General features: G+C 37.0%; 3 protein-coding genes and 2 pseudogenes across 4 annotated transcripts; 4 read left to right on the top strand and 1 right to left on the bottom strand.

Moving 5' to 3' along the window:
• Window positions 1-45685: 45685 nt before the first annotated feature.
• Window positions 45686-59376, top strand: USP1 (ubiquitin specific peptidase 1). Of its 2 annotated transcripts, none has more exons than XM_047083925.1 (9): window positions 45686-46378; window positions 48586-48824; window positions 50285-50405; window positions 51160-51264; window positions 51806-51966; window positions 53135-53499; window positions 54515-54685; window positions 55352-55553; window positions 56583-59376. In XM_047083925.1, the coding sequence occupies exons 2-9, from the start codon at window positions 48655-48657 to the stop codon at window positions 57313-57315; spliced, it is 2028 nt and encodes a 675-aa protein (XP_046939881.1). In that variant the 5' UTR covers window positions 45686-46378; window positions 48586-48654; the 3' UTR covers window positions 57316-59376. The 2 variants fall into 2 exon arrangements, with proteins under 2 accessions (XP_046939881.1, XP_046939880.1); XM_047083924.1 differs by having other exon boundaries at window positions 45689-46378; window positions 53135-53826.
• A 480-nt stretch (window positions 59377-59856) lies between these two features.
• DOCK7 (dedicator of cytokinesis 7) lies at window positions 59857-285565 on the bottom strand. The gene is made up of 48 exons (XM_047085104.1): window positions 285003-285565; window positions 259649-259754; window positions 250634-250809; window positions 250377-250445; window positions 245749-245878; window positions 245441-245653; window positions 245011-245096; window positions 236718-236784; window positions 235166-235315; window positions 224248-224328; window positions 222053-222218; window positions 216194-216336; window positions 211819-211912; window positions 210966-211128; window positions 169907-170024; window positions 166489-166559; window positions 162483-162621; window positions 161477-161578; window positions 150968-151054; window positions 146241-146472; window positions 142898-143062; window positions 140808-140977; window positions 131292-131381; window positions 130252-130347; window positions 128479-128619; window positions 128272-128385; window positions 125807-125977; window positions 123952-124091; window positions 119021-119190; window positions 117883-118037; window positions 107671-107853; window positions 107425-107560; window positions 103482-103578; window positions 100369-100465; window positions 100116-100250; window positions 98646-98798; window positions 95808-95966; window positions 95026-95126; window positions 93537-93729; window positions 91755-91898; window positions 88790-88921; window positions 78922-79056; window positions 76835-76924; window positions 76483-76719; window positions 75994-76137; window positions 74755-74861; window positions 63743-63910; window positions 59857-60666 (listed from the first exon to the last, which is right to left on the bottom strand). Exons 1-48 carry the CDS (start codon window positions 285563-285565, stop codon window positions 60624-60626), a joined length of 6822 nt encoding a protein of 2273 aa, XP_046941060.1. The 3' UTR covers window positions 59857-60623.
• Window positions 185865-194553, top strand: ANGPTL3 (angiopoietin like 3). Its single transcript, XM_047085103.1, has 7 exons — window positions 185865-186359; window positions 187033-187143; window positions 189738-189852; window positions 191302-191415; window positions 191840-191935; window positions 193691-193957; window positions 194369-194553. Exons 1-7 carry the CDS (start codon window positions 185865-185867, stop codon window positions 194551-194553), a joined length of 1383 nt encoding a protein of 460 aa, XP_046941059.1.
• LOC124515993 (40S ribosomal protein S25-like) lies at window positions 209835-210186 on the top strand (annotated as a pseudogene).
• LOC124515992 (nicotinamide riboside kinase 1-like) lies at window positions 265826-266418 on the top strand (annotated as a pseudogene).
• Window positions 285566-288358: the final 2793 nt, after the last annotated feature.

Raw genomic sequence — 288358 nt, 5'->3', positions numbered from 1 at the left:
TATACTTTGGACAGCTTGTCTCTGAGCTCAAATTTAATTTCCTTCTCTGTTTCCTTCCAATATCTAGCTGCTATTCTTGATAATGTAGACAATGGGAGGACAGCAGTGTGGTAATCTGAATTCAGGGAGACCAAGGGTTAAATTTCAGCTCAAGATTTGATTAAATTACTTAATCTCTCAGAACATGTGCTGGCTGGTTTCCATTTGCCCCTCAAGAAGCTGACCTCTATAGACTGCATCCATCCAGGCATCCCTGCTCTCTGGCTTCCAGTTAAGTTTGGCCAATGGGAAGCAGTGGTGGAAAACCATTGGGTCAGAGCAGTGGGAGAAGAGAAGGCAGGGTACTAATCCCCCTCCCAACCCTCCAATTCCCTGCCTTGTTGTACCACAGTGTTTTGACCACCTTTCAGTTCCAGCTGTCTCATGTTCTGAGTAACTTTCTCCTTCCTCTTTCCCTTTAGAGCCAGGGGTGATAATGGCTTCTAACAGTTGCTAATCTCTAAGGCTTCATTATCTCTTGTTACTTCCCTTACCTCTGTTCACACCTCTGTAAATAGTCCATTTCTTAAACTTTCTCCAGTTAACCCCCTTTAGTATGCCATCTGTTTCCTACTTGAACGCTGACAATTTAGAACGTTAGTCTCATTACAAAATGAGGATAGTAACACCCACCTCGTGGGACTGTTGAGAATATTCAGCGAAATTGCAGTGAGTATGCCAAGCACCCAGCACAATGCCTGGCACACAGCATTGCTTCCTAAATAAGAGATGACTTCCTTGGTTCTGTTCCTTTCTGCCTTGTCTTGTTCAGCATACCGAACACACAAATTTCCTTTATGAGGGCTCGGTGTGAATAAATTTCAAGTGATTATTGATAAATAGTTCACCCACCTACAGACCCCCTCTTCCTGCTCCCTTGCCAGGCTGAGGTGGGTAGTGGGAAATAATGCCAGGCCCCAGTCTGAAGATGCAAAGCTGCCACAAAGAGTCAGGCTCCAGTCAGTGGTCACGGAACAAGGATGACCTGTAGGTTCCATTACAGGACCCTGGAACAGCCTGGAACAGAGAATCCTAACAAGGACTGGAACAGCAAGGGTCATGGTGTCTGTGTGCTCAGCATTCTTCTTGGAAGAAAGCTGCCTCTGTACTGGGCCCAGATGGTCTGTGCCCCCACACTAGCCAATTGTTTCCCAAAGAAGAAATCTTTCCAGTTCCAAATCTATTCCTTGTACCCACTAAAGTGATCAAGTGGCCTGAATGGGGAGAGAAGGGGGGGTGCTATTTGGAAGGGGAAGTCACTTGAACTAGGTTTCCAGTACATTTCCCAACAGGCATAAAAAGGAGAAATTTTAAAATAGTGTTAAAAGAGAAATAATAGAGAATATTTAGGGGGTCTGTAGGTGGGTGAACTATTTATCAATAATCACTTGAAATTTATTCACACCGAGCCCTCATAAAGGAAATTTGTGTGTTCGGTATGCTGAACAAGACAAGCCTTCCTTGTGGCATGTAATCAGAATGCGAGTTCGTTTGGTATGCTACCTTCCCTTTAAGTGGATTCAGTGGGAGACATTCTTCTTATAGTTCTTGCAAACTCAAAGAGTTTTTTGATCACTCTTAAAGCCAGTAGGACACAGTCTAATTCAGAAATAAAACTATCCAGTTCATTATGCAACACTTCTAACTTTACTCAAAAGCAAGTGTTCTCTCCACCCTGGGAGCTCTCCAGCAAAGAAATTCTCTACCAAGACTACAATACATCTTGTGGCAGAGGTGCCACCTGCAGGAACTTTGAGCCCTCCCAACACCTTGGGGTCTTACAAATTTGAAATACAAAATTTCCCCTAGCATCAGGGAGCACCCACATTGGTCTGCCACAACGAAGTATGACTAGGAGGAATGGTTCTAAGGTCAGAATGAGGACACAAAAATAAAAGCCAAGCAAGGAGAGGAGATAGGATTCTGTGTGGAGGGTGAGCAAGGGAGGTTGCCTGGCCCTCTTCCCCTGTGGCTCGCTTTGCCTTCCCCAAGTGGAGCCCTGGGGACCCTGAAGCTATCTAGGGGATAAGGATGATCTAGCTTGGGTAGCACAGGATGCCCTGATTTCAAGCAGTCCACCAGTAGGAGAATGAGGCTTTTAACTCTGGACAGCCCACAGTAAATGCAGGCTTAGAGGGTGAAGTTTAAGAAGGTGAGGGTGTCACTTTTCCCATGCTTCATCTTGGCAGAAGTTGCTCATCTTAGGACAAAACCTAATGGCCCCCAAGCATCATCTTGTCTGCAATCCCTGGAAAGGGATGCAGCTGGCTTCTCTTCCCAAGGTCCGGAACCTGCCTTGCCTGAACTCAAAACCTCAGATCCCTCCCCTCAACTCCTCCTTTGATGCTGCCCTGTCTTTCCCACTGACCCAGAATGTGCCAGGACAAGATTCCCCTTTTACCTCCCTCCCAGGCCAATCCCTTCTATGAGCAGCCCAAGGCTTCAGCTGCCAGGACTCTTGAGGAAACACTCCTACACAGTATACCAGCATACTAGGAATGGGCTATAGTACACCTTTACTGATCACTTCTCCCCTCCGCTCCAGCTTGGGCCCTGGAGTTCCCCCACCACAGGGTGCTTCTGGCATGTGCAACCTCATCTAATTCATCCTCAGCATGTCATGCAAACACTGTCATCTATCTGTGCCATGCCATCAAAAGGGCTGGGGAATGCTACTCTGGAACACGTTCTACCTGCCAAGAGGAAAAGCTGATAGAGAAAGAGGCTGCGATCTGGAGAGAAAGGAGCTATAATTGATGGATAATGGATATAAAGTTTCTATAAATTACAAAGTATTATGGATGCTCATGTTAAAAGTTGTGTGTAGGGGCACCTGGGTGGCTCAGTCAGTTAAGCACCTGACTTCGCACAGCCCACGATCTCACAGTTCATGAGTTCGAGCCCCGTGTTGGGCTCGGTGTTGACAGTTCAGAGCCTGGAGGCTACTTCAGATTCTGTGTCTCCCTCTCTCTGCCCTTCACCTGCTCATGCTCTGTCTCTCTCTCTCTCTCTCTCTCTCTCTCTGAAAAATACACATTTTAAAAATTTTTAAATAAATAAAATAAAAGTTGTGTGTATAATGACCTTTTTGTGATCTGTATCTTGCTTTCTTTTAATTTAATAGCATTTCAGATTGCTTTCCATAGTAGCACTTATAGACTTACCATGTTCTTTTTAGTGACTGTATGTGGCTTTTCCTTTGTACTATATTTTACTTAACTGGTCCCCTATTGATGGATATTTAGGTTGTTGCTGGGGTTCTTCTGCTATTGTAAATAATCTCGCAATGAACATCCTTACACATAAAAAAAAAAAAAAAGTGAGGGTGTCATAAGGTAAGTGCCAAGTTAAATATCCCTGTCTTCCAGGTCAGACTCTCTATGGTATGCTGAACAGGCTGAGGCAAAGCTCCAGAAGTTTATTGGGAGAACTGAAGATCTGCGGAGATGGTGAAATTACTAGTCTAACAAATCTCCTTGGGTCAAGTGAGGACACAGGTAGGTCATGAATGGCATCCAAATACCTGGGTTGGAACTGTTTGAGGGGGACAGACTGTGAAGGCAACCCCGGGCCACAGTTGACCTGAGTATTTTTTTCTAGACCTGGGGTGAGATAGTAGTGGTCATACCTCTCCATTTGATGCCACTCTTTTCAACTCTCACCATCAGAATCTACCTGACGCCTGCAGTGTGGAAGGCAGAATAATCAGCCCTAAAAGATGTCCATGTCTTAATCCGCCTGATCTGTGAATGTGTTACCTCACACAATAAAAGGCACTTTGTTGGGGTGCCTGCATGGCTCAGTTGGTTAAGCATCCAACTTTGGCTCAGGTCATGATCTCGCAGTTCATGAGTTTGAGGCCTGCGTCAGGCTTTGTGCTGACAGCTCGGAGCCTGGAGCCTGCTTCAGATTCTGTGTCTCCCTCTCTCTCTGCCCTCTTCCCGCTCATGTTCTTCTCTCTCTCAAAAATAAATAAACATCAAAAAAATGTTTAAAAAAACAAAACAAAACAAAAGGCACTTTGCAGATGTGATTAAATTAAGGATCGTAAATTGGGGAGGTTATTCTGGATTATCCAGGTGGGTGGGCCCACTGTAATCACATGGGTCCTTATAAGAGGAAGGCAGAAATGTCAGAGAAAAGGAAAATGTGACAATGGAATCAGGGATCAAAGTGATACAGTTGCTGGTTTTGAACATGAAAGCGGTGGGGGGGGGGGCACAAGCCAAGAAACATGGGTAGCCTGTAGTAGGTAGAAGGGCAAGAATTCTCACCTACAGCCTCCAGGAGGAATGATACCTGATGATACCTTTTCTTTAGCCTCCTGGAAGTGATTTCAGACTTTTGACCTCCAGAACTGTAAGGTAATCAATTTGTGTTAATTTAAGCCACTGTGTTTTTACTCAATTCGTATAGCAGCAACATGGGAAACTAATACATGTGGTAAGAAAATATTGAAATAATTCTTTCAAGCTCCTAAAACCCCAGTTTAAAAAAAAATCCTGATGAGACATCAGCTCCCCACCCCAACCCCAATTGAGCGATACTATTTTACTGTGGGAAATCTCATTTTCAAATCTGGAAGTTTCAGTGTTGCTCATTCACATATAGACTATCAGAAACATCATAGGGTGTCTCAGTGATGGGGATAGCTATCTTTCTTTATGGGCTGATACCCAGTTCCAGTGCAGTTGTGTTCTTGATATGAGGAAGGGTCCTCTTTCAGAGAGAAAGACCCAGGCTTCTAGCTCACCCATGATAGCATTAGTTAAATGATCACGGTGATTCATAGGGTGGGGGTTGGAGTAAATGGCCAGTCTATATAATTTCTATATGAGAAATATCAACAAGTGCTAAATGACATATTCAAGTATTCTTGGAGGAAGAAATTAGGAAACGGAAATACTAAGAACAAAAATATACCCCACCCTAACTCAGTGTTAACATAATAAAACTATGTATTATTCCAAGTTGAACAATGCAGTGTATTATGATTATTATACAGCTTTTTGTTTTCTGTTAAGTTAGTATTTGCTTTGGTTTTGTTTTTTTAGTTTTCTAGATAAACATCACTATTTCATATTCAAACTTTGGGACTGAAGTATAAATCTCTCAAGATGGTCAAACACATGAGGTAATTTACATACTTTATTTTTTCTTGGTTACATCTCTCCTGAGTCTCTCTGTCCTCCTACTCACCTCTAGACTGGTTCCTTTCTACGTTTACCACAAGAGCTCTTATGCTGGATTAACTCTACTTTAGGGTTAAGAGTACTAGACTGATGGAGAGGTGACCTCAAGAAAACTGCTTTGGAGTATGTGCCAGTTCTGATTTTTTTCCTGACAAAACTTTATAGCCTCAATTTCATACAGGGACTGTTCTCAATCATATTGTATTAACCCCAACCCCTGATCAACCCTCAGTATTTTTTAACTGGTAATGAGTCAAGTATATCCGGTAAACAAAAGTAGTTGGCAAGAACTCAAGGTGTAGTTAAGTGAACAAAGACTTGATAAGCTGTTAATGGTGCTCTGACAGTAAGTCTAGCTCCTACTATATACATGGTGGTCTGAGCCCACACCAGTCCCTGGCAAATCACCCAAAAGGGGTAAGTGTAGGGGCACTTTGGCCCAAGAAGGGAGCCACAGTATCAACTACATTCCTAAAGCCAGATTAAAAAAATGGGATGATGGATTAAAAATGATGATGTTATGTTGGATAATTGTTTCCCTGGATTCCTAGTTTCTTAGACAATTTTTCTAGATAGAGCATGTGTTCTCAAATGGGAGTGATAAAATCTTAGATATTATAATAACCATTGTTCTCCAAAGGGCATACTACATAAATAGATATACAGTATATTTATGATAGTAAAATTTTATGGAGTGGAGAGTGATTTGGAAAATTTGTCAAAAAAGGATTCCTTAGAAAGGCAATAACAACAACAACAACAACAACAACAACAACAAGATTGAGGAAAATATTGCTCTAGAGAAAGTTGGTTTCTATTATTGGTCTCCTCATAATATACTTTTTAATATATTTTATTTGATAATTAAAATTTAAGTTGGATGGTAAAGTGGATTATCTTCTATTGTGTTCATGATTGGAAAAATAATTCCTACAAAACCAGCCTCCTTTCAGGACCCTTCAATAGTCATGGCCCAGGAAGCGGAGGTAAAACCAAGGTACCCCAGGGTTACCTATTAGTAGTTGTCCACATCTATAAAAACCAGAGATAGAGGAAAAAATTGTATATGAATTTCACCTGACCATAAGATGAGAGATGGGTTGTACATGCTTCCAGACCAACTTAGTGATGAGACTCATTGTATTCTTAGCAGTTGCCTGGAGCAAATTTCTTAGTGCTAGTGAATGGTTTCCTTCCATTATAAGTTGTGCATTCTGTGAGTGTGTCCTGAGGACCCTACTAACCAATTATACTGCCACTTTAAAAAATATTGTAGTAAAAATTGAGAATAATTGCATATAATCAGCTGCCAAAGGCAAAGCTGGGAGCCCTGGGGTAAAACATTGGGTAGCTTGAATCCATTACTTGTTAGAAGAAGGAGGTCAAGGTGTGCTCAAATCACAGAGGTCAGCAAACTTCGTCTGTCAAGGTCCAGATAGTAAATATTTTAAGCTTTGTGGGACACTTGGTCTCTGTCATAACTCTTGACTTAGCGTTTGTGGTACAAAAGAAGCAAAAGGCAATTCATGGATGAATAAACATAGTTGTGTTCCCAAAAAAACTTTACTTATAAAAATAGGCAGCAGGCAAATTTGGCCTGCCAGCCCTTGCTCATGTGTATTATTTACCATTTACAACCATGGAATTTACTTTCCTTAAAAGGGTGTATCTCTTATCTATGGAAATACTTAGAATGTCCTGGTATTTTTCCTGGTAGAAATTGAACGGAATGAGAAACTGGAAACTCCAGCTGAAGGCCCCTTAGGATGCTAAAATTTCTTAGCAAAAAGCCCAGTTTTGGGTACCATTCTGGTGGCAGACATAGGGTGGGCAGTAAGTTTCTTCTTGGAGCACTATAACCTCAGGGGTCTTGATGGCCTGACTCATGGATGAATGAGGCCTATTCCAGTGGTTCCTGTCCAAGCCCGCCTATGGACTGTGGAAAACTGCTAGCTGTGCCTGATGGAATTAGTCTCAGGAGGCTGAGAAGGTTTTGGTGGGAAATTATATACTGTACCTTGTTTTATGATAGAATCCTTATGAACTCACAGGCCCATGTGACTGCTGTATTTACTACCCTCCCCTCACTGTGCCCCCACCATGACACTACTTTTCAGCAGGGTCTAAAGTAGAACAAGAGTGTGATGACTGGAACCCATAGCCTTCTGGAGGGTGTTGCTTTCAGAATGAATGAAGTGGGTAGGCTCAAAGGCCACCTGAGTCCATCCCACATGCTGCAGAAGAGTCCTAAGAAATACTTGTATTGGGCCAATGAGTAGTATGTATAAGTCTACGTATATGAACTGTGATAGAACATAGAGCCAGAATGTTTTCTATGTAAGCTATGGAACTATAAAGTGAACTTTGGAAGGACAGTAGAAATGTATTTTGTCATACTGGAATGCTAAGAGCTGATACATGAAGTCCAGATCCTGAGGAATATTTTGTTAAAAAAATGATCTGCCCACCACCTTTGGGTCTACCCTAGATGAATAACCCTTTCACTACAGACTTTGATTTTGAATTTAGATGAGTCTAAGTTGATTAACCAGTTCCAAAAAATTAAATGACCACACAGGGAACCATGTGAGCTTGTAATCAAAAGGTAACATTTACATTCCACAGGAAAACATAAAGCCTCTGAAATACGTCCAGTGACTGATATGGGGGCTCCCCATGGTTTATCAAACCTATAGAGAGAATTAAATGTAAGGTGGATTATGCTTCAGTAAGGATGAATTCAACCAATGTCATTTTAAGTCTTGAAGATTTCTGCAAATACAGGTGGTAAGTGATTATGTCATTAACCTTACATCATGTGGGTTTATGTGTTTTTCTCCTCATTGCTATACCTTTATTCTTCCTGGAAGATACTATTGGGGGAATTTTTTAGAAGTCTATTAATATAAATTTATCTAAGGGATATCTAGTTAATCTGTTAATATCTAAAGCTTTATTCATTCATTTTTTAAAAAAATCTCTGTTGAGCACTATTATGGCTGAACTATGTCTCCCTCCCCCTAAAATGCCTATGTCAAAGCCCTAACCTTCAGTACTTCAGAATGTGACTATATTTAGAGATAGGACCTTTCAACAGGTATTTAAAGTAAAATGGTGTCGGGCGCCTGGGTGGCTTGGTTGGTTAAGCATCAGACTTCGGCTCAGGTCATGATCTCACGGTCCGTGAGTTCGAGTCCCGCGTCGGGCTCTGTGCTGACAGCTCAGAGCCTGGAGCCTGCTTCGGATTCTGTGTCTCCCTCTCTCTCTGCTCCTCCCCTGTTCATGCTCTCTCTCTGTCTCAAAAATAAATAAACGTTAAAAAAAATTAAAAAAAAAAAAAGTAAAATGGTGTCATTAGGGGAGGCCCTAACCCACAGTTCATATATGTAGACTTATACATACTACTCATTGACCCAATACAAGTATTTCTTAGGACTCTTCTGCAGCATGTGCAATGGACTCAGGTGGCTTTTGACTGGTGTCCTTATAAGAAGACATTAGTAGAACACAGAGAGATAAGATACTAGATACACACATGCAAACAAGAAAGGCCATGTGAGGACACAGCAAGAAGGCCACCATCCACAAGCTAAGGAGAATGTCCTCCAGAGAGACCAAACCTGCTGGAACAAAGGTGTGCATTTGAGGGGAGAGGAGGAGGCACCAAGGTCCAAACATAGGCCCTCCTCTCTGGCAAATAATATATTCTGTGCATTTGCCTATCATTGCACATGGCAGTTTCTTTGCATATCCATGAGGCTGTGTTTGGGGGAGGACAGGACAGGAAAGCATGTCTTAACATTTGTATCCCAGCCCCTAACACTTAGCCTAGCACAGAGCTAGTACGCAAGCAACAAAGGGTCATGAAGGTCAGGCTTAGGACTCAGGACTGTTTTCTTAGGCAACTAGAGTTCCGGCAAAAGCTCCTTAGAGTCCTCAGACCTGAAGCCGGGAGCGATCCCAGAATCTGGGTCGGGACTGATTGAGGTAAAGAGTGGGTTTTAAGGGGTTCCAGCTGGACAACTATCATTTTACTTGGTGAATGCTTTTAAAGAGCAGAGACTGCAAAAGAGAAGATCACAATGCTCATGCTCAGATTATTGCAGATTCCAAGTGCACAGGATCTGAAAGTGTCGAGCCCTCTTAAATGTTGTACTACTATCTGTGAGACAGATTGGTGAGAATGATTAGTCTTTCCTTCCCATCTCCCCTTCCTCTGACCCCAGCTTAGCCTAGATTCCATCACCTGGGCTGGAGGAGGAGCCTCCCAGAAGGCTGGGCTTCCCTGGAGTGCTTGCAGCTGAGGTCACCACATCAGTGTGCATATTTTCTGGAGAGACAACGACAGGGGAGTTCACTAACGATGGTCTCCATCCCTGCAGCCCTGTGGGCAGTCAGAAGCACAGGCCCTGCCGTGTAACTTCTAAAAATTAACTGGTAAGATTTGATGTCAGTAAAACCAAATGACCCTGGCAGGACGAACACTGATGTGTATGGGAAGGTCAGGCAGGTTCTCCTCCCCTGCTGGTCCCATGGAGGAAAGCCTTGCTGCTTCTGGCCCCAGAGGAGCCCGATCTACCAGCAGATAAGACTATGGATCCCTTCCACCCCCCGGGTTTAACAAAGAGGAAGAGGTTTCAGTGGTGACCTGGGACAAAGCCTGAGTGGAGTGGGCTTGGGGGTGAACAGAAGGAGAGGAAATTGGGGACGGTGAGAAATGACTACTTTTGGGGCACCTGGTTGGCTCAGTTGGTTGGGCTTGATTTCAGCTCAGATCATGATCTCGAAGTTTGTGGGTTCAAACCCTGCACTGGACTTTGTGCTGGCCGCATGGAACCTGCTTAGGGTTCTCTGCTCCCTCTCTCTTTGCCCCTTCCCTGCTCTCTCTCTCTCTCTCAAAAATAAATAAATAAAACATTTTTAGAAAAGAAATAGGGTGGTAAGGGTGCCTGTGTGTCTCAGTGGATTGAGCTTCTGACTCTTGATTTCAGCTCAGATATGATCCTACATTCATGAGATCAAGCCCAGCATCGGGCTCTGCACTGAGGGAAGGAAGGTTGGGCTCAAGAGAAGATGGCACAGTTGTGTGCTCGTGGAGAGTAGAGGGGGCGGGACTGACCATGTCAGACATAGATGGAACAAGTGGACTTGAATGGTGTGAGTTGGATATTAGAGGGAGAGCTGGGATGTACAACTGAGGGTGATAAAGGGCCCAGACACTATCTTGAAAACAGCCAGGGCTGATCTCACAGGGGGATGATCTCCCTGCTAGAGTGAGCGTTCCTGCTTAAATTATGCTGACAACGCTTCTAGTGCCGTGGGGGAGGACCTGGCAGATGAGAGCCAGGCCCTGGGGATGGCTGAGTAGTGAGGCTGGAACACCTACGTTCCCAGGGGCGTGTGAAACAGAGCCACTGTGTCACCTCCCAGCTGCCCATCTCAGGACTTCCACGTAGCAGAGGAAGAAAATCTCTCACGTTGGCTACTGCTGTTTTGGTTCTCAGTTCTTTGCAGCTGAACTTAATTCTAACTAATATAAATGGTAATAAAGAAAAAGCCAGTGTAGCAAAATTTCATTACATAAAAAAGAATTTGGGGCTGAAAGTAATAAGTAGTGACAAAGAAGGGCAGTACCTAAATAATAAAAGGAATAATTCTCCTCCCCCAAAATCATGTTCTTAAATGAACTTATTAACATAGTATGTTGTATAAATATGTGTATATATTTAAATAGACTTCATTTTTAAGGGAAGTTTTAAGTTCACAGAGAAATTGAATAGAAAGTATACAGTTTTGGGGCCCCTGGGGGGCACAGGCAGGTGGGTGTCCAACTTCGGCTTGGGTCATGGTCTCATGGTTCGTGAGTTCCAGTCTCACATCAAGCTCTGTGCTGGTAGCTCGGGGCCTGGAGCCTGCTTTGGATTCTGTGTCTCCTTCTTTCTTTGTGCCTTCCCTGCTTGCACTCTCTCTCTCTCAAGGATAAATAAACATTAAAAAAGTAAAAAAAAACCAACAAAGTATACAGTTTTCCCATATACCCTCTGCCCCCACACATGCATAGCCTCCCCATTATCAACATTCCCAACCGAAGTGGTACATTTTTTCTGATCAGTGAACCTACACTGACACATTATTATCACCCAGAGTCCATAGTTTACTCTAAGGTTCACTCTTGGTGGTGTACATTCTATGGGTTTGGACAAATGTATAATGACCTGTATCCCCCGTAATGGTATCATACAGGGTAATTTCACTGCCCTCAAAGTCCTCTGTACTCCCCCTGTTCATCTTGCACTCTTCCCTAACCCCTGGCAACCACTGGTCTTTTCACTATTTCCATAGTTTTGCCTTTTCCAGAATATAGCTAGAATTGTGCAATATGTTGCCTTTTCAGATTGGCTTCTTTCACTTAGTAATATACACTTAAGTTTGCTTGATGTCTTTTCATGGCTTGACGGCTCTTTCCTTTTTAATGGTGAATAATTTTCCACTGACTGGATGTGCCATAGCTTGTTCATTCACCTACCAAAGGACATCTTGGTTGCCTCCAAGTTTGGACAATTGTGTGCAGGTTTTTGGGTGGTCATAAATTTTAAACTCCTTTGGGTAAATAATAAGAAGCACGACCGCTGGATTGTATGGTAGGAGTTTGTTTGTAAAAAAAAAAAAAGCCACCAAACTGTCTTCTAAAGTGAATATACCATTTTGCAGTCCTACCAGAAATGAATGAGAATTTCTGTTACTCCACATCCTCACCAGCATTTTGGTGTTGCCAGTGTTCTGGATTTGGGCCATTCTAACAGGTATGTAGAGATATCCTGTTGTTTTAATTTGCATTTCCTTAATGACATATGATGGGAGCATCTTTTCATATGTTGACTTGTCATTTGTGTAGCTCCTTTGATGGGGTGTCTGTTGAGGTCTTTGGCCCATTTTTAAAAAATCAGTTGTTTGTATTCTTATTGTTGACCTTTAAAAGTTCTTTGTATACTTTGGGTAACAGTCCTTTATCAAATGTGTCTTTTGCAAAGGTTTTCTCCCAGTCTGTGGCTGTCTTTTCATTCTGTTGCAGAGAAAAAAATTTTATTTGAATGAAATCCGACTTAATTCTTTCTTTCATGGATCCTGCCTTTGACATTGCCTTGAAAAAGTCATCACCGAACTCAAGGTCTTCTAGATTTTCTCCTATGTTATCTTCTAGGAGTTTTATAGTTTTGCATTTTACATTTAAGTCTCTAGTCCATTTTGAGGTCAATCTTGTGAAGAGTATAAGGAAGTCTGAGTCTAGATTCTTTTTTTTTTTTTTTTTGCATGTAGATGTCCAGTTGTTAATCATTTGCTGAAATATCTATTTTGCTGCATAGTTTTCTCTTTGCTCTTTTGTGAAAGATCATCTTACTATATTTATGTGGGTCTATTTCTGAGCTCTCTCTATTCTTTTTTTTTTTTTTTTTTTGACAGAGAGAGTAAGTGTGAGCAAGGGCCAGAGGGAGAGGGGGAGAGGGAATCCCAACAAGGCTCCACGCTGGGTGTAGACCCCAATGCAGGGCTGATCCCAAGACCATGAGATCATGACCTGAGCCAAAATCAAGAGTTGGACCCAGACACCTCTGCACTCTCTATCCTGTTCTGTTGATCTTTTTTTGGGGGGGGGGCAATACTGCACTGACATGATTACTGTAGCTTTATAGTATGTCCTGTAGTTGAGTAGTGTCAATCCTCCAGATTTCTTCTTCTTCAATATTGTACATGTTATATTTTAATATACTCTTATCAGACATGAGTGCTCAAGTGAACTAAAAACTAGTAGTAAATAAATAGAGCATAAATATACAAAAGCTGACCATGTATTATGTCCTAAAGTTTATCTTTAGTTGCAGACAACAGAATCTACCCAAGCTAATTTGAACAGAAGAGAACTAATGAGATATTAGGTAGTTCCTTGATTCTCCAGGAGGGCCAAAGTGCCAGGCTTGTATAGCACATAATCAGCAGCAAAGTGTTCAGGGCCCCCTACAACCAGGAAAAATGCCGAACCACATCATGGAGTGGCTCTAGCAGAAACCTCACTGCCTCACCTCTGCTACCTGCACTCTGTACCTTTGACATTAGGGGCCAGACGCCAGTCAGTGCTCCCTGCAGGAGCCTCAAGTCTAGCACGCAATGTGTGCTTGGTGGAAACTAGTTAAATAGGTCTCTCCACACTCAAAATCCACCAGCCCAAACAGCTTACCTGCCAAGCTCTTCTAAAACTTCATGCAAAAAAGCTTTAATAAATTATTTCACAGACTAGAAAAAGAGGGAATGCTACCCAACTCATTTTATGAGACTAGTATAACTTTGATACTCAAATCAGAATATAAAATTATAGACCAATCTCTCTTATACATTTTAAAAATTGAATTAAAAAATTGTAAATCAAATTTAACACTGTATTACTGAAACAAAACAAAAACCAAAAACATTTATCATGACCAAGTAGGGCCTTTGGGGAACACGAGGCTGAGAGACGTAGTCCAGTGTATATTTAAGACAATAGGTTCTGGAACCAGTGTATCTGCTACTTCCGAGCTACGTGACCTTGGGCAATTTGCCTAACCTCTCTTTACCTTGGTTTCTCACCTATAAAATGGATGTAATAATAGTTCCTACCTTATAGGATTATTGTGTAGAGTAAATGAGTGAAATAAATCAGGAACTTAGAAAAGAGCCTCAATTCAGTTGTCATTATCTCATGCATGTGATTATCAATTGCAGTAGACATAGACACCGATAAAGAAAGATGACACTACAGACTGTCATCTGCAGCAGGTGCTGGCCAAGGATGACGACAAACCAGAAACCGCCTTCCCTCTATGCTTACATGCCAACCTAGGGGGACAAAGGAGACGGTTCTGGGATGGACGGAGCCCAAATCTGAATTCTGAACCTTAGGCTGAGAAAGAAGTTACTGAATTGAACTGAATTTCCCCGAATGGGAGCAATCGAGTTTTTGCATCAGGCACAATAGGGGTTCAGAGTTAGATATCAAACTGAATTATGGAAACTGAAGCCACATTTGAGCACTCCTGAGGTCAGTGCTGTGAACAGAGCCGGCTCTATGATTTGAAGGCTGGTACAAAATAAAAATGCAAGGCCCCTTGTTCAAAAAGTAAGAATAATGTACTCTAAAAGATATTAAAAGTGTAATACGCTTTATTCCAAGGTCCCTCTCTCAACTTGTCGTGGTGTTTTTAATTTGCCATTTAATGTCATTCTGAGTAAAGAAATATTAAAGTTTTAAATTATTAGCGTGAATTTTACCATTCATCTTTATATTGTGCAATGACAGTTTTAAATGCAAATTTAAGAACTTTTAACTCCTTTGTGGAATCACTGAAATTACTCAATTCAGATTTCATAGCTCATATATGAATATGTATTTTGTTCTTACCAGAACAGTGGAAACACTGCATAAAACTAGCTTAACTGGCTTTATTTTACTTCATGATAGACACACATTCTGCCAACACTCTTCACCCTCACCTTACTGATGATTAAGGAAGGACTGAAAGAAAAGGAACTAAGGATCACCAAGTCTTTCCCTTTCTTTCAATAAAACAGCAGCATTTGTAACCCACCTTTACTCACTTGCTGAAAATCCATGCATCGTGGGTCCATCAGAGTCAAGAGAAGAGAGTGTTACAACAAGGTTCAGCATGCAATGAAAACATGGATGTTGTGAATTACCTTAGAGAAAGCTGTTTTGTTGGAGTGATGTGGGTGGAAGCCACATTGAAGGGCTCACATTGAACTATGAGAGGAGGTGAGGAGACAGGGACAGTAAGTATTAACAAGAAGTTTGTCTGTGAAGGATAGGCAAGGGCAGCACCTATGGGGGTTGTAGGATTTTGAGGAAGGATTAGTTTTTGTTTTATTTTGTTTTGTTTTGTTTTTAAGTGGGCTCCATGCCCAGAGTGGAGCCCAAGGCCTGAGCTGAGATCAAGAGTCAGACGCTACTGGTACCTGGGTGACTCAGTCAGTTGGGTGTCTGTCTTCAGCTCGGGTCATGATCTCACAGTTTGGGAGTTCAAGCCCACATCAGGCTCTCTGATGTCAGCACAGAGCCCACTTTGGATCCTCTGTCCCCCGCTCTGCCCCTCACCTGCTTGCGTGCACACGCTGTCTGTCTGTCTGTCTGTCTCTCTCTCTCTCAAAAAAAGAAGAAAAAAGATCAGATGTTCTACTTACTGAGTAGGTGCCCTGAAAGAGAGAATCTTAAGCAGGATCCATGCTCAGTGGGGATCCCCACAGGGGGCTCCATCCCACAACCCTGGGATCATGACCCAAGCTGAAATCAAGAGATGGTTGTTCAACTGACTGAGCCACCTAGGCACCTCTAAGTTTTTAACTGACAAACTCCTACCTCATAGGATTGTGGTGATGATTAAATGCATAATCCACGCGAAGGGTTAAATCTAGTGCCTGGTACACAGTAAGCGCTCAACAAACATTAGCTTTAAAAATAGAGTGAAGTAGTATTAATATCTCCATTTTATAGAATTTCAACTCCACCTAATTCCAAACTTTCAAATGTTCCATTAAATGATTTCACATCATGGGATGCCTGACTGGCTCAGTTCAGAGAGCATATGACTCTTGATCTTGGGGTCATGGGTTCGAGCCCCACGTCGGGTGTAAAGATTACTCAAATGAATAAGTTTTCTTTAAATTATTTTTAGAGAGAGAGAGCACATGAGCAGGGGAGAGGGGCAGAGGGAGACAGAGACACTCTCAAGCAGGTTACACACTCAACGTGGAGCCTACCATGGGCTCGATCCCATGTCCCTGGGATCCTGACCTGAGCCAAAATCAAGAATCAGACACTCAATCTACTGAGTTCCCCAGGTGCCCCTAAATAACTTTTTAAAAAGTAAATGTGACTTCACATCCTACTAAATTACCATTCTTACCTTCTGATTAAGCCACTCAGGCAAAGAAACTTGCTAAAGTGTCCGGAGTACTAACCAAAAGAAGTTGGACAAAATATTAACAATACTTATTCTTTAATACAATACTTACTCTTTAATTCTCATAACAATTACATATTCTTCCCTCAGCATATGTAATGAATGCAGGAGACCATCCTTTTCCATCCCCAAGTCTTTTGGAAAACCAGCAGGTTTGAGACCAGTCAACACTATGAAGAGAGCGCCACCTACTGCTGAGAAACTTAAAGGCATTCTCAGATAGTCCTAATGTCTTGATTTGGTTTAAAGACATTACTTGTCCCAGAGATCCTTCAGATGGATGAAACTTAGATGGTACTTATTTCGGTTAGCTGGCTAAAAAATTAAAACTTGAAAAGTCCTCTTTTACTTTCAACCAGTTAATTCGTTAAATGGCCAAATATCCCCCCTCCTAGAAAGTTTTAACTAGAAAATTTTATCTTTTAACTACTTAAGAGGTTTTAAGTTTTAAAATTTAAATTAAGTTGCTTTAACTTTGAGTGATTTCAGTAATTGGCATTTCTAAGACTAGCTTGATGGGCTTGCATTTTTGAGCTAAACCAAGAAATTTCAATTCTTCCTTCATCAGTCACTTTCTTTATGCCAGGCACTTGACACAAGGGGATACAGAGTTTTGAAAAATTATCTCAATAGAGAGCAACAATATAAAAATATTATTGGGGTGCCTGGGTGGCTCAGTTGGTTGAGTGTCCGACTTCAGCTCAGGTCATGATCTCGCAGTTCATGGGTTCCAGCCCTGTGTCGGGCTCTGTGCTGACAGCCTGGAGCCTTGAGCCTGCTTTGGTTTCTATGTCTTCCTCTCTCTCTGCTCCTCCCCCATTCATGCTCTGTCTCTCTCTGTCTCTCAAAAATAAATTAAAAAGTTAAAAAAAATGTTTAAAAATATAAAATGTTAAATGCTAAAATGGAAATCTATAGGAAATAAAACCAGAAAAGAGAGGAGGGGACAGTTAGTTCTGCATGAGATTCTGCAGAAGTGACAGTTGATTTACAGAATGTCAGAAGAGGAGGAACTAATTCTGGGTGCCTGGCTGGCTCAGTTGGTGGTGCACATGACTCTTGATCTCAAAGTTGTAAATTCAAGCCCCACGTTGGGTGTAGAGATTACTTAAAAATAAAATCTTAAAAAACAAAGGAACTAATTCATTTGTCCATTCACTTATAAAGTGCCTACCCTGTGTACAAAGATAAATCAGACAGAATTCATTTTCTAAAAGAGCTCACAGCTAGCAAGGGGCTTAGGTAGCAAGATATTTAAACAAGTTATTCACACCCCTGCCTTTGTATAAAACCAGAATACATTTTGGTAATCTGGAATGGAAATGTAAACATCAAGAGACCCAGACACCTAGGCATACACAGAACTCAAGACCCAGTGTAAAGTGTTGTAATAGGAGTAACTACAGTTTACATTGGTAACAGAAAGATGGCATAATTAACCCCACAACTCAGTGAGTCCTTCCACTGGACTATGAGTCCATTGAGGGTGAAACTTGGTCTTATTTATTTATTTTGTAACCCCTGGGCCAGCACAGGGCCTGCAACATAGCAACCAGTCAAGGCTGAGCAAATTGTGCCCAAGGGAGAGAAAAGACAAAGAATGGTTCACCAAGGAGAAGATTGAACTGGATGTGGAAGTTAAGAAGTGTTCAAGGTTAACAACAGGTGGAGACGGGATTGGAAAAAAGAAGCCAAAGAAGGGAATCTGAGCAAAGGAATTAGTACAGAAAAGACAGATTTGTGAACACGCATAGCCCACTGAGGAAACTGTCAATAGCTCGGTATATATGGAGTGTAGGGTGGGAATAGGGAAGTGATGGGGTATGAAACTAGAGAAATAGGGGGAAACTCACTTCATGGTCGGGGGTGGTGCTTGCACACTATGTGTGGGAATTAGGACATTACTGTGCACAGATGTGTTAAAAAGGCAACTCTAATGGCATGGAGAGGATGGATCAAAGTGGGAAGGAAACTAAATAGGAGAAACTTGGCAAGAAGGTGTGCAATTAGAGAGTGCGGTCTGAACTAAGGCCATGGAGAAGGAGAGAAAGGAATGCATTCAGAAGATATATGTGACCATTTTGGCAATATGGAGGTCTAGAGATCCTGAAATTTTTCTGCTGGATATCATCCAAAATTACTCAACAAAATACAAATACACACACTCTCTCATTCTCCCTCTTTTACATGATTAGATGAGTTGCAAGAAGGAAAGGGAAACCAGAAGAATCAGGAATGAAATGGGAGTTTAAAGCCTGGAAGGAGAGTAGGGAAAGGAAAGATGAAATCAGTGAGGGAAGTGAATGATGAAGTCGTCGGGCATCTTAAGGCACAGGAAACAAGGGTAGCAATGTCACTGCACAGAGGAACCTGGGAATAAAGACTTGGGCCCACCCAGGCAGGGAGATGGTAGAGACCACTCTAGGTAAAGCTGGGACACAGGAAACACTGTTGAAGGAAGCTGGATGGGGGGAGTCTTCTCCAGAAATGTTGAGAATAAAGAAAATTGTTTTTGGTTTGGGTTTGGAGAAAAGGTTTAAAACAGAAAGTCTCCGAAGAGAATTTTAGTAATTGACTCTCACATGATTTGGGCCTGAATTTACATTTATTCTGAAGGTCTTAAAAACTGAAAGCCTCTCCTTCTCCCAAATAATTATTTAATATGGATCCAGGTCTGGAGTCCCTCTGGGCGTAATTGAAGAAATCCTCCTTGGGAAAAAAGTCGGATTAGTTTTCTACGGCTGCTGTAACAAATTACAGTGGCTTAAAACAATATAAGGACTCATGTAATGATGTCCACTGGACAATCCAGAATAATTTTTTCATTTCAAGGTCCTTAACCTTAATCATGTCTGCAAAGTTTTTTTTTCCATGTAAGACAATATATTCATAGGTTTCAGGCAATAGGACATCAGCATCTTTGAGAGATCGTTATTCTACCTACCATAAGAACCCTCAACCCATACCTCAGAATATTCCTGCAGCTCTAGTTATGACAAATGTGGGCTTACAATCTAAAAAGACAAAAAACAAAAAATCCGACACAAAGAAAAAGCCACCATGAGCAAGCGTCAATCAAAAAAGAAAAAAAAAATCAATAGAACCAGACTGGAAAAGATTTCAGTTACTGGAATTACTGGATAGAAAATTTTTAAATAACAGTATTTTATGGGGGCACCTGGGTGGCTCAGTTGGTTGAGCGTCCGACTTCAGCTCAGGTCATGATCTTGTGGTTTGCGAGTTCGAGCCCCGCGTCGGGCTCTGTGCTGACAGCTTTAAGCCTGGAGCCTGCTTTGGATTCTGTGTCTACCTCTCTCTCTCTGCCCCTCCCCTGCTCATACTCTGTCTCTCTCTCTCAAAAATGAATAAACTCAAAAAAAATGTTTTTTTTAAATAACAGTATTTTGTGTTTAAGTAAATGAAAGATAAAATTTAAGACATGAGTAAAGAGGGAAAAAAACCCAAATATGCAGACAGATGAAAACATTTATATATATATATGTATATAATATACATATGTATGTATAAAACACACACACACACATATATACGTAACTTTAGGAAATGGAAAACATTACAAAGGAAATGAAAAACTCAGTGCTAGGGTAGATAGTGCTAAGATAAATAGCAAACTAGATGTACCTAAAGAGATCACTGGTTAAATGGAAGATAGGACTGAAGAAATTATGCAGAAATGGTGGTCAAATGCATATGAAAAATATGAAGAAAGTAAGAGACATAGAAGGTAAAGTTAAGGCAAGTTTATTAAGTATATCTATCTTTCATATACTACATATGAGAGTATTGCCAAATATTTGGCTACATTACTACTCTTTAGGCCTTTATCTGCTGTATAAAAACTACTCCCAAACACAATGCCTTTTTTTTTTAATCTTTATTTTTGAGAGAGAGAGAGAGAGAGAGAGAGAGAGGGTGTGAGTGGGGGAGGGACACAGAGAGAGGGAGACATAGAATCGGAAGCAGGCTCCAGGCTCTGAGCTGTCAGCACAGAGCCCGATGCGGGGCTTGAACTCATGAACCATGAGATCATGACCTGAGCCGAAGTCAGATGCCCGATGGACTGCACCACCCAGGTGTCCCCCAAACACAATGCCTTAAAACTACAACCATTTTATTTGTTCACATTCTGAAGGTCAAGAATGTGACCAAAACTTGGGTGGATAGTTCTTTTGCTCCACATTGGTTCATGAAGTTGCATGTCAGATGGTGCTGGTGCCCCCCCATGTCTGATGACTTGGCAGGGCTGACTGGAAGACTAGAACTCTACACTGCCTTGCTACACATCATTCACGTAGCTTGGTGGGCTAACTTTAAGGGTGGCTTGGTGCTGAGAGTGTCCCACACAACAAAGAAAGAATCTGTAGATCTCTTCGAGATCAGTCTTAAAAATTATAAAGTATCACTTCTACTACATTCTATCAAGCAAAATAGGTCACAGGGACAGGCCAGCTTCAAGAAGAGAGAAAAATAGAACCTACATACACTACTTTGGGTTTTTACGGAACTTTACAATCTGATTCTTAAATTTACATGGAAGGGTAAAAGCTAAAATTAGATAAAACATTCTTGAAGTAAAATAGGACATACTTGTTCTATCAGATATCAAGACTTATTTCAAAAGTATAGTGATTATACAGGTAATTAATCCGGAAAATGTGTAAACAGACTCATATTTGTAAACAGACATATGACAGAGGTTTCTACAGATCTCTGGGGTAAGGATGGACTATTTAATAAATGGGCTGGGATAACTTTTTATCCATATGGAAAAAATAAAATAAAATTGGGTTCATACTTTAGATCACACACAAAAAATCTTTATTTAAAAGCCAAATGTAAAAACTTTTAAACTTTTTGAAGAAAATATTGGAAAAAATATTTTTAACCTCAGGATAGGAAAGACTAGATTGAAAATAAAAGGAAAAGCAAAAAAAAAAAAAAAAAAAAGCTAACCATAAAGATAAACCACAAAGATTAAGACTGATAAATTTGACCATATTAAAATTAGGAACATCTATTTATTAAAACAAAACATAAAAAGATTGAAAAAGTAAATCTCATAAGTGTTTTTTTGTGTGTTTTTATAAATCAATCACTTGATTCCAAATTTACATGGAAATGCAAAGCAATTCTAGAATAGTTCAAATAATTTTGAAGAAGAGCAAAGTCAGAGGACTGACACTACTTGATTTTAAGATTCACTATAAAGCTACGATAATCAAGATTGTGTGGTATTTGTGTAAGGACAGATGTATATATTTTTTTAAATTGAACATTGACACACAGTGTTCTATTAGTTTCAGGTGTACAACATAGTGATTCAACAGCTCTATAGGTTATATTATGCTCATCACAGGTGGAACTACCATCTGTCACCATACAATACTATTATAATACTATTGACTATATTCCCTATGGAGTTATCTTTCGTTTCCATTTTTTATTCCATAACTGGAAGCCTGTATCTCCCACTCCCCTTCACCCATTTTGCCCATCCTTCCAGCCCCCCTCCTCTTGTATATATACACCACATCTTCTTTATCCATTCATCTTTCGATGGACACTTCAGTTGCTTCCATATCTTGGCTAGTGTAAATAATGCTGCAATAAACATAGGGGTGCACTGTTTTCAAAACAGTGTTTTCATTTTCTTTGGGTAAATACCCAGCACTGGAATTATTAGATCATACGGTATTTCTAATTTTAACTTTTTGATGAACCTCTATCCTGTTTTCCACAGTGGCTGCACCAGTTTACATTCCTACCAACAATGCACAAGCGCTCCTTTTTCTCTACATCCTGGCTAACACTTGTTATTTCTTGTCTTTTTGATACTAGCCATTCTGACAAGTGTAAGGTGACATATCATTGTGGTTTTGATTTGCATCTCCCTGATGATGAATAATGTTGAGCATATTTTCATATATCTCTTGGCCATTTGTATGTCTTTGAAAAAATGTCTATTCAGGTCTTTTGCCTATTTTTAAATTGGATTATTTTGTGGGTTTTTTTTTTTTGGTGTTGAATTGTATAATTTTTCAATATATTTTGGATACTAACTCTTTATCAGATATATCATTTGCAAAAATCTTCAGATATATAAATTAATAGAATTTATTAAGAGTTCAGAAGCAAAAAAAAATAGAGTTAAGAAATAAACCCACATGTATATAATTAATTGATTTTTAACCAAGGTACCAGGGTAATTCAAAGGAGAAAATATGGTCTTTTCAAAAAATGGTGCCAGAATATCTATACACAAAATTGGATAATCTCAACTGTTATTTCACACCACATCCAAAAGTTAACTTCAAGTAGAAAATAGAACTAAATATGGCAATGCAAGCTGGTGCAGCCACTCTGGAAAACAGTATGGAGGTTCCTCAAAAAACTAAAAATAGAACTACCCTACGACCCAGCAATTGCACTACTAGGCATTTATCGATAGGATACAAGTGTGCTGTTTCAAAGGGACACATGCACCCCCATGTTTATAGCAGCACTATCAACAATAGCCAAAGTATGGAAAGAGCCCAAATGTCCATCGATGGACGAATGGGTAAAGAAAATGTGATATATATATATATATATATACACACACATACACACAATAGAGTATTACTCAGCAATCAAAAAGAATGAAATCTTGCCATTTGCAACTACATGGATGGAACTGGAGGGTATTATGCTAAGTGAAATTAGAGAAAGACAAAAATCATATGACTTCACTCATATGAGGACTTTAAGAGACAAAACAGATGAACATAAGGGAAGGGAAACAAAAAGAATATAAAAACAGGGAGCGGGACAAAACAGGGACTCATAAATATGGAGAACAAACTGAGGGTTACTGGAGGGGTTGTGGAGGGGGGATAGGCTAACTGGGTAAGGGGCATTAAGGAATCTACTCCTGAAATCGTTGTTGCACCATATGCTAACTAATTTGGATGTAAATTAAAAAAAAATTAAAAATAAAATAAAATAAAAAAGAAAATAGAACTAAATATAAGTGCTGAAATTATAAAATTTCCAGAAGAAAACATAGGAGAAAGTCTTTTTGACCTTAGGTTAGGCAACAATTTCTTAGATACAACACTAAAAGTATGAACCATAAAGTAAAAAGAATGATAAATTGGAATTCATCAAAATTAAAAATTTTTGTTTTTCAGAAGACATTGTTAAAAAACTAAAAAGGGAAGCTACATAAGGGAAACATTTGCAAAATATATCTGATGAAAACTTGTATCTGGAATATAAGAAGTCTTACAACAATAAGAAGAAAATAACCCAATTTAAAAAAATAGTCACAAGACTTGAACAGAAACATTGTTAAAGAAAATATACAGGAACACCTGGGTGGCTCAGTCAGTTTAGCATCCGACTCCTGACCTCAGTTCAGTTCATGATCTCACAATTCATAAGATCAAGCCCCAGGTTGGGATCTGTACTGACAGCATGGATCCTGCTTGGGATTCTCTCTCTATCTGCCCCTCCCTTGTGTGCGCGCTCTCTCTCTCTCTCTCTCTCTCTCTCTCTCAAAATAAATAAATACACATGAAAAATTATAAAAAGAAAATATACAAATGGCAAACTAGCACACATAAAAAGCTCTTCAGCTTCATTACTTATTAGGAAAATACAAATTTAAGCCACAGTGAGTTACTGGTTTTTTTTTCTTTTTAAAATTTATTTGTTTAAGGCATCTCTATATCCAGTGTGGAACTCGAACTCACAACCCCAAGGTCAAGAGCCACACACTCTACCCACTCAGCCAGCCAAGCGCCCAATGAGTTACTGTTTTATATCTTCTGGTTTTAAATTAAAGTTAAAAAATTTGACAGTCTCAAGTGTTGGATGTCTCAAGTGAGGATGAAAAGAACCAGGAATTCTTGTACATTGTGTAGGAGTACACTAGTATAAACACTTTGGAAGACAGTTTGGCATTATCTAGCAAAGTTGACATATACCATGAACAGGTGCATGTGTCTACTACAAGATATACATGGATACCTATTAAAGGGAAAAAAAATTGGGAATAATTCAAATGTTCACTGATAGGAGAATGGATAAATAAACTGTGACATAGTCACACAATAGAGTAGCACACAACCTCAAAAAAAAAAATGAGTCAACTACAGCTATATCCAATAACATAGCTAAAGCCCTCCAACATGAAAAATAAAAATCAAGCTATAGAATGTTACTACTTATATAAACTTTGATACCAAATATGATGGGATAAGTTATTCCAATGCACATGTATATTTGATAGAATTATAAAGATAAGAGGAGAATGAATGCAAAGTAGTGGTTACCTAGGGAGAAAGGCTGGAGGATGGAATGGGGAAGGGGCCCAATGGGGAAACTTCAGATCTACTGACACCCAGCTTTTCAGTTGGTTTGTGGTTTCACAGGTGCTCATTTTATTATTGTGCCACAAGTTATATTCGTGTCTTGTGTATTCCATGTCTCTCAAATAGTTCATAACGAATAAAAAATATCTGGAAAGCAGGCTAAATGGGTGAAAAGGAAGAAGTGTGGGACAGTAACAAAAGTTACTATGTAGCAGGTAGAAATCTATGATGGGTAATTTTTTGAAAATTCCTGAAATTTGTCTTGCTCTACCAGATACATAGTTTTTCCTTCTGTGGAATCCTGCTTCTTCAAGCAAATGCTAGCTAAATTTGTGTTAACTAAACTTGTACTATGTCTGTTTAAAAGGTCTGAACAAGGAACATGAGGGATTTCTAATAAATATAGCTGCTTGGTGACAGTGCTTGTGGTTCTTATATCAGGTTATCTCAAGCTTCCTTAAAAGACTGAAGTGGAAAAATGTCAAAACTATCCCTTTTATGGAAGTTTTACAATATAGAATTGTGTCTGTCTTGCCTCCGGAGATAAGGGAAATTTTGATTATGCAGATGTTGTCAGTTCTTATCTTTTCCATCCTCTCCCTAGCAATTGTTGAAATGTTGGCCAAATTAAGGGTTATGAGTTTGAGCCCCATGTTGGGAGTAGAGATTACATTAAAATTTTTTAAAAAATATTAGGGGTGCTTGGGTGGCTCAGTCAGTTGAGTGTCCAACTCTTGATTTCAGCTTGGGTCTTGATCCCAGGGTCATGGGATTGAGCCATGCATCAGGCTCTGCATTAAGCATGGAGCCTGCTTGGGATTCTCTCTCTCCCTCTGCCCCTCCCCACCACCACTTGCACCTCTCTTTCTCTCTCTCTCTCTCAAAACAAAACAAAACAAAACACCAAAAACTAAAAATAAAATCTTAGGGGCACCTGGGTGGCTCAGTCAATTAAGCATCCGACTTTCATTCAGGTCATGATCTCACAGTTCGTGAGTTTGAGACCTAAGCAGGGCTCTGTGCTGACATCTCAGAGCCTGGAACCTACTTCAGATTCTGTGTCTCCCTCTCTGCCTGCTCGCTCGCTCTCTCTCTCTTTCTCTCTCTCTCAAAAAAAATAATAAACATTAAAAAAAATCTTAAAAAAATAAAAAATTGGAAACACCAACATAGTTTATTTTATTCCTTGCAAAGATTCAAAATTTTTCTCTGAAGTTAAAGTAACTAAAATATTTGTGATGATACTTAAGTATAAGTGTAAGGTAAACATATTACAGTTGAGATATAATATCATTCACACACCCACTCTCATTTATATTAGCTCTTATAATTACATATGAAAATATAAAATGCAAACCTGTACAAAGTATTTTCTTTAATCTTAATGGGTAGTTTCTAAACTGTGATGTTTATGATGATTCTTAATTACAATATTAATTTTATTGTATGTTAATATTAAATTGCCTTTAAAAATTCTTAATTGGAATGTAGAGGAAGTAGCTATATTTATTTAAAGACTTTTTAAACATTAAAAAAAATAGTGTAAGGAAGTGGTCCAGTTTCATTCTTTTGCATGTTGCTGTCCAGGTTTCCCAACATCATTTGTTGAAGAGACTCTTTTTTCCATTGGATAGTCTTTCCTGCTTTGTCTAAGACTAGTTGACCATATAGGTGTGGGTTCGTTATCTAGATTTTCTGTTCTGTTCCATTGATCTATGTGTCTGTTTTTGTGCCAGTACCATACGGTCTTGATCACTATAGCTTTGTAATATAAAATCAAAATAGATGAAAGACCTAAATGTGAGACAGAAAACCATTAAAATTCTAGAGGTGTAGATCACAGACAGTTACCTCTTTGACATCAGTAGTAGCACCTTCTTTCTAGATACGTCTCCTCAGGCAAGGGAAACAAAAGCAAAAATAAACTATTGGGACTTCATCAAAATAAAAAGTTTCTGTACAGTGAAAGAAACAACAAAACTAAAAGGCAACCTACAGAATGGGAGAAGATATTTGCAAATGACATATCTGATAAAGGGTTAGTATCCAAAATTTATAAAGAACTTATCAAATTCAACACCCAAAAAACAAATAATCCAGTTTAAAAATGGGCAGAAGACACACCTGGGTGGCTCAGTGGGATAAGTGTCCAGCTTAAGCAAAGGTCATGATCTCATGGTTCATGGGTTGGAGCCCTGCATCGGGCTCTGTCCTGACAGCTCAGAGCCTGGAGCCTGCTTGGGATTCTGTGTCTTCCTCTCTTTCTGCCGCTCCCCTGCTCACACTGTCTCTCTCACTCTCTCTCAAAAATAAGTAAACATAGGGGCACCTGGGTGGCTCAGTCAGTTGGGCATCTGACTTTGGCTCAGGTCATGATCTCACGATCCATGAGTTCGAGCCCCACATCGGTCTCTGTGCTGACAGCTCAGAGCCTGAAGCCTGCTTCGGACTCTGTGTCTCCCTCTCTTTCTGACCTTTCCCCACTCGTGCTCTATCTCTCTCTGTCTCTCAAAAATAAATAGACATTTAAAAATAAATAAATAAGCATTAAAATACTTTTTTTTTAATAAATAAATGGGCAGAAGACATGAATAGACATTTTTCCAGTGAAGACATAGAGATGGTTAATGGACACATGAAAAGATGCTCAACATTACTCATAATCAGGGAAATACAAATGAGATACACTACATGAGATATCACTCCACACCTGTTGGAATGCTAAAATTAACAACACAAGAAACAACAGGTGTTTGAGAGGATGCACAGAAAGGAGGATCCTCTTTTTTACACAGTTGGTGGGAATGCAAACTGATGCAGCCACTCTGGAAAATAGTGTGGAGTTTCCTCAAAAAGCTAAAAATAGAACCACCTTACCATTACAACAGTTGTACTACTAGGTATTTACCTAAAGGACACAAAAATACAGATTTGAAGGGATATATGCACCCAGATGTTTAAATAGCACTATCATCAATAGCCAAATTATGGAAAAAGCCCAAATGCCCATTGACTGATGAATGGATAAAGAAATGGTATGTATGTGTACACACACACACACACACACACACACACACACACACACTAGAATATTACTCAGCCATCAAAATAATGAAATCTTACCATTTACAATGACGTGGATGGAGATAGAGAGTATTATGCTAAGTGAAATAAGCCAGTCAGAGAAAGACAAATGCCATATGATTTCACTCATATGTGGAATTTAAGAAACAAAGCGGATGAACATGGAGGGGAAAAAGAGAGAGAGAGGCAAACCAGAAAACAAACTTTTAACTATGGACAACAAACTGATGGTTACCAGAGAGGGGCGGGTGGCGTTTAAATGGGTGATTGGTATTCAGGAGGGCACTGGTTGTCATGAGCACTGGGTGTTGTATGTAAGTGATGAATCACTAAATTCTACATCTGAAATTAATGCTATACTGACTGTTAACTAACTGGAATTGAAATAAAAACTTGGAGAAAAAAAATTTTTAAATAAGCATAAAAATTAATGTTCAACATTAACTGCCTGCAATAAAGGATTAAAAATAATACTAGGAAATATATATTTGCATATTTTAAAAACCCTATAGTTAAAGGGATACTTACACCAAATCTCGTATAAAATTCTATATCAAAATTAGGTCATCTGTCTGATATATCCCTTGTGAAAATTAATACAAGGAAACTTATTTAGAATGGAATCTGGAGGCCAACAAGGAGAGCTCTCACACCCTAGCACTCCTTGTCAATTGCAGACCCAAAGACCTTGCGCTTGGATGCTACTTTACCCTATCTCAACTGAAGAAGAAAGTTTTTCCTCCTCCCCCTGCAACAGCCCAGCCAATGAGAAACTGTCACAACTCATCCAATGAAAAGCCCCTATACTTTGAACTCCCAGTTTAATTCAATGGACTTTGTGTGTAACAGCCCTCCCAGGTTCCCACTCTCCTCTATAAAAGAGCAGTCTTTTCTTGTTCTCCCTGCTTGCCTATGGTTTTGCCTTAGCTTCCTTATCCCACATTGCAATTCTCTGCTATTCCCACATGAACTTATTTTTGCTGGTAAAATAACTGGCAATTTTGTTTTTTCAGGTTAACATTACCTGGTGATACGAAGTGCAATCCAGAGAGGCCCCCAACAGCCCCAAAGCAGGTGAGCAAACAGGTACCAGTACCCACAGAACCAACTGAGCTCACTGCTTTCTCACTGACCCTGGAGTTTGAGGGTGAGTTTTCTCCTGGATTTTCAGCTTTGCTCTCTTTGTGTTCAAGTCCTCTAGGCTTTAGTCAGGATCTCTGTTAAGGCCTTGTTTTTCTGGGAGTACTAATTTGACCTTCAGTCTGACTCCTTTTGAGAATCAGACTGTTTCTGTTGGCACTGTGCCAGTTAGAACTGTATTGGCCTTTGATCCAACTCCTTTTCTGCACTGGGCTGTTCCTATTGGAACTGTGCTGACCTTTGGTCTGATTCCTTCTGGAACCAGGCTGTTCCTGTTAAAACTGCTGTTTAGGAATTTTTATCTTTGCTTTAGAGAAAAACCTTCAAGAAATGGAACCCCAGCCATCAGAATGCTTTGAGGGTGCCTCACTTTCCTTTACTGGGACTCTGGCCAGTTTTATGTCTAAAAACCATGGTCCACTTCATGCACATGTATAACTAAATGGACTAACTTTACCAAAAGTAATTTGGGACACCAACATCCATTATGGGGAATTTTCAATCTCCCCAGACTTGTTTTATTCAAAAAATGAATTAGAAAACTATGCAAGAAACAGGCAAGAAACAGATAACTGAATGGGATGCCTATTGTAATTGGTAACATGAAGCTTCCAAACTTTTTCAGGATTCTAAGTTTGCCTCTTAACAAAATACTATTTCTAAATTAACTGAGGCAAACAAACAATTGAAAGAAATCAAAATAGCTTCTGAGACCTCCTTTCCCCTCCCTTATCTTCATCTACAGACATATGGCAGCCACCTTGTGCTCAAGCCCTGCCTCCAGCACCATTTTCCTCTTTCTCTCTGCCAAATTTCTCTTTTCCTCTAAATCTCTCTCCGCTTTCTCCTCTCCTGAACCTATTAAAAATTGCCTCTTTAAAGTTAACTCTTCTGAGGATCTAAATATACTCTTAAGCTTTATCTCCCCCAGACTAGGGCTGAATCGCAAACCACAGTTAAAGGGTTTCCTAAAGTGACAGAGGGCCCCCCATAAGTTTGCTGAAGAATTTAACAGTTATTCAGACTCACCAACTTGGTTTCTCAGATTTCTATCAATTAGTCCACATGCTTGTTGGTGAGGACCAGGCCAAACATCGGATGGAACTAACCCAATGGGAACATCCTGAAGCGAATTTAGAGAAACAAACCCCAAACTTTTGGCAAGATGGCTAGAATACTCGCTGGAAATCTCCACAGAGCAATTATAATAGCTTTTCCTAAGCCTGCTGATTGGAACACATTTCAGGATTGCACACAAAAGCCTGATGGGCCTGTTCAAAGCTATTACAAAAGACTCTAAATTGTTTTTAAAGAATCTGGTCTTCCTTTAGATGTTGAATCCACTTGGGTAGCATTTAACTTTTGGCTTATAAATAGGCTGAACCAGGATCTTTCTCCTTTAGTTAAAAGGACCAAGATGGAATCGGAACCTATACCCATTTCAGATTTAGTTAACTTGATAAACTGGCTCACTCATATCCTAGACAAATCAGTCACCTAAGAGAAAGACCACTAAAATGCTTAATTTTAACTCTGGCAAATGAAGGCTCCTGAACTAACCAAACCTCCTAGTTTCTGCTATTATTGCAAAGAGCCAGGGTGTTGGGGAAAAAACATTGCTACCAATTTATTTTATTTTATTTTTTAAGTTTATTTATTTATTTATTTTGAGAGAGAGAGAGAGAGAGAGAGAGAGAGAGAGAGAGAGAACAAGCAAGGGTAGTGGCAGAGAGAGAGAAGAAAGAGACAGAATCCCAAGCAGCAGGCTCCACGCTGTCAGCACAGAGCCCAGTGCAGGGCTCAAACTCACGGACTGTGAGATGATGACCTGAACCGAGATCAAGAGTTGGATGCTTAACTGACTGAGTCCCTCAGGCGCACAAAGATTGCTGCCAGTTTAAGAGCTCCAGGTACCTTCAGCCCTCCAGTCAGCCTTTCCAATGTCCTCCCAATTCCCAGTAGGGGGGATGGGAATTTCTCTTAATCAGCTTGCAGAATCCACTCTCCAGTTTGGGAATGAATCTCTCAGTATTGACACCAGAGCTACAGACTTGGTGCTCAGCCCCACTGCTATAAAGCAGCACCTGTCTCAGAATACAAAAACAGTTCAAATAGCAGGGGTCTCTAATAAACTTTGACAGATCCCTGTCTCTAACCTATTCCCTTCAACATTTTTTATTTGTTCCATCTCCAACAACACTGTACAGCTGAGTCTGGGGACACTGGTTATTTGTTCCTATTGGATTAGCTACCATCCTCTTTATGGGCAAAATCCTGAATTGGTATTGGCACAATCCACAGTGCACCTCCCATCAAGATTCACATCAATTCCTCAAAAGCTCCCCCCAGAATACCCTATAAATAAAGAAGCTCTTCAAGACATCAAGCCCATAATAAAAGATTACAAGGCTCAGGGCTTCATTATCCTCTACACTAGTCCCTATAATATCACACTTTTATCTGTGAGAAAACCCAATGTCTGAGGCTTCAGGTTCGTCCAGGACCTCTGAGCAACAAATAACCCTGTTACTCCTGTTATTTTTGCCCCCCCGGTTATTCCTGACCCCCATAGGCTCTTGACATCCATTCCCACTGAAAGCAAATTTTTCACTGTAATTCATCTATACAGTGCGTTTTTTTTAGTATTCCAGCTGATAAGGGTAGCCAATATCTTTTTGCTTTCATTTGGGAAGAATGGAAATACACCTGGACAGACATGCCCCAGGATCTTGCAGAATCTTTATTTTTCACAAACCCTAAAAATTGGTTTGGATGACAGAAAGTTTTCTGCAGTCTCCACTTTGTTACAATACACAGATGATTTGCTTCTCTGCTGTCCTTCTCAAACCTCTTCACCGGAAGACAGAAAACTTTTGGCAGTCTTCTTAAACTCAGATTCGGTACTTAACTGCATCTGATCTTGAAACAAGGGCAATGTTTGGATCCAAATGAAGCCCCTCAGTTACTGCTTATGCTGAGAGATTACCTTTGACTCTCTGTGGCAATTTACAGGAAAGTCCTCTAACCAATGCAGATTTTTCATGACTTATTGATGGCTCTTATTTAAGGGATGAAAATGGCAAGTATTGTGCTAGGTATGCTATTGCTACTCCTTTTGAAGTCATTGCGGTAGCACCTTTACCTTTGGCTATTTCAGCCCAACAAGTTGTTACATGCCCTGACTCGAGCTTGTACCTTAACCAAGGGGAAACCCGCAAACATTCACACCAATAGTCAGTATGCCTTTGGGGAAGCTCATGACTTTGGAATGTTATGCAAACAACAAGGTTTCCTTACCTCCAATGGGGATAAAATTAAAAATGTTTCCTGTGTCCAGAATTTATTAGATGCCATACTTTTGCTGACTTCTCTGGCTATCAGTAAGGTTCCTAGGCATTCCAGACTCATCTCCCTGGAGGTCAAATGAAACCAGTAAGCAAACCTATGTTATGGTCCAAAGGAATGATAATTTGGAGAAATTGACAATAAGAGATATCCAACAATTAGCACCAGAGAGGGAAAAACAATATTGGAAAACTAGTAAGTCTGGTTTGGACCAAATAAGAATCCAGCCCCTACCAGAAATTCTAACAGTCCCACTAGCACTGAACATGCATTAAACCATTTGTCTATAAATGGTTTTTGCATTTATAAATGCATTTATAAATCAATATTGGTGGGGAAATACTAATAAGGCCACAAAAAGTGCCTACCTCAGCTGTTCAACCTGTCCAAAGCAGAATCCAAAGAAACCTGTTCGTACAAATGAATTTCATAGAGCTTCCCCATCTCATGGACATAAATATGTTTTAGTCATAATTTGTATGCTTTCTCTCTGGACCAAAGCTTTCTCTTGTAGACAGGCCACGCTTCCTTTGTTGCTAAAACTCTGTTAGAAAAGATTACCCCTGGGATGCCTGGCTAGCTCAATTGGTAGAGCATGCAACTCTTGATCCTGGGGTTGTAAATCTGTGCCCCACATTGGGTGTAGAGGTTACTTACAAATAAAACCTTAGAAGAAAAGATTACCTCTGCCTGGAGAACCCCTCTTGAACTTCATAGCAATCGGGGAACCCCTTTTACCAGTCAGGTGCTTCAACAAGCCTGTGCTGTTTGGCCAGTTTTACAATGCTTTTATTGTGCATACCATCACCAATCCTCAGGGTTAGTGGAACACACTAATGGCACTATTAAGACTCAGTTGGGAAAATTTGTGGAAACCCTCAAAATACATTGGCCGAAAGGATTGCCGTTGTTCCTTTTAAATCTCAGTCCCATCCCCTTGGGAACTCACAGACTTTCATCCTTTGAGACAGTCATAGGCATCCAATGCACTTGCCCTCTGCCTCCTTTGACCCACAGTTGATAAAAGGAGATATACTTCAATATTATAAAGGCCCAATTTCTTCTATTAAAACTAACCATGCTTTGGTAGAGCGATCTTTTCACTGTGCACTCCCAGGAGATGAAAACCTTAAACATCATGCCTTGGCAACATGGAGATTTCAAAAGACACCTCCAGAAAGACTCTCTTCAACCTCACTGGAAATGCCTTCATTAGGAACTTCTAACCAACCTTTATGCCACCAAAATTGGGGAAATAGACTCTTGGATTCATGTGACACATCTAAAGAAAGCAACAAGCCCTGACTGGACCTGCACATCATCTGATGACCTAAAAGTAAAGATTTCCGGGAATCAAAACAGATGACATTTGATGGGACAGCTTTCCCAGGATGTCTGGACCAGGCCTGTATACCTTTTTCTCATTGTTGCTGCTTCTGTCTCTTTTGTGGAAAGACCATTCTCTTATCTGCTTTTTCAAATTCATACAAAAGGGAGAAACCTCTTAACCATCTTTTGGAAATAGCCTCATCATGATCCTATGACAAATTAATTTTCACTTGCTTTTTCTGAAGGCTTGGAAAATTTAGAATTCACAAAAAGCCTTTTCTCATCTGAACCATTAACTGACTCTGGATTCTTATCCAAATTCATGGTTTCTGAATTTACAACTCTACAATATCACTGAGAACACATTTGGTTCCAAACAGTTCTTTTGAGATGACACTTTTTCAAAAACACTTTTGCAGTTTTGCTGTTTTGCAAAAAGTTCATCAGCTATTGCTTCCTGTTTATACCTGTACCGTATCTTCCCAAATCCACTCAGTTAATTCTGTAGTGTGCCTTTGCAGTATTCACTATTTTGTGTTCATGGTTGCTTTAGGCAGAGGTTTCTAGGAGACATACATGACTACAGGTTTACCATCATGAGAGAGCCTTTTTCCCCTAAATAATAATAATCAGTGCCAATAAATATCTCAGTCTACTTTCACACCTAGAGTCCTGGTGTAGAACCATCATGCACGATTTGGAATTCTCATGTTACTTCTACTTCTTCTGTTTTATATAATTATTTTAAGTTTTGTATTTTGTCACCTGACAAAAGTTTTTTAAATGATGTACCCAATAAGGCGATGCTGGTTTGATGCTTTGAGACGATCTCCAACACTTACAGTTTTAATAAATATGGACTATAGATGGGAAGTGCCTAAGAGGTCTCCCCCCCAACCTTCCTTGTTACTCAGATGTGGCCTCAGTGTTTTTCAGCTGCTATGTTCCTTTTCTTTGACATGGGACATGACAACTAGGAAAGATTCTTCTTGGCACTGAGGGACAAAACTACTAAATATGGAGAATCTAACTCTTGATCAGTGATGCTTTCAAAGAAAGATCTTGGTGGGGCGCCTGGGTGGCGCAGTCGGTTAAGCGTCCGACTTCAGCCAGGTCACGATCTCGCGGTCCGTGAGTTCGAGCCCCGCGTCAGGCTCTGGGCTGATGGCTCAGAGCCTGGAGCCTGTTTCCGATTCTGTGTCTCCCTCTCTCTGCCCCTCCCCCGTTCATGCTCTGTCTCTCTCTGTCCCAAAAATAAATAAACGTTGAAAAAAAAAATTTAAAGAAAGATCTTGAACAAAAGGGTGAAATATGAAAATTAATAATAGGGATTATCATTTAGAATGAAGCTGGGAGGCCAGCAAAGGGAGTGCTCTTACACACTGGCACTCCTTGGCAGCTGCAGAACCAACAGGAAGAGAGAGGGACCTTGCAAGTGGATACTGCTTTACTCCATCCCAGCAGAAGGAAGAAAGATTTTCTTACTCCCCTGGCAACAGCCCGGCCAATGAGTGACTGTCAGAAGTCAGCCAATGAAAAGCTACTATACTTTGAAATCCCAGTTTACTCCAATGGACTTTTTGCTTATAATAGCCCTCCCAGCTTCCCCTTTCCTCTATAAAAAAGGGTTCCATTCCTTCGTTCTCTAGATTTGCCTATGATTTTGCTTTAGTTTGTTCTAGATTGTAATTCTCTGCTATTACTGGACAAAACCATTCTTGCTGGTAAAATAACTAGCAGTTTTATTTTTTAAGGTTAACACCCTGAGTGATAGGACTTCTACTTTAAGATAATATTCACAGGAAGATTGGAGTAATTTGTTATATTAATGACCCCAGTGACTCAGGACCCCCCTCCTCCCCCATATCCATGCCTTTATGAAAACCCTTAACTTTGGGTTTGGCCATGGGATTTCCTTTGGCCAAAGGGAGTAATACAGACAGAGGGTTGGTACATGCTTGTACACTGGGTTTTGCCCTCGTGGAACTCTGCTTACCATGACTGTGTGGAGAAGCCTCATGCCACCTCTTTGAGGAGGAGCATCCGAGGGAGAGGGAAGCCTAGTCAGCCCCACTGATTCCAGTTCCCGGGTGACCGTCCCAGCTGAATGCATCCTCCAAGGGAACGTAGCCAACCCACAGAATCATGAGAAATAAGAAATTGTTGTTTTACGCCACCAAGTTTTGGGGTGGCTCCATACCAAGACCTACACAAAATCTAAATCTGAATTAGTTAGGCTGAAAGATAATCATCATACAATCCTCATGTTAGAGCCAACTGTATTCTTCTCTGATTGAAAAATATATGCACTCTTTTTTTTTTTTTTTAATTTTTTTTTTTTCAACGTTTATTTATTTTTGGGACAGAGAGAGACAGAGCATGAACGGGGGAGGGGCAGAGAGAGAGGGAGACACAGAATCGGAAACAGGCTCCAGGCTCTGAGCCATCAGCCCAGAGCCCGACGCGGGGCTCGAACTCACGGACCGCGAGATCGTGACCTGGCTGAAGTCGGACGCTTAACCGACTGCGCCACCCAGGCGCCCCATATGCACTCTTTTAAAAGCCCAGAATGAAATGGCAAAGTAGTATACACTGACTTATGACTTACTTAGATTTATTTTTTTAATTATGGTGTATAATAATATTGTGGTTTTTAAACAGGTAATATGGTAAAAACAACATATTATATAGTACATTCAAGTTAGTAAGAAAATATTTTTAAAGATGGACCTGGAATCGCTAGAAGGCAAGGATGCTTTCAAAATGTTGAGACACCAGAGTGCCTGGGTGGCTCAGTCTGTTAAGCATCCGACTACGGCTCAGGTCATGATCTTGTGGTTTGTGAGTTTGAGCCCTTCATCGGGCTCTGTGCTGACAGCTCGGAGCATGGAGACTGCTTTGGATTCTGTGTCTCCCTCTCTCTCTGCCCCTCCCACTCATGCTCTCTCTCTCTCTTTCAAAAATGAATAAACATTAAAAAAATGTTCAGAGACCTGGAAGCCTGCTTAAAAGGAGTCCCCACGGGTTAAAACAGGAATCTTATTTGCTTCAAAAATCCAATCAGAATTATACTTAATTAAAACATGTTAAGACTATAAAAAGCCATGAGTCCATAATAATACTCATAATAATACTCTCTTGGAATTTATTTCCTCTCCAAGTACTTAGTACTTTATTAAAGTAAACTTTATTCAGAGTAGAAAAAAATATTGAAGTTTAACTGTAGATCTCTCTTCAGGATGGGTTAAATATACAAAGGATAAGAGAATCTTAATGGTATGAGAAAGACAAGACTCCCTTTCCGTAAAATATAAATAGGCTCGTGAGACTTCCTGCTACCCCCACAGCACCCACCCCCTTACCGGACATTCCTGTACTAAATTGTTACCAAACATTAAAGAAGTGGAGCAAGGCATTCCCTGAATAGGCAAGGGAAGTCATTCCACCTGACCCTGGGGCTGTAGATTGGGAAACAAAAATTTTAAATCTTGAAGCCAAGTGGATTTTACCTTTTAAACAGACTTTAATTTGTGGAAAGAATCATTTATTTAAATTGAACTACTGAATAGTGGTTTTACTAGCTGTTTTGAGGTTGGTTGCCTTTTGTGGTTACTAAAGATGCTGGATTACAGCCAAATGTTCACATACTGAGCCTTTTTTTTTTTTTTTTTTTTAACTAGCACCCAGAAGGTGAGGTTGGAAGAACGGTCATTCCAATCTCAAATAATCTATTCCTGTTGAGCCTATTTGCTCTATTTACTCCTTTCCCAGCAGATGAAATCAGTAAATAATTCACTTACAGTGCTTAAATATGTATGTGTGTGTAATATATAATATACATAATATACGTATATTATATGTATATAATATATATACGATATATATAATATACACATATATTATATATATATTGTATATATATTAGTTTTTTAATTTTTTCAAAGTTATACATGTGCCTGACTTAAAGAGTTAAATGCTTCCAACAAGACTTCATTTCCCTCAAGGCAACTACTTTCAACTTTAAGCTGATTCTTTGGTATTTACCTCCACTTATCTAAATAACATGCTCATATTTCTACTTCTTGGTTTTTCAGTCAGCCATTATCTACTGACTTCTTGATACGAAAGGCAAGGAGTCAGCTTTCTTCTGCACATTCCTCTGCACTCTACCACCACACATGTGCACTTCTAGTCTTTTAATTCTCCCGGGATTGTTACAGCATAATTTGCTCATCCTGCCCAATCAGCAGGAAGTCATTGATGTCAGAGATTATGGGATGTGCTTCAGGATATCCAGAAGGTGCAGACCTCTTTCGGGTTTTTTTTATCACACAGGATAGGAATGTTAACATAGCCCTGGGCCACACTGTAAATGTGTACTTTTGTCTGTTTTGTGGGAATGCCAACTGTTTCTGATCCTTTCTTATGATTGGAATAGAAAAGAATGCGTTCACTAAATCAACGATGTGCACCAAATACTTGAGGCTGTATTAATTTACTTTAGCAAGTGCACTACATCTGGCACGGCAGCTGCCATCAGACCTACTAATTGGTTGAGCTTTACAGTAATCTGCTGTCATCCTTCAGAGACCATCTATTTTTTGCATGGCCACATAACGAGTTAAATGGAGCTATGATGGGAATCTGCAACTCTGTATCCTTTAAACTCCTAAGAGTGGCCCTAATTTCAGCCATCCCTTCTTGAGATACAGTATTATTTTGACTTCTGGTGCCATGGTTGGCTGGGGAGGGGAGGCTATTTCAGAGACCCCGACTTGGCATTCTGCACTCTGATGGCTTTTTTACTTCACAGGCAAACATCCCAAGGGGTTTGTACCAATTGTCAAATATGTGAATCCCATTATAGTTTGGGGACTGGGGAAATGACCATTGGGTGAGACCACATACCCAATGGACCCACTCTGAGCCAGACCTTGTCATCTATTAACTGGTCTCTATGCTCCCACTCTAACAGGGTCATGATGATGCTTTTGGTCTCTGGGTATCAGTGTCAATTCAGACCCTGTGTCTAACAGTCCTTGAAATGTCTGGGTATTCCCATTTCCTCAAGGTACAATTACACAGGTAAATGACAAAAGATACTTTGGGGATGGGCTAGGAAAATAATTACCATTTATACTTGAAATGTAATAGGGTCCTTCCTCCTGAGGCCGTCTTCAGTCAGTAGATTCCAGGTCTATAAACTAACTCAGGTGTGCAAATGGATTAAGGAACAGTGGGTGACTTTATTGAATGAAGGATTTTACTCTCCTGGTCATTATCCTTGATTTTTTCTTCTGCTGATACAAACTAAATAGGACCTTTGTTGGCTGCCTGTTTTGCCCCTAAGGATACCGTGTCCTGTTAACCATTTCCATAACTGTGTGGGTTAGGTCCACATTATAATACTTGTAATTTCCTGGCTTCTGGTCATTGAGCACTACCACTTGGCCTCTACTGCTTTGGGGTCCTGGCATATGCATTGCTATCAGTGAACCAGGTTCTAGAGGCCTTTACTACCTTCAGCCATGACTTGCAGAGAGTCACCACAAATTTTGAGTGGTATTCCTGCCCTTTGAACCAATGCATTCCTTATGGCCTTGATAAATGGCCTCTGAGCTGTCCTTCAGAACAGAATTATCATAACCTTTGGGCTGTACATAGCACATCCATTCTAACATATTCACTTCCTTGAGCCTTTTTATCTTTTCATGTCCTATCTACCTGCCCTAGCACTTCTGGCATTTCAGTTTTAGTCAAAGTCACTGTTTTTGTTTTTTGTTTTTGTTTTTGTTTTTCATCCTTCTAGGAGCCATCATAGCAGTGAGTTCACACAACTCTTGAGACCCTGGCCAGGATGTTAAATATTTTGGGAGAGTGCTCCACCATCAATAGAATTCTCCCTATCCCATTTTATGGTCTGGCCTCCTTTATCAAGCCTTCTGTGAATCCAGTCCCATGCATAGTCCCCAAGCTCCTGGTGGTACATGCTGGTTAGGTCTTACATCTTTTTTGGGGAATAGTCCTCTACCTCCATTATTAGGCACAGCACTTCTCAACTAGGTTATGCTATAAGCCCTAATTATAGGCCTAGTGGCCAGAAGATTTGTGTGTGCATGTGGCGGCAGGGGGGAGGGGGGTCTACTACGGGAGGGGGAAACATGTTGCCTTCCAGTTAGAAGCCTCTGCAAAGTCTTCTAGCACAGGAAAGTGACAGTTCTTGGTAGGGAGGAGTGAGCCACAGTCACTAGGCATCTGAGGAGCCCGAGGATTGAAAATCTTTAGGAGCACCACCCAGATGTCCCTTCCATGTGTTGGAATGCTAGATTTTCTCAATCATGGCCCTGACCTTGGCACAACAAACCTGCCATTTTTGGTTATTTAACCATATTTTAGCCACTCTAAAGTTTGAGTCTTGTTGCTTGTCATTCTCCACCCCTTCCCTGCTAATGAGACCTTTTTTGTGTGTGTACAATAAAGAGGTTCTCTGGCTTTCATTCCTCACTTGCAATTGCCTATTACCTATCCTCAGTTGTTCATTATTTTTCTGTAACCAGTGGAGCTTAGTAATAGCCATCCAGTTCTGTTATTCTTATCACTCTTTTACCAATATCTCAAATGCCTGAAATGTCACACCTCTGGTGTTCCCTTCCACCTGGTATATCACCCCAGTTGGACTATCACCTTGTGCCAGGGGCTGCCTGTGCTTCATCAGCAGGTGGTCCATAATCCGTCTCCCAAATTCCATCTTATTGTCTACTCTCTCCAACCAATCCTGGTACCAGTTATCACAGGTAGGGTTCTTGGGAAGCAGACACTGGGACAGAGCATAGAAGATATGGAAGGGAGAGGAAGCAGGACTGGGCAGAGAAAGAAGTCAAATTCTAATACAGGTGTAATAAAGCTTTGAACAACCTGCCCAGAAGCTCCTGAGTGAATATCATACATCAGAGGTGTCCCATGGTGGGCCCTAATGGCTGAGCCTTTCTATTCCAGTCTTGTGCAATCACCCAATATTGGCTGCCCTGGAAATGTCATAACCTTGGGCAAGGCTTCTCTCTGTAGCTGAAGTAGACCCTGAGGGAGCTGACAATTGGAGATAGTCCCCGCAGCTTGGGAGCAAGTCCTTCCTTGAAGGGTGTTCTGGGCATCATGTCCATATCTACTACTAGGGCAAACATAGTTATCGAGCACATCCTCTTCTGCAAAGTACCAAACAATATGCTTTTTTTTTTTTTTAATCTTCTGCTCCCCCACCTGGAGAAATCTTTTTTTTTTTTTAAGTTTTTTATTTTGAGAGAGAGAGAGAGAGAGAGAGGAAGCGAGTGGGAGAGGGGCACAGGAAGAGATAGAATCCCAAGCAGGTGCCACACTCAGCGCAGAGCCAGAGGTGGGGCTCAATCTCACAGCCACAAGATCTCAACATCAAGAGTCAGATGCTTACCCTACTGAGCCACCCAGGCGCTCAGGGAAATCTTTTATTGAATCAGGAAAGGAGAAGCATAGCAGAGAATATTTGTCCTCCAATATCAATTGTATACTTCTTCCTTGATGTGATGACCTCTTACTGGACATACAGACACGGAGAATAAAGTTAGTTCTGGCCCATGGGTTGTAAGCAGGAGTGGTGTGTACAACTTCCAGGAAGTATTTTTCAAGGGAGGAGGCATGATCATCTTTCCCCTTTTCTCTTTTCTGCTTATTAGAATGTAGACAAGATGGCTGGAACTTAAGTAGCCATCTGGACCAGAAGGTAGAAGCCACACATGTTGAGAATGGAGGAAATTAGGTCCCTGATGGTCATGGAATCACCACTAATTTAGACTTCCTACTTCTGCACTCTGTTTATGTGATGAAGAAATAAATGTGCATCTTGGCTAAGGACACTTAAAAAAATATTCTGTTTCTCATAGATTAACCTATTCCTATCTGATGCAGAATTTGAGCCCTAGAAACTTCCTACAGCACATTACATGACCTTAAAATAAATGAACTGTCACTTTAGTGGAAGCATTAGGGCAATGTGTGGTAAAGACTCAGATATTGCCACATGGAAAACTGGTGACCCTTACTGTCCAGTTGCAAGATATTTGTAGCATGAGGGAAATAATTGGTAAAATTTATAGAACTTGGTATTCGCTGGCTTTAAATTTTTGCCAGTTTCAGCAAAGTTCTTTGAGAGATTAACTCAGGCCAGAGCTAGTCAATCTGCAAGAAGGGATGGAAAGGTATTCAGCTTTCCTAAGAGGGGACCTCTGTCTATAATCTAAGTGGATTAAGAGTTCTATAATTTGGAAGGGCTGAAAAAATACCAACTACGTTTATACCTTTAAGTCAAAGCACACAGGAACTGCCTGTGAATAAAAGCCTTGCAAGGAAATGTGCCTGCCGTTCAGCCATACAAGGCTGACAAAAATGGGATTAAGAATGCTGTCCACCTGTTAAGTCCCATTGTTTCAGATGCCCCCAAGGTAGCTGTCATTAAGAGTGAGGTAGTTGCACTGCACATGGAAGCCAGGAAATAAGAGTCTTTGGGCTTAAAAATTATATCTTGTCAAGAACTACAGCTGTAATTTCTCCCACATAGTACTGAGTGAAAGGAAAAAGATCAGAGACCTTTTACATTTTTGCATCAGTTATATTGCCAGATACACCAAGCCTGCTATGCATCCATGGGCTTCCGCTCTTGCTATTGACAAGCACAGTTATGGAGGTTTTGGTATTTCTGGAGCAGCATTAGCAGAGTTGTCAATATCTAGCCACTAGTACTGTGGGCTCTAACATTCAGGACTGAACACATGTATTGTGCAAGAGTAGATCACAGTGTGTGTAGTGTGGTTCTGGAGTTGGCAACACGGGCAGCTTTCTGATGGTCGTGGTTCCTAGGTATTGCAGGAGCAATGTAGTTCAGGAGTTTTCATTTCCTGATCATAAAAGAGTCATCTTTCCCTTGGTGGCCAGTTCTGTGAAGACTTTGGGACTCATTCCTGAAAATTAATCTGAGTCTATTTAATCAACACTCCCAGTATTTAATGCTCTTTTTGCTTATACCAGGGGAGTGGATTCTATTCTCTTCAACTGAATCTTGACTCATATTATGTATTATAGAGGAAGAATGGTGGCTGCAGACAATAGGATCTCAGTTAAGATAAGAGAAGGGGTGGCTGGGTGGCTCAGTTGGTTGAGTGTCCGACTTTGGCTCTGGTCATGATCTTGCAGTTCGTGGGTTTGAGCCCCACGTCGGGCTCTGTGCTGACAGCTCAGAGCCTGGAGCCTGCTTCAGATTCTGTGTCTCCCTCTCTCTCTGTTCCTCCCCTGCTCGCACACACACTCTCTCTCTTTCAAAATTGAACAAATGTTAAAAAAAATTTAAAAAAGAGAACTAGAATTAGGAAAATTATAATAGGAAACTAGAATTGGTTACCTATCCTGGTAGAGTTTGAAAGTAGCAATGATTCTGCTAGTACTAGAGAATGAAATTGTCTAGTCCATGATACACAATGGCAAACTAAGGGACTGACCTGTAATTATATTTCTAGTTCTGTCCTTGTCTATTTTGGGTTACACTGGCTTCAAAATGAGTTGGGCTGCTTTCTTTTCTGCTCTCAAATAGGAATTATTAATCCCTTGAAAGTAGCTCAAACCCTAACTTTGAGTTTATTTTACCAAGTGATAGCAGCATTAATTTCTCTTTAGGCAGTGACTTTGAACTTTATGTTCAGTATGAACATGTCATACTGTTCTTTGTATAAATTCAGTGATTAGGACCTTTAAAGTCTCACTTTTTTTTTTTTTTTTTTGAGATAGAGTCAGTGAGAGAGAGGGAGAGAGAGAGAGGGAGAGGGAGAGAGAGGGAGAAGGAGAGAAACCCAAGCTATCAGCACAGAGCCCAACGTAGGGCTTGATTTCACCAACCGTGAGATAATGATCTCACCTGAGCTGAAACCAAGAGTTGGAGGCTTAACCTACTGAGCCACGCAGGCGCCCCTAAAGTCTCACTCTTAAAATGAGTATTTGTTATGGGTGTTGATTCTAAGATGGGTAAATTAAGAGGCAGTTACTTGGATTTAGGATTCTTGGCTGGGCAAGGGAAATGGTCATCAATGCTCTGCAGAGTTTTAGGATAAAGATTTCCACTCTAGGTGATTTCTTCCAGTCTTGTGGCTTTAAATACCATTTGGTGACTCCTAAATTTATATCACTTGATCTAAATTCTCCCCTCAGCTCCAACCTTGCTAACTGTTGGCTCAACTTCTATTTAAAATAGGCATCTGAGTTTTAGTGTGTGAGAACAATGTCACCTCACAACAAACCCACTGCTACCTAATGTTCCCCATTTTAGCAAGGGCCAACCACTATCCAGTTGCTTTGGGGAAAAAATAATCCTGGTCATTTTTGTCTCTTTTTTGTTACAATCTATCAAGGGATCCTGTTCACTCTACTTCAAAATATATTCTGAACTGGGGAGCCTGGGTGGCTCAATCTTTTGGGCATCTGACCCTTGCTTTTGGCTCAGGTCATGATCTTGTGGTTCCTGGGATGGAGTCCTGCATCCAGCTCTGTGCTGGTGGCACAGGGCCTGCTTGGGATTCTCTCCCGCTCCCTCTCCCCCTGCTGGATCTCTCTCAGGATAAAAAAACAAAACCCCAAATACATCCAGAATCCTACCAGTTCTTAACATTTCTACTGCCACCTTATTGCAAGGCAAATAATTTATTTCCTGGAAGTCTGAAATAGCCTCCTAGCTAACTTTCCTGCTTGCATGTTTGAAGGTCAACAATCTATCCACCATAAGCAGCCACTTTACAAATTATGCCACTGCCCAGTTCAAAACCATCCAATGAATTCCATCTCCTTACCCTGCTTAATCAGAGCCCTGCAGATGTCACTACTCTCATTTCCCACAGTCATCACATCTAGGCTCATTTTGCTCTAAATACCCTAGCCTACTTGCTTCTTTCCAGTATATGCATATGAAGCTTGGACTTTTAAAAACTTGTTCTCTGCCTGAACCATTCTTCCCTGAGATTCCTCCAAGGCTCACTCCACTTTCATTCAGCTCAAATGTCAACTCAAAGAGGTCTTTCCAGACTCGTATCTAAAACTGTCCACTCTCTATCTCCTTTCTCTACCACTCATTATGTCCTATCATTTTAACTTCTGCCCCTCTCTAGAATGTAAAGCTCCTTTCGAGCAGGGAATGCATTTCATTCACGCCGTGTCCCTAGCGCCTTGAAAAATGCCTTGCAACTTGGTAGGCACCTAAAAACAAACTTGATTAAATGCATTTGAACTGAACTTATCCTGCTTAACTTGCTTTGCGAGGTCACCTCACTAAGGTAAGCATACTAACGAAAGGAAGCAAAAATCAGGTAAGGCCTGGCTCGCCGCATTTGAGCCCCAAGTAAGGGCTCGCGCAAAAACACTTTCCAGCACCCGCAGCCGGAGCTGGGCCTTAAAGTGCTCTTTTCGTTTCCTTGTCTGGCCGGGAAGAGAAAGGAGTAAACGGGAGAAAATGAGGCGTGGAAGGGCTGAGGAAGGAGCCTCAGCGCTACCGTATACGGTTGAGAATACGCTGTTATCCACGACAGCGCTGGTTTCTATTGGATGGTCCCGGGGCTGGGGCTGCGATTCCGATCAGAAAGCCCAGGCACCGAGCACCAAGCACACCCGTCAGCCATTTTCCGAAACTAGTCTCCCTAGTAACCCCGCCCGAATGTGTACGCAAGAAAGGGGGGGCGGGACTTATTGTGAGGGCCTCACTCCGGAAACCGCACCCGCGGAGGCGTCCCACCGTCAAGGATTCACAAAACGCGGAGCGAGATTTAACAGTCGGCAGCGAAAGCGCGCACTCGAACGCCAATGAGAGCGGAAGGAGTGGACCGCTCCTGAAGGGTACTCTGCATATCCAGCAATGATTGGTGGAGTCCTCCTGTCTTCTTTTTGGTATTGGCTAGACTTCCTCCGCCCACCCACTTGCTTTTGTCTAGGTACTTCTGATTGGCTCCTTCAGCGTGGTGGTGGGGGGACAAGGTTTGGGGGATTGCTCATCGCAGATTGGTGGATTTGAGCACCTAGCGTCGTCTTCCCGAGGAAGGAGTCCGTCCCATCTTCTCTCTGTCCCGTCTCCCGACCCGTACGCCTTTCCTCAACTCGCGCGCACGAATGGTTAAAAAAAAAAAAAAAAAAAAAAAAAAGGGTGTGAGGCTCGAGCCCGCCAGCCAGGCCTCCAGCACCTAGCGCGCGCCCTCAGCGAGGACCCGCGCGAGCTGCCCCTGACGCTGCCTGCGCTGTTTGAAACTGCAGAACCCGTTAGGATCTTGGGAAAACTACCGTTCCAGCTGGTTCCGGACCCCGTGCGTGGCAGGGGGGCGAGTGGCGGTCGCGAGGCGGCTCTTGCCTTTCGCGTCCCTGCAGCGTGGAGACTAGAACCGGCACTTTCGAAGGACGCCACCTCCAATCGCAGTGCTGGCGCGGGCGGAGGCTAAAACACGGGGGTCCTGAAACTGAGGAAAACGCGCCAAGTTCCCCTCGGTGGTGGAGTGGGAAAGACCCTAGCGGTTCAGGCGCTTGGCGAGCGGGACTACTTCTGGCGCGCCTCGCCATCCCGGGGCGGGGGAGGGCGGGGGCGGGCGCCGCTCCGGGGATGTAGTTGGTGCCGGCGCAGGGCAGGACCGAGCGGCAGCCCGGGTTCCCGCTCTTGAGAGCGAATGGTCACTCCCCTGCGGGGAGGGCAATCCGGGCAGCTTTCCCTTGGGTCGGGGCCCCCGCGGGCTCGGGGCAGGGGCTCACCTGTCGCACCCACATACATCCCGGCTGGACTCGGGGCGTCACCGCCGCGGACCGTGCTTTGGGCCATGACCAGGTAAGGAGGGCCTGGGGAGGAGAGGCCGGTGCCTGGGCGCCGAGACAAGTTCGGCCGGCCCCCAAGGGGGTCGCCCTAGGACCCCGGCGTCGGATCCGCGGGGGGGTGGGGGGGGGAGACGCCGGGACCGCTTCGCTGCTGCGCCCTTGCGGAGCTGCCAGTCGAGCTCTCTGGGCACCGGTGGCAGGGAGGGGCGCCCCTCCTGTCGCCGCGGGGACACGGGGAGGCAGGTGCGGGCTGGGCGTCAATAGGCCAGTTCCGCGGGCGAGGGTCCCGGAGCTGCGGTGCGGGCCGGAGTCGCCACCGACCAGCCTCCCGCAGGACCCAGGGCTGTGTCTGACCGGCACGGATGGCAGCACAGCCTCGCCTTTTCACTTTTCGTTCCTAGAGGTGCGGCGTAGGGAGAGCATGTTGTCCGGTGTCGGGAATTGCTAAATTTTATCGCGCACTGTAACTTAATTTTTCCATAAGTATTTAGAAAGCCACGTGTTTTTAAGCCTTTGTCGAGGATGTTATCCTTGTTTTACGTTTTTCGTGAAAAACTGGCATTGAGTCCTGTCGTCTTATAAAGGGAAGAACTTGAAACTAGTGGGACTGAATGTTCATATTGTCATTTGTTCAAGAGTATCTAATGTTCGATTTATTGTGTTTTCTGTGACATTTGATTTAGACTTCTAGGAGAAACGTTTTAGTTTTTCCAGTAATAAAGCCAGGAGTAAGAAATGGTGTAAGATACGGCATCTGGTAAAAATGTGGTATTTTCAGCAACGTTAAATGGTTAGTGATTTGAGGGAGCCAGGAGGGTTTAATTGCTTAGGATCTATCCGTTATTTCAACTGCTTGGTCGTTTTTTCTTCTGCTTATTTAAGTCCGGTTACTACTCTGTGTCTTAGAGAATCCACTTTACATCATTTATAAGAATTGGCTCCCAAGAAAAATCTTTTACGAGAATCGTTAATGCTTAGAGATCCCTGACAACTTCGCGTAGACTGGTTTATCGTTCGTGATAGCTTTCCATCAGTAGCAATAAGTGGCTAGAAGGGTAAATTGAGTTGGGGAGGGGGATGGGGAAATTGGTCAACTTTGCAGTTACTCCTGAGTTGAGTCTCAAAAGTGTGGTTTCACAACCGAGTTCAATGTTGCGAATTCCCAGATCAGAGATAGTGGAGTGAAATGCTTGTTAGTAAAGATGGAGTTTGAATTTTGTTAGTTTCTCTGTTCATCCTATTACTGTGTCTGTATTGAAATCATTGCTGAGGTTTTGTACTCTAATACCCCAGATAATTCCCTCCCCCCTCCCCCCGATATCTTAAGAAAATAGGACGTGTGTATAAAATAAATACCACAAATACTGCTGGGGGGGTTTTCATCCAAAAGTTTTAACAGTGAAAAAAGTTTAAAAAACGTAAATCTTTTTTTCTACTCAAGGGAGCATTTAACAAAATTTATAGTTTAAAAGAAGTTTTGGAAAATCAGTATATTGTGTCTAGTCAGTAACAGTTTGGTAGCACAAAGTGCAGCAGTTCTTTGCACCATTTTCTCAACTTTGCATCTTTTATTACTTTTCACTCAAAAGTTTAGGTATAATTGAAAATCAGATCTATGCCTTTGCTTGTATCCAAATTATATTTTTTTTATTGGAGTATAGTTGACACAATGTTACATTAGTTTCTGGTGTACAACATAGTGACTTGTGCAAGTTACATTTTATATAAGCTTTTTTAGAGACTATTTCATGTATTCATATTAATAACTAGAAAAGGCTTTGGAGGGAGGACTCCTTCACTTCCAGCACTCTTAATTTCCCATTCATCCCTTTCTTTTTTACCTCGTGCTTTAGAATTAGAGATGGTTGTTGCTCAATGTTTTCCGAATGAATAAATTAAAATAAAAATTAACTTCTTAGTCAATACTGCTTTATCGTAGGTCTACTCAAATGGGGGTATTTTGTGGTGTGACCCTTAATCTCATAGGCTAATAAATAATAAAAGTTCAGTATCTGATATTTTTGTTTAAGAAAGCTAAGGACAAATGACAAGCTCCTTCGTTTAAGCAATAAACATTGAGTGCCTGTTATTGATCAAGCATTGGGTTTTCAAATGTGAAGATCTAATTGGTACCATTCCTTGGTAAATTTTCAAAATTTAATGGTCTTACTGCCTACAGCTGATAATTGAAAATAATGAAACCTTTTCTGTGATTAACAGATATGATTGGTGATTACAACATCCTTGTATAAGTTAATTCTTGTCAACTCCTTGGGATTTGAAGAGAAAATGCCTGGTGTCATACCTAGTGAAAGTAATGGGCTTTCAAAAGGTAGCCCATCCAAAAAAAATAGACTTTCCTTGAAGTTTTTTCAAAAAAAGGAAACTAAGAGAGCCTTGGATTTCACAGATTCTCAAGAAAATGAAGAAAAGGCTTCTGAATATAGAGGATCTGAAATGTATGTATCTTAAGTATATTTTGGTACTTTTAAAATTCCGTATCAGTGAAGAAGCAGTGAACTTTGATACCTCCATTCTGATCTGATAGTCTATGGAGGCAAAAACACACAGCAGTGAGACAAACCTAGCAGTGTATAGTAGAAACAGCAAAACTGTAAATAATCGTCAAAAAAAGGGGGGGGCGGGGGGGCGCCTGGGTGGCTCAGTCGGTTAGGCATCCGACTTCGGCTCAGGTCATGATCTCACAGTGCATGGTGCATAGTGCACGAGTTCGAGCCCCGTGTGTCGGGCTCTGTGCTGACAGCTCAGAGCCTGGAGCCTGCTTTGGATGCTGTGTCTCCCTCTCTCTCTGCTCCTTCCCCATTCATGCTCTGTCTCTGTCTCTCAAAAATAAATGTTAAAAAATTTAGAAACCGCAAAACTGGCTGGCTCAGCACAGGATCACATCCATAATGTTAACCTGTTTACATTGATGGTCAGCCAGTTAGATTGACTTGGAGAAATATTTGTTGGCTAAAATTATTTTTCAATTTAAACTTATTTGTAATGTAACGCATTCTGTGTAAGGGTAAAGAAATAACGTGATTTTGGGTTTTTTTTTTTTTTTTTTGGTTCAGAAGACCTGACAACCTAGTGTATGAATTATCAAACCTATTGGTATGTAGTTGCCAGTAAGATAAAAATAAATCTTTTGGTGCAAATCCTTTAGTGATTGAAATCTGAACAAAATGGAATACTTACATATAGTTGTTGTAATTAGAGTCTATACTAGCTTGCTATTCAACAAATAGGTACACAGCTATATGACTAAAATGGGTTTGGTCCCATGTGTAATTTCCTAATATTTCCCAGTAATCAGTTTAGGAGATGTGAACCTTATGTTTACCAGCATTCATGCCTATAAACACTTTGAGGTGCCAGGTTAGTAGCTAGCTGCTATAAAATAAAAATTCTGTGAGGACCTACTATTTGTTAAAATAAGGTAAAAGAATAACTTGAACAATTCGTTTTAAAGTGAAGGACAACTGTGTAATTCTCTTTATCTACTCTTTCCTTTTACCAGAACCTGACCTCTTAGGTGGTGCATCCTCTCCTAGATATTGTCATAGCTTATTTCCAGGTTTCTGTTCAGTTAGACTGCTTTTAAAAATTATGTAGGTTTAACTCATCACAGTACCAGTCCCTCAATTTTCTACTCTCTAAAATGGGATTAATAGCTCAGGATGGAATTGAGGCTTGTTGTGTATAATGGTTTTAAAGTGTTTATAAAACTTTTATTCTGAGTATGTAGCAATTTTTGCACCTGTATAGATTTCTTAGAAAAGTGTCACCTGAATAAAATCCATATCTCAGTTCATACAATTTTTGGGAAAAGACTATATCTAAGGAAGTGTTCGTTCCACTTTGTTTCTTTAAGATACTATACTTCATAATACCTCTCTCTGCTTATATTTTACAGTGATCAAGTTGTTCCTGCAGCACAGTCCTCACCTATAAACTGTGAGAAGAGAGAAAACTTGTTACCATTTGTGGGACTGAATAATCTCGGCAATACTTGTTATCTTAACAGTATACTTCAGGTAAGTTGAGGATTTTGCTATATAATAAAGCTTTAGTAGGCAAAGCATGATGTAACATTTAATGTTTGAGAATTTCAGAGTGGAGTATTTTAATTGTCCATATGGTCTTTGCCTTTGACTGTAAATGAACTAGAATGGACTAAAGTAATGATTCTAAATTGCATGTTACCAGCTTCCTTTGGGGTAGGAGAAAGTAATAAATAAAATTGGGCTAGCAAAATTGAATTGACATTGGTTAACTGGAAGATGACAAATTCTTGGTTTTTCTGCCTTATTCCTAGTACTGTGGTGATGTGTATTTTAACCTTTGGAACTCTGTTTTATATTGTACTCTTAGAACCCTGCGTCCTGGCAATATGTGCCCGGGCTCACTGCTTTGCTGCCAGTGAGGGAAGACAGTGAGCTACTATGATGAAATACAAAACAATTTTTGACACAGTATTAATTTCAGAATTTTAACTAATGCACATTTAAAAATGCTCTACAGGGGTGCCTGGGTGGCTCAGTCAGTTGTCTGACTTTGGGTCAGGTCATGATCTTGCGGTTCTTGAGTTCAAGCCCCACGTCGGGGTCTGTGCTGACAGCTCAGATTCTATGTTTCCTTCTGTCCCTCCTTCCCCTTTTCGCACACTCTCTCTCAAATAAAAATTTTGAAAAAATTTTTAAAATGCTCTACAAAAAACATAGTACTTTAATGGTTTTAGTTACATTGTTGTTTGTTCAGTAAACACTCAGACAGTCTTACTTTTTATAGGTATTATATTTTTGTCCTGGTTTTAAATCTGGAGTGAAGCACTTATTTAACATTATTTCAAGGAAGAAAGAAGCCCTGAAAGATGAAGCCAATCAAAAAGATAAGGTAAAAATAAAAGAACAGAAAATATATAAAAAGTAAAGTAATGGAAATAAACTTGCTTAGAAATTAAAAAGTAATAGAAACACAGGATTTGGGAGGAGGATAACAGACTAGTTCTCTGAAATGGAATTTCTTAGTATCCTGTGTTTTTAAGAAAGGCAATTTTTCCATTCTTGTAGGTTAGCTAACTAGGTTGTCATCTTTTACAGTGTCTTCTCTTGCCCTCTAATTTATTGCTTACCAATAAACATTGTATATCACAGTCAGTTTATCATGCCCTTGTATCTCCTGTTATTTATGTATTGTGTTTTCAAATTCACTCACAACCTTTGATTTACACAGTCAGAAAACCATTATCTTCCCTGTAATTGAAAATAATCAAAAACTCAAAATTGTTTAAAGTTTGTATACCTCTATAGAATTAGTGTTAGAATGAAATTAAATTTAGCAAAGCTAGTATTGTCTAGTGAAACACAAGAAAAGGGGAAGGTACTTAATTTGTTCATAAATAAAAATAATGGTTTGTGTGTTTCTTTCTTGACAGGGAAATTGTAAAGAAGATTCTTTGGCAAGTTATGAACTCATATGCAGTTTACAGTCCTTGATCATTTCAGTTGAACAGCTTCAGGCTAGCTTTCTCTTAAATCCAGAGAAATACACTGATGAACTTGCTACTCAGCCAAGGCGACTGCTTAACACACTCAGGTATTGTGCCTGTAATTTTAGGATTCCAACTTAGTAGCTTACTGCTTTCTTTGGGGGAGAGTGATATGGGAATAAATAGGGGGAGTGAAGGGCCAGGAAAATAGAAACTACAGATCCTATACTCACTGGTATCCCAGAGGCTCTGGAAATTAGAAATCTTTTTGTAAGTTTGGTACTAAATTCATTAGATGTGAATTGGTATGAGGCTATTAATAGTCTTTGTTCATTTTTATTTATAATGTGAATACTCACACATTTTTAAATAGGAATAGTAATATGTTTAATTATGGGATACTGCCCCTTGGGTTAAAATAAATTTATTACATGCCATATGTATTTTTTTAATCTGAAAATTAGTGAATTCTCAGATTTGGTCCTAAGAGATTTCAGATTAGGAATTGTAGGTTTTTAGTCAAAATATATTATGCATAAGAACTATAAATGCCAAATATTCCAGTTTTCTTGTATGTGTTTGCGTAACTATTAGTTCACTGGATTAGATTTTTTTTGTATTGTCTTAAATGAAACATTATCCAATATATAAATAGCCTTACCTAATGTTACAGGGTAAATCTTAAAACTAAATAACTTTTTAAAGAATAGACCTAGGTGAGGGGTGCCTGGCTTAGTTGGTAGAGCACGTGACTCGATCTCAGAGTTGTAAGTTCAAGCCCCACATTGGGTGTAGAGATTACTTAACAGTAAAAAAAAAAAATAGACCTAGGTGTAATTGTTATACGTTTGTTAATGGGCAGTATAGCATGGTGGCCAACAGCAGGTTTGAGTCCTGGCTTTGCATCTCTTTGACCTTGGGCAAGCTACCTTATCTGTAAAATCATGGTGATACAGTACTTACCTTATAGGGTTATTGTGAGAATTATGTTCTACATCTAATATAAAAAGCATCTTGAATAAACCCTGGTACATGGTAAACTATACAAATACTAGCTGTTACTAGTATTTGTGATAATGAATATGAGGTAAAATTTGTTTTTATTTTTAATTACAAGTTTAGGTAAGAAGTTTCAAATTAGTTGAATAAATGTTTTCAGGTTTTTAAAATAATTTGATACCCCTGTAAATGAATTAATTTCTCTATAGAAAGGATGTGTTTTTTATATTCTATCTTGAAAACTAGAATAGATGAAATGGAAATTTTTATTTATAGGGAACTCAACCCTATGTATGAAGGATATCTACAGCATGATGCACAGGAAGTATTACAGTGTATTTTGGGAAACATTCAAGAAACATGCCAACTCCTAAAAAAAGAAGAAGTAAAAAATGTGGTAGAATTATCTACTAAGGTAGAAGAAAAATCTCATCAGAAGGAGGAAATGAGTGGTATTAACACCACAGAGATGGACAGTATGAGGCATTCTGAAGACTATAAAGAAAAACTCACAAAAGGAAATGGGAAAAGAAAAAATGACATTGAATTTGGTAACATAAAGAAAAAAATTAAAGCCTCTAAGGAACACCAGTCACTGGAAGAGAACCAGAGACAAACCAGATCAAAAAGGAAAGCTACAGGTGATACATTAGAGATTCCTTCTAAAATAATCCCCAAGTATGTTTCTGAAAATGAAAGTTCAAGACCCTCACAAAAGAAATCAAGAGTTAAAATAAATTGGTTAAAGCCTGCAACTAAGCAACCCAGCATTCTTTCTAAATTCTGTAGTCTGGGGAAAATAACAACAAACCAGGGATCCAAAGGACAGTCGAAAGAAAATGAATATGATCTTGAAGAGGACTTGGGGAAGTGTGAAAATGAAAGCACAACTAATGGTTGTGAACTTGAATCTCCAGGGAATAATGTTAAGTCCGTTAATGTTAATGAAGTTAAGCCCATAAACAAAGGTCAGTATAATTTATTCTTAGACATTAATAGGTAGGATTAACAGCTGCAGAACTGCAGTGTTCTCTTAGATACATGTACAAGATAAATGTGGTTCAAGTTGTAAGAAAATTTTAACACTGTGAACTGTGTGGTGTTTTAACCACTGTGCTCAGATGTGTGTGTATAAATCTCACTAATCTTAAGGTAATGTTAATTTATGGTTTATAAACGAGGGGAATTCCATACATTTTAATGGAAAGAATTATTTTACCCCCTCTGTAGTACTAGACAATAAACTCATGAAAGAAATTGCATTTAATGAAATACAATTTTAGAGAACTAAGTAGTTCTACTGTAGTTGAACTGGATAGCTACCTAATTGTGTCCAACTCTCAGGGAAAATGTGTAGTATTGATGTGGTTCATGGTTTTTACCAAAAGTGTCGTACTTATTTTGGGGTTGTTTCTATAGGAGTTTCTTTGGGAAGGGACTTAAGGTGACAAAATTGTGACTTTCTTTTTTAGAGACCACAGTAATTCATCTTCAAAACGATCTTTACAGGGAATTTATGTATCATGAATAAGACACCTCTTAATGTTAATAAGCAAGTTTAGATCTAAAAGTCAGCTTTTTATTCATGATACATTTGAAACAATATTGGTTATTTGGGCTACGCTGAGCTGAAAATTTTTCCTATTTTTGTTTTAGGTGCAGAGCAAATTGGTTTTGAGCTAGTAGAGAAATTATTTCAAGGTCAGCTGGTATTAAGGACTCGTTGCTTAGAATGTGAAAGTTTAACAGAAAGAAGAGAAGATTTTCAGGACATCAGTGTGCCAGTACAAGAAGATGAGCTTTCCAAAGTAGAGGAGAGTTCTGAAAGTAAGCAAAATTGGAGTCTTGTATGGATGATGGAATAAGTAGTTTTCTTCAACAAAACACAGTCTAATAATAGCTTGTATAATTACTGGGAAAAAAAATAGTGTCTCTGGTATAATAAAATCTTTCTGCTCATATAGATTCACTTGTTAATAATTAACATTTAGAAGATTATGGTATCTTTATTTTGATGTGTAGAGTATGTTATAATGGGAAGTGAAATGCTTTATTAAGTTTTAGGTATCTCAGCCTTAGAGCTACAGAGGATATTTTTGTTCACAATATTTGAGCCAGTGTTTTGTCCAGTATAAAAGGACAAGAAGTAGGGAAACATTATGGGAAGTGATCATGAGACTGGCTTGTTCAGATATCGGAAGTTAGCCATTAAAGTGTAAACTAAAAAGTCTGTCTTAACACTGAATCAGAGACTAGGTTATCATTTTGCTGGCCCTGTCACCTAAATACTTTGTACTTGGCCAGCCAAGTATAAATATTTAAAAGATATGTGTCCTGTTGAGGATGATAAACTTAAGTTTCTGAAACTAAAATGTCTTTATTGTTTGGGAAGGATTAGTCAAATGAAATGGCATGCTAATTTTGAACATGGAACTTGTTTAATTTTTAAATGAGAGGTTTTTCATTTGTGAGTGAAAGGATTCTCTTATGTAGTTTCTCCAGAGCCAAAAACAGAAATGAAGACCCTGAGATGGGCAATTTCACAGTTTGCTTCAGTGGAGAGGATTGTAGGAGAAGATAAATATTTCTGTGAAAATTGCCATCATTATACTGAAGCCGAACGAAGTCTTTTGTTTGACAAAATGCCTGAAGTTATAACTATTCATTTGAAGTGCTTTGCTGCTAGTGGCTTGGAGTGAGTATTATAAATAAAAGCTATATGAAAAAAAATGAGCTGCTATAAGTTTTGTTCAAAATACTATAATAGTAACAAAATAGTGTAATAGCATAATATAAAGATAACCTTAGAAAAGTTTGTTACTAAGTTTACTTGTAAAAATGCATCAATATAAATCCTTTTGGTATGAATACATAGTCTAGGGTTCTTCCCACATCTTTTAATCTTCGTTCCTTACTAGATACAGTTTCAAGTTGAAGTGATTAAAGCAGGAAACAGATCTTGTATACATCAAGGTTTTTTGAGGGGTGAAAAAGGCAAAATTATATTTAAGGTAAGCCAAGAATCAAACTAGTCTTTGAAGAATTTTGATTCTTCTGTTGAAAATTCAAGTATCTTTGTGACATGTATACATGTCATTGTAGATTTTATTCCGTCCCGTATTAATGAATTGTTCGAAGTTAGCACGGGAGCCTCCAGTAGCTCTCTACACACTTTATTATTACAGAAGAAGACATACAGTGTTTTCTTTCAGTGGATTTTTTTCTTTGCTGTTTATTTTTGTTCCCCAAATCTTGGTAGAGATGGCTGTCACATTAAAATTACTCACTAAAGATTTTGAAGTTAAATGGCATTTAAAACACTGGCTTTCTCATTGTACAAAATTAGGAAAGTTAAAGGGGCACCTTGGTGGCCCAGTCGGGTAAGTTATGCATCCAACTCTTGATTTTGGCTTAGGTCATGAGCTCACAGTTTGTGAGTTTGAGCCCCATGTTGACAGGGAATCTGTCTCCCTCTCTCTCTGCCCCTCCCTCTGGTGCTATCTCATAAATAAACATTAACTTTTAAAAAATTAGGAAAGTAAATAAAAGGGAGCATGCCATATGTTCTTCATAGAAACTGCTGAATATTAGCACGTATTTCAGTATTTCTTGTGTGCACTAAACATTAAGGATTCATTCAGACTTCTACTTGGTTTCACATTTGGATGTAAAACTGAATGTGTAAAGTGGAATTGCAGAAAACTTTTTTTTTTTCCTTCCAAAGGTTTGATTGCTATGGTGGTGGACTTTCCAAGATCAACACTCCTTTACTGACACCTCTTAAACTGTCACTAGAAGAATGGAGCACAAAGCCAACCAACGACAGCTATGGGTTATTTGCAGTTGTGATGCACAGTGGCATTACCATCAGTAGTGGGCATTACACTGCTTCTGTTAAAGTCACTGACCTTAACAGTTTAGAACTAGATAAGGGAAATTTTGTGATTGACCAAATGTGTGAAATAGGTAAACCAGAACCATTGAATGAGGAGGAAGCAAGGGATGTGGTTGAAAATTATGATGAAGAAATGTCAATTAGAGTCAGTGGAAATACACAGCCAAGCAAAGTTCTGAACAAAAAAAATGTAGAAGCTATTGGACTTCTTGGAGGACAAAAGAGCAAAGCAGATTATGAGCTATACAACAAAGCATCTAATCCTGATAAAGTTGCCAATACAGCATTTGCTGAAAACAGAAATTCTGAGACTAACAGTACTAATGGGACTCATGAAGTTGATACAAACAAGGAATCCAGTGACCAAACAGGCCTTAACTTTAGTGGATTTGAGAACAAAATTTCATATGTAGTGCAAAGTTTAAAGGAGTATGAGGGAAAGTGGTTACTTTTTGATGATTCTGAAGTGAAAGTTACTGAAGAGAAGGACTTTCTGAATTCTCTTTCTCCTTCTACATCTCCTACATCTACTCCTTACTTGCTATTTTATAAGAAATTATAGGGTATTCCTTATGTATATATTAAACAGACCTGGACAAAAGCTGGTAAAGATTACATCAAAGAGTCTAGCTTATCTTTTGAAGCTATTGGATATTATTGGTCTCTCTAAAGTTTTTATATAAATAGTGAAATTTGAATTACTGAAAACCATGTTAATTTTTAGAATTCATTTCCCATAGTAGAGACTAGTGATGCATTAGCTTCTGGGAACAAACTTGTATAGGTTCTTAATTGAATTATCCAAATGGAAGCATTTAAACACTTTTGAATTCACATCTATCTTTTGTGTTTGCTTTTTAAAATAAAGTGCTTGTATTTGTATCTCCATATTTTGGAGTAATTATCTATATGATGTTTATAGGTCCTGTGGGTTTCCAGCTAAGAAGAAGAATCTCATTTCAGTACCTTTAGTTTTTTAAGTCATGAAGCCAGATCTTTAATGGGCTGTATTTAGAGGCACAAAGTCTGGAATATGTGTGTATTCACAGTAGTGTACATTTTGTGCCTTGAATCACTTTGAAAAGTGTCTCAGAAAACCTGGACAGCCAATCCCCCTTCTATCTTGAGAAGAATTTTATATGTATTTATGAAAATGATTCTGTATTCTAGTAAATCTTTTTGGGCATGGACTAATTTGTATCTCTTCATAGTCATATTCTGCACGATCTGTATATAGTATATCAAATTTAGAGGTGTGTGACCTTAAATTTAACTTTTTTTAAAAACTCGAGGTCAATAAAATTTAAACTGCTTAACAACTACATGTACAACTGCTCATATTTGTTTTGCATATTTTTTGCTATAATATAGTGGAGTTCTCTTGAGAATATGTATAATATATAGGTGTATATATACACACATACCTAGAAGAGAATAAACATGCATAATTACCTTTAATAATAGTTGGAGGTGAAGAGATTTTTCAAATAGGAGAAACTTAGTCCATCCAAGTTGTCATACTTAAAAGAGGTTTACAGTAAAAATTGTTGCATTCTTGGTTGCCCTTTAAAGTAGACATACTTTATGGAATCCGTAAGATGAGGCTTTGGGCACACACAAAAATGTGGTTAAATTTTCATTTTAAATGTATATTAAATTGGCAAATGATCAGTTACCTTATGGTTTGCCAAGACATTAAAAACCATTCTAAAAAATACACAAATACTATTAGAATAACACTTTGATACCCCCATTTCAATTACCAATAAATTAGTTACAGTTAAATCATGTCTCAACATTCTTCCACAAGATGGTGTGTTACAAAAAGTCATGGTTCTCCCCTCACTCTACATTCAGAATCACTAATGGAACTTTTTAAAAGAAACAGCCCTGAACACTACTCATAAGCTTCTGATAGAGTAGTTCTAGGACAGAGCCTGGGCCTCTCACACTCCAGAGACAGTTAATGTTAAGAACTACTGGTACGAGTTCTTGATATGAGAACGTTGTATTTTAAGAAAACTGAAGTATATGGAAGGTTGGGATGTGTTCAGTATCGTATCAGTGTTCTTGGAGGAAGTCTCTTCTTCAATCAGAAAATAGTGTTGCATGACAGTTAAATCATAGGAATTTTAGGGTTCTTGATAACTGTCACTGAGATTCATGTGAAACACTTTAAACTCTTCCATAATATAACTTAATGAGAAATGACCTACAGGTTATTTAATATTCTTTCCCTTATGTATACCTCCCCCTTGCCCTAAAGATGAGAGTATTTGTTACCTTAGTTTTAACGAATTTCCATTCTTGACTCCTGGGCTTTACTTATTGTGCATGTGGATCCTCTGTCCTCCAATGTATTTCTGAGGTTATGCCTTTCTGACTCCTTTAGTTCACAACCCTTTTGGTCCAACACTGTTGACTCATCTGAAAAATCTTTTTGTGATTCAGGCTTTGAATTGGTGTAGACAAGATGAATGTGACATAATATTGCCAGTTATAAAGGTAAACTGGAGAAAGGATGTCAACCATCTCCTATGCTCTCAGGAGAAGTAGACATTTTTTGAGCTCTTGTTTCAACATCAACTAAAGAATAAAGGCACTGTATTTGATCAGTTTTTAAGTGATTCGTGTCAATGGTCTATGGATCAAAGGGATAGATTTAAAATGTCTTTCTGTAAGATATATAACGACACAAAGAAAAACACGTTGTTCAAAACATTCCTCAGAAAATCATTAATTGGTAGTTTCTTGGATAAACCTGGCAAGTAATTGAAAATAAATATTCTACAAAAAAATTTTTGCCTTAGTTTTTCATGTCCTATATTTTAAATTAGTTCTTAATTTAACTAAAACTGCTAATTTTACTTTTTACATATACTTTGTAAAATCTATACAAGTGTTAAAAAATATAACTTCTCATTCATCTGGTAGATTAAAATCAAACACTAGCTCTCTGTCATTTTTATGGTGATCTAAGACAGCTTTAAAGCAGATTTCTGACTTACCAGTATAGCTCACTAAACTCATGAAAAGACCAGCTTGTTTATCTGCAACACAGGAATCTCCCATGTTAATTGCTGAGAGTCATGAAGTGCATACTTCTATCAGATTGAGGATTAAAGATTTACTGTCACTGGTAGCAGCTATCCCAGTTTTTAATCATTTATTTACAGACAAAAGTTTCATCAGAGAAACTTATTTCTGCAATTTGTTCTAAATCCCTTTTTTGAGTATCTAAATGGAAAATAACTTAGAAACCAGTTTTAAAATTTCACAAACCACTTATCAATATGTGTCTCTACCCATCCATTTATTTAACTTGGGGCTCTTTGGCCTATAAAAGGTCAATTTCATTTCATTTTTACTTTGCTAGTTTTGGAACAAGTTCTTGTATCAACTCAAGATTCTCTGCTTTTGTCAACAAAAATTTTTGAAGTCTCAGTAAAATTAGTGTAAACGTTCACATATTTAATAGTACCTTTAAAATAAGCATTACTACATTTAAAATGGTTCCAAAATGAATCTATAAATGGTAATAATATAAATTAAAAAATACAAACTTAAAGTAAATAAATTTAACATTAGCTATGGTATAAATAATAGTAAATGTATAGTGAGTCATTACTTTTGAGTCTTTAAAAAAAGATAACAGCATATTACCAGAACATGAGAAACCATGGCCATGATTCTCAAACTTCAGTGATCTACATTTGATAATGTTTTGGCCACTGCATTCTTCAATGAGTAGTAAATTAATGCTAGAATTTCCAAGTCCCAAGTCTTGTCTTTCAGTAGATCTTAACTTCTTTCCACACTCAATGTTGAATACATGGCTCTTTTCAAATGAGTAAGACAAGTGCATTTATTTCAAAGATCCATTTTGCGCAGGCTCATCCGACTGAAGGAATCTCTGGAGAGAAAATGAAAGGATACAAGTAAACGATTTTAGTATATTCCTTTAAAATATGCTTTATGGTACTTCTTTCTGCCAGAGTTACCGCAAAGTTTTATCATCCAAAACTTAAAAATGTTTTTTTTGGCCAAGGTTTTTTTTTTTTTTTTTTTTTTTTAATGTTTATTTTTGAGAGAGACAGCACAAGTGAGGGAGGGACAGAGAGAGACACACAGAACCCGAAGCAGTCTCCAGGCTTTGAGCTGTCAGCCCCCTGTGGGGTTCCAGCCCACCAACCCTAAGACCTGAGCCGAAGTCAGACACTTAACTGACTGAGCCATCCAGGTGCCCTTGTCATCAAAGTTAACTTTCAAGTTACTTGTTCATCCTATACATTTCTGCCTTATATATTCTAATTTATAAACACTGCTACAAAGTATATTACAGTAACCACTTTGCCAAATCCACTGATCTTTATTCGTTTTTCCAATAAGTGTATTAGATATTGTGATAAGACAGGAACTAATGGGAGAGATTTCAGAAAAAGATTTGGGATTATTAAAAGGGAAAAAGGGCAGGTGTTTCTTATTTAAAATGTTAAATTCCAAGAATTCAGTGGTTCTTAAACTTCTGGGTTTTTAGGTCTTTACACTTAAAAATCGAGGGTTGTTTATGTGGGTTCTAAATTGATATTTACCGTATTAGAAATTAAAATTAAGAAAATTTTAAATTATTACAAGATAACCCATTACATGTTACTATAAATAGCATTGTTTATTAAAAATAATGTAAGAAAGTTAGAAGAATGGCATTCTTCTAATGTCTGGCTTATTAAAAGGCTAGATTTTCATATCTGCTTCTGCATTCAATCTTTTACAATATCACATTGCATGTAGTCTCTGGAAAACTCCACTATACTCATGAAAGAATGAGAGTGAAAAAAGTATTTGTTACTAATATGAAATTAGTTTTGATTTAGGAACCTCAAAGCATCTCAGGAACCCACCCCCTTCTTTGTGTTCTAGATCACACTTTGGGAACCACTATCTTAATATCTTTTAAGCCTACTGCACAATAATGTTCCAGATTCTGTTAATCAGCAAAATAAATTCAAGTTCTATGGAAATGCTATTTTCTAAGTTCTGAAGAAATTAAGAGTGAAGAGAATATTCTTCAATACCTCTTAATGTATTTTATCTGAAACTGGTTTCTTTTGTTTATCCTTCCTGCCATCAGGGTTTACCCTGAGGCTTACGATCTCCATGAAAGAAGAGGGCAGGTACAAAAAGATCATGTTCAGCTTTGAATCTCAAAGCTTGGTTGTTTGGTTCTGTGGAAAATAGCAGTCTTGAAAGGTAGACACTGCTCACCACACCAGCATCCCCAAAAAGCGTCCCCCCCACCCCCGCAAAACTGCCTGCAAACATTTAAAAAAGCTTGGGGGACTGACCATAATAGATGGCAGAGGAAGGCAAAACTCAGGATTATGGTGTGAAGGGGAAAGCTCCTTCAGATAGAAAGGACACAATGTTTCCACTGAAATGGGCTACAGATCTGAAGAAATCAAGACTAGCCTTAGCAAATGGCATGACTATGTGAGGGACCCAGCACCCTCTTCCCAGGACCTTACACCGAGGAGTTTAAGAATAGTTGACGTGGGTCGAGGCAACAAGAAGGCAACAATTCCAAAAAGATGGGGGCTGGGGGCTGGGGGGAGCACAAAGTAAAGGGGACTGGTGTTGCTTCCCACTAAGAATTTCAAGAGGAAACAGATCAGTATAAGATGGTGGATGCAAAATATATTTTGCCAGAGATAGGATTTTAAGAAGGCCGGCTTTGGATCCTCTGTCCCCCATCCCCTCCCCGGCCCTCCCACGCTTTCTTTCTCTCTCTCTCTCAAATAAATAAAAACTTTAAAAAGACACCCCCCCCCCCCCCCCCGCCGTCTTCCTCTGTTATTGTAGAGCTACAACAATGCTCCATGTCAGGGACATGACATGCAGGCACTTAGTAGACATTCTTTGATTTTTTTTTTCCAGAGGTCTAGATGTAAAAATATATTAGATCACTGAAGAACAGGGACAAATTCCCAGATGATCAAATAGCCAGTTTGACTTAGCTGTATATATTTATACCAAAACATTGTTTTCACATAAGCAACTTCAGAGGCCTTCCAGATATTAATTTATTAAGTACAGTTTAAGAGCTTTACTGTTATCAGTTCAAAGAAAAGGGTGGTCATGTACTGATGCCACAATAATTCAATGGTTGTATGTATATTTGGATTTCAAAAGGCAAAACAAGGACAGTTAACATGCCATGTCCAGAATTCAGGTGCTAAAAAAGTAAAATGTTAAAGCACTACATGCCTAAAATTTAATTTCCATTAACAACCTCTTAAAGGTAGGTATTATTTGTCACAATTTGTGGAGAAAAATACCCTCTCAATATTCCATGGGGTCACCTGTTTTAAAGATAATTTTTTAAATTTATTTTTGAGAGAGAGAGAGAGAGAGAGAGAGAGAGCGAGCGAGCATGAGCGGGTGAGGGCAGAGACAGAGACAGAACCTGAAGTAGGCTCCAGGCTCTGAACTATCAGCACAGAGCCTGACACGGGGCTCGAACTCATGAACCATGAGATCATGACCTGAGCTGAAGTCAGATGCTTAACCAACTGAGCCACCCAGGTGCCCCAGGTCACCAGTTCTAATATAACCTAGAAGAACATACTGTATACTATTTACTGTTAGGGCTGAGGAAAATTAATTACCCAGTTCCTGCACATTCTACTTAATTCTCCCATAAAAATAACAAAGTGTAACAGGACTTTAAAAGAAATAGTCTTAGGAGGTCAGACTTAGATGTTGTATCTTGGTTAGTATGTGTGCCTAACACAACTTTATTATTCTCAAATTACAGAACTGACTTCTATTATGAGGGTTATTCACAATAGGCTACTTTAGCTTGTTAGGTCTCAAGAGACAATATCTGAAACCATGTAATAAAGTTACACTAATTCATTATTATTAAAACAATTCAAGCAGATTTCATTTTCCTGAAGATATCCAAAATAATAGAAAATAAATAAGCATACCTGTGGCAGGTGACAGGTAATACTGCCTTGTATAACTGAGGGATCTTTCGGTTTATCAGAGGCTGTAAGGCCTCTTTAAGGCGATGATAGTTTCTCTCCAGTTCCCTTTGATACTCCTTTTGATCTGGCCCAATTAAGCTCTTATTTTTTCTTAATGCATCCTCACACCTAGGAAAAACAGTGTGTTATCAAAAGATTTCTTCTGGCATAGTTTGAGGGCTTGATGCTATTATACATATTCGCCATGATGAGGTCAGTTTTTCAGTTGAATATTAAATATCCTCTCTTGCTTTGGGTTTAAGGCAGGGAACAGATGATCAACTAGAGTTCTTTTTTTTTTTCTTACCATTTTATTTATTTTTTTAATTTACATCCAAATTAGTTAGCATACAGTGCAACAATGATTTTAGGAGTATCAACGTGAGTTCTTTTAAACTCTACCATTCAGTTTTCATTTAATTGAAAATTATATATTTCTTAATGTTAAATCTTAAGTCATTTTTCTCCACATCACCGCTAGACTAAAAGCTCTTTAAGGGATTCAACCCCCCTCATTTATGTAGCAACAATGGCTTCTGGCACCATGGTTTGACAATATTCAAATAACTTTCTTAAATGAATAGTTCTTGATAATAATCCTTTGTCCAGTTTATTTTAGATATTTAAGAAAACGTATCTGGACCCTAACATATCAATATAGTAGGATGTTAAACAATGTACACATATCAATACTGGCAGAATTGTAGCTAAGTGATGTTTCAGAGGAGAATGTGTAGCTTCAAATGCTTATATATTTTTTTAAAAAAAGCTAAAAGGGAAGAGTTAAGAAACTCAAAAAAAAAAAAAACAAAAAAAAAACAACAAACCCAGAACAAACTCAAAGTCAACTCACAATCCGCCCACACAGAAAACAACCTGCAAATTCTACTAAACATCCTAAGGATAGACAATTCCACTGTAACAATTATTCTACAGTAGAGAGGGGGAAAAGACGTTATTTCTGAGAAGAGTTTCCAACTCCCGTTTCAAGGCTGGGATATCAAAACCTAATTGGGACTCTAAAGGAAAAAGTGTAATCTCACCCATAAACACAGCTGCAAAACTCCTGAACAAGACAACAGGGAACTATTCTTCTAATATGTCACACATCCGAGCTCCCTACACTCCTTTGATAAAAATTTTAAGTTTGTCATGATGAAAATGCAGCATAACAAATAGGTGGGAACTTCTTTAACCTAAGTATCTACAAAAAAAAACCTGAAGAAAACACTATACTCGATGGTGAACATTCTTTCCTTTTAGATCAGGAACAGGAAAGTGATACTATTCAACATAGTACTGGAGGTCCTAAACATTACTGTGAAAAGAGAAAAAAAGATTCTTTTTAGAATTAACAAGTGAGTTTGGCAATATCCTCATGTAAAACTATAAAATTCAACCGCACTCTGTATACCAGCAAACATAATATAATTCTAACGATACCATTCACAAAAGCATAAAAGTGTGAAATACCAAGAAATAAAACAAGATACAGAAGGCCTCTACAGAAAATTAAAATATTAAGAAAACAAAAGAGAACTATATCATATTTATGGACTGGAAAGAGTCTGGTTATAATAAAGAAGTTCAACTCTGTCAACTTATCTACAGACTCAGATTATTAGTTTGGGGGGAGAGGGTGGTAGTGGGAATAATTTGATTTTCTAATCTACATCAAAAGGAAAAGAGCCAAAAATAGTCCTTGAACAAAAAATGAGAGAAACTGCTCTGCCAGATATCAAAGTTTATCGCAAAGCTGCAGTAATTAAGACAGCATGATACTGGCTCAAGGAGACAGAAACAAAACTGTGTAAGATAATAAAGTGCACACCAAAATGAGCACCTAATTTATGATAATACCGCAAAGCAGGAGAGAAAGGGCAATCTTTGAAATAGTGGTGCTGTGTCAACTAGGTATCCATATGGAAAAGAAATCTGACCCCAATTCATGCCATATTTAATAAGTGGTATTGAGAATTATCAATTATTATGGACAAAAATCAAACTAATCCCACCATGAACCATACTCAAAACTCAACCGCAAGTGGATTTTTTTTTTTTTTTTCAACGTTTATCTATTTTTGGGACAGAGAGAGACAGAGCATGAACGGGGGAGGGGCAGAGAGAGAGGGAGACACAGAGTCGGAAACAGGCTCCAGGCTCTGAGCCATCAGCCCAGAGCCCGACGCGGGGCTCGAACTCACGGACCGCGAGATCGTGACCTGGCTGAAGTCGGACGCTTAACCGACTGCGCCACCCAGGCGCCCCTGGATTTTTTTTTAAAAAGTAAAAAGCCTTTTTTGCTTTCTTCCCCTTTGTTTAACCTATATTGAGTTTTAGAGATCCCATTAAATTGGGTTTTAGAAGTTAATACAGAATACTATGGACTCAGTGGAAACGTAATTTCTTAAGACACAACAAGCAACAGTCATAAGGAAAAGACTGAATCCTTTAGCTACATTAAATTTAAGAACTAATGTTTATTTTTTAAAAAAGGGGGTGCTAAACCCTAAATTCAGAGAAGATATTTGTGATACTTAACAAATGATAAAATATTATATATCCAGATTATATAAATACTCAGAAATCAGTAAGGAAAAGAATCCAATAGGAAAATGGAACATGTAACTTTACAGACAGGAAAGGGAAATGGCTAACAAACACACAACAAGATATTCAACCTCTTTGAAAAAGAGAAGTGCAAATTTAATCCATAATCACATATTATTTCACACTAAATTGGTAAAAGTCAAACTGCCAGACAGTAAGTAGCGGTGAAGTTATATAGCAACAGGAACGCTCAAACGCTACTGGTGAGATTTAATTTTGGCTTACTTTGTTTTTATTTTTTAAGTTGTTAAAAGTTTTTGATTTTAATTCCAGTGTAGTTAACATACAGTGTTCTATTAGTCTCAAGTGTACAACATAGTGATTGGACATAGTCTAAACATTACTCAGTGCTGATCATGGTAAATGTACTGTTTAATCCTCCTCCCCTCTGGTAGCCATCAGTTGGTTCTTTATTATTAAGAGTCTGATTTTTGGTCTGCCTATCTTTTTTTTCCCTTTTGCTCGTTTTGTTCCTTAAATCCCACATGAGTGAAATCACATGTATTTGTCTTTCTGACTTATTTTCACTCGGCATTATATCTCTAGCTCCATTTGTGTTGTAAGTGGCAAGCTTTCTTTTTTATTCCATTGTAAAATACTCCATTGTATGTATACACCATGTCTTGTTTATCCACTTATATCGATGGACACTTGGGCCGCTTCCATAATTTGGCTATTGTGAATAATGCTGCAATAAAAATGTATCTCTTTGAATCAGTGTTTTTGTATCTTCGGGGTAAATACCCAGTAGTGCAATTATTAGACCTTAAGGTAGTTCTACTTTTAATTTTTTGAGGAATCTCCATACTGTTTTCCACAATGGTTGCACCAATTTGTAGTCCCAGATTGTGCGAGAGTTCCCTTTTTTCCACATCATGGCCAACGCCTTTTTTTTTTTTTTTCCATTCTGAAAGGTGTAAAGTGATACCTCATTGTAGTTTTGATTTGCATTTCCCTGATGGTAAGTGATGATCAACATCTTTTCATGTGTCAGTTGGCCATCTGGAGGTCTTCTTTGGTGAAATGTCTGTTTATGTGTTCTGTCCATTTTTAAATTGGATTTGTTTTTTGGGGTACTGAGTTTTATTAGCTCTTTATACATTTTAGATACTAACCCTTTATCAGATATGTCACTTGCAAATATCTTCTCCCATTCGTAGGTTGCCTATTAGTTTTTGTTGATTGTCTCCTTCACTGTGCAGAAGCTTTTAATTTTAATGTAGTCCCAGTAGCTTACTTTTGCTTTTATTCCCCTTGCTTCAGGAGACATATGTAGAAAAATGCTGCCATGACCGATGTCAAAGAAATCACTGCCTGTACTCTCTTCTAGGATTTATATGGTTTCAGGTCTCACATTTAGGCCTTTAGTCCATTTTGAGTTTATTTTTGTGTATGGTGAAAAGTGGTCTAGTTTCATTCTTTCACATGTAGCTGTCCAATTATCCCAACATCATTTGTTAAAGAGACTTTCCCATTGCATATCCTTTCCTCCTTTGTCAAAGATTAATTGACCATATAATTGTGAATTTATTCTGGGTTTTCTATTCTGTTCCGTTGATCTATGTTGTTTACTTTTGTGCCAGTCGCATTCTGTTCTGATTACTAGAGCTTTGTAATATAACTTAAGTCTGGAATTGTGATACCTCCAGTTTTTTCTTTTTCAAGATTGCTTTGACTATTTCAGGTCTTTCATGGTTCCATACAGATTTTAGAATTATTTGTTCTAAAGTTCTGAGGAAAATGCTGTTGGTTGGGGCGCCTGGGTGGCTCAGTCGGTTAGGCGGCCGACTTCGGCTCAGGTCATGATCTCGCGGTCCGTGAGTTCTAGCCCCGCGTCGGGCTCTGTGCTGACAGCTCAGAGCCTGGAGCCTGTTTCAGATTCTGTGTCTCCCTCTCTCTGACCCTCCCCTGTTCATGCTCTGTCTCTCCCTGTCTCAAAAATAAATAAACGTTAAAAAAAAAATTTATAAAAAAAAATGCTGTTGGCAAGGCGCCTGGCTGGCTCAGTTGGAAGAGTGAGCAACTCTTGATCTTGAGATTGTGAGTTCACGCCCTATGCTGGGTATAGAGATTACTTAAATAAATTTTTTTTTTTCAACGTTTATTTATTTTTGGGACAGAGAGAGACAGAGCATGAACGGGGGAGGGGCAGAGAGAGAGGGAGACACAGAATCGGAAACAGGCTCCAGGCTCTGAGCCATCAGCCCAGAGCCTGACGCGGGGCTCGAACTCACGGACCGCGAGATCGTGACCTGGCTGAAGTCGGACGCTTAACCGACTGCGCCACCCAGGCGCCCCGAGATTACTTAAATAAAAACACCGTAAAAAAGAAAGAAAAACGTTGGTATTTTGACAGAGATTGCATTAAATCTGTAGAATGCTTTGGGTAGCAATTTTGTTCTTCCAATCCATGAGCACTCCATCTTTCCATTTCTTTATGTCATCTTCAATTTCTTTCATCACTGTTTTACAGATTTTTAAAAAATGCTTATTTTGAGACAGCACACACAAGCAGGGGAGGGGCAGACAGAAAGGAAGAGAGAGAGAATCCCAAGCAAGCCCCGTGCTGCCGGTGGAGAGCCTGATGAGGGGCTTGATCCCATGAACTGAGACCAGAGCTGAAATCAAGAGTTGGACACTTAATGGACAGAGACACCCAGCTGCCCCAGTATTTTATAGTTTTCAGAGTACAGGTCTTTCAACTCTTTGGTTTATTCCTAAGTATTTTATTATTTTGGGTGCAACTGTGAATGGGCTTTCTCAATTTCTCTTTCTGCTGCTTCATTATTAATGTATAAAAATGCAAGAGATTTCTGTCCATTGATTTCTTACCCTACAACTTTACTGAATTATCAGTTCTAGTAGTTTTTTGGTGGAGTCTTTAGGGTTTTCTATATATAGTATTATGTCATCTGCAAATAGTAAAAGATTTACTTCTCCCTTGCCAATTTGGATGCCTTTTATTTCTTTCTGTTGTCAGAATGCTATGGCTAGGACTTCCAGTACTATGTTGAATAGAGAGTGGACATCCTTGTCTTGTTCCTGATCTTAGATGAAAAGCTCTCCAGTTTATCCCCATTGAGTATGATGTATGCTGTGGGTTTTTCATATATGGCCTTTATTATGTTATGTTCATTCCCTCTAGACCTACCTTGTAGAAAGTTTTTATCATGAATGGATGTTGTACTTTGTTAAATACTTTCTCTGCCATCTATTTTTTTTTATTTTGTTAATGTTTATTTTTATTTATTTTTTTTTTGAGAGAGAGAGAGAGAGCAGGTGAGGGGCAGAGTGAGAAGGAGATACAGAATCTGAAACAGGCTCCAGGCTCTGAACTGTCAGCACAGAGCCTGATGTGGGGCTCGAACTCACAAAATGCGAATTCATGACCTGAGCTGAAGTTGGATACTTAACCAGCTGAGCTTCCCAGGCACCCCTCTCTGCCATCTATGAAATGATGATATGGTTTTTATCCTTTTCCTTATTGATGTGATGTATCATGTTGATTGACTTGTGAATAGTGAGCCAACTTTGCACCCCAGGAATAAATCCCACTTGATTGCAGTGAATGACTTTTTAAAACATATTGTTGGATTCATTTTGCTAGTATTTTGTTGAGGATTTTTGCATCTATGTTCATCAGAGATACTGGCTTGCAGTTCTCTTTTTTTGTGGTGTCTTTATCTGGATTTGGTATCAGGGTAATATTGGCCTCATAGAATGAATTTGGAAGTTTTCCTTCCTCTTCTAGTTTTTGGAATTGTTTGAGAAGAATAGGTATTAAATGTTTGGTAGAATTCGCCCGTGAAGCTGTCCAATCCTAGGCTTTTGTTTGTTGGGAGTTTTTTGATTATGGATTCAATTTCGTTGCTGGTAACCAGTCTATTCAAATTTTCTATTTCTTCTTGCTTCAGTTTTGGTAGTTTATAGGTTTCTAGGAATTTATTTCTTCTATGTTGTCCAATTTGTTGGCATATAATTTTTTGTAGTATTCTCCTGCAATTTTGTTGTTGTTTTGTTTTGAGAGAGAGAGAAAGCACATGAGCAGAGAAGTATTGTTTATACTTCTGTGGTGTTGGTTGTTATTTATCCTCTTTCATTTGTGATTTTGCTTATTTAAGTTCCTGCACGTGCACTCTCTCTCTCTCTATGAGTCTGGTTAGAAGTTTATCAATTCTGTTGATCTTTTCAAAGAACTAGCTCCTGCTTTCCCTGACTATTCTATTGTTTTTTTGTTGTTGTTTTTTTGGTTTTTTTTTTTTTAGTTTCTATATCATTTATCTCTGCTCTAATCTTTATTATTTCCTTCCTTCTGCTGGTTTGGGGCTTTGTTCTTTTTCTGGCTCCTTTATGTGTAATGGCTTACACACTTTGGAAAAAAGTGGCATTATCTGGTTGAGGTTGAACCTATGAACCAACAACACTACTCTTAGGTATATAACTCCTAGAAAATCTGTTGTCAATTCAGAAAAAGAAGGATATTTGAATATTACTCTTTGTAACAAAAACAAAACAAAAACACAGGTAACTACCAAATATACACCAACACAAAAATGAATAAATCGTGGTATATTCACACAATGTAATATATAAAAATAAAGTAAATTTAGGTGTATCTCACAAACTTTGAAAACAGCAAGTCACAGAAAAATTATATTCACTGTCCATTTATATAAAAATATGCAAAATGAAAGTGTATTATTAAAGGATACATTAATTTATGAGAAACCATAAAGACAATAAAGGAAATAATAAATATGAAATTCATGACAGTGGTTACCTCTAAAGGAAAGTAGAGATGCTATCAGAAAAGAACATATGAGGAGGTGATCTCAAAGCAATGATAATGTTATTTCTTAAGCAGGGTGGGTAGGAACATGATTTTTTTTTCTCCCTGTTCTTTAATAACAAGTGTTATAAATATTATATTAAATCCATTTAAGATTTAATGAAAATTAGTTTTAAAATATAAATCCCAAAATATAAGAAGTAAACACATGCAAAAGTGTTCACTGGTTTTAGGAATAAAAGAATGCAAACGAAAGTACCATTTAAACTGATTAACAAGAGATACCCTACCTAAATGGCATTACTTAAAGCTAGGTGTGCTGAGATTAGTACACTTGCATACTTGGCACTGTTTGATACTTAGAAACTTTTTGCAATGCATGATGTATTAAGGGCTCGTAAAAATGTTCGTGTACTTTGGCTTAGTCATTTCATGCTTAAAATAGTATGGAGGCTCCTCAGAAAATTAAAAACAGAAATACCATTTGATCCAATAATCCCACTACTGGGTATTTACCCAAAGTAAATGAAAACATTTAATTTAAAAAGATATATACACCCCTATGTTTATTGCAGCATTATTTACATTAGCCAAGATATGGAAGCAACCTAAGTGTCCACTGATAGATGAATGGATAAGGAAGATATGGTATTTACAAACAATGGAACATTACACAGCCATGAAAAGCATGTAATCTTGCCATCTGTGACAACATGGATGGACTCAGAGATATTATGCTAGGTGAAATAAGTCATACAAAGAAAGACAATGATATGACTTCACTTACATGTCGAATCTAAAAAACAAATGAACAACAACAACAAAAGAGCAGAATCAGATCTAAGTGCAGTAGGAAGATGGGCAAAACGGGTGAAGGAGAGTATGAGGTACAGGCTTCCAGATACGGAATGAATATGCCACAGGCACAAAAGGCACAGAGAATGGCATAGAGAACATAGTCAATGATACTGTAACAGCATTGTATGGTGACAGACGGTAGCTACACTTGTAGAGAACACAGCATAAGGTATAGGAAATCACCATGTTGTATACCTGAAACTAACGAAACATTGTGTCGACTATAATAAAAAATATTTTAAAAAATCCAACACACTTGATAACTACATCACGCTTAAATTCAACTTAAATTCAAACATTTGATGAAATAAAGTAACCATTAGAAAGTTTTAACTTTAACTGAAAAACAAAAAATTCTATGTATGTTGTAAGTGAATTTTTATAAATATATATATATATATGCATACTGATATAAAAAATTAAAGGTAACACAAAAGGTAGCATGACTTTAATAAAATAATAAATAATAAAAAAGTCTATAATTTTCTTGATAAGATTTATATTTTATAGTTTGTTTGGTGTTTCTGCCTTTTTGTCATTTAAAATGAAGAAAACCTTCTCTACAGTTGGTAACACTTAAGGAGACCTGCGCACTACAAAAGTTCATTACCTTATCATCAATATGCACAGAGGAGGATATATATGAATGTAATCATGTAAAAATTCCAAATAACGGCAAGAAAAGCCATATCTGTCTATAATTAAATGTGTATGACCTAAAGAAGTACGTATTGTTCCAAGACCATCTGGCTGACAGATAGCAGGGTGTTTTTGGTTGTTATTTGAAACTTTCCTAATAATAAAACTAATGCCAGCTATTAGTCAATTTTACAGGTATAAAGCAGATTTCCTTCTTTCACTACCACAGTTCATTTACTTCATATACTTGGAGCTGTTTCCTGCTGCTTCCTAAAATCAAACCTAGAAGGGGTCTAGGCCACTAATCAGATTATGGAATCTCAGACTTCCAGTGAAGCTTTTTGAAGTCTTTTAAAAGATATTCACCATGTTCAGGCAGGAGAGACTGATAGGAATTCATGATAGCTATTGCAATGAGAACATGGGAAATTCCGTCTTAAAATACTTGATTATGTTAGCATTCCTCATAATTTTCTGATGAGAAAACTGATATAAAATTATCTCTACCCCTGATAAAGCTGTTCAATGAATGATTTGATAAGAGAAAGCACAACAGGGAGTCAAAGACTGGGTTCTGATGCTACTTTATTAGGTGATAGTCATTTACTTAATGGTACACTAGGCTCTTACAATCTAATCCCAGTCCACTTACCCAGTATTCGACTGCCTCTCTTCACAGATTTTATGGTTCCAGCTTCATTAAACTATTCACCTTTCTCTGAAGAGACTCTGAACTTTGCTCATGCTGGTTTTTCTTTTTTTCTCTTCTATTTAGTATACGCTTTCTCCCTGTATCTGTCTGAAAACTAATATTCTTCCTTCCAAGGTCCACATCAAATGTCGACTCCTGTGTGCAATCTTCCCTGGCATGACCATGTAAAATTAATCATTCTCTCTATTTTGCTTTCAGTGTTAGTAAAGCAGGAACCAGTATCAAGTTGATAAATGACTGTTTTTCCTACTGTTTCAAAATTTAATATTTACTAAACACCTATTTATTATGTGCCAAATATTATTTGTGCAGAAAAGAGTTAACTGTAGGCCGGAGACTGCTATCCTTCGAAGGCCTGTTTGCAAGGATGGCGCTTGGTTAGTGTCTTGGAATTTGGACTTTGGGAGGTAATCATTCCCAGAAGATAAGAGCGGCTCAATGTGCCTAAACTATTTACACAAACATTATGGCTTATGCTGAATACCTGCTTTCATTCTGTGAGTCTGGAATTCTGGTAGATACCAGGGAGAAGGTGTCTATGTGACCAGCCCCCAGCAACAGTCTTGGCACTGAGTCTCTACTGAGCTTCCTGGGTAGACAACATTTCACACATGCTATCCCAGCTCAGTGCTGGAGGCGTCAGGAGCTCCTGTGCAAATCCCCTAAGAGAGCATTGTGGAGCCTACAGCTGGATTCCCCAAGACTTCACTGTGCTTTCCCTTTGAAGGTTTTACTTTGTCCCTTCTCACAGCAACAAATCATAGCCATGACTACATCTATATGCTGAGTCCTGTCAGTCCTCCTAGCAAATCGTTAAAACTGGGGGTGGTCTTGGGGACCCCGACACACCCATATATTATTTCACTTAACTTGCACAAGCAGATATTATTATCCTTACTTTATATACTAGAAAATAAAAGATGATAGAGATTAAGTGACCTGGAATAGGACACACGATTACAAAGACAAGATCTGAGCATAAATTTTTTGCTTCCAAGTTTGTTGCTTCTGTGTTTCCTGAGTGAAGGGAAACCAAAACTTTCCCATTGAAGGTTCACCATAAATAATGACTCTCAGGTTAAATAGTTAAATGGTCTATAACAGTTTCAAGTTAAAAAAAAAATTGAGTCTGGGCTCTTCTAATCTTTAAAATAAAAAATATGGCATTACAGAGTATTGGATACGTAGGGAGGGGATACGTAGAGGCCCGGAAGGAACAGGAAGGAACGCACAAACTGTTTCTCACTGTGAGATGCTTTCCTAGATTCTCTCTTTTGAATAGTCCCTTCCCTTAAGGACCTTATACCATTCTGTGGTTTGGACATTCTCAAATGTGAGGATCTTTATGTAGGAAGTCTTGAGTACCTTTTAGTAAAATCTTTGAAGCACAGTCGTAGTTTATTATGATGTCTGAAGAGTTTTGGATCACTGGGTATTTCAGATAGAAAAACCTGGGCAACTTCCAAAGGCCCCTGTAAAATAAGAACATAAAACAAGTGTGTTTTGGTCTTCTCTAAAATCAGAGGTAGAATTTACCCAAATGATTTTTTCTTAGCAATGAGATGGTTCCACTTAAGCTTAATGCATGTACATCTATGCCTATATTAAAACTTCTCACAGATAGATTCTGGCAATTGATTTTCAGCTTCTCTTAATGCCAAATCTTATATTTTTAAGTACTGCAATTAAATTAGTGCATTTTTCAAAGAAAACAGGAGTTCAAGGACTGACTATCGTATTCATAGAAGCATTGTGCTTTGTACTTTTTATATTCCATAATTTATCCTGGATGCAGTCAGCTGTTGGAGATGACCTTTTGTGACTGTTCTACCTTTTGGAAGTAAAACCCCCAAATCATGTATGTTTTTAGGGGTAAAAGTGTTAAAATATTTACTTCAGTATTGAAGTAAATCGGTATCGATAGGGCAGTATCAGTATTGACAGGGCACTTTTTGGTTAAAATATAAGATACATAATATGAAATCTTACTTGAAGCCTTTCTGGATTTTACCTTACCCTGGAATATTCCCTAATCATCAGCAAGAGAAGCTGAATGAACCCATCACAAGGAGATAATGGGGATGGCTTCTAATCTGCATATGACAAAACAACAATAATACGTACATAGTTATTAAAACTTTCAAAGCGAATCCACATTATTTATTTCCTGCTCATGACTCACTGTGAAGGAGATGTGGAGAAGAAACACCAGGGAGTACTAAGGGGGCAGGCATTCGCATGTATGTATGTAGCTCTGAAAATGAGGCCTTTTTAGATCACGTTCATTTAGTACAAGATTTTAAAGGAAAGGCCATTTTAAGTGAATCAATTCCTTCTTAATAGAATGTTTGAGAACAGATGGGTAGACAAATACAGGCAGTACAGGAGGAGGCATGAAAACCTTAGTGACAGATCATACTAAAAAGATTTTTGTTTTTCAGTCTATCTTCATTTATCCTTTGTGACTTCTGCAAACCACTTCTAACACAAATCTTTTTCTGCCTGATCTGACACCTACCTGTGATCTCTGTGAAATGTAATCATGACATCATTCCCAATTCCATTTATGACGGAATTTACAGAGTACTAGCAAAAAGCACTAACCTGATTCACTGTTGTGCCTACAGACCCCTGGAGCACCATCTGAAGCATTTTGGGGTCCGCTGGATCCTGATGTGTTGCAAATGCCAACTCCTGAGTCTTTTTCTGCATATCTTCAATAGCAACTTCAATTGGGGTTAAGATGATCTGGATGAAATAACATTAGGTCAGTGTCCTGACTGAAAACTATTTAATGAGCTTTATATATAATCAATTTTTTAAAAAGTGGAGACTAAGTATAAATTATTGTCCAATAACATAATTCCAAACTTTGGATGCCTTAAAAAAAAAAAAAAAAAGCCAACCTTTTAAAGCATAAACCAAGGGTAAACTAGGGACCAAGAAAAGAAGCTGAAATTAATGACTCAAAAATGGGTAAACTTCTAGTACGTTTACACATGAGGGGCAGTACATAATGCTACATCCACACTGTTCTCACATGGCTCCAATGTATTGGTTTCTTTAATCCTAGTTCCCTGTTTGGGGACTTACCTCCTCCTTGTGAGTGACATTGACCCTTGTTTTAATATAAGGAAAGGCATGAGAAGTGGTCAGAATGGTCTTCCGTTTGAATTGTTCATGAAGTTCCCCATGGGCACGGCCATCTAAAGTGAAGGGCGTACAGTACATGAAACGGCGAAGATTATAATTTTTGTCAAAATAGGTGATTCTGTCCTTCATCTCATATGTGTCAAAGTATGGCTCCACATAGGTAATCTGAATGTATGCCTAGGAAAGAAAAAAAGCCCTTCATTTTCTCACTGTTAAGTCATCATTTAGTCCTTCTCCCTCAAAACCAGTCTCAGAGATATACGTATGTACATTCTGGTCTAATTAACCATACCTTGTTAGGATCTAATTTACACTTGTCTACAGGATTAGAGTCCTTGATTACTTCAACCACATCCTCTCCAAATCTTTCTCCATAAAATCCCTACAATAAAGAAAAAGAAACCTTTTACATGAAGTTAACATTAGAGAGTAGAGAAAGCCTCTCAGGGAGACTTCTGACCAAAATGAGGCTAAGTTCTTGTACAACCATCCGAATAATTACAAAATAATTATTTAGGTTCACAAAAATTATATTTAGCCTATTAATCTGATTTTATTCCCATCACTCACTTTAACACAAAATAAAATAACAATTTTCTCCAATAAAAATACTGGATTCCATAAGAGGTCCTCAAGAAAAACAAAAAGGGAACAGAAAGCAGAAACAAAAGAAACTCAGTATCTTTGATGTATAGAATCTTACTATTGAGTTTGATGTGGCCTGACTTCTTACAGATATGGGTCAATGAACCAGCATTCATTTTATGAATGATTTAATATTCCAGAATCTTCAAATAAAGGCATTGATCTGTTGAAAGTTTTATACTGGTTTAGATTTTGAAAAGTCAGCCCAGTCAAGAATGTAGTAACTTTGCCATTTAACACTGAGTAGCAGCATGGGCAATGGATGGAGATATTCAATAGGAAAAATTAAATCTGAATCTTCAAAGGAGAACCCCTGCTCTTCCCTCAAAGATAAGTTTTATGATTGAGTAAATTTGGAAGACACCATGTCAGCATTTCCCAAGACTTATTTAGCTCTTAAAAAATAAAAAGTCACACTTTAAGCCAATTTATGGAAGGTGAACACAAGCATGTAACAGTCAAGAAATTAACATCAGCTGAGAATAAAAACAAGCCCCAGAACATCGCTTCTCCAACTATTATGTGAATAGAAATAACCCAGGGATCTTGTTAAAAATGATGAATTTTTTTCTTTTGTTCCAAGTTTTTATTTCAATTCTCATTAGTTAACATATAGGGTAATATTGGTTTCAGGAGTAGAATTCAGTGATTCATCACTTACATATAATACCTGGTGCTTAACACAAGTGCCCCCCCCCCCCCTTTTTTAATGTTTTATTATTTACTTTAGAGAGATAGAGCACAAGTTGGGGAGGAGCAGAGAGAGAGAGGGAGACACAAAATCTGAAGCAGACTGCAGGTTCTGAGCTGTCGGCACAGAGCTCGATGTGGGGCTCGAACTCATAAACCGCGAGATCATGGCCTGACCTGAAGTCGGATGGCTCAACCTACTGAGCCACCCAAGCGCCCCACAAGTGCCCTACCATCACCCATCCACTCTAAGTTTGTTCTCTACAGTTAATGTCTCTTATGGTTTGCCTCCCCCCACCTCTCTTTCCCCCCCCCTTCCCCTATCTTCATCTTTTTTGTTTCTTAAATTCCACATATGAATGAGTTCAGAAGGTCTGGGGTAGGGTCTGAGATTCTACATTTCAAACAATCTCCTAGATGATGCCGGTGCTTTCTAGTCCTGGACTGCCTTTTGAGTAAAAAGAATAAAGAAAGGTTGGAAAGAGTAACTACAGCAGAGAAGATTGGTAAACCTCTTAATATGAAAATTTATCATCTTGGTGAAAATGAACAAGGAGTGAAAAAGAAGGTTAAGGGGTTCTAAGAAGTGTTTTCAGGGTGTGATTTCAGGCTTTTAAGTCCTAAAGGAATCTCCCTGGGAATCAGGCCAAAGAGATAATGCACTTGGGTCAGAAATTTCTTGAGGTTCTAATTCCAATTCTATTATTAGTTGCTACGTAACTGCTTATGTCTTTTTCTACAAAGTGCAGATAATACTATACACATTTCTCTGTAAATCACAGTAATTCTGAAGGGTGTAGGGCCTTCTAAGACAGATGTGAAAATAGAGCCTCAAAAAGAAGCAGTTAATATTATTTTACTGTTGCCATAAAAGATTTGAAGGATTAGAAAGCATATTACTGTACCTATCAAAAAATCTTTATTCTGTAAAGGAGTAGTTTGGCATGATCTGGCTTATTAAATGATTAGATCTGGATCTGACAGTCTATTCATCATAGAAAATACAAATTAAAGATGGCATTTATAAACTACTGCAGCATTCACCTCCAATCTGTGAGAGATCTCCGCAAGTTTGGTTATTGCAGGCTCCTTGTAGACAAATTCCTGTTCATCCAAATCCCCGAACTTGGTTCCATAAAAACCAACACGAAAATAGGTGCCAAACATCCGCTTACCATCCTAGGTGTAGGAAAACAAAGAAACCTTAATACAAAGTTTTTTTGTTTTTTACATTATGTTTAGATTGCTACTACGGTATAAAATTCTCAAAAACTGCAAAAATATTTAATTTAAAATTACAATATTTTATTTCTCAAATGAAGTTAAAACGAAGTAAATAATCTTTCTTTTTCATTTTTTCTAACAAATAACGTTATGCAATTAGGACTTTTATCAAGTGACTCACATATGGTATAGGTTTTTCACAGTTTGTACCAAGTGACCACCTCAAATTGGTCTGTGTTTTTAAGTCCCTACGCAACTGAGATAAATTATTTTCCTTACTGTAAGAAAAGATGCTTGGGATACCATGAACTGTGTCTTAATTATTCTGAAATTACAGCATACTAAATGAAGTTAAATTTAAAAATAACACTGATATTTTTAGTTAGCATTTACCTTTATATATAATCCCTTTACAAATGTAATAAATGAGATCATGAAAGTTAAAAGCCGGGTATATAGCACCTGGCACAGAGGAGACAGTAAATGTCAAGACCATCAGGAAGCCCTGACATAAAAAATTTACAATGGGGAATCCCTCTGCCAATAAAAATATTTATACGTGGAAGAGTAACTAAAAATGGAATACAAAGGGGAAAAATTCATGAATGAAAGATAAAAAGAGAAAAATTTGACATGAGTTGGTTATTCTAAAGTCCCCAAACCACCTACTGCATGCATTAACCACACATTCAAGTACACTAAGATCATCTGAACTCTTACACAGTGCATTTGAAAACAAATTCCTTCAATAAAGATAAAATATTTGGAAGCTTTCTATGCAGTCTTTACAGTTTATTTACAACGATATTTCAGAAGGATTTTATGGTAGTGCCTATATACAGAGCCACACATAAGTATTCAGAAACCTCTGAATTCTCTTTAAGCCTAATCTGTCTTATACTTATTTTTCCTATATTGAGTTCTTACTGGAAGGCAAAAGGATATGTAAAATAAGTCACAAATTAAACAGAAAATTAAGCAAAACTCTGATCCTTAATACCAAAAAAAAAAAAAAAAAAAGTACAGTGACTAAAAATATCCCCACATTTTTACCCAGAAGAAATACAGTTTTGAAGAAAAAAAATGTCTTTGGCACTAAAGAAACTTGAGGCTTTTAATTTAAAGTTTCTTTTCAGGTGGTGCCTGGGTTGCTCTGTCAGTTGAGCATCCGATTCTTGTTTTTGGGTCAGGTCCTGATCCCAGAGTTGTGGGATCAAGCCTCACATCTCTCTCTCCCTCTGTCCCCCTCCCCCACTCTCTCTCTCTCTCTCTCTCTCCCGCAATAAAAATTTTAAAAATAAAATTTTTTTCAGTTATTTCAAAATTTAATAGGCATAAAAATTAAGCTCTATAGCAAATTAAATCTCTGCATACAAAAAGGTATTAAATTCTGATTAAAACCATCAATAAGTCAATAAAATAATATAACAGCAAATTTTGACATAAGGAATGAAGGCACTGCATGGAAAGTGAAAATGGCATTTGAGAAAATCAACGATTTGTGATAGGTTTCAAAAATGTCATACACATGTGTAGATATACATTACTACTTTTTAAAAACCACAAATACTAGGGGCGCCTGGGTGGCTCAGTCGGTTACACGTCCAACTTCGGCTCAGGTCATGATCTCGTTGTTCATGAGTTCGAGCCCCACATTGGGCTCTGTGCTGACAGCTCAGAGCTTGGAGCCTGCTTCAGATTCTGTGTCTCCCTCTCTCTCTGCCCCTGCCTAGCTTGCTGCCTCTCCCTCTCAAAAATAAGTAAACATTTAAAAAATTAATTAAATAAAGAAAAACCACAAATACTAACGTTTTCTTATTCTGGCTCTATTCCTCTCAGAGGTTTCCAACTTCAACCACTATTTCAAATTTTTAATATTGTGGCTTTTTAAATATGTGAAGACTGCTATTAGGCCTTGTTTCCCTTAGCTAAACTTTCCAGTTGTCAATCATCTTTATATGATAGAAATTACTATCCTGTTTACATTTTATCAGTTTTCAACGCCACCTTTCAACGTGTGGAATCCCAGAAATAGACACAATATTGCTGATGTGATCTGATCAGTGCAGGGATTAGTGGGCTGACTCCCTCCATATACACTTGAATTTTATTAATGCAGCTTGTAACTAGTTAGTAGGCTTAAACTTCTTATTTATTTTCTCATACTGACATTCAGATCAAGGAAAAAAAGTATTGAGTGCTGATAATGTGTTAGACACTATTCATATTCAGTAATATGAAAATAAAAATAAAAAGACTTGGCCTCTCGAGAAAGTAAAGGATATACTAAAATAATTACAGTAAAAATGGTCATGTGCTGTAATAAAAAGTGGTATTGAGAAAGGAAAGATTAATCCTGCTGGAGTCAGATCTCAAAAGAGGTGACACACAGGGTTCTACAACTCAAAAGAATGGCTAAGTGGATGTGGGAAGGAAGGAAAGAAGAGAGAGAAAGCAGAGAGAGAAAGAAAGAAAAGTCGTAGAAAGGCACAAAACAGAATGTTAGGGAAACCACTCATCCATTCACATATTTATTTAGTGCCTACTATATGTCAGCAAACTGTTCTAGATGTTTGTGAGAAATCAGTGAACAGAAGAGACAAAGAGTGTGGTCAGGGTGGGTCTCACCAAAAGGGGACATGTGAGCAAAGATGTGACGGAGGTGTGAGAGTGATTTATGTGGACCTGTGGGGAAAAGCATTCCAGGCAGAAGCCTACCCAGTATGTTTGAGGAACAGGAAGGTGGCTAATGCAGTTGAAGGGGAGTGTGCAAGAGGTAGAATGGAGTAGATCAGAGTTAACTCTAAGGAGTTACTGGAACTGAGAATGAATGTGTGTGCACTGGCATTGGAGAGGGAACAGCAGCAGAAGGAAGACTAAGAGTTTGAGGAAATTTAGCTTCAATTTACAAAGAGTTCCCTAGTGTAAAACCATTGACTCTACATGTTCATGAAAGCATAATTATACATATAGTTTCCTCCTCAGGAAAAACCTCACTTCATTTTATTTCCTCCTCAGTTCTGGACCACAGGATGACACTGGTTTTCCACTTTCCTATCGCCTTGCCTCTCTTTTTTCTAGCATTACTTTTCCTTACGGCCATGAATTCTTTCTGAGATTCCTATCATTTCCACACTCCAACTTAATTCTTCCTTGGCAGTTCTACTTATTGGTTCGACAATCTCATGGGATGAAACCATGTCCCAGACAAGGAAATCCATCTACTCATCTATCCATGTCTCTAATGGCTGAGATGTCTTATGACAAATGGATTTCAAATCTTTTCTACTTTTGTTATCTTTATTTAGCAAGAACATTCTATTGAGTTGGTTGTGTACTTCTATAATAATATCACTACTAAAACTTTTATCCTCACGCAACTGTTTTCTGCTACACTTTCTTCAAGGTAATTGATTTCCAGAAAAGCATACCACTATTTCATACAGTGGTAATTTCTGTCCCTCCTCGTCTACCAGATCTATTTCTCTTATAGAGCACAAACATTTTTTATCAGTTTATTTAGCCATAGATGTCAGCTTGGGAACATAACACCTCTTAGACTCCATTAGCCAAAATGTGTTAACATAAGTAGCGGTGATGATGATGATGATGATGATGATGATGTTATAGTAACAACAATAAAAATAATCTCTAATGTTTTTAAATGACTTACTATGTGCTATACACTGGCTATCCCCTTTACATCCATCATTGTTAATTCTTATCACAATTATGAGATAGGTATCATTTTTTCACTCTCATTTTATAGAGGAGGAAAAGTAATTTGCCCAAGGTCACACTGTTACTCAGTGTTGGAGCTGGGAGTTAAAGACCAATATATTTGACACCTTAAGTCCAAGTTCTTAATTAAGGTATAAAAATCCCAGGGGCGACTGGGTGGCTCAGTTGACTGGGCGTCTGACTTCGGCTCAGGTCATGATCTCACCATTCGCGGGTCCAAGCCCCATGTTGGGCTCTGTGCTGATAGCTCAGAGCCTGGAGCCTGCTTTAGATTCTGTGTCTCCTCTCTCTCCACCCCTCCTCTGCTTGCACTTACCTCCCTCTCTCAAAAATAAATAAAAACATTAAAAAAATAAGCTATAAAAATCCCTATGCCCTATATACTGATACACAAACACTAGGACATCAGTATGATCTCTAAGCCATCTTCCACTTCTCTTATGTTTTCCTTGGTAATTTTTGACAATTTCCTTGAGTAAGCCTTTTGAGAATTACTGGATACCTCCCATCCTATGGTTTGTCTTTCTCTATGTTACAACACTGTCCTCTACCATAGTTGTTTTTGCATGCTTGCATTTCCTTCCTTCCATACTCTAATATGATAACCAGGTTGGTGATTCACCTACTGAACATATTCTAAGATATATCCTACTACAATTCTTATCAGAAGTTCAGTTTTTACCATTACATGGCCAGTCCGGGAAAAAGAAATCACATCTAATATCATCTACACAGTACATGTTTGCTGTCCATATCTTTCTTTTTCTCCTGAAGAGTAGAATAAGGGCAGAACACAATCAGCAGTACAGCACTGTCAGGTGCTCAGTCATGGGTCTGTACCAATTATCAGGGAGTCACTAACTACCCAAAAGGCATCTCCTCCTGAAGATAAGATTCTTCCTACCTATTATGTTTTCCTTAACTTTCTTAATATCTGACTTAACATTCCAGAGGTAAAGACTATGCTCTTGGAATTTTCTTCATTCCCTTCTTTCAGAGACTACCCCCACCTCCATTATATTGCAGTTTCCAATTCTGCTCTACCTTTACTTGCTTAGATAAGTTAATTTATCTCACTTAGCTTTAGCATGGCATAAAGCATATAAAAATTCAACAGAAACCACTGCACCAGAACTATAGCCAATATTTCTGAGCATATAAAAACCTAACACTGCCTCATATTCATGTCTATCCAGCCAAATGACAAGAGGTAAGACATAGCCCTTTTCCGTGCTTCAATCTCAAAAGTTAGGGTGCCCCACTTTTCTTTAGTGGTCCAGCAGGAAGAGTTTGGCTTCACAAAGCTAATAAGCCCACCTTCTCTAGCCTTTCTGGAGAATATAAGATATACCTACTAGGGTGGTGATATTCCCTTTAAAGAAAAATGTTATCTTTTAAGAAAAAAAATTGAGGGGTGCCTGGGTGGCTCAGTAGGTTAAGTGTCCGACCTCAGCTTAGGTCATGATCTAATGGTTCATGGGTTCATTCGAGCCCCACGTTGGGCTCTGTTTTGACAGCTCAGAGCCTGAAGCCTGCTTCAGGTTCTGTGTCTGCCTCTCTCTCTGCCCCTCCCCCGCTCATGCTCTGTGTCTCTCTCAAAAATAAATAAACATTAAAAAATTAAAAAGAAAAAAATTGAGAAAAGTGTCATATGACTATAACCAATGTTTGGGGATTGATTATTCTGAAAAATTCAAACTTGCATTAATCTACTTCTGAAATTGATCACTGTTGCACATATGGATAAATACATCTTTTAGAAATGAAACACACACACAAAATATGAAATCAGTATAAGAATTTCCATATAGAAATTCAGTATTTCTTTTTCTAAAAATATTTTTAAAATGTAGTCATAAGAAAGAAATGATTAAAAAACATTTTATTGGGGCGCCTGGGTGGCTCAGTCGGTTAAGCGTCCGACTTCAGCTCAGGTCACGATCTCACGGTCCGTGAGTTCGAGCCCCGCGTCAGTCTCTGGGTTGATGATGGCCCAGAGCCTGGAGCCTGCTTCCGATTCTGTGTTTCCCTCTCTCTCTGACCCTCCCCCGTTCATGCTCTGCCTCTCTCTGTCTCAAAAATAAATAAACGTTAAAAAAAAAATTAAAAAAAAAAAACATTTTATTTCCTATTATTTTAAGAAAAATAAATGGGCTTGGGAAAAAGTGAATACTACGTAGCCATTAAGGTACTGAAACTGCCAGAGCAGATAACAGCCACCATGATTTATGAAGAGTTCATGATTTGTTATTTTGCATGATTAAACACTTTACCAAACTGTTAAGTGTCAAGTTTTAGAGTTCTCTTTTACACACAGACACACGCACACGCGCGAGCACACACACATACACACACACATCCCTCAAAAGCTTTGCCAACTCAAATAATTTGTACCAAATCAAACAGCATAATGAAAAATGAAACACACTAATATATAAGCCTAGGTAGTGGGCTATAAGTCAGGTAGTGAGTTACCAATTCAAAGAGCCTTTCTACAATGTATAAGTCATCCTTACTGGATATTAAACCAGTTAGAGTTCTTTGAGAATACTAGGATATTAGCTAGGAAACATAGCTTTCAGAAAAAAATGAAATCACTGAAGTTTTCCCAGAGTCAAAAAGAAAAATATTCACAAGATAGGAACTTACCACAATAGACAATAGTAAAAGTAGGGAGTAGGGTCAGCAACCAGGGGCAAGAGAGAAGAGAAAACAGAAAGCATTTTAATTAGGGAAATTTCAAAACAAATAAGCAGCAAATGGTAGCAAACACATTTTTAAAATGCAAGCATCCATTTAAGTTTTACAAGGGAAAAAGCAAAAAACAAACGTGCAACAATTTTAGAAGCTACAAAGCTAAAAGTCCAGTGAAAGGCAGTGACAAGAATATAAACAAACAAAAAAAAGTCTGTGTGACTTTTACCATGCAATCAACATGATGACAGAATGGTATTAATGTCATAACCAGTGAAAATTATACCTTTCAGGGGTCGATTTAGCATCAAGCAGACTAGTAATAAACTGCTCAGAGGTTTCAATGTGTCTTTTCTCATGCCTACTTTTCAGCTAATTTCATTTCATGTTAGGAAATCCCTAAGGAACTGTACCACTCACAGATTAACCATGGCAAGTCTCTTTCTAGATCTCTTCACTGAGCCACAAAAAATGAGGAATTATATATTAGATATTAATAAGATCATATGCATTTAATCTGGAGAATTAAGGTAGATGTACAAGTACTGGCTTCATCTGAAGAAAAGCAAAAGGTGGGGACTAACTCAGAAATGAAAGAAACATAGCAGTAACGTTTATTCTCAAGGTTTTCTATTTGGGTCCCCAAATAAGGACTGTAGTACAAAACCAGAGAAAGCCTACGCTGTTGAACCAACATAAATCTGACCTCAAAGTGAGAGGCAAAGCAGACAACTGTACAAATATACCTAGCTTAAAATAAACCTGATTAATACCTTGCTTTACCTCGTCAACATAAAGTAGGGCACAGTTTATAGAATTCTTTCCTTCCCAGAAAGATTTAAAACAACAGCAATAAATTCTTCCTGGCTTTTTTTCAGGTAAAATCTGATTCACATAGAACTTTTCACAAGCCTACCTACTACATAAAAGGAAGCATATGTAGTCTTCATTAAACACGAATTATCAAACTGTCAGTACAGGAGGTCAAAGTAAATTTCATGTTCTCTCAGTCTCTTTATCCCTTCTGCCAACAAAATTTAAATGACAAAGTGAATTTCCTTCCTCAGTATTGCTTCTACTCAAGGTGAAGTGACTCCAGATCAAATCAACACATTATTTCATCAATTCTAAGACGCACGTTTTTTGGGGCCCACATTTTAATATCTCTGTAGTTAGCACTCATCTTTCCACTGATGGCTGTTGTGCTTTAATATGTTTTTTTCTTCTTTCTTAAAGGCATATAAAATAATGGTATGTCTTACAATTGATGGCGTCTTTGATCAGATGAAATATGGTATTTTTTAGTTACACCTCTGAGCAATAACACATAAATCGACCTCTGTAAAATGAGGTGAAACAGTATGGTTAAAAAAAGAAATCTGTGTGTAAATGTTGATGAAAGAAAATGCTTCAAAGGATAAAAACAAACTAAAGTGATGACAAAGTGGCTCATTTACCAAAGAATCTCATTAGTGTAACATAGGAATTTCCATGCACTGCCTGCAACCTCTTAATAAATTGCTTAAAATAACTTAACAGTATTTTAACAAAATTTCTTTGGTTAATGAATTCAGTTGATAGCAGATAGCAACAGAATGCCCACAGCTAGCACATGTGGGCAAAGCATTGGCATAAGAAATCTGATCAAATCAATCTATTAGTGTCTTTAACTAACTAAAACATTACCTACCTCCCAGCCAGTACTCTGTATAATAAAAAGTAAAAAAGGGCAAGTCATAAAAAAAACTGTTTCAAAAGAACAAAAAAAGGCCAAAAGGAACTTCAGCAGTGTAAGGTACCATATATCGTAAATTCTTCTCCGCGAATAGAAGACAGCAGGATATTTTAAACACCATATTCTTTCACTTGAGATCTGTGATAATTTTATAAACTGCTTGTTCAAACCCTAGTAGTTAGAATTTCATCTTTTAAAAACTCTAATAAGGGAAAGTACACATTTTGGTGAAAAAGAGACAGCTGCTTGTTTCATGAATGTGTCTGAATTAGATCTCTAACTACAGGGAGTTGCGCTTTGCTGAACTACCCAGGGTAAACTGGAACAGAAATCACAATTTTGCTCAGATGCTTATGATACAAATGTATGAAAATTTCTTGCAAACTACCAGCTCCAGGTGTTCCAGACCTGCCGTGTAATTTGCACTTTACAGCTCTAGAAGCTGGGATGAGGCTCCTTTGACAGTATATGTACAACTGACTATAAAAAGACCCACCTGTTACCATTATGAATCCTAATAAATCTCCTGCAACTTCAATGTTTTAGTAGTGATAATAAAATAGTGGCTTAACAGTGTAGCAGCCCTGTTTTAAGACGATTAACGTTTTTCAGATTCTATCAATTCATCTAGAATAGCTTAGTTCATGGCAAGAAAGAGGTCAAGCTGACAGAGGGTACAGCAGGACTAGTAATGAATACAAAAGTAGATATCAATACTCCCCTTCCTTCTTAGATGATGGTAGTAGCAGATAACAGCACAGGTAGCCCAGAGAAGGGAATGGAAAAATGGGGAAGGAGGAGGCTCAATAAGATATTTCAGAGTATTTTAACAGAGCCCAGATTTTAGTTTCATTTTTTGTTAATCAATTGCTAATAGTTGACTTCATTTTTTAAACCAAGCTTATGCTCATTTTAATTTTGGTGATAATATGTGGATTCCATGAACTATAAACAAGTACTAAAATCATACTATTATAATCGAATAAACATAAGATAACCGTTTTATTCATTATTTTCACTAAATGCTATTTTCATGTTAGAAATATATTAAAGGATGATTGAATGGAACATCTAGGAAAAACAGTTACCGTTGAGTTGAAAACATTAACAATATTAGTTTATTAGACTTTAATATCATTTAATAAAAAACTACCTTACATATAAAAATTTTTGGCAGCAAAAGAAATCCATGTAAAAATCATATTTATAATTTTAACCCATACTGTGAAACAAAAAGAACTCATGATTTAAAAAAAATTTGCTAACTACTAATTAGTTTTTAAAAGTGAAGAAAAAAACTGTGTAGAAAATTTAGGATGATCATTATCTACTCTAAGTAAATTCATTTTTTGTTAATGAGGCTGCTCTGGCCATGAACCATCATTTTGACATTGTTCATTTATAATCTGATTAAAATGGTCATTTCATTGGATCTAGTTTGACATCAGTACAAAGCAACACTAATGCTTTTAGACAGTTTTCTCCATTTACACTGAAGCTAGAAATTGCAGTCATTACCTGATGAACAATTTTGCTGAATGCTTCTTGAAGTTTACCATGAATTGTGGATAGTTTCTTTGCATCCCGATTAGCTTCATGAATAGGAATAAGTACTTTGTAAACCTCGTTTACTGCTTCATACATGCCAGCCTATAAAAATAATGTTATATGTTTTCTGTTACATTGATATGAAATAATTACAATTTATGAATTCACAATATTTCTACTAAGGCAATACCAATGACACTTTCCCAAAAGGACATAAAATTAACACTACTTTAATTTTATTAACTCTTAATAAAAGAATTTTGCACAACGTATTGATTCCTCCAGACGGATGGATGGATGGATGGATGGATGGATGGATGGATGGTGTGTGTGTGTGTGTGTGTGTGTGTGTGTATTTAACATATGTTAAGTTTAAATTTCTGTTTAAGTTAAATTGAATATTTTGCTATCTACCCAGTAATTACTTCACTAGTGTGTATGTGTCGGTACTTACACAGGCATATAAACTATTGCAGAATTCTGAGCAGTGGAATAAAAGAAATCTAATTATTAATTATCACACTGGTCACAGATATCAGATAACTTGTGGCCTCCTGGCAAACTAAAATTATTTACATTTCTAAAATATTAAATTGGCACAGGAAATCTTACTGGAAATATCTGATGGGAAAATATCAGTTATCTTTCACAAAATGTAAGAAGGTTCTAAGCTACCAGATTTTATTCCACTAGGGGGCAGTTAGCCAGTGGCTGGCCAAGGGTTGCTCTGCCTATAATCAAAGTGATGGACAAAATGTGTTTGTACTGCTATTCTGTTTTCTTGTCCTTAATAATGAATTGGTGGCTGTAGTGAAGGAAGAAAGAGATGTTTTCCAAGAGCCACTGAATTCGTATTACCACACAAATTAGCAAACATATTTTCCCAAGGAAATAAACATACGGTTCTGATATTTTCCAGTAAAAGTTCACAGGAATTTATGCAATCATATAACTATAATAGTGAAATAAATACAGTGTAACTAAAATGCCCCAGTAATTATTATAATTAAGATTAAACGGATTCACTGAAAAACAGTGAATTTCATAATTATATGCCATTACAAAAGAACTTCTGTAATACAGGCCACTGCACTACTGTGAATTATTAAAATTACACACATACACACAAACACAGAGTGTGTATTTATTAAAATATTCCATTAATAGCAAAAAAACATTTTTTCCATGCTAGTTCAGATCACATAAAATGAAACTCAAGGAGCAGGGATCCAGGGGAGCAATCAGAACAGTTGAGGGCCTCACACAGGAAATTTTATTTTTCAGACAGGAAATTTTAAAATGGTCAATCACCTAACATTCTTAGAGTCTCTGAATAATTATATTTATGTAAACTCATTCTAAACATCAATAATGATGAATAGGATGATAATGGCAAACAGTAATACTTATTTGGAGCCAGACATTGTGATAAGCAGTTTACATATATTAACTCATTTAATCCTAACAACACTCCTACGTGATAGGTACTATTCTTAGATGCATTTAAATAGATGAGAAAAATGAATCATTGATAGGTTGAGTAATTTGTGCCTGAAGTGATTTAACTACTAAGGTCGCAGAGGCAGGATTTGAAGTCTGGTTGTATGCCTTCTAAATTGATGCCTTTAACCAATACATTGCAAGCTAGGGTTAAGGCCAGGAGAATAACCAATTTCCAATAGCAGTACAATGGTGAAGAAGGGCAGCATTGCATATTACGTTAAGTTTCCCTCTTCCCCCAACATGAACTTCAAGACTCCTTATCTGTGGTGCTAGGACACTAAATACTCAGCAGAAATGTCAGAAAAGTCCTGGGGCGCCTGGGTGGCTCAGTCAGTTAAGCATCTGACTCTTGATTTGGGCTCAGGTCATGATCTCACAGTTCGTGAGGTCAAGCCCCACACTGGGCTCTGCGCTGACAGTGCAGGGCCTGCTTGGGATTCTCTCTCTCTCTCCCTCTCTCTGCCCTTTCCCATTTGCACTCCCCCTCTCTCTCTTCTCTCAAATAAATGTTAAAAAAAATTTTTTTTAATGAAAGAAAGTAAGCAGGGATTTGGCTAACTATCTTTCCCTTCTTTAATAATCATCCCATCTAAGGGGTGCCTGGGTGGCTCAGTCGGTTAAGCGTCTGACTTCAGCTCAGGTCACAATCTGTGGTTTGAGTCTAGCCCCACATCAGGCTCTGTGCTAACAGCTCAGAGCCTGGAGACTCCTTCAGATTCTGTGTTTCCCCCTCTCTCTGCCCCTCCATGCTCATGCTCTCTGTCTCTCAATAATAAATAAATGTTAAAAAATGATTTGATTAACAAAACTGCTTCAATTCTTCACATAAAGATAGGGAGGGACAAGGACTGGGGTTACATAGCATGGGACATTAGGTCAGGCAAGGGAACTAGGAGATAGTTCATAAAGTTCCTGATAAGTAAGCTCCAGGACTCTAACATCTACCTAATAGGGGTCCCTATGCAACCCATGAGATGAGTGGCTATAATTTTCCTGAGCACCAGGGCAACATCTGACATACTAAAAAGAAGATTCTTCCTTTCATTCAACAGACCAGCTCTATAGCTACAGCCGTGTTAGTCTACTTGAACAGGAACTTAAATCATCCAGAGGTTTTGTTTTGTTCTGTTTTTTAATTTTAAGGTATTAGAAAATGTCTGGTGCTAAAAGATTTATAAACTCCAAAAAAATCTGTTGTAGATTAAGTGATGGTTCATAAATAAGCAAACAAAAAATACTGGAGAATATGACAATTAAGATAAAAAGGAGTAAGCAATGATGAATCTATAGATAAGATCTGTTCTCAGTTCTTAAGGTACTTGGAGAAAACTAGCATAAAGGAAGAGCAGGGTCACAGGCAGAGAGAATACACATGTCATTAGTAATCCAGAGGTATGTATCTGGGGAAAGAGAATGAACAGGAGTCATCTACCATAGAGAAAGAAGCAGCTGCTTGTTCCAGTAATCCCACGAGTCCTGTCTCAGTAAAGTACTTTCCAGAGCAGATACCTTCTTCATCTGGAGATACCACGTCATCTGAGACTGCAGATTCTTCTAAAACATTAGAGGAAATATTCTGGGGGAAAAAGTTGAAATGGCTTTAGATATGGAATTTCTTAGCATGAAAGATGTGTGTGAAGAAGTAACTGAAAATGAAATATAAATAGCAGCTTCGGTTTAAAAAGGGGATGGGTAGTCAATGCAAAGATAAAAGACAAATTTCCAGAATCTTTCTCTATTTTGGAGATGACAATCAAATGGTACCATTACTGTCAGGTAACTTTTCCATTAATAAAAACTGTGACAATGAAAAATATGAAAAATCATGGGCTAAGGAAAATAGCAATATGATACAGGACATCTCGAGAGACTTAAACGGTCTTTACTTTTAACTTCAATGATCTTGTCAAAACTCCCCAAGAGGAAAATTCAAGTATGAAATGGTGTTTTGGCTTGCTTAACAAACATTGAGTTAATGAAAAAACTCAGGTAAAACTCTTACCCAATGAGACTGGGATCAGCCATTATTTCCAAAAAAGAAATAATACATACTACCTTAAATATTTTAACCTAAACATTTACAGCAGATAGACTCATCTGACATTTTTTTGAAGTCGATCTCAGGCCTTTTCTTTGTGTATGGGTCTCCAGATCAGATTTTCATGTAATCTCTCTTGACTAGACAGCAATAACGCAATCTTCATTTAATATTTCCAGTTCTGGGGGTGCCTGAGTGTCTTGGTCCGTTGAGCATATGACTCTCGATTTTGGTTCAAGTCCTGATCTCAAGGTTGTGGGATCAAGCCCTGCTCTCCGGGCGCCATGCTGAGTGTAGAACCTGTTTAAGATTCTCTCTTTCTCTCCCCCTCTCTTTCCCTCTGCCCCTCTCCCCAGCTCATACTCTCCCTCTCTCTCTAAAAAAAAAAAAAAAAATTTCCAGTTCTGGTTTCTTCAGAGTAAAAACTTGAAACTTAAAAGGTTATCAAATTATCCTAGATTTCTAGGAGATTTCTCCCCAATCTTTTGTAGTTGGTCCAAAATTAATTCAATAGCAACTGTTGTGGAGACTCACTTTTATCAAGTCTTTGCAAAACATTTAACTTAGTTTTCAGAGAAACAATGACTGACTTTCTTTCTTCGTTCAGATTTCACCAGAGGACATAACATGTAATTAAATTTTGTAATTTCCCAGATCTGGCATTAACGGGTTTTGAAAAAAGCAAAGAAAGCATAACTGACTTATGGTAAGCAAAGATTTCAACTAGTAGGTCAGAGGTATGTAACCCTCGTAGGGAGCAAACTATCATCTCTGAGCCATGGTATCTGCACATTTTATACAGGTATTGGAGAATGTTGGGTTATCTGATGTCTTAAGTAAAAGCCAATTGAGAGTTTCTACTGTATTCTGATTCTCAGCATTTTGGGTATATTTCATAGATGCTATGAAGCCCCTAGCAGTATAGGCAAAGAGAATAAATCTACTTAGCACTGATATTTAGAGGTTAAAAAAAAAAAATGAGAAAAGAAAACTAACACAGAATACTCTTTAAAAATGTATTCATGACAGTGACAGAGAACTGTTAATTTATCTTGTGAAACATCACCTTCAGTCTTTATGCTGTCCTTACAAGCTGAGTGAATCTTAACAGCAGTGAGAAAAGTTACAACTATGAAGGACATACCTCGATTTAATGTAAACCTGGCAGATTCCTACCTGAAATGTTACACATCCCACAGGAAGGTATTTGCGGTCCTCCAGCATGCTCAAATACTCAGCAACAAGGGCTGCGGAGTGGACAAGGCACTGGGCAGCTTCAGCATGATTGCTGCGTTCTGAGTGTTTGCCAGCCATGTTCTGCAACCACGTCAATCGCAGATCTGGAGAGGTCTGGTAGCCCTTGGCAATTCTAATTGGAACATAAATTCTTTTCAGTTAGCATTTGTTTCCCAAGCTGGAAGAGAGTTTAGACTGCTTGTTTAGTGTTTACCTAGAGAGGTTTCCGTTATTGAACACAACCTATTAAGACAAGTTTTCAAATGGTATGAAAGTGTCTTTAAGTATGTTTAAAGAAGTAACTGTGGGCCCATGCAATGGTTAATAGATGTTTTTTTGTAGGGGGACTAAAAAATGACATGGTATCAGTAAGGGAAAGCTATGGGAATTTACGTGTTCGTTAGGGGAATATAAAGAAATTTCATCGTCAAGAAAAAAGATCTATAAGATAGTATCATTGCATCATATTTATTTTAAGTAAAACGTTTGTTTTATTTGTGTCTTAAAAGACTCCAAAACTGTAAAAAGAGAGGGTCGTATGGCAAAGTTTTACTTGCATCTTTCAAGATATAAATAGGAATTACAAATTTCTCAAAATGTGCTCCTGCAAGTATCATGTTATAGGCACAACCATATTTAAAATCAGGAAAATTAATGTTAGAACATTAATACACTGTATTTTCTTCCTAAAGGGCTGATTTTTACATTTAAAATATGGGTCTTGGGTGTCTGCATGAAATCTAGGGCACGTGATCCAAAGGTGCTAAATATGTATCAATTATTTTTAAAAATCCTCATTTTTGATAATCAATAAATATACTAAACAATTATGCATAGTTCCCAGAGAAGTGACACAGGGGATCTGATCTACCATTAGAAAATGACTTAAGTAATTCTGGTATGTTTATTTTTTTATCCAATGTTTTCTGTATGTTTTACCAATTTATTTTTTATTTAAATCCCAGTTAGTTACCATACAGTGTAATATTAGTTTCAGGTAAAGAATTTAGTGATTCATCACTTACATACAACACCCAGTGCTCATCACAACCAGTACCCCTCTTAATGCCCATCACCCATTTAACCCATCCCCCTGCTCATCCTTCCTCCAGTAACTATCAGTTTATTCTCTACAGTTAAGAGTCTTTTTGTGGTTCTTTTTATGGCTGAGTAATATCCCATTGTGTATATATGCCACATCTTCATTCATTCATCAGTCAATGGACATTTGGGCTATTTCCACAATTTGGCTATTGTTGATAATGCTGCTATAAACATCGGGGTGCACGTAGCCCTTCTAATTAGTATTTTTGTATCCTTTGGGTAAATACCTATTAGTGCAATTGCTGGATTGTAGGGTATTTCTATTTTTAACTTTAACTAATTTAAACCCATTATACGAGGTATAAATGAATCAAACAAATGATACCTGTACATTAGATCAATCAACATTTCAGGATCTTCCTGGTGTTCCTTCATTTTAACAGTATCAGAAAGAATCATATGGAGATTGAAAACCAAATCTTGAACCTGAAGCAGAGAATTTTATAAAAAACATTCTTTAATTATCATTTATTCACAGTCACCACATTAGTTTGGAAGATATTTTAGATAAATATCTGAAGATTGCAAAACAAATAATATGATACTGATAGAGTTCTAAAGAATGCGGGCATGCTGGGGTATGGTGAGTAAAGGGTAGTAAACTTTATACTAATTCCTGAGCTGGCTGGGTTTCGTTTTTTTTTTTTTTTTCTTTCAGTTTTCTCATCTGGAAACAAGTAGAACTAGAACTAGAACTAAAATGTAGGGATATACAGGATTCAAGAGGAAAACACAAAAGGATATTCTCTTCTATGTTTCTGATTCTACCAAAACGTAGTTGTAAAAACTTTACTTTTTAAGGCAAATTACTGTTTCATTAATAAGTAGGAATAATATTTCATCATAAAGTTTCCTATTTATTTATACGGTGTCTACTATTTGTTGTATTTGTTATGAATTCACAGACTTACATACCAAAGATATCAACCTTTCCAAGAAGGAAGCATGGCTTATTGAAACAAAAAGATTTAGCACTATCTATGGCCTAGGATACGTGGCTTGAAAGAAAAATACAGGTTTTAAAAAACAAAATTTGATTTAACAATTTAGAAACTGTCTATTTATAATTCTATTTCAGTTAATTATCTAGAAAGCAGTGTTTCTGACCTGATCAGGAAATGTTGTTTCCCTCAATTCCAGATCTTCTTCAGCATACGTCAATATAGTCTTTAGAGAACGTCTTAAGAATTCCTCATTAAAATTTTGAGATGTGCCCACCAAGGAAGACAGTGACATGGTTACCTGCATTTTAACCCTAGCAAAGTTCTGTAACAGAGAAATTGTCAGGTCAGCATTTAATACAGAAAAGCTTAAAAGAAAAAAGTTTATACTTTTTTTACTTGCTAAATGAAAAAGTAAAAAAAAAAAAAATACCATTCCAAATAGTTATAAAACATTTTTAGAAAGTAATAAAATATACATATTAAAATCTTATTTTAAAACCTTAAAACAAGACATAAAACAGAGTTTTGCTAAGAATAATATGCTACAAACAGTAAAAAAACAAAGCCATGTCTTAGAATTGAATTAGGGGCTCCTGGGTGGCTCAGTCGGTTAAGGGTCTGACTCTTGACTTTGGCTCAGGTCATGATCTCATGGTTTGTGTTCGAGCTCTGCATCTCTACCAGTGCAGAGCCTGCTTGGGAGTCTCTCTCTTCCCCCCTCCCTCTCTCTGACCCCTCCTCCCCTCACGTGCACGCACTCTCTCTCTTTCTCTCTCTCTCTCAAAATAAATAAATAAACTTAAAAAAAAAAAGTATGGGGTTGCATGCTTGGCTAAGTTGGTTGAGCATCCAAGTCTCTCTTGGTTTTGGCTCAGGTCATGATCCCAGGGTCAAGGTATCAGCTCCATGCCTTCTTAAGATTCTTTCTCCACCTGCCCCTCTTGCCTGCTCGCATGCATGTGTGCTCGTTTACTCTCTCTCTCTCTCAAATAAAAAACATATGAACTTTAGGAAGGAAAGCAGAAATAAACAAAAGGCAGAATAAATAAGAAACTCAAGGCAAAAACAAAAACCAGACATAGAGGACATAAAATAGGAGGTTACATGTGAGCTCACAATACTTAAAAAAAAAAAAAAGATAAAAGACATTTAAACTTATAATTGGTAAAAGAAAGAAAGGATGTCATGGAGAGCACATAAGGGATTACAGGACAGAGAAATTCTGAGAAAAGGAACCACAATAATTGGAAATTTTAGAAGTATTAAAAAAGAAAAGAAAAATGATAGACAAAAAGTAAAGCAAAACAGATCCAACAAATTTATGTCTGTTTGGGAAAAACCCTAAACCCTGGAAGAAAATATTCTATTTTACATTCAAGAAAACATTCTGAAATAAATTGAAAGCAGACATCATGTGGCTGAGAAAATTAACAAACATTGGTCAATACCAAGACCCATTCTAAAAAAGGTATTTAATTTTAAATCTAAAGAAAGAGTCCCTAGAGCAGCTGGGAGGGGAAAAGTTATTTAAAAGGGAAGAAAGTATCAGGTCATCTTCAGATATCTCTACAACAATATGTAAAGCCAGAAGATGATGACATTCAAGTATCTTTTTTTTTCTTTTTTTCTATTAAGTGTTCTTTATCTGGTACATTTTACTGATCTTTCCCACCACCACCCTTTTTTTAAATTCAGTCTTAGGCAAAAAATTTCATAACCGTCTTTGCTGTCCTTTAAATATAGAAAACACAAAACAATCAAGAATGTGAGAAATACTATTCCCAAGAACTATCTTGAGTAAACAACTAAAGGACAATATTTAGCCCAATAAGAGAGGATTAAAGCAAAAAAAAAAAAAAGTAACAAAAGATATAACAGTTATGAGTATCAGTTTACTAAATAGATAATAGAGATAATAAAAGAGAAATAAACTATGTGTAGGCTATAAATCATCTCCTTCAGTCCAAGTGGACCAAAACCAAAAAAGGGTATAGAAAAATAGAATAATATAACTAATATGGTATATTTAACTCAGTACTCTGAAATAAAGAACATCTTTCTTTTTAAATGCTTAACATTTATTTCATGTCCACAGTACAAAAAATGAGACATAGTATCTACGTTGTATAATCACACTGCAATAAAACTGATAATTAATATCCAAACTTTGTAACAAAAAGGACTGTCAACTCTTCCAGTTAAAAGTACAAACTGGGGCCTGGGTGGCTCAGTCAGTTAAGCATCTGACTTCAGCTCAGGTCATGAACTCGCGGTTTGTGGGTTTGAGCCCTGCGTGGGGCTCTGTGCTGACAGCTCAGAGCCTGGAGCCTGCTTCAGATTCTGTGTCTCCCTCTCTCTCTGATCCTCCCCCACTAGTGCGCTCGTTCTCTTTCTCTCTCTCTCTCTCTCTCAAATATAAAGAGGAAAAAAATTTTTTTTTAAAGTACAAATTACAAAATACCTACAAAACAAGAATATGGAAAACTGTATATCAGAATCAATGAGATACCAATAAAAAGTGCTCCAAGGACAATCCTGGGCCTAAAATACGCACATAAGTAAAAAAAAAAATGATGTAAACATTTGATTCAAAATTGCAAAAAAATACAACACATGAATATATATGATCAAAAAAAAAATACTTTAACAAAAACATGGAATTCTTCAGACTGGTATATAGTCATAAAATATCAAATCAAGATTTTGATTTGATTTTGATTTTAATTTTCTTTATCTGTATTTTCTTTTTACTTAATGATAATAATTAAATTTTCCAAAAGCTCAAGATACATTTATATTCTAATTTTTACTACTATATTTTATCTTTAGTGCAGGAAGCAAAATTGGAGATTCAGATTTTTAAGATATACACGCAATGAGAAATATCAACACAGTCTAAGATTAGTCTCAAAAAAAAAAAAATTCCATGCTCCCCCCAAAACACATTTACCAGACATTGCAGGAGTTATATTTCATTATGAATCCAGAGATAAATACTTACATTACCAATTTCAAAGTTCTGTCTCATAAGTAGGTACAGTGAGGCACTGGCATGTGACCGTATTGTACTAATGCTGCTGCTACAGTGTCGGAGAAGCCGGAGGCATAAGTCAGCACACTGCTCTGTTTCTTCTTCAAACAAGAGTTCAGGGAACTGTAAACAGACAAACAAAAACAAAAACACCAACACTGAACTGATGCAGTAGAAGTTCCAGAGATATATTAACATAGCCTGAACTAGAGATGTGTTAGTATAGCCCAGTTTTAAAAAACAGTTCAGCAATGTTTGCTAATCGGCTAATATTGACAGATTGGGATTGAATACTGAATATGTCACTTATTAGCCAGTAGTGTAATGTTGGACAATGTCTCATCCATAAAATGGACCTAACGGTATTATCTACACGGGACTATGGGACTATATGAGTAAGATTAGACACTATGCATAAAACAATATAGTAACCATAACCAACATGTAATAATTCTATTAATATGTTTTATTATAAAATGCTATAAGTAATTTTCATTGGTTCAAGTTTTAACAGCTCTGCATTCCACATTAGATAACTATGATGAAATAGATACCTTCAAGATTTAAGAATATACCTACGTTCAGAAAACCAACAAAGGAAATAAATATCTGAAGTAGTTGAACAAATGGAAGTACCTCCTATTCATCCACGGGGTGAGTTAATGTCAACGGAATGACTACTTATACCTTAAATTCTTAAATAAATCAAGTTAATGACAGAAGGAGATTAAGAGAAAACAAGGAAAGCCCCATATTTTAAATCAGTTATTAATTTCAAGCTCTTCTCCACAACAAAACTTTTTTTTAATGTTTATTTTTGAGAGAGAGTGAGACAAGAGCATGAACAGGGAAGGGGCAGAGAGAGAGGGAGACACAGAACCCGAAGCAGGCTCCAGGCTCCGAGCCACCAACAGAGAGCCTGACGCAGGGCTCGAACTCACAAACTGTGAGATCGTGACCTGAGCCGAAGTCAGACACTTAACTGACTGAACCACTCAGGCGCCCCCAAAACTACTGTTTTTTAAGCCCCAAACGGGTTACAAATGTTCCAAATAAGAGAGAACTGAAGAGGCAACTAGTAGAAGAGAGGCAAAAAAGAATCATGGGTCTTAGGTTATTATTAAAATTTTTTTTCAATTTTTTAATCTTTATTTATTTTTGAGAGACAGCATGTGAGCAGGGGGGGAGCAGAGAGAGAGGGAGACACAGAATCTGAAGCAGGCTCCAGGCTCCAAGCTGTCAGCACAGAGCCTGATGCGGGGCACGAATCCACAAACCGTGAGATCATGACCTGAGCCAAAGTCGGATTCTCAACCGACTGAGCCACCCAGGCACACCTTAAAATTTTTACTATATTAACCAAGGAGTGTTAAACGATCTTAGACAATATAAAGAAAGAAAGCCAAGTTGGACAAGACTGAAGGTACAAAAATAACCTACCTTTGAAACCAGGGCTCTCTGTGTAGCGAAACAGTGTTGTAGATAAACTGCACTTTGGTTACAGGCCATGCTATGCAGTAGGACTTTTAGCACCCCACCAAGGATGCTCTCTTTGGATTCTGTTACAGAAACCGTCTGCAATTTAAAAATAAATAAATTTTAAAAATAGATGAATTATGGCTCAATAAATGTTTTTTGCACAACCCCAATTCACTAAATCTATACTTTAAATCCTTCTTGTTTGTGTTCTTACCTGGACAACAATCTCTAATGTATCCAAAATGATTAGGTTTGCTTCAGTAGCCAGATTTCCATCAATCAGTGCTTCATGCTCAATCTCTGCTCTTGATCTAATACAAAATATTATAAGTATATTTACCTTTTAAAAGAGCCAATAGATCCACAATTCAAAAAAGACTTAAAGATACGTAGAAATAAAAAACTTGGAACCGTTTGTCAGTATTTGCCTTAAAGAAAACTTGTAAGAGAATAAAAAGACAATTATTTTACACATTATAAGTGTTTTCTTTTACCCTACATTTTGTCAACCACGTCAGTACAGATTTTCACATCCCATTGTAATTCTACAATACCACTGAAAACAAATGTTTAGCTTTCAGAGATGTGGCAAACGCAGGAGCTTATTTTTTATTCTCAATGGCACAGACACTAGGTGGTGCTATGTGGGCTTGTATTTAGGGCTGCTTCATGTAAAGCAATACTCAAAATATTTAGTGTTCATCTTACTCCTTCAAGGATTTTCGACATATTTACTTAGGATAAAAGTACTTATTTTTTTCCAAATTGTCACGTAATTTCTCAGTATTTTTGTTATCAAAAATAGAAAAAAATTTTGCTATAGATTTTTGATACAGCAATTTTGATACAGAAAGTGATTTAACTCTTCCCCAAACTCTGGACAGAATCACTCAGTAGAAACAAAACAAACTGATGCAATAAAGTGGTTTTCTTAAAGACTAGTATTTATTAAAAATATAAAGAGTAATATTAAGAATAGCTCCATATGATTTATGGGTAAAATTGACGTTTATTTTAGTAGTGACAGATAGATAGATAGATAGATATAGAAACAATTACACCTACATAGACAAAACAAACACATAAATCAAGGTGGAAGAACAAGAACATTTTAAATGTTAACTTTTCAAAGTTTCTGGATGTTTAAACCTCTGAATCTTTATTACTACCACTTAGGAGAATAGTTCATGAATTTACATTTTATAAATTAAAGGAGAAAATACAACATAGTTAGAATTAAACTGGGAAATATATATATGTTCAAACTTAAAATTTCAGCAAGATTTTGTGAAAAAACCTGACAATAACATGATGGTTTAAACAAAAAGAATCAGGAAAACACCAAAAAAAAAAAAAAAAAGCTTCCTTAAAACACAGCAGCAAGACATGCAGAGAAAACACATTATACAAATGCAAAAGAAAGCAATATACTAATATCATAGCATCTCACTGCTTTGTGATTTCTTTTTTTTTTTTTTAAGTTTATTTATTTATTTAGAGAGAGAGCGAGTGCACACGTGCACACCAGCAGAGGAGGGGCAAAGAGAGAGGGAAAGAGAATCCAAGCAGGCTCTGTGCTGTCAATGCAGAGCCCTACTTGGGGCTCGAACTCACACACCGTGAGATCAAGACCTGAGCCAAAGACAAGAGTCAGATGCTCGACTGACTGAGCCACCTGGCAGCCCTATCCTTTGTGATTTCTAAAAAACAAAACACACCTGGAAAAAATAAAGAAATGGACTTGAACAGACGAGGAGAGAAAAGTGGACATACTCAAAGTTTAAGAATTTTTAAGTATTTATATTGTATTTAATACCTGCTATAGTCTGAGTATTTGTGTCATCACAAAATTCATGTTAAACATCTAATGCCCAAGGTGATAGTATTAGCAGGTAGGGTCTTTGGAAGGTAATTAGGTCATCAGGGCAGAGCCCTCATGAATGGAGATTAATGCCTTTATGAAAGAGGCCCAGGGAGTCTGCTTGCTCTTCCACCAAAGACAGCATTTTTGCTGTAACCCTGATGAGGGTCTTCACTAGACATCAAACCGAAGGTGCCATGATCTTGGAATTCCCAGCCTCCAAAACTGTCAGAAATAAATTGCTGTTGTTTATAAGCAATGCACTGTGTTCTATTTTGTTACAGCCTGAAGAGACTACGACAGTTTCTGGTAATCCAAACTCTCATCTATATGGTAGCAAGTCTGTGATTTCTCACTCTACTGGCTTGCATAAGGCAGTGTTTCCTATGGTCTATGATGTTACTATCTGTGTACTTCTGCAAGTTTATCTGTGAAAATCCTTGAAAGCCTGGTCTGAAGATGGTCCTCAGGTAGCGTGACTGAGCAGCCTGGTTTACTTTAGGACAGGACTGAGGGATTCCCTGGGATGAACATTCAGTGCTAACACTGGGTGTAGTACTAGGCAAACCTGAATGAGCTTGTCATCATATTCTCAAAGTTTATTGGGCCAGTCAAGCTACTGGAGGCCTAACTTGTAATTACAAATTCTCAAGACAAAAATTTCAGCCCCTTGACTCAATGCCAAGTTTCAAGCTAAGCAATTTTACCTGAGGTCACATGGGCAGTAAGAAGGGATTATTTTTGGTGCCCCTTACACTGAAGGTCCAGCTCATTAGGTACAAGCTCTCAGGAAGTGCATTTTTAGTTGTTTTTGGCAGTAGGGGTCAATTAGTGTTCCTAGCTTACCTCCATGCTAGAAACAGAAGACCTGTAGTGTTTCTGTCTTTCTCTTAATTATATTTTAAGCTCCAAGAGGACAAAGATTAGCTTTCTAATTCTTGGATCCCTGAAATATGAAGTTCAGTGCACTCCCAAATTACATTAAAAAACTGTTGCAGAATGTATTTCAAAGGCATATTTTTGGAGACAGTTGTTGGAAACAAAATGGGTAACATTTTGCTTTACTATACCACATGAAAAATTCTTCCTCTAAATATTTTTTAATCTAAAATTTAAACATTAAATATAACTGGGCGCCTGGGTGTCTCAGTTGGTTAAGTGTCCGACTCTCGATTCTGGCTCAGGTCATGATCTCACAGTTCATGGGATTGAGGCTGTCAGCACAGAGCCTGCTTAGGATTCTCTCTCTCTCTCTCTCTCTCTCTCTCTCTCTCTCTCTCTCTCTGCCCTTCCCCCACTCGCACACATGCGCTCTCTCAAAACAAATAGACATCAAAAAAATTAAACCTATTTTGTTGTCTAAGATTTGAATACCTAATATATATATAAAACAATAAAATTAGCCATTTTCCTCCTGCATTTGAAATCCAACAAGCCCATCAGTAACATAAAATACGTTATATTACTTGTCAAGCTTCTCAGTGTTTTGACGCCAGTGAGTCATATCCTTTCTCCACCTCAGATTTTCTTGACTTCCAAAGGCACTTCCAGATGGGCTTCTCTCTGTCAAATAAATTTCAAAACCATTTTTAAAGTGCTGTTTCATTTGGACCACCTATATGTGTATTTGCAAATATATAAGATATACTGCACAATGTTAACTTTATACACAGCCATTTTATCCTCACTACAGGTCGCAAAAACTAACGATGGTACTTTTTATTAAAAATGTTTTATGGGGCGCCCGGGTGGCTCTGTCAGTTAAGCATCCAACTTCGGTTGAGGTCATGATCTCATGGCTCTTGAGTTCAAGACCCACATCAGGTTCTGTGCTGACAGTCTGGAGCCTGGAGCCTGCTTCAGATTCTGTGTCTCCCTCTCTCTCTGCCCCTCCTCTGCTCACGCTCTGACTCTCTCTCTCTCTCAAAAATTTTTTTCACTTTTTTATAACAGTTATAGCAGAAATATATTACCTGCATTATATATAAAAAAACCAAATGCCCTTTTATATAAGCAAACTTTCTAACACTGTTTTCTCTGAACCTAAACCATGGCTTATTAGGCCCTACGTGGGTCTTATAAGACCTTATTTCCTACCACACTCTCTCTCCTACTTATGCCACCACACTTATTTTGTGTGTTTTCTATATATGCTCCTGATTTAGGACCTCTGTAATAGTGGTTGTTCCTCTTATGTGACTGTGCTTCCCACAAATTTTCATTGACCAATCATTCATCACCTCCACATAAAGGTCTTCCCCAACTCCCCAACACTTCCTTTCCTCTTAATTGGCTTTAGTTCTCTCCACAGCACTTATCATCACAAGAATATAAGCTACTTAAGAATGGAGATTATGCCTATTTTGTCCACCCCTTTATGTTTAGGGTTGACAAGGTGTCTGGCAATACTGAAGTTCAATAAGCTTTTCTTTAATATAGAAACAAAGTAAGAAGGATTCCTAAAACAATTAGGAATTATTATTTGGTCCACAGAAGACAGGACAGGAGAAAGAAGAGGGCTTTCATACAAGGCTTCTGGGATAGAAAGCAGACAGAATGCTGTGGGCTCCCAGAAGGGGCAGCAGTGACAGAACTGGTTCATACAAATCCAGCAGAAGTGACGAAGGTATTGAGAATTGTGGAGAGATTTACACTTAAAGGAAGGAATTAGCCATGACTTCAGACTTGCAACTAGAAAACTAATGCTTCTTTTTGAAAAGCCTGAGATTTTAAATTGGTTGGGAGAATGCAAAGAAAAAGGAAAGTAAAAATTTAGAGTCCAAGTAGAAATTTTAAAAATAATGAGAAATGAGGCACCTGGGTGGCTCAGTTGGTTAAGCATCCAACTCTTGATTTTGGCTTAGGTCATGATCCTAGGGTTGTGGGATTGAGCCTCAAGTTGGGCTCTGAGTTGACAGCATGGAGCCTGCCTGGAATTCTCACTCTCTCCTCTCCTCTCTACCCCTCCCCACACTTGTGTGCGTGTGCTCTCTCTCTCAAAATAAATAAACTTAAAAAAAAAATAATGAGAAGCAAATATGCTACACAATAAAGGACATGTCTGGATAAGTCTTCTGCTTTCTCTCCCTTCCCTTCACTTTCCTTCTCTTCCCACCTCTTTTTTTATTATGAAACCTCTATCTTTAAAAAATTTGGTAAAAGAAAACAAAAAAGATATGCCTGTATTTACCCAGTTAACAAAACAAATATCTGGGATCTATTTACATTTTTATCATTAACTTTCTTCCCCCCATGAAATTGTCCCTCATCTCTTATCACCCAATGTCTATCATTGGGTGACATAACTTGGGTGTCCAAATTCAAATAAGAATTGCAAAGGTCTTATTTTTCTAAGAACTTCAATTTTTTAAAAATTAAGATACAACAGACGTATGTCATTATATTCGTTTCAGGTGTACAATATGATTCAATATCTGTATACATTTATGAAATGATCACCACTCTAAATCTAGTCAATATCCATTACCACATATTATAATTTTCCTATGATGAGAACTTAAAACCTACTCTCTTAGTAACTTTCAAATGTACAATATAGTATAAACTGTAGTCACCATGCTATACATTACATCCCAGTACTTAAGTATTTTATAACTGGACATTTGTACCTCTTGACACCTCCATCCTCTCTGCCCTCCTCTCCCCCCGTACCTAGGGCACCACTAACAGAGGTATCTAGGAGTTTATTCATTTATTTCCTTTAGATTCTACATATAGAATTTCAATTTCTACATTCAAACAAAGATGACTGTCCCAAGGCTACAGGTTTAAAAACATAACATACTACTAACAGTGCCACTCTCTCCAACAAGAAACTTTAGAAAGAAGTGCAGTAGAATATACAGAACACTACATCGGAAGTCAAAAGAGCCTGGTTCTGTCACTTAGTTTATGATCGTAGGCAAGTTATTTACCTCTGGTGAGTTTTATTTTCTTTAACTTAAAGGTTGAAGATAATCTTCATTAGATTTTGGTAATAATTAAATGAACTAAATAAAAGTTCATTTTCATATATATTTTTTAAATGTTTATTCATTTTTGAGAGACAGAACACGGTGGTAGAGGGGGAGAGGGAGGGAGACACAGAATCCAAAGCAGGCTCCAGGCTCCTAGCTGTCAGCACACAGCCCAGAGTGGGGCTCGAACCCACAAACAGCGAGGTCATGATCTGAGCCGAAGTCAGGCACTTAACCGATTGAGCTACCCAGGGGTCCCTCATTTTCATTCTTTTTTAGAAGGTTGTTGTACATAATAAATCTGTAAGTACACTATACATTGCATACAACTAAAGTGGGGGAAAAAAAGCAAACGGTGCTCTTAATTCCAAAGGCAAAGATTCTGTATTATTATGAAATTCCAACCATAAATAGCATATAAAAGATATTTAAGTTAACTTGAATAAATGATCACTATGTTTATGGCTTATCAGAAAACATTAAAAATATTCATGTAAATGTGCATTCCTCTTTTAAGTCAAATATACATTGAACTATTAGCATATGTCATGTATACAGGTGACTAGGCCATGTCCCTGACCCTAAGGAGCTCTCAGCAACGTCATTATTTGTGACTTCAGAATTTATGAAATGTTTAAACACACGTGGGTCACTACAATGATGAAAGATCAGTTAGTTACACTACCTTCTAAATTCCCAAAACAATCAAAAGCGGGTAAGGAAAAGGAAAGTGAGGAGATGGGAGTGACCTGGCCAAGGTTATATGACTAAAGGATAGCAGTATCTGGGAGTAGAAACAGACCTCAAATGCTACTAACTGGTTTCTCTCCCTGATACCTGAGGCTGAGGGACAATATCTTTCCCTGAAATACAGGCTATTTTAATTCATTGTACAAACTAGGAAATTTATTTTAAGAGTAAGAAGTGATGCAATGTAGCAAGTATGAAACTAAGAGTGAATCCTAGTGTCAATTATGGACTTTGGGTGATAATGATGTGTCAGTGCAGGTTCACCAGCTGTAACAAGTACACCACTCTGCTGAGGGATGTTGATAATAGGTAAGGCTATGCCTGTGTGCTAGGGAGTATACAGGGAATCTCTGTACTGTTAGCTCGATTTTGCTATGGACCTAAAACTGCTTTTAAAACATCTATTTTAAAAGATAAGGGATGCTATTCATAATCACATAAGGACAACAGGAATAAACTGAGACTGTCCAGAACAAATCAGGAAATATGTTCACCCTACTCAGGACTCGAACTTGAATCCCTAGAGAGATGTGGTTATTCAAGTTAATTCAGAGTTTCATTTAAAACACTTGTTTAAAAAAAGTGTCGAATCACTGAAGATTTGCAACAATGACCACTGTAATAAATATTTCAAAGAAACTGAAAAAATTCTCACCAGAAGGAGAAGATAATGTGTACATACCAAGCTGTCCTCGGCTTCGGCGCACCATTTCTTGCCTAGCACCTATGCTCCCAAGAATAGCTTCTTCAAGCTTTGCTCTCATGTCTTTTGATTTCTTAAAGGTCAAACTATTCATTCTTTCAAACACTTTCTTTCCCTAAAATTTAAACATTAGCAAAGAAGAGCCATTGAGGAAATTTCCTTCTTCCTTTTCCACATTATGTTTTCTTTCTCATTTTTCTCTGCAATGGCATAGTGATCACTTACTTTGTACTCAAAGCAAGATACGCAGAGATAAAGCAAATCTAATAGCCGGTTTAGCTGTAGGACTGAGAGATCTGTGAACCACTTTTGTAGAACTGTCTCATCTGCATTCTTGAGAACCCAAAGTAGACAGATCAAAAGGCTCCGACTCGATTCTGCTGAAAAGGTAGTGTGTTGCCTACCACTCTGAAAATAAAGAACAGTAGAATGAGACAGACTGATCAATGGCCATTTCTTTTCTGGGGTTGTCAACTGTTTTCTTCTAACTATAATAAAACAAAAATTGCTTAAAAAATCAAATATTTAAAAAGAACCATTTGATTTAGACAATACTTGAATAAGTCATATAGAGCCTTAAACTTCAGGTCCTGAAGCTTAATAACTTTTTCTGGCATTGAAAGATTGTTTTAATTTATATGGTAGGGTTTCCTGTAGACAATAAACACTGAAAGAAACAAGGGAAAAACATAACAGATCCACTATTAAAACTAAGATATCTATGTTCATCATGTCTGATATAATATGGTAAAAGAAAAAGCAAATGACTCCATAAAGTGGTATAAGAATAGAGCAGAACAGTAATAACAAAATGTTTATCAGGCTTAAAGAACCATGGATTCCTCTCAAGGGCCACTGACAAAAGGGAAGAGTCTTAGACCATACATAAATAAAAAGCACTTCACTTAGAGAAATAAGGTGAAGGTGCTATCTTCAGTCTTCAATCTGCACTTGTAATACAGCATGTGAAAATGAAAAAAATGAAAAAAAAATGAAAAATTAGGAATAAAAACTTGTCTACAATACCATTTATTCCATATTTACTCTGTTCTAATCATCATGCTAAGCTCTTTCTGTACATTATTTCATTTAGTCCTCCAACAGTATTACCAAGCAGGTTGTATCATCTTAGTTTTACAGACAAGAATATAGGATGACAATTAACGGTGATGATGATGACAGAACATTTGAGATGTGCTAGACACTGTGCTAATCATTTCTCATTTGACTCTCACAATGATTTCTGAGATAGTATTAATCACTGTTATTTCTAGTTTAAACGTAAGAAAATGAAAAGCTAGAGATTAAGCCAAGATTTTAGTCCAGGTTAACCAGACTCCAAAGCTTATACTCCTTACCATTATACTACATTCTAAGCTTTGGTTAAGTAAATATACTAACTAATAATAAGAAAGCCTTGGAAGGGATGTTGAGAAGAAAAGACAAAGGAAAGTTTAACATACTTAACTGTTGGAGTCATGATCTCAACTACTACCTTACTCTCCCCTCCATCCTAGATGATAAAAATGATAGCAGTCGACTCTTCTATGATGCTTACTCTGTGCTAGGCACTGTACTGAACACTTTATGCATAATAACTTATTTATCCCTTGCACCCATCCAAAAAGATAAATATTATTACTCACCACATCTTATAGTCAAAGAAAACTAAGACACCGAGAAGTATTCTATACAGGTATTTTGCACTAAGTAGCAGGCCTGAGATTCAAATGCAGAAGAAAGGGTGGCTCCAGAGAGAAATCAAACACTTATCTATGTTCACTATGCTTGCACATATAAGTGAATTCACCTACATAAACTCACTTAACCAAATCACACAATAACCAAATTAAGAACTCAATGGAGTGATTTAAAGTAATATTAGGTAGAATTAAGGAGAGAATTAGTAAACTGGAAGATAGCAACAACAACCCAGTGTGAAGAACAGGTTAACAACAAGATGGACTATACAGAAGAAGAGAAGAGACACAGAGGATGCAATAAAGAGGACTAACATAAGCTTAACTGGAATATAAAAAGAGGAGAGACAGAATGAAGAAGAGGACATATTTGGGCAGATAATAGTCTAGAATTTCATAGAACTGAAGATGCTGAACTACACATTTAAGAAGTCCAAAAAAAAAAAAATACCAAGCAGAACAAACATAAAGAAATTCAAAACTAGATGCAACAGAATGAAACCACAGAAGACCAATTCTAAGGATAATATCATAAAAAAGAGGTGGCGGGAGAGACAGATTATCTTTAAAGAAGCAATAGTTCAACACCTTTTTTTTTTTTTTTTTTTTTAAGAGAGAGAAAACATGAGCAGGGTAAGGAAAAGGGCAGAGGGAGAGAGAATGGGTTTTTTTTTAGTTTATTTACTTATTTTTGAGAGAGAGAGACAGAGCACACGTACTTAAGAGTGAGCTGGGGGGGCGCCTGGGTGGCGCAGTCGGTTAAGTGTCCGACTTCAGCCAGGTCACGATCTCGCGGTCCGTGAGTTCGAGCCCCGCGTCAGGCTCTGGGCTGATGGCTCAGAGCCTGGAGCCTGTTTCCGATTCTGTGTCTCCCTCTCTCTCTGCCCCTCCCCCGTTCATGCTCTGTCTCTCTCTGTCCCAAAAATAAATAAACGTTGAAAAAAAAATTAAAAAAAAAAAAAGAGTGAGCTGGGGAGGTGCACACACAGAGAGACAGAGACAGAGAGAAAGAGAGGGAGAGGGAGACAGAGAATTCCAAGCAGGCTTCGTGCTGTCAGCACACAGCTCTATGTGGGGCTCAATCTCATAAACCATGAGATTACGACCTGAGCTGAAATCAAGAGTCAGATGCTTAACCAACTGAGCCACCCAAGCGCCCAAGACGCAGCTAAAGCAGTAATTGAAGTGTGTTTGGGTGGTGCAGTCAGTTAAGTGACCAACTCTTGACTTCGGCTCAGGTCATGATTCCACCATTCTGGAGTTTGAGCCCCATATGCAGCTCCCCAGAGCCTGATTGGGATTCTCTCTCTCTCTGCCCCTCTCCACTTACATTCTTTCTCTCTCTCAAAATAAACAAATGAACTTTAAAAATAAAAAAAGTAGCAGTAATGGAAATGAGAAGACAGTGGAGACAATGCCCTTAGCATGCTGAAAGAAAACAGGATACTCAGATGCTATTTCAAAAAAACACAAAACACAAAAACCTTAAGAATGAAGGTCAAATAAAGATATTTTTCAAAGAAACACAGAAAGTTCATCACCATAGCACAGAAAATTCTAAAGGATACAGTACTTCTTATGGAAGGTCACAAATTTGGGAAAAAAGCAAATACAGTGGTGAACACATGTGCAAATTTAAATGATAATTAAATTTATATAGCCATACAAGTAATAATAATGTCTCTTGAAGTTTAATGATATATACTATTAAAAACGCATGAAAATAGCATTTAAGTAAGCAGAAAGGTAAAGAATCAACCTGTTCTAAGATCCTTCTATTAACCAATGTGAAAGTAAGGGTAATGATTAAATGAGATGGAATTTAATTTAAGGAAGTATACAGTGATTTGTAATACAATGAAAAAAAGAAACAGAATGTATAACTTCTAAAGTAGAAGAAAGGAAAAAAATAGAACAAGGAAAATGAATGAAAGGAAAAAAATAATCAAAAAAAACAATAAATGAGACAAAAAGGCATACGGGGTGGGACAATATGAAGTAAAATTAAAGAATGTTAAGTACATTAAATTTAGTTATATCAAATTAAGTGGATTTTATTAAAAAAATTTTTTAATGTTTAGTTTTGAGAGAGAGAGAGAGAGAGAGAGAGCTCGGATGGAGGAGAGTAAGAGAGAGGAGACACAGAATCTGAAGCAGGCTCCAGGCTTTGAGCTGTCAGCACAGAGCCCATTGAGGGGCTCGAACCCATGAACATGAGATCATGACCTCAGCCGAAGCTGTATGCTTAACCGACTGAGCCACCCAGGCACCCTAAAAAATTTTTTTAATGTTTTATTATTTATTTTTGAGAGAGAGAGAGAGAACAGGGGAGGGATAGAGAGAGGGAGACACAGAATCTGACGCAGGCTCCAGGCTCTGAGCTGTCAGCACAGAGCCCAATGCAGTGCTCGAATTCACGAACAGCGAGATCATGACCTGAGCCAAAGTTGGATGCTTAACTGACTGAGCCACCCAGGTGCCCCTAAATTAAGTGGCTTTTAAAAACTCTAGTGAAAGACAAAAATGAACAGACTAGATTTTAAAAATTTAAGACAAAAATCTAACTACATGTTGATTATAAAAGACATATGTAAAACATAATTTTCAAACATTTAAAACATAAGAAAAAAATGTTGAAAGGAGAAGGATGGAAAAACTCATACATATATCTTAGAAGATAGACATCTTCTACTAATACAATACAAAATAGACTTGAAGGCAAAATAAAAAGTCTTACAATTCATGTTGATAAGAGGTGCAATCCATCAAAAAACTAACAATTAAAATTAGGTATTTCATAATAAGGCCTCAAAGGAAATGAATCCTTAGGAAATGACAAGTTATTAAAAAGCCATGATTTTAATGGGATATTAGAATAAGCAGACAGAATTCAGTAAAAAGAACAAAGGTTTAAACAAGAAGACTAACAAATTTGAAATAACAGGTGTAATGGACAAATACCGAACACTGAAATACACTAAAGAATATGCACTTTCAAATACATGAGCTATTTGCAAAAACTGACTAAATACAAGACCATGAAACCAGCTGTAACAAATATAACAAACTGAAAAATTACACAAAGTTCTCTGATGATGAAATCAGGTCAAAATCAGAAACAAAGGATTATGAGAAATTTTCCTATGACTAGATATTTTAAAACAAAAACTTAGGGTATAAAAAACAAAAATAATCATAATGAACTTCAGATATATTTTGAACTGAATAATAAAAATGCTACATATAAACTGTGGCATGTAACTAAAACAATGATTAAAGGAAAATATACAGGCTTAAAATATGTACTAAAGAAGAAAGGATGAAAATTATTAAGTTAAACATCCACCAAGAAGTGAGAGAAAGAAAACTATAAATGCAAAAAAAGTAGAAGACGTTAAATAATGAAGATAAACATTCAAAAGAACCCAAATTGGTTCTTTATAAAGACTAAAGATATACACAAATTTCTACTGAGGCTGATTTAAGACAAATGTACAAAAAAATCAGACACATAAATGAAACCATTTATATTTACTACAGATGGTATAGACACTAAAAAGATTATAGAAGATATTTGAATTTTGTATGCCAATAGATTTTAATAAATTTCTATTAGAATAAAATTTACAGAAACCAGTATAAAAGGAAATAGAAAACTTCAACAGTCTTAGAGTCATTAAAGAAATTAAATCAGTACTTTTTAAACTTTCAAAAAAGAAAACTCCAAGTACAGATGGCCTCACCCACAATTTCCCCAAATACTCCAGGAAGAAATAACTCCAATTTTAAACAAGTCTCTACAGACAGCATAAAAGGGCAAATTCCCTGGCTCATTTAAATTGGCTTACCTAACCGTGATTCCAAAATTTGTAAAGAACATTATGAGAAAAACATTACAAGCAGTTTTACTGACAAACATAAATACACGTATCTTAAATTACAGCACATAAAATCCATTAATACACAATCATGAAAAAAAGCTGGGTTTAATTCAGGAACTGAAGGTAGGTTTAATACTAGAAAATCAATTGAAAGGGGCCTCAGTAAAAGATTAAAAAGCAAAATAACAGGTGCCTGGGGGGCTCAGTTGGTTAAGTGTCCAACTTCGGTTCAGGTCATGATCTCATGGTTTGTGGGTTCGAGCCCTGCATTGGACTCTGTGCTGACAGCTCGAAGTCTACAGCCTGCTTCGGATTTTGTGTCTCCCTGTCTCTCTGCCTCTCTGCTTGTGTTCTGTCTCTCTCAAAAATAAACATTAAAAAAAAAACCAAAAAAGGCAAAATAACATGAGTGTCTCAGTGGATGCAAAGAAAGCATGATTAAAATTCAACTACTTGTAATTAAAAACAAAACTCTTAGCAAACTAGGAACAGAAGAGAACGTCCATAATGTAATAGAGGATAGCTAAAAAAAAAAAAAAAAAATCCAAAACAAAAAATCCCCAAAAACTACATCACATACGTTTAAGAATGAAGTGTTCCAGTTTCCCCTTTAAGGATGTTATCACCACTTGTATTCAACAACTGTACTGGAAGTTTTAGCCAATAAAATAAGTTATGAGAAAAACTTGAAAGAAACAAACTGCCATTATTCATAGATGACTGGACTGTGTATGTAGAAAAAAAGCCTATACATATGTTATTAGTTTAGCAATTCTGCTAAAAATAAACATCACTGTATAAAATCAATTCCATTTCCACATGAAAGTAATCAACAGTTGGAAAAAATAATTTTTGAAAAATATGACATTTATAAGATTATATATAATTATATGTATTATATAATTTTATAATATTATAAAAGTAAAAAAATATCAGGGACCAAAAAACACATCTACAAAAAATGTACTAGGACTCTTTTAGTGAAAAGTATAAAAGTGTACATATTTATAGACATTAAAGAAGGCGTAAATAATAGGTAGACCTTTCATGTTCAATGATTAGGAGATTCAGTAGTGTAAAAGTATCAATTGTCCTCAAAATTAACCCACAGAATCATTACAATCTTAACCAAAATCCCCACAGATTCACCGGTTTTTATTTACTTTACTGAAACATCATGAGCTAATTCTAAAATTTATGTAGAAATGCAAAGGGCCAAGAATTAGCCAAGAAATTTTTTTTTAATATGCATGAGGATTTTTTTCTTTTTTTTTCCAAGCTTTTATCTAAATTCCAGCTACCTAATATATAGTTTAATTATTAGTTTCAGGTGTAGAATTTAGTGATTCATCACTTACGTAGAACACCCAGTACTCATCACAACAGTGCCCTGCATGAGGATTTTTTTCTATATGACAGACCATACATAGATAGTACTCCTAAGGAGTAAGGAAAATAATCTTTTAATAAATGGTGTTGAGAGAATTTGGTATAATATAAATAAATTAATGAAACTGGCTCCCTAAATTCTACTGTTCATAAAAAAATTCCAGGTAAATTTTAGGATTAAAATGAAAGAACAAAAAAGTATTTAAAACATAGGGAGGGGCACATGGGTGGCTCAGTCCATTAAAGCGTCTGACTCTTGATTTTGGCTCAGGTCATAATCTCATGGTTTGTGAGTTTGAGCCCCTCAGTGGTCTCTGTGCGGACAGCACAGAGCCTGCTTGGGATCCTCTCTCTCCCTCTCTGTCTGCCCCTCCCCGCTCACTCTTTCTCCTTAAAAAAAAACAAAAAAAAAAACAACAAAAAAAACTCATCAGGTTAAAAAAAATAACATAGGGAATATCTTCATAATCTTGAAATAGGAAAAAATTTTAAAGATACAAAAAAACACTAGCTGTACAGGAAAAGATTGACAAACTTAAGTATTTTAAAATAAGAAACTCTAATCACCAAATCACTGTTCAGTGTGTGATAAAAGCAAGCCACAAAAAAGGAAGTATTTGAGCCACTTATAATTGATAACGGGCTTGATCAAGAACATATAAAACTCATACAAATGGTAAACAACGGCAGACAACCAAATGGCAACTGGGCAAAAACTCTAGACACCTCAAAAGAGAAAATTCAAATTGTCAACATATATATGAAGAAGTGCATACCCTCAGGAAAACAAAAGCTAAAATGGGATACAACTATAAATTACAGATTGACAAAAATTCTAAAGTCTGAAAAGTCTAAATGCTGATGAACATGTGAAGGAATGGGAACTCTCATACTACAGGTAACATATAAACTGAGACAAACCCTTTGGAAAACACCCAAGTATACTGGTAATAAAGATACACATAGATTCTATAACCCAGCAAATTCCACTCCTAGGAAATATCCTGAATAAAAGTATATACATACAGGATACATGTAAAGGAATCTATAGGACTACTATTTGAAACAACCCAAAATCAGAAACCATTCATGCATCCAAGAATAAAATAAGTTAAAAAAAAGGTGAATAGTTTTATATATAGTCAGACAATTGAATGTCATACAGAAATGCGTATCAGTAAATTATAGCTACATTTTATAATATGGATGAATAATAAAAATATAAAATTAAACTACAGGATTTAGGGATGCCCACTTGAACAGTAAAACGATAAGCAAAATTAAGCAATTAGTTAGAATAGAGGGTGGCGTGGTGGAGAGCTGTGGTGGAGAAGAAAATCCAATTGGCTGAAAGGCAGCCAATGTTCTATATTTTGTCCTGAGAGGTGGTTACAAAGGTGTTCATTTTACAATGTTTTGTAAATTTGTACATTTATGATTCATGTAATTTTTAATATATAGTATATTTCACCTAAGAAAAGTTTTAAAAAGTGAAAAGGATGGTCAACAAAATGGTGCACAGTGGTCCTTCTGAGAGGAGGGATTGGATTGAGGGCAGACTGGGAACTTCCAAGGAATTTGCAATGTTCTATTTCTGAAGTTGGGTGGTGGGTACATTATTGTTTCTTTTATTGTTATACTTTAATTGTACACGTACTTTTGATGTTATACATACAAAATAATATATAAAGTACAAGGGATAAAAGAAAGTTGATAAATTGAATTCATCAAAATTAAAAACTTGTGCACTTCAAACGACACAATCAACAAAGCAAATAGAAAATCCACAGAACAGGAGAAAATATTTGCAAATCACATATCTGATAAGGGATTTGTACTCAATATATAAAAAAAATCCTTTTAACTCAATAACAAGGAAGTAACACAATACTAAACTGGCAAAGAATATGAATGAACTTTTCTCTAAATAAGACATACGAAAAAGATGTCTCAATAAGCAAACGAAGATGCTCAACATCAGTAGACATTAGGGAAATGCAAATCAAAACCACAGTGAGATACTACTCTATACCAAGGTGGTTATAATAAAAAAAAGAGATAATAGCAAAGGTAGGTGAGGATATGAGAAACAGGAATCTTAATTTATTGTTGGTGAGAATGTAAAATGGTGCAGCCACTTTGAAAATTCCGAAGTTTCCAAAAATGTTAAACACAGAGATACCAGATGACCCAACAAATCCACTTCTAGATATCTACCTAACAGAAACAAAAACATATGTGTACACAAAGACATGTATACAAATGTTCACAGTAGCATCATTCCTAACAGTCAAAAAGAGAAAAGGATCCAAATGATCATCGACTGATAAATGGATGAAAATCTGGTATATCAATACAAAAGAGTAGTATTATTTGGCAATTAAAAAAAAGGAAGTGCTGATATACATTACAACATGGCTGAATCACAAAAATATTATGTTTAGTAACAAAGCTAGACATAGAAGATCACAGTATGTAATTCCATTTACATGAAATGTCCAGAATAGGCAAATCTAGATAGATATAAAGTAGACTAGGTGCTGCCTAGGGCTGAGAGGAAACAGGGAGTGGCTACAGAACAGGCCTCAGGGTTCTTTATGGGGAAATATTCTAAACTTAGATTGTAGTGATGGCTGCATCTGTAAATATATCAAAAACCATGAAATTGTACAGTTAAAATGGATGAATCTTTTGATACATAAATTATCTCAATAAAACTAAGTCAACAGGCTAGCTTTGATAAGTATTATTGCATTTTTCTGAAAGAACGTCATTTGAAACTTTAAGAACTTGATCTTGGTCTACTGTTTGTTTCCTCTCTGCTCCCATATCCTTTGTTCCTTAAGGGGGGAAATTACAGGGGCAGAGAACCTATCAATTTTCTTAAACATGAAACAGGATAAATTTTAACAGATTAAAAAAAATATTTTCAATTGCTAAACAGTGAGAATATTTCTTAGGGTTGATAAAGAATAAAATGGATTTTGAAAATAGGGGCGCCTGGGTGGATCAGTCGGTTAAGCGTCTGACCTTGGCTCAGGTCATGATCTCGTGGTTCATGAGTTCAAGCCCTGTGTCAGGCTGTGTGCTGACCACTCAGAGACTGGAGCCTGCCTCAGATTCTGTGTCTCCCTCTCTCTCTGCCTCGCTCCTGCTCACGCTCTGCCTCTCTCTCAAAAATAAACAAACATTAAAAAAGAAAGAAAGAAAAGAAAGAAAATAGGCTATATACAATAAGGCAACTTTCAAATTTTGAATGACAGAATACACAGCTCTATACCATAAACCTTGAGGTATTAATAATTTTTAAAACAACTTAGTATAAGATAAGCAGAACCTTAATGTTTCCACAAATAAAACTCACAGTACTTTTGCATCAGTTAATACAATAACCTGTTATTTAAGAGGATATCCTTGTAAGTATCTGTCTTTCCAGGAAAAAACTTCTGCAGGAGGGTTGTTCTTACCGATGATGTGAGGAGGAAACTGCCGGGCCTGGTTAGCTGAGGGACTGATGTTCCTGCAATTGCCATGGCAACTGTCTGGCTTATCATGCTTCCGCTCTCACTTTCATAGTCATCAGTGGCTATACAAATTGGTCTTCCTCTTTGATTGTGAGTTTCTGGAAAAATCATCCCAAAATAAATAAATAAAATTCCATTTAGGTTAATTAATGGTTACTGAGCATGCAATTTCCTTTCCTATTCTCCATTACCCTTTAAAGGAAAAACCTGTTAAGATGTAGTATTTATCATTAGATTTACTTATTTTAGACAATATTTTAAACATTAACCCATTCCTACAACAATAATGTGTAGTTTTGTAGAGAACTTTAACTTGCTAGTAAAAGAAGATATAATAATATAAACATTTCTGCCTTCAAATAAAAGAAGCCCATTTTAGCGATCAAAATACTGGTTGAACACTCAAGAACCAGTCCCATAAAGGCACGGAGTTGGTTATCTCTGTATCACCAGCTCTGTTGAAGTTCTTAATATGTATTAGGTACTTAGTAAATGTTTGTTTTTATTTTATTGAACTGGAAGCACTTTATCAGGTTAAATGTTAATTTAAATGCAAACTACAGTATTTCCTTTAGGGCAAATAAATTCTAAATATGGAAAGCAAGAGCAATAAAATTTTGTGAGTTCTAGGTTTTAAAAAGCAACGGAACTTCAACTTATAAGCCCAGTATTAATGATAAACATAATTCTTGATATTCAGGGGAATATTAATTTCAGTCTTATATATGAATAAAATTGTGACTGAAGGTAGTAGACACCTGTCAAGTTTTCTTACATATTTTCTTCAGATGAACAGTATAGTCTCATACCAAAAATCCTATTTTCTAATAGGTAGGTACAGAAATGTCTTATATCATTAAAATTCATCTTAAGAACCAGTTAAGAAAAGTTTGCAGTGAATTCTCTCACATAATCAAAAGTTATTATGGTTATATATGGTTAAATATTTATAGTTTACTTATGTCAGTGTACATTTTCTTATAATTCTTTCCCTAAATTAAGATCTTTATCCTCGAGCTATTTCTAATATTTTTAAACACTGAGATTTTCTTTAAAAATTTGTTTTAAATATACTAAGTACCTGTAAAGTCATACAGCTGAGGAACAGTTTCCATGATAATGCCAATCAGAGGTAGATACAACATGGCCACCCTAGCCTTTATCTGGGGGTCAGAGTACCGTGGGTCTGAGTCGTGACTGGATAGTAAATTGTGTACCATATTGATGACTTTCTTGTGCAATCCAAACAGTCTATTTTAAAAAGAAGATGAAGAAGAAGCAGCAGCAGTAAGGTCACACAGATTAGTAAATATCGTTAAAGCAAATAGTAAGTCATGGTACTGAGTTAATTTTAACTTAAACTTTGCCATATATTTGCATGTCTTTCTATAAAACATTTCTCATAAAATTAACAAATGTCTGTATAAAGTAAGGATAGAGGGAAAAAAGAAATGCTAAACAAATTCACTGAGGAGTAAATCTGAGTGTTTTTACATTATCTCCTTATTAGTGCATACTCATATTGAATATGAACAGTCTGGTTATATTTTAAAACAAAAAACAAAAAGTAAATCATAAGTAGTTTCAAATTTTATTTCAAATTAGATCTTTTACCAAAAGTTTACATTTACCAAAACTAAACTTTTATTTCCTTTTTCTAATAGAAAAATCCTCTACTTAATGGATTATGCAGTCCATAGGCTCAAGAGTTGCCTTTGATGTCTCTTTTGAAAGTCAACTTCCTTGCTCATTCTACCTCATTCAGGCCCTGCACCTTCCCGATCCCTTCAGTTTCAACTGGGCTAAATACTCATCATCACTTTTTTTTTTTTTTTTTTTTTTTTTGCCTCTTTTTATGTTAAAGGTGCTTTGACTATGCCAACTATTCTAATTAAACATTCGGCCAACTTCCATAGGCACTCTTAAGGCAACACCTGGCAGTGGTGTCACATCTCATTCTCCCCCCCTGCAGCCTATCACCATCAGTATGAGGATAAGACTATACCTCCAACTTCTGTCTTTTAGTAAAGAAAAACCATTCCGAATTTGCTCTGGCCAGATCTTTTAACACATCTGCACCTTTGTATCTCCATCATTCCTTCTGTCTCAGAAAAAGTTGTATCTTCTCTCAAAAGGAAATTTCTGCATTATGTTCAATGAACCACATGTTTCTTCAACAGCTTCAATGCCCCCCTCATAAACTCTTCCCTTCTTTCTTTCAAATGAGACTTTCCTATGTTGAAAATACAAATTTACTTAAAACTAGTTTCTTCTAGCTTATATAGTATCCCTTCGCAATAAACTACTATAATAATTTCCCCAGTAATAAACTTCCTGAATATACAGTCCATAGCATGTGCTTACTTCCTAGTAAATGGAATTTTTAAATAAATTTAGAAAATTTATTTGATTTTTAATTATTTAAATAAATGTATGCTTTTATTAAACAAAATTAAATTAAATTTAAATATTTAAAATTTAAATTAAATTTAAATATATAAGCCCCCTATCCCTTTTTTTTGAAACTAACAGTTTGAATGTTTACACATGGTACTGTAATAGCTTTATCATTTAATAGCTAAATAATTTTTTAGATATTTAACTTGTTTCCCTACTTATGAGGGTAATTACCCACCTCATAAGGCAGCTGTGAGAATTAAGCTGCGTAGTTTATGTAACATACTTATTAGCACACTATCTTGCACACTGCCTTCTGCAGTATATACTATCTTTTATCACTTTTTAGATCACACAGCCAATTTCAAAGCTGGGATTGGAAACCAGGTAGTCTTACTCCAGAGTCCTTAATCTTATCTGCCACTTTACATTGCTATATATGAAATCAAGCTGGAGATTTTTCTTCTTTCCAGATTTTTATTCAGAAAGTGTAGTTTTAAACACTGTCCAGAAACACATCTAAATGACATATCTCAGATTTTATTCTCCAGTTATCTACTCGACACTGTCATCTTATCTTTTTTCTTCTCAATATTTTCTCCAAATAGTTCCAAACCTTCCTCATACTCTCTCTCATTTCATCCAAATCTCAGATTCTGGTCATTTGCTTTTTATGTTCTCCCTTGTGAATTTTTTCATTACCAGTGATGACTGCCAAACCGGGGTGCATATTCCTTAGCTGTCTGCAGCTACCAGACCGACTTCAACCCACCTATAACCCACTCATCTTCATGAAGCTTTTCCATATGTCTACATTACTTAATCATATGCAACTATTAAATATATGTTTATGCAGGACCTACAACATCCTATTCTACGTGTTAGGGTAAGACATGGTCCCTGTTTTTAAAGAGTTTGAATAGCAACAAACACAGACACGAAAATAATTCAGTGTCACAAATGCAGTAGTAAAGGTATTCATGTTCTATAGAACTATGTCTATGCTACAAAATTAGCATTTAATCATAGTGTATGGTTTCACAGTCTTGATTTTCTAACTATAATGAAAGTTTCTAGGGAGCAACTCTTTGGTTTTAAAACATATTATTGCCACTCAAAAAATTATTTTCATTAGTAAGCAAATGAAGTAAAAAAGCATTCCTCTCAAGGATCTAAGACAGTGTATGCTGTATTTTATCTATATACCATTAAAGAATATAAAATTTAGAGATGGGATCTAAGTCTCTTAGTCACTCATTCATTGAATTAATATCTATTTATGCATATGTATTCATCCACTTTGTACTAGACACAATTCTAAGGCATTGGAAGGATGGTAGTGAAAAAGAAAGATCAAGTGCATGCACTCATGAAATCACACTCTAACGGGAGAAGACCGAAATTAAGCAGCAAATTTCATATAAGTGTTTTGTAGAAAATAAAAGAGGGCTACATGTTTAAGAATGATTGTGGCAAGGTGATGTGGCTCTAATTTTGCCTGGATGGTTAGTGAAAGCCTGAGAAGATGCTATTTGAGTGGAGACCTGAAGAATCACAAAGAGCAAATGGGTACATGACAGTCATAGAGTAATGTGAGCACTGCTTCAGGCAGAGAAAAGAACCAAGTGCAAATACCCTAAGGTGTGAATGACTTTGGCACATTAAAGAAACAGAAAGAAAGACCGGGATGGCTAGATTTTAGGATGTGGGTAGGGAAGACAGTGGCAGAAGTACACAAAAGCCAGGTAAATAGGACTTTGAGGACCATTATTAAAAGTTTGGATTTGGGGTGCCTGGGTGGCTCAGTCAGTTAAGTATCCAGCTCTTGATTTTGGCTGAGGTCATCACACAGTCATGACATCGAGCCCTGTGTCAGGCTCTGCACTGGGAGTGAAGCCTGCTTGAAATTCTCTCTTTTCCTTTCCCTCTGCCCCTCCATACACACTCTCTCTCTCTCTCTCTCTCTCTCTCTCTCTCTCTCAAAAAAAAAAAAAGAGAAGAGAAGAGAAGAGAAGAGAAGAGAAGAGAAGAAAAGAAAAGAAAAGAAAAGAAAAGAAAAGAAAAGAAAAAAAAGTCTGGATTTTACCCAAAGAATATGAAAACACTAATTCAAAAAGATATACACCTCTGTGTTTATTGCAGCACTATTCACAATAGCCAAGATATCGAAGCAATCATCCATTAACAGATAAAGAAGATATAGAATATATATATATATATGCATACGTATACGTATATACATATGTATACATACACGTGTGTGTGTGTATATATTGAAAAAATATATATTTTTGAGAAGAAAAAAAATAAGATGACACACACACACACACACACACACACACACACAATGGCATATTAGCCATAAAAAAGAATGAAATCTTGCCATTTGCAACAACATGGCTGGATCTGGAGGGTATTAAGCTAAGTGAGGGGTGCCTGGGTTGCTCAGGTTAAACATCCAACACTTGATTTTGGCTCAGGTCATGAACTCATGGTTTGTTAGTTTAAGCCCCATGGATTCTCTCTCTCCCTCCCTCTCTTTCTCTCTCTCTCTGTCCCTCCTCTGCTCATGCTCTCTCTCTCAAAAATAAACTTAAAAAAAAAAAAACTACACGATGTAAGTCAAAGAAAGACAAATAACATACAATTTCACACATAGGTGGAATTTATGAAACAAAACAAATAAAGATAAAAAGATAAACAAAAAAAACCCAGCCTCTTAACTCTGTACAACAAACTGATGGTTACCAGAGAGGGGATGTGTGTGGGGAGGGGTGGAAGAGGTGATAGGGATTAAAGAGTGCACTTGTTGTGATGAACACTGGGTGCTGTATCAAGTGTTGAATCACTGTATTGTACACCTGAAACTAATATTACAGTGTATGTTAACTGGAATTTAAATAAGAATTAAGAAAAAAAACTCCTAAAGACCCTATTATGAGGATAAAAAAGGAATTATTATCCAAAGGAATAATGATCATGGAAATTTTTAACAATAACTATTAAGATAGAAATACCCTATAGGGAAGCTGCACCATAATACTCAAGCTATTTCTATAAATTCAAATCACCAGACAATATGCCCTTTCCTTACTGTATCAATTTCCAAAAATTCTACAGAAGTGTACACAACTTTGGAAGTTCTTAAAACCTAAAGACATTTGTTTATAGGACAAAGTTTGAAATAAAATGCTATATAGTATGATGGCAAATGACACATTTTCTGTACAAGGAATCAAATAGAAAACCAGACCATTTTCTTCAATTGAAATGTGTCTACTGTATATACCAATAAATCTATGAGTTAACCCACTAATATGCACAAATATTTTGTATAACCATTAAGAAGGGGGGGAAATGCTACCAAATAAACCACAATACGCCACTGAGTTCAAGACAAACCTCAAATTCGGAGATTGATAAAGTATGAAAAAATGGCTTTCTTAAAATCAATGAAATGCAAAAATAACATGGGTATGGAACTTAGTAAACACAGAAGTAGATTACGAGTGGTGCAGAGTATTCTTTTGATTCTTAGAAGTATCGGTGTGATACTTCTGTCCCATTATCCAAAATCAAACTGATATTCTACAAGGCAAAAACTAGTCTACTTACCCTTCAGCATCAGGGTCTAAAATGACAGCCAGCTCTGTTAACACAAGTCCTGCCAAATAATGCTGTTGGCGAAAAGGCACAGACAATTCAAACATATTTGCAATCTTCTGGTCTTGTACGTTTGTGGAAAATCCAGAACTCTGTTTGGGAGTGAGGTAGGACAAAACAATAATAGCTGTGCAACAGAACATCCTACAGACAGAACATTACAACAAATGCAGTACGAGCATTATCTCAATATGAGATACACTTTGTGTAGGGTAGTTTATTTTACATTACTATTATTCGCGCTGGAAAAAGTAACTGCTCCTATTTTTCGTACAGGAGACTATGATGAAAAAAAACACTTTTAATTATTTTCAATTTCCCTTTTCTCATACTGAAACTTTTCCAACTGTTTTTTTTTCCCCTTTATTCTTTTAGCCACTTAATGTTTCAGTATCATACCTGAAGGAGAAAAAAGTAACTTAATCCAAATGACGTATTATTGAGTTTTTAAAAGATTTTTAATACTGCAAATAGCATCCCTCCAAGACACAGTTCAAGGCAAGAGTGTTTACAATCTCATCTCCCTCTAATCCACATTCAAGATCATCCATGTGATATTTTTCAGAACAAAAGGTTTCAGATTTCTCTATAGAGAAATCATCTTGCTAGTAAGTATAAAAAATTATTCTTGCCTACCCCTACCCCAGAAACAGTGAGGTCTCTGTCACCCATTAGAATCTGAAAAATATATGTAGATAAGAAAGTAGGGAACAAGATAATGGAAGACATTCTATTAATTTCTTGGCTGAATGAGATGTTCAAGGGGGGAGTTAGGTATAAACAACTGTGTTTCATTACAGGTTTTAGGAACAGTACTTACGATTAATTTGTTCTTCACTGTGTGGCCACATCTTTGGCAGAGGATGTGGGAAGAAAGCGAAACACTAGCCTTATTCATTCTAGGAAGAAGTGTATGCTAGCCAGGTAAAAGAGTATGTGAAAATAGGCCAATCCCTAAGACTTTTCATAAAGGTAAAATGAAAAGTTGTGGGTGCTCTCTGATATTTTCCAATGTAAATAAAGTTAAAATTTTTTTTCTATCAAACATCTGAGATTGAACCAGGCTTCTCTGATACTAAAGCCACAAAATCCTTTAATCTCCATCTGTATAATAAGATACATAATAATTGCTACAACAACCTTTTTTTGCTTTGAGAGAAACTACTAGCTGTTGAAGTCAGTTGTACCCAATAAAACCCTATGAACATCCATCTGGTTTCCTTTGGGTTACCTAGGTACAAGAGAAGTAGGCAGGACTTTCCCAGGACTGCACTGCAGTTTGACTTCTTTCTTTGCTAAATTATGCTTCACTTTTTTTCCTTTCACAGGTATTGATCCCTATTTAACATCTTCCATCCCAAGCTCAAGACAACCTTGCATCTGCTTCAAGAAAACCCATCTTGTGAAAATATCTAAAAGGCTTATATAAGTGAATTCACTCACATGGATGTGTATAAATCTCTAAGAAGAGTACAACATACTAGATAAGAACTTGGGCTCTAGAATAAAGTCTACCTGTGCCTTGATTCAAAGCCTAGCTTTGCCACTTATTACCGTTCGGCCTTGGGTAATTTAATGACCTTTCTGTATTTCCAACGTAAAATGTGTTTCATATGTAAAATGAGAATAACAGAACTTACCTCCTAGAATTGCTCTAAAGGGCAAATGATCAATACTTTTAAAGCATTCAGTATGGAGCCTATCACATACCTATTATTCATAGTGTTACTTATAATTTTTTCCAGTGTTTAGAATGCTTTCTTACAAACATGGGCTTTAAAAATTTTTTTTCAGACACTCTGCATACCTGAGATGTTGCAGAAGAAACAGAAGGTGATGGTGATGCAGGTGGAGTAAGCAGGCTGCAGGGCAAGTTTAATGTAACATAGTGCTCATGGCTGCAGACAATTCGCAGAAAATCCAGTCTCAAGGACACGAGGACACTTGGATTTGGTAATGAATAAAGCTTTGAAGATACCTTGTAAGCATTATATAAACAAAAGAACACCAATTGAATATAACATTCCTCTAAGCCAGCATCAGAATGACAGATTAAGGAATTAAAGAACAGTATTCAGTGGACAGTTTTTGGATTTTGTGGTTTAAACATTATCAGCTTTTTCCAGAGTTACTGCTAGAATAAAAACTTTGGAACTACAAGATCTATTAAGATTTATAAATCCACTGACTAGGCCAGAAGCCACATTCTTTATATTTCCAATACAGCATTAATATTTCCACTTCTCAAAGATGCACTTTATGAAGCAAAAGCCTACCACCAAAATAGCTCCATGAAAGAAATGATACATTCTTTGGATAATTAGCACCTTGTGTTACTGTATATTGATGATTACCTATTTGTCTGTATACCCAGCTACACCATAAGCTACTCTCAGGAGACATATATACACTGACTTAGGAGCTCTGGCATCCTAGGGTCTGGCTCAATGTCTGGCAAATATAGGATGTCAATGCTTGAAGAATAACAACAGATTTGAGGAGCAACAGAACATGAAGTTTGGGGGGGGAAAGTAAAAATAATACGTATTAAAATTTTTTTTAATGTTTATTTATTTTTGAGAGACAGACAGAGTGTGAGTGGGGGAGGTGCAGAGAGAGAGAAGAGACACAGAATCCAAAGCAGGCTCCAGGCTCTGAGCTGTCAGCACAGAGTCCAATGCAGGGCTTGAATCCACGAGCCGCGAGGTCATGACCTGAGCTGAAGTCAGATGCTCAACTGACTGAGCCACCCAGGTGCCCCGGCAGTGTCTTTTAAAACAACACTTAACTGAGTGAGCCACCCAGGTGCCCCCCCCCCAATAATACATATTATTACAAATATTTGGAAGTGGGTCAGTGCCCAAATGTAGTTTTAACTTCTCTATTAAAAGAAACATACCATAAACGCATCCAATAGAACAGAGCTTTAAGATTCTAAACATTAGACTGCCAAATAGCATTTCTAAAGAAGTAGTTCTCAGAAATGAGACTGTGGACCAGCTGGGAAATGTTACACACACACTATGTCCCACACTCCCCACCCCCAGGACTCAAAGTACTCAATAATGCTGGGATAGTACCCAGAGAGCTATATATTTTTAAATTTCCTTTAAAAGGTAATTCTAGGATGATTATATAGCTCACTTACCCAAATGGCCTGTCAGGACCAATAACTAATGTTTTCCAAAAGGCACATTTCATTAATCAGTTGATAAAAATTTTAAACTAAAGTCAGTTTTTCAGGGAAAAGTTCCACGATGCTTTTTTTTTTTTTTAACATTTATTAATTTTTGAGAGAGAGACAGAATGTGAGCGGGGTAAGGACAGAGAGAGAGAGAGAGAGAGAGAGAGAAAGAGAAAGAGAGAGAGAGAGAGAGAGAGACAAAGAATCCGAGGCAGGTTCCAGGCTCCATGCTGTCAGCACAGAGCCTGACACGGGACTTGAATTCACAAACCATGAGATCATGACCTGACCCAAAGTCAGACACTTAACCTACTGAGCCACCCAGGCACTCCTATGATGTTTTTAGTTTAGTAAAAACAACATAACGAATGACACTGGGGATTTGGGTAAACATCTGTCCATGATTCTAAGCTCTACAATGTCTAGGTCTACATTAGAAGGAATACAAAGCAAAATGAAGCTGCTTTAAAAATCACCCAGTAAATACACAAAAAAGTTCACGTGGCTGTTCATTCAGTATAACTGCTACTCTTGCATGGCATCTTGGGGGATGCTTTACATTTAGACCACTGACTTGATGATCTGTTTCAGAATGGGAATCGAAGAGTCATGAGTGGGCCAGTATAACCCAAGAAAAAGTCAGCTGCACAGGTACCAGCTTGCCATTGTCCTGTAGCCTTATAAAACAAATGAAATTTACTTTTTTCTTACTAACAAAAATACACTGCTTTTTAAAAACATCAGTAGGGGCGCCTGGGTGGCATAGTCGGTTAGGTGTCCGACTTCAGCCAGGTCACGATCTCGCGGTCCGTGAGTTCGAGCCCCGCGTCAGGCTCTGGGCTGATGGCTCGGAGCCTGGAGCCTGTTTCTGATTCTGTGTCTCCCTCTCTCTCTGCCCCTCCCCCGTTCATGCTCTGTCTCTCTCTGTCCCAAAAATAAATAAAAAACGTTGAAAAAAAAATTAAAAAATAAAATAAAATAAAATAAAAACATCAGTATATGAATGTATTCTTGAAGATCTCTTAGCTGCAACCCTAGAAACAACAAACACAGTATTTAATTGTTAATTATTACTAACTACACATTACCTGTTTGTAGCAGGTCTTAATAAGGCTAAAGACAAATCCTCTATCCATAACAGACAGCAGATCGTTGAGAAAGAATGCAAGGCTTGTGTTGAGTCTCTCAACCATTTCTGTGTCCTGGAAAACAGAATAAAAAGCAAAAACAAATAAAAGTATGATAGTTTAATGTGAGCTTGAAAGAGATTCAATTTAAAAAAAAGTTATCATTACCTTCTGAAATCGTGAAACTATATCACTAGCAATTGTGCTGACAAGAGCAGCAATGTCATCCATGAATCGTTCTGGAAAACGACTTTTCCTTGGTGCATCAAGTTTATCATTAAAGTATAAATGGTGCACCATGCTCTTTACCTGAAAAAATAAATAAGCCATTAGTTTAATTTCTTATGGATGTAATTAACAGCTAATCACATTAGGGCTATTTTTTCAAATTGCTGAGTGATTTAACAGATAGCCGAAATACTTTTAGCTCCTCAAGTATTTTGAAAATTTCCCTGCAATATTTTGTATGCTCCCAAGAAATATGACACACTGTACAAGTCAATCACTGCATCACCTCTGTAAAATTCTCCTGGCTATCAACAGGAAAAGAATTATGAACATCAACAGAAAAAAATTTCACTCTTTAAAATTGTTTTAAATGAAATCTTTCCACCACTCAACATTTTGACATTCCATATCCCGCAAACTGCAGCTCTAACAGCCTAAACACATTGACTTCACTGCAGTGTCTTCAGCCTCTAGCATAGAGTAACATAGGGTGAGGGTACATGAATTACTGATGACTCAATATGAATATTAAGATATTAGATCAAAATTAACAAAGTGATTTATGTGTACAAAATGCTTCTGGATATCAATTCTTAACACAACAATGTGATAACAGTAATAGAGAATTCAGGGAAATTGAAGCCAAGTTTCAACAATTAGTAAAAAGCACAGCCAAGACTTAAACTGCAGCCTTTTGACTATTTTAAAGAATTTGAACATACATATAAGACTCAAAAAATAAGTCAAAATTTCAATGTGATCTTATACTAAAAGCACAAGAATTACAAAATTAGCTGCCTATCACTTACATAGGGTCCCTGACTTATTTTCTTTTGTAGATTAGTAAATCTTTAAGAAAAAATGTCTTCTTATCCCTAATATAGGCAACATTCAATGCTGAGAATGATCCTATGATATACTCTGAAAACTCCTTTTGTTTCTTCCATTCTTTTGTTGTTTTGTTTTCTTATTTTTGTACACATTTCTCTTTTGCAAGGAAAAATTTCAAGGACTTCAGCTTTCTAGAGGCTGAACAGGAAGATCCCTAGGGCCTGAACACCTGAGTTTGAATCACAGTTCTGCTATCTAGAAGCTACATCAACTTCAATAAGTTACTTAATCTCTCTGTGCCTGGGTAACACGCAGCTCACAGGGGCGGTGCCACCACACTGTATGCACTCGGTAAATTTTTATTGCTTTTGTGTATATATGTGTTTATGTGTGTGCAAATATTTATTAAGATATTAATTTGTTTGTTTTTAATACCATTTATTGAATTGAGTGACAAGCGTTGTGGGCTTTTTTTTCTTTTTTCTTGGCTGTAACTGGCATTTCCCTAAGAGCTTTTTAACCATAAAAGCAGTGAGTACCTTATAAAGCTCTTTTTATCTGTTTGGGATGAAGTCTACAATACCGCCATCATACAGTAGCCACATTCAGACTAAAGAACAATGTACCACGTTTCCTTTAAAAAGATAGCTGCTTCTGCAGCCATCTCTAGAAAAGTGGTTAACGAGAGGTTCCTAAGTCCACCTCAATTGTGCCGAGTGTCCACAGTGTTTATTTAGAGATGTAACACACGTAATTTTGTCTTGGACACACACGTCAAATCATGTGATGGCATTAGAAAAAGATTTTTAGGAGAAAATAATGAGCTAGCACAAAGTTGTTAACTAAGGAAAACAATATTAAAAGTGTGTGTAGGTTGCTCACCATTAACTCAAAAAAGAACCAGGCTTGTTGCAAAGCTGACTCCCGAACGCTGCCACTGCAAACCACCCACTGCAAAGCCAGCTCCTCATGAAAAAGCTATCCAGAAGTAAATCCAAAGTTATTATCAAAGTCATATCTGCTGATAACACAAACCAAATAATAATGCAATTACAAATGAAGATATAATGGGAGTAAGCAAAATAAGGCATGTGAACCATTCAATGATGCAGTGAGGACACCCATTAACGAAACGGCTGTTTATACATGTAAGACAGTGGCATGTTGAACAGCTGAAAAAATTACATGTTATCTTGCAGTAAAATGTAATTTTAAAAGGACAGGTGGGAAAATAGCCTCCTAAATTGTACCTGCAAACAGAAACTAGACCAAAAACTCACAGTTACAAATACTATCTTGTCTGTGCCTTAAATACATATTTCAACATATGCAAATACATTCATGAACTTTGCTGGTACAATTTAGGAAATACCTTTAAAAATTTTAACTTTTGATGTAAGCCATTAATTTTCAAGTTTTCAGGTATTTGAAGTCTTTTTATAAACATAGAAATCTCCTGCCTTATAATGGATATGCATACAAAGCATTTGCAAAATAGTGTATATCAATATGAAAAAGGACTAACAAAACTGTGCATAAGGGAAGCAAATCAACATATCTTACTAAGAGTGATAATTTTTCTAACTCATCTTCCTTTCCCTGGAAATTTAAAACACAAAACAGAAGCAGTTACAGAAACAGAATTCAGAGTTGATACATTTTTTTGGTACTAAAATTTGATGATCAAATTTGATTTCAAACAGTCAATCCCAAAGATATAAACATTATAATAGCATAAAAGAGCATACACTGAAGTGGTATGCCCAAAAAAGGCATCAGACAAGCAGAGCTTGCTGAAAGGTATTTTTAAACAAATAATTTAAATGCAATTATTATAACATACTGGTTTACTTAAAGAAATCTTACATCTATTTAACTGTTGGAATTTTCCCCCTATATGGATTGTCTTCATATGAATCTACCTTTTTAGTTGGTAAGCGTCCCGTTAATGTTTGTAAGAAACTTGACGTCTCTGTGTGCGAAGACATACGATTACAACTTCGATCCATAGCCTATGGAGTGAAGGTGGATGAATGACGAGATAACATTAAAGTCTGCTATGGATGACTTTGCAGCTTAAGGATTACATACAGTTTTTAAAATCATTTAACTGTGTTTTCAACAACTGTTTTATTGTTCATCTAATTTTCACCATTTTAAGCTGCTTTAATGACAGTAGGTTAGAAGTATCAAAATGGCTTCTATATATTTTTAGTAAAAAGAGTATTTTAACCACTATATAAATTCAGAGTGCTGCAAAGAATGAAACTTTTATCTCTGTGATCTATACACATGCACACATCTAGTAAGAGAAAGCAAAAAGTAAAAACATACTTCTCACTGGTCTCAGATCAAAAAATCAAGAATTTTATATTCAATAAAGAAAATTAAAAGATTAGAATGGTTTCTCCCACTTTCCAGTAGGATCAAAACCTACTATTCGGTTTTGTCATATACTTCAAATATAAAACACTGTCGATATTAACCATGGAATTACATTCTTCCAGAACAAGAGCATTTTCCTCCAAAGCCAACACACAAATGAGAAGTATATTTTGAGGTATCATGCAATAGTAGCTATCAAGCAACTTGACTTAAGTAAGCAAATCCTAGTTCAATTAATCTAGAAATAAATTTCATACTTTGCAACACAATATAAATTAAAATTCAGTTTGGTTCTGGTACTAAATCTTACAGCATGGGATTATATACCGTTCAGATTTAATTTCAGTTTGTTACCAATATTTCCAGTCAGTAATTATGAAAAAAAAAAAAAAGACAAGATAGTAAATGCTGAATGAAAATGATACAACAGCTACACTTTAAACCAAAAGCCAATGGAAAACTGTCAGGTTTTTTCCATACCAATTTTTTTTTTTTTTAATTCCTACTAAAGATGTACTAGCCCTAAAGTAGAAACTGTTATAAAGCCATTGATTGCATAAGCAGCAGGCACTGAAATACTGATAGGGTATACAAGGAGGGAAGGGAAAGAAGACAGGAAGTAGGAAAGGAGAGCATTACTGGTACAATTGGTGGTATTCATGCATAGTAGTGGGAAAATGTGCTAAGTAAACAAAAATACACACTTTTTAATGATTAAAAAGCAAGCCACTGAAATCATAGTATGTACTAAAAAGTAACGTTCTAAAGGGAAACATCAGCAGCCAATAAAGAAACCTCTAATATAAACACCACCTGTGTTGACTCTGCACTTGGACTGGGGTTGGATCCCCATGGGGCAGCTTTTGGACCACCAGTGTTAACCCAGGAATTGGAGCGATCTAAACCCTAAGCATATAATAGAAAGCAGTTGGAAAGGAAAGAAATATTACATGTGGCATGCTATAAATTATTCCTAAAGAAATCCAGACTTTCCAATGCAAACATATTTTTAATTAGTACTGTTAAAGCAACCAAAATTCTTAGGCACCTAGAAGTATTAGTTCACCAAAATTACATTCATTACATAATGTTTTTTTTTAATTTTTTTAATGTTTATTCAATTTTGAGAGAGAGAAAGAGTGACAGAATACAAGCAGGAGATGAGCAGAGAGAGAGAGAGAGAGAGAGAGACACAGAATCAGAAGCAGGATCCAGGCTCTGAGCTGTCAGCACAGAGCCCAACGTGGGGCTCAAACCCACAAACCATGAGATCATGACCCAGGCCAACGTCAGATGCTTATCCAACTGAGCCACCCAGGTGGCTTTTAAATCACAAATATTAAGTTTGTTTTTAAATCACAAATATTAAGTATAGCATTTAAAGATAATTTCTCTTTATGTAAAGGGATCACCTTAGAGAACCAACTAAAGTTCCCATAGTACCATCCCCCCAAACTCTCTTTAAAGATGGCACAAATTAGCAACAGACTATTTCCTCTGAACCAACTAGGATTTAAAAGGAAAAAAAATGTAAGAAGAAAATCATTCTTGTCTAAAAGACTTTACTTTCATTTTGTCATGATTGAAACTTCTGTGCACTGATATTCCATAATTCTATTCGACCCTGCTTCCTCTTTCACTTTCTTTTAGGGACCAATAGGAGAAACCAAGCAAGAAAATTAAGGAAAAAATTAAGAAAATAAATAGGATGACTAATATTTGCTCCTCCCTAAAAATGATGGTGGATTTGGAGTTGCGCTCAGTTTTACAGTGACTGTTAAAATGAAACATAATGGGCTACTATTTTATATAAATATTATAAAGAAAAGCATTATGATGGTACTATCTACAGGAATTATATCTTCATCATTACTATCATTGAAGTTAACATGCTACTAATGTGTATGGCCAGAAGAGAAGTACATCTGTTCTTCTCTCAAAGAAGTTATGATCCCAGGTGAAGGGATGTTTTAATGTCTTAAGCCTGACTGATCATTACAATCACTGGGAAGTTTTGTAACATTCAGATTCTGGGCCCCAACCCCAGAAAACCTGATTCAGCAACCCGGGCTGTAGCCTGGAATCTGCTAAAAGAACTAGAGCCAGTTGTAAGGGATTTTTTTAAGAGGACTCTTGGAGTAAGAATAAAGAAGACAGCCCAATACAAGGAGACAAAAAATAGGGTGTCAGTATGGACCCAAACCAGAAAGCACCAAAGGAAAGGTAAAAGAAAAACAAGAGTAGTAACAATAATAATCAACTGTGTAGACATTTATATCACCTGGGAAGGTCAACAACAAAAATGTGCAGGGCCTTATGTCTAAACAAATAAGAATCTCTGGGATTGAAGCCCATGTATCAGTATTATGGGAGGGAATGAGGATTAGGGAGAGTGAGGGAGGGAAGACAAACTAACTCTCAAGAGCTTAGGTTTTAGGGAGAATATGTGCCCTATTGTTCTAAAAATAGAGACTGACGGAAATGATATAATAATCACCCATTTCCACTCATTTTTTATACTGAATGTGTAAGATGAGTGAAGTTGAAATCCAAGTTCAACTGCTTACTAACTGTAAAATCTAAGGTAAATTACCTAATCTCTTTTTCAGTTTGTTTGCAATAAAAAAGAATAATGATAGTCTCCCTCATATTGCAAAGATCAAATTAAAAAATGGAACTAAAGGATGCCTGGGTGGCTCAGTCAGTTAAGTGACCGGCACTTGATCTCAGCTCAGGTCATGATCTCACGGGTCATGAGTTTAAGCCAAGGGGCAGCACAGAGCCTGCTTGGGATATTCTCTCTCTCTCTCTCTCTCTCTCTCTCTCTCTCTCTTTCTCTGTCTGCCCTTCCCAACACACACGTGCTCTCTCCTTCACTCTCTCAAAATAAATAAATAAACCTAAAAAAAAAAAAAGAATAAATATGGAAGTAAATATAGAAAACTCTCAAAAAATAGATCTAGCAGGCGTGCCTGGGTGGCTCAGTAGGTTAAGAATCTGACTCTTGATTTCAGCTCAGGTCATGATCTCACAGAGGTGAGACTGAACCCCCTGTCAGGCCAGAGCAGAGCATGGAGCCTACTTGGGATTCTCTCTCTCCTCTGTCTCTCTGCCCCTCCTCCGCTTATAAGTGTGTGCATGCATACTTGCTCTCTCTCTCAAAATAAACTTAAAAAGAAATAGTTTTGTTTTTGATGTTTATTTTTGAGAGAGAAAAAAAGAGCATGAACCTGGGAGGGGAAGAGAGAAAAGGGGACAGAGGATCTGAAGCAGGCTCTGCAGTGACAGCCCAAAGTGGGGCTTGAACTCACAAACTGCAAGATGATGACCTAAGCCAAAGTCAGACACTTAACCAACTGAGCCACCCACGTGCCCTAAAAAGAAACAGTTCTAACAAAAACTTTCTACATGTTTTTTTAAATGCTTCCCAGCAAAGTAAAAGACAATATTCAAATACTAGTAACATTATGTAATCACATTTAAAATAAATTACCTACCTTCTCATAACCCTATGTTATTTCAAATAAAAGCAAACCAGCAAATGTTTTTCAAATATGTTAAAACTAAAGTTTTCACCAGACTCCCAAGTTAGGTTTCTCCACTGTATAAAGTTCTTTCTGCCATTTATAATTTTTACAACCACTACTCATGTTATAAAATTAATACATAAGTATCTGATTTTTGCAAAATTACAACTGTGCTCTTCACTCTACCATAAATTTCCACAATACCAATAATTTTTCCATACTCTTAAATTCACTTTTCAATTCCTTAATTTCCTTTAAAACTAAGTCACAGGCTAATCAATAATGTGAGCATAAATAATAAATCTCTTTGTGCCATTAACTGTATATTATATTCACAATATTGAGACTGAACAGTTATAATTACATCAAGTCAAAGCTAACTATTCAAAGAAAACCTGTGACCAATTGTTTTCTAAAGCAAATAATTACCATAATTTGTTATAAAGCTAAGAATTATATCAAACCACCCTTAGGTAAACAAATTCATCACATACATTTACTACTGTCATAACTATGTTTACTAATCTTCAACTAATATAGAACAGATTAACCAAATGTGTGCACATGTGCATGAAAGTGGGGTTTTTTTTTTGTCGAATCTCTGTAACAGTATTTTGTCCCGTAAGTACAGACAGCCTCCTTCCTTGAGCAAGGCTCATACTGTATTTGACAGGACATCAACATTCTTGTTAGAATACAAAGATTTGGCTTGGTACCCACAAGTTCTCAGCATAGTGCCCACATAATAAGCTCTCAGTATTTAAAAATAAATTTAAAAATAGGGGATGACACATTACAAAGAAACTATTTAACTACATAAATTGCACTGGCATTTGATTAAAAGCAATAAAACTGACAGTTGTTATAATAATATATTTACATAATTGAACATTAAAAGAGTATTGCTAGGGCAAAGAGATCAGCTTTGGTAAGATAATTATGAAGAAAATCTCGCAAATCTCATTTTACAGTCACTAGAGTAATAAAATCCTACTAAGTATTCTTGAATTTTAGGAGTTCTGCATTTTACATTAAAGAATAAATTATGAAAACAAACTTTCATAAAGCCAAATCTTTTAAGGTAATTAAATATATAATTAATGCTGACAGCAAGAAAGCAAACAAAAACATAACTTTTAAAGAAGGAAGTTATTCTTGTAATAGATCTCTATGCTTACTAATATTCATTTATTGAATATCTATCACACATCTTCAACATCCTGGCCATTATGGGTGCTTAGGATACACTACTCAACAACTATGCCCGACCTCATGGAGCTTATACTCTGATAAAGGTAAACAAACATAATAACTAATTTATATGCCACATTAAAAGGTAGTAAATGTGGGGCTCCTGGGTGGCTCATTTGGTTGACCATTCAATTTTTGATTTCAGCTCAGGTCATGATCCCAGGGTTTGACCACCTTATTTAAATGTATAACCAGTCCTTCTTTCTCTTCAGTCTTGTCCTGGGGGCTTTTGATCCCCTTATTCTGTTTCTTTGTCTCATAACATTTACTACCTTAAGAAAAGTTTTTTTTTATTTTATTTTAGAAAGTGCACATGAATGGGGGAGAAGGGCAGAGGGGAAGAGAGGGAGAGAGAGGGAGGGGGAGAGAGGGAGAGAAGGAGAGAGGGAGACAGGGAGAGAGAGGGAGAGAGAGGGAGAGAGAGAGAGAGAGAGAGAGAGAGAGAGAGAATCTCAACCAGGCTCCATGCTCAACACGGAGCCCAACATGGGGCACGATTAGAGAGAGAGAGAGAGAGAGAGAGAGAGAGAGAGAGAGAGAGAGAGAGAATCTCAACCAGGCTCCATGCTCAACACGGAGCCCAACATGGGGCTCGATTCTGTGGGATCATGACCTGAACTGAAATCAAAAGTCAGATGCTCAACCAACTGAGGCCCCCAAGCACCCCTATGACTTAGGTTTTTAAAGCAGCATTCTGTTTGCTATGTTGTGAAGAGAGTGTAGGTTGGAAGTAGGAAAACCATCTTTCAGGTTATTACATTAATTGAGAAAGAGACGGTAGTAGTTCAGACCAATGGTAGCAGTAAAGGGAGCGAGCAGTGATTCCACCTTTAGCATATATCCAAATCTGAATAAAAAGATTTCAGAAAGGCAGCTAAGTTTACAATTTCAGAGAGAGGTTTGTACTGGAAATATAATTTTGGGAGTCATTAGCACATAGTGGTATTTAAAACTATGGAACTTGGTAACATCAAGCAAGTGAGTATAGAGAGAAAAGAGAAAAGACAAGAGAAATAAGGAAAGAGGCCTGGGGCACTTGCAGATTAAGAAATCAGGGAAAGAAGAATCCACAGAGACTGAAAAGGTATAACCAGTAAAGTAAAAGGAAAACTAAGAAGAGTGCAGAGCCTGAAAGGCAAGTACATAAACTAAGGAGGAAAGAACGTGACTATGTTCAAATCTGCTATAAGGTCAAGTAAGCCGAGCGCTGAAAATTAACCACTAGATTTGGCAACATGGAGAGCTCTGGTGACATAAACAAGGGCAGTTTGCATGGAAGATGGGAGCAATACCTGACTGAATTAGGGAAACTTTTTCAAAGAATTCTACTACAAAAGGTAGCGGAGAAATAGTGAGGAAGCTAGCAGTTGAAATACTAGAGAGATTTTGGGATAAATAAAAATGGGATAAATACTAGCATGCTTGCATGTGGATGGGATGTTTTAGCAGATAGGGAGCAAATGATGATGTAGTACAGAGATGAGACAATTGCTGTAGTGAGGATTCCAATAAGCAAGAGGGGACAGGAGCTTGTTTACAAATGGATCCACAAAACTGGACAGTCCATCTACAGTAGAATACTATATTAAGTAGTGGGTAGTCGTAGATGGCAGTAGGTGGGTAGATGTGGTTTAAAAGTCTATAAAAGTATTCTTTTGATGGCTTCAATTTTCTCAGTGAGGTAGGAGATAAAGTGAGAAGGAGGACTGGTGGGCAGGTAAGGGAAGAAGGCATGAAACCTTTTTCTGGGGAGAGTGGGAAAGTAAATGGAATACAGAAATACAGTGTCATTGCCTGACAGCACTGAGTGCTCTGTGGAGGTCCATGGCTTTTAAATTCAAATGAGAGCAGTCATCACGACACTTCTCAAGTCATGTTCACTGGCACAAGTGCTGACATGGCACAGACAGATGACTGAGTTCAACTATGGCTGGAGGTTTGGCTAAGCAAGTACAATGAAATAACAGAAGGATAAGGCAATTGAGGTTTGACTATAATAGGGATAACTATAATGATTGGTCATGGAATTTAAGCAAGCTAATTTGGAAGAAAGAATACTAAGGGATTGAGGCACACACAGTAAAAGGTCATCAGATCAAGTGATGGGAGTTTGCAGAGAAATAAGAACTTGTTGGAATTGGGGTATTAGAGAGAAAAACGGGAGCAAACAGTTAAAGAACAAGATGCATGAAATCGAGATTATGAAGGTTAAAGTTATTAGTAATGACAACATCTAGGACATGACCATGGCTGAGGCAGGGTGGAAAGACCAAATTATTCAAAAAAGAGTTTCTTGATTGGAAAGGCCAATGAAGTCAGAATAAATAAATAGTAGTTATAAATAAACTTCAGATTCCTTTCAATTTTAATAAGGAGATAAAACTATACACCATTATCATTAGCAATTATGAGTAAAATGATAGTCCAAAATAAAGTAACTATCAGAAAATTTTCCAGCAAAAAAAAAAAAGAAAGAAAACATGAAATCTATTTAAATAAAACTTGAGTAGGATGAGGTTGTGTTGTCATAAGACAAATTCTCATCTTATGATGGCTTTCTTAGAAGTTTATATATATACATCATTATATTTACACTACAGATCATCAGATGTTTATGTCATTATGTCTCATTTTATGAACTACTGGAAAAAAGGCAAATAATCATCCCAATACATGTAGAAGTTTATTCTAAATCTTGAGATTATAATCAATCAAATACATCATATAAAGGAAAACTCTAGAATCATGCTAGGTGAGGCATAATGCAAATCTTAACAGAAATTAAGAGGCATTTTAAAAATAGAACCCTGAGGAAAATGGTCTTTTTCATTTCCATAACTCTTTACTTTCCATAACTCTTACACTACTCTTTACCCCAGGACCTAGAGTTGTATATAAATAATGCTAAGTACTACCTCTATGACATTGAGATATGATCAAGAATGAATACAAGGATAAAAAATCAGTTCTTTTTCTAAAGGTGGAAATTTTATATGCAGGGGGTTGTTGGGGAGCCTTCTCATTTACAATTGCTATACTCCTCAGGTTACTCTGCCTTCAGAATCCCATGTAAATACTTCTGCACATCACTCTCTTGGGCAGTTCACAAAAAATCAAAGTTGTCTAATTAGAGAGTAACATCTACATGGATCTTTAAGTTATTGAAATCCACGTTTATCATTTAAAATATAAGGCTACAAAATATATTCTTGATCTGTGAGCAATTACTTTAAAAATTAGTTGTTACTTTAAATGAACAATGCTGAAGTTCATTGGAAGCTTCTGAATGTAAAATTTCTATAGCTGTATGAAAAGATATGAGTATTTCTGATGTTTCTGATCAATGTTCAAATACTTCACATAAAAAAACCCAGACTGTTAAAAAAAAAAAAACCACAAAGATCTATTACAGTTCAGGCTAGGGGTTAAACACAGACTGTAGAACATATTCATTAATTCTTCCTCAGATCCTAGTTAACAGGCTAAAAGTGCCAAAGAGAAGTTGGCTATGATTCCACAACAATGGTATATATGTTTGAATGGTTTGGTCAAAACACAACATACCATGATTTATTGGCCTCAGTCTTACCATTCTTTTTGCCAGCTTGTTTAAACTGAGTTATTCGTGTACTTTTCCTATAAAAAGGTAATAATTATTCCTTAATTTTTTTTAAGGGGGCTCAATAAAGATGCTGTAAATATAATATAGCTGGATGTTAAACTAGCTGGCCTCTCCCTTGTTACCTGAAATAACCATTAACCAGCATTAAATAAATCATATTTTTTGTGTCCTGGTGAATTTTCTATAGAGTTTTCCATGTGAAAGGTAGCTATATTACCAATTAAGCCTAATCAATGTTCTTGATATTTTTCAGAGAAGGGATGGGGGTCCATAGTTTAAATCAATGATGTCGTGTCCCTCTACACAGCAGTCACATAAGTATCTTTTAATTCTACAGGAAATTAATCTAGTCATTTTTCACAGGATGGAGTATCACACAGACAAAGGTAAGTTACACAGACTGGTCATCCTGGACAAATTTCTGAACTTGGCAGATTTTCTTGAGCAGAATGTAAAAACCAGTTTGTAATAGCAAGCTTATTTAATAGAAACATGAAACACTCAGTGTGGATAGTGATAGAACAGAAAGATACAATTTCTTGCCTATTACTAACCCAAATACATTTTAAAATAAGGATAAATTAAAATTAGACATTGCTCACTTGTTCATAAACCGAAAATCAAAAATGTACAGATGACTATCTTCAGTTTACCTTACTGCCGATGATTGACCGTACTTCATCATCTGGTGACGTGGGCGTCCCAGATATGTCTGGATTACTATTACTAAGGCTCCGAGAACGATTTAAATTAAGGCTTGCAGGTCTCACAGCAGATCGAGCCATTGTGGCATAATGCACTGATCCTCCCAAACCCCCAGGACCTAGAGTTGTATATAAAACAGCACATAATTAAAGAAAATCAGTCAGGAAAGGACCTGAAAAAAATCTCTGCTACTTTACAAAAATCCATAAAAATCATGAACTGCTTTTATTTCTAAATGAAAAATACTATAAATTAAAAAAACTCAAAACTTAATGATAGCTACACAAAGAAACTTTTATAGCAGTGGACAAAACCATACACAATGATAAAATCGTGATCGTGTCAATGTTTCTGACTATGTATTACTTGTACAATGAGCAGCAAGAATAGAAAACACACACATACACATGTATTATTTTCACTTTAAATATAAGGGTATCTAGGACCCCAAATTTTTCAGCTAATGGCTCTTCCTTTTTCCCACCTCTCCTACTCTGTCCTTGATACACAGTCCTAGAGGAACAGCCAATTTACTGTCAACATTTCTTAAATGAGACTATTTTTTTAAATATTTATTTATTTTTGAGAGAGAGAGAGACAGACAGACAGAATATGAGCAGGGGAGGGGCAGAGAGAGAGGGAGGAAACACAGAATCTGAAGTAGGATCCAGGCTCTGAGCTGTCAGCACAGAGCCAAATGTGGGGCTTGAACTCATGAGCTGTGAGATCATGACCTGAGCTGAAGTCACAACCTTAACTGACTGAGCCACCCAGGTGCCCAACAAGACTATGTTTTATTTCTCTGTCTTCATCAACAAGAATTTGAACTGTAACAAAATGGCATCTTTATGATATACAGACATAGATATATACTCCAGATAATTCTAAGAGCCCAAGTTATAAAAGCAAGAATTCCTCTTAGTCTAAAATCAACCATGTTCTATGAACATAAAAATACCCCACAATTGTATCCATAATTGATCTCCATTTTCCTAAAGAAATCCTTCCGAGTGTCATGTATGCAAATGACACATACCTGTCAACTAATTAATTTACACAGTCTTTCAGGTCAGTATGTAAAAAAGATGTTTTGCAAAATCTGTGGAATTCTAATAGTGTACTGAATGAAAGCATAAATGAAGAAGCACTATATACAGTCCACAATATACATTCAGAGCCTCAAGTACTAGAATTTTCAAAATCAAGATATGAAATTACAACCCAGAATGAGTCAATTATTTCTCTTTTTGCAATTAAGAAATAAAATGAGGTAAAACTTAGAGTCAGATTACTATTATGCCTAGTTTTCATAATGAATGTCATAATTATTTATCACCATTATTAATGTTAATATTGCCAATAGCTGGAAAAGGGCACTTATCATTATCATTAGTGATGAATGAGGACTCATACAAAGATGTGAGCAGGTTGAAAGGTATGCACAACACAATCATTAACTAACTGAACTAAAGAGTTATTCAAACTACAACATTCATCACCCCCCCCCCACCACCACCACCACCAATGTCATACAAAAAGCAAGTAACCACTTTGGGTCCTGATATTCAGAAAGGCTATATATTTTATTTGCCATGAAGAGATCAGGACTTTTCTAGGGAATAATCTTTTATATTATTGTAGGTTTCACATGATTATCAGGGTACTACTACACCATCCCATTTCTTCTTCAGTGTCCAGCATTCCAGATGACAAAATAACAGTCCATTTATCTTACCATAACAGAGAAGGATAAAATGCTTCCAGAGAAACAGAACTAATTTTCAAGATTCATTTCCAAGAATTAAGTCAACCAAGCTCTCATTCAAATTAAAGGAAGCTGTATAAATAATGATGCCTGAATATGTAAGCTAGTTATCCATTTAACTCCAGCACCTAGCATAGTCCATGCCACTTAGCAAGCACTCAATAAATGTCTACTGTTGAATGAATGCATCCCACTATGACTACTGGATTATTTCAGACTTGCCATGAACATACAATCTATGCAAGACAGTTTCAAATAAAAAGAATAAAATACCTGGTGATGGGGAATTAGGATAAGTATTCGGTAGGCGAAAAACATAATAGATGTATGATGCGAGAAGGCTGTTCCTGCCATGCTGGTCATGATTTCCTTCTAAGTTTTTGTGAAGCCGATTAATAATTGATGCCATGGCTTCAAAAGATGCTTGACCTAGATTAACTTTTAAGAAGGAGGAAAATATTTTTGTGTTAACTTTTTTAAACTGCAAATTCCAAAAAGATCAAGGTTTTGTCATCTCTGTATGTGTTAAGTATAGTGATTATACACAGTAAGAGGATAAAGATGATATTTGATGTTGATTTTAATGATGTATTTATTAGCTGAAGCAAAATTCCTTTTCTAAAGATTTTAAAACACTAATTTTACTAATTTAACATGAACACTGGATCGGTTTGCCTAGTCCAAAAAAAAGAAACATCAACCAACAGAAATTATTTTGTAAAATAATACAAAGCACATAAGAAAAAAAATTCTATCTTGTGTATCACCTTCGAAAAGTCACTTCTGGTTTTAAAGGGGACTCTGAAAACCTAAATTAACATACAATGAGCAGATGTTACTTTTGTTTTTAAAAAATTAACAATGAAAGTGGATTATTAAAAATAACAACTTCAAATCATAAGAGAATAGTGAATTAGCTATTTGACTGACATGAGTGAGTCAGTAGAAGGACTAGGTGGCTAGAAAAAAAGTTGAGGTAAGACTGTATAGCATTTTAAATACCAGGCTAAGCAATACCTACCCAGTCATTCAAGTTAGTAAGTAACAAGAATTTTGCAAAAGTTGGAAAATTCTGGTAGCACACTGAATAAATGGATAAAACAAACAGCCATTTTGAGCAATGAAGCCTCAGAATCTAGGATTTATTTAATCAAGACAGGAAATTATGAACAGAAATGAGGCCTAAGTTTTCCTAAACGTGGAATAATCCAGTAAAGTGGTCATTTAGGAACTAAAATATATATATATATATATATATATATATATATATATATATATATATATATGGAACTAGAAAAGGAACTAGAGACACAGAGGCCTAAGTGGGCTATAGAAATTTTACCTGTGTTCTACTTAATTCCTTTTCCTTTTCCTCACAGTAGCTATTCCAAACCATCAGAATCCTTCTCAAAACTCAGGTTCACTTTCCTCCCTTCTCAGGAAATCTTGCGGTTTTTTTTGTTTTGTGTTTTGTTTTGTTTTTTTTATCTCACAGTACAAATTTATCAAGTCCTCAACTTTTTATTACCCAAATCTGAAACCATTTTTATTTCCCTTCCAAAAGAAATAGTGCTCCTCTCCTATACAGAAGAATGATCTCTCCACCTTCACTTGTGTCCTACAGACTTGCTTCATTAATTAAACCTTTTAGCACCTCTATATCTTATTTTTCTCTGCACTCCACTAGTTTCACAAAGCACATAAACATGCTCAAACTTCTCCATCTTTATGCTGTAATCAACCCTGGTTCCTCTTCTAACTGAATTTCTTTGAAGAGCAGTGTATACTCTTATATTCCTTTCTTTTTTTTTTTTTTAATTTTTTTTTTCAACGTTTATTTATTTTTGGGACAGAGAGAGACAGAGCATGAACGGGGGAGGGGCAGAGAGAGAGGGAGACACAGAATCGGAAACAGGCTCCAGGCTCTGAGCCATCAGCCCAGAGCCCGACGCGGGGCTTGAACTCACGGACCGCGAGATCGTGACCTGGCTGAAGTCGGACGCTTAACCGACTGCGCCACCCAGGTGCCTCTCTTATATTCCTTTCATCATGTACAATGCACAACTTAATTCTCTGTAATCTGGTCTCCACTTCCACTATTTGACTACAACTATTCTTGTCAATTTCACCAGTGGACACTTCTTTAGTAGATAAGACTGGGACTCTGGAGTCAGTTGCCTGGATTTGAATCCTTAGCAAATTTTCAAGCGTTGTGCTCATCACTCTACTCATTTGTACAATAGTGGTACTAATGCCTAGACACAGAGTTGTGAGGAATGCATACATTAATATAAATAAAGCACACAGTACAACTGCTGACATATAACTAGTGCTGGGCAAATGTTTGTTACTAGTGCCATCATTATTACATTACTTACATAATCTACAAAAATGAACGATGCTAATTTTTTTTCTTAAAATCTTGAACGACTCCTTTGACAGTACTCTGTACAATTGCTCTTCAGTATTTCTTGACCTACCCCTCTTCTTCATCTCACTGTCACCTGTTTTTTGGCAGGAGTTCAGAGTTTTTTGTATGAAATTCTGTAAGATTCCTAATTTGTCTTCCTGTCTCCAGATTTCCCACTTTGAACCCATCTCCATGCAGCACACTCATCTTTGTGACAGTCAAACTGGGTCACATTACTTCCCTAATTAAGACCAGACCTTTCAAAAGCTATTGATTTCTTATAGAATAATAGTCCCGGTTCCCTAAGTGTCATCATGGAAGAGCCCATCTCCTCTCTCTCACCACCAATATCATTTCCAATCACCAACCCTCCAATTTGTGACTACTTACAATTCCCCCCAAATTTCCCAGTTTATTTGCCTGTATACCATGCACATACTATTTCATCTCCCTGGACTAGTTATTTAACTGTCAGACTCCTACTCATCTTTAAAATGTTTGACCCAAGAATCACCTCTACTGACAAGTCTGCCCTAAGATAAAAAATCCCAAGTTGCTGAACATTCCTCTCCGTTGTGCAACCAGTTAACACAAAATTTTTATAACCCGTTAGCTGAAATTTCTTACAAGCTCAACTACTCTGCAGGATTTGGGTGGAAGCTCTTAGCACAAGCAGAGGAATAACTCTTGGAAAAAGAGTGGGAAACAGGAGTACCTCTAATTCCAAAACAACACAGAAGAAAATGAGAATATAGAGATTTTGAGTTGATGAAAAAAGCCATTTTTAAATAGAAGATAGCAAATGAGTCAAAATGTAGGCTACATAGAGCACATATCATGTAAAATGCAAAATCATTTATCTAGTTGCCTGTTTTCCAAACTGGTCTGTGAGATCCTTAAAATCAGGAAATAATAAGCCTTGGATACAACCTATCAGCATCTGGCACATAGTAAATGCTTAATATTTGCTGAATGAATAAATAAATGAATTTGTTTCCATAATCTGAGTTGAGGTGTATATGGCACATTTTATGGAAACAAAAAGAAAGCTCTTTTCTGGCATGAGAAACAATAACACCCCATCTTTTCCTCCCCCAAATCAAACACAGTCATTACAGATAACAACAGTAAATCATGTTCTATTTCTGCAAAAGTTAGAAATGTACAATTATAAATTTCATAATTCCCCAAACATAAGTCAATTACCTATTTGGCCAGCAATGACAGGAGGTCTAACAACTAAAAGTATCAGTTTATCAAGCAGAAGATGAAGAAATCGGACCACTGGTTCCAACTGAGATGAATTCAGTGCTGAAATACTGCTCTTCAGTTCATTTTCTAAGTTATTTTCCATGATTCGCATGTCTCCAATTCGGACTGGGAACATGTGTTCGTCCAGAGCATTAACCAGAGCAAAAAACTTGTCAAGATAAGGATCCTAAAACAAAGAATGAACAAAAGCACTATAACTGGATATTCCCCAAACTTTGGACCACTAAAATAAAATAGCTCATATTAATCAGTAATACAAAAAGTACACAAGTATATATGGACATTGTTTCCAATTAAACACTACCTCTGTTCTCATTTATCATTGTAAAGTGGCCATTTCGAATGCTACTGAGTACTCAAGAACTCTGATATGAATTAAGTAGTTTTTCCCCCAATGTGAATCTGCCTAATTGTTTTAGAACTTAATTATTGTGCAGCTCTGTTAGTGCATGGCCTGTGTCCATTATTAATTTATTATCTCTCAGCTCCATCTAAACCCACCATCTTTGCCACGTTTTGTAACAGTGGAGCTAGACCCTTCAAACTGTGTTTCTCCTTTGCCAGCTGGCCTGTGGTCTGGCTCTGACAATACAGGGTGCAGGAAACAGCCTTCCTTCCACCAGTTTGTTTCCTGACAGCGGCTAGCAGATGTGAATGCTGGGGCTCAGAGGTGAGGGACATGGCAGCAGCATTCACAACAGCCAATTTGGCTCATTTTGCTCCTCAGCAGGTGCCCTCCACACCACAGCAAGGCAGGCAATGTGTTCCTGCAGCAGTAGTGTTCCCTCCTCAGGGGTCTGATTCTCAGCCTTCAGGATCCTCCTCCAGGTTTCTAAGTTCCTTCCTTATCACTTTCTACAACTGCTATCTCCATTACAATCACAGAATTTTCTTTTACCCCATTAGAAATGAATCACCTGTAACCCAGGTAACAATTATTTATATATAAATTGTCCCCATTCAAATTAATGGTAGCTTCCATCTCCTGACTAAATCCTGACTGCTATTATTTAACCTCCTTCTACACTAACAGAACTGCAGTCTTATTTAAAGTAATCATGTGCCCAGTCCCAGGGTAGGCGCTTGCTCTCTCAGCTGCTTTATGCCTCGTCATAACCATGTGTACAGTTCTGACCAAGAGATGTGAGCAAAAGTCTGTGGGAACTCTGGAAGACTTTTACTTAGTTAACAATGAAAATAAATTTGAAGACAGTAATGCCGAAAATCTTCATTCACATTTATAGTTCTAATATTGTTCTATTTTGATATGTATGTTTTAAATAAAAAATTACTGAGTTCTAACTATATATTTCTCCAGTACATTTCACATAGCTATAAGCAAAGTATGAAAACATCCGAACTGGAGAGTGTTATGCTAAGTGAAATAAGCCATACAGAGAAAGACAGATACCATATGTTTTCACTCTTAGGTGGATCCTGAGAAACTTAACAGAAGACCATGGGGGAGGGGAAGGAAAAAAAAAAAAAGAGGTTAGAGTGGGAGAGAGCCAAAGCATAAGAGACTCTTTTTTTTTTTTTTAATTTTTTTTTTCAACGTTTATTTATTTTTGGGACAGAGAGAGACAGAGCATGAACGGGGGAGGGGCAGAGAGAGAGGGAGACACAGAATCGGAAACAGGCTCCAGGCTCTGAGCCATCAGCCCAGAGCCTGACGCGGGGCTCGAACTCACGGACCGCGAGATCGTGACCTGGCTGAAGTCGGACGCTTAACCGACTGCACCACCCAGGCGCCCCAAGAGACTCTTAAAAACTGAGAACAAACTGAGGGTTGATGGGGGGTGGGAGGGAGGGGAGGGTGGGTGATGGGTATTGAGGAGGGCACCTTTTGGGATGAGCACTGGCTGTTGTATGGAAACCAATTTGACAATAAACTTCATGTATTGAAAAAAAAAAGTATGAAAACATCCTAAGAAGGGCACCTGGGTGGCTCAGTCAGTCAAGCTTCCAACTCTCAGTTTTGGGTCATGATTTCACAGTTCATGAGTTTAAGCCCTGCATTGAGCTCTGCGCTGAAAGCATGCAGGCTGTTTGGGATTATCTGTCTCCCCCTCTCTCTGTCCCTCCCCTGCTCATCTCTGCTCTCTCAAAAATAGACATTTTTTTTTTTTAAAACAACATAAGAAACATTATTGTCTTCAATTGATCCTTTAAAAAAGATAATACATGATGAAACTTACAGAATTACAAAAATTTATAAAATCTTGAGTATTAGTCATCAGGACTGTGAATGCCGAATGCCACAAAGTAGATACTTCCATTTTATCTTCCCCTACATTCTATAGATTCTAAATCATCTATATATTTTGCCTAAAATCCTTCTTTGTCACTTAAGACAACACATGTATCTGCCTCCAAAAAACAAAAGTAGGAGTTAAAGATAAATACGCTATCAACTCTAAAAGGAGAAAACTAGTAATGATTATAGGACTTTAAAAAATATGAAAAATACTGTATTTTTATACTTACTAGGATACTATTAAGGGAAAGAATATATTTCAACAGTATACTAGAACACGAATCTTAATCATTATCAAAAGAGTAAGGACTATAGGAAACATAGAACATATCCAGTATCAGAAAAGGAAAAATTCTCCTGGAGCCATTCTTTTACTGGGTTCTACCTGTATATTGCTAAATAAAACCTATCTACTACTGTTTTTTGTTGTTGTTTTAAAACTTAATATAGAAATGCTCTGTCTTATTTTTCCCAATTTCACTGCAGAAAAGAGTTCACTAGCAAGGTTAAGACTGCTACAATTTGAAAGGACAGCTTACACAGTTGGCTCTTGGCTGGCATCTCAGAACTTGGATTTCAAGATAGTTCCAACTGTTAGGGGATGATGGCTCACCATAACTAAATTGTTTGGGCAGACAATATGGTTTATGCTGAAAATGTGTTTTCCTTATGGTAATCAAGAATTCTGGTATGTGATAGCCAGCGGGTGCCTATGTTACAAGCCTACAGTAAAAACCCTGGGAACTAAGTCTCTAATGAATGAGCTTCCCTGGTATACATTTCAAATGTGCTGTTTCAACTCACCCTATGTGACCACTGGGAAAGGACTCTTGGAAGCTTGTGCTTTGTTTCCGCTGAACTTGACCTCTTTTCCCTTAGCTGATTTTATTTTGTATCTTTCACTAAAATAAATCATAGCTATGAATATGGCTGTATGCTGGGTCCTGTGAGTTCTGCTAGAAAATCACCAAACTTGAAAGTGGCCTTGGAAATCCCCATGTACCACCCCCTCCCTTTTCAAGTTGGATTCCATTTTCAACACTTGCCTCTTCTCACTCTTACATTTTCTCCCTGGAAAAACACTCACCAGTATAGTTTCAGCTATCACATTTATTCTGTCACCTCCAATGCTAAACTCGAACTTAATTACAACTGCCTTGGGATATTTTTATCTGAAGTACATAGGCACTTCAAACTCAACAGGCTCAAAAATAAATTCACTATAGCTCCAGAAGCATCTTGATTATCTCCCAAATCTCTCTTAGCATGCTACCAAATTTACTTCTCTGATGTTTCCTATTTAGGTTAGAAATCACCATCTACCTAGACCCTCAACTCTATAGCATTAAAAGTCCTTCACAATCTGTAACTAGCCTAGTCTTCTATTCTCATCTATCACGATTTCCCATGCACTATAAATTACATTCACACCAGATTACTTGCCTGTCCTTGAATAAACTACTATCTCTTTGCACATGCTTTTTATCAACTGAGTAGCCCACTCTCTCTCTGTATGGTAAATGCCTACTTATCAACACAGTATCTCAGTTCCCAGCAGAACAGACAACTCTCCTCTTGAAAGGATTTCGTTCATATATCTAACACAGTCATAAATTTTATTGTACTGTAATTATTTTTACATTTTCCCCTATTATACTGTAAGGTCTTTGAAGGAAAGTTTCTTTCCTTGACAGGTAACAACATCCGCAACTTTATGGAGCTTACAGCCTAACGGGGAAAGAAACAATAAATAAATGCATAAGTATGTATACATACATACACACGTACCACACACACACACACACAGGAAAGAAAGCAAAAGTGCAAGAGAGTACAGGTAAGAGCCAGAAGCAGTAGCAAGTGCAGGTTAAGACGATATGGAATGATGGGGCTGCTATGTTTAAAAGTCTCCAGAAAAGGCCTAAGGTAAGCAGAAGCCTTGTTGAAAAGAAGTGCATGTCAGGAGCAAAGTATTCCAGCTAGAGAAAGAGTAAACATACCAGACTTTGAGAAAAGCCTGGTATATTTCAGATCTATAGTGAGGAATATGGAGCAAATGATCCCTAAGAACTCTTTCTCTTAAATTATCTGAGTCTATGAGGAATAAAATGAGTTGGATGATGGTTTTTCAACTCTAATTCTGCAACACACCAGAAACTTAACAAAAAAAAGTCACTTAATTGTTCAAAATGAAGTTGATGACATTTTGAAAAGCAAAAATTTTGCTTGTGTTGATATTAAATGACATTTTGTTGATTCCTTTAAAAAGTTAACTTCTAAATCTATACATTCCTGATATATAGTCCCATAATTCTTACAACAGATAACTGTACTAAAACTGACTTAAGTACTAGATAATATATTCTTCAAGTGAAAATTGATCATATAAATTATTAAAACTTACTTGTGTATGGATAGATGAAACAGCAACAACTTCCACATTAAAAACACCTTTGTGATTATCTACCCATTTCATGCCAGGTAGAGGAACCTGTAAGATATTAAATTTAATGATCACAGATACTTAAGTTGATAAGATATTCTGAAAACAAAAATTGTAACATCTCAATGAGAAAAAAAAAAAATCACAGAAATATATTTTTACGCACTGTAAATAAATGTAAAACTTACATTTTGTTCTTATTACAAAATTATGTTTTCTACAAGAGAATTAAAAGACTCAAGGAGCAAAAAAGCAGAAAATATGCACTCAAAATGCTATCTTCCCAAAGATATATCCTTTTATATCATTCTAAATCTTCCTCTGTGCATATATTTATATACACCCTACCTTTGCATAAATATGTACAATATATAATGCATAATATAGAATATAAAACATTATTTTAAACCTATTTTTCAAATATCACATTGTGTTTCGCTTTTCATGTCAATAAATTCATATCTACAATATTTTAATGGTTTGTAATATTCTGGTTTTTTCTTATGAAAACGACTATTTTGTTTTAATGGAGCTGTAAAATATTTACAGCAACAAAATTCTGTTGTAAGGAATAGAAAACTTTTCTTTTGATGTAAATTGCTAGGAATGTTAATTTAAATTAGATCATAAAAAGTATTTTCAAAAAGACAGTCAGTACATTACTTCTATTCCTCCTGCTAAGTACGGCTAAAAACCCTGAACATGATACACAAAACACTGAAAGGTGGAGATAATGCAAATGGCTAGTGACCTCAGGATGTGAGGAAATAGAAAGTAGTGTTTCCTTGGTTTTATTATTGCTTCACAGATCCTGGACTAGCCCCTAGAGAAGATGGCAACCCGGAAATGCCGAAAGAAGCAGAGAAAAACAAGCTTCAAAAAGAGCCTGCTCTCTCTAATCAAAGCCAATAATTGCCCTACTCTGGCCAAACACAGGGAAACAAGTTGCAGCCCCATGGCCCCCAACCCCGCCCTCCGCCGCCACAGGCTGAGTAGAGAGCTCAGGTGTCCGTCCACCCTCGGCTGACTGTAATGAGGTGCCCAGATTCCCCTAACACATTGGGTGGTATTAGAAAAGATGGAGATGGAAAGCCCGGTCTCAGTCCGGTGGTAACAAGTACCACCTCCAAATGGGTGTCAGTGGAATCCAAGCAAGGAAGGAGCAGTACCAAGGTGCCCTTCCTCCTCGCATAGAGAGGTATCTGCGCAGGTCTAGTGGGGAACCTGAAATCCTACCTCTATCCAATAAGCATCCTCAACCCACTGCAAAGTGAGGAATGTGGACTTTTACCTGTGGCATGAATGTGGCAATAGCGCCTCCCCCTACTGCTAAAACAGAAGGCTTAAATAAGATCTGAGATCACAATAATACCCAAGATATCCAGGTTAGAATAAAAAACCTTGCATCATACCAAGAACCAGAAAAATCTCAAATGAGAAAAGGCAATCAACAAACACTAAGATGACACAGGCTGGACAGATTTGACAAGGATGTTAAAGCAGTCATCATTAGAAAATAAAAAGCTGTAACAAGGAATTACAAATATCTTTGAAATAAATGACCAAAAATGGAAAGTCTTAGGGGAAAAAATGTTTTAGAGATTCTTCCCCATGGTTGCATTTTTTTTTTACCATGTGTAGAAACGAAAACCAATTAAAATCAGTCCTCTTACAAAATTCAACATTATGTAGGTAAGAAATGCAATGTCTCTACTGATGTAAGTAACACAGGTTTTGGAACTTTTGTCAAAGAAAGATGGTAAGGTAAACTGGAACTGCTCAAAGCCAAAAATTAGTACTAGCTCTTTCTTTTTTTTTTTAATTTTTTTTTCAACGTTTATTTATTTTTGGGACAGAGAGAGACAGAGCATGAACGGGGGAGGGGCAGAGAGAGAGGGAGACACAGAGGGAAACAGGCTCCAGGCTCTGAGCCATCAGCCCAGAGCCTGACACGGGGCTCGAACTCCCGGACCGCGAGATCGTGACCTGGCTGAAGTCGGACGCCCAACCGACTGCGCCACCCAGGCGCCCCAGTACTAGCTCTTTCAACCCAAAACATTTGCTTTCAGCTTAAAAACATAGAATACACAAATAAAATGTGAACACATACTGCTTTAAAAATAGTGGTTCTTAAAGTCTGATCTGAGCATGAACAGCATGAATATTACCTGGGCACTTGTCAGAAATGTAAATAATCAAGCGCCAACCCAGACCTCCTGCATCAGAAACTCTGTGGGGTAAGGTTTAACAGTTGGTGTTACAACAAACTCTCCAGGTGATTTTGATGCATGTGAAGTAAGAACTGCTGTCTTAAAACTCTTACAAGCAGTGCAGCAAATAGGAATCCCATAATAGTAGCAAACACTGCTTTAACACTTTTGATGTGGCACCATTCTAAATGTTCTACAGACTATCATCAACATAGCCCTTTATTATAAGCATTAATTATTCTCAACTTACAGATGAGAAAATTCAGGCACAGAGAATATTTAGTCGGCTCAGTCTGCCATAACAAAAGATCATACATTGGTGTGGCTAAAACAACAGTTATTTTCTCACAATCTGGAGACTAGAAGCCCAAAATCAAGGTGCAACATGGTCAGTTTCTGGTGAAAACCCCTTCCAAGCTTCCAGACGGCCACCTTCTCACTGTGTCCTCACATAGCCAAAAGAAAGAGTATTCTGATGTCTCTTCTTTTTAAGGCACTAATCATGAGGCCCACCCTCATGACCTCATCTAAAACTCATCTAAACCTAATTACCTCCCATCGGTCTCATCTACAAAACCTATCACATTGGGTTGTATATGAATTTGGGGGTTACATATGAATTTGGGGTTTGCAGTGGGAAGATGAGGTGGGGAATGGGGAGACATAATTCAGTCCATAACAGAGAGATTAAGAAACTTATCTGAGGTTACACAACTAATAAATGGTGAGGCCAGAGTGAAATCTTGAAAATAACTATATATTACCTTTCAAAAGTATATGAAATTTAAAACAACAATAAAAACTTCCACAATCCCTTACCCCTTTGAAAGTTAACCTTGGTAAACTTGATATGTATTTTCCAAATTATTTCCCGCACAATTACTGATGTGTATCTGATGTGTGAGTTTGGTTGTCATTATACTGTTTGTTTTTACATTTGTATTATAAACATCCTATTGGGATATTGAAATCCATATTACTCTTCTTAACTACTGCGCCATTGTATGGATGTACAAAAATTTAATTAAATATTAAACTCTTGGGGCACCTGGGTGGCTCAGTTGGTTGAACATCTGACTCTTGATTTCAGCTCAGATTATGATCTCACATTCATGGGATCAAGCCCTAAGTCAGGTTCTGCACTGGTTGTGGGCCTGCTTAAGATTCTCTCTCTTCCTCTCCTTCTGGCCCCCACTCTCAAAAAAGATACTAAACTCTTCGGTGATCCATGTAACTTTCATTTTTGCTGATACCAATAGTCCTATAATTTTTTTCCTTTTCAGAAAGAAACATATTTATTAAAAATATTACACAGTCATACACTATCTACCTCCATGTTAATAGTTAAATACATCTCTGCTGACATGTCATGTCCTGACAATGCCTGATACAACCTGGTGTGCTCTTTGTAAAAATGAGGACACAGATGTATCAAGCGCATTCAACTAATGTAGTTAAAACTAATGAGTTACTCAGGATGTCACAGATTTAGTCAATCTCTAACCTAGGTTAGAGATACCCAGGGAACTCGGGCAAATGAGATATTAAAAATACTTTTTTAAAAGTTTGCTAGGGGGGGCGCCTGGGTGGCTCAGTCGGTTAAGCGTCCGGCTTCGGCTCAGGTTGTGGTCTCGCGGTTTGTGGGTTTGAGCCCCGCGTCGGGCTGTGCTGACAGCTCAGAGCCTGGAGCCTGCTTGGGATTCTGTGTCTCCCTCTCTCTCTGCCCCTCCCCTGCTCATGCTCTGTCTCTCTGTCTCTCAAAAATAAATAAGCATTAAAAAAAATTTTTTTTTTAAAAAGTAAAAAAATAAAAGTTTGCTAGGTTATATCCTTTACTGCATGTCGGTGGTGGTTCACTGCAAAATGGCACTCAGGCTTTGGAATGGGAGTGACTATGGCTGGATCTGGCAAATGGGTTTGTATTTCACAGCCCAGAGCCCTCTCTCTCCACATGCCAGTGAAATGCCTGTCCTACCCCTGTGGGGGAGTGGGATGAGGAAGATTCAAAGAAATGGCCAATGTTTCTGTGGGGGAAAGAATACGGCAGATATTCATCACTGCCAAATGACTAATCACTTCGGGAAACTTTGGTCTCAACAAAATTTCCATTTTTTAGTTTTTGCTAATAACAACAATCCTGCAACTTTTTTATACTGAATTCAAACAACACATATTTACTGAAGTCTCTACACAGTTTTCTGGGTCCTAGAGTTCCATTGTAAACATGTCTGCTTTCAGGGAGCTTACCCACCATTTCTTATAGAGAAAAATAAGGAAATAAATAAGGTAATTTCAGATAGTGGTAAGTATTAAGTAAACAAAATTGTATTAAAAATGATGGAGTGTATCAACAGTGTGGTGGAGGAAAGGGCTGGAAATTCATGGAGTCAGACCTCTCTGAGGAAGTGCTATTTTATATAAAATTCAGATAATGAAGAGAATCCAGCCATGTGAAATTCAGGAAGACGAAAGAGAAAATTCAAAGGCCTAGAAGCAGGAAAATATTTGGAAGAAGGTATAAGTACAGAAGAAGGGGCTCAGTGATGGTAGAAGATGATGTTAAAGAGACAGAAAAGCTCAGATCATTCAGAGATTTGGAGGTCATGGAATACAAATCTAGATTATATTCTAAGTACAGTGAAATGCCAGCAAAATATATAAACATCATATATGATCATAAAGAAACACTAAAGCTTGGCAATATCATGCTGAATGAAAAAAGCAAGTTCCAGAGGATTCTATACAGCATAATAACCTTTTCATTAAATTCAAAATATAAGCAAAGTAAAACGTATTCTCTAAATACACATATACCTCAGTTATAAAGTAGGTTTAAGGGGTGCCTAGGCAGCTCAGTCAGTTAAGTGTCTGATTCTTGATTTCAGGTCAGGTCATGATCTCACTCACGGCCTTGGGACTGAGCCCTGTGTTAGGCTCTGCACTGAGTATGGAGCCTGCTTGGGACTGACTCTCTCTCTCTCTCTCTCTCTCTACCTCTCTCTCTGCCCCTCCAATGCTCACATGCACTCTCTCTCAAAATAAATAAGTAAACATTTTTTTAAAAGCAGTTTTAAGGGGTGCCTGGGTGATTCAGTCAGTTAAGCGTCTGACTCTTGATTTTGGCTCAGGTCATGATCTCACGGTTTGGGAGTTCAAGCCCGCACTGGGCTCTAAGCTGGGCAAGGAGCCTGCTTGAGATTCTCTCTCTTCCTCTCCCTCTGCCCCTCCTCCACTTGTGTACTTGCACTCTCTCACTCTCTCTCTCTCAAAAAAAAGTTTTTAAGAGGCCAGTTTTCAGGGGTGCCTGGGTGGCACAGTCAGTTAAGTGTTCAACTCTTGAGCTTGGCTCAGGTTTATAATTTCACAGTTTATAATTTCAAGCCCCGCACAGGACTCTGCAATGATGGTGCAGGGGCCTGCTTGGGATTCGGTCCCTCCCTCTCTCTGCCCCTCCCCAGCATGTGCTCTCTTTCTCTCTCAAAACAAATAAATAAACTTAAAAAAAAAGAAATAGAGGCTAGTTTTCAAAACAACATGAATGCACTTTTAAAAAAAATGGTTAAAATGGTAACTTTTTATGTGTATTTTACCACAGTTTTTTTAAAGACTAGTATTTTTATAATTACAGGTTATTCTTATGTGGAATAGGGGACAAGCACATAAATGATGTGAATTATTATCACTGTTCTAGCTCTGGATTAGGTAGTAGATTCATGAGTGTTTATTATTTTATTAAATAAAAAACCAATAAATTGAAAAGCCTAACTACACATATATGTGTAAACACTGCTGAGTTTTAAAACATCCCTTATGTTGATCTTTGCATACCTACACAAATATATTTGTAAGTTAAATACTCAGACATATAATTCATGAGATTTTTAAAGGGTATGTTTATTGTTTCATTGTGACATATTTCAGGCAAAAATAATCAAATAAACCTTTTTTTTCTTTTTTTTTTTTTTTTTTTTTTGAGAGAGAGAGAGAGAGAGAGAGGGAGAGAGGGAAGGGCACAGGGAGAGCGAGAAAGAGAATCTCAAACAGGCTCCAGGGCCAGCACGGAGCCCCACGAGGGGCTTGATTTCAAGACCATGAGATCATGACTTAAGCTGAAATCAAGAGTCAGATGCTCAACCGACTAAGCCACCCAGGTTCCCCTCAACCAAGTCTTAAAAGTCCAGGTGATTATAATGAGTGCCCCAGGATGAGTACGACAGTCCCATGGACAGAAAAATCTGGTGACAGATTGCCATGCATGCCCATGCATCAATCGATGAATTTTATAAGCATGAATTTGTTATCTAGACCTCAATAAACACTGATCCTGAAACCTGATGACACCAAACTGAGGTAAATTCTCCAGAATACCATTAACAAACACTGTTGAAACACATTCATTGATTAGGCTTTTCTCTCAACATGATTCCTACAGTATTCAACAAAAATGAGTGCAATTTTGGACATTTTATGTTTGAGATATCCTGGCAAAGGTATCAATAAGCGTTTTAACTTACTAGACAAATAAAAATGGATGAGCAGAGATGCAGATTTAGGATTCATCAACTAACAGCAGGAGTCAAGAGCATTGTGATTTTTGTGCAAGTTGTATACTACATCACTCTAGGAATACTGTTCACATAAAAGGCAGTCAGTGGTCCTGCCAGAGAAGAACGCTTACAGATTCAGAGTGAAAAAAACATGAAAATTCAAAGGGGAAAACAGGTTAAAACCCAAATGATATGAAACAAAGCCACACAAAGGTTTACCTTCCTTTTCACCCAATTTTAAAAAGAAAATGATCCCTTATGATTGAAAATGATCGAGACAAGTATCATAAAGTAATAGTGTGCTGGTTACAGAAATTTGTTTATTACTATGTAAACTTAGATGGCAAGCTTCACATTCTAAGGCCCAAAAACCAGTTGAAGTTAATACATATTGGGAAGGTCTCTGACCTTCTGAATCAAAGAGAGCTCCACCATAACCAGGAAAGTAGATACAAAATTGCATGAAGCAATGATCTGTAAAAGCTGAATGTTTGTTTATTTTATGTATAATTATTTTTTATTTTTATTTATTTTATTTTTAAATTTACATCCAAGTTAGTTAGCTATACTCCAGCAATGATTTCAGAACTAGATTCCTTAATGACCCTTACCCATTTAGCCCATCCCCCTCTCCAGTAACCCTCTGTTCTCCATGTTTAAGAGTCTCTTATGTTTTGTCCCCTCCCTGTTTTGATATTATTTTTGCTTCCCTTCCCTTGTGTTCCAAGTCCTCTGTGTATTAAAGTCCTCATATGAGTGAAGTCATATGATATTTGTCTTTCTCTGACTAATTTCGCTTAGCATAATACCCTCTAGTTCCATCCATGTAGTTTCAAATGGCAAGATTGTAAAAGCTGAATGTTTGAATAATGATCTCTCACTTGGTTTAAATTCAACACTAAAACTAACAATATATACTGTTCTTTTTTTTTTAATTTTTTTAATGTTTATTTATTTTTGAGACAGAGAGAGACCGAGCATGAACAGGGGAATGGCAGAGAAAGAGGGAGACACAGAATCTGAAACGGGCTCCAGGCTCTGAGCTGTCAGCACAGAACCTGATGTGGGGGCTCGAACCCACGGACCGTGAGATCATGACCTGAGCCGAAGTCGGACGCTTAACCAACTGAGCCACCCAGGCGCCCCTATACTGTTCTTTAAATGTAATAATAAAGCTAAGAATATATACTGTTTTTGTTTTTATAATTGTTTTTAAGATTATTTATTTTGAGAGAGACAGAGACACTGTGAGCAGGGAAGGGGCAGAGAAAAGAGGGAGAATCTGAAGCAGGCTCCATGCTGTCAGCTCAGAGTCCACACGGGGCTCAAACACATGAAACCATGAGATCATGACCTAAGCCGAAATCTAGAGTTGGACGCTTAACCGAGTGAGCCACCCAGGTGCCCCTATACTGTTCTTTTAATGCTGTAATTAAAAAATACAAAAGTTTTGATCACTTAATCATATATCAATCAGCTATACGTCTATCGTTAAATCCAAACCATGACCATATTCTTTATGTTATATATGAGCATACACAGCATAGTAGCTAGAAGAAAATCATCAATCTCCCTTTAGAAAGTTGACCTCGTATTTGCAAATCAAGTAAGAATAAGTGCATAATTTCCATAAAATCAATTTTCTTTTAAAATATTTCCTTTTGAAATACATAATGCTACCCCTGGCAGAAGACTACCTTATTTTACTGAGGAAATGTGTTCCTGGAAAATCGAATGAAAGATTTGGCAGGGGATGAAAGGCAAGGAGGAAGGAAGGAGTCATATTTCTTTCCTACTGTCTTTATCCATTCATCTAAAAAATACTTATTGACTGGGGAGCTTGGGTGGCTCAGTCAGTTAAGCAACTGACTTTGGCTCAGGTCATGATCTCACAGTCTGTGAGTTTGAGCCCTGAGTTGGGCTCTGTGCTGACAGCTCAGAGTCTGGAGGCTGCTTGCTTCAGATTCTGTGTCTCCCTCTGTCTCTGCCCCTCCCTGCTCATGTTCTGCCTGCCTCTCTGCCTCTCTCTCTCTCTCTCTCTCTCTCTCAAAAATGAATGAACAGGGGCGCCTGGGTGGCGCAGTCGGTTAAGCGTCCGACTTCAGCCAGGTCACGATCTCGCGGTCCGTGAGTTCGAGCCCCGCGTCGGGCTCTGGGCTGATGGCTCAGAGCCTGGAGCCTGTTTCCGATTCTGTGTCTCCCTCTCTCTCTGCCCCTCCCCCGTTCATGCTCTGTCTCTCTCTGTCCCAAAAATAAATAAACGTTGAAAAAAAAAAAAATGAATGAACATTAAAAAATAAAATACTTATTGACTGCCCATCATGAGCCAAGCACTATTCTAAGTACTTGAAGATACAGCAATGCACAAGAAAGACAAAGTCCCTAACTTCCTGGAATTTATACTCTGTAGACAATAAATAAAGATATAAGAAGTATAAAGTCAATGATAAGTATTATGAAGACATATCAAAGTAAAGGGATAAAAAAGTGCTGGATGCTGCAATTTGAAACAAAGTGATCAGAGACGCCTTCTCTGAAGAGGTGGGATTTGAGTGGATGTCTGGATGAAATGAAGAAGCTGGCCTGGAGATGGGACACCACCACCAGCACAGGGAAGTGCAAAGGGCCAGAAATGGGAATGTGCTCTTCATATAGAAGGAACAGTCAAGGCACTGTGCTCTCTGTCTGGGGCAGAGTCAGTGACAAGGAATAGTAAGAAAGGAGATCGGAGCAGTAGCCTTCTGTTGTCTTTGTGTGTGTGTGTGTGTGTGTGTGTGTGTGTGTGTGTGTGTGTGTTTTAAACAAAAACAATACAAATGTATTTGTGAATACTTGGTTTTTTTTTTTTTTAATGTTTTTATTTATTTTTTGACAGAGACAGAGACAGAGCATGAGTTGGGGAGGGGCAGAGAGAGAGGGAGACACAGAATCTGAAACAGGCTCCAGGCTCTGAGCTGTCAGCACAGAGCCCTATGAGGGGCTCAAACTCACGAACTATAAGATCATGACCTGAGCTGAAGTTCAGATGCTTAACTGACTAAGCCACCCAGGCGCCCCTATGAATACTTTTTGAGTTCTATTCTGAAAATAAATGCTACCAGGAGAACATTCCCAAGACATATTTCAGACTAATCTATACCAACAGTTACATTCAAGGCACTCATATTAATAATCATCATGTAACAGTTCTCCCAAAAAGCACTTTGGTTTTTGAGTAGTGGCTACTGATTCTTGATTGAGATTTTTCCAATGTTTTTGTTTAAGTCACATATGTCATCATCACAGTTACTAATGGTTCTTGTATTACAAGTTTGTAGCTACTTTATCTTCACATACATGATTTTTAAAAACTTTTTTTCACATACATGATTAATTACAAAAAGATTCTAAAAAATTAATTGGTTTGTTCTTTTTCCTCCAGACTTTCAGTGAAATGTTCTTATTTAAAGCTTATGTTACGTTATGAAAATTCTCCAAATTTGCCTTTTCTTTAAGTTAATATTTCACATATTATTTTGGTTTTAAAATCAATATACTTATTTTAAAAGCTTCTAAGTATTCTATAGAGTAATTTTAACTCTAGTACAAAATAATATTATTACTTCATTATCTACATACTTCTAGATAGAACAGCAAAGTCTTGTTTGAGAAAAACACTTCTGCAAAAAACTCATTCACTGCATCTGGAGAGTTTCACCATAAGAGATACTGACCTCAGGAGATAGTACAGAATAAGCTTGTGGTGGTTTTTCCAGTGAAACTGGTAGGCAAAACTGCCCAGTCTTTAATCGTCCATTCTGAAGCATTGGTATCCACTTTTAATTAAAAAGGAAACAATATTAAGTTAAATACATTTGTTACAAAAGTAAGTACTTGGAAAATCTGTTTTAAGAATTTGGAATGAGCCAAATTTGTCTCACACCGCCAAACACCAAGGGGATTTAATTAAGTAATAATAGGTTTCATGATTCCTCTAAAGAAAAGCTTCCCTGACAATATTTTTATTAAGGAGTATTCCCAAAACATTATTACTAACTAACTATGCAATATTTAAGCCAAAAGAGGTCCTTACTATCCAAGAAAAAGCTGGAGTAGAAAAAGGCCGCAAAGTCAATCCATTACACATGGCGGTAATAGTGTCAATGTATACAGGGAAAGGTTTGGTTGAATATGAATGCTGACAACAAAACTAAAAAGCATGAATTTATTTGGTTACATTTAGCAAAATCTATTTCATAGACAAAAAAAATGAGTCAATTGTTAATTTTTCTCTTTTGGGTAGCAGCATGATTTTTCTGACATTTTGTGATAGCACATCATGATATCCTTCACCTCAGGTTTACGTTTGCAATTCAATCATAATGATTTTCAAATAATACTCAAGAGTTTTAATTGCTTTTAATGAAAGCCAAGAGCTTTAATAGCTAAGGGTCTCTTTTAATCATTTTACACTGAAACCATTCTCTTCTGAAGAACCCTAAAATTAATATATTTATACTGTACTGTTTGATAAACACATAATAATCAGGACCAACACCTAAGTGTTTACACATGTTAATTAATTGCATTAATGAGTATTTTCTTATTACGATGACTCTTCCTAACCAATATGGGGAATCAAATAGGGAATACTCAACAATAATGAACACCAATTACATCTCAAGTATTCAAACTACTTTTAAGACTGAAAAGCTAAATATTAAACAAAGATATACTTACTGTATATCCAACAGGAGTTTCAAGAGGAGTATTTTGTTTTTGCTGACAACTAACATGATAAAAAGTAAAAAGCAAATGATGATGGTCAGTTAAAGTAGCAGGGAGTTTAACCTTGATTTCTTCATGAAAATCAGGAGACCTTCATACAAAAAAAAAAAAAACAAAAAACAGATCAATAGTCAGTAATTTGTTCAAAATAAATAATTACTGCATTTGTATATTTGAGTAATTTTTAAATTAATTTCACGATTCATGCTCAATTTTTCTTCCAGTACAAAATATTTTTCTCTATTCCCAAACTGTACGTAACTAACTCCTACTTCCAGTTGAGGGAGTTGTCTCTGTTTCTGAAATTTCTCGTCTCATTTTTATTAATGGGCTGAGTGATCCTATGATTTGAAAATTCATTAATAATCACCACCTTGATGCCGAGATCTTCATTAGATGGGAAACTGTATAAATGAGGAGACTAGGGCAAGGCCTTCTATATTCTGATATGCATTACATAGAAAAGTAACAGGAGTTTTTGTAAGTATGTATTTTAAAACCATACCATAAAAAAACATTTTTCTATGATAGGAGTGACTTCATATTAAAGATTAATTTGTATTATCTTTTTGCAAAAAAGAAAAAAAACAAGTAGCTCTAGACAGCTTAGTATCAAGCTGGGCTCTCTATGGAATATCTTATATCAATTATTCCATTGCTAAAGAAACAGATGTTAACAAAACATAGACTAATGTATTAACTGCTCAGAAAAAAGGAAAAAAAATAAAGAAAAATCAGGGAACACCTATAAATTGCATTTGTCTCACAGTTTAGAAGTGCTCCCAGCCACTACACAAATACAATGAATATCATATTTGACTTAACCAATGGCATTTTCATCTTAATATCCATTGAGAGTGGTCCCTAGGAGCATTTTTATAAAAAAGCATTGCTGCTATTTATGATTTATGATTTAAAAGGGACAGAATCTTAGCATCCCAACCTTCCATATTCAGCTAGTATCTCTCAGTTATATTCAAAGAAAATATATCCAAACCATATGGCTCCAACTAATTAAAAGTGAAAGCTTTCCCACCAATTAGGGTTCCCCCCCATGCTAATAAGTCTAATATCCTTCCATTTCAAGTAAGTCTCAAAAACACTAAAAGTGTAGTTCTGATCACAGAAATATTAGGTTAATGAAAATTTTAATACCCCCAAGAAAGATAAGTAATGGTAGCCATCTGAGAATTTGATGATTTTGGTGAATAAAAGATGCTATGTATCTTATTATTGACCTCGCTAATCACCACTAAATCATGAGAAAGTTGAATTTCCTCACAGTGTTAGAGAGTATTGTCATTTTAATTCCACGAATACTGAGAGCAACAAAAATAAAGATCTAGCTATAAACTGAGATACTTTAAGAAATTATTACCTTCTTCATCAATATCATTCCTAGTACTGAGTATTCATTTCTTTTCTGAAATCATACTATGTGAAGGCTTTTATGGAAAATTAATCATCTGTGAGTTATTCATCAACAAGTACGTTTTAACTGTTCACCTTTATGTTAAGTATTGTGTTATTTCTGTGGTGGTTTTAAAGATATGAAAAAATAATTACCCTCAAAAATATATAATTTAGTAGAAATATAAATAAGACACACATATATCAATAGCAATGCTATAAAGCAGGGGTTGGCAAATTATGGCTACAGGTCAAATCCAGTCCACTGAATGGTTTTGTATAGCCCTACAGACTAAGAATGATTTTTATATTTTTAAGTAGTTAAAAAAATCAAAAGAATAACATTTCACTTGAAATATTACATGAAATTCAAATTTCAGCATCCATAAATAAAATGTTATTGGAAGACAGCCATGCCCATTCATTTGCAACTTCACTTATTGTCTATGGTTCTTTTTGCACTACAACAGCGGGGTTCAGTAATTGCAACAGAGACCGTATGGCCCACAAGGCCTAAAACAAAACTACTGGGCCCTTCGCAGAAAATGTTTGTCAACCCCTGGTATACAGCATATAGCATATAAGATTAAGTGCTTCAAGAACAGAGCTGAACAGATTACTTCAAGTTTTGGATCAGGGAATTGTATTTAGGAAGAGATCTATGATGTGGGCCTTAAAGAACAAGTAAGAGTTGAATTAATAGAGGGAATCAGTATTATGATAGAAAAAGGGATCCAAGAAAAGCCCAGAAACAGGATACTTTAGCAATAAGGCAAAAAGAAAATCATCAAGATGTAAAAGATGATTGGATATTAGAGAAAAGAAGAAGGAAAGCAAGGATGTTTTAAATTTTGAGTCAAAAGAATTATGGTACCGTTAATAAAAATAATCAGACAGAGATAGGGTCCAGAAGAGAATCGGGGATAAATACATGGAAATTGAGAAGGCAGGCAAAAGAACATGCTTACTAGGCTACTAAAAATATATGTCTGCACCTCCGAAAGAAGGTTATGACTAAAAATAAAAAGTTGCGAAACAATCCACATAAAGATAAAAGCAGTAACATTTTCAATGAATGTAAGTAACTCTGAGAAACACATATAAGGTTATTTATGGAGAGTATAGTGTAGAAAAAGAGGGTCAAGAGTGAAACTGTAGTGTTTTGTATGGAATATCTATTCTCAAAAAAAAAGGAAGGAAGGAAGGAAGGAAGGAAGGAAGGAAGGAAGGAAAGAAAGAAAGAAAGAAAGAAAGAAAGAAAGAAAGAAAGAAAGAAAGAAAGATTAGAATAATTACTACAGAAAAATAAACTGTCCAAAGAGATGGGAGGAAAGTGAGAGCGGGTCACAAAGGGTGAGAAACAATAAAGTTTTAAAGAGGGCAAGGAAAAACCATGCTACACAACAACACTGAAGAGAGGTTTTTGTTTTAAGTATAGGAGACTTAAGTTTCTTTTTGACAGTAACAGATGGAGCCAGGGAAGTGGGGACTGATGGTACAAGAGAAGGGTTAACTGATGGATTCGCACTCTGGAAGAGGAAGAATGAGACTGGTAGAAAGCAGAGATGAAAGACTCACACTGAGCCAGGTACCAGCTCTGACTGCCCTTGAGCCAGAAAGAAAGGCAGATCCATGCAGAGATAATCAGAGGTGAAGGGTAGACAAGTGGATGGTTCTCAAGTTGGATGGTCTCAAACCACTTAATAAAGTAGGAACGCTAAGAGTAAGCAAACAGAATAAGTAGGAGCTAGAGAAAGAAGAAGAAAGGCTTAAAATATCTCCTGCCAAATGACAGAGGGTAAAAAAAGCGATGACAAGAAGAATACCAAAGAATGGTGGGGCCAAAAAGAAAATAAAGTAAAATGAATTACTGCAGTCCCATCATACAGATAAAATAACGCCAATTTGTGATAGTGCTGATCGGTACAATTTTGTGATTTTTCTCTAACAGCATTCAGTAATCAAAACAAAAACAGAGAAGAGAAGAGAAGAGAAGAGAAGAGAAGAGAAGAGAAGAGAAGAGAAGAGAAGAGAAGAGAAGAGAAGAGAAGAGAAGGAAAAGAAAAGGGAAGAAAAGAAAAAAAAAGAGAAAAGAAAAGAAAGCAGAGATTAAAAGTTATCCAAAGTTAAGAATTTCTCAAAGAAGTAAAATGGAAGGGCACTAAATCAAAGTATTATTAGATGTTGAGAATACCACCAATTTAACTAATGGTTATAAGCTTAGTAAAGAGTTAAGTAAAACTACAAAGTGTCAAGGGGAAAATAACAGGGAAAGTCCAAAGGACCAGAGGCTACAATGATAATCAATAACAATATAATAAAAATGAAAGGGTCAGAGAATTTGATATGAAAGACCTTTTGTATATAAAGTCTAAATTTGATGTTTATAGAGAATATGCATCTACAGGCAGAAAATTATAACTCTGATGTCAGCTGTCTTGAATTTGCACATTCAGTGCAGCAAAGCATTTGGTAAACACACTAACGTGAGTGCTTAAAATGCCACTGAGAAGGGAGTAACTTTGAAAGAAATATTTGAATTCAGTACCTGTTATGATATACTACGGCTGTATAGGCTTCCTTTGAAAATTCTGAACAGCTAGATTTACCAAAGATTACCTGTAACAAATAACAGCACGTTGAAACTTTGTTGTAATAAATGCTGGATGTTCATATTTATGTAAGAATTTGTCTGATTTAATAACTACTGGAGAACAATGGGCAAAATCAGCCCAATGAAGAACAATGTGCCTACTGACGTTCATTAATAAATTCAATTGCTTAGCCGTAAATTTCTTTTCAACTATAGAACCATCTGACATTCAAACATTCAAAAAATTTCTACCCATTATATTTCCTTTTTCTTAAAGAAGGTGAAAAATTCATTTTAAAATCTGGGTGTAGCATATCATTTGGAATTTATATAAGAAATATGGTCTTAGAATAGTAGCATGTATCTACTATAAAATTGGTGGCTTTTCCACTAAAACAGTAATCATTCTGTAAGCCAAATATAAATTTATAAATGATATTTTAAAATCCTATTTTAGGTGAAGCTATGTATCCTTTGCTTCCAGTACTCCTTACAAGCTACCCTATTAAGAAGGAGGAGCGCCATTCTTATGTTCTTATATATATGTCTTAAAAATAAAAAATCCACCACATTAAAAAAAAATACTACTTTTGGAGAAGGTTTAAAGGTAAAGTAATTCAGTCTTGTATATCTGCCTCTGGCGTTCTAATAGCAATACTACAGTTAATTAGGGCAGCTGATAAGATACATGGCTTATCATTCCTATGTGAGACAGATTTGCAACGCTACCTACCCATAAATTAACCTCTTATGTCTGGCCAGACATCTCTACACATGCAGAAATAAGTACATGGACATATCATCGCACTTGCATCAATACAACTGGTAAAATAACTCAAATTTTACATCTTATACAGAAGAATTAATTGGAACCATCCGCAAATAAAAAGAACTTTTTAATAGATTATTTGTGTTTCTTTTTGTGACACAAAAGATCCTTTTATTCACACAGGTCCTTTCATTTTAAGGCTGTGTAAAAGTGTAATGACTATGACTGTCCTAGAGAAGTCTAATTTCACCAATTTCCAAGAATACGTTGCCATGTTTTTATAAAATGTTGTTCCAATGCCAGAATTTGAATTTTATGATTTTATCACACCAACATTATATGACCCAAAAATTATCTTAGGATCCATTTGAGTAGTCCTTATTTTTTTAAAGAATTAAGCAAAGACAATGTGTCTATGTTTCTATACTTTCAACCAGTCACTAGGATAAAGATAAAAGCATTATATTTGCATATGACTAATAATACACAAGTGAAAGGAACACAGTATCCTCTCCATCCCCCACCCCGGCCACTGAGAAGATCCCATTTTTCACAAAGTAACTCATTTACTTTCATAACATGAATGACATAAAGTAGAAAGTGTTCCTTTTCTGACCTTGTGACATGTATTTTTAACCATTCATCAACATGGACTGTGCATCAATTCTGTGACAGGCACTTTGGCAGGCATCAAGATATAGATATGAGTAAGACATGGTCCCTGCCCTCAAGGAGCTCACAATCTGGTAGACAAGATAAAGAAATAAACATATAATCTTAAAGTGATAAGGCCCATAAAAGAAATGAGAAGATGCTATGGTAGCACCAAAAGAGGGAGTGGTCTAACTGTCATTGTGGCTGGATGCAGCTGGGACTCCACAGAGGCCATATATGTGCTAAGACAAGGAAGAGTTTGTTAGGCAATCAACAGAAACAGATTATCTTACATATACTACATTTGTCATAAGCTCAATTCATATGGTAATTCACATATAACAAAGCATCTATTTTCACAATCCAGTACCTTTTCATCAACTGTGATAGTATATTCATTCTTTCAGCAGGAATAAAGAACTAGTAAAGAATATGAAATGCTAACTCCAAACCTCAGACGTAAATTCTACATTTATTAGCAAATACTTATTCACCATGTATTATATGCAAAGATCTGAAATAGCAGCCATAGAAGAATATAAAGATGCATAATTTGTGCTCGCTGCTGTCAAGATCTATACATGCTGATAAAACTGAGGCAATGGGAAAAGAGAAAATATACAGCTTTCCTAGTAAGTAGAAAATCAGAGGAATGCGATTTAATGACTGGCAGAGAAGGCTAAAATAAAACTGTTAACAATGCACCTATTCGTAAGCTCATTTTCATTCCATTAGGGTTCTCAGAGGTTGAACATCTATAGTGACAGGTATGCTTCTATTCCATATGTTACTAACTTCAGTTGAGCTTAAAATCTACTTTCATGGAACTTGCATTGAGTAGTGTTCTACAAATCCTAAATGATAATTTGGGCAGTCAGGAATCTCTCCAGTCTGGCCTCAATCTACTATTTCTGACTTCTCTTACACTGCTCTGGCTCACTGGCAACTCGCCACTGTACCTCTGTGGAAGGACATTCTCCAACTTGAGTTGCTTTCCTTCCCCAGCTATCTAAGACCCAACGCCATCTACATTTTAACTATCTCTGGTTTTAGTTCAGATATACCTCCTCCAGGTGATACCTGCCTATTACCTCAGCAAGACATTCTCTCCTACCTCTGTACACTTCTGCCTTTGAATCCCTACAGCCATCTTCTAATACTTAGCATATACCTTGGTTCTCAATATTAGCTGCAAAATGTAATCCCCTTAGGGAGATTTAAAAATACTGATATATGACTAGTTTCCACCCCCAGACACTATAATTTAATTGAAGTAAAATTCAGTCTGAGCACTGGTATTTTTAAAAGCTCCCTAGGTAAGTGTAATATGCACTATTACCAGAGTTTCTTAACAAAGATGGGAAGAATCATACATATTAGAATCACCTGGGGAGCATTTCAACCTATACCACAACCTCATATACTACCCATCACTTTCTACTTCCTTTGGCCTCTCATTCTCAAGGAGAAGAATCAGAATCACAGATGACAAGAGCAGAAAAAACATATCTGCGCTTTGTTAGAGTTACCTAGGTGATTCTGTTCTGATCCTCTTGAAAGTCACTATTTTAGAATTTTATGTGTTTATCCCATATCCTTTAGATTACAAGTCTTATTCATCTTTGTATCTCTGGGAGGGACTAGTATGTACTAAGTCCTCAATATTTAAGACTTCAATACGGAAGTGTTGAATCACTATATTGTCCACAGGAAACTAATATGAACTAATATGACACTATATATTAACTAACTAGAATTTAAATAAAAACGGGAAAAAAAAGACTTCAAGGAAACTCATACTATCTGTTACAGGAAGTAATGCAGTTAGAAATTTGGTTTACAAGATCATTAATTTCCAGTTTAGAGCTGCCAATCAAGTAAAACAAAAACAAAAACAATGTCTATTTGAACCATACATGAACAAGAGGAAAAGTAAAGAACACTTCTTACCGGCATAGCATTGCTTGGATCCTCCCCATACATGAACTGTACTTTCACTGTTATATTTCTTGCAGAACCCTGACGATTGGCAAAGTTGAGACTCTGAGGGTATATGTAGAGAAGATTTCTGTAAAGGCAATAGTATGCACGATAGTAAATATATATCTAAAAACACTATGTATCACTGCAGGCCACAAAAGAAAGAGATGGAACAAATACTTCATTATTAATATATGCTAGCCACCATATATTTTCACATACAATGTTTCATTTAATTCTTACGGCAATCATTCAAATAGATAGCAATCAAATATACCCCAATTTTGCAGATGAAATGAGGCCCAGAAAACTTAAGTGAGGTTCACACACAACTAAGTAAGCAGCAAAGCTGAAATCAGAATATAGGTCAGACTTCAAAACACATGTTCTTTCCTCTGCAAGAGACTTCTGGGAAATGAATGAGGACTGAATCATTATTAAGAAGTTAATAATGTATTATGTTAGCTCCTGCAAGCAGATATAAAAAGGATAACATTTATAGGCAGGGCTTCTGTATATATATGATCAAGGACATAAGAGAGATAACATTCCACATTATTTGTTCAAAAACATGTATGGACAATACGCTAGGTGTCACAGTTGCTATGAAATAATCACATATTACTCTGTATTTATTTTACTTCATGTCCAGTCCCTGCTTCTGCCACACAGAAGATAAATAATTCAAGAAAAGACACCAAAAGAGAGGGCTAAACAAATAAAAAGAAATAGAACAAGATTTACTTTACCTGAAGACTAGTACTGAGATATGATGAACAAGACTTCAAGTATAATAAAGTCCTGCTAATCAACTGCTGGAGCAATGAAAACACGTCAAAATTTTCTGGAATGTGGTAGGGCAATATAGAAATTCTAAATGAACGCAACCTTTGACCTAACAAACCTGCCTCTAGTCTAAGGACAGAATTACACACATGTATAAATGGATGTGTTAAAAAAAATTCACTACAACATTTTTTGTAGTAGAGAATAATTACAAATAATTATAAAGAAATATAATATGCATGAGTACTATTCTAGTTAATTATATTAATATACATTAATAAGAAGGAATCCTATGGAGTCTCCAAAATGACAATGTGCAGCAATATTTATTGATGTAGAAAGAGATACCCAGCATGCTGGATAAAGAAAAACGCAGGTTCCATAGCAGGATGTATAGTGGCATATCCTACTTACGGAAAATTGTGAAGAAATAATAGTTGAAAACTCCCCTAACCTTGGGAAGGAAATAGACATCCAGATCCAGGAAGCCCAGAGAGTTCCAAAAAAAGATGAACCCCAAAAGACTCACACCAAGACACATTATAATTAAAATGTTAAAAGTTAAAAAGGAGAGAATCCTAAAAGTAGGAGAAGAAAAACAATTTGTTACACACAAGAGAACCCAAATAAGACTATCAGCATATTGTTCAGCAGAAACTTTGCAAGCCCAGAAACTTTGCAAGCCAGAAGGGAATGGCATGATATATTCAAAGTGCTGAAAGAAAACACCTCCATCCAAGGACACTCTAGCCAGTAAAGTTACCATTCAGAAGCAAAGTAGAGACAATCTTCCAGACAAGAAAAAGCTAAAGGAGCTGGCCTTTACAAGAAATAGTAAAGAATCTCTTTAAGCTGAAAAGAAAAAGTGCTAATTATTAACAAGAAAACATGAAAGAATAAATCTCACTGGAAAGGTAAATATATAGTAAAGGTAGCAGATTAATCACTTATAAAGCTAGTATGAAGGTTAAAAGACAAAAGCAGTAAAAATAATTACAATATTTAATTAAGGAATACACAAGATAAAAAGACATAAAATATGACATCAAAAATATAAAACATGGGAGAAGGGAGTAAAAATGAAGAACTTTAAAACTGGATCAAACTTAAGTTGTTATTGACTTAAAATACACTGTTCTAGATACAAGTTGTTATGTGCAAGCATCATGGTAACCACAAAGCAAAAACCTATTGTGAATACACAAAAGGTAAAGAAACCTAAGCAAACCATTAAAGAAATTCATCAAACCACAAAGGAAGGAAGCAAGAAAGGGAGAGTGACAAACTACAAAACAACTGGAAAACAATAAAATGGCAGTAAGTACATACTTATCAATACTTACTTTAAATGTAAATGGACTAAATTTTCCAGTCAAAAGACAGAGTGGCTGAATGGGTTAAAAACAAAAAAAAACAAGACACATCTACATGCTGCCTAAAGAGGCTCACTTCAGGTGTAAGGACACACACAAACTGAAAGTAAAAAAAGGGAAAAAGAGATTTCATGAAAATGAAACCAAAACAAAGTTATATCAACAAAATGGACTCTGAAATAAAAACTATAATAAGAGACAAAGAAGGTCATTACATTGACACAGGGGGGTCAGTCCAGCAAGAGGAAAGTTGGTGGGGTGAGGGGAAAGAAAGGAGGGAGGAGAGAAAGAAATAGATAAAAAGATACTTCTGGTTAACAGTGAAGGCTCTAGTTTCTTTTTTGTACTTTTCTATTTTGTTTGAACTGGTGAGAACACATGACTTTTATAATTAGAAAAAACAATTTCCATGGGGGGAGAATAAGTGTATGTAACAAAAAGTCTACAATCTTAAAGTCACTAAAAACATGGAGAAGAGTCAGTTATTCTCTGAACAGTCAAAAGTATAAAAGACAAATGTGGAAATGTTACGATGATTTGTCAGTTTCTTAATCAAAAGAATTAAAGATCAAAGATGACTGACTATTACTAACCACTGAAGTCACCAAATAAAATCTGCACAGGAAATACTTATTTACTGATTCTGCACACAACATCAGTACCAAGTTACATGCAAGGGAAATAAAGGAAAATTAAGAGGCCATTCCCTGGTCTTGAGGAACATATAATCTAATGGGACAGAAATGCCTATAAACAGACCACTTCACAATAATGTTGTGTTGTGAGAAAAGTTATGCAGAAGTTATGAGAGGAAGAGATACTTGGTTGACTGTGGGGAAGTCTTTCCATCTTCTGCCTTCACAATATAGTTGTTGAAGAAATGGGATTATTTTTGTGTAAATTTTTCTTGAGGCTAGAATTTGTTTGTATCCCTGTAGTGACATTTAACATATTCTTGTTTTCTATAAATTCAGAGTTGGATCAAGAGCCTTGGTTATATTTAGGCCTGAGGTTTTTTTTGGTAAGATCATTCCATAAATAGTACCGTGTCCTATCAGGAGGAAAATATCTCTTTTTGTGCAGTTAGTAGATGGTGATCAATGCCTAAATCCATTAGCTCCATTAAGGGCTGCCAAAAGATAATACCCTCTCAGTCTTTATTTAATAGCTGGAATATCTCTATGAAGAGCAATTATCCTCATCTATTATTTGCTTAGCCAGTGAACCATTATATATTATAGAGAGGAATAAATGCTGGACTCTTTTCCATTATTTTCCAGTTTTCAAAATAAGCAGTAGGTGCATTACAATCCTCTAAGAGAAATTCATTCGTTTTTTTTTTTTTTTTTTTAGCATCACTTATAAACTCAGGGACCAAACATATGAATGGGTTTCAGTACACTGCAGGTATTATCTTTATTGATGTTCAAATTGTTCTCTCTTTAACAAAGGAAAAAGCCAACTCAAACTGGCTCCTGCGTCCTTGTGAGTCAGTCATAGTAGTCTTTGATGCCTTCTTGCTATCTGTTATAGCAAGATGTTCCAAGGTCTTCTATCATTTCTCCTCAGACCCAGAATCAACCACTTCTCCAAGGAGCTTTGGTTCTCTGCATGAGAAATGTTTTTCCAAGCCACAGTCTGGGCATTCATTGTGAGTTAGTCATTGTTTCTAGGCCATTTAAGTAGAAAGGGTGAGGGGGAAATGCTTTTAACGTGAAATACATTCTGAGTTCATACTGATACTTCAAATTCCAATTTAAGACTATTTATTTAATTTTATTATAAGATTTTATTTAATCTTTTATCTTGTAACACTGAGAATCATTTTGAAGGACATCAATTATGAAAGAATTAGAATATCACTTAATTACTTATGCATATTATTCAAAAACTGGAGTCTTAAGGAACTCCAGTTTTCTATGGCTATCCAGAAGAGGATAAGCCTACCAAGACCGAGAAGGCACCTACAGAGAAGTAGGGAAAAAAACCATGAGAGTGCAATGACATGGAAGCCAAGGGAAAACAGCATAAGAAGAATTAAACAGTTAAGTGTCAACACTACTCAGGGGCCAAATGAGTTAAGAATCAAAAAAGGTCAACTGGACTAGCAACATGAAAGTCACTGATAATATCAGGCTGGAAACAGATAAAAGTAGGTTCAAGAGCAAGTTGTTAAGAAAATGAAGTAAGTGAAACTCTGAAAAGTGTAGCTGTAAAAGAGAGAAAGATCATGCAACAGTTGAAGACAGAATATGAGCATTTTGTAAGCTTTTTAAGATTGGAAAGGTTTGAGAAAAAAAAGAGACTGAGTCTACCAGGAAGAAAATGGGAAAACTGGAGAAAAGATAAGTGAGTGATTGCGAACGGGGGTGGAAATAAAAAAGCCATGCGGGCACGGAGGGGGAGGGACCCCCTTCTGCGAAGAAACAAAGGGAAGAGAAAGAGCAGCTAGGGAAGTGTAGGACAATATCTGGACAGGAGAAAGACTTCGGACTGAGCCTGAGAGGGATCCTATCTCCAACTGCAGAGCTTTCTTCACACTGGGACCGGCTCCCAGTTCACGCACCTGGGGAGGAGGGAAGCCAGCCCTGGGTGTGGTGGTAAGTCAGGGGCACAGTCTGCAGTTGGAGAAAGTGGTTCCCTGCCTAGAGGGCTGCGCAATAGTACAAAGCCTGCTTGCGTCTGTCACCCGCCGTCCCCCCACCCCCAGCTCAGTGGCTGGGCCGAGGGCGCAGTCTGCAGGAGAAGGCAGCCCTTTCCCTGGAGTGCTGTAGGAAAAGACAAAGCCCTGCCTGCATCCACCACCTTGGGGGCTACGTGGTGAGGTCGGCGGAACTGTCTACGGTAGGACAAAGTGGCCCCTCCCTGGAGTGTTGTGGAAAAAGACAAAGCCTGCCTAAGTCTGCCTGCGTCGGCCACCCCCGGGGATCGGCGGCGAGGTCGACTGCACAGTCCGCAGAAGGCGGTCCTCCCTGAAGTGCAGCGGCACAGACAAAGCCAGCCAGGGCCACATATCCGGCCGCGCTGAGAGGAGCTTCCCCAGTGCCAGAGCGCCTGGAGCAGGACTTTGAATCCTAGACAAGCACAGTGTCAGGGGAGGGGTAGGAGAGAGACGGACCACCCCGTCTGCGCCTGCGGCACAGTGAGGATGACTCAGAGTCCACCGGGTCCGGCTCCGTGGAGAAGAGACTGCGGGGTCACCATTTCCCCTACCACCAACCACCACCACCAAGGTGGGGCTTCAGGGATCACTCCCTGGGCCCATAGTGGAGGTGGGTCCAGACTGCACCAAACCACGGCCCTTCGCACTGGGTAACTGCCTATGTACCAGAGCGGGGCAGACCCTAAGGACAGCTCCTCCAGACAAGTGCAGCAGCATTGCCTGGATGAGCTCTAGGTCAATTCTGGAAATATAGATATATTCTCCCCCCAACTCCCATTTCTCCTCCTTATCTCTTCCCTCCCGTAGGCTGGTTACTCTGGTTATTGGTCTGTCTAAACAGACATATTTAATCCATTGTCTTGATACATATTCTACACCTCCTTCTTTACACTCCTTTCTCTCTCTCTGGAACAATTAAGCCATATAGTTTCTATGTCTGGGTAACTTTATCCTCCTTTCGTTTTTCCCGCCTCCGTCTTTGTTTTCTGTTCTCTCTATGGATTGAGTCTTTTAGTCTCTCTGCCTAGTCAATGTTTATTTTTCTCCCCCCTCCCTGCCCCCCACCCCGCTCCTGTCATTTCTCTCTTTGTATATGCTCTTCAAACAGCACCGCCTCCACCCTCTTCTTTACTTGTAATCGGTGTTTTGGGGTTTTTGTTTTTAGCCTTTAGTTTTCTGTTTTTGTTCATTTGTTTGTTTGTGTTATTTATTTGTGTGTTTCCATGTTTTTGTCTCCTGTTTGTCTATCTGTTTTCCTTTACAGGGCTACTCCAAGAAACAAATCAAAGCACACCTGGTGGAGGGTCCAAAATATCACTACGAGTAGGGTAATAAAATAACCAAAGTCACAACAACAGAGAACAAGTAACAATCTCTGAAAAAACACCTCCTGAAGGGCCAGGCCCTGAACAGTGTATGACCCTCCTTTAACAGAGCAGTGCTCACAGGTGCAGAGCACACAACAAACTTTCAAAACGCATAAGGGACAGAAAACTAGCCAAAATGACGAAACGGAAGCATTATCCTCAAAAGAAATTCCAGGAAGTAGCAACAACTAACAAATTGATCAAAACCGATTTAAGCAATATAACTGCACTAGAATTTATAATGATAGTCATAAAATTAATTGCTGAGCTTGAAAAAAGCATAGAGAATAGGAGAGAATCTATTACTACAGAGGTCAAGGGACTAAAAAATAGTCGTGATGAATTAAAAAATGCTATAAATGAGGTGCAAAATAAAATGGAGGCGGACATAGCACGGACTGAAGAGGCAGAGGAGAGAATAGGTGAATTAGAAGATAAAATTATGGAAAAAGAGGAAGCTGAGAAAAAGATTTAAAAAAATCCAGGAGTACGAGGGGAGAATTAGAGAACTAAGTGATGCAATCAAATGGAACAATATCTGTATCACAGGAATTCCAGAAGAAGAGAGAGAGAAAGGGGCTGAAGGTGTACTTGAACAAATCATAGCTGAGAACTTCCCCGATCTGGGGAAGGAAACAGGCATTGAAATCAACAGGCACAGAGAACTCCCTTCAGACATAACTTGAATTGATCTTCTGCACGACATGTCATAGTGAAACTGGCAAAATACAAGGATAAAGAGAAAATTCTGAAAGAAGCTAGGGATAAACATGCTCTAACATATAAAGGGAGACCGATAAGACTAGTGACGGATCTATCTACTGAAACTTGGCAGGCCAGAAAGGAATGGCAAGAAATCTTCAATGTGATGAACAGGAAAAATATGCAGCCAAGAACCCTTTATCCAGAAAGTCTGTCATTCAGAATAGAAGGAGACATAAAGGTTTTCCCAAACAAACAAAAACTGAAGGAATTAATCACCACTAAACCACCCCACAAGAGATCCTAAGGAGGGTTGAGTGAAATGTTGCAAGGACCACAAAGTACCAGAGACATCACTACAAGCATGAAACCTACAGATATCACAACAACTCTAAACCTATATCTTTCAATAATAACACTGAATGTAAATGGACTAAATGCTCCAATCAAAAGACACAGGGTATCGGAATGGATTAAAAAACAAGACCCATCTATTTGCTATCTACAAGAGACTCATTTTAGACCTGACGACACCTTCAGATTGAAAGTAAGGGGATGGAGAACTATCTATCATGCTGCTGGAAGTCAAAAGAAAGCTGGAGCAGCCACACTTATATCAGACAAACTAGACTTTAAATGAAAGGCCATAACACGAGATGAAGAAGGGCATTATATAATAATTATTGGGTCTATCCATCAGGAAGAGCTAACAATTATAAATGTCTATGCACCGAATACAGGAGCCCCCAAATATATAAAACAATTAATCACAAACATAAGCAACCTTATTGATAAGAAGGTGGTAATTACTTTAATACTCCACTTACAGCGATGGAAAGGGCATCTAGACAGAGAATCAATAAAGAAACAAGGGCCCTGAATGATACATTGGACCAGATGGACTTGACAGATATATTTAGAACTCTGCATCCCAAAGCAACAGAATATACTTTCTTCTTGAGTGCACATGGAACATTCTCCAAGATAGATCACATACTGGGTCACAAAACAGCCCTTAATAAGTATAAAAGAACTGAGATGATACCATGCACACTTTCAGATCACAATGCTATGAAACTTGAAATCAACCACAGGAAAAAGTCTGGAAAATATCCAAAAGCATGGAGGTTAAAGAACATCCTACTAAAGAATGAATGGGTCAACCAGGCAATTAGAGAAGAAATTAAAAAATATATGGAAACAAATGAAAATGAAAATACAACAATCCAAATGTTTTGGGATGCAGTGAAGGCAGTCCTGAGAGAAAAATACATTGCAATCCAGGCCTATCTCAAGAAACAAGAAAAATCCCAAATACAAAATCTAATAGCACACCTAAAGGAACTAGAAGCAGAACAGCAAAGACACCCCAAACCCAGCAGAAGAAGAGAAATAATGAAGATCAGGGCAAAAATAACAATATAGAATCCAAAAAACCAGTAGACCAGAGCAATGAAACCAAGAGTTGGTTTTTCGAAAAAATAAACAAAATTGATAAACCCATGGCCAGGCTTCTCAGAAAAGAGAGAGGGCCCAATGTTTACAGCAGCACTTTTAACAACAGCCAAATTATGGAAAGAGCCTAAATGTTAATCAACTGACGAATGGATAAAGAAGATGTGGTTTATATATACAATGGAATACTATTTGGCAATGAGAAAGAATTAAATCTGGCCATTTGTAGCAACGTGGATAGAACTGGAGAGTGTTGTGCTAAGTGAAATAAGTCAGGCAGAGAAAGACAGATACCATATGTTTTCACTCTTATGTGGATCCTGAAAAACTTAACAGAAGTCCATGGGGGAGGGGAAGCGGGGGAAAAAAGTTACAGAGAAGGAAGGAGGCAAACCATAAGAGACTCTTAAATACTGAGAATAAACTGAGGGCTGATGGGGGGTGGTGGGGAGGGGAAAGTGGATGATGGGCATTGAGGAGGGCACCTGTTGGCATGAGCACTGGGTGTTGTATGGAAACCAATTTGTCAATAAATTATATTTAATATTAAAAAAATTTTTTAATTAAAAAAAAGATTGGAAAGGTTTGAGTTTGATTAAATACTAATGAGAAGAATCCAGGTGAGACAGAGTCTGCATACATTAGAACAAAAAAGTAAAGATTCCTGAAATGATAGGAGAGAACAGGATCCAAAGCACATAACAGATTGCCCTTAATTATGCTTGTAATTCCTCATTGTAGCAAACATTTGCTGAGTATGCAGTGTGCTAGATACTAAGAATATAGAGATAAAAGACAAAGTTACTGACTTCACAGAACTACAGTCTAAAGGGAGAATCAGACAAGCAAATAATTATAATGTAGTGTAAGTGCTATGAACATAGAATATCACTGAAGCCCACAAGAGGACCTGAGACTAAAGAATCTGCCAACAAGTTTCAATGAAAAATTTGTAAGTAGGATAAACAAGCAGAACACACAGAAAAGCAAAACACACTATGCTTCCCCCCACCCCTCAGAATCTCTACATTATCATTACTACTGTTTTAGCTTTGTGGACATGGCCATGATTGGCCTTTTCCCATCTTTAAAGTCTCAGAAAACCTCACCTTTACCCTCCCCTGCCATCACATCACTTTGTTATTCTATTTACAACTCTTAAACAATCTGCTTAAAACAATCCTAAAATATCTTATACATTTATATATTTTTTCTTGTTTATATATCTCCTTTAATAGAGTCCAAACTCAATCAGGGCAAGAACTGTATCTATCTGGTTAACTGCTATATTCCCAGTGCCTAAAACAGTGCCTCATATTGAATGAATGAATGAATGAATGAATGATACAGAATGCACATAAATATTTAGTTACTTAATACTTCAGGGAGTTTGGATTCCAGATTAAATGGAAATTAATTAAACATAACCTATAAGCTATGTTTGATTTCCAATAAAAGACAGTTTTAAATTGAACGTGTTTCCAAAGATAAAAAGCATACAACTGAATCCAGATTCTTTTCCATTTGACTATTAATTCCACTAATAAATTCCCACATATAACTAGTAAGTCTTTACCTTGCACTTATAATACTTCTTCAGAAGAATTTCAAATCAGCAGTGAGAAGGCAGACTAATGAAAAGTGTGGAGATAGCACCTAGCCATTTAGGGAAAAAAGATGAATTCATATTTCACTCCTCCTCAAAATAAATTCTAGAATAATCAAAGGTTTAAATAATAAAAATAAAGCCAACAAGTACTAGAAAAGCTTTAAAGAGACCACATTTTATAGGTGAGAAGGCATTTCTGAGCATGAGCCACAAACATAAAAGACAAATTTTAAAGCCTTTGCAGAAAAGGTGGTATCAATACCCATAGGTGGAAGACAAATGACAAACTGGAAAAACACTATTCACTACACATAAGATAAGGACTATCCAAAATATGTAAATAATTCCTACAATTAGTCAGAAAGAGACAAACAAAAAAGGGGGGGAGGAATATGGGGAGAGGGGACTTATATAATACTCAGGTAATTCACAAAAAGAGCAAAATAGATGGCCAGCAAAATACACCAGATGTTTTTTACCTATTAGATTTACTGATATCTTTTGTTTTTCTCATTCAAAGCATTGATAAAAATTCATGGGAAAAGAGCAACTCTCATTACTCTTGGCAGAGATGTAAATTGGTGCAACTCTTTTGAAGGATCATCTGACATGAGAAATCATAATGTGAAATTCAACACCACGACCTTGTTGTTTAAAAACATTTATACACACACAGGAAGACATTTCTGTGAGTATTGTTTGCAATTAGAAAACTGGAAACAACTTAAATGATCATTAATAGGGGAAGACTTAAATTATGGTACATCCATATAAATAAATGATTATGCAACCATTAAAAAGGATACATCAATCTACAGGCACTCAGGAAAATAAATTTTAAAATATGAAGGTCTTGAACCAATTTTTTTTTTTAATATTTATTTTCGTGGGAGAGAGAGAGATTGAGCAAGGGAGGGAAGAGAGAGAGAGAGAGAGAGAGAGAGAGAGAGAGAGAGAGAGAGAGAGAGAGGATCCAAAGTGGGCTCTGAGCTGTCAGTGCAGATCCCAATACAGGGCTTTAACTCAAGAACTGTGAGAACATGACCTTAGCTGAAGTCGGAAGCTTAACCCAGTGAGCCGTCCAGGCACCCCTATATATGGCATGGATTATATACAACACAATCCCATTTGTGTTAAAAAAAAAAATTATATATAGCTACTCATCTAAGGGATCTAGTATGACAGAGCCCAAAATGTTAATAGTGAAGAGTCAGGATTTTTATTGTTTACAAGTTTCAGAAATACCTGGATTTCCACAATAGGTACTTTCAGCATAAAAATTTAACATTTATCAATAATGAACATGGGAGAAAAAAAGTAAGATAAATGAAATGATTTCTTCAAAGGTCACTCATCTTCTGGATCTGCACCGTCCAATAAAATAGTCTAACGAGACTACTAAGCACTTGATGTGTGCCTATTCTAACTGAAATATGCTCAAAGTACATAAAAATACCAGATTTGAAAGACTTATTAAGAAAAAAGAATATAAAATATCTAATTAATGTTTTTATATGGATCACATATTGAAATAATTTTTTATATACTGGATTAAATACACTATTAAAATGAATTTCACTTGTTTCTGTTCACTTCTTTTATGTATATAACTCATACTATATTTCCATTGAATAGTGCCTGTTCTGGACAAAGAGAGGAAAGGGAAGCCAATGTATTAATCTGGCAGTATTCTTCACCTTGGCTAATATAAATATTTCTATTTATACATGTGTTTTTCTCAAGCTATTACTTTCAGAATCTTCCTACCAAACATTAATTCAAAAACAAATGATCACATTTTGTAAAGGAAGAAATTAAAAGGATTACATTCAGAAGATCCCAATGCCTTGTGTTTTATTTGGAAGTCACATCTCTGGAAGATTGCACAACCGGGGGAGGATAAAGGACTTTGCTTTGCTTGAAGCTTAAACAAGACTTCTAAATGTCCTAAAATGCCATGTAGCTAAAGTTTTGTATATTAGTTCTTAGAAACTAGAAATCCTTAGATTAGAGTCCGATTTTTAGTTTCTTACTTGGCAGAAATCATTTTAACTTTCATAACATTACTGGTTATATTTGATTAGGGTTCTATTTAAATAGGCACAAATTCAAGCAAAGATTAGATTCTGCCTTTGACAATGTGTACTCAGACAGGAGGTGGATGAAAAGGTAGATGTAAAATGTGTACTCAGACCGGAGGCATGAAAAGGCCAATGGAAAATCACTTATAAAATTGCTATTTCCGTTACACTTCCCATGCTGACACTCTTCCACAGCTCATAAATAGGCAAGTTATTTACTTTATGTATATTCAATAATATGTCAAACTACTATAAGAAAAGAAAATTATCCAGATATTTCTACCCAGGGACGATATACTATAAACCAAGAATATGTGATGACTGCCTTTAATCAGCTGTGTTACATGTAAAGGAATTATATAAATTGTGCAAAACGTGTTAATATTCTAATACAGTAACCAAAATGGAAGGAAATTCCTTCCTACGGTAAGAGTGTCCAGCTACTTTCATGTACTAGAAGGGACAAACTCAAAAATCTTTTCGAATTCTTTTCTCTAAAAAGTACCTCCTATGTCAAAAATGGTTGAGCATCTACTATATGCAAATGTTGTGCTTGGAAACTCCCATCTTAAGGCCCTATCATTCTCTTTTTCATCCCATATATTTATATTGTTTCTCAAATATGTAAGGCATTGTACTAAATAAAGTACTATAAGGGATACAAATTAAAAAACGATATAGATCTTGCCCATAAACAGCTTATAGTGCAAAAGAGATGAGAAGCTGGCCCATCTCAATTTCCCAACTAGAAGGTGGATAAAACATCAGGGTCGATAGTGTTAAGCCAGAAAAGTAGACAGTTTAGTTAAGAGGAGTTTCGAAATATGCCCTTCATGACCAATGATCACAACACTAACTTTTTCCTTTAAAAAGGAAAGAAAAAATTCAAGTTTCTTCAGTAGTTCTATATGCACTTTCATAATTCCATAACATTTAACAGTGGTGAAGGTAAGATGAAAATGAAGACTAAGAAATTTTTTTTGTTGTTCTTCTTTATTAGCGGAAGTATTTGCATATTTTTATTTACTTGGATTCTTTATTTCTCTTACAAATAGAAATATTTAGGGGCGCATGGGTGGCTCCATCAATTGAGCGTCCAACTCTTGATTTTGGCTCTGGTCATATCACGGTTCGTGGGCTAGAGCCCCGTGTCAGGCTCTGCACTGAGAGTACTAAGCCTCCTTGGGATTCTCTCTCCCTCTGTCTGACTCTCCCCCATTTGCATGTGTTCTCTCTCATTCTCTCTCAAAATAAATAAACTTGGGCCGCCTGGGTGGCGCAGTCGGTTGAGCGTCCGACTTCAGCCAGGTCACGATCTCGCGGTCCGTGAGTTCGAGCCCCGCGTCGGGCTCTGGGCTGATGGCTCAGAGCCTGGAGCCTGTTTCCGGTTCTGTGTCTCCCTCTCTCTTTGCCCCTCCCCCGTTCGTGCTCTGTCTCTCTCTGTCCCAAAAATAAATAAACGTTGAAAAAAAAAAATTAAAAAAAAAAATAAACTTAATAAAAAATGTATATGGTTCTGTATCAGACACTTAAACCATACAAAGGCTCAACAAAAGATGTAATTCCTTGTACCTACCAAGGGACTAAATGCAGAGAACATAGATTCTAGCAAAATTTTTCAACTCATGTCATCTTAACATGAGATTAAACAATATTCACCAATAAAACATTACTCTATGGGCATAAATGCATTGATTATTTCTAATTACCAAAAATAACTAATATATAATATTAGGATTATTTACTATACACCAGATAATGTTCTGTGCTTTAAAATTTTTAATTCTTAATCTTTTTTTATTTTTATTTTTTTTTAATTTTTTTTTAATGTTTATTTATTTTTGAGACAGAGAGAGACACAGCATGAATGGGGGAGGGGCAGAGAGAGAGGGAGACACAGAATCAGAAGCAGGCTCCAGGCTCTGAGCCATCAGCCCAGAGCCTGACGCAGGGCTCGAACTCGCGGACCGCGAGATCGTGACCTGAGCTGAAGTCAGACGCTTAACCGACTGAGCCACCCAGGCGCCCCTAATTCTTAATCTTTATACAACCCTGTAAGTAGGTATTATCTTCACTTGACAGCTGAGAAAATACAGGTACAGAAAAGCTAAGTAATTTGACCAACAGTCACAGAGCTGAAGAACGGCAGAGCCAGATTCCTAGTCAGCCAGCTTCTCTCCAGAATCATACTCTCAACCACTGTGGTAAACTACTTGACTGTAGCTCTTAAATCTAAAAGCCCTTAATCCTAAATCGTCAAAGGAAATGGTCTTTATTTTATACCAGGAAGAGGCATTGCTAAGAATAGAAATTTGGAAATGGTTCATGTTGTAAAGTTTTGCTTGACAATTTACTATTTAAACCGTGTAAGTACATTATGTTAAAACTTTTTCCTTTACAAAAAAGCTATTAACTTTATTTAAAAATTTCTCTCAGTCCTGATTACACACACATACACTGGTTCAAAGATCATTCATGTGATACAATAACTAACACTTTGAGTGCTTCCTATTTGCCAGACACTGTTCTAAGTGCTCTACACCTATCATTTCTTTTAATTCTCATAACCCTATTTAAGTACATACAATAACTATCTCAATTTACAGATGAGAAGACTGAGGTATGGGGAGGTTGCATAACTTGCCCAAGACCAGAAAGTTAGAGCTGGGTCTCGGATATGGATGACAGTCTGATTCCAGAGCCCACACTCTTATTTTACTATATTCATTTGTCAAGATAATGCATTGTTTTTTAAGTTGGCTTCACACCCAGCACAGAGCCCAATGCAGGGCTTGAACTCACAACCCCGAGATCAAGACCTGAACTGCAATCAAGAGTCGGACGTTTAACTGACCAAGCCACCCAGGCATCCAAAATAAGGCATGTTTAAAGGATTTATTATCTTCTCAAAAAGTTCTCAATGAGCACTCAAGAAGGCTAATCAGTAATAATTAAACAAGGGATTTGATATTTTTCCTTTTAATACTATGTTAGAAGCACAGTAGAACATTTGTTTTTGAACACACTATTAATTTGTTGGTTTTGTTAAATTTATGTTATCAAAATTGTTACCAATCTCACAAAATTCAGAAAAACTTACAACAAGCAAATTGTTTCTGACACTGGAAGTATATAATTCTGGCTTGACTGTACAAGATCACCTAATCTATTGGTCTTTCAGTGGGCACATGGAAAAGAAGTTAGAACATAGACACAGCTTTATATAACACAAAAAGGGAGTGAAATGCCTTTTAATGTATGAGATTTTATGATAATATAAAAATATGGTTAGGAAAGATATTCTGAAGCAAAAGACATACTAACAATTACAGTGACAAATAATAAGGAATGTATAATCATGTTAGCTTATACAGAGTATCACAGGAATGCTGCATTGAGAGCCCTTAATACCACCTGAAGCAGTGGAGGAAAGCTTCAGAGAGAAACCATTTCTGGGAATAGGTTGCTGTTTCCAAAATAACTAAAATACAATTTGGAAAACACATCCTTAATTCGCTAATCTTCCTCAACCTTAATGTTAATTTACCAGTCAAAAGAGTTTAATTGTAAATCTCTTTTAAAAATCATGGTAAATTAAAATAAGCATTTAAAAAAGGTAGCTCTCACAACCCTGAAACTGAAGTTTATAATACTGCAGAATTAAATACAGTAACAATTTAAAATGAAGGTTAATTGCTCATTTCTTTGATTTCATTTAGCACTGATCTAACTCAATATAGAAGGTTACATTCGTACAAGTTTACACAGCTTAATGATTAACTATATTCACCTGCCAACCTTACTGTTTGCAGTGTGGCGAATAGTGGTATATATAGAGTTTAGAAGTCTAGGTCTGCCTACAGGAGAAAATTAGTTGAATAATTACGATAAAAATGCACACGATTAAGCTCTTTCTTTTTATTGTTCCTCTAGTTATTTCTTCCAAAATTGACCAAGACTATTCATCATATGATTCTATGTCTCCAGAGCCAAAATCAAGATTTGCTATGTTAGATGATGTAAAAATTTTAGCCAATGGCCTCCTTCAGTTAGGACATGGTCTTAAAGACTTTGTCCATAAGACTAAGGGCCAAATTAATGACATATTTCAAAAACTCAACATATTTGATCAGTCTTTTTATGACCTATCACTGCAAACCAATGAAATCAAAGAAGAAGAAAAGGAACTTAGAAGAACTACATCCAAACTACAAGTCAAGAATGAAGAAGTAAAGAATATGTCACTTGAACTCACCTCAAAACTTGAAAGCCTCCTAGAAGAAAAAAATCTACTTCAACAAAAAGTGAAATATTTGGAGAAGCAATTAACCAGTTTAACTAAAAATCAACCTGAAATCCAGGAACACCCAGAAATAACTTCACTTAAAGTAAGTAGAAATCAAAGAGGGTTCATGATTATGTTTTCAATATGGATCTTTTTTAAAAATGTTTTAAGACATGCTACTTTGTTGAATCATTGAAATACTATACTTTTCTCAAGGAAAAAAAGCTTCTAGGAAATAAAATTTCCTGTTATAATTTCAAGTTGTTTTTTATGATTCTACACTTATTTCAGATGAAAATTATAAATCAATTAATAAAATTTTAGAACACTAAATTATTACAATATTGCTAATTACTAGAGGCAGGTAAAAGGTTAGAGGAAGATAATTTGAAACTATCCTCCCATATTGAAAATGGATAAAAGTATAAATAAATAAATAAACAAACAAATAAATAAATAAAATGGATAAAAGTAGTAAGTAAAGGGTAAAGATTAATTCCTATTAAAATACTATGGGTTTTTTTTTTCATTTAACTGAACTACTTTAAAGTTCAGGAAACCAGGTTTTAGAGATAGTACATTTTAAATCGTAAAAACAAAAGGATTTGAAGCATACAAGAGAAAATGGTTGCCAATATTCAATTATCTAATCCACTATTAGTTTTAAAAATTTAGATTGTAATAGTTACAAAAAACAAAAAAGACTCACTTAACAAAAAAGCAAAGAAAAAAGACAGAAGAAATAAACTTCTAACCACCCTACAATCTATGTCCAGAATTTTGTAGAACAGCAAGATAACAGCATCAAAGACCTTCTCCAGACCGTGGAGGAACAATACAGACAATTAAATCAACAGCATAGTCAAATAAAAGAAATAGAAAACCAGGTAAGTCAATATTTTAATGGCTCGTCCAATCTTTTACATAAAATCTAGGTTTATGGGAACATTAAGCCCTAAATTTATTTTTAAAACTTCTAGTTGGGATAGTGAGTAAACCCATCACATCAGCATGATCGTTAAGATTGGAGACTCTAAAGCTCATAAACTACCTCGGTTTGAATCTGGGCTCTAAAACTTTGGTGTGACCTAACTCCTCTGTCTCTCAGTTTCTTCACTTATTCTATGAAGAAAATAAAAGAACCTATCTTATAGGAGTGTTGTGAGAAAAAAAAAAAGAATTAATTTATGTAAAGTATACCTCCAATAGAGCCACTAACATGATTCTATCAAAAGTTAAAATTGGATCACATCTCTCTTTGTTTAAAACCACACAGTAGCTTCCCATCTCACTTCCAGTGGCCACAAGACCCCCGATGACTCATCTCTCTGACTTCATCTCCACTACTCTAGTCATACTGGGGTACTCTTCCCCGTTATTCAAACACATCGAACATGCTGCTGTCTCAGGGCTTTTGCCCATGCTCCCCATATCTGGAATGCTCTTCTCCCTGGTATCTGCATGGCCCACTCTCATTTCCTTTAGGTCTTTCTCAAATGTAAAATTCTCAGTGAAGCCTTCCCAAGTCACTTAATCAAAAATTATAATCCCTAAGCCCATACTTAAAAACCTGCTACCTCCTTCATTACTCTCCTTTTTTCCTTTACATGTAGCTCTATTTCATGCAATATATATATTTTTTAGTTATTTGTCTGTCCCCTCACGAGAATGTAAACTCCATGAGAACAGGGATTTTCTTCATTTTTTCATAGCTGATGCCCCAAAATATAGAATATTGTCTGAGACATAGTAGGAACTCAATAAATATGTTGAGTAAATTTAATGTCATATTTAACACAAAGAAGTCAACAAAAGCATGCTATTATTAATAGTATTAGAAACTGTGTGCCTGATAATTAAAGTTCAATACCCAACAATATAATTAATCTACAATGTAAACAGCTGGCTAGGTGAGGGAGATACCTGTCTTGAATAAAGCTATGTGAGAACCTACACATTTCAATATGGAATACCACAGTTCGAAAATATTAATTAGTAATGCTATGGAACAGGCACTCAAGAGGGTTCTAAAACTAATACAAACTTCGAGAAACTTGTAAAAACAAATAGTTGCCAAGAATTATAAAACAATTTCCACTAAACAAACATCATTATATGTTTCAGTAATTTTATAACTCATAATTTCAGGTTATTTTTGCTAATTATGAGACATAATTTACTAAGTTATTTTATTATTTTTCCTAACTATCCAAAAGGGTTTGTTGCCAACAACTAGTTTTGATTTCCATAATTTCTTCATTACATTATTTTTCTTATTTCTTTTTTCTTATATCTTTTATAACAGTTAAATGAGCCTACTCACAGAAACAAAATGTCACTATTATCAAATTACATACATCCTAATAATAAAATGTATGAAGAATTCAAAACAATGAATATCTGAGTTGGAAGAAGCCTTAGATCATCTGATCCAACTTCCTCAAATTTAAAATAAGAGTCTAAAACTCTATGTTAAGTGACTTTAACATCACACAGTTACTCAGGGAAAAAAGGTTAATACCCAACAAATGAACTTTGCAACAGATCCTTATGAATTACGTCCTAAAAAATGCTGATATCAAAAAACACTAATAAGGTATTACATATTCTGTTTTTCTCAGGGCAACAATAAGAAAAGCTTTCAGTCAATAAATTGCAAACCCAGCACACTTTACATAAAAGTAAATTGTTATTGCTAAAACTAACAATGAAATGTTGAATGTATTGAAAGTAAGCAAATAAAGCTGCCAATCTGTCACCTCTACAGATATATTTACATTCCAAAAAAACTATTAAGAAAGCAGCCTTGTTCAGGGTGCCTGGGTGGCTCAGTTGGTTAAGTGTCTGACTTTGGCTCAGGTCATGGCCTCACGGTTCGTGAGTTCGAGCCCCGCATCGGGCTCTCTGCTGTCAGCTCAGAGCCTACTTCAATCCTCTGCCTCCTCTCTCTCTCTGCCCCTCCCCCCTCAGAAATAAATAAACTTGAAAAAAGAAGAAGGAAGGAAGGAAGGAAGGAAGGAAGGAAGGAAGGAAGGAAGGAAGGATAGAAGAAGCCTTATTCAAATTATGTGCTAGGTCTTTAGGCAGGTCTGAGAATCAATCAATAAGGCCTACAACTGAGAATTATTAAAGCTTAAAATCTGCCTACTACTGAATAGCATATATATTCTATTCATGTAAATAAACAGAACATGTTAAAATATGCTAAGCAAAGTCTCTACCTTTGGTCTTGCTGTTTTTTGACTAATTTCTGGTTTGTGCTTTGCTCTCCCTAGTTTTTTAAACCCATTAAACAATGTGCCTGATTACATATTTTGAGAACAAGTCATCTATATAATCTGTACAGCATTGTTTATCCCTCTTAACATCAAGAGCAATAACATATTATGAACTTAAAGATGTATATAAATTGTAATCTTAATATCCTCCCTCAGATTCCCCTAACTGTATATTCCATACCATTTTTATATTCTTCCATCAGCTAAGAAGAACTGGTGTTCAAGAATCCACAGAAAATTCTCTTTCTTCTAAACCAAGGGCACCAAGAACTACCCCTTTTCTTCACTTGAATGAAACAAAAATTGTAGAACATGATGGTAAGTTAATTTGTTAGGTTTCCTTCTTGAAGGTATTATCATCAAATTCTTTTCCTATCTTAGACATTCCCATAAAAAATAATTGCTATTCTTGGGACCTGTTCTAAACTAAACGAGAGTAAAGAGACAAATCTACCAAATACAATGTGTCAACCTTAATTGGATCCTGGCAGCTCTTTTAACCCTATAAAACACATTTTTAAGACAATCAGGAAAATATAGTTGTAGACTTGATATTAGATAATATGACATTATTTTAAAATTTCTTAGATGTAATAATAGTATTATAGTCATGCAATAAAATAATTTCATGTTTAAGAGATACATGTCAAAATATTTAAGTGGCTAAGGGTCATGATGTTTGCAAATTTCAAATAGTACAGCAAAATACATGTTTGTATATATGTATGTTTATAAAGCAAAAATGGCAAAAGGTTAACAATTCCTGAATACAGGTGGAAAGACTATGAAGTTCTCTCTAATGTTTCTACCTTCCTGTTTCCTTGAAAATTTTCATAAGAAAAACACAAAGACAGGAGAACAAAGTCTCCATTCGTGACGATACTTTAACAAAACAATAATACTTTCAAAATACACTTACTTTTATGTAATTCATACACATACACAAAAGGTCTCTGTAAGTTTCCTTCATGTATGCTCACTCTTTCCACCTGTTGACTATGTGCTATACACCAAACACTGTAATAATGTCTTATGTAGTATTATATTTATATCCTTCCTGGGGAGCCTGGGTGGCTCAGTTGGTTAAGCGTCTGACTTCCTCTCAAGTCATGATTTTATTGCTCCTGAGTTTGAGCCCCGCATCGGGCTCTGTGCTGACAGCTCAGAGCCTCAAGCCTGCTAGGATTCTGTGTCTCCCTCTCTGTCTGTCCCTTCCCCGCTTCGCTCTGTCTCTCTGTCACTCTCAAAAAAGGATATAAAATAAATTTATATCCTTCCTTTATCTAACAAAATATGTGTCTAAAATTCTCATTTTGTCACTTTTCTTAAAAAGAAATCAGTTTGAGGGGCACCTGGGTGGCTCACTCAGTTAAGGGTCTGACTTCAGCTGTGATCAAGATCTCACAGTTCATGAGTTCGAGCCCTGCATGGGGCTCTATGCTTACAGCTTGGAGCCTGGAGCCTGCTTCAGATTCTATGTCTCCCTCTCTCTCTGTCCCTCTCTGGCTTGTGTTCTCTCTCTCAAAAATAAACATTAAGAAAAAAATTTTTTAAAAATCAGTTTGATAATGAATATTTTAATAGTATTTGTATAACATGTCGTCTAATAAATCTGCTTTAGCATAAAGTACTTTCTTGGTAATACATTACTGAAAAAGGCTAAGGGCTACATTCACCACAATTCCATAAAATGTCAAGTAAAAGCCCAAGCTCTAAAGATACAATTCCTATTACTGTATCTTATGTAATAAACTTTCTTGATTCTAGACATTCCTGCTAACTGTACCACCATTTATAACAGAGGTGAACATACAAGTGGCATCTACTCCATTAGACCCAGCAACTCTCAAGCTTTTAATGTCTACTGTGATGTTAAATCAGGTAAAACCAGCCTGAAGAGAAAATGGACTACAATTAGCTCAGGTTACTCACTGCCTATTAAGTAAAACTCAATCTTGTCATCTTTGTTGTGAATATAAAATGAAATATAAGCAACATGAGTAGTTATATAGCTCTAGTACTTATATTTGCTTTGTTTAGTTTCATATTCACTCATGCACTTATTCAATTATTTTCCATAAAGTAATCTGAAATACTATTGTTAATAAGTTTATTAAGACAAATTCATTATTTGCCCTTTACTTAACTTCTTGGTACCATAATAAATAATAAAATGGTACCACCATAGCAACATTAATAACTATATTACAGTGCTACCAATTAAAACCAAAACAAGAAAACAGTATTTTGTTGCATCTGTCAGCATCAATCTACTAAAGTACACAATTACGTTCATTATATTCAGGTAGTTCATGGACAGTGATTCAACACCGAATAGATGGATCACAAAACTTCAATGAAACTTGGGAAAACTACAGATATGGTTTTGGGAGGCTTGACGGTAAGGTGACTTCATTCATTCATTTGTAAAAACTATTGGGGTGCCTGGGTAGCTCAGTCAGTTGAGCATCTGACTTTGGCTCAGGTCATAATCTCATGGTTCATCAGTTCAAGCCCCGCATTGGTCTTGCTGTCAGCGCAGAGCCCGCTTTGGATTCTCTACCCCCCTTTATCTTTCTGCCCCTCTCCTGCTCACACTCTCTCTCTCTCAAAAACAAATAAAAACACTTAAAAAATATATTTACTGAGAAGCTATTATGGATTGGGCATTAGGAACGCAACAATGAATGAGGAATAGTCCCAGGCTTCACAGAACTTCATAGAACACATAATTACACATCTGTCAGTAATCTATACTTATTACAAGCGACTGTTTGAATTATGCTTACCATAATTTCATGTCTGCTCTTAAGTATATGTATCTCAATTTAATCGGATGGCTTCTAATTATCATAACTATAATTATTAAAGACAATTATTATTAAGTGCTATGTGCTCTGATAAGTGGTAAATGCTATATTTGAATGAGCTCTGAAGAAAACCATCCTTATCACAGGTCACTCTACTTTCTTTTTTTAACATTTTAGATATTAATTATTTGGAAGGTGAAAGGAACAAGGAAACTGCCAGATGTACAGTACTAAATGTTTAAATCTTAATTGTTTAAATATTATAAATGTATACTATAGAATGTGTGATTTAAAGGAAATTAGTTAATACAAATTACTATATTTTGATCACAAAATATAATAAAATAAGCATAACAAAAATGGTTTTAAACCCAAAAAGGCACATTATAAAAATTCACAAATGTAAGCACTCATATATAAAGTGGAAAACATCCATTATGATATCAAATTTTGACTTAACATTCAGTACTATTTGACCATTTAAGAAATTTTGTATTCAAACTACTAGTTAAATCCCTAACTAATCTTCTAAGAATGATGATTTGTAACCCCAAAATAAAAGGCTGACTGTTAAGTCCAGAGTATTCATTTACTTCTATAAGAAAGTAAGCCATTTGTACTTGTAATCCTTAAAATTGTCTTCTAATTCAATAGCAATAAAACAGTTTGTCTTTTTTCCTTAAATATTTTAACAGAAGACTGTGATAATTCAAAAGTGTCTATATTTGTTATGCTTTTAATTTCAAAGAAAAATAATTTTTAAAATTATACAGAAGTTATTAAGAATTGTTTTTTAACTTAAAATGTCTATAAAATTCTATTCCCTTATTTTTCTACAAAGAAAACGTATATCAAGCAAATATCAAAGGCCAAGACTATATTTGAAGAAAATGACACTACTATCCAAGTAATACTGGATATAATAGTAGAAATCCTTAACAAAACTTTTGATAGTATATGGGTATTAATAAATTCTTGACAGCAAAGCCAGTACACATAAGGACCCAGAAATGAGATAATATTTTACCAATGACCAGATCTAAAATATCTACAATTGCCTAATATATTTCATCCAAGAAATACATCTCACAATATGCATTTTAGAAAGGCTAATCAAACTTTAGGCAGGCCTATTAATAATATTTTTTATATTTTTTGTACATTTCACTATATTCAATAAAATTGTTTTAAAAAGAAATATTTTAAGAGACTCTAAAATAACCAAGGGATTCAAGGCTAAAACAATTCATTGATTTGCACCAATAAAAAACACTAAAAAAAAACCACAAAAACTGTTCGTGCCTAATCTGCAGGTAACAACCCACAGATTTTCACTTTCTTTTCAGGAGAATTTTGGTTGGGTCTAGAGAAGATATATTCCATAGTAAAAAAATCTAATTACGTTTTACGAATTGAACTAGAAGACTGGAAAGACAACAAGCATTATATCGAATATTCCTTTCACTTGGGAGATCATGAAACCAACTATACAATACACCTAGTTGAGATTACTGGCAATGTCCCCAACGCACTCCCGGAACACAAAGATTTGGCATTTTCTACTTGGGATCATAAAGCAAAAGGACATGTCAACTGTCCAGAAAGTTATTCAGGTATCTTTTTCCTAACATCAATAATTCATTTTCATATCTACAGAATGTCTTCCCAAAGTATTAGCTAATATCTACAATGTCAACTCTTTAAAAACTGAATCCCATATAAACATTTTGACTATAGGTAAAAATGTTTTAACATAAGTATTAACTGGATTATGGTTCAACTAGGTATTTTACCTAGGTATTTTATTTTATAAGAATTTATTTTATAATAATGTTTTATAAATAGCCTAAGATATTTTATTTTGGGTGGCATACATGAGACTTACACAGATTATTTAAAATTGGGATACATGCATAAGGCATACAATATTGTCATATTGTAAGAAATGAAGATGTACTCATAGGGAAATGCATTAACAGTAACTCGAGTTTGTATTCATTAAATTCCATATCTATCTTCTTTAGGAGGCTGGTGGTGTCACGATGTATGTGGGGAAAACAACCTGAATGGTAAATATAACAAGCCAAGAGCAAAAACTAAGCCAGAGAGGAGAAGAGGAATATATTGGAAGTCTCAAAATGGAAGGTTGTACTCTATCAAATCAACTAAAATGTTGATCCATCCAACAGATTCAGAAAGCTCTGAATGAACTGAGACAAATTAAAGAGCCAACAAATCAAACATTAAATTCATCTGAAATTACTGTGGTTTAATAATCTGATATTAAATCCCTAACACAAGGATTCAGAAATAGACTCTTGATTTTAAAGCCACTATCAACTTGAAAGTAAACATACCATCAAATCACCTCAAAGAACACCATTTATCTTTCCCAATCAAAATTCTTATATCATTTATACATATATTTTGTGATATGAGTATCAGTTTTATATAGTCACAATCCAAATTTTAACCAATGGGTGAATTTTTAAGTAATTTTTTTAAAATAAAAACTTACAAGGACTTTTATTTTAAAAGTCATCATGTAAGCTAATTTTACAACTTCCTCAGTTAAAAAAATTTTCTTGCCAAAATTCTGAACTTGAATAAACATAAAAGACTGATAATTGTATAGTTCCTAGATTCTGTAATATTATTAATTTAAAAATTAAAATTCAGTCAGTTCAGAGTACACATGAAAATCTGTAATACTAATTTTGAAACTGATGTTTCATTTTGCTACAACAAAATCTGAAACAAATGTTTGGTATGCTTTATTTAGGAAGTCAAATGAAGCAGGATATAATACTATATTGAAGTAGATTAACTGTCTTAAATGCAGTAGATCATGATTATTAGGTCATATTGACTTTAATATCAGGTATCACTGTATCGTAACATATTTGTTGACTTATGTATATACTACATACATTTTATATGTTTTAACACTTAATGATGTGAAAACAACTTAAAGGGATCTTGTCAGAATGTAATGAGAAAGAATGTATTTGCAGCATCAAGTTAAAGTTTAATAAGTTATTCTCCCTGGGCACAGTATGAGTCTAATACGTTTGTGTAGGTTGTCATATAGAACTAAAAATCATAACAAGTTGTTGAATGTTTAAATAGCCTGACAGATGTGTATGTACATTTTCAAATTCAATAAAGACTCATCCCTTAATATATAGAAATTTAAATTCTTGTAGTTTTTTTAGTGACACGTAATAGAAGTATGATTATGCTATTTCTAATTTAAATCATTTAAATTCTAATCCTCAAGGATTACAAGATGCCAATCTTCTGACCAGAATATCACTTGTCAGTATTTATTTCTAAATAAGGTTTTTAAAGAAACTAGCAAATGGAAATAAAATTTTGAATTAAATACAGTTTTTAAAGAATAAAATGCCCAAGTTACATAGTGACTTACCTTAGTCAATAAATATTTGGCATTATGTATTTTTCTCTACATGTCATATATGTATAACATGTCACATGTAAACACGTATGATCTATGTGGTTCATACATAAATATTTTGTTCCCAAAGAGTACAAAAGAACAAAGGCAAGAATAGGTTTTAGTTTTTAAAACCGCAGCCGAACTGTCAAAATTGACTTTGGAGCCAGAATGCCAAAATGACTTTTTTTCACAAAAAAATTGGAGGCTTTCAAATATAAAATAATGCATTATTTAATATATCAATTGCTTCTTCTATTCGTCCTTTTTTTTTTTTTTTTTTTTTTTTTACAATTCTTACACAGTAAGTTTCATTTCGTTTCTTTTAGGAGTACTAAGTTTTTTTCTGCATATAAAATATGCTCAGTGGAGAGATAATTCTGGAAGAGAAAGAATTTTTTTTTTTTATGATTCACAAATCATGTCCTCACTACTTTGCCAAGTATTCTAATTACACCACTAACTCACAATTGTCTAATCAAATGGCCTTTCCTCAGTCCACATTCTCTTGGATCTCTCTGCTACTTACTAATAAACAATGTTCTTCTTCCAAACTTCACTTTCATTTCACTTCCACACTACTATTACACTCTCAGGATTATCCTTAGCCTGGATGCATTTTTATAGCCCTATTCCCTCCTAGTAAGTGATATATTCGGGCCAATGCACACTCTTCAATCATCTCTTCTACTCTGATCCTCAGAAAGTCTATTTACTCTCATGGACTCCTCTATTTTCAATGAGTAAAGTTCCCAAATTTACATATTATTCCCAGATCTCTCTCTGGTTCCCCTTCTTACATTGCCTGTTTGCCATTCCTCCTTTTGATACCCTATAATCTCCTCAAATTCAACATATCAAAAGTCATTAAAGCCTTCCTGCCCCTGCTGGTCCTTCCTTTCTACCTTATCACACTCCTCCTTACTTCTGCATATTCACTAATGGTAGTATCATGCTTCCAGTCATCCAAGCTTAAAACCTGGAAGACATCTCTGTCTTTCTACTTTGTAAATGACCTCTCCTGTATCTGAAGCCACTAAATGGAATACAATCTTCCTTTGAAAGGTCTGTTAATATGATACCATTTCTTCCCATGTCTACTGCCCAAAGCCCACCAAGACCCACTTTTACCCTGAGTTTTAAATTATCTAAATAGTCTCCTAAGTTTGTCTATCTTCCTTCAATTTTCCTAAAACAAATTTACAATGGCTGCATCCTACTTTGACCTATGATGTTCAAACTTGTCTATTAAAAGAGTTTAACAGCTTGAGGATAATGAAAGCATTTCCTTACAGTGCTGGGATGAAAATGGCTTTATATAAACACAAATTTTAGAATCTTACTAGGATTTTACCTTAAATCTTACAATTTATCTTAAAATTGCATGTGAATTGTGTATTCTACTCTATAAATCATCTCCATATTAAAAAAAAAGTTATTTTTTCCCAAAATCTTCTAAAAAGTTATATTCCTGGAAGATATGTCATGTTTATCCTGTGGTCTTGCAGATCTCATATAGCAAGAATGTATACCCCAATTCAAAGGGCATAAACCTACAGAACAAAATCCCAATCTCTTCCACGTATTCAAGAGTTTCTACAATCTGACCCCAAATTATCTCTTCAAGCATTTCTTGCCCAACACAAACCCTCTGCACTAATCAAAATTATCTACTTTTTAACACTGCCTATTTCCTAAAAGTGCATTTCCTAATGCCACTCCATTTATTTAGAATGCCTCTATATGACTATCTGCTTGGGTAGGTCCTACTTCAAGATCCAGATGATCTCACTTCCTTTACAAATATCTTAGTAAATCGAGGCTCCTCCCTCAATATTTACAGCATTACTGTCTGTACCCCTCAACTGGCATTTAGCAAATCAAGAAAAGACAGAAAAGTACATGTGGCAAATGATAAAAAAGAATCATGCAAAAATAGTAATAAAATCTCCAAGAGCATCAAAAAAGATGGTCAATCTACTTAATTTTAGTAAATCACTGCCAAATTTCTATACCAAGAGTTCACTCTGAGCCAGTGTGAATTTTACTAAGAGCAAGTATACACATTACTCATTTCAGAGTTACCTACTGTTGTATAATCTGTTTCCTCCCCATTATCCTAGAAGCAGCATGTTCTCATGCTTATATCTTTTCCTCCTAATAGCATAACTCATGGAAATCAATTAGCTCATAAATTAATCAAAACTGTATGCATTAACTAGTACTTACTGAATTCCTAGTATTTGTCTTCTTTATAAAAACTATTCCAAATATGGATTGTTACATATTTGACCTTCTATTATAGGATAGTCAAATTTCATTGTGATTTTTTCCATCATAAACAACCATAATCACCGTGTTTGTGTTTGTGATGTTGAGTGATCATCCAACACAACAGTTTTGAAAACTGAAAACAAGAAACATTATAATTAAAAATAATTTAAGGTGGGGCGCCTGAGTGGCTTGGTCGGTTAAGCATCCGACTTCGGTTCAGGTCATGATCTCACAGTCCGTGAGTTCGAGCCCCGTGTCGGGCTCTGTGCTGACAGCTCAGAGCCTGGAGCCCGTTTCAGATTCTGTGTCTCCCTCTCTCTCTGCTCCTCCCTTGTTCATGCTCTGTCTCTCTCTGTCTCAAAAATAAAATACATAAACGTTAAAAAAAATTAAAAATAATTTAAGGCAAAAAGAAAAAAAAATTTAAAAACAAAATGACCAAACAGTTGGCCCTCTTATCAAAGTCCAAGTGTTCTCAAGGCAAATCAGCTAGGACAAAATTACTCAACTGGTGTGAAATGTTGAGTTCAAGGTCATGAAAGCAGGATTAACAATCTCCCATAGTATGCCTTTATAAAATCAGGTTTCAATGACATTTTAGAAAACATAAAATCAAGGATGCCATCTCAAACAAAAATGTTTTTCTAAATTCATATGTTTAACCCTGGAACAATCATACATCCAACAAAATGATTAGGTATATCTCAAAGAGCAACAATCTACAACCTTAAAGATGTAAAGCTGTACGTATTTTCATATAAACAACAAAGCCTCAGTCTCCACATTCCACATATGAGAATAATAATAATGTTGCCAAATGTACCCCACAGGGTTGTTGTAAACCTCAAGTAAAATATGGTATTTGAATGATTTTATGAACTAAACAATGTATATATGACAATAAATTTCATATATTGAAGAAAAAAAATGATTCTGTAATTGTAAAACAAAACAAAACAAAACAAGGTATATACTTATAAAAACTAGATCTTGGATATCACTCCATATCGCTATAAGTAAGGAATCTGTACAAATTTTTCCTAACTGAAAATACGCTAATTCTCAGGACAAGAGAACAAAACTGCTCTCCTACTCTGCTCTGCTACTGTTCTGGAACTTTATTCCTTCCCTGGCAGTCTGAGATAACACTCTTCACATTCAAATGCAAGCCCTTAACTAAAAAATCTTGGGTGGCTATGTTAAAATGGTAGAAAACAGAGCTCTCAACTCATAAGCCTTTGTATTAAAATAAACTAGGACCAATCAAGATAGAATAAAAGCAAGAGTGGTATATCTAGTGCAAAACTGGAAGAGTAGAGTACTAGCAATAGCTTGAGACATCCATGAAAACTAAAAATCAATATAAAAACCAATACTCTAAAGCAGGGGCCATAAACTTGAATGGGGAGTAAAATACTCCTTCATTGTCACTGAAATTTGCATTTCCTTAAATAATGAATGTAGGAAACTAACCACACCAGTATTAACTATACCTGAGACTTTGTTATTAACAGAACTGGTACATATTTTTATATCACAACCAGTACAGGTATCTCAGAATATTGTCACATGCTTATTACTGCTTAGAAAATATAGTAGTTTTTAGACATGTGGCTAGATATTTAACTCATTAGGAAAGAAACATGTCAGAACTTTAATATCTTGATAATTATAATTCAATGTAATTAATTTCTTTTGTTATTCTATTTTATTTTATGCACGTAAAAACATTATTCCAAAAAAGAGAGTCATAGGATTCAAAAGACTGCCAAAGAGTACCATGATAAAAAAAATTTTAAGAACCACAAATTTAAGCAAGATCTACTGTCATATAACCTAGTTCAAGAAACATGAATTACATGGGTCATAGTATGAATATATACATTTTGAGTGGTGGCCAATCTGTTTCTAGAAACAAAACATTAGAGAAAAAATTCAATCAGTATGTAATAAGCTTATTAAACTACTTAACAGAAAAAATACTGAAGGATGGACAGGTAAAATGATACCATGACTAGACTTTGTTTTTATAGAACTACAGTAGTGCCTCCTAGGTGGCTAAGTTGGTTAAACATCTCTCAGTTTCGGCTCAGGTCATGATCTCACAGTTTGTAGTTTGAGCCTTTTCTTGGGCTGTGTACTGACAATGCAAAGCCTGCTTGGGATTCTCTCTCTCTCCTTCTCTCTCTGCCCCTCCCCCATTCGTGTGTGTGCATGCTCACTCTCTCTCTCCCACAAAATAAATAAAAAATTTTTTTTAAAAATAAACTACTATAGGGAAAAAGGGAACAGGTAATACATAAAACAAGAATGATAATGGAGGTTAATTGTACTGTTCTACTTATTTATTATTTTTGAGAGAGAGAGAGAGAGCGAGACAGAGACAGAGAGAGAGAGAGAAAGGAAGCCAGGGAAGGGCAGAGAGAGAGAGAGAGAGAGAGAGAGAGAGAGAGAGAGAGACAGAATCCCAAGCAGGCTCTGCTCTGTCAGCACAGAGACCAACAAGGGGCTCCAACCCATGAACTACAGAGATCATGACCTGAGCCAAAACCAAGAGTCAGACATTTAAATGACTGGGCCACCCAGGCACCCCTATTCTATTTACTTTTGTGTATGTTTGTAATTTCCCATTATAAAAAGGTCAAGACTATATTTAGGTTAGTGGGGCACCTGGATGGCTCAGTGGAGTGTCCGACTTTGGTTCTGGTCATGAACTCATGATTTGTGGAATCAAGCCCAACGTCTGGCTCTCTGCTGTCATTGCAGAGCCAGCTTTGGATCCTCTGTTCCCCCCACCCTGCCCCTCCCCCAGTCTCTCTCTCTCTTTCTCAAAAAAAAATAAATAAATAAAATATTTTTTAAAATGACTATGGGAGCGCCTGGGTGGCTCAGTTGGTTGAACATCTGACTTCAGCTCAGGTCATGATCTCGCAGTTCATGGGTTCAAGCCCCAGGTTGGGTTCTGTGCCGATGGCTTGGAGTCTGGAGCCTGCTTCAGATTCTGTGTCTCCCTCTCTCTCTGTCCACGTCTCATACTCTCTCTCAAAAATAAATAAACATTAAAAAAAATTTTTTAAAGACTATATTCAGATTAGTAAACCTATAGGTTTACAAACGATTATTAAGAGTTGTATGGGGCATATTCCTAACTGCTAACCAAGGTCCAAATCAAAATGAATGGCATCCTTTCATTTTGTTTCTTATACTGATTGTTACCGGGTATGAACCACTGCATTCATTCTTATATTCTTAGTAACACAATATTTGCTAGATACAGTCTTTCTAAAACTTAGAAAAAAAAACAAAGATATGAAAGTTCAGTAGGTGATTACAACTAAGGCTATTGTTAGGAAAGAGGCCAATTCTAACAACCTTGCCAAGAATAGCGTGTGCTCTGTGACATAGCTCTTAAAAATCAAACACACAAGCATTTGCTCAATTAGATATACTTTGATCTTTATAACTCAAATGCAACAGTGGAGCTCAAGCACAAATTTGGAACATGAGTAACATTACACATAATCCAGTATCTAACTTTAAAATGATTTCAGATACTCAATAAAAAACATTTTTCCCACTGGTATTATTTGATTATCTTAATGTGACAACTGGACTAGTATTTTTCTGTGATATTGTGATAGCATAAGTATTTCCTTGATAAAGTAAGCATTTGCTGTAAATAACCTCCATTTGGCACAATAAGAAATACATGACATTAGCTAAAAACTGCCATATACCTATATACCCTCATTTAACCCTATAGAGGGTTTGAAAAGACCAGGCCCTTCCTGGATTAACACTGTACAAGAAGAAGTGAACAACTAATGTGTAGGGGGGAAAAAAAACTTATTTAAATACAAAAATCTCTAATTTTAGGTATGGCTTAATAACAGATTTTTTTAAGTATCTTTGAGAAATCTCAACAATTTCTTCAAAACATATTTTGAGGGGCTCCTTGGGTGGCTCAGTCGGTTAAGCGGCCGACTTCGGCTCAGGTCATGATCTCACGGTCCGTGAGTTCGAGCCCCGCGTCGGGCTCTGGGCTGACAGCTCAGAGCCTGGAGCCCGTTTCAGATTCTGTGTCTCCCTCTCTCTCTGACCCTCCCCTGCATGCTCTGTCTCTCTCTGTCTCAAAAATAAATAAACGTTAAAAAAAAAAAATTTTTTTTTAAAAACATATTTTGAAAAAAATAAGTAACAAATTAAACTAAAAAATATATTTTTTACATATATATCCTTTCAGACAGCTTTTTCTACATTGTCTGATAATAACCATAAAAATCAGAAGCAAAAGGTGTTCAATAATAGGAAATCTGTCATTTTCAGAATATACCTCTTTTTAACCTATGTTCTCTCACCTCAGCCAAATGTTTGTTTCAATCACATCCATTCATTCTCCCTCTATTCAGACGATAATTTTTTAAAATCTTTTTTACCTCATGAGACCCTTTAAAATACACTCAAGTTTTATACTAAAAAATAAATATAATGTGTAAATATCTTAAAACTCACATTAATAATGCTTAAATTTCTGGGTTTGTTTTTTTTTTTTTTTTGGTTACAAATATGAGAGCCCTCTGGAATGTCAGCTTTGTCATCTATAAAACAGAGATAAACATACTGTTTCTATGCAGGTTGCTAAGCACAGTTAATGAGATAATGATGGTATATAAACTAATGCCAACTTTTCTTTCTTTTTTGAACATTATTCACTGGGAAAATGTACACCTATAGATTTGTATAATAACCACTAGTGTGTATTACCCCAAATTACGGCCTCCTGTGAAACATACCTTAAAAGGTTAAAAAGAATTCAAACTGAGCTAGAATATTATTATGATCCAGCAACAATGTAGTCAGCAAATATTTATGGAAACTTATGCAAATTTTTTACGATATCTATATGTTAGCTGGTATCTGCTGAGGTTTCATACATCTCCTTTTGTAATTCTAGAATTATTTCTATGCTAGATTTTCTAGATATGATAAAGTTTTTTTTAAACAAACTACAAATTCCTAAAAATTTTAACTGTCATGACACTCAAATTTTTTAACAGTATTAAGTACAATAAGCAACCTATATGATTTGATGTTCAGGTTACATGAGCATATAAGGCTCAAGTAATAATACAAAGCAAGCTACTTTCTTGCTTGGGATAACCTCCCTTCTTATTCTTAAATCATCCTCTTATCTAATTATACCCCCCAAAGCCCAGTATCCTTATGCCTTCAAACTATTCTCTCTCGAGTTGTGTAATACTTGGATAAATGTAATTTAATACAGCCAATGATAATAATAATGACTTAACTTTTATCAAGCATTTTTTTTTAAGTTTACTTATTTTGAGAGAAAGAGAGAGAGAGAGAGAGACAGAGCAATGAGCAGGAGAGGGGCAGACAGAGAGGGAGAGAGAGTATCCCAAGCAGGCGCTGTCAGCACAGAGCCCAATGTGGGGCTCAACCTCACCAACCGTGAAATCATGACCTGTGCCAAAATCAAGAGTCAGATGCTTAACCAACTAAGCCACCCAGGCACCTCTTTAATGGAGCATTTAATATGTGCCAGGCACTTTACAAAAACCTTTATATGTATTACCTTATTTAGTCCTCACAAATTTCTATAATATAGGTACTTTTATTATCCCTATGTAAAAAAAAAAAAAGAGAAATAAGAAAAACCAGTCAATCTCCAGTTTAAGATAATTCCTAAAAAGAAAATATGGTTGCAAAATATTGGTTACAGGAACCCATTTCCCACTTTTTCATGAAATATGCATTTCAAGTAACACTGAAACTATTATTTCCTTATATATCTTGGAGATTGATTTTATAAAAAAAAAAAACAACTGCATACAGTCAAATTTACAATTATTCATTTTTAACATCAAAGATTTTTTGGCAAAAAAGTAACAGGAGGAAAAATATCAACAAAGTATAGAAACCATAATTCTGCTTCTATATTCTCGTGTGCCTAGCTTTATTTACTTCTTTGAAGACACCCTTATAGCAGAAAATTATTAATCTCTTTCTTAAACAAAATAATGCATCTTTCTTGCTTCAACAGCTTTCATGGGTAACCTACTACTAACAGAGCACTTAATGATCACTTCTGCACGCTAAGAAAGTTAGCAAACTTGACATCCTGTATCACAATTTACCAAAGTATGTTAATGAATTAAAGTTTTTTACATGAGATCCTTAAAGGCTGCACATAAGATGAAAAAAGATTATATAAAATTCTAACGTGAAACAGGGCGCCTAGGCAACTCAGTGGGTTAAGCATCCCACTTTTGATTTTGGCTCAGGTCATGATTTCACAGTTTGTGAGCTGACAGTGCAGAGCCTGCTTGGGATTCTCTCCCTTTCTCTCTGCTCCTCCCCTGCTCATGCTCGCAATCTCTCTCTCTAACACAAATAAACTTAAAAAAAAATTCTAACCTGAAACTAATTTATTTTGATGAAAAATTTTAGAACCTAAAACAGTAGCTGTTTTCATTAAATGTTTAATAGGAATAAACCTAAACTTATTGATAAGTTTAGCTGATTCTACTATTTCCGGGAATAACTGCTCATGAGAGAACAGTTCTTCTTTACACATTTGATGAATCGTTAATGCCTGGGATGACTATCAGCTCTTTAATTAATTGAATATTTAGATACAGTGCAAGCTAAAGCCACTGAGATATGTTAAAAGATATCTCAAGATCACTGTCAAGTTAATTAGCTATGAATGCATTCTTACACTTGAAAAGTTTACTGCCAGAATAGAAAATAATTATAGTTTTGAACAATCAATTATCTTTACTGATGCTAAACACTTCAAATGGTAAGGCATTCAGTCATAAAAACCAAAATCAAATACAAATAAACAAGTTACCTGAAACAGCTTCTAATACATGTTTACTTAATTTCCAAAAACTCATACAGCTAAACCACAGTAACTTATAATTTATTAAATTTACACTTAAACCTTTTGGTGTATTAACTTATCCTTCTTCTCCAGGAGGAGTACCTGATATATTAAAACTGGATACATACTTAAGAGGAAACAATATGCTTTCTTATTTAGTGAGATGTGTACTCACTTGATACAGGTTCTCTACCCAGCTCCCATTCAAATCCTGAAACACGTCTAGATTTTCTATTTTGGCCCTTGTTTCCATTACTTCTTAGATATAATACTCGAGGATGCCATTCCTATCAACTGTTATACTCAGCTCAAATATAAGGCGTTAAGGGGCGCCTGGGTGGCTAAGTCAGTTAAGCATTCAACTCAATTTGGGCTCAGGTCATGTTCTTGTGATGCGTAAATTCAAGCCCACGTCGCGCTCTGCACTGACAGTGTGGAGCCTGCTTGGGATTCTCTTTCTTACTCTCTTTCGGCCCCTCCCCCACTCTTACGCTCTCAAAATAAACTTAAAAAAAAGTAAGGCATTAAAAAATTATTAAACAAGGATAAATAATGATGTACATTTTGGGGCAAATAATAAGGTAAATAAAAGTGTTCTACCTGCTTTAATAAAAATATAACAATTATCTAGCAATAAGAAATTTTAGCTTTATTCATATTGTCAATAAGTATAAATGTTAGATGTACTACCTCCCAAAGGATGAATAACATAGAAAATAAGACCTGGGTTCAAGTCCAGATAAATTTCTTAATCTCAGCCTTATTGTGGAGAAAAATAAATACAGCCAGAATTAAAAGATTCCTTTGGAATTTTAAGATTCCTCTGACACTGAATAAATTAATTTAAATGAAAACAATTACATACTATAAAGTACTAAATAAATGTTATCATATCAGTACATCACATGAAAGTTCAAAACACCAGGGATAAAGAAAACAACTCAAAAAAGCCTTGAAAGGAAAAGATACCAACCAAAGATTAGCAGTCAGAAGTATACTGGACCACTCAAATGCTTCACTTAAAGTCAGAAGACAGTTGTGTCCTGTTTTCAAAATCTTGACTGAAAATAATTTAAACCTTAGAATACTGTATCCAGCAAAATTAGTAATTCTGGAGTAAAGGTAAGATAAACATATCGTCAGATATAAAACTCTTAGAGAATTTACTCCTATACATCCTATTTCAGGAAGATACTGAAGGCTCACAGTAAAATAAGTAAAACAAGAAAGAAAAATATATGGGATATAAGGACTCCATCGCAAAAGAAATGTAAAGCAAATTTCCAGCATAATGGTCAACAGGCTCCAATATGACAATTGCACTGAGTCTAGCGAGCCTAGGAAAGTCCCTCTGCTGCACTTACAATTTAGTTCCCAGGGGAACGGACTATCTGATGCATTCTACTGTACTGCAAGAAGCTTTACAGAGAATTTTAGTGACAACACACTGAAAAGTAGGGAAAACTAAATAATGTAGCTATTCCAAGAAAATAAAAAGCTATACAAAACAAATGCAGGAATAGAATCATAGTAATCTACATGGCTAAGCTGCTAAAATTGTTACATAAGAATCACAAACATAAAAAAAATAACATTAATTTAATGAAAAACTGGGATATAACTATACATGGGAGAGATGACAAGTGTATGTATTTTTTCCTGGATTTATGCAAGCATATATATTTCTAGGAAGGAAAATATAAGAGTTAAATCTTCATCTTCTGCAACAGTCAATAGATATTTAAAATTGAACAAGAGTCAAGAAATAGTAGCATGGATGTGTTACTTAGAAACAAGAAATAAAAAAACAAAAGAAAGAGCAAAAAGAGTTGCCAGTGATTGACATACTGAAAATTAGACATCAAGGTAGGGAAAAGCTGGTAAAAATGAGATGAAAGACCTCCGTTTTTAATTTTAAGCCTACAGTACTTATAAAGTTTAAGTATAGTCATAAAATCATTTTAAAATAGTTAAATATGCAAATAACAAAACTAGGAAGATGAAAAAAAAAGACCACTCAATGTCCCCAATTTCCAAGCAGAAGCAAAACAGATAAACACAAGTTAGGGATGCTCTAGATAAGATACCTGTACTAGATAAGACGTACAGCTGATAACCTCAAAATGGTTTCAGACACACTTTAGATTATATAATTTCTCCTTTATTCCATGTCCTTGTAAATACTTAAATCACAATTTATAGAAGAATAATTCCATGTTACCTTGTCTCTCTTAAAAACAATATATATTTTCTTTAGCCTATCTTCCAGAAATTTTACTCACACTAAGTGTCAATTACATGTAGTGTTTTGTACTCTGTACCCTCACAAGAGAAGCCAGATATTATTATTATCTCCCATTTTTTAAATAAGATAACTGAGTGGCCAATAAATTAACTTATCTAAAGTCACCAAATAGTGCAAACTGGAGTCAGAAATCACACCCGTATCTCTATGACTGTAAATGCCACTCTCATAACACTACACAGTTCCTTATTTTTTAACTAATCGAATCAATATTTACTGTGTGCTTCCTGTGTGCTAGCACACTATTCTAGATGCTGGAGATAAAGTGATAAAGGAAAGGAGCTCCTTGCTGGCTCAGTCAGTAGAGCATGTGACTTGATCTCAGGGTCCTGAGTTCAAGCCCCACCTTGGGTGTGGAGCCTACTTAAAAAAAAAAAAAGTGATAAAGGGAATAGACAAGTCCCTCTTAACAGTAATTACATTCTTTTTTAATTTTTTTTTTTCCACGTTTATTTATTTCTGGGACAGAGAGAGACAGAGCATGAACGGGGGAGGGGCAGAGAGAGGGAGACACAGAATCGGAAACAGGCTCCAGGCTCTGAGCCATCAGCCCAGAGCCCGACGCGGGGCTCGAACTCACGGACCGTGAGATCGTGACCTGGCTGAAGTCGGACGCTTAACCGACTGCGCCACCCAGGCGCCCCAACAGTAATTACATTCTAAAGAAAAAGACAAAAGAAAAAAAAAAAACCCAATCACATAACTATATAATGTAACGGCAGAAAACGACAAATACAAAGGGTGGCGAACTAGAGGAGAAAAGCAGTAGATCTTTTTACTGAGGGTGAAGAAAGTGAGCCTCTCTAGACAGTGACCTTTCAACACATATACATCTGAATAAGGAATCAAACCACATGAAGATCTGAGGTAAAACATGTTAAGCAAAGAGAAGAACAAATGGAAAAGCCTTATGCAGACTGGAATTTTGTTTGTTAAAGGACAGTAAAAAGACCATTGACGTTAAAGCGACATGAGCAAAGCAGAGTAGGATATGAAGTTAGAGACAGGCAGGGGATAGAACATGTAGAATTTTATAGAGTATTACAAAAAAAGCATTTTTCTGCTTGTAATGGAAGTAACTGGAAGGTTTTATGTTGAGGAATGAGTAATCTAATTGATAATAATTAAAATTTCTCTGGCTAGGGGCGCCTGGCTGGCTCAGTCAATAAAGCGTGTGACTCTTGATCTCAGGGTCATGAGGTCAAGCCCCATGTTGGGCACAGCGATTACTTAAAAATAAAATCTTAAAAAAAAAAAAATCTCTAGCTATAACGTTGAAAATTGATTTAGGCAGGGTGGAAGGCAGATGATCAAATTAGAAAGGTACAGAAAAATCTGGGGCACCTGGGTCATTGGGTTTGAACCTCTCATCAGGCTCTGTGCTGACAGCTCAGAGCCTAGAGCCTGCCTTGGATTCTGTGTCTCCCTCTCTGTCCCTCCCCTACTTGTGCTCTGTGTCTCTCTGTCTCTCAAAAAATGAAATAAAACATTAATAAAAAAATTTTTTTAATTAAAAAAAAAGAAAGGTACAGAAAAATCTGAGATGAGCAGCTGACCAATATGCTAAGCCTCTAGCCTCCAGGAAGCAACTGAGCATCCGAAATGTGGCTTATCTGAAACTGAATGTGCTTAGAGTATAAAATACACACCCAATTTTGAAGACTTTTTGTAGGAAAGAAAAAAAGTAAAATATCTCAACAGCTTTTTACATTTATTATATGTTGAAATGATAATATTTTAGATATATTAGGTTAAATAACATGATTAAAATTAATTTCACTTGTTTCTTTTTGTTTTTTTTAATGTGGGAACTATAAAATTTTTAATTACAAATGCAATTCCCATTATATTTCTATATGACCATGTTGATCTAGATGGTGACCTGCCTAGAGTTTTAAAAGTGGAGAAGGTAAGATTTGGGATACATTTTGAAAGCAGAACTTATAAAACTTGTTTGAAGAGTAAATGTGAGGACTAAGACAAAGACTGGGTGGCTCAGTCAGTCAAGCACCGGACTTCTGATTTCGGCTCAGGTCATCTCACGGTTCGTGAGTTTGAGCCCCATGTCGAGCTCTGCACTGGCAGTACAGAGCCTGCTTGGGATTCTCTCTCTCTTTCTGCCCATCCCCTGTTTGCACTCTCTCTCTCTCTCAAAATAAATAAAGAAAAAGAAAAAGAAAGAAATCATTTTGATTTCAAAACTTTGGGCGTCAGAAACTGGGCAACTAGGTGGTGAAATATGCTGTGATGGGGAAGTCTGGGTTGGAATCCTATGTCTGAGCTGCCCTGTTGGATATCCCAATGTCAAGTCATGAACTCTTAGTGTTATAGAGTGGTCAGCCTATAAAGCCTACCCAACAATCTCATGTCAAGTATTCTGAGCAGTACATCAGTAAACATTGTTGATTATTGGTTAAACCACAGTGCAGGCACATATATTTGATTCCTGTGTAATACTAGATTCTGCCAATAAGAATAGTTGAGGGCTTTTTGTCCGACATCTTAGTGAGACTGCAGGGGTGGCTCTGCTCTCTGAGCTTTGCAATGCCACCCAAGGATGAGAAGAAGAAAGATGCTGGAAAGTCAGCCAAAAAAGAAGGACTTAGGGAACAAATCTGGGGTCAAGGCCAAAAAGAAGAACTGGTCCGAAGGCAAAATTCAGAACAAGTTCAATAACCTAGTCTTGTTGACAAAGCGACGTATGACAAACTCTATAAGGAAGTTCCCAACTATCAGCTTGTAACTCCAGCTGCTGTCTCTGGGACACTGCCAGGGCAGCCCTTCAGGGCTCCTTAGTAAAGGACTTTTTAAGCTGGTTTCAAAGGACAGAGCTCCAGTAATTTATACCAGAAACACCAAGGGTGCAGATGCCCCAGCTGCTGGTGAAGATGCATGAACAGATCCTACCAACTGTACATTTTAGAAAATAAAACTTTATTAAACTAAAAAAAAGAAAAAAAGAACATCTGCAGAAATATAGTAACTGGGAGTTCTAATGTTTTAACCTAACAGCTTACAATTCCAATGCTAGCTCTACCACAGTGAAGTATACTTAACCTCTCCATCCCTTTACTCATTACTAAAATGAATGCAATACCTACACCTCAGGCTGTGAGGATTAAATAAGATAACATATGTAAGATAATTAACATGTGACCTGGCACATAGTATAAGCTTAATAAATTTCAGCTATTAATAAAATTATGTGATAAGAAATTGAATAAGTAAAGCTACCAAAGATTTTTGGAAAGTTTATTCTAGTTCTACTTTAAAAATAGACTGTACAGTATCTGATTTCAGAAATCTCCAAAATCAGGGGTGCCTGGCTAGCTCAGTCAATAGAACATGCAACTCTTGATCTCGGGATTATAAATTCAAGCCCCGTGTTGGGTGTAGACATTACTTTAAATGTCAAGTCATGATAACAATAAAAAATCTTAAGGGGTGCCTGGATAGCTCAGTCAGTTAAGCATCTAACTCGTGATTTCGGCTCAGGTCATGATCTCATGGTTCCTGAGATCGAGCCCCAAGTGGGCTCCACACTACAGGTGTAGTGCCCCTCTTCACACTCACACGTGCACTAGCTCTCTCTCTCTCCCCCCCAAAATAAATAAATAAACATTTCTTTTAATCTTAAAAAAAAAAAAAGAAATCTCCAAAATTAAAATGTGTTACCTGTAAGTAGTGTTTGGAACATAGACATCCCTGGCAGGAAACTCCAAAATTTCTCTGGTAGGTCTAACTCTACTGTCTGGGTAAAGCTTCACCTGAAGCAGCTCTGGAGTTAGGCAATAGTGGGGATTTTCAGGTGCAGGAGAAATGTCTATCTTCAGCTGAGCTGGGTATAAAAATATATTATAAAAACAACATAAACAAATAAAACTTCATATTAAAAATGTTGTTGGAAGGATTTAGGTCCTCTTTTTGCAAGAAGTCTGGAAAGAAATCAAAATCACTGTTATCTCAGACCTCTAAATTATTTCATTTTACGAAGTCTCAAACTTACTAATTACTGATACAGACATAGTACATGTAAAATAATAAATGCCTACTGAATGAATAAATGAGTGAGAAGGAAAAAAAAGAAGCAAAAGAAAACAAAACAGAAAAGGATCTAGCATAGGATCATGCCAACATTTTGAAGGTTAAGTGATTTAATTTAAACTTCTTTACTCTAAAACAACAAACAAAACAGTTTTACTCTGTAATGGTTTGTTCTGACCATAGTATCAATCTGCTTCAGAATATTTACCATCCTATGTACATTTTTTCACCTAAAGAATAATTGTAAGCCACAAAATTACTCATCATTCTCAAGTCAGTACTCAAATTATCAAAAGTACTGAATCTTGCATATAAACTGTTAAGACCACAAAGGCAGAATAATGAAATGAAGAAGACTGACAGGCATTGGGCAAAGAAAGACACATGGATCAGATAAGTGAAAAAAGAAATACATAATTACTAAAAATATGACATATTAGGGATGAAAGGGTTGTAATGATGTCTACTCAAAATTTTAAAATACCTGTAATAGGTCTTAGTCGCCGTAAAACAGAAGATGGCCTTCTCATATCAGCAAGAAATTTGTACAGATCTTCATCACTTAAGCGGTCTCCTTCCTGAGGAAAAAGCATTTGAGAAAACAAATAGAGTAGATTGAAAAAAAAATGCATAGTGCCTGTTAATATTCTTACCCTCTTCTGTCCATTTAGTCAGAATGAAAAGATTAAATTAATATAATTATGATTAAAAACAAATACCATACTGATTTCCTTCCTTTTATGCTTTCAAATTTTATTGAGTTATGATACTATTATCTGTACCTTAAATTTAAATATTTACTTATAGCCCATTATTTATGTCTATAAAGTATTACAAGACACTCTAAAATAAATAAAATCAATAGAAGTTAGAGGGAGATGAAATGGAAAAAAGAAAAATAAGGATATAGACAGAAAAGGGGCATCTGGGTGGCTCAGTCGATTAAGCATCCGATTTCAGCTCAGGTCATAATCTCACAGTTCGTGAGTTTCAGCCCTGTGTCGGGCTGTGCTGACAGCTCAGAGCCTGGAGCCTCTTTCGGATTCTCCATCTCCCTCTCTCTCTGCCCCTCCCCCACTCATGCTTGCTCTCTCTCTTCCTCTCCCAAAAATAAATATTAAAAAAAAAAGTTAAACAAAATATATAGACAGAAAAGAAACATACATAAACGACAGTCTTAAAAAGTCATTGCACTTGAATTTCTGTCTTTTCAATTTTATACTACCACATTTCTCAAATGCAAAATATACAGCATTCACTAAACTGGAAAAAGAAAAAAGTAACAAAAAGCTACTTTTTTTTCTGACTGCAAGTACTTAAAAAATTTTATTTTTGCTTTTATTCCCATGACTTCATTCATTCCATAACTGGAAGCCTGCATCTCCCTCTCCCTTTCACCCATTTTGCCCATCCCTCCACCTCACACCCTTCTGGCAACTATCAGTTTGTTCTCTGTATTTATAGGTGTAATTCTGCTTTTTGTGTGTTTATTCATTTGTTTACATAAACTACTCTTAAAGAGAAGAATAATTATTCTGATATTAAGACCAGAGTGAAAACTATGAAACAACCTCAATCAATGGGAAAAGAGACAAGCAAACCAACAAATAACCAAACCGTACCTAATTAATACAAAATTTTCTATTTCATATATTTTTTCTTGCAATTAAAATAGGTAAGAGGGGCGCCTGGGTGGCGCAGTCGGTTAAGCGTCCGACTTCAGCCAGGTCACGATCTCGCGGTCCGTGAGTTCGAGCCCCGCGTCAGGCTCTGGGCTGATGGCTCGGAGCCTGGAGCCTGTTTCCGATTCTGTGTCTCCCTCTCTCTCTGCCCCTCCCCAATTCATGCTCTGTCTCTCTCTGTCCCAAAAATAAATAAAAACGTTGAAAAAAAAAATAGGTAAGAATTTATTTCATTCTTTTATTCAAGAGTAGGTCTTTAGATTTTATTAATCCAAACCTCCTGCACTTGATATCTTTTTGTTTTTAGTGCAGAGTTCATATACTTATGCGGTAATGAACATATTTAACACTACTTTATTACTGTGACCTCACCTTGAGACAGATTCCATTTGTTCACTATTATATTCTAAACATGGTACAGAACTGATCTTCTTTTATCCCACTATTTAGAAAAGTGATTTTTTTTTTTTTTTAATATTTCCTTTTGAGAGAGCACAAGCAGGGGAGGGGCAGAGAGAGGGGGACAGATAATCTAAAGCAGGCTCTGGAGCTGACAGCAACAAGCCCAATGCGAGGCTCAAACTCATGAACTGCAAGATCATGACATGAACCAAAGTCAGGCACTCAATCAACTAGGCCACCCAGGAGCCCCTAGGAAGGTGATTTTTTTTTTTTTTTTATTTCTAAGTGGTTCAAGATTTTTGTTAATACTTTTATAAATAGCTTTTAGTTTTACTGAGTTATGATTAGAGAATTTCATTTTAAGAGGATTTTTTCTGTGGCCTAATTGTTGTAAATGTTCCATCAGTTGCTAAAACAGTATACTCTCTTTTTGAATACAGTATTAACATAACTTTTTAAGTGGTCCTTATTGATAGTACATTCAGATTATCTCTACTTAATTATTTCTGTCTACTTAACCTGTTAAATTGATTATATTATTGGCCTCCAATCTTTACTCCCTGTTTCCATGACATTTGTTGGGGTGAGGCATAATTCCCTCCTCTTGGGTGGGCCATGTGACTTTCTTTGGGCCAATAAGCAAATGTGATACAGAGATCTGAAAAACATCTGTACAAGTGAGCCTGCCCCTTCTTGAAATTCTGCCACTGCTATGAGAACATGACCAAGCCAGCCTGCTACAGGATGAGAAGAGAAGTTGAGACACATGGAAGACGTCTGAGTCATTTCAGTCTTCCTACCAAAAGTCAGTCTCAATTTCCAAATGTGAATGAGCCTAGCTGACACCCTCCACTTCCACACAGCATATTTTACCACTATGTACTCCAACTTATATATACTCATCAACAAATAAAACATGTTCCTGAAACTAATGTGTGGGCTTAATTTTGTTTTTATATCTCTATGTATTTTTAATAATTTTGCTTAACAACTTCAAATCTGTACAGAAGCACTCCTAATTACTATATCCCAATCACAGATAGTAATCTCTCATCAATTTAAAAGAACTGCCTTCTGTATCTCATTTAGGAGAAATTCGTACCATGAATTCTACTTTACTAAAATTGTAATGTCTGCTTTTTCCTTAATTTGCATTTGCCTAATGCACAGTATCCTAGCTATTTAAAAATACTTATAAGAATTATAGATGCTAATAATTTTTAACAAATAGACCATACAAAGTCAAATATAAATGCTCTCCATTGCTGATATTTCCAACAATCATTCATTTTAAGTTTTCACGATCACTTTGCGCTAGTTTCTAGTTACCAGTCTCCAACACAGTGTCCACTACATGGTGAATGCTCAAAATATATTTGCTAAATCAATAGGTAGGTAAGTGGATTAATATTCAGTACATGCTGAACATTCAAAAACTATTTGTTGGATCAATAGGTAGGTGGGTAGATGAATGACTTGTTGATTTAAGGTTACAATACCAGTTCAATAATAAAGTAGGCTGAAGAAATGGAAAAAGAGCTATAGAAATAGTGCAGAAGTGATGCAGCAGTTAAGGAAATAGAAAGAGAAAAAAATGGCATAGCTGCAAGGCTGTGTCACTGTATCAGGTAAATCTACTGTCCATAGCTTTATTTGGCCTATCACTTCATCCAGCTTAACACTGTGACCTTTTCTAGACTCTTCCTCATACTACTGTCCATAATAAAAAGACCCTCACCACTTCAGACACTTCTCACCTGCTTTACTCTCCATATGAATCTCACCGAGCAGCTGTCTATAAATGCTATTGATATCAAACTGTGAAAGGAGCTTCAAGCAGATTGCTGTCTTTCAATCCATGGCACATCCTTTCCTAAATCCTTGTCCTCTTTCAAGTTATTAGATATTATAGGCCAGGATTTCCTCCTCTTATTAAGAATAAGACCTCAAATGAAGGAATTCTAAAAGAATACTTAGCATTTCCCAGTCATCTGTTCCAAAATATAGACATGGTACCAATCCATTTTATATCAAAATCCAGTATGTACATGCATACATGTATGCACTCATACAAAAAGCAAGAGGAAAAAAGCTCACTGAACCAATATTTAACTTCACTATGTGCAATGCACTATTATTTTTCTATTCTCCTGAATTTGTTCATTTGTTTTAAGCTGGGTATTACCTATTAAATTTCCATTACTGTTAACAGATCATGATCAGCATTTGAAAACTACTGGTTTGATTCATAATTTGAAGCACAGAGAATATATTTGCAAAGAATAAAGTGTCTTTTATCAAGAACTTCTTGGACCTATAAACTCACCTAAACAAATAATGTTGACTACATTTTAGCAGAAAAATATACTAGTAAGGCCTGAAAGTCCTATTCCATATACTATAGATGTGGTAGCTTCAACCAAAATAAAACTTGGGTAGGGAAGAGAGATACAACCACTCAATGACTAAGAAAATTCATAAACCATAAATGTTTAAAAGTTAAAACATTACATTTAAGAAATAGGATATAAATGTGGAGGATTGATGTTGATGCATTATTAGTGCTAACAGTTAAATATAATTATACAACAGCAGATACAATATTATTTTATTCTTATACTTTTTGCTCTTAAAACTTTTTTTTTAATTTCTAGAAATCACAATTATTACATGTACATGTACTACATGCAAAAATGTACAATTCTAATTTTTCTGAAACCAAAATAATATTATGTACAAATATCCCCATAGAATTCCTACATGACAGAACAATACCTGCTTAAAAAAATTCGTCACTGTGAGAGTAGCAGGTCGAAAGCTGGTCAAGTTACAAGCATCATCTCCACTTGTTGTCCTTTCGAGTGATCGTCTGCCAACAATGCTAGAATTCCTCCTCTCTGACCAAGACCCTTTTCGTTCTACCAAGGGAAAAGAAAAGTCTGGTATTCATTTTCATAATATTTAAATTGTTTTAAAAGCAGCTTTCCAAACACAGGAAAAAAATTCATTCAAGTTGAAAATTATCTACCCGACATATTGATTGTAGTAAAGAATTTCATTTCTGGAGAGATCGGTAAGGAAGCACCATACCTAAATCTCCTGGTTCTTTTAAAACTTCTCCAGTGGAAAATAAGTTTCTACCACACAGACTATGCACATGACCAAAGATGAGCTATAACATGCAGCTACAGAGAAACTATGCATTTAATAGGAAATATTCACACAATGAAAATTTTAGTTACCATCTAATGGTCCCTCAGTCTTAGCACTTGAATTTGAAACAGCATTTTAAGATAACATTCATTCAAAGTCCTTGCAAGATACCCTTATTATTCAAAACCAACTGGAAAACAACAACAACAACTGAACAACTATGCTACAGATCAACAAGGAAACTGAAGACTTAAAACCATAAACAAACTAATACATGTCACTAAGCAAAAGTAGAATATGTGTTCTTCTCTAGCACACACAGGGCATTCTCCAACATAGATTAAGCTATAAAACAAAATAAAATAAATTCAAAAGGACTGAAATCATATAAAATGTTTCCCAAGAACAGTGAAATTAAATTATAAATCAGTAACAGAAAAGTATATGGGAAATTCATAAACATGTGGAAGTTAAACATACTCTCGATTCTCGAAAAACCAGTGGGTTAAAGGAAATAACAAAGAAAATTAGAAAATACTTAAGATACATGAAAATGAAAACACAATATCCCAAAACATATGGCATATCATTAAACCCGCACTCAGAGGAAAATTTATAGCCATAAATGACTATAAATAAAAAAGAAAAGTTCTCAAATAAGTAACTTAACCTTTCATTTTTATAAAGTAGAAAAAGAGAAAACTAAACCCAAAGCAAGCACGAGAAAGGACTCAAAGACAACAGCTGGATGACAATAAAAGAAATAGAAACTACAAACATAAGAATGAAGCCAAAAACTGGTTCTTCAAAAAGTAAATTTTAAAAACTTTGCTAAGTGGGCGGTTAAAAAATACAACATCTCAAATTACTAACATCAGGAATGAATGAGTAGACGTCACTACAGCTCTTAGAAAAGGAATTATATTACAATATTTTGAATAACTATAGGTCAAAAATTAGACAATTTATACAAAATGAACAAATTTCTAGAAACACAGTACTGAAACTGATTTAAGATGAAACAGAAAATATGAAAAGATCTAAAACAAGCAGAAAGATCTAATTAGTAATGAAAAAACTTATCACAAAAAGACCAAGCCAAGATGGCTTCACTAGTGAATTCTTCCGATTTTTAAAAAAAAACAAATACCAATCCTTCACAAACTCCTCCAAAATAAAATTTATAAAAAAAAGGAATAATTCACAACTCATTCTGAGGCCAGTGTTACTCTGATACCAAAACCAGACAGAGATTTATTTCACAAGAAAGAAAAACTACAGACCAATATCCCTTATGAATATAGAAGAAAAATACTAAACAAAATATTGGGAAACATATTCTAACATCTACAAAAAAATTATATGCCATGACCAAGTAGGAATTCTCCGAGAAATGTAAGATTAGTTTAACCTCTAAAATCCAGTCTATTAATGCAATACACCCTACTAAAAGAATACAGGACAAACACCATACAAGTCAATTCAAAAGCAAAAAATGCATTTGACAAAATCCAACATCTTTTGATGATAAAAATACTCAAAGAGTTAGGAATGGATGGGAATTTCATCAATCTACTAAACTACATTTATGAAAAACCTACAGTAGACATCATACTTGATTATAAAAGACTGAATGCATCTCCCCCCCAAGGTCAGGAACTGAATGCATTGACCCCCAAGGGCAGGAACACTCCTGCCACTTCTATTTAATATAGTATAGAAGGTTCTAGTTAAGATTGTTAGAAAAGAAAAAGAAGTCATCCAGATTGAAAAAGAAACAGTAAACCTTCTATTATTTGCAGAGGGCAATATCTTGTATATAGAAAATGTTAAAGGATCCAAAAGAGGAAAAAAAAAACACTGCAATTAATAAACATGTTCAAATGGTTTCAAAGCACATAATCAATACTCAAGTCAATATTATATACACAAGAAATGAACATTCTAAAACTGAAATTAAGAAAACAATTCCATTAAAAATATCATAAAAACAATAAAACAATTGGGTATGCATTTAACAGGAGAAAGGCAAAGACTTGTACACTGAAAACTATAAAACATTGAAAAAAATGTTAAGATCTCAATATATGGAAAAACATTCCATGGATTGGGAGATTTAATATTGTTAAGAGGGCAACACTCCCCAAAATGATTTATAGATTTAATGTAATGTCTATCAAAATTCCAGCTACCTTTGTGCAGAAATTTACAGCTGATTCTAAACTACATATTAAACTACAAGGGCCCAAGGGCGCCTGGGTGGCTCAGTCGGTTAAGCAGATCTCAAGATTCATGGGTTGAGGCCCACGTTGGGCTCTGTGCTGACAGCTCAGAGCCTGGAGCCTGCTTTGGATTCTGTGTCTCCCTCTCTCTCTGCCCCTCCCCTGCTTGCGCTCTGTCTCTGTCTCTCTCAAAAATAAAACTACAAGGGCCCAAAATAGGCACACACACACACAAATCTGTAAATAAGATAATAAAGTTGTAGAGTTGGAGGACCACTCTTCCCAATTTCAAAACTTACTGCAAAGCCAAAAAAATGAACACAGAATAGTACTACCATGGGCTTAGCATATAAATCAATGGAATAGAATTGAGTCCAAAATTAAACCCATACATCTATCATAAACCAATTTTCTTTCTTTCTTTCTTTCTTTCTTTCTTTCTTTCTTTCTTTCTTTCTTTCTTTCTTTCTTTCTTTCTTTCTTTTTAAATATTTATTTATTTTTAAAAGAGAGACAGAGAGCCAACCGGGGACGGGCAGAGAGAGAGGGAGACACAGAATCTGAAGCAGGCTACCGGATCTCAGCTGTCAGCACAGAGCCCTACACGAGGCTTGAACTCACAAACAGTGAGACCATGAACTGAGCCAAAGTCAAATGCTTAACCAACTGAGCCACCCAGATGTCCCGTGAACTAATTTCCAACAAGAATGACAAGACCATTTGCTGGAGAAAGAATAGTCTTCCTAGCAAATAGGTGTTGGGACAACTCAATAGCTACAATAAAAGAATAATATTGGACCCCTACCTCTCACCATGTAAAAAAAAAAGTAACCCAAAATGGATTATACCTAAATGTAAGAGCTATACCTATAGACCTCTTAGACAAAAACATACAAACAGATCTTTCTGATCTTGAGTTAGGTAATGCTTTCTTAGATAGGACTCCAAAAGCACAAGCAACAAAAGAACAGAGAAAATGAATTTAAAATTTCTATGCTACAGGGGCACCAGGGTGGCTCAGTCAGTTGAGTGTCTGACTTCAGCTCAGGTCATGATCTCACGGTCCCATGGATTTGAGCCCTGCATCGGGCCCTGTGCTGACGGCTCAGCAGCTGGAGGCTGCTTTGGATTCTGTGTCTCCTTCTCTCTCTGCCTCTCCCCTGTTCATGCTCTGTCTCTATCTCTCAAAAATAAACAAACGTGAAAAAAAAAATTTTTTTTAATTTCTATGCTACAAACACCAGCATTAAAAGAGGAAAAAAAAAAACCCACAGACTGGGAGAAAATATTTGCAAATCCTGTATTAGATAAAAGATTTGTTGGGCAAGGGGCATTAAGGAGAACACTTGCTGAGATGAGCACTGGGTGTTATATGTAAGTGATAAATCACTAAATTCTATTCTTGAAATCATTATTGCACTATATGTTAACTAACTTAATTTATATTTTTAATGTAAATTAAAAATAATAAGAAAAAAATAATAAGAAAAAAAGATAAAAGATTTGTATCCAGAATACATAAAGAACTCTTAAATTCAAAGACAAGAGTATAAAAAAGCGGGACACCTGAGTGGCTCAGTCACTTATGCATCTGACTCCTGATTTTGGCTCAGGGCATGTTCTCACAGTGCATGAGTTCAAGCCCCTCATGGGACTCTGTAATGACAGCATAGAGACTGCTTGGGATTCTCTCTCTGATCTTCCCCAGCTTGCGCATGCGTGCGCGCGCTCTCTCTCTCTCTCTCTCTCTCTCTCTCAAAATAAATAAACTTAGGGGTGTTTGGGTGGCTCAGTCAGGTCATGATCTCATGGTTTGTGAGTGTGAGCCCCACATCAGGCTCTATGCTGACAGCTCAGAGCCTGAAGCCTGCTTCAGATTCTGTGTCTCCTTCTCTCTCTGCCTCTCCCCTGCTCACACTTTGCCTCTCTCTCTCTCAAAAATAAATGAATGTTAAAAAAAAATTTTTTAATAAACTTCAAAAAAAAGAATATTAAAAAGCCACATAAAAAATGAGCATCCACTAGATAAAACAAAAACAAAAAAGACATTAAAAAAATGAGCAAAAGACATGACTACATATTTCTTCAAAGAAAGTATACACATAACCAGTGCACATAAAATTATACTCAAGATCATTAAATATCAAGGAAAAGCAAATCCTAAACCACAATGACAAACCTCTTTGCCTACACTAGGATGGCTGTAATCAAAGGGCCAAATAATAAAAGTGTTCGCAAAGATATGGAGAAATTGTAACCTTCACACACTACTAGAAGAATTTTAAATGGTGCAGCAACACTGGAAAACAACCTGATAGTTCTTCAAAAGGTGAAATATAGAATTGTCACTAAGATCCAACAATTTCTAGTATATGTCCAAAAAAATGAAAACATGCCCATACAAAAGCTTGTTCCTGAACATTAACTGCAGCATTATTCATACTAAACAAAAAGTTTAAACGACTCAAAGGTCCATCAACTGATGAATGGATAAATAAAATGTGGTATATCCACACAATGGACTATTATTTGGCAATAAAAAGAAATTAAATAGTGATACATGCTACAACATGGATGAACTTTTAAAACATTATGCTAAGTGAGGGGCGCCTGGGGCACTTAGTTAAGTGTCCAACTTTGGCTCAGGTCATGATCTCCTGGTTCATGGGTTTGAGCCCCATGTCGGGTTCTGTGTTGATGGCTCAGAGCCTAGAGTATGCTTTAGATTCTGTGTCTCCCTCTCTCTGCCCCTCCCCCACTCGCACTCTGTCTCTCTCTCTCTCTCTCAAAAATAAATAAAACATTAAAAAATAATAATAAAAAAATAAAACATTATACTAAGGGAAAGAAGCTTGTCACAAAAGACTGTATATTGTATAATTCTATTGATATGAAATGTCCAGCATAGGCAAATCTATACAGACCTTATAAGGAGATCAGAGGTTGTTTAGGATTGGGTTTGTGGATTGGGGGAGAATGGAGGGTTACTAATGAATACAAAAGTGTTCCAAAATTAAGACTGTGGTGATGGTTGCAGAACCTTGTGAATATATCAAAAAAAAAAACAATAAATTATACACTTTAAATGGGTGAATTGTATAGTATAGGAATTGCATCTCAATAAAGCTGTGGGGAAAAAAAGGAAAAAAAGAAAACCCTTTTATGCCTCACAACACTGTAAAGTCTATAAATAAAACAAGCCTATATAAAAAAAAGAAAAATTAAACATTTAGAAATATTTTATATAAAACACTCTTACCTCCAGTGCTTATTTCCACCTCTGTAGAATCTCTTTCCAAACTCCCCGCACTGCTAACAATATTCATTAAATGGATTGCAGTCCACGCAAAAGGCATGCGATATTTCCCAAGTCTTTGACAAAACTGATCAGCTTGACTTTTCAGCTTCTCCAATTTTTCCTTATTCTGCAAAACAAAACTTAATACATTATATGATTATGCTCGAAAGAAATGAATCAAAGACTACTCCATTGTATATAAAAAGAAAGCTTAGGAATTCTCAATTCTCAACAAAGATGAAAGAATAATCTATACCTTTCAGAGATCAATTAACACTGTATTATCTTAACCACTGAATAATTTTAACCCATTCTATAAATGTATGTGTAGAGTAAGTCTTTCAAATTTATTTTTGTGATTATCTCATTTTGGTAGGAAAGAACGTAGAGCAAGTGTCAAACATGTGTATGTATTACAAGTACTATTTTATGAAAAGAAACATAACCATGTTCAAGTCAGCAACTGCTACCTACAAAATATTCTAGGTTAAACTTACTAAATTGTACTACTCTAAAAAGATGGGAGCAGTTGAGCCATTTTGAAATAATCCTTAACTTATGGCAAGAGAAGGAGTGAGGTAAAGTGGGATTGGGGGTACAAATAGGCTAACAACATGTAAGACCAGAACTGTAATAAAAGAAGCAAACAAAAAAAAATACTGCAAAAAGACTAAACCTTAGAAACAGACTGATGGTCCAAACAGTATGTGCCTATCTGGAAGACATCCTGAAGCTGGCCCAACTTTTAGGCTATCCCTGAAACAAACACTAAGGTAACCTGCAATAGCCAACTAATGGTCCAAAAGTAAAAATCTACACCAAATATCTTACATACTCTTTCCATACAGGATGTTGTCAAGGTATATATACACTAACAATAGAGCCCTACCTTGAGAGTCAGGCCTGGGATAAGATGGACAGATAACTAAATGTTAGCGCTGTTTATTGCTATATATATTATACCTCCAAAATAGGTGATTGCTTTAAAAGCCTAGATATCAAGTATACTTGATTCTATCAGCTTATGTAGGCATGTAATAAGCTGCTATTGTAATTATGAGCTCCACACAACACCAAATTTAAAAAATGACAACCCGGGGAAAGGTTATAGAATACTTGAACCCTAATTTCAACCAGCAAGCCAGAGATCAGAGAAGAGTATCATGTACTCAGTTCTACCTATATCAGCAGAAAAGGCTCAGTTACTGTTCCAAATTTCACAAAAATAGAAAACAAAACATATTCTAGATTTTGGTAACTTATCGAGTATTCCTCAAGCATACTCCTGGATGTTTCAACTATTAAATCATGTATTCAATCATCTGTTATTCTTGTAGCTAACTCAGGGTATCTGAAATTTGGTACCAACTTTATATCAATTGCTTTTGCTTTATAGGTGTACCCAAATTCTAAAAATTAGTCATCTGATAGCAAAAGGGAGATAGTATTTTCTGTTTTTACCATATTCCTTAATTATCAGTGGCATTCCTTAATTATCAGCAGCTAGACAAAGCCCCAGAGTACTGCTATCTTACTATAAAAAATTATACTATATGGGGCACCTGGGCAGCTCATTCGGGTAAGCTTCTGACTCATGATTTCAGCTCAGGTCATGATCTTATGGTTCATAGGATCAAGCCCTGCATCAGGTTCCAGGCTGACAGCTCAGAATCTGCTTGGGATTCTCTTTCTCCCTCTCTCTCTCTGCCCCTCCCACGCTCATGTGCAAGTGCTTTCTCACTCTCTCTCTCAAAATAAATGAACTTTAAAAAAAACCTTTTATTACCAATATCACTATTTTATGAAAAATCACTATTTTTGAAAATTTTAATACTTAGGAATGAAATGAAATTAACTTAGTTCTCTCCAAGGAAAAAAAAGTCAGGAGTCACTTAGTTTGGGGGTAAGGGAGATTTTAAAGAATAACACAGCATATGAAAAAAGCTAAGTGACAAAAAAAGAAGAAAGTAAGAAAGCAGGTAGTCCAATAAAAAATAATGAACTAGTAGTTAAATTCTTTAATATGCTTCATAATTCTCCCAAATAATAACTTGGGAAATGAGAGGTTATTTAGTGTTGGGTTCAGGGACTGGGGGAGCATTGGGAGGGACTATATGACTATACAGGTGGGAAAAATGAGAGGCATGATACTCTACCTTTGTGGCATCTGCTTCTTTAAAAATCATATATGGTTCTGCACACTCTCCGATGTCACCTTGCTGTAGGACTTTTTCTAACTGTCAAAAAATAAAACAGTAAAGACTAATTAAGCTTAAAAAAAAAAAGTAATCAGACTGGAATGTGAGGATGGTTTAACATAAAAAAAAATCAATCAAGGTAATACACCACAATAACAGAATGACAGGAAAAAAAAAAAACACATGATCATCTCAATTGATACAGAAAAATAACTGGGCAAAATTCAGCACCCTTTCATGCTAGGAACATTCAACAAACTAAGAATACAAGAAAACTACCTCAACATAATAAAGACCATATGTGAAAACACCACAGCTAACATCATATTCAATGGTGAAAGGCTGGAAGTTTTTCCTCTAACATTAGGAACAAGATAAGGATGCTCACTTTTACCAATTCTATTCAAAAAAGTACTGGAAGTCTGAGCCAAAGCAATAAGGCAAGAAAAAGAAAAAAAAATGAGTCCAAATTTGAAAGGAAAGAGTAAAATTATGTGTTTGCAGACATGACCTTTTGTTCAGAAAACCTTTATAGTACACACACACACACACACACACACACACACAATGGTTAGAACTAATAAATAAATTCAGCATAGTTGCAGATACAAAATCAATATGCAAAAATCAATTATATTTCTAAATACTAATAATGAAAAATCTGTAAGAAAATTAAAAACACAATTTCACTTACAATAATATCAAAAAGAAAAAAAATAAAGGTATTCCCCACTTTTAGAAAGCTAACATTATGCTACTTTGATCTTACAAAGACCTACATTACTACCTGTTTTTGCTAACTGAAAGAAATCTGAAGAGGATTTTCACTTTTACAAAAAAAGGGGAAAGTAAAAATAACATTCAGCACATGCTTTGCAAATACAGGCAGCACACACCCGGGGCAACAACAGTGGCACTGCCAAGCTCCTTCCCTGGGAATTACAACTCAGTATCTCAGCATCAAACCACCATAGTTCTGCACTGTGTCTACGAGCATCTGTCCTTTATCTCAATTTATTTTGTGCATCTGTTGGCAAGATATGTCCAAAGGCATCATGAAAGACTGAGAGAGTTATTTTTTGGGTCTAAGAACATTCAAATATTTTTCCATATAAATTAATGTTAATTGCTTTGTCACTTTATAAAATTTCAGCTTACAAAAGTTTCATCAAAGCACTCTTCTTCTAGATAGCAAGGAAACATATACTGAGAAATTAACTTAACCAAAAGGGTGAATGATATATAATCTGAAAACCATAGAACATTGGTAAAAACAAAAAAAAAAAATTAAAGAAGACACAAACAAATGGAAAGATATCCTATAGTCATGAACTGGAAGACTAAATTGATCTTAAGAGGCCAATTCTATGCAAAGCAATCTACAGATTTAATGCAATTCCTATGAAAATCTCAAAGATTTTTTTTGTAGACATAATAAAATTCACCATAACATTCATGTGAAATTTCAAAGAACCCTGAACAATCAAAATAAACCTTTAAAAAAGGAACAGAGTTGTAATTCTCATACTTCCAGACTTCAAAACAATACAAAGCTACAGTAATAAAAAATATATATATGATACTGGCATAAAGACATACATATAGATGAATGGAACAGAATACAGTCCAGAAATAAACCCTCATATATGTGGTTAAATAATATTTTGTTAATATTTATTTAGTTATTTTGAGAGAGAGAGTCAGTGTGCATAGGGTAGGGGCCACCAGAGAAAGAGAGAGAAAATCTTAAGCAGGTCCATGCTCAGTGTGGAGCCCAATGAGGGGCTCAATCTCACGACCATGAGATCATGACCTGAGGTGAAATCAAGAGTTGGATGCTTAACCAACTGAGCCACCCAGGAGCCCCAGGCTAAATGATTTTTAACAAGACTGCCAAGGCCATTCAATGGGGAAAGGACAGTCTTTTCAACAAATGGTGTTTAAAAAACCATATACCCAAATGCAAAAGAATTAATGGTGTTTAAAAGACCATGTATCCATGGGGCACCTGGGTGGCTCAGTCGGTTAAGTGTCTGACTCCGGTTCAGGTTAAGGTCTCATGGCTCATGACTTCAAGCTGCGCATTAGGCTCTGCGCTGACAGCTCAGAACCTGGAGCCTGCATCAGATTCCATGTCTCCCTCTCTCTCTGTCCCTCCCCTACTCGTGCTCTGACTCTCTCTCTCTTTCAAAAATAAACATTAAAAAAAATTTTTCTTGGGGGTGCCTGGGTGGCTCAGTCGGTTAAGCATCCGACTTCAGCTCAGGTCATGATCTCGCGGTCCGTGAGTTCAAGCCCACGTCGGGCTCTGTGCTGACAGCTCAGAGCCTGGAGCCTGTTTCAGATTCTGTGTCCCCCTCTCTTTCTGCCCCTCCCCTGCTCATGCTCTGTCTCTCTCTGTCTCAAAAATAAATAGAAACATTCAAAAAAATAAAAAAAAATTTTTTTATTAAATCATATATACAAATGCAAAAGAATAAAGTCTTTACTCTCTATCATATACAAAAATTAACACAAAATGGATCAAAGACCTAAATGTGGACCTAAAATTATATAACTCTTAACAGAAAAAAATCTTCATGACACTGGATATGGCAATGTTTTCTTGGATTTGATGCAGAAAAATACAGGTAACAAAAGCAAAATACAGAAATTGGGCCACATTAAAACTTTGTGCATCACAGACATAATCAGGGTGAAAAGGCAACAAATAAAAAAATATATACAAATAATGTATCTAATAAGGAGTTAATATCCAGAATAATTTTTTTAAGTTCTACAACTCAACAACAAAATAAATACAGTAAGCCTTGGTTTGCAAGCATAATTTGTTCTGGAAATATGCTTGTAATCCAAAGCACTCAGATATCAAAGCAAATTTCAAGAACCACTGGCTCAGCTGTGATCATGTGACGTTCAGCATCATGTACAACTCATATTGCAAGACATTGCTCATTTATCAAGTTAAAATTTATTAGAAATGTTTGTCTTGCGGAACACTCACAGAACAAATTACAATCCAAGGTTTTACTTTAATCTGATTTTTAAATGGCAAAGGACTTGAATAGACATTTTTCCAAAGAAGATACAAAAATGGCTAACAGGATATGAAAAGATCCTCTACACAACTAATCATAAGGTAAATGCAAATCAAAATACAATGAGATTGTCACTTGATAGCCATCAAGATGGCTACAATCAATAAAACAAAAAATAACAAGCATTGGCAAGGATACAGAAAAACTGGAACTCATGTGCACTATTGGTGATTATGAAAATGGTACATCCATTATGGAAAACTATACAGAGGGTCCTCAAAAAATTAAAAATAGAATTACCACACAATACAGAAAATCTATTTTTAAGTATATATCCAATAGAATCAAAAGCAAAATGTAAACCATTATTTGTACACTCATGTTCATAGCAGCACTATTCACAAAGCCAAAAGGCAGAAGCGACCCAAATGTCTATCAAGAGATGTGTGGACCCGAAAAACAAATAATCCAGTGAAGAAATGGGCAGAAAACATGAATAGACACTTTTCCAAAGAAGACGTCCAGATGGCTAACAGACACACGAAAAGATGCTCAACATCACTCCTCATCAGGCAAATACAAATCAAAACCACACTCAGATATCACCTCACGCCAGTCAGAGTAGCTCAAATGAACAAATCAGGAGACTATAGATGCTGGAGAGGATGTGGAGAAACGGGAACCCTCTTGCACTGTTGGTGGGAATGCGTACTGGTGCAGCCGTTCTGGAAAACAGTGTGGAGGTTCCTCAAAAAATTAAAAATAGATCTACCTTATAATCCAGCAATAGCACTGCTAGGAATTTACCCAAGGGATACAGGAGTGCTGAGGCATAGGGGCACTTGTACCCCAATGTTTATAAGCAGCACTTTCAACAATAGCCAAATTATGGAAAGAGCCTAAATGTCCATCAGCTGATGAATGGATAAAGAAATTGTGGTTTATATACACAATGGAATGCTACTTGGCAATGAGAGTGAAATCTGGCCTTTTGTAGCAACGTGGATGGAACTGGAGAGTGTTATGCTAAGTGAAATAGGTAATACAGAGAAAGACAGATACCATATGTTTTCACTCATATGTGGATCCTGAGAAACTCAACGGAAGACCAGGGCGGAGGAAAAGGGGGGTGGGGAGTTACAGAGAGGGAAGGAGGCAAACCATAAGAGACTCTTAAATACTGATAATAAACTGAGTGTTGATGGGGGGTGGGAGGGAAGGGAAAGTGGGTGATGGGCACTGAGGAGGGCACTTTTTGGGATGAGCACTGGGTGTTGTATGGAAACCAATTTGACAATAAATTTCATATTTAAAAAAATAATAAAAAAATAAAGTTAGGTAAATAGGTTATGACAAACTGAAAAAAAAAGAGATGAGTGGACAAACATATATATATTAAATATTATACAATGGAGTATTATTCAGCCTTTAAAAGGGAGAAATCCTAAAACAAGCTACAACCTTGATGAACCTTGAAGACATTATACTAAGTAAAATAAGCCAGTCACACACAAAAACAAAAACCAAATACTCTATGATTCCATTCATATGAAGTATATGAGGTCAAATTCATAGAAAGAGAGCAAACTGGTGGTTGGCAAAATCTGATAAGAGGAGATAAAGTCATCTAATATAATATCAATGTACAGAATTAACAATTTTTTAAAAATTGCTCAATTGGTTGAGTGTCCAACTCTTGATTTCGGCTTAGGTCATGATCTCACAGTTTGTGAGATTAAGCCCTACTTTAGGCTCTGCACTGACAGTGTGGAGCCTACTTGGGATTCTTTCTCTGTCTCTGCCCCTGCCTTGCTTGTGCACACATTCTCTCTCAACATAGGTAAGTAAACACTAAAAAATAAATAAATAAATAAATAAATAAAATAAAAAAGTAAAAAAAAAACTCACAAAACAGTATTGAGTGACCAATGCAACAGTTTCTACTTCTAATTTTTTTCTCCACTTCTAATTTAATGTCTCACATTAACCCTATATAACTTAATATTTTCAAAAAGAAAAGAAACGTAAATAAAATAGGGTGAAAGTCCAGAAACCAAATCAAGCATACCTGATTTGTAGGAATTGTGATAATTCCTTGTAGGAATTTAGCACATATAAAGTTGATACTTCAAATTAGCAAGTGGAGGACAAAAAACTCTTACAAATAAAATAAAATAAAAATAATCCAATAAAATGGATAGGATTACACAAGTGTATATATTTGTTCACGTGAAACATATGTATCCTACATACACTTAAAATTCATGTTTTTTATATTAAAAATCACTTACAAACAAGTTAAAAATGAGCTATTTGAATAAGTACTTTATAAAACAGAATATCCAAACAGCCAATAAATCACTCAACATTCTTAGTCATCACAGAATATAGACTAAAATTGAGGGGCGCTTGATTGCCTAGGTCAGTGGAGCATGGAACTCTTGGACCTGGGGTTGTGTGTTCAAGCCCCATAGTGGATGTGGATATTACTTAAAAATAAACTCTTGGGGCGCCTGGGTGGCGCAGTCGGTTAAGCGTCCGACTTCAGCCAGGTCACGATCTCGCGGTCCGGGAGTTCGAGCCCCGCGTCAGGCTCTGGGCTGATGGCTCGGAGCCTGGAGCCTGTTTCCGATTCTGTGTCTCCCTCTCTCTCTGCCCCTCCCCCGTTCATGCTCTGTCTCTCTCTGTCCCAAAAATAAATAAACGTTGAAAAAAAATAAATAAATAAACTCTTAAAAAAATTGATATAACATAACAAACATATCAGAAATAAATTACAAACCAGAATATAAAACAAAATTAATAAAATTTAAATGTCAAATACAATAAAATCTGATGATAGCAAGTGTTAAGAAGGAAATGGAGCAGCTGATATTCTCAAAAACTGTTGAAAAGAGTAAAAATTGGAATATCCATGTAGGGAAACCGGTTGTAGAAATAAACCCAATGTCCAACAATGAGAATGGAAAAACAGTGATATATTCATATAACAGAATATTATATAGGATTAAAAACAACTACTGCTACACACAAAAAGCCTAGATGAATCTTAACATAATTCTTTAGAATACCAGAGACAAGAATTTATACTATACGATTCCTTTCCTATGAAGTTTCAAAAGAGGCCAAGATACGGTAAAAGTCAGTATAGTAGGAAAGGGCACAAAGAAGGCCATTTGCTAATATTCTACATCTTGATCTAGATGTACATAAGTTCAGCATGTAAAAATTAATAAAGATGGACACCCTGTGCATATTGCTAATTGTAAACAAAGCTTACAAAGAAAACAATTTCTATATACCAGTGACAAATGAAATTTTGTATATAATTTAAAATGAAAAATGTTAAGTGATACCATTTATAATATAATCAAAAATATCAAATCACCAAGAATATATGAGAGGAAAAGACCTAAAAACATGAAGGAATATATCATGTTCATTGACTGAAAAACAATAGTTTAAAGATGTCAACTTTCTCAAATTGATCTATATATTTAATGCAATGCCAGTCAACATCTCAGTACATTATTTCTTGAGAGAAAGAGAGCATACCTATACTGAGGGGTTGAAGAGACTGACAAGTAAAAATTTACACAAAAATGTAAAAAGTCAAGCTGGAAAAAAAATACACCACTTATTATAAAGCTACAATAATGAAAACAGTATAGTAGTGGTACCAAGAAAAGACAAATAGACCAGTGGAACCAAAAAAGGCTCTAGGGGCACCTGGGTGGCTCTCCTCCTATGGAGGACTCTCACAGTCATTATATTGAGTGAAAGAAGCCAGGCACAGAAGACTCATTGTTATGATTCCTTTCATATGAACTTCAAGAAGAAGAAAAGCTAACAATGGTGACAGAAGTTAGAATACTAGTTATCTAGAAGGGCAGGGGTAGTCACTAGAAAGAGAAACACAAGAACCCTCCAGAGTAATAATGCAATGGAAATATTCTATGACTTGAGCTCAAGAGTGATTACACAGGCAAATACACATGGAAGAATTCACCAAGCTGTTTACTCCAGATTTGTAAATATCTCATTGTACATATTTTATACTTCAAATTTTAAAAAAACTGATAAATATCAAGTATGACTAGCTGAAACTCTTATTCACTGCTGGTGGGAATGCAACTATCACAGAGACTGAAAACATTTATTTGATAGCATCTACCAAATCTGACATACAAATATTCTGTGACTTAGCAATTCTACTCCCAAGAATAAACTAAATACAAATGTATGCATATGTCTATCCTCATGGAATGCAAATATTTACAGAATTTCTGATAAAAACCACAAAATTAACCAAAATGTCTATCATCAGTAAAATGAATTATGATATATTCATACAATACTAAACAACAATGTAAATGAATTTTATTTTTATTATCTTTTAATGTTTATTTATTTCTGAGAGAGACAGACAGAGCATGAGCACGGGAGAGACAGAGACAGAAGGAGATACAGAATCTGAAGCAGGCTGCAGTCTCCAAGCTGTCAGCACAGAGCCTGACATGGGGTTCAAACCCATGAACTTTGAGATCATTACCTGAGCTGAAGTCGGACGCTTAACCAACTGAGCCACCCAGGAGTTCCAGCAATGTAAATGAATTTAAAACTGTTGCATACAGCAGTATAATCACACAATCATGCAGCAAGTCACAAAATATATATAATGTTGGATCCTATTAACATAGTGTTCAAAAACAAGCAAAAATTTTGAGGGAAAAAAAAAAGGAGCGGTGAATGGTACATGGGCAGTTTCTGGGATTCTGGTAACATTTTGTTTCTTAACATGGGTGGGTGGTAACATAATGCATTTATTTGGGGATAATTCATTAAATCATGTATTTATGACTTTTGTGTATTTTCTGTAATTATGTCACACCTCAATAGAAAATTAAATTAAATTAAGCTTATTTTGTTATCATTACCTTATTGTAACCCACGTTTTTCTTCATCTATTTGTGGGTTTCTTTCAAAGAGCTTTGTTTTTGTTCTCTAAAATGTCAGTCTTCCATAAACAATAATCCAAACACAATGATATTACCCCTTCACCTATTTACCAGAAAGTATGCTAATAAACAGGACACAAAAATGAGCAAGGAAGACCTAATCCTGGCTGAGCCAGAATTCCCGTATCTCAGACAGTGATAGATTGCACTTAATAGCCCCAATTCTTCACTCTTCCTTTACCCCCCTCACTGCTACCTGACACTGGAATTCCTCTGAATAAAGACGCCAAGTATATATCCTAACTTCTTGCTTTTGTGTTCTGTCATATGATTTGTCTTGGCCAATACAATGTTAGCCTGTGTGATGCAACCAAGGGTTTGAAAAGTGCCTGTGCAGGGGGGTCTGCTCTTTGGCATTTCTGCAATTACCATGAGAATAAACCAAGCTAGCCTGCTAGAAAAGCAATACAAAAAGAAGTACAGCTCCAGCTGAATCAAATGAGCCCCAACCAACCAAAAGACGGTTTCAGAAGCACAGCCACCTCGAGGAGAGTACAACCTACATCAACTGACCACCAGACAACTTGGATGCATGACCTAAACAAACGTTTGTTGTTGCATGCCACTGGGATTTTCTCTTTCTGTTCTTGAATAGCAGGAGCTCACCAATACACAGATCAATGGCATTTTTCCTCTCAAGAAACAAAAACATCCTGCTGCACCACAAGTGATTTAGCAAAACCTCCCAAATACATCTCCTTTAAATTTTTAATAATATTTTAACTTGTTCATTTTTTTGAAATTACAGGGAAGTCATTTTCTACGTATATACATATTTTTATGTACATATATATTCTACACAATTGAGATCATTCCATAGAGAGTTTTGTGCCAGACTTATTTTTCACTGAATGTTATATCACACATGCGTTTCTATATCATTAAAATTTCTTCCAGGGGCGCCTGGGTGGCTCAGTCGGTTAAGCGGCCGACTTCGGCTCAGGTCATGATCTCGCGGTCCGTGAGTTCGAGCCCCGCGTCGGGCTCTGTGCTGACAGCTCAGAGCCTGGAGCCTGTTTCGGATTCTGTGTCTCCCTCTCTCTGACCCTCCCCCGTTCATGCTCTGTCTCTCTCTGTCTCAAAAATAAATAAACATTAAAAAAAAAAAAATTTCTTCCAAATAGTGGTTTTATTTGCCATAGTATCCCATCATATAAATGTACATTGATTTATCTCCCTATTTACTCATATTGAACATTTACAATGTTTCTTATCCTTAATCCTATCTAAACTGTTCACTCTCAACCAAATCTTGTCACTAAATAATCTCATTTTCATGCAGTCAATATTCGAACCATCAGCTGTATCTTTTCATCTCGTTTCCTTAAATATGTTCTATTTTTATGAAAATGTACTATTTTCCCATGTAAAGGTACTTGTATATACAGTATTTCTCAACTGTATTAATATTTAGAACTTTATTCTGAGTTTCTGAAGACCACTGCTGCTAAATCTGTGCTTGTAGGATTCATTGTAGCTAAGATCTATTTTAAGCTGAATTCAATGGGAATGTGTCGACGAATTAGGACATTATTCCTGTGGGTAAACAGGATTCATTCCATGACAATCCACTTTATAACCTTATTGTAAAATTCATTACTTTTTATAATTTTATATAAGTAAAGATAAAATGATTAATGAATATATTTTAAGCTTCTTTCAAGTCAAGGTCAAGTTGTAGTAAATTATTCCTCAACTTAAGCTAAGCAGCTTCATAATATTCAGATTTTAGAATTCATAATCCTTATTCAGTTTTCGTGTTTATTTTGCTTTGTTTATTTCAAATTTTTAATTTAAATGTCAGGATACATAGGATATAGGATAATACATAGGATAATATTAGCTTCAGGAGTGGAATTTAGAGATTCATCACTTATATAAAACACCCCGTGCTTATCACAGTAACTGCCCTTCTTAATACCTGTCACCCATTTAACCCATCCCTCAGTCCAACTCCCCTCCAGCAACCCTTAGTATGTTCTCTATAGTTAAGAGTCTGCTTTACAGTTGGCCTCGTTTTTTATTCTTCCCTATGTTTGTAATCCTTATTCTTAATTGGAGGACAGTCAAATCATAATATTCCGTGACCTCAATGATTTAGATATTAGTATTTATATAATTTAGAAACTGAGTGATAACATCATAATAAAGCTATGATACTTAATTTTATATGCCAACTTGGGTAGGCTATAATGCCCAGTTATTTGATCAAACCTACCTAGATGTTGCTGTAAAGGTATTTTTTAGTGGTGATCAGCATTTAAATCAGTAGAGTAAGGCAGACTACCCTCTCCACAATGTGAGTGTGCCTCATCCAATCAGGTGAAGGCCTTGAGACCAAAGATGGAAATTTCCCAAAGAAGTAATTTTCAAGACTGCAACACAGAAACCCTGCCTGAGTCTCCAGTCTGCTGCCCAATTCAGACTCAAGACTACAATACCAACTCTTACCTGAATTCCAGCCTGCCAACCCCCTACACATTTCAAATTTGCCAGCCCCCACAATCACACAAGCCAATTCCTTAAAATCAGTCAATCTCTACCTGTATGTGTGTACATACATGTGTGTGTATTTCCAGCCTACTGATCTGTTTCTCTGGAGAACCCTAATAGAGTTCCCACTCAAAAAAAAAAGAAAAAAACTTAGGTAGTTTTTTTTAGGTAGACTACAGTCTACATCCAGTATTGTGTTAAGAAGTTTTAAGACAAAAAAAATACATGAAGATAAAATCCTTACCCTTAAAAACCTTGTGATATTAATAGGGAGACAAATATACAGACACTACACAAACAAACTAATTTATTTAACATTACTCTTACCTTTATTACAAGAAAAACATCTTGGGAAGGATAAGTGATAGAAAAAATAGCTGATCTTGCCAAAGTGGTAATGGCAGCAGGTGGTACATGGGGACGTAATAATCCTTTCATCTGCTCAGAATTAAGGTCAAAATAAAAGTTTTCTGAAATCTAAAAAAAAACCCAAAAATTCACATATTAAATTTTAAAATCTGTACATTTTGCAAATATCAAGCATACTCAGTCTTAAGATATTACAGATATTACAACATTACACTAACATACTGTATATCATATATTTCATTGACCAATCTTTATATGTCTAAATGAAAGCAAAAAGAAATATACAAAACTATCTGAGAAATATACAAGAAATATATTCTAAAGAACTCTATCCCAAGCTCTTTTGATTAGAAATGTAACCTGTAATAAAGTACACAAAGAAATTATTGAGATGAATTACCTCAAATTGAGAATTAAAAGAATTATACAAATAATATTTTAGCGAATTTGATTTAGCAAATACAAGTTGCTGGGGCAGAGTTCCACAGCAGAAATCTATAATATGTTGACAGTAGAAGTCACTGAAAGTAGTTAGTTTCTACCACACATTAAGCTTAGAATATTAAGAAATCCTGTATGAGGGGCTCCTGGGTGGCTTGGTCACTTGAGCATCCAATTTTGGCTCAGATCATGATCTCACAGTTCATGGCTTCAAGCCCCACCTCAGGCTTTGCACTGACAGCACGGAGTCTCCTTCAGATTCTCTGAGTCCCTCTCTCTCTGCCCCTACGCTATTTGTGCCCTCTTTCTTTCTCTCTCTCTCTTTCCCTCTCAAAAAATAAACATTATTTAAAAAATGCTGCATGAGATAGCCCTCTGAAAGACTCCTAAGTGTAATAAAGATACAATGGTAAAACTAAAGCAGTATTTAAGATAAAAGACTTCAAGCATATATAAATGATCTTTTTAGCTAGTGTGAATTTTTAAATCACATCAACAAAACTTTATAATGATTCTAATCCTTTATACATTATTTGCCTAAAATGCTTTCTTGTACTAACTTTTTCTTAATTTTAAAGAAAGTTGCTTCTGCTATTTGCTTTTGGAATTCTTTCCATTAAATAAAAACTAGGTATCAACTAAACTATTTTATAGTAAGAAAATGTGTTTAACAAGTCTTAATAAATTAAATTTCTATTTTCTTTTGAAAAGATCCATATTTAGGGGCGACTGTATGGGTAGTAAGTTAAGCATCTGGCTCTTGGTTTTAGCTCAGGTCATGATCTCAGAGTTCATGAGTTCAAGCCCCAAGTTGGGCTTTCTGCTGTCAGCACAGAGCCTACTTGGGATTCTCTCTCTCTCCCTTTCCCTCTGGCCTCTCCTCTGCTCATTCTCTCTCTCTCTCTCTCTCTCTCTCTCTCTCTCTCTCGATAAATAAACTTTAATAAAAATAAATAAATAATCATGTTTAACAATTCTCAAAAAATTATTACTTATAAAACAACTTGAAAACAAGTTTCTGAAACCTAGGAATGTGACAAAAGACTATGTTCAAATCATATAATCTTACCTTTTTCTTTTCCTTGACATCATATAAAGCCAAACTTGCAAAAATAGGTTCAATTTCAATCTCAAACCTTTAAGAAAAAAAGCAATTAGTTTAACATTTCTACATCTGTGCTATACCATCTATGCTACCCCTCCTTCTGAAACACTTTTGCAAGTATATCTTTCAGTCTAAATCAACCACTACTTCCATTAGGTAATTTCATATATTCAATGTGAAAAACTAAGAAAACACATTCAAAATTTCAGAGAAAAACAGGAGCATACAAAATTCCACCACATGGAGAGAACCAAAATTAACAGTTTCAGTGCCTATCCGTCTAGACTTTTGTCTATGTATAATTGCACTTGGTAAATGGATTTATTTTTTAACATTCATTTACTTTTGAGAGAAAGAGACAGAGTGTGAGTGGGAAAGGAGCAGAGAGAGAGGGAGACACAGAATCCAAAGCAGGCTCCAGGCTCTGAGCTGTCAGCACAGAACCCAACACGTGGCTCAGGGCTTAAACCCACAAACTTTGAGATCATGACCCGAGCTGAAGTCGGACGCCTGACTGACTGGATCACCCAGGTGCCCCAACTGGATTTTTTTTTTAAATGAAGTGTGTCACTGTATATTTAGTAGTCTGCTTTCTCAGCTTCATATTTTATGGGTATATTTTCCTGTTATAAATATTAATCTAACCATGCTTTTTAATTCTCAAATACAAATTTTCATTATATGAATATGTAAAAATGTATTTTATAACTGTATGCTTAAATCAAGATGTCTATTTTCATTTCCAAGAACTTGACTTACATACGGTAAACACTTAGTAACTATTTGCTGAATAAAATAATATGTGGGGCACCTGGGTACTCAGTCAAATACCCAACCCTTCATTTCAACTCAGGTCATGATCTCACAGTTGTGAGGTCAAACCCCATGTTGAGCTCCACACTGAGCATGGAGCCTGTTTGGGATTCTCTATCTCTTTCTGTCCCTCCCCACGACTGCACGCTCTAGCTCTCTCTCTCTCTCTCTCTCTCTCAAAATAAATGAATTAATTAAAAATATTTTTAAAAAGGGAATAATATGTAACATGAGGTTAACTAAAACTCTAGAGCAGTGATCCTCAATAAAGGATGATTTTCCCCCAATAGGACATTTGGCAATGTCTGGAAGCATTTTAAGTTATCATTACTGCAGGAATATTACTGATATTTAGTGAGTAGAGAGGCCAGGGCTGTGGCTAAACATTCTGCATTGTACAGGAGAGCCTCTGACAACAAAGAATTATCCAGACAAAAATGTCAATAGTGCCAAGGTTATAAAAACCCTGTTCTACATTGTTCATTTTTTTTTTTTTTTGTCATGAGAGTATCAAAGTCTTTACAGGAGATAACACACAGTCGCATTTGGTTGAGTTGAATGAAGGGGGATTCACAAAGATTCCGATAAGATTTAGGAAAACAACTAGAGAGAGTACAATTCTCTGGAGACAACAATCGCAGGGAGTCATTACCAATCCTTGACCTAAAGGAGACCTTAGAAGTGGTAAACCAAAACTGAGAAAGAACAGGTATACAAGGGGCTTTCACAGAAACACTGGCTTTTGGAGGAGAAGGCAACCAATCAACATGACCTAGCAGGGAATGAGTAAAAGGATATAAGTAAATACCACTGATTTCACTCTCTTCCATCCTCTGACTTCTGCTGATGTCTCTCTTAGCAGAACCCAACCCAGAAGCCAAAAGAATAGAAATTTTGGTGATACTGTCTACAAGGCTCAACCTCTACAAAGCCTACTGTACAAACTCTCTAACACTTGTTACTGTCACTCTTTCTGATTCTGCAACTTCAGTGGGTATCTGTTATCACACTGGACTTTTAATATGCATCTTCATCTATTTATGACCACACAGACACTCTCTTTTGGACCATCTTTCTATTTTTTGTTTGGCATTTTCCTCATCTATTTATACTTCTTTATGCATTCTGTATACAGATGCTTTGTCAAGTGAATGTATTGAAAACATCTTCTCCCTCTGTATGACAGAGAAAGATAGAGAAACAGAGAGACACAGATATCCAACTGTTCTGCCAAGTTATTGAAAAGATTACCTTTCCCAACTGTCTATATAGTTGTCTCCCCTTATCTGCAAAAAATATGTTCTAACACCTCCCATGGATGCCTGAAACCTTGTAGACAGTACTGAAACCCATATATACAATGTTTTTTCCAATGCATACGCTACCTGTGATAAAGTTTAATTTATACTTTAGGCACAGTAAGAGATTAACAACAATAACTAATGACAAAACAGAACAACTATAACAACATACTTTAATAAAAGATATGTGAATGCAGTCTCTCTCTCTCTCTCTCAAAATACTTTACTGTATTATATTAATCCTCCTTTTCCTTACAATGATATGACCTGATAAAATGTCTACGTATGAAATCAACTGAGGTAAATAACACAGACATTGTGACATAGAGTTATGCTATTACTGATCTTCTGATAAGTCAGAAGGATCATCATCTGCGCCTGGACAGCAGTTGACCACTGGTAACTGAATACATGGAGAAGAGGGGGGCTACTGTAGTGCCACTGTAATTGTAAATCAAAAATACACACATAGGTCTATTTTTTAGCCCTAGTCCATTGGACTAATTTTCTAATTGTATGTCAGTGCTATATTGTCTTCATTAGCTTCCGTCTTAGGTAATTAGCTTACTGTAGCTTTATACTAAGTATTAATACCTATTGTTTTGTAAACTGCTTCAAAACTTCCCTGCCTCCTTTCAGCCCTTTGCATTTTCATATAAATTTTAGATTCAGATAAAATAAGCAAAAATGGATCAAAGATAAGAGAAATGTTAACTGCTTATCCAGAAAACGAGTACCCTATTTTGTAATTTAGCACCATAAAATTCATGCATAATAACTTTCTCTATGATATTCTTGGACAGTATTTAAAGATCCCTATTGTTAGTATGATGAACAAAGGTTAAAAGTCTTGAGGAAACAACAAGTGTGCTTCACATTAAGAAAAGCTACTAATGCATGACAAGAATATTTTAAATGAGATACATCATTTCATTTTTTTCTTTAATGTTTCAAAAGGCTCTTCCATTATACAAAGGGACTGCCATGGTTGTATTTTTTTTTCTTTTCTGTTTTTAAATGTATACCTCTCATACATTCAGTATGAAAACTTAAAAAACGCATACTATGCTACTCCCAGGCAACCAAACATACACGTGCTTGAGTTTGTCAAGAAATACTATTTGAGCACCAGATACTCAATGCAAGTGCACCAAGCTGCAAAAAAGGTTGCTTTTTTCCCCACTGTTAAGTGCTCATTTATTTGAAATGTTGAGAATTCAAAAAACACTTTTTAAAAAGGCAATTTCTTAAAATACTTATTTCTTTTGAGAGAGCAGGAGAGGGATAAAGACAGCGGGAGAGAGAGAATCCCAAGGAGGCTCTGCGCTGTCAGTGGAGAGCCCGACATAGGACTTGATCTCACAAGTTGCAAGATCAGGACCTGAACTAAAATCAAGAGTCAGGTGCTTAACCGACTGAGCCACACCGGCGCTCCAAAAAAGCAATTTTTGATCACTCCAAGGCCTACCAAAACACACTACTAACAAAATTAGGGTGAGACCCTAAGCCAAAAAGACTGGTGTCTTTATAAAAAGAAAAAGAAACACCAGAGAACTTTCTCTCTTCATGCAGGAACAAAGAAAAGGTCATATCGGGGAACAAGAAGAAGATGGCCATCTACAAGCCAGGAAGAGAATTCTCATCAGAAACCAATCCTACCAACACCTTGAACTTCAACTTCCACTCTCCAGCACTATGAGAAAATAAATTTCTGTTGTTTAAGCTACCCAGTCTATGGTATTTTATTATGGTAGTTGGAACAAACTAATACAGGTATGAAGTTTCTCTCTGGGGTGATGAATATGTTCCAGAATTAGTCACAGCAATAGTTGTACAACTCTGAATTTACTAAAAACCACTGATGTTAGACTTCCACGGAAGATGGTGGAGTAGGAAGACCCTAAGCTCACCTCTTCCCATAGATAACACCCACATAAGTGTAAATAACCCAACCCAAAGACTGGCAGAACAGACTCTCCACAGCTAAATGTAGAGAAGAGGCCACATCAAAGGAAGGAGGAAGAGCAGGTGAGGAGCTAAATGAACCCATAGGACCATCCACAGGAGGGAAGGAAACAGTAAATGCAGAAACAAAATGAGACTCTCACTAAGCACCCCGGCACAGGGAACCCAGAGGGGCAGACTAATAACATGTGACTTTGAAAATCAGAGAGGCCAGGGGTGCCTGGGTGGCTCAGTCAGTTAAGCATCCGACTTTAGCTCAGGTTATCTCATGGTTCGTGAGTTCAAACCCTGTGTCGGGCTCTATGCTGACAGCTCAGAGCCTGGAGCCTGCTTCAGATTCTGTGTCTCCTTCTCTCTCTGCCTCTCCCCTGCTCATTCTCTCTCTCTCTCTCTCAAAATAAAATTTTTTTTAATTTTTTTTTTTTTTAAATCAGAGAGGCCAAATTTTGTGAGTTCTTACAGTGAGGCTAAACACCTCGAATTTTAAAAATCAGCCAGGAGGGCAAAATGAAACTGAGTTCCCACCCTTAATGAGACAGCACAACAAACAGTCCCTCAGATTTTACAGCACAGAAGTATCACCTTGAAAAATTCCTGGTGTATTCAGGAGGAAGATTTGTTTACTAATCTCAGAACATTGCTGGAGGGGCAGGGATCATTGAGAGACTTCTCCAGGAGCAAAGGAGCTGGTGGGTGCCTTTTCCCTCCCTGATGCCCCAACCTAAATATCTGCAGGAACCAGCATACTGCCAACACCTGCACCTAAACTGCTAAGAGCACACCATGCCTCTGCATTCTCCTGCAGACCTGCCCCCTGCAATATCCCTTGGCAGAACCCGTCCAAAGCGGTGCCACAAGCCTGACAGTGTGCAAGCAGCCCTGATAGGAGCCAACACTACTATAAAGCGACTCCTACCCTGGGAAGAGAGAAAAATAACCAAACATACCAGTCCCCCTGTGGCCCCAGCAGGGGGCTTGGGGCAGACAGCTGGTCTGACTGCAGGCCTTGTCCACCAATGAAAGCTTCTCAGGAGACAACATGGAAGGTGTCCGGCAGTTTGGTGCTGCTACATTTCTGGCAAATACCTGGTCTGACTCAACTTAAGCCCAAGGCGACCTTAGATTCACCCACTAACAACAAAGGGACAAAATCCTGTCCACAAGAGGCAAAGAGAACCATCAAAGATGACAAACTAAAGGCAAAAGCCGCTTAGCCCTGACAGGACACCTGAATGACACACAGGAGACCTCCTCAATCACCCAGGATCTGGTGAACAGGGGATACTACACTGCAGGGCATTACAAGACCTCTTCTTAAGGCCACTACTTGAAAGAGCAGGAGACATAGCCAACTTTCCTAACACACAAAAACAGACACATAGAGTTAGACAAAATGAGGAGACAGAGGAATTTGTCACAAATGAAAGAAACAGGACAAAAGAGAGCTAAACGAAACTGAAATAAGTCATATGCCTGACAGAGAATTTAAAGGAATGGTCATAAAGATACTCACAGAACTTGAGAAAAATGGAGGACCTCAGTGAGACCCATAACAAAGAGATAGAAAACATACAAAAGAACCAATCAGAGATGAAGAACTCAGTAACTAAAACTAAAAAGATGGAATAAATAGGAGACTAGAGGAAACAGAGGAAAGGATTAGTGACCTGGATTAGAGGATTAGAGGAATGAGAAATGGAAAGCAATCAAGCTGAAGAGGAGAGAGGGAAACAAAATAAAAAATGAAGACAGACTTAAGGAACTCAGCAGCACCATCTAGCATAATAACATCTGCATTACAGGAATCCCAGAAGAAGAGAAAGGAACAGGGGCAGAAAATTTATTTGAAAAAATAATAGCTGAAAACTTCCCAAATCTGGGGAAGGAAAGAGAAATCCAGATTGAGGAAGCACAGAGAGCCCCCAACAAAATCAACCCAAGGAGGTCCACACCAGACACATTGTAATTAAAATGGCAAAAAGCAGCGATAAAGCAGAGAATTTTAAAAGCAGCAAAAGAAAAGTTACACACATACAAGGAAAACTCCATAAGGCTACCAGCTGATTGTTCAGCAGAAACTTTGCAAGCCAAAGGGAATGGCAAGATATATTCAAAGTGCTGAAAGAAAAAAACCTGCAGCCAAGAACACTTTATCCAGCTATCATTAGAACAGAATGAGAGTAAAGAGGTTCCCAGACAAATAACAGTTAAAGGAATTCATGACCACTAAACCAGCCCTACAAGAAATTTTAAAGGGGATTCTTTGAGAGGAAAGACCATAAGCAGGAATAAGAAAAGTAGGAAGCACAAAAGCAGCAAATTTAAATATATCTGTAAAACTCAGTCAAGGATCCACAAAATAAAAAGATGTAAAGTAGGATACCTTTTATAAACATAGGTGGGGGGGTGGTAAAGAATGGGTTCAAACTCAAGCAACTTAATATAGACTGCTTAGTCATAAGATGTTATACACAAACTTAATTGTAACCACAAATCAAAACCCAGTAACAGATATGCAAAAAATAAAGAGCTAGGGATCCAAGTATATCACTAAAGAAAGCTAGCAGGGGCGCCTGGGTGGCTTGGTAGGTTAAGCGTCCGACTTCAGCTCAGGTCATGATCTCATGGTCCGTGAGTTCGAGCCCCGCGTCAGGCTCTGTGCTGACAGCTCAGAGCCTGGAGCCTGTTTCAGATTCTGTGTCTCCCTCTCTCTCTGCCCCTCCCCTGTTCATGCTCTGTCTCTCTCTGTCTCAAAAATAAATAAACGTTAAAAAAAAAAAATTAAAAAAAAAAAAAGAAAGCTAGCAAATCATGAAAGAAGTGAGCAAGAGAAGAAAGGAACAGAGAGAATATAATCCTAAGTGAAATAACTCAATCAGTGAAAGAGAAAATCCATATGATTTCACTCATCTGTGGAATTAAAAAAAAAAAAAACAAAAACAAACAAAAAACCAGAAACCAAACTGTTAACTACAGAGGACAAACAGATAGTTACCAGAGGGGAGGTGGGTAGGGAAGGAGGATGGGTGAAATAGGAGAAGGGGTTAACTGTACACTTATCATGATGAGCAATAAATAATATACAAAACTGCTGAATCACTATATTGTACACCAGAAGATAATATAATACTGTATGTTAACTATATTGGAATTAAAATTTTTAAAGTAAATAAAAACAAATAAACCACTGACTTTAAAAGGGTGAATTTTATATTTAAATTATATCATAAGAAAGCTGTCAAAAAGAGCAAATAAAAAAACAAAAAAAGAATATGATATTCAAAAGACTCAATGCACTAAAGCTCTAACAACTTTCTAGATAAATCTAACTAAATACATAATGCCTTAGCTTTCAAAGGAAGAAAACTGCCTAAGTTATCCAGACACAGAAGTGGTCTGTCCCTATGAGTTGCTCCTTTTAGAAAGTTCTACGTATTAAAACTTCCTTTTTCTTAAGTCAGAACTGGTAATTAACCATAATATTAACATGATACAATGAAAACAGCATCGAGGTGTTTTGTTTTTTTTTTTTCAGTTACTGGGTGCAAAACAGTGAGCATGCCAGTCAGTTCACTTCTGCTAATGCTTTTGAATCTTGATTTCCTCATTTGTAAAATGAAGAAAATAATATATATCTTATAGAATTACACTGAAGACAAGATGAGTTAAAATAGAGAAATTAAAATAAAATAAAGCACTTTGTGAAGAATATAAATTCAGGACATTATCACTTCGATGACGTTAGATCAGAAGTCATTTAACTTTTTTACATAAAGAAAAATATATAAACTCAGAATCTTCAAAACACCCACAAAGCCTACCATGTAGGCTTGTATAATCAAGTCTTTAAGGGAAAAGATACTTTGCCTTTATATTCCCCAAGCCAAGTACAGTGTCTGGTAAACACAAGAAATTCAGCAAATTTTTGTTCAAGTTTTAAGACTAATTATATAGCTGTGACAAAAAGTCATCTTCACCTGTGAGCCAAAAATGTTCTTAAAGCTTACCTTCATACAATAGTTTTAATGCTTAGTAGCATTTAAAATTACGTACAGAAGAACAATACTTCTCAAAAGGACACAAATACAAGCATAAAATCTGCTAGGATTTTGTTATACTAATACTCAAAATGTTATTTGAAAAATAAAAGCTATACAGTAAACAAAATAAATACTCACTTGAGTGATAAACATTTTACAAGAAGTCTTTGACCAAAATGCTCTTTGGGCACATCAGGAACACTAAGTCGTTCTATTGGCTCTTCCTACAAATTGACAAGCAATACTAAAATGAACATTCTTATCATATGTCAACCCTTTATAATTTTCTAAAAACTTATTTTATTAATCTAATACTTTTAGTCTTCACAACTGAGCAGAGAAAATAAGGACCAATTTACCCTCAAAGAGAACTCATTAGATCCTAAATGTGTTCAATTCATAGAAATTATATTGTTATATATTAAGCATAACATATATATTTCATTTACTAAAAGTTATACCTATGTTTCAGTTGTTTTATTCCCTATATTATTAGAATACTTTATGTGATATTCCCAAAATATCTATCTTAATAATCATCTGCTTCTTTATATATAAACATCTATACCTCATCTGGTGATGGGTGCAGAGCAAAGAGTTCCTTGTGACGGTTTGATTTCCTTTGGTCATCATTCTGACGGTCTATTTCTTCATTGGGTGTTCGATCAAGTAAATTAGGAAGCAGAGCATCAGGAAGCGAATTTTTCAAGTCAAAAATACTGCAGGCCCAGCTACCCCTCGGTGTATCATCTATTGACATTGAACGTCTTTTAAGATCATCCTGCCGTGCAAAACATTAAATATATTAATTAAGAAATTAAAAAATAAACTACTTTAAAATAATTTCTTGTAATAATTTAAAAATAAAAGTATTACTTGCTCATCCTGGTAGTTGTTGCCATCTGGAGCTTCATCAGATTCAAAGACCTGTTTTGGCAAACCTTTTTGCCTTTCTTTCTGTTTATCTAATGTATTAGGATTAAATCCTGTTCCCAGTTTATGATATCTATTCAAAATAAAATAGTTAAATACATATCAGTTTTTGGAAATTTTTCATTTTCATCACGATGTAATAAGCCCACTGTTCTCTGTATTACTTCTTTACATTAATAAGGATACATCCCAGCAGTTTTGATTGTGTCAAACATTTAACTAGAGTGATCAATCAGGAAGACTTCCATTCACAGTTCCTTTATTTCAACTAGAGAACAGATAATGAGATTCCAGAAGTAAATTATATTCTCCTTCTTTCCATGGGAACCATGTATATATAACTTAAGCTGTACTTTCAATTCAGAGTTGTACTTTCAATTCAGAGAACTTTTTTCTTTTCAGTAAAAAGAAAGAATGAGAAACCAGGTTAAAGAATAAAATGAGAGAGTAGAAAATATGTATTACATTCATAACAATGTAAATTTTTTAAAGGCAGAAAAATATAAAGCACTGAATCTTAAAATTTCAAATAGCCAAAAAAGTTCCTATATCTCATTATGTATAAATGATCTTAAACAAGCTAAAACTGCAGACTTTAAAAAAAATTTTTTTAATGTTTATTTTTATTTTTGAGAGAGTGAGAGACAGAGAGCAAGTGGGGGAAGGTCAGAGAGAGAGAGGGAGACAAAGAATTTGAAACAGGCTCTAGGCTCTGAGCTGACACAGGCTCAAATTCAGGAACAGGGAGATCATGACCTGAGCTGAAGCTGGATGCTCAACTGACTGAGCCACCCGGGTACCCCTAAGGCTGCAGACTTTTAAAATGAAAAACAGCAAGATCTCCACCACTGCATACATATATTACGTAACAATACGTGCAGACTTAGAATAACTCTGAAATTAATGTAACCTTCTTGCCTAAAAACCCAATATCCAAGAGCATTCAACAGACACCAAGATCCAAGAGCAATTACTGTTCCACACTTCATATAGCCCAACTGGGGGAAATTTTAATTGGAGCAAAAACAATTATGATTACCAGAGGATGATATGGTTCTTGCCACCAGTGAATTTATGAAATAGTAAGGAATCACACTTGATACGAATCATTCATATTGTGTCTTGTTGTTAAAGATATTAAAATAGCAGCCACACGATCACATCACTGCATAATCACAAAATAAAAGACAGCATTTTCCTCTGGAAGAACTAAAATAACGATATTCAGTGTAATAACATAAAAGGTATTACTCAAAAGCAGATGTTTTACTCTTTCATGAAATTTTTAAAGTGCCTTAATTTGTGAAGTTGCATGTCTAAGCTGCTCTAATAAAAGAAATGTGTTGCATTCTGCCTCCTTTATGTCCTAAAAAATTAACTGGCAGTATAAAATTCAAAAGAGCTGAGAATGACATGATTCATGATCAATACTCTTTTTTCTTAAAGCTTCTTTTTTTTAAGTTTATTTATTTATTTTGAGAGAGAGAGAGAGAGAGAGAGAGAGAGAGAGAATCCCAAGCAAGCTCTATGCTGTCAACGCAGAGCACAACACAGGGCTGGAACTCATGAACTATGAGATCATGACCTGAGCCGAAACTAAGAGTCAGATGCTTAACTAGCTGAGCCACCCAGGTGCCCCAATCAATACTCTTATAAATTAACACTCTGACCTCCGGCTGGCTGCTATGATAAGACTCTACAGGATTACCCATCCAACCCCATACACACACCACCATTGTTATGACCTCATATCTCAGCATTCTCTCCCTCATTTATTCTATTCCAGTCACATTGACCTCTTTGCTATTCTTTGAACACCCCTAGCATGCTTCCAGTATGGAGCCTTTGCATATGCTGTTCTCCCCTCTGCCTAATACATTCCTGAAATCCAAAGGGCTCACTTCCTTACTCCCTTCAGGTCTTGGCTCAAATTCACCTTATTAGTAAGGTCTCTTCTGATTAGTTCTACAAAGTAGGAAATTCAGCCCCTCTTCTTGGCTCTCCCCATCCCCCTCACCCTACGTTTTTTTTCTCCATAAGAGTTACCTCCACCATACCTTTTGGCTTACTATTCCACCCTTTGGTCATGATGTCCACTTTGCCAATAAGACCATCTGCTGAGTTTTTTATATGTTTTCGCTGAATAAAATATTAATTTCCAAAGATAACTAGTTGATTTTTACACGATTACCATATCCTTTCATGTCTCCTTGAGGATATATATATGTTTTAATGTTTATTTATATTTGAGAGAGAGAAAGAAAGACAGTGCATGAGCAGGGGAGGAGCAGAGAGATGGACACAGAATCCAAAGCAGGCACCAGGCTCTGAGCTGTCAGCACAGAGCCCGGCGCAGGGCTCACACTTACGAGCCGTGAGATCATGACCTGAGCTGAGGGTGGACATTCAACTGACTGAGCCACCCAGGCGCCGCTCTATTGCCAACTTTCAATTGTTAGTTCTGTTATTTGTAGTTTGATAATTCTTTTGAAGCATGCTGATCTTCATCAAATAGTTGGCAATTTTGGGTTCTGTGTTCATTTTTAAATTTATAACCCCATATCTGTCTGGAAATACTGTATCTGCCTCGCTCACCCCATATCCGGTGGTTGTGGAGAAGAAGCAAATCATGCTGCCAGGCAGAATCTGCCAGTATCTACTTTTCCGGGTATGAAGGGTTCCTTCTTCTTCCATGGCATGCCCACCCTGGCCACTATATTAACAGCTCAAGACCCATAATAGATGCTCTAAAAATGAGGCAGATACCTCTGCAGCAGCCACTCCTGTATAAACAGGGTACAGGGGATTTCAAAGTAACCGAATGTCAAACAGTTACCCGAGGTCTCCCTTCCATTGCCTCAATTCACTGTTTCTGAGCTTAAAGTGCTACCAAGGCTTCTTCATATATCTTCTCCTTAGATTATTCTGCATTATGGTTTCCTCTTATGTTCCAATCACACCTATCTTCTATCTTTCAGCGATACTTTAAAACTTGTAGTCCAATAAAAGTACCCCCTTTGCCATTTACTATACCGCCAATAATAAATAATATCTGATGTAACAGAAAAAATGTAAGCATTAGAATCTGATGCTCCTAGCTTCTAATCTTGGCTATCCTATTTTCTGGTTGTGGGACCTCAAAGACGTTACTTAACTGCTCTGAGCCTCAACAATCTTATCTGTAGGAAACTTAACTGAGATAAAGTGCCCAATAAAATGCCCTACACATAGTAAGTACCCAAAAATGTTAACTACCTTACCTCTTTGTCTAAACCAAGGTCAGCACCCCATGATGGGAGTTAAGTAGCAGACTCCATGATTCTGAGATTAATGTTTATATTATATTAAGATTTCTGATTAGAAGTTTTCAAGATACATGCATAGAAGTAAAGATTTTTGAGTTATTTGACAGAGAAACAGTTTTATTCACTAATAAATCTAGTTATTGAAATCCTTATCAAAATTGTAAGTTCATAAAAACAGCTCTTCTTTATAAAGGGTAACAGACTGGCTTTTATTAGGTCACACTAAAACTAAAAAGCATGTCAGCAGTATCCCCAAGTGATGCTTAACATAATATTAAACCCAGTGAAATAAGACAGCAGCCATAAGGACAAAACAATAAGCAAAGGATACATCACTGTTGCTAGTACAAGTTAGCACAGATAACTTCATTTTTGAAAACTATGTCATAACAGAACTCTCCACTACTTCAGTCATTATATTTCCTTTAGAAAAATAAAATAAGGCTAAGAATTTTCAGTATGAAGACTTTTAATTATGCAAATTAAAATTAGCAAAGGAAACTTTTATTTCTTAATCTGATTTGATATCTCAAATACCATCCATTAGAAAAATAAATTTTGTGGGAGAACAAAACATTATTTTTTAAAAATATTTACCTGATTAGACGTACAAGTCAAGGATCTATAAATATTTAGTTAGTTAATAAAGGGTAGAGGCCTTTCAAACAGCTTGATCTAGAAAACAGGCTATTCAATTTAACTTAACTATTTAAGTTTCAATAAACTGGATTCTTTTTGAGAAATACAAATTATTCATCAATACCTACCCATGAATTCCCAAAAGAATTAGACTATAAGTTATTATAATTATGTATTATTAGTTATTAATGACCTATGATAATACAGAAATACTACTGACAAACATATTGTTTTACAAGGAAAGTAAGTGAAGTAAGCAGCCGTAACTGCAGAACTCCTAAGCAGAACATATCTATAAACAAAAGGTTCTTCTTGCTTCTTCAACTGTTTTTTCAAATGAATTTTCAGGTCTCATAATTTTTTTTTTTTAAGTTTTATTTATGTTTGAGAGAGAGCAAGTGGGAGAGGGACAGAGGAGGGTCTGAAGAGGGCTCTGCATTGACAGCAGCAAGCCCAATGTGGGGCTTGAATTCATGAACCAGGAGATTATGACCTGAGCTGAAGTCAGAAGCTCAACCAACTAAGCCACCCAGGTGCTCCAGGTCTCATAATTATTATTAATCTACCTTAATACATTTATACATCCTACTCAGTATTTTTTAATGTTATAATAAATATATGACTTACTTTCTGATCACAATTGCCCAGTCTTCTGTATAACTTCTTATACAATCTCTAACATGTGGATCCATTTCACTATTTCAAAAAAGAAAATACGTTAGTAATTTAGTAAGGAAAGCATTGATGTCTGTGAATTTGGTTGCTGCAGTTCATGGTCATATAATAGGAAACACCACCACCACAAGAAATATGACCCAAGTAAAATCAAGAAAGGTAATCTTTCCAGTTACACTAAAATCAAAAATAGATAAATGTCTCCTTACCTTTCTTCAGGTACAGCTGAAACAAGGGTTCTACAGTCCCTAGGACTATAAACAACTTCAATGTCATCTGGAGGGAATTCAATCAAATCCCTTAAAGGCCCAGAATCCACAGCTAAAGGATGAGTAATGAGGTATTCTTCCAAATCCACCGGATCCACTGCTTCAGTAAGGGGCACCTATTTTATAAAGAGGGATGGGTGTGAGAGGTGAGTAGAAAAGAAGAGGTGGATGTGAAAATTTTACACTTTAAGCAAAAGAAATTTATTATTTTAAAAAATACACATTTTTGTAGTCATTTCTAAACGTTACTTCTAAAATGTCAGCAGAGGGGCACCTGGGTGGCTCAGTCTATTAAGCACCAGACTCTTGTTTTCAGCTCAGGTCATGAACTCACAGTTTCTGAGATCGAGCCCCATAATGGACTCTGTGCTGACAGCTCGGAGCCCGTTTGGGCTCGCTCTCTCTGCCCCTCCCCCAATCACACACGTGCATGCATACACACACACTGTGTCTCTCTCAAAATAAATAAATAAACATTTTTAAAAATATAATAAGGGGTACTTGGGTAGCTCAGTCAGTTGAGCATCTGACTTCAGCTCAGGTCACGATCTCACGGTTGGTAAGTTTGACCCCAGCATGGGGCTTGCCACTGTCCGTGCAGAGCCTGCTTCAGATCCTCTGTCCCCCTCTCACTCTGCCCCTCCCTCACTCATGCTCTGTTTCTCAAAAATAAACATAAAAAAAAAAAAAAGGATAAAATAAAATGTCAGCAGAAGTTCAGCCAGATGCACTAAAGAAACCACAAAGTGTTGGCCGCCTTCTACTTGTTTATTCTTTGGGTCATACTACAATCTTCTGGCTTAGATTTTGCCCATTCCCCTCACATAAAATTGGTAAAGATAATTAACAGTTTTAGAATACAGTGACAAAACGCTCTTCAGAAGGATTCTTTTTTTGTTTTTTATATCTTTGAAATTGTCATTGCTAAGTTTCTAAGCAGCGCTTTTACCTTATTGGTTGTTATTGTTAATTATTCTAGTAAAACTACATAAACCAGTCTGTGGTAGGCTGAAAATGGTCCTCCAAAGATCTCCACATCCCAACCCATGGACCTTAGATGACAAAAAATAAAAAATAAATACAAATAAAAGGGTATCTGAAGATATGATTAAGGATCTTAAAATGGGGATATTATTCTGGGGATAATATGAGTGGGTCCTAAGTGCAATCATATATATCTTCATATGAAGACAGAGGCTATTTGGACCACACAGAGGAGAAAGCCATATGAAGACACAGCAAAGAGAAATTTGAAGATTCTGGCCTTAGACAGAAGTGATATGGCCTCAAGCAGCCACCAAAATCTGAATGAGGCAAGGAACTGATTCTGAAGGAAGCCTCTGAAGGGAGTGTATATAACTTCACCAAAACCTTGATTTCTTCCCACTGATATCAGGATCTGGACTCCAGTACTGTGAGAGAATAAATTTCTGTTGTTTTAAGCCACACAGTTTGTGGTAATTTGTTCCAGCAGCCACAGGAAACTAATAGTAAAAGTATCTATTAGCAATAATAGAATATTTTCGGAATTCCTTAGCCACAATGAAATTATACTTTTTAATAAGATACTCTATTTCCTATCTGACACAAGAAAAAATTTTCAAGCAAAACCATGAAGAATTATATAACAAATGTGCAGTTGTAGAACAATGAAAATATGAACATGTAATTTCACAGGATGTTCAACTGGATAAAAACACTGAGACTTGCAGGTATATGTTACTAAATAGAGGTGCATTAATCTATGCTGCTTTGGACTGAACAACTAGCAACAGGTAAAGCAACATTTTAAAGACAGTTAAGTAAAACAATAAATAACTAGCATATCATAAACACTCAAAGACAGTAGCTATTATTATATGACATGTGTTTTCATTCAAACTCTCCTAAACCCTGTAAGCTAGAGATAATCAGTATTTCAATTCTACAAATAAAGGCATTTGTACTCAAAGAAGTCAAACTCCTGAAAATAAAGGAGCCACAAATGACAGAGCAAAATTTTAAAATGCGTCTTCAAGGGGTGCCTAGCTGGCTCAGTTGGTAGAGCAGGCAACTCTCAATCTCAGGGTTGTGAGTTCAAGCCCCACGTTGAGCATGGAGTCTACTTAAAAAAAGCGGGGGGGGGGGGTCTTCAAGTTCTTAAATTCATGGGTTTTCTCTCATAAGCATCCTATCTTACCTATTCTCTCAAGTACATAATATACTATCATGGTGTTCTTAATACAGGGAAAGAAGCAATTCAATAGGGAAATGGAATATTTTTCAACCAAATTGCTGAAAAAACTGGATATCTATATTGGGGGGAATGAATCTCCATCTTTACATCACAATATATTCAAACTGAGATGGATCATAGACATAAATATAAATACTATAACCATAAAACTGCTATAAGGAAACACAGGAGAACATCTTCATGATTTGGGAGTAAGCAAAAGTTTCTTAGACATGACATAGAAATAATCATAAAAGAAAAATCTGATATATCTAAAGACAGTTAAGAAAATGAACAGACAAGCCCCACTGAGAGAAAATATTCACAAAACATATTTAACAAGAGATTGGTGTCTAGAATATATGAAGAAGTCCTACATCTCGGGGCGCCTGGGTGGCTCAGTTGGTTGAGCTTCCGACTTCGGCTCAGGTCATGATCTCACAGTTTGTGAGTTCGGCCCCATGTCGGGCTCTGTGCTAACAGATCGGAGCCTGGAGACTGCTTCGGATTCTGTATCTCCCTCTCTCTCTGACCCTCCCCTGTTCATGCTCTGTCTCTCTCTCTCTCTCTCAAAAATAAATAAACATTAAAAAAAATTTTTTTTTAGTATAAAAAAAAAAATCCTACATCTCAATAATAACAGAACAAACCACCTCTCAAATGGGGGAGAAAAGCTGATAAGACATTCACAAAGGAAGATAGAGGAATGGCCAGTTAGCACATAAAAAAGTGTTAAACACTCAAAGTCACAAAAGACACACTTCCACTTCCTGGCAGATGGAGTAGACATATTTTTCCCTATTCTTCCCACTAATTAAAACTACAAACCCTGGACAGTCTATATAAAATAAACATCAGAAGACTCCAAGGGCAGCTGGCTGGCTCAGTCAGTTACACGTCCGACTCCTGGTTTCGGCTCAGGTCATAATCTCACCGTTTCATGAGTTTGAGCCCAGTGTTGGTCTCTGTGCTGGCAGTGCGGAGCCTGCTTGGGATTCTCTCCTTTCCCTCTCTCTCTGCCCCTCCCCTATTCATGCACAGTCTCTATCTCGGAATAAATAAACTGAAAAAAAAAAAAGACTGTATGGGGCCCCTGAGTGGCTCAGTTGGTTAAAAGCTTCTGACTTCAGCTCAGGTCATGATCTCATGGTTCGCGGGTTCGAGCCCCACATTAGACTCTGTGCTGACAGCTCAGAGCCGGGAGCCTGCTTCAGCTTCTGTGTCTCCCTCTCACTTTTTTCTCCTCCCCTGCTCACACCCTGTCTGTCTGTCTCTTTTTCTCTTTCTAAAATAAACATTTTTTTCAAGACTCTAAAAGGTAGAGAAAAAGGCAAATCAGCAGGGATCTTGGAATGCAAGGAATGGCACAACAGTGGGTTACCTAAAATTTCTTTTTGCCTTATGTACTCCAGAATTGTAGCTAGAAAAGCTCACAAACCAGAAACACCAAAAAAGATGATGCAAGCTGGGGTTAGCGGAAGCCCCAACAAAATCCTGTTCTTCCCAGCCAAAGGACCAAGAAAGGGGCAACAAAGCAAAATAGAAAAGTTTTAGACAATAATCACTCTACTGCAGCCAAACACAATGTGAAAAACTGTGGACCCACCCTATCTACACAAGCAAGGCCAAGTGGAAAGCTAGACTTCACCCTCACAAAGCTGTAACAAGGCATCCAACACTCCTCACCAAGCACGGTATCACAGAAATCAGAGGAGGGAACTAAGATTTTCATACCTCCTGGGAGGTATGAGCCTTCCACCCCCACAGTGTCAGTGGAGACCACATAGGGACTACTCATATGCAGTAATAACAAGGCACTTCTTCCTCTTACAAGGCACTTCTTCCTCTTATTGCTTATCTAAGGAGGTCTACATATAGTACAATAAAGGTAAAGGGATGGAAAGGTACATAAAATTTCTAGACTTCACCTAAATTGGTAAAATGTCAATACCAGTTTTGTGATTAAATTATGTGCATATAATATCTTAAGCAACCATTAAAAAGGCTATACAAAGATATGCAATCAATAACACTATAGATAAATCAAAATGGAATTATAAAAAATGTTCAGGTAACCCACAGGAAGATTAAAAAAAAACAGAAAAACAAAAAACAGAGAGAACAAACAAAAGTTAAAATGGCAGACTAAAGCCCTAGCAGAATAATAACATTAAATGTAAATGATCTACATACACCAATCAAAAGAGAATGACAGAATGAATTTTAAAATATGACCCACCTGTGTGGTGTACAAAATATTCACTTCAAATAAGACAATATAAGGAAGTTAAAATAGGGGAATGGAAAAAAATATACCATACAGACATTAATCAAAAGAAAGCAGAAGTCACTGTATTAGCATCAGTTAAGTAGACTTCAAAGCAAAGCAAAGTAGTATATAAAAAGGGCCATTACCAGTGTGCCTGGGTAGCCCAGTCAGTTGAGTGTCTCTTGATCTCAGCTCAGGTCATGATCTCACAGTTTGCAGAATGGAGCACAGAGCCTGCTTGGGATTCTTTCTCTCCCTCTCCCTCTCTCTCTCTCTGACCCTCCCTTCCTTGTGCACACTCTCTTTCTCTCTTTCTCAAAATAAATAAATAAACTTTAAAAAGGGGGGGAGGACATTATCTGATGATAATAGCTATGATCCAACATGAAGACACAGCAATCTTAAAGGTGTATGTACTAAATAACTATAAATTATGTGAAACAAAAACTAACAGAACTGAAAGGAAAAACTGGGTTATCACAAGGGTGATAAGCTGAAGAGTTTCTTTTTGAGGTGATGAAAATGTTCTGAATTGACTGTGGAGACTGTTGCACATTTCTGTGAACATATTAAATCCACTGATTTTGTCAATTAAATGGGTGAATTGTTTGGTATGTGAATTAAAACTCAATAAGGCTGTTAAAAAAAACAGAATCTAAACAGTTATAAGAAATACAGAAGATAGAAGAATGAGTCTATAAGGGAAGAAATTTCAAAAAGGTTGAACCAGAATCTAATCAGTTACAGGAAATGATACAGAAACAAGTCTACAAAAAAGCAAACATAAAATCCAAAAGGCAGGCAATTCTATAAGACAACTAATTTGATTTTCTCAACAAGTCAATGGCATAAAATCAAACAAAGTTAGAAGCTGGGGGAGGCAGGGGCGCTGAGTGTCTCAGTCAGTTAAGGATCTGACTCTTCGTTTTGGCTGAGGTCAACATCTCACAGTTCATGAGTTCGAGTCCCACAAAAGGCTCTACACTGACACTCCAGAGCCTGCTTGGGATTTCTCTCTACCTCTCTCTCTGACCCTCCCCACTTTGCTCTCTCTCTTTCTCACTCTCAAAAAAATAAATAAATAAAAATTAAAAAGTTAAAGAAGAAGAAGAAGAAGAAGGAGAAGGAGGAGGAGGAGGAGGAGAAGAAGTAGTAGTAGTAGTAGTTGGGGGAGGGAGAAAATGCTTTGTTTGTTTTTGGTTTGGTTTTAACACAAGTGATCTAAGACTAAATCCCATCTATAAATTTTATTTGGATCTCCATTTGAATAAACCAACTATGAAGATATTTATGAGATAATCAAAGAAATCTAGCATGTACTGTATATAAGATGATACCAAGGAATTACTGTTAATTTTGTTAAGTGTGATAACAGCATTGTGGTTAAGTAAGAAAATAACAATCTCTACACTAGTCTATTTCTGTGTAGGTTTAAAGATTCTCATAGTTTAAAAAAGTACTTTAATGGGGCGCCTGGGTGGCGCAGTCGGTTACGCGTCCGACTTCAGCCAGGTCACGATCTCGCGGTCCGTGAGTTCGAGCCCCGCGTCGGGCTCTGGGCTGATGGCTCGGAGCCTGGAGCCTGTTTCCGATTCTGTGTCTCCCTCTCTCTCTGCCCCTCCCCCGTTCATGCTCTGTCTCTCTCTGTCCCAAAAATAAATAAACGTTGAAAAAAAAAAAAAAAATTAAAAAAAAAAAAAAAAAAGTACTTTACCAGTGAGAATGCAAGAAGAAAAATTGCAGTCATCAAGCTCTGACAACCCTTTGAAGGAACTGTGTTGCAAAGAAGAGCAAAGATATACTGGAGGCTGGGGACAGGTAGAAATGTAGGGCAAAAAAGCAGGATTTTTTTTCATGGGAGAAATAATAGTGTGTTTGTATACTGATGGGAATGATCAGGAAAATAAAGAGCAAAGGTGATAAAAGAGAAGAGAGAATTCTTAAAGTACTGTATTTGAATAACAGAGAAGTAGGGATTAACTAATCCCTCCACTTGTTCACTACTGGTTCATCTAGAGTAACAAATAAACAGGTAGACTACATGGGTACAGATGACAATCGGTGAACACAAATGCTGGTAGGAGTATGTGGAAGTTCTTTTCTGACTGTTTCAATTTTCACAAGTGCAATATGAAGCCAAGTCATCCTAGGAGTGAAAATGGGAATCAGCAATTAGGGGTTAAGAGAAGGAGGCATGAAATAAGTCAACTAAAACAGTAGGAGAATGAATGGACTAGGAAAATATACTATTTGCCTGGAAATATTAAAGCCAACGTAAGTGAGTGGTCATAAACTGAGACCAGTCAATGGGATTGTGTTTTCTCGAGCCACACTCAGCTAAGTGCAGGTATGAAACAAGCAGAGAGCTGGATTTGAAAAGCACTTCTGGGTGTGCTGATGACAGTTAAGGAACTCAAGGGTATGTATATGCAAGAGAGTAATTATGACGATCAACAAATAATTTAAGTTTGGTAAGGAAAGAAAAGAAAACATTGAAAGGTGAGGGGCAGGAAAAAGTTAGTAGAATCATGGATTCTAGATTCTGGTGGGGGTGAAAGACAGCTGGGAGTCAGGATACTAAAACAAGAGAGCAAGAAAGATAAGACGTAGTAGCCAGAGAGTAAGAAGCATAAAACTGAGATTACAAAGGGGTTAAAATTATTTATAATGACCAAATCTAAGGTATGACTATGGAAGTGAGTAGCTGAGGTATGATACGAGACATAGGTTATCAGTACAGAAAAGGAGTTCAAGATTCTGAGAGGGTATTAAAAGAATCACCTCCATGTACATTGAAATCACCCAGAAATCCATATATTCTAAAGTTTCTCCAAACAGCATGTAACTGTTATTAAATTTCATCTTTAAAACTTTTAAAAACACAAACATTATAAACCTGTCATTACAAGGCAATCAAACTGTTATATTCTGTCATACCATCTTTTTTCAATAATTGGTACCGTTTAGTACCTAAATGAAGTGTTAATAGGGCACCTGGGTGGCTCAGTCGGTTAAGGCTCTGACTTCAGGTCAGGTCAGGTCAGGTCACGATCTCACAGTTTTGAGTTCCAGTCCCGCATAGGGCTCTGCTGTCAGCGCAGAGCATGCTTTGGATCCTGTCTCCCTCTCTCTCTCTGCCCCTGCCCTGCTTGAACACGCATGCACGCACTCTCTTCCAAAAATAAATAAACTTTAAAAAAATAAGTGTAAATACATAATTCCACCAAAGTCACTTTTTTTTTTTTAATGTTTTTATTTATTTTTGAGACAGAGAGAGACAGAGCATGAGCAGGGGAAGGGCAGAGAGAGAGACACAGAATCTGAAACAGGCTGCAGGCTCTGAGCTGTCAGCACAGAGCCTTATGAGGGGCTCAAACTCACAGACTGTGAGATCACGACCTGAGCTGAAGTCCGACGCTTAACCGACTGAGCCACTCAGGCACCCCCAAAATTTTTTTTGATGTTTATTTATTTTTGACAGAGAGAGATAGAGAGAGAGAGAGAGAGAGAGAGAGAGAGAGCATAAGCGGGAGAGGGGCAGAAAGAGAGGGAGACACAGAATCCAAAGCAGGCTCCAGGCTCTGAGCTGTCAGCACAGAGCCCGATGCGGGGCTCAAACTCGCGAACTGTGAGGTCATGACCTGAGCCGAAGTCAGACGCTCAACCGACTGAGCCACCCAGGTGCCCCCAAAAGTCACTCTTAACTACTTTTTTAATTTTTGACAAATAGAGGCATAGTTTTAATTTATATTCTTACTCTAATAAGTATCCATTTTTTATCAAAATTGATTATCCTCATGCCAGTTTCCTTAATAAGAAAACCCACGTTTAGGGCCACCTGGGTGGCTCAGTGGGTTAAGCATCCAACTATTGATTCTGGCTCAGGTCATGATCTCAGTTTGTGAGACGGAGGCCATCAGGCTCTATACTGACAGCATAGAGACTGCTTGGGATTCTCTTTCTCCCTCTCTCCCTGCCCCTCTCCCCCTTTCACCCTCAAAATAAATAAATAAAACTTTAAAAAAAGAAAAAAAACATGTTTATGTCTCTGACATAGCACCTGGTTAAGGCAATGATTCAATAATTGTATATTCCCTTCTATTAAAGGGGACATACAATACTACAAATCCACATATTTATCTAATGCTGCCTTCAGTAACTATTTCTAGAACAGATTCCTAAAGGTTCCTGTAATGAATCAACTTGGATCTGGGAAGTCTTACCTATAAAGTTCCAGAGTTGATAAATCCTGAATGTAAAGTTTCAAAGTTGACTCAGAAATCAACACCTGTATCACACCTCCTAACATTATTCTCCAACTCAAATTTCAGGAAAGACAGGGGTAGCAACAAGTAAGTTTATGAGACTAATGATGGAACCCAAAATCCATTGGTCTTGTCTTTCCACTATTTTGTCATGGCCTCGTCAGTAACACACCAGTAACATCCCATATTTTAAATATGCTACTTACTGTGGTATGATGGGATATATTACCAACAATGTTGAGGTTTTTGAGCAGTTGGGGAGAACCACTGTATTGTCCAGAGATCTGCTTCCTGACTTCAGCAGCCACAGTTCTACAACAAAGAAAGCAAATATATTATTTTAAAAAGAAACAACCGGGGAGCCTGGGTGGCTCAGTCGGTTAAGCGTCCAACTTCAGTTCAGGTCATAATCTTGTGGTTCATGAGTTCGAGTCCCGCATAGGGCTCTGTGCTGACAGCTCAGAGCCTGGAGTCTGCTTCAGATTTTGTGTCTCCCTCTCTCTCTGCCCCTTGCCTGCTTGCATTCCAACTGTCTGTCTCTCTCTCCCTCAAAAAGAAATAAACATATAAAAAAATTAAAAAGAAAACAACTTAGTTTAAAATGGTAAGAAACTAAGTATATTAAATATCCATTTAAAAACCAACAAAATCTCAGAGTATCAATAGGGTCATAAATTTGTAAGATATTTCAGTAAATACTGCCTATAATTACAGTACAACATCTTTATGCTGATGTAGGACACAAAAGTGAAAGCCAACTTACAGAAGGTTTTTTTTGTATATGGCATTTCAGGGAACATATTTTGGCTTACGACAGAGCAAGAAACTATAATAAGATATATATATTAAAATGTGCATATCTTAAAGATATAAAATTCTAAAATATTTTATAAACAAAGAATTAGGAAGAAAAAAACTCTTCTTTCCTATCTAATATTGTTAGCTCTTCATTCATGCCCCAGAAAACTATTCCCTATTTTTACTTAAGTAACAAAAAATCACCTTAATACTATGGCATTAATGGCTTTCCACGATCTGACCCTAATCACCTGGTTCCAGCCTTGCATGTCCTTTCCTAAATTCTTGTCAGTGAACATAAATTGTTTTCCACAATGTTGTTTCTGTCCTGTATCCACAAATTCAATTCTTAACTAGTTTTAAGGGTAAAACCTAAATGACAGGAACTGTATACAAACTTATGATAGCTCACCCCAAACAAAAATAATTCCACCTTTCATTAAGACTTTCATTTAGGGGCACCTGGGTGGCGCAGTCGGTTAAGCGTCTGACTTCAGCCAGGTCACGATCTCGCGGTCCGTGAGTTCGAGCCCCGCGTCGGGCTCTGGGCTGATGGCTCAGAGCCTGGAGCCTGTTTCCGATTCTGTGTCTCCCTCTCTCTCTGCCCCTCCCCCGTTCATGCTCTGTCTCTCTCTGTCCCAAAAATAAAAAATAAACGTTGAAAGACTTTCATTTATAATCTAATGCATTTTCCTCCTTCCTAGTTATTTTTTCCACATTTTATATACACTCTATATAAAAAGAGGCAGTGTTTAATTCACCATTGTTTTCCCTAAAATATTTAGCATATGGCACTCAAAACAGGTGACTGGTTAGCCCTATGAAATATACAATATTACTGAACTTTTTGACAAATGAAGTAAATCACAAAAGAATTACCATAATACAACAGATGAATCTTTATTTGAATTAGGATTAGAGTTTAAAAGTTCCACAATTTCAAGCTGGTTAGTGACCCTTGGGGGCATACTAGTATTTCAAATTTACTGAAATAGCATTTCTGAAACAGAAATATTTTAGAAATTCAAATGACTTTTGGGGCACCTGGGTGGCTCAGTTAGTTAAGCAGCTGACTTCAGCTCAGGTCATGATCTCACATTGCGTGGGTTCAAGCTCCAGGTCGGGCTCTGTGCTGACACCTCAGAGCCTGGAGCCTGCTTCGGATTCTGTGTCTCCCTTTCTCTCTGCTCCTCCCCTGCTCATTCTCTCTCTCTCTCTCTCAAAAATAAATAAATATTAAAAAAAGAAAAAAGAAATTCAAATGACTTTATACCTCATTAGTCTCCCATTTTCCTTACATTTTCCAAAACTATAAAGCAAAATATTCAGTGAGTCCCAAATCCAATAAATAACATCCCCGCATTAGTAACATTTTTATTAAATAGAAATTATAACCCCCCAAAAAAGGAATTATAACACAACATAAAATAAACACCACTATCCATAGATTTTGTGCAATTAACTTTCTGTAGTCACTATCTAACTTCTACACTACGATCACCAACTGGCCACTTCCTTATTTTACAAAACTAGCCTTCTGGGTTTTGCTTTTTTTTTTTTTTTACTCTTTTCCAAAATCTAAACCCTACTTTCTCCTACCATTTTACTGCAAATCAGCTGAAACAGGTCTAATGACCTGGTTTCTGGGCCAGCTTGATGATACTTGCGTCCTGCAGTGTTCTCATGCTCTGAATTCAGAGCCCTTTGCATCTTGGTCCGCGTTCAAATTTCCAGCTGAATTTCTACAAAATCTCATTTTCCAAAAATTATCCAAATTTATGATACAATCTTCCCCTCTTTCTTCTCTTCCATACCCCTTTCCTTTTTTCATATTCAATCATTCCACACATTTGTCAAGCACTGTTTTGAGCCTACTACTCAATTAGAAACTTTTCATACAAAGGTGAAAAAGTTTTTCTTTCAATCTCAAGATACTGAATTACCTCAGTGATCTGAGGTACTTTAGAACATTTTTGTGTGTTCTGGGGCGCCTGGGTGGCGCAGTCGGTTAAGCGTCCGACTTCAGCCAGGTCACGATCTCGCGGTCCGTGAGTTCGAGCCCCGCGTCAGGCTCTGGGCTGATGGCTCAGAGCCTGGAGCCTGTTTCCGATTCTGTGTCTCCCTCTCTCTCTGCCCCTCCCCCGTTCATGCTCTGTCTCTCTCTGTGCCAAAAATAAATAAACGTTGAAAAAAAAAAATTTAAAAAAAGAACATTTTTGTGTGTTATAAAAAACTAATTCGTTATTCATAACTGCTGGAACCTAGAAGTTTATCCTTCAGTAGGTAAATGGATATACAAAGTGTGGTACATCCATACAATGCAATATTATTCAACAACAAGAAGAAATAGGATATCAAGTGACAAAAGACATGGAAGAACCTTAAAAGAATACTGCAAGTGAAACAATCCAGTCTGAAAAGTCTACTTACTGTAGGACTTCAACTATGTGACATTCTTGAGAAGGCAAAACTATGGAGACATTAAAAAACATAGGGGTTGCCCATGTTGGAATGGGGAGGAAAAGGAAGAGACAAATAAATAGTGCATAGGGAATTTTTAGGGCAGCAAAACTATTCTGTATGATTCTACAATGGTAGATAGATTCCTTATACATCTGTTAAAACCTGCAGAATGTACAACACAAAGAGTAAACCCAACGTAATCTAAGGACTGTAGTTAATAATAATGTATCCATATTGGCTCATCAATTAAAACAAATGTACCACACTAACTCAGGATGTTAATAACAAGGGAAACTTGCTGGGGAAATATAGAAGGGAATTCTCTGTACTTTCCACCAGATGTGAGAAGACAAGAAAGTTCATTTCAGTTTAGAATTTCCTTTAGTCCTCTTAATGAAGCCTATATTATGGGTGCTCACTACTGTGTTTAGTTTATTTTTATTTTTATTTTTTTTAATTTTTTTTTTCAACGTTTATTTTTGGGACAGAGAGAGACAGAGCATGAACGGGGGAGGGGCAGAGAGAGAGGGAGACACAGAATCGGAAACAGGCTCCAGGCTCTGAGCCATCAGCCCAGAGCCTGATGCGGGGCTCGAACTCACGGACCGCGAGATCGTGACCTGGCTGAAGTCGGACGCTTAACCGACTGCGCCACCCAGGCGCCCCTATTGTGTTTAGTTTAAAGGCCTTAAAATCTCCTGATTCTTTTAAGACTTAGATGAGAATATGAAAAAGTTTTTCGTAGGGCAACATAGAACAAATATTCTGTGTCTCCCTTCCTCAGAGCTGTTCAACTTGGTCTACCAATCTCAGCACTACCTCACTGTTTCTGGGGCTAAACCATGAGTAATCTGAATTTTATCAAACACAGGATGTCATTAGTTGTTAAGACCTGCTACTACTTCATGTACAGCTAAGAAAAAAAAAAAATTGCCAATTAACCACCATACCATCAATTAAGTGGAAGACATATCCTGTTTTCAGAAGATGTTAAGCAGTGAAACTTAAGTGAAATATGGTTTCCTCAAAAAGAGATGATCTTTTCTTTATTAAAAGAGACATACAACAAAAGATAATCCTCATGCTACAAATATTTGTCTTATTTCTATATGACAAAATTTCCCCCAAAAACAAAATTAGTAGTAACTTGAAAATAAAAACCATTTCCATATGGGCTATGATAGCAATAAAAATATTGCCCAAACAAGGGATGTATTCATACTGATACCCTCTGCATGAAAAGATTTCATGGAATGGTACTGAGAAAATTTTCCCAAGAAATAAAATCTCTTAACCACACTATGGCCCGAAGTATTCAAGACAAAAAAAATGCTGAATAAATATAGTTCCTATATCAGTTAAAGTCCTTTATCATAAAAGAGTCCTTACTTACCCATAGGGAATAGTTCTGAGACCCCCAGTGGATGCCTGAAACTCTGGATTATACTGAACCCTATCTATATGTTTTTTCCTATACATACTTACCTATGAAAAAGTTTAATTTACAAATGATGAGTATTAAGGAGGGCACTTGTTGGGATGAGCAATGGGTGTTATATGTAAGTACTACACTGTATGTTAACTAACTTGAATTTAAATAATTTTTTTAGAAGTGAGGCAAAGAGATTAACAATAACTAATAAAATAGAGCAATTAAACAATATACTGTAATAAAAGTTATATAAATGTGTTCTCTCAAAATATCGTATTGTACTGTATTCTTTTTTCTTGTGATGTGAAATGATAAATGCCTACATAATGAGACGAAGTGAGGTGAATGCTGTAGGCACTACAACGTGACATTAGGCTACTACTAAAATGAGACATGCTGGATGGTCAGAAGGAGAATCCTCTGCTCTCTGAGGTTGACAACGGAAAGTAAAACTGTGGATAATGGGAGACTACTGTAGATTGCTTTTTCCAATAATTATTTTTCCTACTCCTAGTGATAGCTCTATAGCAGGGAAATACAGGGAAGCCTTTTTTACTTCTAATAAGCTATTAATATTAACTGCAAAGTGGAAAGAATAAATCAAAAATTCCATAGGTACTCATGCTCCTAACTTATGAGAGAATACCGTCTTCCCCACCCAAAAGAACATGATGGAATACTTGACCTATTTGCCTTCTTATCAATTCTCTCCATTTCCACAAGCTCCCTCATTATGTCAACAGGCATTATAATTTTCACAAGAGAAAGCACTCACTAAGGTCATTCACCATAGGATATTGGAAATAACCAACAAGGACTCACATCCTGAAGGAAATTATGTTGCATTTAATCTTTCTTCTAATCTCCTCCCACTTTCAGATGCCCCATCTGAGTATGATTTCCAGAATGACCAATCTGGGCTTCTCTCATCTCTAGTCATTCTTCATGGGATCAGAAGTAAAACCTTAGTAAAGATGAGTAAGGAGAGGGGAGTCTGGTAGACCTTAACCTCTCTTGATCTCAGGGTTCTAAGTTCAAGTCCCACGTAGAGCTTACTTAAAAAATAAAATAAATCTAAAAACAAATAAATACAATTTAACAAAAAAGAGGAGTAAGGAGAGTTTAGACAAAAATAAAAAAGAGTTTAGTTGAGCTTTTCCTATAAAGTCACAAAAAAGAGCCACAATGTTCTATGTCAAAGAAGAAAATAAGATCTCTTGGAACTGGCACTGTTTATACATAACATAAAAGTCAGAGAAGAAGGGAAGGGTAGAAGGATACACCAGGCAATATATCAGGTAAGAGAATACATCAGAGACAAGGCAAAAAAGGACTAGCTAAAAATCCCCAAAAGAAAATGGAAAAGAGCAGCTGATAGATACTCCAGTGTTATGACTATCCAAACCCAAGATTGGTGACTGACGGGTTGAATCATAGTTGTACCACTGTGTATAGTTGGCATTAACGACAATGAAGAGCAAAATAAAAAAAACAATCGATTAGATCTAGGCCACCTCTGACCCGGTAAGGATGTGGAAAGAGGGGCCGTGAGCCTCACAGTTAGCAATCTTTGGGGGTTGCGGTGGGTCAGTGACAGGTATGCACCTGGCCAGCATTTCTGCCGCTTTGCCTGGGAGGACTCAAACTGGCACCTGGAAACTTTAGGAAGACGTGATTTTCAAAAGTAATTATGAAAACATTTGTCATTGGAATTAGTGGTATGACAAATGGCAGGAAGATAACACTGGCTAAGAAACATCTCCCAAACTGCAGGATCATATCTCAGGATGATTTCTTTAAGCCACAGTCTGAGATAGAGACAAATACAAATGGATTTCTGCAGTATGACATGCTTGAAGCACTTAATGTGGAAAAAATGATGTCCACCATTTCCTGCTGGATGAAAAGCCCAAGACACTCATTGGTATCAACAGACTGTGGAAATGCTAAGGGATTTCCCATATTAATCACTGAAGGCTTCCTTCTCTTTAATTATAAGCCCCTGACACTCTATGGAACATAGGAGCTACTTTCTGACCACTCCATATGAAGAACGTTAAGGGGAGGAAGAGTACAAAGGTCTACGAGCCTCCAAACCCTTCCAGGGTACTTGGATGGCCACGTGTGGCCCATCTATCTAAAGCACAGACAAGAAATGGAGACATCAGGTGGGAAATGGTTTACCTAGGCAGAACAAAATCTGAAGAGGACTTCTTTCCACAAATGTATGAAGATCTACTATAAGAACTAGCAAAGCAAAAGTGTTTGCAAGTAGCAACATAAAGATGGAGTGGACTAAATCCTTCCTGAAATGAATTAGGAAACTCAAAGGAGTATGTTTAAGAACTTTTAACAATACATAATATGTAGTTTGGTTGATGACAGCCGTTGGTTCATTTGTATTATCACACATGGTTTCCCCAATATGTGGAACAGTAAATAGTGGTCTATACCTTTGGTATAGGAATTTACCTTGATAAGCTGTTCTCACTCCAAGGGGTGCAGAGATACAGCATAGCTCACAAACAATGAGTCAGTTTCTCTAATGATTGTCAAACTTTTCTGAATGGGACCCAGAGTACAAAATAAGGCTTACATCACAATCCAGTATATATGCAATCTATCATGTCTGTATGTGTCGATGTGTTTGTGTATATATGTGTCTCTGTACATACAAATACAAACGTGTATAATGTGTGTGTATATATACACACATATCAAGTAACACAAAGCATTTACCTTAGATATAATGCACGGTGATATTTTTCTACTTGTAATTTTTTTTAATATTCGTTACCATCCAATGCCACTGCCTACCTCCTGCAAATAAAGGCTTTTTTAGGAATAGCAGTCACATTGGATAAATCAAAATTTACTAGAAAAAAAAAGAAAACAATAGATTAAAGAAATGCAACATTGTGTTACCTCCTAAGTATCTGTGCCAAAAAAATGTTTAACCTGAATTAAATCAAACCTATACATCTAACACCCAGTTTACAGGAAATACAGAGAACACTAAAACAAACTAGTGCCAAAGGAAGCAATCAGACAAAAACCAGAAGGCAGGTCATTCTGTACCACAAGTCTCTTCAACAAATTAGCATGATGAGTATCGAAAGACAGAGTAACGTTTAGCATAAAAAAGACATCATATGAAAAAAGTAAAGTCTACTTAAAAGAAGAAAAAAAGACTGAGAGATAAAACTAAATGTAATGAATGGTTCCTAACTGGATCCTGATTTGAACAAACTAGCTACAAAACACATTGTTGGGGATAATGAGAAATGTGAATATGGACAAGGTATAACACAATGAAGAATTATTGTTTTTTTAATGTGTGTAACAGTATTATTATAGTAATCCAAGAAATGTCCCTATATTTCAAAGATACAAATGATGTCAGCAATTTAGCTTTAAACTCTTCAGTTATTATCAATCTACCCTAATGGACAAAACTAACTAACTATGGAGTACAGATGAGGCAAATACCCTTCGAGAAGCATATCATGTTCTCTATAAAGCCCTGCCTGATTATTTCTGTTCTGTTCCACTCAGATTAGATACTCCTCCTCTGTCCTTTCCAAGTACTCTGTGTTCATCCATATACATTCAAGGAAACAGTTTCCAGGAGGCTAATTCAGACAGGCAGCAGACCAGCCACACTGCTTTTCACCATGGACTAAGAACCTGGCCTTGCTGACAACGTTTGATTTCAAGAGTAGGAAAGCCCAAAGGTTTGTAAACATTCTCTTTGATAGAAGCACATAAATTGCAAGGCAGGTTCTTCTGGAATACTAATGCAACCCTCCAATATAAAAGTATGGTTGAAGAAAAAAAGGTACAGTGAAGGATTTGAGAACTTGGCTTCTCAGGCTTGGCACATTCTCACTCTTCAGAGGCACCTTTGCAATTTCTTGAGGAATTAGGGAGGACAAGAAAACTTTACTTCTGATTGGAGTATGCTATTCTGGCTCTTATTTTGTACAAATGTCTCAAAGCATGTTAATTTCTGCCATTAAAGAAAATGTATATTCTTTAATTCTGTCTGGTGGCACTTTTCTATCAAAAACTATCTCCTTGTGATAACCAAACAATATCGCAGACATAGCATCTATCAAATTGTTTTGAAATCTATTTACCAATCTCCTTGCAAGAAACCAAGCAGTAAAAGGTGGGACTTCATTTACCTTTGCACCCTCTAGCAGAGTGCCTGGCATATCCTAAGTACTTAATAAATGTTTAAGCTGAGGTGAAAAAATGGGAATAGAGAGAAATTTTCATAGTTCTTTCCCCACAGGAAAGTAGTTAGGTAAGAATGCTAGAATGGAACAACAGATGTGAGCTTCTTGAAGACAGGGACTATATCCTATTAATCTTTACAACCTCATATTTGAGACAATGGAGAGAGAAAGAGAGAAATGGAGACATGGGTATAAGAGTACAAACAGAGAAAAGGAGATAGGGAGTAAGAATGAATTTTGAGACTACTCAGTTTATGAAACTTCCAAATACCTTTTAGAGAAGACTAATTTGTAAGTATGGTTGGTTTTTAATTGATTGGGAAAGGACAAGGAATTATGACTTTTTATCTATTACTGCCAAACAGGTAAATATTTGCTGGGGGACAGGGGGGTGAAATCTGAATCCACAGAAGAATTCTAAATATATAACCTTTTCTTTAAGAACCTTGCTGACATCATTATTGTCCCATTTGCTAAGCGAAACACGGAAACACAATGTTCTATTCCATGTGAAACTCTTCTTTTTAAACAAGATATATGATATTTTCACTTATCTCAAAATAGTCTCTAATATGTCTTTAGCATATCTGCAAAGGTCTGGTTCCAGAACTATGTTCAAACCCTACAATTACGTAAATAAAGTTACTATGAGAAGCAGAGGAAATACGATTTTCCAACCTGGAGAGAAAAAAAAAGAAACAACTCTATAAAAGAAGGCATCTTTTGAAGTAGGTTCCACACCCACCCAAAGTGGGTCTTGAACTCATGACCCTGAGATGAAGAGTCACATACTCTACTGACTGAGCCAGCCAGGCGGCCCAGAAAGACATCTTTTAAGACAGAAAACAGGGGCGCCTGGGTGGCTCAGTCGGTTAAGCGGCCGACTTCGGCTCAGGTCATGATCTCACGGTCCTTGGGTTCGAGCCCCGCGTCAGGCTCTGTGCTGACAGCTCAGAGCCTGGAGCCTGTTTCGAATTCTGTGTCTCCCTCTCTCTCTGACCCTCCCCCGTTCATGCTCTGTCTCTCTCTGTCTCAAAAAAATAAATAAACGTTAAAAAAAATACTATCTCCAACTAAAGACAAAAAAAAATTTAAAAAAAAAAAAAGACAGTAAACAAAAGGAGTATGTACCTGGCATTAAAAAATTCAAATTTCACAAAGAGATAAAAACAAAAGGTACATCTCTCTACCATCTCCAATCCCCAGTTCTATTCCCCAAATGTAACCACTTAATATTTTATCAGGTATCCTTCAAGAAAAAGATGTGACGGGGCGCCTGGGTGGCTCAGTCAGTTAATCGTCTGACTCTTGCTATCAGCTCAGGTCATGATCTCAAGGTGCATGAGTTTGAGTACCACACTGGGCTCCCTGCTGATAGCGCAGAACTTGCTTGGGATTCTGTCTCTGCCCCTCCCCTGCACGCTCTCTTTCTCTCTCTCTCTCAAATAAATACATAAACTTTACAAGAAAAAAAAAAAAAAGATGCATCTACTTTTTAATGTCCACATATGACATCGTACAATAAAAAACCTTTTTTGATACCTTATATTATACACAATATATCTTGGGAATCTTTCCATATCAGCACATAAAATTAGTAATGGTCTAACACTAGTTATCAAGCATTTACAACTTGTGTGCCAGATACTGTGTAAAGGGTTAGATTTGTTATACCTCATTTAATCCTCAGAAAAACTCTATGAAGTAGGCATTATATCAGGATACTTAAGCATCAAGAGGTTAAGGTCACATAACTAATAAGGAATAAAACCAAGATCTGAACATGGAGCCCCACTCTTAAACACTGCTCTCCTAATTTTTATCTGCTACAGAGGTCAAGATATGGGTAAACCAGAACATATTTAGCCAGCAGTCTCTATTGGTAAACATTTAGGCTATTTCTAGTTTTTGCAAAGATTATCACTGGAATCCAAGCTCCATTAGAGATTTTTGTCTAAATCTAAAATTATGAATGATCCTTATTTTCTCTTTTGGGCCTTTTGTATTTCCAAATTTTCTGCAGCACCATATATTATTTTATAGTCAGAAAAAAACAGATATTTTTAGATAAACGTCAAAAATAAAGGAACTTCCCAAGCTTATTAAAGGTAGAGAGGCAGGGTTTGTATTCAGATCCACAAAGCTCCTAAGGCCTATTTCCTTGAAAGTAAGTTTCCAAAAGTCGACGATTCTAGCTGCAGTTCATATTAATGAGTTCTCTAGTCTCAAAAACCTAGCCTATGAGGTCAGCTAAAGATACTCAGTGAAAATGTCTAGTGTATACACTAACATATTAATAGGAGCACTGTAATTACAACCACCACCACTGTTATGATCTGCTTCCTATCTTTCATGGCTGGCCAAATAAAACTCCTGTCTGAGGCCCTGTCACTTATCAGTTAGCCTGTGTTGAACTCTTCGGGAATTTAGGTTCACAGTGGACCAGTAACCACTAAAGGTCTAAGAAAACAAAAACAGATAGAGATTGATTTGTTAAAACCAAAGAACAGAAATCCTTCTATATAATACACTTAACATTTAAGACATAGTTCCTTTTTGGGGGAGGATAAGGAAAAAAAGATGTCTATGACTCATGTATCCCATCTGACACAATTTTGGAATAGCATATAAGTCAAAGATTTAGAAAGCACTGTTTGAAAGGGACATGGATGTCTCCATCACTCTGATCTAGAATATTCCACCATAACTCAATTTCCTCAACTAAAAACATGGTGATAACATTGTTGCCTACCTCATAGAACATACCAGCTTATAACTACACACAAAAAGAATTTAAAAAATTACCATTTGAAAAAATTAACGCTGATCTGAAATTGGCAACTAAAAAAAAACTGAGGTGGGGGGGGAGATAACCTCTACTGTAAAAAGTCAATCTTCCCAAAAGGAGATAAATGTATCTTCAATTCCACCCTACTTCATAAAAATAAAGCCAGAATCTCCCACAAATATATAAACTATATCCTGTATACAATTAGTTGCTAAGACCTATTCATGCTCTTAAATACTTCTCAAATCTTTTCTTCTTCCCTTTTCTACACCATCTGCCTACAAATAGTATCATACTTAATGGTGAAAGTCTGAATGCTTTCCTCCTTAGACTGGGGAGAAAGCAAGGGTATCTGCTCTCACTATTCAACATTGTACTAGAGGTTCTAGCCAGTGTAGCAGGGGAAGGAAAGAAAGAGACAGAAACAAATCAAGGGCGTTCATATTGAAAAGGAAGAAATAAAACTCTTTACTCACAGCCAACATAATCCTATATGCAGAAAATCTAAGGAACTCGCAAAAAAACTACTAGAAATGGGGCGCCTGGGTGGTTCAGTCAGTTGGGCATTGGATTCTTAATCTTGGCTCAGGTCATGATCTCACAGTTTGTGAGTTCGAGCCCCACACTGGGCTCTGAGCTGACAGGGAGGAGTCTGCTTGGAATTCTCTCTCCCTCTCTCTCTCTGCCCGTTCCCCACTCATGCTATATCTCTATCCCAAAATTAAACAACAACAACAAAAAACCCACAAAAAAAAAAACAAACAAAAAAACACTACTAGAACTAACGAGTTCAGCAAAGTCAGAGGATACAAGTTCAATATTCAAAAATCAATTGTATCCCGATATACTACAATGAACAAACCAAAAACAAGTTTTTAATTCCATCATGGTAACATCAGAAGCAATACTTAGAAACAGATTTAGCAAAAGAAGGACAAGACTTACATACTGAAAACTTTAAAACTTTGCTGAGAGAAATCAAATAATACCTAAATAAATGAAGACACAGTCTGTTTGTGGATCTGAAGACTCAATATGGTTCAAATGGAAATTCTCCCCAAACTAATTTACAGATTCAGCATAATCCCTATCAAAATCCCAAAAGGATTTTTGCAGAAATTGGCAAACTTTATACTGATGTTGATCCTGAAATGTTTATGGAAATGCAAAAAGTCCAGAATGAGTAATACAATTCTGAAAAAGAAGTAAAAAGTTGGAGGACTCACACTTCTGGATTTCAAAATTTACTATAAAGTAATACTATTCAGAACACTGGTACTAGTCTAAGAACAGACATACAGATCAATGAAACAGAACTGAATGTCAAGAAATAACCACATTTACGGTCAACTGATTTTTGAAAAAGGTACCAAGGCAATTCAATGAGACAAAAAATAGTCTTTGCAACAAACAGTGTTGCAAAAGAACATTCACACACAAAAGATGAATTTAGACCCTTATCTCACACCATGCACAAAAATTAATGCAAATGGATCATAAACCTAAAGTAAGAGCTGAAACTATAAAAACTTGCAGAAGAGAGAAGGAAATCTTGACCATGAATTAAGGAGAGTCTTAGAGACTGACACCAAAATCATGATCTATAATAAGAAAAAAAAAATTTGATGCATTGGACTTCATCAAAATTTAATATCTCTGCTTCAAAATTCACCATTTAGAAAATAAGAAACTAAGCAGACAGGGAGAAAATATTTGTAAATCATGTACCTAATAAAAGACTTGTATTCTGAACATATAAAAAAACTCCTACAATTCAAAAACAAGATTAAATAACCAAATTAAAAATGAGAAAAAGACAGGAATAGATATTTCACCAAAGAAGATATGTGAATGGCCAATAAGCACAAGAAAACATCACAAAATCATTAGGGAAATGCAAATCAAAACCACAATGAAACGCCACTTCACACTCATTAGAATGCCTACAATCAAAAAGAAAACACCAGTGTTAGCCAGGATGTGGAAAAATCTGAACCCTCACATATTGCTAACGAAAATGTAAAATGGTGCAGTTGCTATGGGAGAGTTTGGCAGTCCTTAAAAATTAAACATAAAATACCAGATGACCCAGAAATTCCATTCCTAGGAACATACTCACAAGAATGGACAATAGGTGTTCAAAAGAAGCTCGTACATGAATGTTTGCACAAGCACTATTCACCATCGCCAAAAGGTAGAAACAAGCTAAACGTCCATCAACTGATGAAAAGGTAAACAAAATGTATGACAGACATATAATGGATTATTCAACTATAAAAGGGAATGAAGTACTCATACATGCTGAATCATGAAAATATTATGCTAAGTGAAGGAAACCAGGCACAAAGAGCTACATATGTAGAGGAAAAGCAAATCTAGAGAGAGAGGCAGGCAGAAAATGGGTTAGTGGTTGCCTGGGACTTGGAATGGGAATAGGAAGTAAATGGGCACAAGGGGTTTTAGGGGGTGATGGAAATGCTCTGAAAGTAGATTGTGGGTGATGGTTTCTCATAACTCTATCAATTTACTAAAAATCACTGAATGGTACACTTAAAGTGAATTAATTTATGGTATGTAAAGTATACCACACAGATTCTGTGTCTCCCTCTCTCTCTGCCCCACCATTGCTTGCGCTCTCTCTCTCTTAAATATAAATAAACATTAAGAGAAAGAGAGAGAGAGAGAGAGAGAGAGAGAGAAAGAAAGAAAGAAAGAAAGAAAGAAAGAAAGAAAGAAAGAAAGAAAAAGAAAGAAAGAGCCGGGGTACCTGGATGGCTCAGTCAGTTGAGCAGCCGACTTCAGCTCAGGTCATGATCTCATGGTTTGTGAGTTCTAGACCCACATCAGGCTCTGCACTGACAGTAAGGAGCCTGCCTGGTATTCTCTCTCCCTCTCTCTGCCCCTTCCCCACTTGCGCTCTCTCTGTCTCTCTCTCTCTTCCAAAATAAATAAATAAACTAAAAAAAAACAGAGCCTAGGAATGACTAGAATTGCTCTGTGAAGGTAAGAGGAAGAAATTGCTTCCCAGTCAGAGAAACAATGATAAAGGGAGGAAAAAGAAGAGGAAGAGTAGAGTCTGTAAGAAAGTCTTGCACCCTTCAGCTCCTTCCCACAATCCCTGTATCTTCAGCAAAGTTTATGAAAATCATTAAATGGCTGATATGATTGCAGTTTTTGGTGTCAGAGGACAAATGAGATGCAGGAGTGCAGATGCAGAAAGAGGCAAGGGAAGTCCAAAACACAAAATCGAAGCAGACCTCCTTGTGAGGGCTAGGGATTGGCATTAAAGTCAGAGCTAAACTTAAAGTTTTAAGGAACAGGGATCCACGGCTGCATCAGGCTACAACGCTTTTCTTTAGATTTTTGTATTTACCAGTTACATTTAAATTTTAGCAGGTAGCACAATTGACTATATTGCTTTATGTTTAGATAATTTTAGTGATCTCAACAAGTTACAATGACCAATTTGAAGGAATATCAGTTGTTTTGGTGTGACCAGCACTCTAACCCTCCTCCTTCTTTTGGTTAGGAACCTCTTCTTTTTGGTAAGGAACTCCTTACTTAGGATTGGGTGGGGCTGACACCATCACCTCTCTCCTCCAAGCTGAGGTGAACAGGTGACCAGGAATGGCCAGCAACCCCTATATCCCTAAACACAGTAATCTGTTCAAGGAAGGACATGTGATACAAGCCAGACCAATAATTGAGTTCCTGAATGTTTTCTGCCAAAACTAAATGGTAGGATTTGAGCCTAGGGCTGTCAACAATCATTGTAACCATTCAGCGGAAAATCTATCAAAGATGCGAAGATGAGAGGCTGCTGATATCATCTGTATCCCTGGACCTGACATACTCAGTTATATGCAAATTAATCTGACTGGAGATTCTGTCAAATGCAACCAAAATGTCTCCTCTGTAAAAAGCCACTGAAAAATTAGCGACACATCTACACTGGTTGCCAAAGGGGTCAAAATGACGCAACCCAGAAGTGAAGGGGAGTTCACTCTCTGAGGAGATTGAATTGACTAACGGAAAACAGGATGCAAGAGAAGAGCAGGGAGATAAATTTCTTCTTCTAGACTCCCATCTACTGATGTGAGAAACTGTTCCTCTGTCCAAAGATACCCTGTGTGACCAAGCAAGCACACCTGCCAAACAATGTCTCTCCAGTCCTTTGTGAAGCAGAGGCCAATGAGATAAGGTATCACCTGACATTGTTTCCCATCTCTGCCTCACTTCCCTTTTCTCAGGATCCCTGGGATTATGCCTCCCAGATAAACCCTCAACCTTAATCCTTGTATCGGTCTCAGTTTTCTAGGGAACTCAGATTAAGAGTATCTACAAAAAAACCTACAGCAACCATTAGGCTTACTATTAAGTGAAACATAGAAAGCTCCCCTCCCTCTGAGATCATAAACAAAATGAGGACACTCAGTATGAATACAATGTTAAATAGAAAGGGTAATAATCTACATAGTAATGCAAGATAACCATCTATAGAGCAAGACAAAAAAGCAAATCAGCTATAAGGTTTGGAAAGGAAAAAACAAAAATTCATAATTTCCAGATGATATGGCTGTCTATACAGAAAATACAAAAGTCACAGATACATTTTTAGAGTTAACATGAGTTTAACAAGGTATGTAGCTAGATACAAAATGGTTATATACTTAGAAATAAATCTAACAAAAGATATGCAAAAACCTTACAGAGAAAATTATAAAATTTTGTTGTATGATATAAGGAAGACCTAAATAAATGAAGAGATACACCATAGTCAGGGATTGGAAACTCAGTATTATAAGGACGTCATTTCTCTGTCAAATTGATGTTTAGATTCAATGTAATCCCAATCAAATTCTAATAGGACTTGGGGATTTTTGTTTGTTTTTTGGTGGATTCTAAAATATACAAGGCAATTCAAAGGACTAGGGGAAAGCAAGACACTTTTTTAAATGGTGGGGGGAGTTATTCTACCAAATTCTAAGCCTTATTATAATTAAGAGTATTTATAATTGGTGAAAATATGTATAACCAGCCCAAAAAAACAAAATAGAGAACCCAGACAAAGACCCACAAATGACACAATCTATTATAGAAGTGGCAGGGCAGGTCAATAGGGAAAGGATAATCTATTTGGAAAAAAATTAAAATTCTTATACACATATCAAGTCCAGGTGGAATATAAACCTAAATATAAAGGAGTCAACTAGAAGGTTTATGATAATATACATGAATATCATAATGACCACAGGTTTATAAAATATTTCTTTTTTTTTAAGTTTATTATTTATCTTGAGAGAGAGTGAGCGAGCAGGGGAGGAGAGAGGAAGAGAGAGAGAGAGAGAGAGAGAATCCCAAGCAGGCTTCATGTTGTCAGCACAGAGCACTACCCTAGGCTCGATCCCACAACTGTAAGATGACTTAAGTGGAAACCAACCAAGAATCAGACATTTAGCTGACTGAGCCACCCACAAGGTAATAAAATATTTCTTAAAGAAGACCTCAAAAGTACTAACCATTAGAAAAGAGAGAGAGAGAGAGAGATAAACTGATCAATTATATTAAAACTGAGAACTTAGTTTTCAAAAGACTCCATAAAAATAATTTCTTGAGAGAGAGAGCATGCACAAGACAGAGCAAGGGAGAAGGGTAGAGAGAGAGAGAGAAAGAGACACTTTTTTTTTAATGTTTTCATTTATTTTTGAGAGAGAGAGAAAGAGTGCAAGTGGGGATGGGGCAAAGAGAGAGGGGGACAGAGGCTCTGAAGTGGGCTCTGCACTAATAGCAGTGAGCCCGATGTAGGGCCTGAACTCATGAACCCAGAGATATTACCTGAGCCAAAGTTGGGCGCTCAACCAACTGAGCCACCCAAGTGCCCAGAGAAAGAGACTCTTAAGCAGCTTCCACATTCAACCTGGAGTCCAATGTGGGGCTCAATCCCATGACCCTGGGATCATGACCAGAGCAAAAATCAAGAGTCAAATGCTCAACTCACTGAGTCACCAAGATGCCCCTCCATAAAAAGAATTCTTAAAAACCACAGGGTGGGAAAAGATATTTGCAAAACATATAATCAATAAGTGGGTTAATACATTGAATATGTACAAAGTACTCACACAAATCAATAAGAAAAAGAATAATACAAAGGGAAAAAACAAAGGGGGAGAATGGCAAAAAATTCAAATAGGCAATTTACAAAAGAGTAAATTCAAATAGTCACTACGCATACAAAACAGAGCTCAATCTCATTAGTAATCAAGCAAATACAAATTAAACTTTTACAGTAAGACAGCATCATGCATGCATCCACCAGACTGGTAAAATGAGAAAGTTGGCAGAACCAAGTGATGGCAACTATGTAAAATAACACTGTTGTGGGAGTGTGTATTTCTTCAGGTATCTTTGAAAACAGTTTGGCATTACCAGATAAACTTAATGATGAATAAAACTGCTAAAACAAGCAATAAAAAATACTTAAGGACCAGCAATCCCATACCTGAATATATACCCTAGAGAAACTCATGCACATGCATACCAAAATACATGTATAGGAATGTTCACAGGAACATTGTTTGTTTTTAAATGTTTTATTTATTTCTGAGAGAGAGAGAGAGGGTGAGCAGGGAGGGACAGAGAGAGAGGGAAACACAGAATCCGAAGCAGGCTCAAGGCTCTGAGCTGTCAGCACAGAGCCTAACGCCAGGCTCGAACTCATGAACTGCGAGATCAGGACCTGAGTCCCAAGTCAGAAGCCCAAATGACTGAGCTACCCAGGCGCCCCCGGAACATTGTTTGTAATAGCCACAAACAGGAAACAATCCAAATGCCCATCTACTGTAGAATGAAAAACTGTGGTATATCTATAAAATGAAATAATATAAAACAATAAAAATGAACTCCAACTATCTATAACATAAATTAATCTCACAGAATTTGAACAAAAGAAGCATCACAAAAAAAGACAATATACAATATGATTGTATTCAAATGTATTCAAAAACAGAAAAAAATATATTGTTTAGAAATGCATTTATAGGGGGCATCTGGGTGGCTCAGTCAGTTAAGCATCCGACTCTTGATTTCAGCTCAGGATATGATCTCACAGTTCATGAGTTAAAGCCCCACATAGGACTCTGCAGTGACAGCGCAGAGCCTGCTTAGGATTCTGTCTCCTTCTCTCTGCCCTTCCCCCTGCTTGCTCTCTATCTCTCTCTCAAAATAAATAAAAATAAACTTAAAAAAAAAGAAAGAAAGAAATGCATTCACAGGTGGAAAGAATAAAGAAAAGCGAGGAAATGGTCATCCCAAAAGTAAGGATAATGAATGGGAGTGGTCTGCAGGAAAGTGTAAGATTGAGAAGAGAAAGGATATATCAGAAAGAAAAAACAACAGAACAGTTAACAGAGATGGGATTGAGCAGAGCATTTGTGGGGGGTACAAGTAAACTAGAGAGTAAGTCAACAAGAGAAGGACCAGATTATAGATGACTTTAAAATTCAGGCAAGAGGGGCACCTGGGTGGCTCAGTTGGTTAAGCAGCTGACTTCAGCTCAGGTAATGATCTCACGGTCCGTGGGTGTGAGTTTGAATCTCACATCAGGCTCTGTGCTGACAGCTCAGAGCCTGGAGCCTGCTTCAGATTCTGTGTCTCCCTCTCTCTCTGCCCCTCCCCTGTTCACGCTCTGTCTCTCTATCAAAAATAAATAAAGATTAAAAAAATTTTTTTAATAAGATAAAATGCAGGCAAGAGTTTGGGTTTAACACTTTAACAACCCACTCTATATTCTTGAACAAAAGAATGCCATGATAAAAGCTGTATTTTAGGGAGACTTCATTTGCAACACATTTGAATTACGGGAGGTAAGAGATTAGATCAGCTCTAGCCCCACTGAAGTCATCAGGAAGTGAGGTAATGAAAGATGCTCCAAGGTGGCAGAGCGACATTCACTGAAACACTTCTTACATGTCCAGTTTACACAAGATTCTGTGTTCAACTCTAGAGATAAAAAGACACAGACCAGCCATCAAAGAGCTCTGAAAAGCAGTATAAAGTAGGGGGAAAGGGGGAATGTGGGGAATTGAAGGGGGGGGGCAGAAAAATTACAAAGACAAACTCAAAAAACAAGAGGTCATGAAATCAGTGATGAAGAAAAAAGTCAAAGACCCCTAATCCTCAAGCGTTCTCTAATTCCAGTACACGTAAAAGTACCAGGGGAAGCACAGTAATATGGCCCACGGGCCAATGAGAACAAGCAGGAAGGGGCTGTGACTGTACCACATACATGTGAGAAATGTGACCAGAAAAAAGGAATGACTGGTTGGCAGCTAGAAATGCCAGAAGATTCAATGTTTCTTCGTTTTATGAGAAAAGCGTAATAAGTCTTACGGTTTAAGGGAAACATATATGAAAAGAAACAGACGGAAGATCATAGAAAGGAAAGGAAAAAATTATGAGAGCAAGATTCTGAGAGAGGGGTGCTTTGGTGGCTCAGTTGGTTAAGTGTTCAACTTCAGCTCAGGTCACAATCTTGTGGTTCGTGAGTTCGAGCCCTGCATAGGGCTCTGTGCTGACAGCTCAAAACCTGGAGCCTGCTTCCATTGTGTGTGTGTGTGTGGGTGTGGGTGTGGGTGTGGGTGTGGGTGTGGGTGGGTGCGCGCGCCCGCGTCCGCGCGCGCCCCTCCCCCACTCGCATTCGGTCTCTGTCTCTCAAAAATGAATAAACATTAAAAAAAATTTTTTTAAAGATTCTGAGAGAGGTGGCAAGTGTGGGGTTCAAAGGACAAAACACTAGGTAAACTTTAGGGAAGGCACACCTTCAAACTCATAAGAAAGATGGTTTAATGACATATAGGAACAGTAAGGTTATAACAGACTCATGTTAGGTGGTCTTGAACTTTTCAGCAAGAGATGGGGGTAGGGATACAGACATTAATAAGAGAAAGGATTTAGAGTAAACCTCATTTCAAATGAGAAGACATTCATTAATAAAAGATCAACTCTGCACTGTTCTGCTCTGCCTCTAACACTAATATGCAACTAAGGGGCAAGAAAGAGGTTAGACACTGAGAGGTGCTTGGATGGCTCGGTCAGTTACGGTTACATGTCCAACTTCGGTTTAGGTCATGATCTTACGGTTCCTGGGTTTGAGTCCCACATGGGGCTCTGTGCTGACAGCTCAGAGCCTGGAGCCTGCTTAGGATTCTGTGTCTCCCTCGCTCTCTGCCCCTCCCCCACTCATGCTCTGTCTCTCAAAAAATAAACATTAAAAAAATATATATTTAAAAAAAGAAAGAGGTTAGACATTCAGCATTAAGATTTTGTAAGATGAGTACAACAAAAGGCCAGGGAGGTATACGTGTCCAAAGTGATAAAAAAAGGCAGCACTGAAGTAGTTGGTATTATGTGGAAAGAATTTCTTTGATCAGGACTGTGAGAATGAACTGAACAAAGTAGACTGAAAGATTGGGCCTATACAGCCAAAGTTATGAACAGATTCAAAACAAAAAACAAACCAAAAAAAATGAGGTTATAAATAAGCCTATATCCAGGAAATACTACTCCTATAGGATTTTCCTCAAAAATAAAGATCTGATGAAAGCCTTTCAAAGTCTGCTTCTTAGGCAGCAAAATGATAACAAATTAGCAAAGGAAAGATGAACTAGGTAAGGGTAACTTTGGGGATGCTAACTGTAGCACTGTATGAAAATCTGGAAGTATCATAGAAAACATTTTGCAGAAAGAAAATAGTCAATTAAAAAAAATGTAATCTGAAATCAGAGGATTAGGGTTTGAATCCCAATTCAGGCAAATAATTTCATGCTATGTAGGCCTCAATTCTTTGTCTGGATTATGGGAATCATAATAACTGTAAATGATATAGGAATAACAATAGCAGCAGCTAACATTTTTTTTTTTTTTAACATTTATTTATTTTTGAGACAGAGAGAGGCAGAGCATGAACGGGGGAGGGTCAGAGAGAGAGGGAGACACAGAATCGGAAGCAGGCTCCAGGCTCTGGGCCATCATCAGCCCAGAGCCCGACGCGGGGCTCGAACTCACGGACCATGAGATCGTGACCTGAGCTGAAGTCGGACGCTTAACCGACTGAGCCACCCAGGCGCCCTGAGCAGCTAACATTTTTTAATGCTTATAATGTTTCAGTTACAGTTCTAAGTGTTTTGTATGTATTAACTCATTTAATCTTCATGATAACCCCATGGAGGCTTTTATCCCCATTTTACTGGAAAGAAAACCAAGACAAGGAAGTTAGATCAACTGCCCAGAATTACATAGCTATTCTGTGGTATATTCAGAATTTGAACCTGTACAATGTGACTGACCTGCTATGTTCTTCACTATGTTCTTTCCCCTTCTCTGGGTAATAAAGATGAGAATATAGTAATAAGTGCTTTAAGTATATCCAAATGTTCATTATTACTGCTGAGTATCAAGTAACAGAATAAAATAATCCAAACAAAAGCCTAGATCATTAATCTACAGTCAACGTTCCACAAAATTATATGCTAGGGGGTGATTATAAGGGGAGTAATGAACAATGTATATGCCTTGTCCTCCAAAAGCAGGGAGAACAGACAAGAGGCAATAATTGATATGAACAAAATATACATGCTGCTTTTCTATAATGAGCTGAGTAAAGTAGTACAATCAGTGATAAAGAATAAGAGCTTTCAGAAATCACAAAATCACAGCCTCAAGAAATAACAGCACTAAATGCAAAGGGTTAGGAAATGACTGAACCAGAAAAGAAATCAGTATAATTCTTTTTAAAGTAAAGACTTTGGAACAATCCTAAAGCTTTAAACAGAAGAAAAAGAAGGCTTCGAATAGCAACAGGCCTTTCACAGAGCAACAAATTTCATATATGCACATCACAAAATGACTTATCATACCCAAGAAAAGGTCCAACATCACATTATGAATATTATAATAATAAAAAATAATTGATGCTGGGCACTTATTGTGTAGAAAGCTGTGTTCTAAGCACCGTACAGTTACTGACCTGTTTAATTCTTTTTTTTTTTTAACGTTTATTCATTTTTGAGAGACAAGAGAGAGACAGAGCATGAGCAGGGAAGGGGCAGAGATAGAGGGAGACGCAGAATCCGAAGCAGGCTGCAGGCTCTGAGCTGTCAGCACAGAGCCCGACGCAGAGCTCGAACTCATGAACTGAGAGATCATGACCTGAGCTGAAGTCGGACACTCAACCGACTTGAGTCACCCAGGCGCCCCTGATTTATTTAATTCTTACAACAACCCTATAAGGTAGGTCCTACTATTATCCCCAGTTTATAGATAGGGAAAATGAAGAAGTAAGGTGAAGTAACTTGCCCAAGTTTATTCAATGCAGGCCAGTGCTGGGATGTCAAACCTAGGAAGGTTATCTCCAGAGTATGTGCTATATATACTTCCTCTAGTAGGAAACTAATCAACAGAACAAGAATTTATTCGGAAGTGTTATTTGACCATATTTAGTAACAAGAATGAAAGTACCTTTCAGTCACAATAAGCAGATAATAATTCATCATCTATAACAGTTCTGTCCTCAGTCTTCCCTTCAAATTAATCTGCACATTCCTCCAATACTATCTCATCTACTCCTCTGGCTTCAATTACAATGTATTTGCTGATTCCCAAATCTAGACATCTAGCCCAATCTCCTGCATCTTCAACATCACCAACAACCTAATAAATATCTCTCCTTAAATGCTCCATGAGCACCTCAAAATCAGTAGGTCCAAAACTGAATCATCATCTCTTCCCATCTTGTTTCCCACCCTCAAATCCCATCTTCCTCTTGTACTCCCTTACCTCAATGACTGCCTCCATCATCCACCTGACTGCCCAAGTCAGAAACTTGTATGTCATCCCAGACTCGTCAGTCATCCTCATCTTCTGTACCCAATTTATAACCAATCACCTAAGTATCTCTCCAATCAATGCATGTCTCATTTCCACTGCCTTACTTAATGTGACAACTCTACAAGGCTACGTTAATTCGAATTTTTGTTGTTTTGTGAAACTTCCTTTTTTTCTTGTATTTTGTCCTCTCATCTCAGCACAAACTCCATGAATGGAGAACAGATATTGTATATATTTCATATCTAACTCCCTAGTGCGCCATTTCCTGATCAATAAATATTCTCGGCGAAACTTGGTTCTATTAAAGAGAAATGAATACTAAGCATATATGTCAAGCAATACATTTTTAGTGATATTGCCTTCACAAACAAGACCCAGTTATTTCACAAAAAAATTAAAAAGAACAAAAGTAATAATTTCCTATTAACTGTAAGGATATACTAATTATTGTTCAGTGTTCAATGATAGTTACTAAAGGCCATGCACCATGCTAAACACTTTACACAAAGTATGCCACTTAATATTCACAGTGCTATGAGCTGGGTACTGTTACTGTACCCATTTTCCAGATGCCAAAACTGTAACTTAAAAGAGCTTAAACAATTTGATTACAGTGCCAAGTTAGAATGTAAGTCAGGATTTGAACCCATGGCATAATAGTCCGACACCAGAGCACATGTTCTTACACACTTTTTATTTTGCCTCTTAAAATGAAATGTGTCTTAAAGCGCAAAAGAAAAGAATTACGCACAAAGCTTAAATCAAAAAGATGTTAGTTTTAAATGAAAAACGTGCCAAAACAGAATAACCCTATGGAAGTTCAGGCAGTTAAGAAAAGACCTGTCTGGTCGGTCCAAAAATCGTTAAGATCAGCAAACTAAAAAGATCCAGAACCACAGAAATAAAATTGTCAAAAAAAGTAATGCATTCGAATGTTTCTTTCTTTTCTTGGGACATCATAATAAAACCAACACTGTCTAGTGTTTTACACATTAGTATATTTCACAATGAAATTCTACAGATATTAAAATCCCCCGCCGTATTTCAATTTTTGGTTCTGGCATCCTACCCGCCACAGGCTGGTAAAAGGTTCGGAAACCTCAACCATGATCACATGCTTACTTCCAGACTCCTAAAATATGAGCCAAACGGCCAGTGTAAAAAGAACACTGCCTATCATCCATCTTCGTCTGGTGCCATGAGAAACAGGCACACATTTAAATTCACATGCTACTAAGATCAAGCTTCAGCCTACAATTCGCCCAAGATTCGGCAGCTGCACAGCCGAGGTGCAGACCACAAGCTCTCAACTTTTCATTTTGCCTATACGTTTTAGATTCTGGGTGCACAAGCCCACTTTGAATTGTCCCTAGTTTGCAAAGAGGAATCCTGTCAGATTTCTCCGGAAGGGTGGGAGGCGTAAGAAGGGGCGGCCTCCCACCGGCCCCGAGCCCGCCGCGCACGGAACCTTTTGTTGGGGTGGAGAAGAGGGCGGACCCCCGCACCCTCCTGGGGGCAAAAGGGGGTGGGCGGGGAGAGAGGGGGAGTTAGACGCCGCGGCGGCCCCAGGCAGCTCGGGGGTGGGGACACAAAGAATTTGGGGAGCGCTGATCGGCCGGCCGGCGAGCTCCCCCACCCGCCCTGCAGTAAGCCGCCGCGAAACTCCAGGCCCGGGCCGCCGAGGAGCTGGCAGAGGCGGGCGCGCCGGCGTGCGGGGCTCCCCGCGCCCCGAGGCGAGGATCGGCGGCGGGTGCGGGCTGAGAGCCCGGGTTGGAGGGCGGCGCGAGGCCTCGGCGGCGCCCGCGACAGCCGCGACCCCCCTCCGCCCAGCCGCGGACCAGGCCGCCGGATCCCCGCGCCCGCGTCGCCACACCCACCCGTCTCCTAGGCCGGGCCCGGGAGGACTCCCGACTCTTCCTCCCGCTGAGGCGGCGCGCCCCGCGCCTGAGATTTACCTGCTGATCTTCTGGGCAAAGGCGCGGCGCTCGGCCATGGCTGCTAAGGCGGCGGCGGCGGCGGCGGCGGCGGTCTGGGCGCGGACGGGCGGGCGCGTGCCTCCTCGCTCACGCTCCCTCCCTCGCGGCCTCCGCCAGTCCCAGCTCCGGACCGGGGAGGCTGGGGCTGGCGGCCGGAGAGCCGGGAACGAGCCCTGCCGTAATGCTCCTGAGAGGCGCGCAGCAAGAAACCGCTCCTCCCCCAGCGCGTCAATGCCCGCGGGAGCCCGGGCTTCAGAACGCAGCTGCGGCCGGTTGGAACCAGAGGGAAGAATGGGGCGTGGAGGGAGCGACACGCCAGTCCCGGCCGCCTCGCTGCTGCGGGGCCCGCACGACCGAGAGAACACACAGAGCAGCCAGAGAGGGGCCAGCGACTTGGTGAGGCAGGAAAAGAAGATTACAGAACGCGTGGGGGGAGCTTGGTTTTCCCGAAAAGGAAGGAGAGGAAATGGAAGATGGGTTTTGCCGAGGGGGGCTGTGCTCTGCCGCCCAGGATGGCTGGGTTCTTGCTCCTCAGCGCCCATCTCCGAGCAGTTGAAAGCACTTTCTGTCCTACTTCGACCTTGTGAATGGGGTCTCACCAGAGAAAGAACAGTTTTTCTTGTAGAAAGAGAGCCAAAAAAGATCTTTCTCCTACAGAGGTAACAATAATAATAGTTGACTTGTGATGCTTAGCAAGGCACAGGTTCAAGTTTTACATGCATGATCTTAACTTAATCGTCACAACAGCCCCTTAAAGTAAGTTTTATCAACATTTTAGACAGAAGGAAATTATTCCAGAGAAGCTAAGAGTCTAGCCCCAGGTCACACAGATGGGAACCTCTTCAACTAAGATGTTCAAACCCAGACTCCAGGCCTTTTCTTTGAAGATAAGTGTTTCTCTGTTAACAATACTCTTCCTGAGACTTACTTCCCCTTTTGGATCTCTTTTTCTACTTACAAATGTTGGACCATATGAACTCTAATGTACTTTACCATTTTGACGTTCTATTAAATAATCTCTGTTTACCACTCAAAATGATCTTGCCTGTTAAATCCTATAAAACAAGGACTAGCAGAAATCATGTCTTACTCTGTTGTGATCCCATAGTGTCTAGAATGTTTGGATCCTATTGCATATTTGCTGATTACTGATGTTATCGTGAAACTAAGAAAAATATCTTGGTTTCTCGTGGTACCTTTACTCTTAAGTATTGCAAGGATTTATGTGTGTTTTTTTTATTCTATTCTGTCTGTGTCCCTCTGAGGTATGTTGGATACTTGCTTTCCTCTCTTACAGTTGGAAAATCTGTAGCATAGAGCCATTTGCCCAGTCACACACGAGTCAGGGGGTGAGAGCCTCAGTTAGTCAGATCCATAACTTCCTGTTCAGTGCTCTAACCACTGTGGAAGACTTCATTTTTGTGTAACAATGCACGTTCCAGTAAAAATAGTCTGTTCAAAGAGGATTTTTGTGTAGCTTCTATTTAAATGTATAGCCTACCTAGACATTCTAGAGAAGACAGAGCTGAACTAGACTCAGTCCTGTTCTCAGGAAGTTTGGTTCCATGGGGAAGGATGAAACACCTACTCAAAGAACTGTAAGTCAAGTCTAACACAGTATCCTGGCCTTTAAGACACTGCATGATAGGGACCCAGTTATATTCTGTCACTTTCTTACTATGTGACCTTGGGCAAGTTCCTTAAACTTGAGTCTCAAATGGGGGGAATAATTGTACCTATTTGAAAGAGTATTGTGCAGATTCCTTGAGTTAAGTCATATAAAATTCTTAGAGGAGGGCCTGACATATGGTAAGTACTATATGTACTCGCTGCTGTTTTATTATCACTGTTATTACCATCATTCAACTTACACTTAAACTTGTCTTGGGTGCTTGATAGTCCCTGAAGCGTTTGTCTGCTCTCATGCTCCCAGCCAGATGTTGTATGCCTTTATCTCTGCTCTCCAAACATCTTTTCACTACTCTCTTAGAGAACTGACCACAGTCTGCATTTGAATGGTTCTTTGTATATATGACTCACTAGTTGCCAAAGTGTCTGAAAGGACATTGCATGCACTGTGCAGTTTGCTGGGAACATTTAGAGCAAGAAGAGGACAAACAGGACCAAGCTGTAAGCTGGGTAGACAAAGTCTGGGAAATACTCCAAGCTAGAGTGGTGGCCCCCACCTCTGGGGAAGAGCTGGCAGTCACAGGCAAGTCCAGTGTGGGCAGATATCCATGTGCCACAAGGGTCCAAATCCAGGGTAGTGCATGGAGCCTAACAAAGGGAGTGAGAATGGAATCGCTTTAGCTTATCAGCATCCATACTCCCCATATTATCCCTGCACATACACACACACGCATACACACACACACACACACACACACACACACACACCAGTTTCAATCCATCATACTTACGTGGAGCTGATTCCCTCACCACCAGTTTCAAGGATGAACATGTGGCCTAAGTCTGACCAAGCAGAGCAGTGCACTCCCCTGGCTTCTGGGACTGGTTTAGGAATAGGCACATGAATCAAACCAAGACATTGGGGCTCAATCAGAACTAAAAATTGCATTTGCTGTACCAGGTGCCTCCCATCTACAGAAGAACTGCCTGAGAATGAAGCCAAACACAGCAGAGAAGAGAGTAACAGTGGAAAAAAGATGAGCTCCTTACAACATTACTTGAAGCTTGAACTTTGCAGTTACATGAACTAATAATGTGCTGGGGTTTGTTTTGGTTTGGCTTTTGCATAAGCTAATTTGAGTTGGGTGTTCTGTCATTAGCAACTGAAGAGTCTTCACCTAATACAAGCCTTCATTTAGTCAGCTAATACCACTAGGCCCTGGAGAGACAATGGTAAATAAGACACTGTGTCCTCAAAGAATTTAGAGTCTGGCTGAAAAGATAAGGGAGTAAACAGTACGTTTAAGTGCTAGATGAAAATTTCAGGAAGTTCCATATAAATTCTGGATTAGCATCAGTTTTCAGCATCAAGTGAAGCCTAGATTATCACCAAGATGTTCATTTAACATGAGGTGGTAAAAACTGGATGGAGTTTAACCCTATTAGAACTGGAAAGCCTGAGTGAACCCTGGAAGTATCAGTGGCCCTGCCATTTACTGGAATTCAGAACCCCAATTCCCCACTAATGGGAAGGTACTTACAAATAAACTACAGATCAAGGGCTAGGACTAATTTAGCAGAGTAGCCTAAAAATAGTGACTTTTAGGTAAGAATGCCTCAGGGCAGTTTTCTCATTAAATATACATACTGTTCTAAAGTCCTTCAAACAGAAGACTTAGGAAGATGGCAGGAAAAACGGGGGGGGG

Source organism: Lynx rufus, unplaced genomic scaffold (genome assembly GCF_022079265.1).
Source record: "Lynx rufus isolate CCGP_SWC_20201006 ecotype Redwood Valley unplaced genomic scaffold, mLynRuf1.p SCAF_2, whole genome shotgun sequence".
Taxonomy (NCBI): domain Eukaryota; kingdom Metazoa; phylum Chordata; class Mammalia; order Carnivora; family Felidae; genus Lynx; species Lynx rufus.
The sequence above is the reverse complement of the archived record's forward strand: the minus strand, read 5'-3'. Positions and strand labels throughout refer to the sequence as shown.

Coding starts and splice junctions, on each gene's coding strand:
- DOCK7 (XM_047085104.1), bottom strand. CDS start 285,565: ATGGGCGCTGAGGAGCAAGAACCCAGCCATCCTGGGCGGCAGAGCACA. Junction 124,092..125,806: donor TTTCTTCTGCAACATCTCAG/GTATGCAGAGTG, acceptor ACTCCCAAACAG/AGTTCTGGATTTTCCACAAA. Junction 76,138..76,482: donor ATGTCACTCACAAGGAGGAG/GTAAGTCCCCAA, acceptor TATTTCATCCAG/ATCATCTTAACCCCAATTGA.
- ANGPTL3 (XM_047085103.1), top strand. CDS start 185,865: ATGCACACGATTAAGCTCTTTCTTTTTATTGTTCCTCTAGTTATTTCT. Junction 191,416..191,839: donor CTACTGTGATGTTAAATCAG/GTAAAACCAGCC, acceptor CATTATATTCAG/GTAGTTCATGGACAGTGATT. Junction 193,958..194,368: donor CTGTCCAGAAAGTTATTCAG/GTATCTTTTTCC, acceptor TATCTTCTTTAG/GAGGCTGGTGGTGTCACGAT.
- USP1 (XM_047083924.1), top strand. CDS start 48,655: ATGCCTGGTGTCATACCTAGTGAAAGTAATGGGCTTTCAAAAGGTAGC. Junction 50,406..51,159: donor ATCTTAACAGTATACTTCAG/GTAAGTTGAGGA, acceptor TACTTTTTATAG/GTATTATATTTTTGTCCTGG. Junction 53,827..54,514: donor AGTTAAGCCCATAAACAAAG/GTCAGTATAATT, acceptor TTTTTGTTTTAG/GTGCAGAGCAAATTGGTTTT.